The sequence below is a fragment of the Hyposmocoma kahamanoa genome, unplaced genomic scaffold, assembly GCF_003589595.1.
Source record: "Hyposmocoma kahamanoa isolate Upper Pololo Valley unplaced genomic scaffold, ASM358959v1 81, whole genome shotgun sequence".
Classification (NCBI taxonomy): Eukaryota; Metazoa; Arthropoda; class Insecta; order Lepidoptera; family Cosmopterigidae; genus Hyposmocoma; species Hyposmocoma kahamanoa.
In genome coordinates, this window is record NW_020654080.1 from 1,481,183 (window position 1) to 1,721,088 (window position 239,906).

At 35.9% G+C, this 239,906-nt stretch overlaps 1 protein-coding gene across 1 annotated transcript; it reads right to left on the reverse strand.

Moving 5' to 3' along the window:
* Nucleotides 1–12,483: 12,483 nt before the first annotated feature.
* Nucleotides 12,484–174,461, reverse strand: LOC113234150 (knirps-related protein-like). The gene is made up of 3 exons (XM_026469418.1): nt 174,094–174,461; nt 53,604–53,681; nt 12,484–14,305 (listed from the first exon to the last, which is right to left on the reverse strand). Exons 2-3 carry the CDS (start codon nt 53,679–53,681, stop codon nt 13,283–13,285), a joined length of 1,101 nt encoding a protein of 366 aa, XP_026325203.1. The 5' UTR covers nt 174,094–174,461; the 3' UTR covers nt 12,484–13,282.
* Between the last annotated feature and the right edge of the window lie 65,445 nt (nt 174,462–239,906).

Here is a 239,906-nt window from a genome sequence, read left to right on the forward strand (position 1 = left end):
TTTTTTGATAGTTCATTGCTAGTCAATTAATTTAAAAGTTTAGAGCACTAATAGATTTTCATACTTACTGTACAGGCCTTTCCCGGGAAGGCGTCTCAGTTTAGTGCAGAGGAAAGTAATGGATTTTCCACAGACCACATAAATTCCGTGGGATTTTCATACTACTTTGCATGTCTTGCGCCTTTTTGTGACAAACTTTGTGAGTTCTTTTTTGAATGTAATGCAAACATTTCCGAGCACTTTTTTAAACCATAAATATTACACATAGTATTTATGTATGAAAGGCTAATTGATATTTTCGAACTAGTTCTATAAAAGACGTGAATGAAGGTTTAAATTCAGAAATGATAACCAGTGTTGCAATTGACACGTGCTGCCGTAAAACGTTATTAAACTGTATTGGGTTAAAAATAAAAAAAAAGAACAGAAATATTGCTGCCTCTTGTAAAGCGTCACGTTGTATTTGTAGATTATTTTTTATTGGAAGAGAATTGTGTTACTTTTAGTATTATTATTGTATGATTATTGTTTCCTAGCAACACTTTAACTGGCCACTTACATAAACAATATTTAAAAAGTAATTACAACATTTGAAAATGGAACTCTTTGGCTGTAGAATACAGTTTGTTTCATCTGACTGTCGCTTGTTTTTACATTGTGGCGTCATTTTAGAAATCGGTTGTCTACATCACCATGGATTTATCTCGTGAAAATTTTCATAGTATGATTTTCTACGACCGTAAGTGTGATTTAACAGCTCAGCGTAGTTTCGCTCGGCTTCAAACTGCTTTTGGCGATGAAGAATCTTGCAAGACGACTATTTATAGCTGGTTTGCAGAATTCAAACGCGGTTGTGTGAATCTCAGTGACGAATTTCGTGATGGTCGCACGTCCACTGCTATGAACAACAAAAACATCGATGCTGTGCGCCATATGATCAAAACAGACAGCCATATGACAATGTGAGATTCGGGCATCTTTAGGCTTAGGCATGAGTCAAATACAATCAATACTACGCAAACATTTGGGTGTGAAAAAGCTGTGCTCTCGGTGGATCCCACAAAATTTGACTGAGGCTCAAAAAATGGATCGCGTCACTTGGTGCAATGACATGCTTACCAGATTCAACAAAGGGGCCACAAATTTGATGTGGGACATAGTAATAGGTGACGAAACATGGATTTATAGTTACGATCCCAAAACAAAGCAGCAATCGAGCGTATGGGTCTTTCGAGATGAGCCGAAACCAACCAAAGTGGGGCGCGTGCAAAGTGCCTGTAAGCAGATGATTGCTTCTTTTTTAATAAAACTGGACACGTGGCTATTGTTGCTTTAGAGAATCATTGTACCATAAATAGTGATGGGTACACGACCATTTGTTTGCCGGAAGTTATTGACAAACTCCGTAAAAATAACCGTAAACGCCGTATCATCTTGCATCACGATAACGCCAGTTCTCACGCGGCCAAACAGACAAACGAATTTTCGAAGGTGAACAACGTACACTTTATGAGCCATCCCGCGTACAATCCCGACCTGGCACCTTGTTACTTTTATTTATTTCCAAAAAATAAAAACCAGTTACGTGGTTTACGATTTTCATCACCTGGAAAGGTATCGAAGAGTACGAAAAATATGTTTCAGAGATTGTCACGGAGGAGTAGCATAAATGTTTTCAAAATTGGTTTATTCGTATGAAAAAGTGCATTAACACTAACGGAGAATATTTAAAGAAACAATAAATTCATTTCTGATCATTTATAGTATTTTTTTCCTATTCATTCCGGAAACTTATAGTGCACCTCATGTATTCCACCTCTAGGGGTGGCAAACCAGAGGATGAGTCCGGTTTCGTGCACTTTCCGGTAACCGACTTCAATAAAACTTAGCATATGTAATTCCACGAACTTTTGAGGACGGTTTTTTTTTTATAAAAAAGTTACAATTATGATTTGACCGAGTATTTCCCATTTCACAGTAATTGTTTCGAACGGTTGTTGGACGGAGAACAGGAGTAGACTACCAGGACCGGGAGAGTGGGCGTGCTCAAAGGCTTAAGCGTGTCAGCTAACCCATGCCTGAATTGCTGACTGTAAAAGTTAGTAGATTTCATGTTGAGAACTAGTTAATTTCTTGGCATTACGCACGTAGAATGTTCTCCATTCCTTCTGACCTATAAGCACCGGATAACTCAATCCAGCCTATTGTAAAGTATGTAAAACATAGCAATTAATGGCCTAAGTCGTTAGTTTAATAGTAAATCGTGTTTTGATCGCATGATCTGAGCCCCTGACTGGGCGTGTGGTTTAAAATATAAGCGAGAGCGTTGTTCATGACCAGTGATCGGAATAGGTAGAGTTTTTTCGAGGAACATAGATAGAAAACGGAGACTGCTTTACGACAATATTTTTTAGGTCCTGGATTCCGAAAAATTGGTGTTGCAACAAATTGTCGCAAAGTTAAGATATATAGTCTACCTGCCTATCCCAAATAACATCAATACTCGTATATTTATGTACTTAAGAGATTTCCAAAATCCCGAAAAGATCCAGGACCTAAAAATATTGTCGGAAGGCAGTCTCCATTTTCTGTCTATATTTCTCGAAGTTTAGGTAAAAAAACTCTACCTATTTCAATCACTATTCGTGACACACGTATGCTGTTAAAATTTTGTTGTGTAAATTGGAAATATTTTTTCTGTGAACTAAAAGTAAGGTAGTTAGAATTTATTATTTTTAGGAGGGTTATGTTCAGCAGTGGGTGCATGTAAGTTGATGATGATGAAGTTGATGTTAATTTAATTGTTACTTTATTTACTTATTTATTCCATCTATTTTGCCGAAGAGGGTCCTACACTACGTTTTTCTTGAGTCGCCACTCTAGAACAAATCATCGGCATCAATGCTCCTGCAGCCCAAAAAATTGCTACGACAATAAGACTGTTAAAACAATGATTTCTAACAAACGCATAGAGAAATATGCATAAGGTCTGCTAACTCGATCTATAGCTCAGTTGGTGGAATGGGACTGCCCTAGGCGCACCGACGCACAGGTTCGAGTCCAGTCAGGTCAAGAGAATTTTTCTTTTGCGTTCGGTTTTTGTATTAATAAATTTAACAAAAAAAAAAACAAGGTGTTATTTTCTGATATTGTGACGAACCAGAAACGGTTGAAAATTTAAAAATTGTAATAGTTGAACATAGACTAAATGAACAATTAATAAATAAAAATAATATATTTTTTACATATGGCGCTACGACAAAAAAGTCGTTAAAAACCAAAAACAAAGATTTGCAACAAGAACATAAAAAAATTCGTAAGGTCCACTAGTTCGTTCCGTGGCTTAGTTGGCATAGCGTCTGATACGGTTCGCTGGAAGACGTTGGTTCGAATACTGCCGGATCGAATGGTTTTTTCTAAGTGTATTGATAATTAAAAAAAATCTTTTCCAGCAAGAATTTACAAAATTCTTAAGACGTACATTCTACCTTTTTATTAGTAGGAAATTAAAACGAAACAACGGAAAAAGGCAGTCCTATTTTTTAAAATTTCAAATTACATTTAGAATAGAAAATAAAAATTACCGACCAGACTATTGAGAGGGATTTTTAAAGTTTCTTTAATTATTCCGCAGGCTAATAATATAGACGATTTTAATGCCATCATGCGAAAGAGAACGACCTCGCTGCTCTGCAGACTACGGGGTACCTAGTTCTAATCCCATCTTAAGAGTAATAGCAGGGCGACATATTCCCGATCATAACACATTGTGTAAACCATTGACTTACAATTATATGGACGTCGGGTCCGCGCTAAAAAGTGTCCGAACTTATAGGGCGTTAAAATCGTATACAGAGCATCATTCACGCTTTAGTCTTCGTTTGTTCGACTGACAGCGAAGCAAGCAAAATTAGACAGTACTGCGATGACATTACAATTTAAATTCAACGTTTTAGCTTTTTCATATTCCTTTACATGTCACTACGTTTAAATAGGTTGACTTGGGATATTTTTTTCGTGGTTTTTGTATTAGACCCGTCGTCCATTTATTTGTAAGTCAATGGTGTAAACAGATGCATCTCGCACACAAAAATAGTGACTAAGTAAGTAGTAGTAATTGTAATGGATTTTCCTAGGACATGTAATTTCTAATATTTTAATTGTGTTTATGTTCATTATTATTATTTTATTAGCTAATTTGAATTTTCATTATTATTTTATTAATTGTTAATTTTAGTATTTTGAATTTTCACTTTCGACTAAATTATTAATAATTCAGAGAATTTTATATTATGTATTTAGAATATTTTGATATCTCGATTTTGAAAATTTGAATGTACCCTTCATATACAATACATCATAAATTCACCAAACAGTCAGTTGTTACTTATTGTATAAGGTTGCTTACTAACAAATTATGGACCTATGGTGTCTGAAAATAAAAGTTTTTTATTTTATTTAATGTGTTTGTAGACGTATACAGATTAATAATACCCAAAAATGACTCAAAACAAAAACGGTTATGACTTGTGCCATTCAAAATCGCACGATATGAGCACGATTATTATATTATGTCAAATACGTGCTCAGTGCTCGTCCTGTTGTAATTTTTACATCGGGTCAAAGGCCGCGCGTGATCCGTACGACAGACGCGTCCTTGTCATTTAGAATGGACGGACTGACGGACGGACGGACAGTGTGTACTGCCTTTAACCGCAGTGGCAGGTGTGAAGATTCGATTGTGCAATATATTTATTGGACAACGTTTTCTGATTCATTCTATAATACAAGTCATATAATTAAGATTTTTTATATCGAGGTACTATTATAGATAGTAATAAGAAATCAAAAATTAAAAAATATATCTTATACTTTGTTATAATTATTAATACAAAGATCGAATACTCAGAAAAAATTCCTTCGGATTTGAACCGACGTCTTCTGGCATACCGTGCCAGAAGCTATACCAACTAAGTCACGGAACGAACCAGCGGACCTCACGAATTGTTCTATGTGCTTGTTGTCGTGTCTTTTCAGCGACTTTTTAGCCGTAGCGCCATCTATGAGTAACCTTAAGTATTTCGTCACCCAGTTAGATACCTTTACAGCTAACAGCCCTGGCTATAGATGTCGCTATTCATTGTATTTAAATTTTTATTTAAATTATCTTTATATTAATAATTGTAACAAACTAGAGGAGTAATTTCACAAAAAAAATAATTGAGTGTCAATTCAATAAAAATTTCAATATATTATAGTTTGTGATAAAATAATCCACCTTAAAAAAGTACATTGACATCATTTACGTTCTTGTAAATATGTGTGGAAGTAGTGGAGGCAATTTATATGTACATCTCAGTACATCTCATCTTTCATTTGCTATGACGTCAAGCTTACACCAGGCGCACGACTTGTTCGTTCCATTACAGGACAATTGACATATATGTATATGACATTTAACACACAACAGAACACGCCTGTCCATTATAAAAAAAAACATAGGCCTTTCCCAATGTGTGCCATTTCGCTCGGTCCTCAGATTGTTGCCATTCGCTCTGGGCCTTTTGGAGGGAAAAGTGTCGTTTTTATTTTGACTTGCAATTATTTTGTGAAATCTAGTTTAAAATGGAATAGGATAGTGCTATTGTGCCTTAATCGAAGATTAAAACGCGAAATTATACGAATCTCGAACTAAAATACTCGTATGTAAGGAATCCCGAGTCAATCCAAACACGCCGCCTCAAATTGTCTATCCTCTTTGTGGCGGCCATATTTACAGAAAAACTTATTTTTATGTTTTCGGCTGAAGGACTTTGTTTCCATGGCCAGAAATAAATTAATAATAATCAGATTGTTGCATCCTAATATGATAGCAGTAGAGCTCCTTATAGCAGAGTTCGTCCACGAAAGTACTACCACCTTACACATATTATATATTGCATGTATCTGCCGTCAAGCAGTAATGAGAGCATTCCGGTTTTGAAGGGTAAGAGTGCTGGTGAAATTACAAGCACAAAGGACTCGTGAACTTATGTCTCAGGGTGACGGGCACAGTGGCAATGCCCCTAAAGTCTTTGCAGTTTAAATCTCTGACTAACTCTGCAACTGTTACGAATAGACGTGCCGCTTACCTCCAGGCCCACGACTTGTTGGTCACTTCTCTTCTTGGTATTATAAAAAACAATCCATTTGCAAACAACAGCCTTTTGCAGATCGTCACTCCACCTGGCCAGAGGGCGTCATTATACTACTTTTGTTGAGCCGTGGTCTTCATTCAAGAACTTGTTTTCATATCGGTTACCGGCTACCAGCTATGTCAACGACACTAGTGTTAATTTTATATTATAAATTATAAGTTACGCCTATTAGTGTTAAAGAGGGCGTTATCTCACATGGTCGTCAATGCTAGCGTGATAATTTATTATTAGATAAAAAAAAATCTCTTGAATGGTTTATTATTTAGCGAGATTTTGATGAAAAAATTACGTAATCGTAGTAGTGTACATTATATATTCAATGCCATCGGTATCCTAACGCGAACGAGGATAATTTTTGCAATAGATTTTTGTGATACATTTTTTTATAAAGTTCTAAAGCAATTTCTGCTAAAAATTGTTTTTTCACCTCACTAGCTCGGAAGAGGAAAGTTTAATCAAAAAAAAAAATAAACTCCCTGTTCTTGACTGTCGTCTTCACAGTCGTTTAAAGAGTGTCCGTTTCTGTAATAAGATTCCGATTGATATTCAAAATTTGTCATTTATGATTACTAAGACTATTGGAAATAAAAAAAAATATTTTTTATTTTTGTTATACAGCTTCTACGTACTTGGATAACAAAATCTGCTGTAGTGCCCTGTTTAGCTCTTGCAGGTAGTCTCGCTTCTTTCCCTTCTGGCGGAAGTCCTCAGTAGCGCCCTGAACACTTGTGCGCCCTCAGGCCCATTATTTAGATTTAAGTTTATTTTAATGGGGTAAGAGCCTTCAGCTCGCCCTCTTATCCGGAGGCGCACAATCTTTGGGGTATTTATTCACCACCATAGCCAATCATCGCTTTCAATACTAACTCTGTGTAATGTCAATTGACGGGAGGAACAAGTCGTGCACCTGGGGGTAAGAGACACGCCTGTTCATACCAGTTGCAGTGCCACTCAGAGCTTTAAGTCGCAAAGATTTTAGGGGCACTGACACTGCACTCGTCACCCTGAGTCATAAGTTGACAAGTCCTATGTGACTGTAATTTCGCTAACACCCTTACCCTTCTAAACCGGAACGCATTTATGCTTACATTACTGCTTGGTGGTGGAAATAGGTAAGGTGGCAGTACTTCCCTGGACGAAGTGTCTCATAAGAAGCTCTACTGATTCTAAAAATAAATATTACTTTCAAGTTTTGTCTAACGAACTGTCGCCGAGTTTGATCTGTTGTTATATTTCGTCGTTTCACTCTCGATATAATATTTAACCAGGTAGTTTCCTTAGCTCGCTAGGAAGTATAGGTTTTAGAGAGAAAAAAATGTTTTGACGTTGACTCTTGCTACATCGCATCAACTGCCATTTTCTATCCTCATTCCTTTTTCGTGCGTGGCAACAAGCACACCTCCACATCTCCGTTAAAATGTCAAAGCGAACAAACTTAGAAAAAATCGAATACTATAAAAGTAAACTGAAATACTTGGAAAATACAGTCTAAAGAAGTGACAAAATACCTAAGAATTTACTGCTCTGACATCGGCTTGTCCACAGCATCGAAAGTGTTTGCCAAAATCATGAAAGAAGTTGTAACACATTTGAGACAACAACGATTTAAGTCCGTGGTATATTTAGATTATGTTTGTTGTATAGCAGCTGATTATGACGATGCATCAATAATGTTAATGCAACCATTAACTTATTGCAATGTTTAGGCTTCATCGTTAATTATGGCAAGTCTGTGTTACAACCATGTCAAGTTTGTAAATTTAAGATTCATGAACTTTAAGTATAAATTTTCCTTTAGAAAAACGTCAAAAATATTTACCATTTATTTTAAAAAGTAATGAGGTTACCCCGATGTGCCATACGGGTGTACGCTCAATTGGTTAGTGTCCTCATCTCAGCTTGCCCAGCCACTAAATAGGGTTGGTTATATAGAAAATTACTGGAAACTTAGAAATTTCTAAGACTTCAAAAACATGACGGTAACTATGAAACAACAATTTATCTTCCAGATATAATTCTAAGCGGTTTGAGTTGGTGGACAGACAATATTTACCCGACTTCATCGCATATGACAACCTCAAGTTTTAAATTAGAAATTATACAAATGCACCGCGCACCGGTTTGGATTCCGTATATGGCGCGAGTAGCACAGGAGGCCAACGGAAGGCTGTTGAGAAGAAGCACCATATCAATTACTAAAAATTGCAGTATTCTTATATTATATTAGTATAATCTGATTGTGTTATATTGTTGCGAGTACGCAATACTACGGCGATCAGTTACATAAATCGCAAGGGTGGGATCCAATACCCCCACCTTAACGATTTAAGTAAACCAATTTGGCAATGGTGCGAAAAGCGCAACATCATTTTGTATGCATATGTGCATATTATGTATATACAAAAGATAATCGCGCCGATATAGAATCTAGGAAGATTAACCCCGACACCGAGTGGGAGTTGTCCTCTCGCGCCTTCCAGACCATTGTCAGACGTTTCGGGCAACCCGAGATTGATCTTTTTGCATCCCGCACCAATGCCAAATCCGCTATATTTGTCTCTCGGTTTCAGGAACTAGAAGCATTTATCGTAGATATTTTATCGCCTTTACACTTAATCGGAATTCTAATTTTTTTCTACAATTTTCCACCCTCTTTTTATTATTGAAATGCATACGCAAAATTATTGATGACCAAGCAAATGTGTACTCTTGATTTTCCATATTGGCCTTCCCAGATATGATTCCTCCTGCTGCAAAGCCTGTCGGTTTCCGACGTGATATATTTTAACTCAAGCGAATCATTATTCAATCTTATTGCAGGCGGCATCATCGACCAGCCTTACCCTTTCTGCCGTTATCAGCGCACCCTTAGCCTCCCGCGGAGTCCCACAAGAGGCGATGACATTATCCTTAGCTTCTCTTTCTTAAAATACAATTAGACAATATAATGTGTCCCTAAAGCTCTGGTGGGAATTTTGCAATAATAACTGTGTGCTTTATCTCTTTTATAGTCTGAAACAGGCTCAGACATAAAAAGATTACTTAAGGGCGCATTTAGATTGAAACCCAGTGCACCAAAGTATAGCAATACTTGGAATCCCCAAGTCGTTCTCGCATTAGTTTCAACGTGGTTTCCCGACACAGAATTTCCTCTTGAAAAACTTACGACATTCTATTTTACTTGCACTTTGTACTACACACCGCGTACAAACTGGCATTGATTAAAATGAAAAACATGCAAATATCAGATATTCCGATTAAAATTGCAATACCTGATTTAATCGAAACGTCTGCGCCTGGTCGCGTACAGGCCACAATAAATTTTCCATATTTTAGAGAGGATCCGAGTATTTGCCTTGTCGCAGTTTTCAAACATTATATTTTGGTAACAGAAAATAAGACAACTGGACGTCAGGGAACGCTCTTGCTGACACATAAAGCTCCCCACAGAGTAGCCACGAGTCAGACCGTGAGCCGATGTGTAAAGCAGGTGTCGGATGCGGCGCGGCGGCAGCAATTTTCGGCGCGCATAGCACGCGGTACGCCTCCACGCCGCCGGCGCCGGCGCGCGCGCGTCCTGAGGTGCCGATAGAGCTCATACGCAAGGCTGCGAGTTGGATTCCGACATCTCACATTTTACTTTATTTTATTTTACTAGATTTTATAATAGATTAATACTTACTGAAGAGGAACATACTTTCGCAAGAACCATTTGCTTACAACATAATAAAACGGAAAATTATACTATTCTAAATTAATAATAATAATAATCTTTATTTATAAAATTATTATATGATTGTGCGATTTAAAAATTGTTACGATTGTGATCTCAGGAGAAAAACCGTTATACGTTCACGTACAAAAAAACTGTTCTGTATAATAGATGATCAAACGAACTTCTTGAAGTGAAGTTCGATTACTATTATGCGAGTCGCTTCATTCGAAGATATAATCAACACTCTACCTTCCTTGACATCGCCGTATCAGAAGTAAAGATTCTGAAACTCCCAAATAAGTTTTGCTTCCCAGTCTAAAAGGAATGAGGATAGAAAATGGCGGTTGATGCCTGGTAAAAACCTGGTAAAAACCGTGCGGTGTTGCCTAGCAAGTTAAGGAAACTACCTGGTTAAATATTATCCGCTCACGCGATGCGCTCCTTCTACCGCAAAATGGCGGCTATTTGGTTTCGCAAATTAGAAAAGCATTCAGTTTAAATACATGTTTTTATAAATAAAAATTATTACTCTCCATTGCTAAATAAATACCCTCCGTACTACCAACAAAAACATCTCAAATAAAATGCAGTAATACACCGCAAATCCTGCACTTAAAAAGCACTAATGAAATTTTTGGTGTACTTGGATAAATATGATAATATTCCATTTGAGTGGTTCTAACGTTTACCATGAAATTACTCCTTAAAGTATAGTTTATAAACATTTATATTCAGGGTAAACCACCAGCCCAAACAATAACACACATGATTAAAAACTTTATGGTTTGCTAGAGTAGTTACCGAAATAGCAATTAGTATTAGTTCTTTTACCTGTTATAACTTCGATATCCGATAAATCGGTATAAAATTATCACCGGCACCTCTAGGTGTGGTATGCGTCTACGGCTGCATGTATCGCGTGAGCGGATATATCTTCAAATGAAGCGACTCCATAATAGTGATCGAACTTCACTTCAAGAAGTTCGTTTGATCATCTAGTATACAGAACAGTTTTTTTGTACGTCGCGTACGTATTACTATTTCTTCTCTAATCAAAAAGATGTGATCATAGTGAACTCCATTACATCAAACTCCAGAGGTTAAAGTTTCGTTAGCTACATCTTCGATTAATACCAGTTACCCCTGTTTTTTTCCATGATATCAACCAAGTCGCGTGGCTGGTGTTACACGACACGCCTATTTCATTATAGTTACAGCGTCACTTAGAGCATTATTCGCCACCTCGCCCCTCATCCTAAAAAATAAATAACAAGTCCCATGAGCCTAAAAATTTACCAGTGCCCTTACCATTTAAAACCGGAACGCAGTATTTCTCTGGACAAATTCTTTTAGCACTTCGCACATAAAATCAAATAACGATGTAATAGTTAAAAAAAATTACTGAATAAAAGCAATAAATTTATATTGTCGTTTAATGTATTTGTAAATATTACGTTTAATTAAAAATAATCACAATATTGTTCGCAATAAGATCAATTCAGTATTTCTTTTTATATTTTCATATCGTGTTTTCTTTATACCGCAATTTGTTACATAATAAACAGTAATTTAATTAGCACTAGCTAGTAATTACTGTCGTCACTAGATAGCGTTGTATTGTGAATAGTAATATTGGTGAGAAATAGATGGCGCTATTTATAATTGATCGTGTTATGGCAAAAAACGATAAAATAATTATAAAATGGCAACAATAATTCAATTAGTTAAGAGGAAGGGTTGTGTATTGACTCTGGGCATTTTGGAGGGAAAAGTGTCGTTTTTATTTTGACTTTCAATTATTTTGTGAAATCTGGTTTAAAGTGGAATAGGATAGTGCTATTGTACCTTAATCGAAGATTAAAACGCGAAATTATACGAATCTCGAACTAAAATACCCAATCGGCCCGTTCTAAGGAATCCCGAGTCAATCCAAACACGCCGTCTCAAATTGCCTATCCTCTTTGTGGCGGCCATATTTACAGAAACAATTAAACTTCATGTTTAGGCTGATGGCTTTGCCAAAGCCTTAATAAATTAAAAAAAAAAGAAGGGTTGTTTCGGTTGTCTGTAGAAGACGTATTCTGCCTTTGCCTATTTAGTCTATAGTGAAATAATATTTTATTATAAATAATAGTATATTATTTATGCCAATCATAGCATAATGAGGTTTCATAAAGTCTAAGTAATAGGTACGAGATTTTAAGACCTAATTTTATTATACTTAATTGTAGTTCTGTACACAGATGTTTTTAGTTCAGTAGCGAATACTATACATAATAGAATTTTGGTTCAGAACTAAAAAGAGCGCCTTTGTGAATATGGTTTATGAAATTATATTGAACAGATTAAAGTACACGAGTAGAAAAAGTAATTTAACTTAAGCGATTTTGTCTCCTTTTAACAGTTTACCGTTTTATAAAATGGACAGAAGAATTGTTATAAATAAAACAAAACAGATCGAGTGCATGAATGTTTAATTTGTACGTCCCCGAAAGTCACAAACGTTCTTTCGTAACTGGCTAACTTAATTAGGTTATATACAAAAAGCTCCACTGAGTATGTGCTGTGACTAATTTTACTACCATGAGTATATAAGGATATACATAAACATCAGTTTATATATTGAGCAAATACATAGGAATGCTGTTCATTATAGAGTATATTTTTTCTAATAAAAATATGTTAACTAAAATGTCTATTACAAGTTTGTATGGAAATGCATGAACATTTTATGTCGTTTTTACCGACTGTATTTGTATTTTGGTCCCTAGATATTGAACATAAATTCGATGTATTTAATACATAACTTAAGCTAATAAATACCCATTATAATAGTGATTATGCAATCTTTGACTTCAAGATCAAAAGGTTAAATAGAAACATTATTTAAAAATACAAATTATTACAAAAATTCGCTCACAATGCACCCGAAACTAATGCTTTAACTCGCAAACAACACGCTGATCAAAGAATTCTACTAAACTCAAAATAAATTATAATCAGAATATACAAAAAAAATATACAATGTTTCATAAAAATGGAATGTTGCAACACCGGGCTGGTTCCACTCAAAATCCACTAACTACATTTATATAGAATACTTATCATTACAAAATAATTTATTTATTTACAATACAATTTGTACAACCATCAACCGGGTTTACCAATAACACATTAACTAGTATGCTACTTAATTTACGTATTTGGATAGACTCTATAAATTCAAAAACAAATTCACAAACTATTCCGGAATGTATCATTGTCCTACTTAATTTAAAATCACAATCCGATTTACTGGCCTTGACAGGTTCACTGATCATTTGATAGAGTTTTTAAACGGCACTAAGATTTAGCAACGTCTGTAGTGACGTCACACTTTGGTCGTGAGGTCGAGAGGATGGAGCTTGATCCTCTTTATTTGTGAATATGATAAGTCCTCATCTTCACTGGCCGATCCTGCACCGCTATTAGACTCCGCTTCATCGTTATCCGGTACTATAATTTCACTGTCATCCGACCTTCGTCTTGCAGAGCTGGATCTGCCATCTGACTTAACGGACAAGTCCATCGGGTTTTCCTGCAATGGAGATTCAGAAGTCCTCCTTTCAGCTGGAGGCGTAGGCACAAATTCCGCCTCAGATACTATATCTTCTTGAGGCGTTGGTTGCAAAGACCGTTGTTGCTTCAGAATTTCGTCCAAGAAGAATCGCTTCGATGAGTCCGCGTTATGGTCATCAATTCTTACATCATTATTGTTTTCGGCTGCTTGCCTCAATGCAGCGTGGTCGAGGAGATGCCGTGAGTAAATCGGGTGAAACCCAGGAGGGAACAGCAGCGGATGATTGGGAGCAAACGGGCTAAATGGCGGAGGCGGTAAAAACGGCGAATGCGGGAAATGGGGCAAGGAGATGTTGGCTAGAGGAAGAGGAACAAAGGCGTCTCTTGGTGGTGTTAGAGGCTTGTCTGGAGGTCTAGACTGAATTCGCTTATCATCTAATTTAGGAGAAGATCCACTCCGATGAGAGTCTGGACTACCTGACGGTTTGTACTCATCGAGACCTAGAAGCGCTAATTCTTCTTTTGTTCTCGGTCTAGTTAGACCAGGGAATAGGTGAGGTGGAAAAGGAGGCGCTAACGGATGCGAAGACGGAGGGCCCCTAGGGGGCGAATGTGACTGGGCAGCTTGTTGTTGCTCTTGGAGAAGACAGTGGATCTTAAACCAGTTAGAGCGACGGCCGTATCGGGAACCAGACTTGGACATGCCCACCATGAGGCACTTGCGAAGGCGACATGCCTTGCAGGCTGTGCGGTTCTTTTTATTGATGACGCACTCCCCGTTGTTTTTGCATTCCGTGATGGAATTCAGGTTGTTGTAGGATCGCCCGAAGAACGACTGGAAAGGAAAAGAAAATTTAACGTTATTATAAATATGTAAGCATGATATAGGACATACAAATCTATTCAAAATGTGTCAAAAGTGTCACTTTAAAGAGTCAATGTAACCTACAATAACATTGATGACATTCATATAATTGACAATGCAAGGTTTTTGCGCTTGTTGCGTCATCACGTTCACCAAATTGATTACGTGCAATTTGCCGAGTACAAGAAAATAGATGAGTTGTAAAATAAGAGTTACCTACGTACATTGCGAATGAAGTAATGTAAAAGACGTCTTCGATTCCATTTGAAATGTTGTTTAATTGGTACAATAACCTGCCTACGTAAAATGTTGTACTGAGCATTGACCATGAAGAGCAAACAGTTAATCCAAGTCTAAACATCCCACGCTTTGACGTAACCCCATCTATCACTCTCTACACAACAGACCTAAAAGCTCGTTTACACGGGCTACTGGCCGCCAACCGAGCGAGTAGCCCCGATAGTGAAACACTTACGTTCACGGTTACCAGTCTTAAGTCGTCACTTCCGGTGGAAATAGGTCGCAGGTTTTGTTCCGGTCTGGTGCCCGTTTGAGTACGGTTTTGTTCATCGGCCTTGAAATTTATGTAATACGAGCATTGTCTTTAAAGTTCGCTTTTTCTATTTGCAATTTGTTAGGAAATTATCGTGTTTTGTAAGTTATTGGTTAAATCGGGTAAGTGAGAAATGATCCATTGATTTGTGGTCGCCATGCGCCTGCGGCTTGTGTGGTTGGTTATAAATTAGACGGCTTTGGTGTCGTACTCTTCTAGATGCCAATGGTTTGAGGTTTACGTTAAGATGAAGGATGAGAAAACGTTTCGTAGAGAATACTTTATGGTTCTGCGCCGAGTTTAGTGCTATAAATCAATGACATATGCTACATAATAATATGAAATATATATTCACTGGAAGTGTTTGCACAAATATTACAGTTTAGTTACTTGCATCCACTAAATATACACTTTTCTTTGAAATCATAGAATTATTGTATTAAATTTTGTTCTATATTTATTATGTGTTGTAACTATAAACTGCCTTACAAAATGAGTAGGTATATCTGGAAGAATTGTTTTTGCATTTTCTTTTTAATCATTTCGTGATTTGAAAGGGAGGTATTGCCCACTCTATGTTTATGTGTAACTATATAAAGTACAATATTATCAAATATATATGTTTATGTATATATATTACGTAACCTGCTAATGCAAAAACTAAACTTCTCGACACGAATAAGTTGCCAAAATACTTGCAAAACGGGGCATGGCGCGAATGGCAATGATTTACACGCTTACAAAGTTATCTTCGCAGTTGAACTAAGATTTGAAATTAACATCTCGTAAACAAACGACGATTTGTAACGCTCCATAATAAAGTCTATTGACTGTAAATATAAATTGGTAGTAATAGTAGCGACCCATCGCGTCATACAGAATTTGGATACAATGCTTACGTGACATGAATTAAAGTGTGATGATTAGTGGAGAACTAAATCAGTTGCTTAATTTTGCTGCAGAAAGAAGCAATTACAAATATAGGATTGTATTGGGACGTGTTCGAGCACAATGTATGATGTAAGAAATAGCGAGGCTACGCTGCCTTTGACACGTGGAAAGAATGGGAGAGGATCGTGCTGCTTCGAGAGAACGATCGACCATATTACATATTGGAGCGGTGCATATAAAACCACCCCGATAAATCTAGAAAGAGAGCAGAGAGGTATGTTTGTTGCTTCAACTGTACCAAGTACCAATCCGGTCGTGCATGGAGAACTGCTGCCATCTTTGGGATGGCACTGCTACATGCCAACTGGCCACCTTGAATTCAATTGACAAGCATGCCAAGGGGCTTATAGGTGACTCGGAATTAGTAGTATCGGTATTTTACAGGAAATATCGCGGAGATGATTTAATTCCGCCTTTTCCATTCTATCACTAGACATAGGCTTGGGTTCCACCCCTATGTTGTGGATATCCAAAAGATTCGCACGAAGCGTTACGCTTCCACATTCATATGGCAAATGGCTATGGAGTGGAATTCCTTGCCTGCAGACTTATACCCTGAACGTTATAACTTGGACCTTTTCAAGGTGAGAGTGATAAGGCATTGCACAATTGTACTGTGCAACCTTTGTCCGACGCAAGATAATAATGTGTATAACTGTTATGGGTAAAATAAGCCCGACGCGTTCGTCAGTCGAAAGTCTCCACCACAGATCATCCGTGGTATCCACCCTATCATTTCTGACAGGGGTAGATTTATAACAGGGGTATGTCAATATTGTAATTATCAAACATTGGAACAGATAGACTATATATTTTTGCAACAGAATATTAATTCGACAATGTAAAGTTGTGTGGTATTCTTAAATTACATTTAAACGTAGATTTAGAGTTTCCAATGCTTTGTTTAAATAAAATAGTATTTTTCTCGGCTATAATGTTCATTGTAGTAAATCTTAAATACTTTCTAAAAAGTTTTCCGATTCCCTATTGCCTATTAAATAACAGACGGCGTACGTATGGTTTATTCCATATTGAGCTCAAACCGTAAGGTATACTAACAAACGTGTGTTTGTCCATAAATCGTTAGGCAACGCAGGTGATGTTCTCACCTTTAACCTGACCTCCCTCACCGTTCTGATGGAGCTAGCGACAATTAGGAATAGGAGTGAGAAACTTGCGCTCAATTTATACAAGCGTATTCCAGACAATCGAAATGTGATCCCATTTTGGAGAATGTAGTGTCTACACCATTTTGGAGAATGTGGTGTGGTGTACAGGGATGGCTAAACAACATAAGGTAAGTCTGGTGTTAACGTGCGCATGTGACACTTCCATTCAACCCTATATCTAGCTGCAGCCTGCCCGCTTCCGACATAATAACGCTCTTTTATTCTCTATACACAACAGAGACTAAGTAATAAAAGTCAATGTCGTTCAGTGAACGCTGTCTAATAACCAATATCGTCGCCTTCCTTTCTCGAACTCGTATCTTAAATCACAAAGTTACTCAAATGCAAAAAATGAATATTATATACAAATTTTAATAAAACTGGCTTCTATTTATTCTTAAAGTAATGCATCCAAATTAAAACCCTTGATAAGAAATTTAAAATAAATAAAAAGTTTTGCCGTCTCCTGAACAATCACTCTTTATAAGATCCGAGCTTGAGAAAGTAAAGCATCGATCGTAAGGTTCGAATACTGAAAACTTAATTTAATTTAATAAATAAATAAAGTTTTACCCCTTTTAATTAAAATTCACACAATTAAAAAACAAAAATATAAAGACTTTATTCTTTACTATTTTCTAACACTACAACGATACATAAAAAACTTAAAATAGCTTAAAATAAATGGCTGTACTGAAGAAAAGGTAGCATCTATTTTCAATAATTTAACATTCCCGTAGCAATTTACTTCCATTTGTATTACTTATTAATACAGTTTACTATTATAATTTTAGTAGTTAAAATATAATTATAGGAAAAATAATGATTTATTTATATAAAGAAGCTTTAACCACAAAACTTTGGTTTAATTAGATGAACAGGATACCTAACGTACCGGCGCGCGGCGTGGAACACTATTTTTCTGGTTGTGGCAGCCTTTATTGAAGTCAATGTAGCTATTAATATATTTTAAATAATCTATACGAGATGGACAGATGAAGTGGAGGAAGACCTCCGCGCACTGCACGCAGAGACCTGGGAGACCACATAAGACGAATGCACCCTGCACTGGCGCCAACTTGTATCGGAGGCCAATGCACACTTCGGGTAGCTGAGCCAGCGGAGTAAGTATCTAACTATATCTGACATAAACTTAGGAGTCTCCAAATTCATGTTTTTGTTGTCCTATAAATAGTAACTCACGTTATAACGTAGTCTATTCTTTACCCTATTGCAACTTACAGAGGCAATGGTTTCCTAATCATGTTTGTACTGGCACTGGTTTTGTTATTATCTTCTGTTATACCATATTTCAGGTTAATAAACGAATTATTATTTTGTTTATCTATTTCATTCTGATTATTTTCGCCTTTCCCGTGACCTTAAAGATATATTTTGGATTTATGATTGTCAAAGGCAGTATTCCTCGGCAACGACACTGTTGGCCGGGTTTAGAGGTGTTCAGTTTCAAGAACCAGGCGAATGATACGTGTCGTATCGAGCAGTAGCGCTTTCTGAGGAGTCTTAGTAGAATTAACCCGTTTACGGACAAAACGATTGCGACTATTTCAACCACAATCCATATGTCGGTGATCTCACTCATCAGATCGAGACTCATTGGGAGGGACAGCGGGGCGGACTAAGAATTTGGACGTATAAATTTGTTAATGAATCGTCATCACCATTAAAACGTTCCCCAGTAAAGTTGTAAATATGGGCTTACGATTCTTTACTTTAGCATGGGTCCTATACATTGTATGTTATAGTCCAAGCAGAATCATTTGTGCTGTCTATTTTGTATAAATACGGTTTATACAAACTCCTAGATGTAAAGTATGTTCAAAGCAGCGCGCGTTGTTCACCTGTGACCTCTTCCAACCGTTCGATATGTGGCGGAGTCTAAGCAAAGTTTTACAACTCTGACGCCATCACGGCGTATATTTTTAATAACCATACTTTCTGTCACTATTTACTATAATAATGTATCGGTAGGCGATTCTGCTGCAGTGAATAGAATAATAAACATTGGTGGTTCAGCGAAAGAACATTTGCATCTCAAGGGTTCGAATCTTACATATATATTCAATAGATCATTATTAGACACGAACAAAGAATAATATATCGAAGTTATCAGACATACATGCATATAATACTAGAAGACATAGATAAGTAATAACTAAACTCAGTTTAGTAAAAAAACGTTTAAGAGGCGATAATACTATGTCAGCTCGAATTTAATTTTTTCCCATACAAATACAGTTCATTTCGTTTGGGTCAAGCGGCAGGGTCACTGGCTTCATTTCGGAATGATTTTTTTTACAAACGACATTAAAGCCATTTCAAAAATCGTATATCGTATGTCCCCTATGGCCTAAACCCTAGCGTGAGAGAAGACCCGTGCCCAACAGTGGGTTGATGATGATAAAGATGATGATTTTTTAAATAATAAATGTATTTAAGTTCTTTTGCTTAAATGTTTTATAATTTGTTTTATTTTTTAATAGATCAGATTTTTATGTCGTAAGATATATTTTAATGGTATATCCGACGATGTAGAACTGGGAGGAGATAGGACAAGATAAGGCGCGCTGGCGCCAACTCGGGGTAAGTATCCTGACAGCGTTTAAAGAAATCTTGATTTTTATGAACAAATTTACAAATCTCAAAGATGTATATTGAAGGTAGGGTGAGAATATTGTGCTTTGGAATTTTACGCGGGATACTAATGACTTCAATTTCTAATTTACGTATATTTCTGAATGTTTAGTAGCTATTACTCCCGCTAACGGTGTACTGAAACATCATGATAAAACCTGCGTGTAGAACATTGCTCCCTATCGCCCCCTGAGGACCGCTGAAGAGCCGAAGGGGCGAAATAGGGGCCTCGGAAGCAATTGGGGGCGTGCTACCGCATTCGAAATAAACCTGAATTATCTAATATAAACACACTACATATATTTTTTTCCCTTGTGATTTTTTGTGTTAAGTTAATACAAAAAATACGTGTCTTCAATTATTTTTTGTAGTGGTGGGCGTATAAATTTTTTTATCTTGCTCAAGTGGGTGGTGAAGTTTGAGAACTTACGCTGTTTTTTTTTAATGAATATGTAAGTGCGCGTTTGACCTCCATCACACCTGATGGAAAGAGACGATGAGATCGATGGTGGAGCATGCACCCCTAAATAATGCATATTCACTGTCGCCTTGAGAAGGTCCAAGTTATAAGATCAAGGAACAAATCTACAGGCATTAAATATAAATGTGGAAGCGTAAAGCTTCGTGTGAAATTTTGGAATATCCACAATATAGGGGTGGAACCCAAGCCTATATCTAGTCCCCTAGAAAGGAATTAAATCGTGTAGAATAATGTCGATACCCTTCGGAAAAGCTGTGGTATCTCCAACCCACATTGGATCAGCAAGTCGATTGATGATGACGATGATAATAAATCCAATAACAACTGATCTCAAATTAGGAAATTCTCTATACTTGCTATGGGTTAAACCAGAACCAGTTCCCACAATTCCGATTTCTAAATTGGTCCTCTGGAGAATTAAATCCGGTACTTCATTTACGCTTATAGTGCTAACTGTTGGATTAGCTGAGGTCGTCGAAATCGACTGGATTAAGTCCATAAAAGTAGTCATTGTCGAGTTGAGAGCTTGCCTGCCGAGCAGAAGGTTCGAGTTTAATTTTGAACACGTTCTGTAAGAGTCTCGTATTATATACAATTTAGACGACTAAAGGAAAGCTTCATGATGAGAACTGTTGGATGGAGTTTATTTTTTTTTATAATTTCTTCTAGGATTTATATTTTTATATAAATCCTAGAATCCTATTTTTATATAAATCCTAAATCCTATATATTAATTTTTGGACCTTTCTACTTTTTTTGTTTCTTTATTTTTTTTCATAAAATTCGGGGAGCACAATATTAGTAAATATTTGTTTACAAAAGTAATAGAAAATGACCAAAAAGTAAACTTGGCGTAGCCTTCATTGGAGGTATCGGTATTTGAATTGACACGTACTGGTTTTAATAGCTGAATACAGAAACGATAATTCGGTTAAAGTTCCTTCAGAAGAGAACACAAGCGTTGTTTTTTGTTTACAAACTCAAGCTACTCTTTGGGCAGCAGGGAAGAAAAAAAATACTTTTAAATGGAGACCAGATCATCATCAATCTATTATCCGTCAGTTCAATAAATCTGAAATAGCCGAGCAACTGCTGGAATCAGGACCAAACCACTGGATTCGAGCTTCCTAATCCCAAGATCCTTCTTCAAAAACGTCATCACTATAGTAGAATGTATGTGAAGCTATTGAAATAAAAAAACAATGTAATTTCAACCAAGAAGACGGTTTTAAGCTTTCATGGTCATGGGATCCTGTTATCAGCAAATGTAAACGACATCAAGTATCGCTAGTCAAGTCGCTGGATGTCGTGTGTGTTGTGTGTCCGTCTAGTGATAACCCTAGTGCACAAATAAATAATGAAGACCAAGTGCGGGTAGTTAGAGAAATTCGCCTCCTTAGTCCCTTCGAGACCATGGACGTTGCAATATATAAAAAAAAATACAATAATAATATGTTTTATACATGATTAAGTCCAAAACTAAAAATCAAATGTGTGAAAATCGTGAAAATTTAAATCAAAAGTAATCTATTAAAAGTCCAGCAGTGGCAGGGCACAGGTCTCCTCAGAGGAAAAGCAAGGTTTTGTACCGTCTTCTACATGTAGGTTTCAACACGGTGTTTTCCTTCGGCGTTAACGACGTATATTGCTACTAAAGATTCACATGTAACTTAGAAATAAAAGTCATAGGTACATGCCTCTACAGGGATTCGAACTATTGAGTTCTCAATTGAGAAGTAATTGTTCTTCCACATAAGATTTATTTAGAAACGACATCGTCGGCCGAAAGGTTTATACTGTGGTCGCTAGTTGAGGAGGTTCTGGGTACAATTCCCGGTAGGACTAAATTAGGAAATGAACTTTTATAAATTGGTTCTGGTGTTCTTGGAAGTGCCCGAGAGTGCTCTGATACTCATAGTACAGTTATTCTTATCATTAGATATTTCACGAGGATCCTGAAATTAAGGTCTAGGACTTAGGAGATCGGATAATTTAAAATGAAGCTGGGCAGAACATGTTGCGAGACTTGGTGAACACAGCTGGAGTAAGGCGATAACCGAATGGTGGCCAAGAAATGGATATAGAAACGTGGAACTTCCGGTAGCGAGATGGGTGGACGACGACGAGACTAGCACAGGATCGTGGTGAATGGCAAGAACTACGGAAGGCCTATACCCAGCAGTGGGTGAAGTCGGACTGCAGATGAGGATCCTGAACTATTTCTTTTTTTTTGTACAAGATAGGGCTATTGGTCTATGAAACATGTGATGAAATTCGACTTTCCACTCATGCTCAAAAGAAAACTTATGGACGTGTGTATTCTACCCATCCTCATCTACGGCGCACAAACCAACAAGCCTGGTCACTGACAGCACGGCAATAGTTCAAACTTGGGGTCTGCCAATGAGCTATGGAGCGCAGCATCCTGGCAGTCAAATTGTCAGACCGAATTAGGAACAATGATCTGCGTTCCAAAACACGAATCGTAGATATGGACCAACAAGCGAGTAAACTAAAATGGGACTGGGTGGGTCACGTCTGCCGCATGTCCGACGAGTCGTGAGCGAGGGCCACCACAGAATGGATCCCCAAAGGTAGAAAACGACATTCCGGCAGACCTCAGTGGCGCAAAACAGATAGGTGTGGGAAGAGGGGAGAGAAGCCTTTGCTCAGCAGTGGGACAGTATAGGCTTTAAAAAAAACGCGACAGGCAGATGGCTCCATTCCACCTGATTTTAAATGGAAAGTGGAATCCAAACAAAGTTATCTAGTGAAGTGTTGTTACAATCACTGTCCTAGCCACCTGTACTCTGCATGCCTACAAGAGGCTACCGTTTGAAGGACCCCATATCATTAGAAGGAGGGAATACGTGTGCTGGAAGAGAGAGTTACCTAGTTAGTTAGTAAGAGAAAGGTACCACCAAACCTTTTAGTTCACGATGGAATACGGCAAGCAAAACGGTGATTACGGAGGCTAACACGCGTGTTTCGGAGCTGGAAAGGGGAGGGAGGGGTAATGTTGAATATTTCTTCAGAGCACTAGCCATGGTACATTCGAAAAAAGGCGCTAACCGATGCAACATTTCTACGCAGAGGTTCAAGATGGAATGAGACTTCTTCATCGCCGATATTTTATATAATATTTTGTTACACCCTACATAAGCTCATTAGTTTCATCTATATCCACCTATGACCTGTTTAGCGGACATGCTGTATATTGCAGGCACTTGCATGAATTTTATAGCTCCGGTTCTACATTACACGTTTGCGCAATTACAGTTTTAATGGCTTTTTGCACAGTAAATATTACGTACATACTGTTGACATTCGAATACGGCAGGCCACACACTGACGTATAAATACAAAAAAAAATGTTTAAAATTCAACTTAATTTGCTATTTACTAGGTTCAAACCTGTAGCGAAACAATAAGTTTACACTAAAGGTTATGTACGTATTTGGATGACAAAAATCTAGTAAAGTAACCTGTTCAGCCTTAGCAGGTTATCTTGATCTATCATATTTGAAACGAACGTTGCATATAACAAATGTATATAAATGTTTATTTACAAAGAGCAACCCCTAGAGATTCATTCTTCTTTTCTAAGAATTAGCTGTAAAGTTTAATCAATTTCAAGTGTAATTTGCTTACCTATGGAATAATACTAGATTGTGCATTAAGGGCGGTAAATAAGGAATTACGAACGAGACTTTATTAGAAGCCCGAAGTCGTAGACTAAGTCTTAATTCCCGTACCGTCCGTGAAACATACCCTCGGGTCTATTTTCTTCTCATTATAACCTTACCATGTTCGGTAATAAGCAGAAAAAAGGCCCGAGGATTTTATTTGGGGCATTATAGTCAAGTTAGCCTGCATGCCATCATATTAATTACGTACAAGTGTGATGAAGATTATTTTGAGTTTGAACTTTATGTTCTTCGTATCGAGCTCGAAATTGCAATAAATAAATTATGCGCAACATAAAATGGACTATTTGTTATTTACCGAAGTTAAAACTTGATTTCGCCGCAAATGTCTTGGACAAACCACAATATAGTTTGTTAACCACAATATATTTGTCTTGCTTAGTGTATCTGTGAAGTATACTCGTGCTTGCAGTAAGATTTATATATGTTTTTAACCATCAATCAAGGTCATTGGTAGACAGAATACTCAAACTAAAACCTATGTAGAAAAGTTCACTCTCCAAAATGGTCTTACCGGGGACTGAATCCGGACCCTCTTTACCCAGTGTCTACAAGGCAAACCATTAGGCTACAGAGGTTTTTTTTTATGACACCAAATTACGGAACGGACATGTCGCGAGGCTTGTGGTAAGCGACACTCCTGTCTATAACAGTTGCAGTGCCATTTTAAAACGTAAAGATCATAGGGACACTGCCACTGCACCCATCATCGTGAGACATAACTTGACTAGTCCCATGTGCCTGTAATTTCACCAAACCCCCTTATCCTTCAAAACCGGAACACAGTAATGCCCACATTACTGCTTGATGGCAGAAATAGGTAAGGTGGCAGTACTTCCTTGGACGAACTCTTCCTAGCACAGAGCTATGTGTGTGTGTCTTATTTATTTATATTAAAAAGTTTGTTTCTCCATATATCCCACATTTAAACAAATTAATAGTGACACAGATGCAAATGGTTAAACTATTAATAGATAGTACTTATTAACAATGTGTTTTAACTGAAATGAATACTAATTTTATAAGAAAATTGCATATTAATGCTCGTACCCTATTGCCTACTTGACAAACTTGAAAGTTTAACATTTTATCACCTTTAACCCAGGCCATGCTACTGTCGTTTTATGGTAAATATTGTATGAAATTTGTCTAGACGCCATCTTGTTATTACGTTTATTCATGATTGCAGATTAGTCTTCCATTTTTTTATATTTAGAACAAACGATATTTATGCTCACTCTTTATAAATGAAGAAATTTCGTGTTACAGACTATATTTTTAACATTTTTACGTTATTTTGAACTTGGAAAGGGAAACACAGGAACTAACGAGTCACTGTCCCTTTTCTACGAGTGTTTTTTAAATTCTGAGTAATGCTTATCCTCTGTATGACAATTCTCCAATTAGTTCTTTTTTATTTTTTTACTTACTATTGCAGACAAATAAAATTGAATTACAATAGTGAAAAACACTTTAAAATTGTCATTTTTTTTTAATTTACAATATTATTAGTTGTAAGTTTTTACATTTCGTTCATAAGTCAAATTATAAAATAACCCAAAAAAACAAACTTTTATTTACATCTTCTGAGACAAAAATGGTAATTGTTTTTAGTCTGCATTTAAATTGTTTAAAATAGAACAAATTAATATTTTTTATGATACCGAGAGACGGGACGAACAAGTCGTGCGCCTGGTGGTAAGCGACAGACCTATCCATCTATGCAGTGTTACTTAGAGCTTTTAATCGCAAGATCCTAAGGGCATTGCCACTGCGGCCATCACCCTGAGACACAAGTTGACAAGTCCCATGTGCCTGTAATTTCACGAAGTTATCTTAAGATTTCTTATAGATTACATATATATATTTATACAATACAATACAATGCAAATTACACTTGAAATCGTCATATTGAGTAAACTGTACTGCTTATTTGCAGAATCATTTAGTTTTATATTTATTATTATTGTTGATATTAGTATTACAATAATTCTTTTGTACACATCGCCATAACTCCGCTAAAATACGCCATATATGTAATACTACAGCTCTTAAAACCTAAACAATAAAGCGTTGAATAACATAAAACAAAAACATCCAAACCGGCGCACCTTTACCATCCATCGTCATGAAACGGATAATTTATCGCCGTCCCCGCGCCGGCGCATCCACGGGTCACAGGTGCCGCACAGTGCTTTCATCATATTGAAACAATAGACTTAGTGATTTCGACTTGGGTGAAAATTTTTGTTAACCTTTTGATTGGAATTGTTTATGGTATTTACTTTCTCTATGCGGACCTTGTACACGTAATTGACACTTCATCTATAAGATCGCTGATTGTTCCTTAATAAATCAGGATGTTATCACGATATTATTTTTGTACTTGTTTGTTATAATATTAATATCGTTTGTACACCTAAAGATAAAATGATATTTCTTCTCTCTCTTCTTGGTTTCGGAACCTGATACGAATTGGACGTAGTGGGTTACCTATCAGTATTCCGACTTGACATTTACCAGAAACAACGTTTGCTCGAATTTAAATAACCTCGAAAGTAATTTTGAGAGGAAAATGTTTTTTCTTTCAAACGTCCAACATATCCTGAAAGAACAACGGTTTCGTTATAATTTGTATGAATAAATGTTCTTTCGGAAAAAATCGAGTTTGTGATAGGTTACCGATGTTGTGAAAAACCCTTCGATCCGATTGAATTCGAACCAACGTCTTCTAACATTCTTCTCATTCTTCATTGGAATATTAAGAAATCTTAACAATTTAAATAGTATTGATGCTCGTCGTGGTGGAGTGGCTTGCACACCAGTTTTCATTCGCCATCTCTGAGGTTCGATCCTCGGCCGGGCCAATGAAGAAAAACTAACTTATATTGTCTCGGATCTGAGTGTTCGTGATACCGTACAGATTTAGATTAAGTAGCTATAGAGATACTTGTGCCGACCTAAATTGCTTAAAATTCTTGAAAGCAAAGAAAGCATTTTCGAGCATGTTCGAACTAATATTATTGAATTTGCTGTTCTTAACGCGAGTTGCGTCTCGTTCTTGCTGTTACGGACCTAAAACTTAATTCCAACATCAGATATCATTGCTATTAAAGCAAGTAACATCTTCGTAGTATTTCACACATTAATAAGACACCGTTTTTGTGATGAGCAATTCTATGTTTACGACTTTCTACTGCGCCTACATGTTCGATTTAACGTGAGACATAAAATGTCAATAAATTATTACGTTGAGTAATAACACGTTACTAATTAACGCAGCTGCAACGTTTTAGATACAACTCAGAAGTTAGCAGTATACAGAGTGTAATCGTAAAGTGTGCCCAGACGATTATACCATAAATATAAGAGATATCAGAACCTTTTAACTGATATCAAAAGTACGTTACCTAATGAGAAAACATCATCAAATAAAATTTAGGCTATAGTTGACCTCTTTAAGAGGTAACAATAAGTTTGCAGATAACGAAATTGATATAAATAAAGTAATAAAACTATCTTTTAATTCAATATTGCCACGATTGCCATGTTCAAGAGAAATTTTAAATTGTATTTAATGGATAATCAAAAGAAGTACGACGAATGGGATATTTTTTAAGTGAAGTGTTTTTCTTGATTTGTTTTATTATTGTTTTTAATTTTCATTTTATTTCATTTTTTTATTTTTGTCTGTTTTTTGTGTAGTTTATTTAGGCCAGCATATGTTACGTTATATTATTTTATAGTGTATATATTTTTTATATGTGGTAAGAGTTGTCATTGTTTAATGATTGTTTGTTTATTGTGATGTTTAAAAACCTATATATTTTATATTATGTTAAGTTGACTTGAGTTGAGTTGTAGTGGTGTCCTTTCTGTTGTGGTGGCCACAGAATATCAGCGCCGGCTGTTTCTCCGTGAGCAAACTGGCACATGCTGAGTGGTGACCTTTTTGGTTCCTTATTTTTGTAGTTGTAAAGTAGTTATTGTCAATGTAATGTGGACCAAATAAATATATTTTCTTTCTTTCTTTCAATAAAAAGAGATGTTTATTTTTAAGTAAATATACAAAATTTTGTATTTAAAGCAATTATTCGAAACTAAAGCGTCTTTGTAAATATCATGTTAAGTGGATATTTATAATTTTATTTAAAAAGTTATTGATGTTGTTTTACTCATTAGGTAACGTACTTTCGATAGGAGTTAAAAGATTTTAGATATCTGTTATATTTACAAAATAGTTGTCTGGGCACACTTCATAATTACACCATTTATATTTTTGGCAACACAACAAATACGACCTGAAGATCGGGAGAGTTGGCGTAATGGATGATGTAAGCTAACGATATACATTTTTGGAAATAATTTCTGGAGTTTGTGCCATCAACGATCTTGTATTAGCCGCCCCAATATACAGCCTGTGACTTTAACTTTGTTATCAACCCATATCGCAATAAGACTTCCCACGCTTCTATAATTACTTCTGTTGTTACGTTACTTCCTCTGTCATCGTCACGCAATATGCCCTGCGAAATTCTTTTTTGGCTTTATCATGCGATTATTTATGGACTTTAGTTCGTCTTCGGATTTCGGAGTTCAGGAAGGTGGTCTACGAGTTTGATATCGACCACACAGCCTCCATATTGTGGCACCGTAAATCATAGTAGGTAAGTCGTAGGCAGGAAATATTGACTCTTTAGGGAAACTGTCAAAATGAAAAAAAAATTTACATACGAAGTAAAACTAGTGTGTCGTTTTTCATATTTGGAATGTAGTTTTATCATTTAACATAAACCATGTGGTATATATCGCTGACGCCACGTATGTATATATTTTTTACCTATTTTGTTACTTTCCCAAAAATTACTTTTTTGATTTCGTTACTTTTTCAATGAGAGTGGGGTAGAAGCGTTCAGGCTGATTTCACTTTTTTTTAAAGATACCAAGTGGCGGGACGAACAAGTCGTGCGCCTGGTGGTAAGCGACACGTCTGTCCATAACAGTTGCAGTGCCACTCAGAGCTTTAAATCGCAAAGATCTGAGGGACACTGGTACTACGCACGTCATCCTGATACATAAGTTGACAAGGGTCAAAGTTCCACCAGCACTCTTCAAAATCGGAACGCAATAGGTGATGCTCACATTATTTTTTGGTGGCAGAAATAAGTAAGGCAGTACTTCTCTGGACGATCCACAAGGAGCTCTAATGCTATTAAATGACGCATGCGTAATTTTGTAAGTAAAACTAACAACGCCAATTATAGCGCTTACAATATCATTGACTTCATCACGATCGCATTATTCCTCGCGCGTATAACAGCCACGTTTTTCAACAAGTTTGTTCTAAGTCTTGTTATTTAGTTGTATGTAGAGTTGTGTCACGTCTATCAATGGTACAAATAGAAATTATCCTCCTGCTCTTTTATTCTCCATATCCTGTTAAGATCATATTTAATGTAATACGGCGTTTTGGAAAGGCACTAGATTCATGATTTTGTATGTTACGAGCTTTTATTTAAACAGATACCTTCTGTTGCATTCCTGATTGTGCGGTACGTTTACGACTTAGTAGTTTTAAATCCTAGACGTATTGAGATGCAACACTTTAGAGGTATAGTTGTTTTGGGACCTGAACTTAGTGATACGAAGTAATTCAGGAAAAAGAACTTTATAATAATTCTCAAATCCTTGCTGATTTTGTGCAGACCTCTACAGCACTGCAGTAAATGGCAATAAAAACTAAAATACAGTTTCAAGGCCGATGGGGTAGCAGATGAGATTCCGAAGTAAACACCGTGCAATGTTTTTTATCTGCCCAAATTCTTCATTAAAATTCCATACAACCTAGCTAAAAGCTCGTCCTTGGAACCAACCAACGGACATCAATGATCTCAAAGTTGAGATGCTCTGGTGCTAGCCTCTACTTGCTACCTAGGGCTTTCTTGAGATGTTATGGTTACAAGAAGCACACATTCTACTTCAAGCTCGTTTAGAGCAAAGACTAGATTTACGAAGACACAGAAGAGACACCTCCATATGCGCTAAGCCAATATTGTCCGCTAATGTGCATACGAAACTAACTCCTAGGCAGATAGATGCAGCCAAAGAAGGTAAAAATAATCAGACTTAATAAACATCCACAATTCTTTAATTTTGTTGGACTTCACTCCGAGTAGTAGTCGCAGTGATATGTGGCTTTACAGGCTTTGAACAAACCATCCTAATAATAATTGCTAAGACCTGATTCACTGATTCCTACCATTTGTCCCAATGACGGCAAATACCGCTTCCATGGGAGGCGAGAATCTAAGATAGTTAAATAGTATGGATCATTCCTATCGCTAGGGACATAGTGTTGAATTTAAATCTTCAATAAATAAAGTAACAAGGTTGATGTCCTTTAGACCCTGTTCTTCTTCTTAATGTGCCGCTTTTCTAAGAAAGTTGGCGACCATCATGACTATTCTCATTTTTTGAAGCTGCCGCACAAGAGGGGAACGTGTGGCAGGTCTCTCAGATTCATTTCAACCACGAGGTTTTTCTTCTGTCACGACAACGTTTTCCTTGGATTTTCCCCTGTATTATTAGTTGAAGAATCCGGTATCTATTGCCCCTCATTATGTGGCCAAAATACTGCAGCTTCCTTTCCTCTACAGTTCTGAGTATTTTCAATTTTTTTCTTATTCGACAAAGAACCTCAACATTGGTGACGTTTTGTACCGACCATATGCCAAGCATACGTCAATACAGCCACATCTCAAAGGACTCCAGTTTTGAGTATACTTTAATGCTGGGGTCAAGGTCCTACACTCCATACCAAACAGCAGAATACTGAAGACATAACAGCGGATCAAACGCACGCGAAGTTAAAGGTTGAACCTTCTACAACAGAAAATCTTTTTCATTTTCATGAAAAGGCACCTTAGATCCTGTACCATAATTCCAATTTTATATAAACAATAATCCACATTTTGCCCTTCTAAAAAACCTTCAACAATATAAAATTTTATAATATACCTCCCATTTTCAATGGCATTTTCGACAGCTAGTTAAGGGTCTATAATAATTCATACTAAATTATGTGAAATTAATATCAGTAAAACCCGTGAACGATGATATTTATTTAGCATATTTTACAAACTGCTGACTTTTAAGGTGCCGTATCCTATGGATGGAATTTATTAGATAATAACTTCGTAAAAGGTCCTAAAATGGTATAACAATCTTAACTCTCGTCCATAATAATCCATTACTCCGACAGGGCAGCAAAAAGGGGTTCGCAATTTATGTAAATATAATTTTGTTAATGTAAAACCACAAAGAAGGACAGAAAGAGGTAATTGAAATGTAGTGCTAAAGTCTAAAAAATTGAAGGCGAGAAAATAACAAATAAAGAGAGAAATCTTATAAAAACAATAAAAAACAAAAAGGGGAAACAATTTGGGCATTGAGGGAAAGATATAGGCAAAAAATGGCAAAGAAAACCGACAATACTATTTAATGAGCAAATAAAAGAAGTAAGTAGTTATAACGAGGTCTGTTATATAGCTAAAGATCGTGAGCAATGAAGAAGATTACAAAAAAGAAGAATGTATTTTAGTAGCAGGAATCCCTTATGAAGAAGATCATCCAGGGAAGTAATGCCACCATATCTATTTCTGCCGCAGTATGAAGGGCATTGATGAAACTACGGGCACATATCAACTTACGCAGGGTGATGGGTCAAGGACAATGCTCTCCAGATCCTACAAAATAACGTGTTGCTTACTACCAGGCGCACATCTTGTTCATACCATCCGTCATAAATAGTACCCAAAACCAAATTAGTGTTTTTTTGTCACTTATTACATGGCTATATTACTAAATTTTATCGCAAATATGGGAGCGGTCTTTTTATTGGTTAAAATAATCTCGTGACAACAATACACAGGTATATAATTCGTCGGTCTTTTGCACCAGATACGCCTACATTCTTTTTGATTATTTTTGTAATGAATTAAGTATTTTTGGATAGGCTACAGTTCTAAAAAGTCATCGATATGTTCGTATAACCATTTCAATATAATAAAACAAGCGCCTTCAATTTTGTATTTGGAGTTTCAAAGTTACGAAACTATAAACATATGAATTTTGGCGAACAGTTTTGATCATTCGCTGTCATCATTTATGCAAAATATGAACAACTCGAGAATAACATCTTATTTTATGTGGTATTCAGCGCATCTATCTTTATATTTTCTGGACTATATGGGTGTCCGGAGAAACGAGACTTCTTTAGTTTAGCTCTGCGGTAGGTACCACGTACTTTTACCATAAAACTGGCCCCATGGAGTTTTATACCATTCTTTATAGACGTGTAATAGCGTAAGGTCCAAAGATACTTTGTAAACTCTATTATGTTCGGCCGTAGACCTTCTTAGTTCGATGGTCTGAAAGTGGTGTAATTTTTATGTCTTTCGTTGAAGGTTCGATTTATGGTGCGTCTTAGTGCTGAGTTCGTAAGGTTACTTTAGTGTTTAGTTGTACTAAACACGTTTGAAAAGGTGTTAAGATGATTGAACACTACATCCACATCACATAAACTAAGTTAAAATTTAAAAAAACAAGCATTCGGCTTTTGAATCTTGTATTAGAGATGTGCGTAACGAATTTGTTTGCAAAAATCGAGTAAGTGCGATCGCAACGTATTAATGTCGATTCGTGTATTTCGATTTTCAAAAATATAGAAAGCCGTTTTTCCGATAAGAAAGCAACATTACGAGAGAAATGCAATTAAACGCGGCGCATTCTTTTCGTTTCTCGTGGGTGCAAGTCCGACTTACATAAACTTGTTATGCATATCGTGCTGGAAATCGATTTTATATGAGTCGAAGAAGGTATACGATTATTATTGCGCTACATTTTTAATATAGTTTTCTTACCGACAGTGATTTAAAAACTTCACTTTTAATCTTCTCCAAATTATAAGGTAATTATCTGATTGTAAAGCAAATTATATTTAATAACTGCGGTAAATTGAAAAAGGTTTTGAACTTTAACGAGTCGATATTATTAAACTAATGAGAGTGTGTAGTATACAGTAGCACGTAAGTAACCTAATCTATCTAATAAATCAATACGACAAATTGTCCAAATGTTGCGAATGGACGGAGTTAAATCCAAACGCTGCAATCACATGATACAAGCGTGAGAACGTTCGAGATAACCATTTCAAACTTTAATTTTTGACCTTTCCCTCGCTTTACCAACTTACATTTACCTGTGCCTAAATAGAAAATAAAATACGGGATATCTTATTATAAAGAAATAGAGGCTAGTATTAATAGAATAAGCTTTTAAGAAGACTCTTGGAGTAGTAAAGAATGCGAGCGCCCGTCATCTTCGGTTTGCACACGGAAGCAGTGACCTGAACACGATGTTTTGATTGCGCCTGACATTCGGACAATCGATTACTGCTGTAATGTAAACTGATGCCGCTTAATCGAGTAACGACTTGTATTCGAATACGATCCCAACTAGAAACGTTTCAACCGGTATCAATATAGAACTGACATCATGACGTCACTAGTTCGTTAGAGGCTTCCGATTTGAATTTAGAACGTTGAAACATGATATAGAAACATTAAAACAATTTCTATTCAAATTATTTTTTTTAATTGAAATTCCGTTCGAAATTTAAATTTAAGCGGACAGTATTGATGCACTTGATATTAACATGTTAATGATTAGTAAATGGCTCAGGTACTTTTAGGTTTTTGAATTCGATATGTATACGATACGATGGTCGTTTGACATATTGGTTGCGTTGTGGGGGGAATCTGAAATTATTGATATGCTCCAATAAGCCGATCGGATTGCCAACAGTTGCGCGGTAGACATTTCTAAACCTTTAAGACAATGACGATTAGGTACTTAACCATCCGTTAAACGAAACATTTGGACAACATTACAGTAATCCTAATATTATAATAACCCAGCGAAGTCACCAATTCCAAACACCGTCGTAATATTTGTTTTACTACCAATTTATTTCGTTACGCTAAATCTAGCTACTTTATAACCTATAAACAATATTGTTGGCACTAAATAAATTTGAATTTTCAATTTATACTTGTAAACCTCATACAACAATGTACTAAGGTAAAATTAGTAAAATAATCGTAAAGGTAACCATGTAAAATCAATGCAAGGTTCCTATTATTTCGTCCGAATCGATTTGGAAAGTTAAATCATTTTACGATTCTCATCTAATAAGTAATTTCGATGGCTTGTTCGATTCACAGAGCCAATAATATTCCTAATAGAATTTTCATCAGGGCGTGTAAAAACAACACGAATATACGATTTCCATAATTATAGATTTGAATTTCGAGTCCGCGTGTCGAATGCCCTAATCGTCGATAAATAAAACAAAACACTACACGCAAAAGTGAATGAGTGCAATTTCGAATCGATTGCCGGCGTACTCGACTTGTGGCGAATCGATTCTAGCCGTCAATGGTATTACGAAGCCGTATTATTTCAATATGGCGACTGTCGTTGCGCTAAATGGACCGATTGATTTTGATCTAGTTTTTAATTAGCTGTTGAGGTCATCTGTGGATAATCTATCATTATAAATTACTAATCGAACGATTGCCAATAAAAAGCAACTAAGTAAAAGATAATTGCAGAATTTTATAGGGATGTTAAACTTTATATGGACTATCATTTGTAAAAGTTTCATTTTTTTTTAAACGATTTGTATTATGGACTTAATTTCAATTAATCGCCTTTAAACATTGACTTACAATTATATGGACGTCGGGTCCGCGCTAAAAAGTGTCCGAACTTATAGGGCGTTAAAATCGTATACAGAGCATCATTCACGCTTTAATCTTCGCTTGTTCGACTGACAGCGAAGCAAGCAAAATTAGACAGTACTGCGATGACATTACAATTTAAATTCAACGTTTTAGCTTTTTCATATTCCTTTACATGTCACTACGTTTAAATAGGTTGACTTGGGACATTTTTTCGTGGTTTGTGTATTAGACCCGTCGTCCATTTATTTGTAAGTCAATGCCTTTAAAGTTTACAATTTTCACTAATCGTCTGAACCACGAAACCTTTTTAAAATGTGGGAAATATGTTTATGAAGTTTAAACATTGGGGAAGACCAGCGTACCCTTTCAAACACATGTGGTCTATGGTCTTATAAAAGAACAGTGCCCAGCAGCTTTAATCTCAGCCGCTATGGCACTAGGATATAATGTAATTGGTTTCTAATTTTATATAATGCTATAAAATGATACAAAGTTTGCTGCATTCTTGAACGTATAATAGAAATTAAAAACTATAGTAAAATTTTAAATTGCCTATCGAATGAGTATAAAAATTAAAATTAATAATCTATACGTTACTATGTTGTTGTCATTTAAGGTTTAAAAAACATTAATTAGCAGGTTATAGGATTTTCTTAATAAACTGAGATTTTTTCAATGAAATCTGCTAATTATAGCCCTTCATTACAGCGACCAGCGACCATGATTTTCTTATTAGATTTTCCTGAAATGAGATGGGCAGGTAAAAACATCGTTAAAAACAGATGAGGCTAGCCCAAGATTGAGAAGCGAGGCATAAATAACATAAGGCCTATAACCAGCAGATGATGTATTCAGGCTGTAGATGATGACGACGATGAAGAAGGTTTTAGCTTTCGGTGATTTTTACTTTCTCAGTTGCGGCATGTTGCCTTTTAGAGAGCATCAATGAAATAAAACAAAATTTGATAACCTCGCTCCGATGACGAGGTTCCAAGTTCGATTCCCCGTAGAACCAAACTGAGAAATGAACTTGTCTAAATTGGGTCCGGTCTGGGTGTTCTGGAAAGTGCCCCAGAGTGAATTCCGATGCGTTAATTGCAGATAATTCGTGTGGTTATTTGAAACAAATAACTTGAACGCGATGTTAGAATATACTGTATATACTGTAAGGAAAATATTGGTAGTTGTAATACAAATTCTTTATTGCCAAAATGACACTTTTTTATCTGTAAATAACATATTAAGCCATAAAAATAAAAAGAAACAATAAACAGTACGAAAAACACATCATAGGGCAAAAGGAGGTATCTCAGGTTGGGCTGCCTGGAACCCTTGTTGTCGCAGACCGAGTTGCTTTTCAACCACTTCGCCACCCTAAGATCTTAGGCGGGCTTAAATGCAACGAGCGCCTAAAACTATTATAAAACTTTTAAAACTATGATTCAATATCATTATAATATATAATAAGGGAAGAAGAACCAAATTTAACGAAAAAAAAGAAAACAAATCAAAATTATATTTTGTGGAATCGAAGATTCAAAATTTTGAGCACCGCAGAAGAATGGCCTTCTGGAAGAGAGTATGTAGGTACGTTTTAATTTAGTTCCACACTAAGTAAGTTTCTCTTTCAGGGACTAGAAGGTACAAAAAGTGCCATTCGTTAAGTCGTTGATACCACTAAATGCATACGACAAAGAAATGGAATCACCCAAAAGTTACAATTTCACGCTATTCAAGGTTAAATTCATTAGCCATATTTTGGACAAATCGAAGTCACTTAACATCAGGTCAGTCATGCATTAAAGAAACAGCCTCGATGAATTAGCAAAGAAACGAAATCACATTAAGTAGCCATTAATTATTCATCTAATGAACATACTAACTGCAAGCATTAAGCGCAGGCCAATTACGAACAAAAATAGTTCCAATTAATTACACGAGAAACCATTAGGCCACTTTTGTTTTCCTACGGCCTTAAACGCTTGACAAATTGACGCGGCTCCCTTTGCGTATTTTCGTGCTGTTTAAAGCCTGTTGGTCACGAGACGGTTTGGGTCTGGTTATTAACCGGAACCAACTGTATCAACATGTATTAAGTTCCGGACATGGATTACCTTTAGGTGAGGCAATAGTACTTCATATAATCTCAATATGGATTTGGATTTGGATAGGCCTTGCAAAACCAAGAAACACAACTCAGTTGCAGTGCAAATTGTGTACAGAGGATTCTCTAATGATTCTTACACTAGACTGGGCCCGTCTCTCAGGTAATCAGGTACGAGATCTATATGCTTTCTTTGCACATCTTCACTTTTTATGAAATGAAATTGTAGTTAAAAGTAAGCTCGTCGAATATCACCTCACAAAGACTCTATTTATGATTACGGAATCTTGAGGTCGTCAATTTTGTATGCCATCGTGTTACCCCATGCAATGTGCAAGAACGGCCCGGTTTTTCACCAGTGGCGTCCGTAACAACCGTCTCGTGTGCAAAGTCTCTTAGACTCAAAGTCTTATAAAAGCGCTTAAAGGTTTCGAGCAACAATGGCGCCGACTTGAGTCGATTGTTTGGGACAATACCCGATTACACATACAGATAATTCTTTCCAGAAACCTTTAAAAACAAATTAGTGGAGCAGGGAGGTACTTGGATCGTGGGCTCATTGAATTTGGACTAAAACTACAATAGTTTCATAAAGAATCGACCGGAATATAACTCGAAGGAAGGTTATAATCGTAGAAGACTCGCTTTTTATTGAAAATTACGACGTAAAAAGTATGAAAGAAGGGTGATATATCTTCAAAAGCATTGTTTTTTCTTTTTAAATGAAACCTTTTTATAAAATAATAATTAGAATACACTTTATAAGTACTAACCAGATGTTACGAACGAATCTCTAAGCTTAAAATTAACAAAATAATATTACGAGATATTCCTCAGTATTCTCAATAATTATTCTACACCTGAGCCCACAACAGGGGGCCCAATGGCCCCCCAAATGACCTCTGACCCCCCTAACTCCACTCTCCGTCAGGTACACCACTTAGTAGCAATGATTTATTACGTCTCCTCTTACGAAACTAACCCGAATATCTTAGAACCGTTTCCGTTCGCGTGCGTTACCACAATTTGAATGTGCTCCAAATTTGAAAATAATTCCTTCTCATTGGACGATTTTGAATGACGATGGGAATTACTTTTGTCAACGGTTATTATTTTGGTTTTATTATTCGAATCGATAATAAAAAAACGGTTTTGGACTTTTTTGAATTGCTATAGGTTTCAATTACTGAGACATACGTCTATTGACAAGCTGTAGCAATATGAAATAAGGATATGACTCGTCAGCGAAGTATTATAACATCAGTTCTAGGATTATTTAACGTAACGGTCAAAAGTCAATTTTTCAGGTGAGACCAAAATCAATTCTTTTTTAAAGAAAAATTGCTATTTCCTTTTTTTGTTTTCATATTATTGGTATGAAGTTTGAACAAAGTTTCTTACAATTCTAAGGATCTATAAACCAATCTAATTGCATATCATCGTCACCGGCATCATCTAGTGCTGATAGTTTCAAAGATAGCATGGCGCTTACGTTATTTTTTTCTTCTTCCAAATACACGTTACACGCTATACGCAATATTTTATAACATTGAATGTTGACTATGGCGTAACTGACAAAATATAATATAATTTTTAACGTATCTTGCACGACTTTTATGAATTGTGACTTGCACTATGTACGGCTCACCAAGGAATTTAGGCCTTTAACGCCTTAGGAATAAGCTTCAATATAACACGAAAGTTTTTATTATTTGAAGCTAAAAAGGCATACAAAATAATATTATCTTATACTAAAGTACAAGTTATATATTAATAATAATGATAACCAGTTCTAATTTGAGATCACTATCAATTGTATATTTTTGAACTAATCAGACTTGTATACTATAATTAGCCCTTTTCTTGAAAATGATTAGTAGGAAATGAAACTATTAACGCGTATATTTGTTTTTTTTTCAAACAAACCAACGTTTCGGGCCCTGGTCAACATCAACCGTGACTATGGTGCCTGTAAAGAGAAAATAGTTTCGATTCCGAAAACTTAACTTCTTAAAAAATCTTGTCATTAATCTAACACAATAAATCAAAAGGGCTATTTTAAAACAAAGCATATCAAATTTTAAATCATATCATATTATCAAGTTATTTTTTTGCGGCCAGTGTGGGGTTTGTTTGTCGTTCTCTTCTTGTTTTATCCCTTGCTTTTCTTGCGTTATCCCATGCTTTATTTTTCCTTGAGTTTTCTTTTTCTGACTAAATAATTTATTTTGATTTGTTTTCTCACGATTTACTTTTGATTTCCCCCCTGATCCTTTCTTACCAAACATTTTGCTATAAAATTCCTTTAACTTTATTGCGTTTTTTGTTCTGTTTCTGTTTCTCCACATTGCCAGCTATTTTCCTTTTACTTCTTTCATTCGATTCAGGTACATAGTTTTCAATATCTAGTATGTCATCTTCGATGATTTTTATCGCACTCACCTTTATCTTGATGATCGATGTCAGGATGTCAATATTGTCAACATAAGGGAGGCTCAGATAGTTTTTTCAAATCATGGTATTTTTTGTTGACATAGTTACTGGGTTTGCATAAAGCCTTGTAAATCTGAGACCATATTGATTGTATTGGTAATCATTGATAATAAATCTTTACTCCATCTTTTTTCTTTAGTTATTTTCTTTTTTGTATCATGGCCCAGTGGATTTTTTTTAATATTCGGCGTCTTCTTTCATAGAATATTTAATTTTCATGACGTCTAAATTGGTTTCCCTAAAAGTTGCAATCCTCCTTCCCGCCCTTCCAGTCCCTTAATTTCAAGTTTTTATTAGGCATAGTTGTAGCCGTAAATACTTGTCCAATAATTATTTGCCAATCAGTAAAATCGGCGTGGTCTAAGAGTTTAACTTACCGCGCTGTAAGTATGAATGTAGCCCATTGTTTATGACTCCATACAATAAGGTTTAGTATCTAACATTCGATGACACTATGTATGGAGTCAACAGGCATGTACGCATGTCCTGGCAATAGATAGTTTACTTTAATCATTTAGTCCATTGACTTACAAATAAATGGACGACGGGTCTAATACAAAAACCACGAAAAAAATGTCCCAAGTCAACCTATTCAAAATTTAAATTGTAATGTCATCGCAGTATCGCGCTGTCAGTCGAACAAATGAAGACTAAAGCGGAGTTTGGCGCTCTGTATACGATTTTAGCGCCTTACAAGTGCGGACACTTTTTAGCGCGGACCCGACGTCCATATAATTGTAAGTCAATGATTTAGTCAATCACAAAGTACCTAACCGTCAAATGTATGTAGAAAAATAATCATACTTTAAGTGTATATTCACGTTAAAGAAATGTAATTAGAATACAATTATTTCATTTACTAATCAATATGAAACTAAGGTTGATATCTAAACTTGTTTTAGATAAGTATTTTTTGGGTTTAAAATATTACTCGGTAAGTAAATTCCATTTCCATTTAACTTAAATATCCTGTTTCGTAATTTTTATTACACGTTGGCGTAACAAGTTACAGTAATAACATAAAAATATTAATCTAAGGTCCATTTCTTGTAAAAAAAATGCGATATAAGTTAAAGTAACTAACAATTATTTGTTCTAAATAACTGTGAGTTTAATGTAACAGACAAAAGTTTTAGCGATTACAACAAAATGTTTTTGTAGGCATAGTCGTTACGTTAATTTAGTAAGACTCAAGTTCCTTATAAATGTATCATACACTAAATTTTTGTGTTATTTTACCAATGAATCTTCATTTTTTTGTAAGGTAACCGCTATTTTCTTTAATATATAATTGTTTTAACAGCACTATTCGATTGGGCGCAAAATTTTCTACCGAAATGTATATATAACTCATTTTCGCCCATTTGGTGGTTACGTTAATTGATCCTACAACTGACGATAATATTTTCTCACAAAAATATCATCATTGTTATAAAATACTAATTTACCTGTTCTTTACCGTCCAGTAGCCAAACGAACAAAAACGTGTGAACCTCGTGCTCCAATTATTGCGTAACCCCATGGCCATTGCACGAATGTGCCACGAGTAGGATGAGCTCACTGAGCAATTTGAACAAACAGATCGGCAAGTTTATTGCGATACTTGAATTATTGTTATTAACCTAGTGTTATTTTGTACAGTATCTTAATGTTGTGAACGTTGTTTTTGTTAAGGTTTTAGTTTTGTTAATAATGAAGTAAAACCATTGACTTACAAATAAATGGACGACGGGTCTAATACAAAAACCACGAAAAAAATGTCCCAAGTCAACCTATTTAAACGTAGTGACATGTAAAGGAATATGAAAAAGCTAAAACGTTGAATTTAAATTGTAATGTCATCGCAGTACTGTCTAATTTTGCTTGCTTCGCTGTCAGTCGAACAAACGAAGACTAAAGCGTGAATGACGCTCTGTATACGATTTTAACGCCCTATAAGTTCGGACACTTTTTAGCGCGGACCCGACGTCCATATAATTGTAAGTCAATGAGTAAAATGAATTATATAAGTAACAGCGTTGGCACAAAATGATATTGACAGCCTTAGAGGAAGTATTATCGACAATATTTTACTTTGTAGTTGAAAAAACCTGACCGATAACACATAATCGCTTTGACAAATCAAAGCAGAGTGGTGCCTCCTTCGTATTAGAAGGTCAAGAAAAAGCTTTGCAGTAGATAGTGGTGACAGATCATCGCTTATCATCAGATAAAATTGTAGCCAGGTGTGTGTCCATCTCCATATACATAACTATACTGAAGTAAGGGAACTACTGTCACCATACGTATAATACGTATATCTGGCGCCAAGCAATAATGTAAGAATTACTGCGTTCCGATTTGGTAGGATTAGGGTGCTGGTGAAATTGTAAGGACACATGGGACTTGTCAACTTATGTTTATAGATGGATGACGAGCGCAGTGGCAGTGCCCTAAAGATCTTTGATAAAGCTCTGAGTGGCATTGCAACTAGTATGGACTTGTCGCTTATCATCAGGTGCGCGACATGTTCGTTCCGTCACTAGGTATTATAAAAAAAACTATTTTTGTCATCATCATGAATATCATCAGTACCATCATCTGTTTTCCTTATGTTATTAGTTCTACGTGTGAGCGTAATTTGAAAGTCCGACCACCTGTGGCGATCAATTATACGTCAGTAAACTATGTGCGAACATTGATGAAAGCGATGTAGCCAAAAATGCTCTTTTTGGTATTTCACATTCTCGTTCAAATGCACAAAGTTGTTATTGATATTGGCCATGTACAATACAGGGTATAATTTGTAATATAATAATGTCGGCTGTTTTTTTTTTAATAAATAACGCATACACTCAACATAGCCCCGCACTAGGGAAACCCTGTGTCGCGGGTGCCATGGACACACATATAGACAACCACAAATTACACCCAAACTCACGAGAGAAATAAATGTAGGCCATACAAACATTTCTCCCGGCCCGGGAATCGAACCTGGGACCTCTGCGTGGCAGTCCGGCATGGTAACCGTTCGGCCACGGAGGCAGTTAAAAGTTAAAAGTTAAAAGGCAGTTGTTCTAAACTAAAAGCTAATTATAGGTATTGAACAAAATAATGTATGGGACAGCTGACAAATTTTCAAGGGTATAGCCGAAGTAAAACTTGTTTGCGTTAATACTTAGAATTAATAACCTTTACATGTGGTAAAAAATACAGCGTCTCTGTATTCTAGTTTGATTATCAGTTTTTAAATTGTTTTCGTTGTAAGCCCCTTGGTTTGTATTTTAACCGACTTCAAAAAAGGAGGCTCTCAATTCGACAGTGTTTTTTTGTATGTATGTTACGCGATAACGGTATTTGTGAACCGATTTTCATGATTATTTTTTGATTGGAAAGAGGGCACCTCCATAGTGGTCCCATTTAATTTTGAAGAAAATCATCCACCGTTAAGGGTGGCTGTTCACGCATGAAGATTCATTTTTATAAATAGCGCCAAAATTTTATTATAAGGAGCAATTATTTTAATGGTTGAATTTACTATTCTCCAATTCAAGGCGTTTTTCTCTCAATATACTTTGAGTTGTGAGAACCGATGTTTATTATCTGCTGTTTCAAGTCCCGTATAACGGCGAACTAGGGGATGAATCGGGGTTTGCGCATTTTCCGGTAACCGATTTCAATAAAACTTGGTAATTCCACGTTCTTTTGAGGTCGGTTTTTTTTAGTACTCTGTACTGAAATCATAGAAGTCATGTTCCGATTATGTCTAACAGGGATATGAAACTGAGACTTTATGAAAATGTAATTCATATCGAGTTCTTAGGTATTCGCGATTCTTACATAAAGAAAATGAAATTATTATTTCACCCAGGATGCTGAGAGACGCCATTGAAATTAAAAACATCCTAATATCGACATGACGGGACGGACAAGTCGTGCACCTGATGGTAAGCCACACGCCTATCTGTAACAGTTGTAGTGTCACTCGGAGCTTTAAATCGCAAAGATTTTAGGGGCATTGCCACTGCGCTCGTTACCCTGAGACATAAGTTGACAAGTCCCATGTGCCTGTAATTTCACCAGCACCCTTACCCTTCAAAACCGGAACACGGAACTTCCCTGGACGAACTCTTTCACAAGGAGCTTTATTGCTACTAGAAAGCTAGTGTTTCCTCTGATGAAAAATCTCAAGCAGACATAAGACTACAGTACTAATACAAATATAAAATAATTTAAAAAAAAATAACATAAAAAATTTGTAAAACATAATGAACCGTAAATGGAAATATTCTGTGGAAAATTAAAAGTAAGGTATTTCATTAATAATTTTTGTAAATACAAAAATAGGGTAGTTAACATTAATATTAGACATAAGGGGTTGATGACTTTACCATTTCAGGTAGCCGTGATCATGGGACTTGTAAAAAGGACCAGAAACGTTGGTTTGTTTGAAAAAACAAATATACGTTATTTAGATCAGAAAATGTAATTTATGTTAAGAAAGATAATTAATTAGACAACATTCGTAAACGAGGAATGAAAATAAACTGGCTATTCTTGACAATCGTTTTCACAAATTTACAAAATCATTTACAAAGCATTATGTATATCATATCATATCATATCATATCGTTTATTGCATTATGTGGTACAGTAAGGTCTTAAAAATAATACATAACATGATCCAACATAAACCCTGTAAGGGCACAGCAATTTGACTTACTTCACTAGGTACATTGTAAATTATTAATTATAATCGATGAATTCTTGCAAATTGTAAAAACAGTTCGACAGTAAAAAAAACCTTTAACTTATTAACAAACATACGTTCCGTAACAATATTTCGTATTATGAGGGGTATTTTATTATAAATTTTTATTGCCATATGGTGTGTGCCAGAAGATACAATGTGTAAATTTGTAAATGAACCAACCAATTTATTTCTTTTCCTTAATCTAGCTTTATAAGTATCATTACTTTCTTGTTCAAATAGATGCCTATATTTTCTTACAAACTTACAAATTTCTAATATGTATATTGAGGTAAGTGTTAAAACATTCAAACTGGTAAAGTGTGGTCTACAAGTATCTGTTCCTCTTATATTTACCAAAATTCGCATGCATGTCTTTTGCAGAACGAAGAGGTTGTTGGCGTGTGTACTATTACCCCATAAAACGACGCCATAACTTAGCCATGCATACGCATAAGCATAATATGCTGTCAAAGAGGTTTGTTTTTTGGTATAATATTTTTTTGAACAGTCTCATAGTCACGCATTAGGAAAACCCTGTGTCACGGGTGCCATTGACACAGTCATATGTAGACAACCACAAATTACTCACGAGATAAATAAATGTAGGCTATACAAATATTTCTGCCGGCCCGGGAATCGAACCCTGCGTGGCAGTCCAACATGGTAACCGTTCGGCGATGGAGGCAGTATACGCTTCTATAACGACATTCCGTTTGATATTCAAAATTTGACATTAAATGTTTCAAAACTTGAAAAAAACACTTTGTACTGAAGGCTATAGAGCTTTTGCGTACTTGGATGACTAAATTCTTTGGTAGTGACCTGTGTATCTCTCTATCTTCGTTTATCAAAGAATTTTGAAAAGACCGAAACCAGCGAAATTCTGAAAGGACTATATCGTGTGAGTACGGATTGTGACACAATATGTAACACAATCTAACAGAATTTTTGACGGCTTTGTAAATTTGGAATTACTATAATGAAAACAATACCATTACAATTCACCGGTTCTGACGTTTTTCATAATTTATAAATGAAGAGCTTTCCAGCATATTTTTAAAATGCGCGCTTAAAAAAATTATACAGTATTCACCCTATTTTCCCGTTTTTTCTGCCACACCCAACAATTCCTAACATACATTAGGATTGTGACAAGAAAGTCTCGAAAAACGCCCAAACGCCGCTGTGCGGATCTTAGCCTCATATATATTATTAGTTTTTTTAAACAAACCATAGCTGACAGACAGCCGTGTCTGTGAGCCGTTCCGTACCTACAGTTTTATATCCTATGTGTAACAATCACGAAAACCTAACAAGTAAAAATTTAGAGTGGCACAAACCACAGGAAATTTTTGGTAATTATGTGTGATGGGTACAGTCCTATTTACTTATTTTAATAAGGTACCTTCGATGTGAAGTATACGTTTCACTAATTCACACATAGTGAACCTTACGACCTCTCAATTACAAGATGATCAATAGACCATACACTAATGTCAATGGGTCGCGGCCAATTTAAAGATTTTATATCTCTGGTTGAAAAGGCATAAAAGTATTACAAACGACGAAAATGTACTACTTCATAGAAGTGTTCTTATTGGATAGAGAGTTGTGAGAAAGATAAATGTGCAACCGGCCACCTACACCTTTAACATGTGACACGTATATGTTAGTTTATTAAGAAAGAGCGGTGGTAAACCAGTGAGAGCGTGGTTCCTTTTAGATTGACTTGTATCTGTGAATTTTTGTTTTTAAGTTATGTACAGACGGCAGATTAAGTTACACGTTGACGAATCTTGTTCCGTTACACTAGAGGCGATATTTGAAAAAAAGTGTACATATAGGTTCGTGTGCTGTAGACTATACATTTGTAAATCACAACCCTCAGGAAACGTGTGAAGCCAACCTGTATTGGTGAACTACTTATGATCTGAACCCACTCCTTAGAGTTGATGATGTGATAGATTTTGTTTTTTGAATAATGTGAGATTGTATTGGATATTTAATATTATAGGAAATATATATTATATATTTTTTATTATTGGATTGCAATGCCTGGATCAGTATAGTATGGAATACTATTTTCTGTAATCAAGTGTATTATAATGCAATAAACAAATAAATGTTTAATAAAGCTAATGTTAAAAGATACCCAAATTTAATAGAGTGCTTGACTTTCAAAGCATACCATAATGTTATGTAAGTAAGTAGCAGTAGAGGTGTTTTTGAAAATTTCTGCCGAATTTGGAGGGTACTGGTAAAACTATAGGCACATGGGACTTGTCAACTTCATATCTAAAGATGACGGGCATAGTAACAGCGCCCTACGTGTTTGTCATTTAAGCTCTGGGTGACATTGCGACTGTTACGGACAGGCATGTCGCTTGCCACCAGGCGCGCGAGTTGTTTATCCTGTCATTGGATACTCATCACAAAAAATAAGGGCACATCCAAAAACAAATTCTTTTATTATGAGACAGCACAATTCTATAAGCAAAACATATTTACCATCACTTTGGTAGTATTTGGTGGGCGCTGGATGCGGATGTCCTGGATTGGATACCCGGTATGACCAATTGGGAAATGAATTTGTCTCAATTGGTTCTGGTCGGATGTTCTAGGAAGTGCCCCAGTGAATTGCGTTGCATTGGTACTCATAGTATAGTGAATCCCCTAGTTTGGGACTAGGCAATTGGTGTGATTTCTGGTACGTTATTATCATAATTTCTAACTTACTTACTTTGAGATTAGGTGACCTGTTTTACATTACGTACAGATTTTAGAAACAACCAAATATGAATCTGTAATATTCCACCAGTCAATATTCAAACATGAAATAACGAATGTTCATTCAATGGACAAGCAGTGGCGAAAAGCGCGCATGTAAAAGCCCTGATTAGCATACAAACCGCTGCGCAGGCGCTGCGTTTAATTAGGCAGACAAATTGACGCGCGTACGCGATTGTGTCGGAATTCAGTTATTTCCAGTTATGGCGCTGGATTATGTTAGTCGAAATAGACTTAGAAAACAACCATTGAAAGACGTGAAGTGAAGTATTTATATCATATATGTATGTATATTACAGTATCTAAACATACAATATACAGTATTACATCCGATATATATGACAATTACAGTGTACACAACATTAACAATAAAAGGGTCAATAGAATAAAATCGTATAAGCTTAAATTAATTAACAAATATCTAAGGTTTGGGTTTGTGTTTCTACAATTCTTAAATTTTATTCACAAAAACGCTTTTCCTGTCGTGGTACGCGTCTGGGACCTGGATTCTACTTATTAATGGTGTTGTACTTGTTTAAAAAAGGGGATTGAAGGCTAGGATTGATTATACAGTGGGTATAAAATTGTTATTTTGCACCTTGGATATTTGTATGGGTTAATTAATGAGTTTGTGCAGAAAACACTAAAATAAAACAATGCAGTGTCCCCTACAGTGACGCTTATATAGGCTAATACAGTTAAGTATTTACAATCAGAACCATATGTAAAGAGAATGGTCATGGTATTTGCTTCGGGTTGTTGCAAAATGGTCACTATTGAACCCACAGCCCGGAAAATGACCGAATGAAATTGAACGTTTCGAAAACTAACCTGCGCGGGATAGTCAATGGCGATGAAAACAAAAGTAACGAAGTGATTGTGAGAATCATTGATGTATTTAGAATTGAATTTGAAGCAATAATACCTGATGTTAAGTGGCAATCTCTAAGTTAAAACCCAATAATGTTTATTTTATAGGTAAGCAAGTTACACTTGAAATGGTTATATTGATAAATTTTATTGATCATTCGTAAAGCAGAGTCCCCTGAGAAGAACGAGTAAGAAACTCTAGGGATTGCTCTTTCGAAATAAACATTTGTACACATATATCAATTACAATATTTATTTCAAACATCATAGATCGAGACCACTTGCAAGAGCTAAGTAGCTCACTATCACAAATATTTGTGATCGAAGTACGTAGATGCTTTATCCTTGAATAGCTCTAAATTGTAGTTTTCGGGTGAAACTAATGTTGGTAGTCATTGACTTACAAATAAATGGACGACGGGTCTAATACAAAAACCACGAAAAAAATGTCCCAAGTCAACCTATTTAAACGTAGTGACATGTAAAGGAATATGAAAAAGCTAAAACGTTGAATTTAAATTGTAATGTCATCGCAGTACTGTCTAATTTAGCTTGCTTCGCTGTCAGTCGAACAAACGAAGACTAAAGCGTGAATGACGCTCTGTATACGATTTGAACGCCCTATAAGTTCGAACACTTTTTAGCGCGGACCCGACGTTCATATAATTGTAAGTCAATGTTGGTAGTGTATTTAATTTTTTTGCCATACACTTTAGGAAAGAAAAAGAAAAGGATGACGGGCGCAATGGCAGTGCGTTTAAAGCTCTGAGTGACATTGCAACTGCTATGGACAGACAAGTCGCTTATCGCCAGGCGCATGACTTGGTATCATGAAAGCGCTTTCTACGAATGGGTATATCAACGACATAAGCATGGAATGCTCTGGACTCTCAACTAAAGGAGGAACGAACCGTGAAGGTGAAACTAAATTAAAAAGCTCCTGCGCAATGACATGCAATGACGAGTATGCAATTGATTTATAGCCAATCCAGTTTGAACTGGATATTGGTGACTTAGAGATTAGCAGATATTATTGTTGGGCGTAACATGAGAAGGTATGGGTATCTGATACTGGGCTTCTTCTTATCGTAACGATGGCTTACACTAGCGCTTGCCATCGTGGTGGAAGGATTTGACAATCGGCATAAGGTGCTCGCCAATTGTTGCCTAGGGTGCGCCAGACGTACAAGAAAGGAATGAATTTTTCCAAATTGGCACAACAAAGAAGAAAATCGTTATCAAGATGTCATATGTATGGGTGTTGATTTAGTGTAGTTCATAAGTTCGTTTTCCTGTTTACATTACAGTTTTATGTCTTATATTTCAAATCGAAATCTAAATACAGGTAATACAACTAGGTCAATGTTGCAGGTCGCATCCTGCGCTTGCGCCGGTCGGTCCCCGGTCGCCGTCTTGCGACACCCATTGTCGTTCTGTTCCACTTGCTCTGCGACAATTCGCGACGATTCAACTCGTTATAGTGACGAAATAATATGGACGTTTACGAGAAATACCGATTTCGCTGATTACTGTAACTTTGTAGGTATTAAGGATTAGAATTTTGTTTTTTTTAAATTATCGGTACTAAAAAAAATTTACTGATGTAGTTTTCGTTCTCTTTATAACATATAAAGTCCTTAATATTGTCGTTTGATGTTTACAAGTAAAAATTATAACAATAATAATGAGGCAAATAACTCGATCTAGGGAATAATAAATAAATATTAAAATTGTAAACTTTTGGGAATGCAATAATGTATTGAGTATTGAATAATAAATAAACAACGCACACGCTCAAGTCCCGCACTAGTAAACTCTGTATCGCGGGTGCCATAGACATACACATAGACAAACACAAATTAAGAGGAACGAAATTCACACCGGGGTACTACCCAGAACGCTCAGACCAAAACCTTTTTAGAAAACCGTCTCATCGGGAATCGAACCCAGGACCTCCTCGTCAAGAATTATACAACAGCTACGCAGTGAATAAAAAGACGTATGATATCAGCATTTTAACCCCACGGTTAAATTGTAGACTGTTCGACAAGTGTGTAAAACGATTCATTTAACACGGAGATAATTAGCTTCACAAGTATCAAGCTGTTCACCTGTTAAATAGCTTGTGTAGTATTATAAATTCTACTGTAACAAATTGGTTTACATGAATTGGGAAGAAAGTAATCTAATAATATGTTTCAAATAAATTTTAAATCAAATCGAGAATGGTCTTAAAAAAGCTGGAGTACGTAGTGAGAAGAAGAAGAGGGCTTTAATAAAAAGATTGATCAATGTAAATGAAGCGAGGTTTGTCGGGATCGTGCAAAAAAGCTATGGGCTTTCTATCCCAAGCAGAATATAAAGCCGTGAGTATCTTTTTTGGAAAGTAGGAGGCAAACAAGTTGTTGTCATCGTCGCCCATGGACATTTGCAACATCAGATGAGCTACCTATACGTTGTCAGCCTTTGAGAGCCCTATTGATATGCTTTTTGAAAAATCCTACGTTATAGGGCAAAGGAAATACTTCAGAGGGAAGATCTTTTCCCATCTTGCAGTTTCGAGGAAAGAATTAACATAATACCCGCGTGGTTTTACAATGCCAGGCATCTATGATGTGGGGATGGGCTTTACTCCTTTGGCGGGAGGTGCGATGGTGGAAACGAGACGGTGGCACCAGTTGGAAAAGTTTCTCTGGGCACTCTTCTTTATAAAGACGGTAGAACAGACACAGAGAGCCAACTTCTCTTCGTTGACTAAGGGTCTCCAAAAGTAAATTTTTGTGACCTTTTTTACTGACAGACAATACACCAGTTACCTGGATTTGAATTAGGAATTTCCTGTACTATGAGCAAACTTAGCAACGGAATTCACTCCGTATCACTATTTTCAGCATCCAGACCAAAGTCATGGTTGTAGCTTTGACACTACGTTCCGGTCAAATACTGTTGAATATGTTTACATTTATGATGAGAACACTTGATAGTCCAAATTGTGGTAATTGCGGTAATTTTGGAAGACATATACCATAAAGTTATGGAGTGTAAATGAGTCTCAAAGGTCTAACTTACAAATTAAAAATAATTACATTGGTGTTGTTAACGGTATATTGGTATCTCCGAGTAGGAGAGAGGCTAAGATGCTGTACAATGCAGTGGATTCTGAACTTAAGAACAGACGATAATTATTTAATTTTGAAACTTTTTTGTTTTGTATGTCATTATGAGGGTGACATGTTCGTTGGAACAAAACCCTCTTTAAACAATAGAAAAAGATCAGAATTAATTCAGAAAATTTATCAGCTTTGGGCTATCGAGGTCATCGTAGTTTTCTTTTAGTGCCGTAGTTTTCCTTTTCTTTAATTAATGTTCACTTTCATTCCACTCGTCTCTTACTGTAGTATTAAAATTTTTTTTTGGATTGGAAGATCTATAATCACATTCAGCTTTCAAGAGCAAATATTCTCCAGTAAAATAAATAAGTCTACTTTTTTCATTTACGAATATAAGTCATAGCGTCTGGTCATTAGGTCACGAAAGGAGCATACTCGCGATGGCGTACTATTCATGTCCTCTGTACATCTGGCGTTCCCTGGGCTACAATCGGTAAATTAGTTACGCCGATTGATAAATTTTTTCACGATGGGAAACATGTCCGACACTTTAGCGTGGCGGCTACTACTAGTGACGCGGATATTTCATCTAATTTAATACGAAGTATAGTTCAAAATATGAAGAACTAGACTAAAAGTTGGCCTTGAGAAATTTGTCTAAAAATAATTAGTGAAAAAAAAAACTTTACTTAAATATCACAGGGGCAAAAATATTGAAAAGATGATCGAGTAAAGTCGCTCTAAAAGTGTATAGGTTCAGTTATTTTTAATGTGTCGCGTCATTGGCTGATTCTAATTTATTTCTTCAGTGTTAAAAAGTCAAAACACTTCGAAGCCTCCTCAAAATGTTACACTTCCGCTTGCATGGAAACATAAATAACGTTATACGAGCATGAGAAGTAAAAATATCGGTTCAATATCTTGATTTTAAAGCTTTTATCAAAAACTGTACTACTAGAAACGCTTAAATTCTATCTATTAAGAATCAAAAGCGACAAGTTGTTCACTTTTAGGGCAATAACCTTGATTAATACTAATTAATAATCAATTATTCATGGAATTATCTTTTGATGTTGCATAATTGATAAATTAAATGAAATCGATAACATTCGAAGTCACATTATATGAGACGCATTGTAGTGGGTTCTCCAGGGAAGGTTACTGGAGCCAAAACTTTTTACTATGCTCGCTATGGAGTTGAATAGCGGTGAATTCGGTCCTTGCCATCTTCAAGATGTTTTTAATTTTAAACTCCAGTCTAATATCACATACTTAAAATGCGTCAAAAGTAAGTAAAGAATCAAATTGATATCATTGAACTAAAATTGCAATTACAAGAAGGTAGGAACATAAGGATGTTAGTTAATATAAATATCTGATATCAGATCCATTACTATGATATAATAGGAATCCGTTTAAAATAATTGGTGAAATCGAACGAGATTTCGAATCTAGTTAATTCCGATGCAAATACGAGGAAAAAATAACTAGTCGATCGAATTGTTCAAGTGTATCGCCTGGAACTCGGTAACCATCTATTTAATACCAATTTCTGTACAAACGTGAATCTAACCATTTGGTTATAAGGTTTATGAACATGAACATAATTATTTTATTAATAACTAATAATTAGTTTTATTTTCATGCTAATATGGACTTTGATACACTGGTTTAAGGTTTGTGTATATGTACTGGTGATATTTAGATTAAGGTCTCTAGTTTAGAATAGAAGATAGGAAATGTATCATTACAAAATAACAGCACCATTAATCTAGGGCTAAGGGCGTTTTTAGAAATGGTTTCACTGATAAAGCAGCTGTGTATGCTTAGTTGGGAGTATACTTCCTTAAACTGCAAGAGATTTAAGTTTGATTCCAGGCCTGTATCATTGAGACTGTTCGATTCAGATTTAATAATCATCTGATTTAACGGGGACTGAAATCATTGTCGTGAAGCAACCTGCACGCAAGAGTAGGTTTACCCCGTTAAGTTAGTCACCACATTTATTGAATCGGAAAAAGCTTTAAGTCCATGCAATAAAAGCGAAAATATCGTTATCGGTGATGGACGACGCAACTCACCAAACGCAAAACTCTCAACGTATTTAGGCTCTTATTGCATGGGAACCCGCATTAGACCAGGGTGACTTATAGGAGACTCATGTCCCTTAGTGGAAAGTACTTGGGTTGTTCTAGTAGCAGTAGTTCTAGCATTGTATCCTACGGTGGACCTTACATTGCAATAGAAGTTTAAGAATTGGTTTATCTATACAACTTTTCATCGAGGATAGAATTTCAATTACGATTTGCAGCTACCAACATCCTGTGTAACTGATAGAGTGTTTATCCCGTTTACAGTTATCATATCAAATTTGATCTACTTGATCCTGTAGATCATTAAATTGAAATTCAACAGTATCTTAATTTCATACGTAAGCAAATTAGATTTGAAGCCGTCTTTTATTAAACACAGCTATTCACCATAAGATGAGTAGCTCATTTGGAAAGAATGAGTAAAGCAATAGTGGTATTTTCAAATGAAAGAAAGATGACGTTCCGTATTACCTAAGCGTCGTTCGCATTACTTCTCATGTTCTTATTTAAGAGCTATGGTCTTGGCGTTAGAGTAATCGACAAACATCTTTGTTCAGCGCTTTAATTTTTATTTTATCTGATCTAATCTTTCCATCGATCATTCCTTCTATGATGTTTTTAAGAAAACTGTCCGCTGTTTTGGTTCTCTATTGTATGTTCTGTGCGTGCATATGTACGTGTGTGTGGTTGTACTTGGTGTTAAATATCTATTCACGCTACCAATAAAGTGTAAATCAGATGAGATTATTTCAACTTACTTTGCATCCTTCGCAAGTGAACGCGCCGAAATGGAAGCCGGCCGCCGGCTCCCCGCAAACTTTGCACTTTTGGTTCATCTGAAATAGTACAAAACATACTTTAAATTATTACGCACGCTGAAATTTAGCATATTAGAGTATTGATAAACCATGAACGGACTTATCTAAATTGATTGCAGGCATATGGAATTGTCTTACAGTTTGTTTTTCTCTGATGTACAAGCGTAAAGGGAAGAGGATATTTCTGTCATTCATCACAATCCAGAAATATTTCTTTTCCATTCATTCACCTTTATCACCTGCCATCTGGTAGTTCACTGTCTACATTTTTTTTATAATACCAAGTAATGTGGTAAGTTACACGTCTGTCCATAACAGTTGCAATGCCACTTATAGTTTTAATCGCAAAGATCTGAGGGGCACTGCCATAGCGCCCTTCACCATGAGACATACGTTGATAAGTGCCTGTAATTTCACATGTACAGACAGAATATTATTGTTTTCATCAATTCTATAATTCACGTCTAATACAGTTATCGACAGATGCACGTAAGTATGCTAATTAAAGATTGATAAACTTTATTTTGTTTTAAAACACTTAAACGACCCGAAAAAAAAGTATGTATTTTGACAATGTTTTGTTTTTTTTTTTTGTTCGACAACTTTGCATTATACGTCGCTTGACATTGTTTTTTTTAAATAGTAATATTGTAACATTGATAATATGAAATAAATAATTATATTATGTTCTATTTGTTATGATTATTTTTTTAGATCTAGAGTGTAAATTTGTTACCACCAAAAGCTCATCTTTTCACAGTTTTAATAGAAGAAGGTATATAAACAATTTGACTGAGTATTAAACAATATTCTAGACAAACAATGCTATGTGAACTTTGATAATTTTTAGTATTCTTTTGTGAGTATTAAAAACAAATACATTGAAATAAAATAATATTAAAAATATTGCGTAATTACAAACGAAACTTGATATTTCGGAGCTATGGATGCTTTGGCAGTACGTGTAAATTCAACAGACTTAATTCAATCTTATGCAAGCGTTATAACGTACAGATTGGTTTAAGTAGATTTATTTATCAGAAATAAAATTATCTTTTTGGATCTAAATTGAGTTTTCTTTTTTCAAACAATACAGCTTTTTGGGCCGTATACAGGTTAAATTGAATCACGGCTGAATTATAAATTGGATTTAAATCCGAAAAAATAGTTTCATATCCTATATAAATTGGTATGTTTTTTGGAAATTAAAAATAAGGTATTCAAAGTGTTTATTAATAACTTTTGTAACTATAGTGAAAAATGAAGGGGTTTGCATTAATATTAGACATGAATGGTTCAAAACATTACCATCTCATTCAGCCGTTCCTATATGTCACATTTGCGAAAAGCTAAAAATTTGATATTATTGATTTTTTTTAAAAGCAATTGGTTATTTTACAAATGACATAAGCTAAAATTCGTGAATTTTAAAAAATGTATATAAAAGCTAAACACGTTTTATAAATATATATCTACGAGAAATTAGGCACAAAATAAACAGCACAGCGAAAAGGTGATCAGGTAACAAAATAAAATTACATTACTGAATATTCCATAAGATCCGGAATGCACGCTGCAACAATGTTGCTCTTATCGACACGAACTGAGTGTATACTGAAAAACGCCTCAGAAACCCAATTTGATATTAATATGCCGTGACCGAGATCGACCATTTTCCAATCAGTCATTTAGTTGTTAATCTCGAGGACCACGGTGCATGTTATTGGTTGCACACGCGATAAATTGATCTGTGTACCGATTAATGCCCAATGTATCGATTAAAATTATTCAACGCGTAGACGCGTAACGCACTGGCACATTTTAAATTGTTGCACCAGTTTCGAAACAAAAAAAAAATTCGGCATTAGATACAAATAGAGGTTGTAATCAACCTTATTGTGCTGGAAGAACAAAATGGCGGGTTGTTGTAGTTACTGTTTTTAGACGAATTAATTTTTAATTTAAGTATATTATTTTGAGTTTCTTAATTATTTGTTACCTTTTATGCCAATGTTTTTTTAAAACAAAAGAGGATAAAAAATACGTGACTAGATGAAATTAGTGTGCGTTTTTTTGATATCAAGTGATGGGACCTGGTGGCAAGCGACACGCCTGTTCATAACAGTTACAGTCCAGCTCAGAGCTTTCAATCGCAAAAGCGCCCTTCACCCTGAGACATAAGTTGAATAGCCCCTTGTGCTTGTAATTTCACCAGCACCCTTACATTATTACGTGGCAGTACTTTCCTGGACAAACTTTTGTCACTTGGAGCTCTATTACTACTGAGATTTGTGTGCTGTGCATATTATCATTGGTAATGGTAATGGATCTTCAAAGCCAGTGTGAATATTTTCTTCCAATGGGACCACTAGTGAGGTACCCTCTTTCAAAAAAAAAAAAGATTCATCGTCATCGGTTCACAAAAAAAATCATACAGTCGAATTAGAAGGAGGAGGTTCTCTCCTCCTTTTTATGAAGTCTGTTTAAAATGTTATTTAGGTTACGAAGAATTTCTTTTTAATAATGACGGAGGTAACTTTAATACGAGGAATAAAAACAAACTAGCAGTTCTTGGCAGTCAATGTATATGCTGGTGTAATAAAATTCCAGTTGACATTGAAAATTTGCCATTCTCGAAGTTCAAAAATATTCACTACAGTGATACAAAAACTTTATACTAAAGAGTATAAAACTATTACAAAGCTTCTGCGTACTTGGATGACAACCCATGGTAGTGACTTCTTTAGCTCTTGTAGAATACTGACAACAAAAGTTGTTGTTTATTATTAAATACTCCTACGAGGTTGTTAATCTTTTACAAATAATCTTGTATAATAAATATATTTTATTTCTCTTTTCATAAATTTAGGTGCAATAATTAAAGAAATTGCCATAACCGCCGCCGCTAACGAAGATCTCTTCGTCCGTTATTAATAACGAAAAATAACTTCACCACGATACCCTTTAAATATGAAGATCACGACCATTACTAACTCAGTTTAAGTAAGATTAAACTTTAATTTAATGTTAGTAGGGTCGTTTTGGTTAATGGGTACATTAAATTATGCGATTATTTTGTTTAATTCTTTTAAAAATTATAACTGAATCGATGACAGGACTTAAAGCTCTTGCGTATCGAATAATCGGCAATTTTAATTCAAAACATCTATATTTCATGATAGCACTTCTAGCATATATATATATATATTTGTTGTACTTGTACAAATATTTGACATACCGACAAACAAGCACTCATTGACAAAGAAGACCGTCTACACATGGAGACAAATAAGTAGTTAAAATAATGAATATTACCATAGTCTAGTGTAAAACACAGGTTAGGTCTTGCGTTGAGTATTGTTTGCATCTCTGGGTCTATCAAGTACCTTCTTTTTTCTTCAAGGACAGTTAGCAGCGTCCCACCTCACGAGTCATTTGCGATTAAGAGGTCTCATCACACCTTGTACCGCTACAACTGCGTAGAGATGTTGCATCACTTAGCGCTTTTTATCGGATGTAACATATCGAGTGCCAGAGGACTCAGAAAGAACTGTTCAACCTTATCCCGCTCTCCCCTTTCCTGCTTCGAAGCATGCGTGCTGGCCTCCGTATTCACAATTTTACAACTAGCCGTATTTCATCGACAACTAAAAGGTTTGGTGGCACCTTCCTCTGTCGCACAGTTGAGAAATGGAACTCCCTTCCAGGGCGTGTATTCCCTCCGTCTTACGATATAGTATCCCTCAAACGAGGCGTGAAGAGGGTAATCTATCAGAAATTAGAATTATTTTTTCCAAAAGAACGTTTGTTCGAATTTTCATTACCCCGAAAACCGAATTATAATGAAACCGTTGTTCTTTTAAGATTTGTAGGATGTTTAGCGCGAAGACACGTTTAGGTTCAGTTAGGTTAGGTTCTTTCGAAGTTATGAAAATTCGAGCAAAAATTTCTGGAAAATGTCATTTCGGACTTCTCATAGGTAACCCGTTTATTTTTTTAAAATTTAAACTGTTTATTTCTATAATCTTTACCATAGGATTTTAGCACTTTAGTTAGCTTCTCACCTTAACCAACATGTATTACAATTTGTTTTTACGTAATAATTGTAAATCTAATTACATTAACGCATATTATAACGCAACTTACTGAGCGGACATCATCCCGAGTTCTATGTTGATCTAGAATAAGATAACGTTTTACAATTATTTTCGGTTGATTGTTACTTTCATTTGTGATCTTTTCCACAATATTTGTCGGTAGTTCATTCAATACCTCGGCAAGTATCTATGCCAAGATTCTTTTCCCAGACACATTGTTATATTTCGGTAAATGAAATGTACGTAGACTAGATGCCATCATTTTTCTTACTATATGTAATATTTTTTCTTGGTTTTCAGTTACTATAGCTAATTTAACCTTATCATAGACATCAAGCACTTTACAATATTGTAACAATTTTATTTTTAGAGGTACTATATTCTTTAACAATCTTATTTGTAAAGCGAATATTTTTTTAAATATTACATATTTATTTACCCGAGTTCTACACGTAACAAGTATTCTGTATGATTTTTCTCTAGATCTGGCAACATCTGTAAAGGTAATACAGCATATTATGTGAAAGAACCTTCGTCGTTAGGACCTGATCATAATGTACCAAGATGGTCAGAATATATTTATGTAAATAAGGCCAGTTTCATCTCAACGATTACCATCTCTCGTACATAAATAATATATAACAGATTTATATCTCTGTAGAATTATGAAGAAAGGTATAATTATTAATTGTTATATGTTCATATTTTTATTTTTGTTTTCTGTTAATTCAGCTGTAGCCAAAAGTTGTCTTTATGGTGGGTAATTAAGATTTATTATTACCATTATTTTTTAAGCTTTACTACATTGCGTGGGTAATAATGATTACTTAATTCTTATGACATACATATTTATAACTTTGAATTGTCGTACTAGTTCTTGTGTTACTTTTGTTACAAATAAGTAACCATATTAAATTTATTTTACTTCTACACTATTTTTATACACCCCTTATGCTAAGTACGGGTCTTCTCGATGGTAAAAGTTACATACTTTTTACATTTTCCGAGCGCTGTGAACTACTTTCAACATGTAGGTGTTGTCACTATATTTTCTTTCATCGTTAGCGAGAAGTGTTGTTGGAAAGTAGTCACAAATGTTTTCAACTTAGATATCAAAATCATAGGTACATGCCGTTACAGAAATTGAGAAGCAATCGTTCTACCATTGGTACTAAAGGTTACTTATACATATTTTGAGTATTTGGATGACAAAACTCTATGATAGGTGTCGCCCTCTCTGAGGTCCCGGGTTCGATCCCCGGCCGGGTCAGTGTAGAAAACTAACTTTTCTACATTGTCTCGGGTCTGGGTGTTTGTGGTACCGTCGTTGTTTCCGATTTTCATAACACAAGTGCTTTAGCTACTTACTTTGGGACCATAGCAACATATGTGATGTTCTCTAATATTTATTAGTTTAATTCTTGCAGATTGCCTAGATCATATTTGAAATAAATATTGTAAGTAATTAGTGTTTACAAATATTTTTTTGTTTTATTAAAAACCTGATGGAAAGTGTCGATGAGGTCAAAGATGGAGTCGTCTTGAAAAGGCCCAAGTTATACAGTTCAGGGAATAAATCTGCAGGTAGGGAATCCCACTCCATAGCTGTTCGCTATATAAATGTGGAAGTGAAATGCTTTGTGCGAATCTTTGGAATAACTACAACATAGGGGTGGAACCCTAGCCTACGTCGTCCAGACTTTATTTATAAAAAACAATCCCTAGATGTTTCTTATGCATTCTTCTCAGAGGAATTTGCCTTACAAATGAGTTGCAAAATTGCTTACCCATGAAATAAGGATTTGTAGCCTAGTCTAAGCGAAACTAAAGAAGGCTTTGTCCATATAATTTTTATTGCAAATTTTTTATTGTAGAGGTAGAAACAAGGAAAAGGTAAAGAAAGGAGAAGGAATAGCTGAAAAGGGTCTGTATGCGTATATAATTGTATTGCTGTTTTATAAGCAGATAGGTTTACATTATTGAAGAACACGTCTTTTCTCTTCGGGAATTTTGTAAGGAGTCACGAGGGAACGAAGCAAAGTAATAATGACGAAAAAAAAAAGAATTGAGAACGATTCAAAATTTCAAAAGTAGGTGGCTAGGAACTAGAGAAAATGATGATAAAAAGGTAGGATGACGGTGAAAGAGGTTACATCGTCATCGATTATTTAACTTTGCCGTTTTATAAAACAATTGATCTATTTCCTTTTCAAAAAACAATTTTATAGTAAAAATTTTAATTATTATTCTTTACTTCATTGAGCATAGAAGGAAAGTACAAAATCTACGCTACAAATACCATCAGTTATTATTGTAACTATGAACAATACTTTCATGTTTTTTAACAGAAGTCTATGATATAAAAGGACAAAACACCCTAAAAAACCAGAGTTCTATCTAGAAAGCACTAAAATAAGTTCCAAAGGAATAGTTGGCATAGTAAAGCACAAAAGCAAATAGGTTTATCTACTTACAAAGTATAGTACATCACAGATTACAGGTGCGCGCGTTGACATCGCTCCCAAACGTATGCGCATTAAGTAATTGCGTAGCGCTGTTTGTAAGGAGTAACTTTTAATTACAGTGTATCTCTTACAAAGTATTCGAAGATAGATTGATTTTTTTTTGTCATACTTAAAAAAATCTTAATTTGACTATACCACTCCTTTTAAATCCTGTACATAACACAGTTAGACCCTTTTTTTAAAACTAAATTTTGTTCGTTTCTTTTTTACGCACATACTTGGGAAACCCTGTATCGCGGATGCCATGGATGAACACATAGACAACCATAAATTACACCCAAACTCACGAGAGAAATAAGTGTAGGACATACAAATATTTCTGCCGTCCCGGGAACGGGATCTCTGCGCGGCAGACCAACATGGTTACCATTCGGCCACAGAGTTAATCTTTGAACATCTTCCTGTCTTTTACAAAATATATTATGTAATGTACTCGCGTATTTTCATACTTAAAATAATCTTTTAATAAAAGTATATCACGCTTTTTATGACCAGAATTAGGTGTACAAATTGGGCGTCTTTTATAACTACCTTAAACTATCTTACTTAGTTGCTGAAATTTAAATGAATTCATCAACTACAGCAATAAAATGTTATAAACTATTACAATTCCTACTACACTTCGGCACAGGTAGTTTGATAGTAAGCAACGCCAGCGCATCGAGTAAATCACGCAGCGTGAGGTCGCCCTGTGCCGTTTATCGCTTCGCTCATCTGCCCGCTTACGCTCGCTCTAAATTAGATCCGACGCGATTCTGCGCGCGGGCTACATACGGAACGATTAGTTGGGATAAAGTTTGTTTAAGATTTATTTCAATGGGTTTTGGAATATTAAATTATGTAGAGATGTGTAATACCTCACTCGGTTGTTCCATCCACCGGTTTGTAGAAACAATGTTCTCGAACATGTCTCGTATTTCTTGTTCTTAAAATGGACTCAATGCGGCTATACCTAATCTAGACATATTTTTTATTTCCTTCTTCTTCATTTTCAAGTGCCTCTCCATTGTTGAAAGTCGGCAGTGAGTTTTCTATATCTTTCTTTGTCCAGAGTTAGCCTGAACAGTTGTTCCACGTTCTTGATGTTGATCCACTCCCTGATGTTACGAAGCCATTGTATTTTCCCTCTTCCAACCTTCCGCTTCCCAGCTACTTTACCAATCGTTTGATATCTGTCATGTAGCAGTATATGACCCAAATAGGCAACCTTCCTTCGCTGGACAGTGAGTAGTAACTCTACCTTCTTCGCCATACGTTTAAGGACCTCGACATTCGTGACTTTATCCGTCCAACTGATGCGGAGCATTCTACGATATCACTACATTTCGAACGCTTCAAGTTTCTTCCTGAGGGCTTCTTTTATGCTCCATGCTACGCATCGATAAAGAACGACTGGTCAGATGTAGTACTACTTTCTTTCCCTTAGCATTTGATTCCTTTGCTATTACAAATTTGCCATTTTAAAATACATGTCCGTAAGCGTACCCGATTCACTGTGTGATTCTTTTTTGAAATCTTTATTTTGTTTTTGATGATTTAACTTAAATTTAGTTTAATTTTTTTCTTTTACTTTTAACATTCATGTTATTATAGTCAGTCATAGGTTTACTTGGCTTCTAGGTGTTATTCATTGAATGATGTGTATATCTGTAATTGGTTTGTGTAGTGGGGTTTGTTCTTTCTAGTTCTTTGAATGTATAAATACATATGCTGTTGATGAGCTTTTTTGAAAATAAATAAATACCTGGGACCTGCACTTTTCTTTTCTTAGTAGCTGTAGAGTTCTTTCTGAAAGAGTGTACCCAAGGAAGTAGTACTACCACCATATCGGTTTTTTTTCGCAGTATTACTCATATTACTGCGTTCCAGTTTTGAAGGGTCCTGCTGAGATAACAGACACGTGGGATTTGTCAATTTTATATCTAAGGTAAGGCTTGTTGACACCTCCCGTCACGTGTTTCATAAAAAAAAAAATTACGGCTACAATCACAATTGCCTTGTGCTTTTGCTGCTTCCTATATCTCTTTTAAATTTAAATCTAAAAGCTATTTTCGATGTTGCGAATGCCATTATTGTTACATGCTTTTTCTTTGACCTCTTTATAAGGAGAGGATATCGCTTTGCTTTTGATTTGTAAAAGAGACTCATTATGGGTCAAGGTTTCATTTCAAGGTCAGATTGTCATATCAATATGTATACGTTCCTTCATTCTTTTTGGTAATTCCTCATTGGTCTTTATGTCCTGCTGATTCTTTTCATGTACCTCCAAGACCTTACCCAAAACCCTTCAAATATTCCTTGTATTTTTGTGTCGGTATCCATTTTTGCTGTACTATGTTCACAGTAGTAAGGTTTTTATGAAACTGCAAAAATTTGAGATAAAAAATGACTTTCAATCTTTCAAGTTTCTAAAGAAAGTAGCTATAGGATCCTTCAAAACAACTATTTGGATCTTTATCGGCGTATTGCCGCTAACTTCTTGTGTGTCTCTTATTTATACCAATCATTACAGATTCTGTGGCTAAGATAGAATAAACTTTGAGTTTAAAGCCAAGTACAGCACGATCTAATTGATGGCTCGTCTAGCCGCGATAAGTGTTCGGATAATCGTACGACACACGGGAAATGTCCCGATAAATCGCGCTGCGCCGGCGACTGCGCAGTACACGCCCGGCCTTGTACGGCCATGTCTTCAATGATTTGTCGTCTTTATGATATCGCCACTTGTACTCGACAACTTCAATTTTTTTATCGCTCTTCTGATGTCCCATTAAAAAACTTAAGCGCTATTGATTTCACTCTTTACTCTTTTGTTTGCATCCTTAACTAATTTACGCAAAATTATACTCCTTTATAATTTTTAACGAGTCTTCTTTATTAAGAATGACATGTGAAATAATTTTTAATTTTTATATTGCAATATTCGAGATGACTAATTGACGTATGAAAAAGGGTGCCGGTGAATGACCTTTGCGGTAGACCGATATGCCATTGCGCATCGCGGCGCACGATTCGAGTTTCGGATCATTGCGTATTCGAGCATGATATCCGACTCAACAGATCGATTTAGTCCCTTACAACTTAATTAATTTGTCGACTGACTTTTTTATTTTTAAACCGTGTGTGCGAATTTCGAACCACAATTCCAAAATTAAATTTCGACTTTAAACATGGGCCTTAAACATTTTATTTTCTTTGAGTAGCGTTTGTGGTTACCCAGCCGTATATACGTGGATACGTCAGATGCGAATTCGCGAATGTGCGCGCGCACGAAAAGGTTGTCATTGGCCGTTATCATTTATCTTTGATCTGGACACGTAATTAGCATATTAAACACATCGCATTTCGACGACATGTAGATTATACTGTTGATTTTAAATGATTTACGCTTTACGCACGCTTTCAAAGTCGTTACAGCGATTGAATTTTCCTTTAAACTTGACGATGATTTTCGTTTTCTTTTTTTAATATCGGCCTATTTCAATTTCGGGCCACGCCAGGAACGCTTGGATGTTAAACTAACTACCATTTGCAGATCTAAAAAGTGTCAGATATTACAACAAAAATGTAAAAGTTGATTTCTGGGAAAGTTTTATTTTTTGAGAAAAGTAGATAGATAGATAGAAAGATAGAAGCTTTATTCACCACCATGACATCAGATATAGGCATTAACTTATATATAACAATAATGATATTCTTATCTACTAATATTACACTGGAAGTCATGGCAGAAAAACGCGCTGGCTCAGCATAAATGACGCGGCTGCCCGCAACGCTGGTATTCTGCCAGGACCCTATAGGATAGAGACGCCACTCGCAATCCAACAAAAATCTGATTTCATTTTTAAATTATTAATTTTCAATTTTCAATCTTCTTCCTCCCGACCTCCACACATAATACACTATTTGCAGTCCTGGAACGAGGTACAGCCAAGAGCATAACAAACCTTGGACCTTGGACCGTTCCTATCGCAGCGACACAAGTAATTGAACCAAGTTGTTGTTTATGATTTTAGAAATATAGTCCTGTGAGGTTGTTAGCATTTTAGAAATAACCCTGTATAAAGGTTGTCTGGCGTGTTATTACTAATGACAGGTCGTCGCTAAAACGTATAATGTGTGTCGATTATACCTTTTTAAATTTAGGTGTAACTTTCAACCAGTATTAATAAAGTATTAGTTTATAATTCGCGAAATACTGGCTATTGATATAAATTTGGTGTCTTATACACTTTCTAATGCATGATTGATGGGTGTGGGCTTGCGATTTCGTGGACTAAAAAAAAATCTGCGATTAAAATGCTTGCTTGTTTCAAATGTTGCGAATTAAGTTAAACGATTAATAATGATCAATGGCTGTGCTTAAAATAGAAACCTGATTCAACTTTGTAAATTATAATATCGCACACCGGCTGTAACAGTGACACAACTCAAAAATGGCTAACGTGGCAAAGTGAAACCACGATGGTCAAAGTTCGGAATGAGTAAAAAATCAAAACTACGACACACTAAACACGAGTTTTAGGTTTTCGCGACTGTTAAACATAGGAAATGAAACATTTTTTTCACATCTAAATGGGTTTTTGTTTTTTCAAAACAAACCAATAGTCAACCTTGACTTCTTCAAGTGCCTCTCCATTATTGAAGGTCGGCAGTCAGTTTTTTATATATTTCTTTGTCCAGAGCTAGCCTGAACAGTTGTTCGTCTGTCTTGGTCCACTCCCTGATGTTACGAAGCCATGACATTTTCCTTCTTCCAACCTTGCGCTTCCCAGATACTTTGCCCATCATTATAGTGTGCAATAGGTGATATCTGTCATGTCACAGTACATAACCCCAATAGGCAACCTTCCGCTGTTTGACTGAGTGTACCAATTCCACCTTCTTCGCCATACGTTTAAGGACCTCAACATTCGTGACTTTGTCCGTCCAACTGATGCGGAGCATTGTAGCACCACATTTTGAACGCTTCAAGTTTCTTCCTGAGATAGCTGCCGGCTGCTTAAAACTTTCCTCATTGTTTCAAAGGATGCCCGGGCAACTTCTATACGCACACAGATATCGGTATCACTTTCCCAGGAGTCTGCTAGCCACGATCCAAGGTATTTAATTTAAATGTGATCTGTAAAGGGCCCGAAACGAACGAAATTTAGACCCGAAAAAATAGTTACATTTCCTAAAAATAATTAATTTTTAAATTATGAAACCATTATTCTAAATACACTATCGCAGTAAAGTAATTGTTAGTTAGACATAAAAAATATAGAACACAATAAAATGGAATATTTCCGTGATGTAGCAAGGTACCTTCTGGATATATTTTTTTTTACGATACCAAGTGCCAGGACAATCAAGTCGTGGGCATGGTGGTAAACACGCCTGTTCATAACAGTTGCAGTGCCACTTAAAGCTTTTAACCGCAAAGATCTGAGAGGTATCGCCACTGCGCCCGTCACTCTGACACAATAGTTGACAAGTCCCAAGTGCCTGTAATTTCACCAGCACCCTTACCCTTCAAAACCGGAACGCAGTAATGCTCACATTACTGCTTGGCGGCAGAAATAGTCAAGATGGTACTCTATGTGTGTTAATTACTTTCTTAAAGTTTTGGTAAATGTCCTTTGCTTATTGCAGTCTCTGTTAACGTCTTATGAATTGAGACATTATTGTTATTGTGAACATTTTTTATATTGTAATGTATATATTAAAAGTACAATGCATATTTATAGATTTTTTTTTTAAATTATAATTATATTCTCGTTTTTAATTAGTTCTATCATGATGTCTTGTAATTTTATTTTATTTTACTCTTGGTTTTAAATACCTAGCTTTGTATGTTAAATATTTGAAACCAGCTACCTCCTACTGCAGTCAACTGCACTGCAGTCAACCGTGACCATGGGACCTGTAAAGGGCCCGAAACGTCGGTTTGTTTGAAAAAACAAATATACGCGATTTAAATCCGGAAAAATAGTTTCATTTCCTATGTGTAACAATCGCGAAAACCTAAGAACTCGACAGCTACCTCCTCTTAGATTCCAGCTGAAAACTGAAAACTGAGGCTCTGCCCAGCTTAAAGCTCAGCTGGCTAAACTTCTTAGTATTTTTTTTATTTTGTAAAAGATCCTATGTTAGTTATTATGTCCTAATATTATCTATGAATTGCCGAATATCTAAATTATAAAGAATTTCTTTCTTTCTTTCTTTAATTCGAATAAATACTCTACCGACAAGTCGTATAATAGACTGTTAAAATGTTGCCATAATGATTCTAAAACCCGCAACAAAACCCAAAAAAAAAAAGATTATTGACTTGTGACACTATACAATTTGGAGTTCGACATTTGACTTTTTTTTTTAATTCCTTTACACAAGTACCCATTATAAAGTACACACTAAATTATTTTCAACTATTGTTACATATTTTTAAACGCCGCATAGTCACTTTGAACCAAAAAGTACATTAATGGTCCATCAAAGTGTCCAATCGTTAAAACAACTCGTATCTATGGAATTGTTAAAATTGATCCGTGTGAACACCGCCCTGTCATTTGGCTGTTATTATGGAGACGCTCGCTAGCCCAGCGACCGTTCTGGCCGTGGGAAGCTGTGCCCATCACAGGAATATGCAGCATAACTGAAGCAGTAAGTCAAGTATCCCAAATACACCGATGTGAAACATGTCTCCACAGTTAAGTATCCATTTGTATATTATGGAAATAATAAATATTTAATAGAATAAATATTTAATTAATAAATTTATTAATTTTTTATTCATAATATATAATTTGTTGACGAATATAACGGACGTTAAAATCAATGCTGTCGCTAAAAGAAATTTGTTCTTTTTTTTTTCAAATAAACCAACGTTTGGTCTCATTACAAATCCATGGTCACGGCTGACTGCGAGACCTAAGAATTATTTCTTAGGTCTATGAATATGAGTTTAAATTTGATTAGTAACAATATTATTTGGAACGTGCAATGTATATTACGTATCTCAACTTACGTTTTATGTATTAGGGCATGACGGAGCCAAAAAAATGTAATACATGTTATATAAATTAGTTTGATGACCTATTACTAACCAGATAGTTGACAGATACGGAATTTAAGAAACTTGGAAAAGGACTCGCTATGACGGCAAATTAAATGTGTGGTCAAGGTGTGCAAGTAATTATTTTTTTTATAATTTTACCGGTTAATGTATGCAATTTGCGTGTCAAAATAACATCAAATGGCGCCCTGAAGTCGATACTACGGAAATATAGATACAATCATAGTTCAACTACTTAAGGTGCGCATGAAAATCTTAACATCGCTTTAGATAATGGGTTGAAACTTGTCAACGCCATCTATTGGTAACTTGTCGAACTAGTGCAAAAACATGTCTCGCTTTTTCATTTTTTTGTAAGTGTGTAACTGTAAAATAAAATGTGAGTTTTGTATATGAATAAAGATGAATTACTGAACGTCCTCCTGTAGTCAACAAAGGGTTAACAGGTGGAGCGGTAAGTTCGCGAGGTTATCTGGTCAGAGAAAGTGCTTAGATTGCTTCGGCTCGAATATTCCAAATGATATAAGCTTTAAGTTACAGATTTTATGGAATATGTCGTTAATTTCAAGATAAATAATACTGTTGGAATTTTTGTTTTTTTTTGTGATATCAAGTGATGAGGCGAACAAGTCGTGCGCCTGGTGGCAAGCGACATGCCTGTCAATAACAATTGCAGTGCCACTCAGAGCTTTAAATCGCAAAAATCTGAGTGGCACTGCCACTGCGCCCGTCACCCTGAGACATAAGTTGACAAGTCCCTTGTGCCTGTAATTTCAATAGCACCCTTAAAAACTGGAACGCAGTAGTGCTTACATTACTGCTAGGTCTCGTAAATAAGTAAGATGGCAGTGCTTCCCCAGACGAACTCTTCCACAAGAAGCTCTACTGCTACTAAACTATTTTAAGAGTCCATAATAATATGTGCATCATTATTATCGTTATTGCTCTTCTTGCCGGGACTTCACACGTTTTCCAGGGGTTGTGAACCTTTTTCGACATCCAGGTTCCAATAAGATATTTTCGTTCACAATAAACGATTCTCGATTACAGTCTGCCGCCTTAACTATTTAATGCTGCGAATTTTTTTTTAAATATTAGTTTTACGGCATCGGAATGAATGCACCAAACCAAATCTTCAACATTTTTTTTCCATATCTGTTTAAATATTGTGTCTATGAGAGATTCTTATTTAAATAGGTTTCAGGCATTTGAAGGTATTTTCGTAAAACATTATATTCATATCTCTTCAATGTTGGCAAGAATGTATATTTGTTCATAAGTCTTGGCAAGAGGCGGGGATGTCTTCTTTTTCTCAATCTTCAGTAGTAAGCGATCGAGTGTGGCTTCATCTGTAATGGGTGCTAGTGACATTACAGGCACATGGGGCTTGTCAACTTATGTCTCAGGGTCACGGGCGCAGTGACGTTTTCAGCCGATAGAAACCTTTTCATAGATCCCATGAAAAATATTAATCTTTAAAAACAATAGACGAACAGTTCAATCCGAATATTTGTTTGAAAACATAGCACTTACCCGTACACTACCGTTGTCTGTGCAAAGATCAAAATATTATGTTACAAATTACAGATAACAGGTTCTTATACTAGATATGTATCAAATCTTAGATGGATATCAGCGTGTTTTGACGTACACCTCGTGAACCTGACTATCTAGCGAGGGGAACTATTCTCAACTTAGTCGTATAAGAGGGAAATTCCTCGCTAGTCCATTCGCCTCATTGTGACCTAAAGATTAGAACGGACTCATAGTCAGAGAGTCCTAGAAACGATTAGTCAAAATATAATAAGTTAAAACAAATCTCTTCTTCTGTATTAAGTATATTTAATTCATATTTTCTTTACTTGACCTGTACATCAACAATCTAGTTTAGGCACTAATCTTCCGCCTCACAATGTAACTGTATAATGCTCCTTATATTGATTACCATGAAAAATCTATTGTTAAGGTGGAAAAGAACAATAAATTATTTGTATTTCTTTGTATTTACCTAGTGCCATAAACATACTTACTAATCTTTCTAACTAAATCTTTAATTTATAAGTTATGTACGTACATTAGGTTTCTAAGGGATGGGTTTATTCAAACACTTATTATATCAATTTTAATAGTACAATGTGGAAAATTTCTAAATAGATATTTGTAGTTCTAATTTTGAAATCTGTACAACATACTAGAATCAACGTCAAAATTAACATTGAACAAAACGGTCGTTCTTGAGTACCGGTGATTCTTAGAATAACCCCTCACCACTCCTAGGTGATCCTCGGAGTTCTCACAAAATATAAGCACCGAGTGTTCTGTAAGTGAGCGAGACCAATGTATAATGGCGCGGGAACCGACCCAATGCAAGTATCCACCGCTGGCAAAATAAAAAAGTAACGTCTTTAACTTTGCGGTAACGGATTCGAGCTTTTGAAAATGGAACGCTGCGCGATCATACGGTGATTTTGAAATTCGAAAATTACGGTTTACAGTGAGTTTCAAAGCACACTCCAAAGTTTTTCAAAGTCTTTTTTTTTCATATGTAATTATCATATTTGTAAAGTTTTACGTAACTTCTACATTTTCTTTGATATTCATTAAAATGAAACTTTATTTATAAAGTCCCTTTATATTTTGCATGCAGTACAATCGGCGACCTATCTCTTGATTTCGTTTTGATAGGTGATAATTTGCTATGCATTCACGCCTGTTACAATGCCTTCATACTGCTTGTATTTCATACAGAACTGATTGGTTGCACTACATTTCTGTTAGCTATGGCTAGTTATACTTTTATAACTTGACTTGCTCGCTTTTTATTCTAAAACTAATTTTATTTATTGTCACTTAAAAGATAGACTGCATAGTTTTTGTAACAAGAATTTATATCTTTGACTTTCTCTACAAATATTGTTTAACTACATTTATAAGACTCTTCGGTAGCCTAGCGGTTAGCAGGGTGCTAGATTGGAAGATCCCGGGTTTGATTCCTGGTAGAACTGATTTAGGAGTAGAACGTTTCTAAATTGCTTTCTAAATTACTATGACAACACAGAATTGTAATTTAAGTATATCAGAATATGCTAATAAAGGTGCTGGTGAAATTATAGGCACATGGGACTTGTCAACTCATGTCTCAGGGTGACGGACGCAGTGGCACAGGCGTTTCTTTTATCATCAGGCTACGGCTTGTTCATTTCGTCATTTGGTATCATTAAAAAAAAATGATACCATGTGACGTATTACCAAGTCGTGCGCCTGTTGGTAAGCGACACGCCTGTCTATGTCACTTGCAGTGTCGCTCAAAGCTTTTAATTGCAAAGATCTTTGCACCTTATGATGCACCTTAGCCCTTCAAGAAGGTTCACAAGAAGTTCTGCTACTAAACTTTTAGAATCGACCTACGATACGGATTATTCCTTCTAACTTACTAGTTAGTATATTTAGGCTCTTAAGTTAAGAATGCTAATACATTCACTAACTTTATTTACCCTTCTGACGAAAATAATTACAAACTCGTGGCTTAACAAATGGTCCTTCAAGCCGGACGGCACCTTGGTGAATAAATGTCCAATTAACATGAGCGATCTGCGCCTGTGCCGATTCAATTAATGCTAGATCGACCGATTAATGCGCGCATAATAAATTTGCGTTTAAAACACATTTAAATTGTACAGGTGCAGTAATAAGAAGTTGTGATCTCATTTTCTGGTTTGTTTTTAGTTTAATGTTGACGGTATCTGATTTTGGTGTAATGTTGGAACAAGTTCATATGATTGTTATAGCCAACTTTTTAGTGTTGAGAATATGTCTCTCTTATCCGCTCACGCGATACATGCAGCCGTAGACGCATACCACACCTAGAGGTGCCGGTGATGATTTTATACCGATTTATCGGACATCGAAGTTATAACAGGTAAAAGAACTAATATTGATTGCTATTTCGGTAACTACCCTAGCAAACCATAAAGTTTTTAACGCCTGGATCTGTCATTTAAAAAAAATAAACAACTTCAAAAATACGTCACGACAATCGTGTGTGTTATTGTTTGGGCTGGTGATGTCGGTGTTTATTTATTGAAAACATACCGTAAGTTGTGTTTTTTAAGTTTACCCTGAATATAAATGTTTATAAACTATACTTTAAGGAGTAATTTCATGGTAAACGTTAGAACCACTCAAACGGAATATTATCATATTTATCCAAGTACACCAAAAATGTCATTAGTGCTTTTTAAGTGCAGGATTTGCGGTGTATTACTGCATTTTGTTTGAGATGTTTTTGTTGGTAGTACGGAGGGTATTTATTTAGCAATGCAGAATAATAATTTTTATTTATAAAAACTTGTATTTAAACTGAATGCTTTTCTAATTTGCGAAACCAAATAGCCGCCATTTTGCGGTAGGAGGAGCGCATCGCGTGAGCGGTTAAGTAAATGGTCTAGTACTTGATACCCCATGACCTATTACAGGTTGCAAACAATAAATAAATAATAGTAATAACTAAATAAATAATGCACACACTCATAGCCCCGCACTAGGGAAATCCAACGGAAGTCCTGGAAGTCATAGACAAACTCATGAGAGAAATAAATATAGGCCAGACAAATGTTACTCTCGTCCAGGAATTGAATCTGCGACCTCTGCGTGGCGGATCGGTATAATAACCGTGAATGAGTTCGTCCATGTAAGTACTGCCACCTTACCTATTTTTGCTGCCAAGCTGCTGGTGAAAATACAGACCATGGGACTTGTCAAGGTGACGGGTGCAGATGCAGTGCCCCTCAGGCCTTTGTGATTTGAACCTCTGAGTGGTACCGTAACTGTTATTTTACTACTTACTTTACTACTTAATTATTAAAACAAACACTAACCTTCTTCCAGCAAACCGTGCCAGACGCTATGCCAACTAAGACACGGAACGAACTAACGGACTTTCCGAATTCTTTTATGTGCTTGGTGTAGATTTTAATACAAATCGCACTGCTATTAATTGTAATACAAAATAATGTGTGGTAACACAAAATATGTGAATTTCAAGATTCTATCATTGCTGAACGTAAAATTTGATTCTCTACACGTCAAGAAAACCGTCCTTAGAATATTGTACCAATCAATTAAAATATATCTACTTAACTCAAAATGAGACACACTTTGTGTCTTAAAACAGCCCTTATTAAAATGAAAATATGAAATTATTGTTCCCCTTTTATTCTTAAATGTATTTGCATTAGGAAATAGTCTAGATATCTATAATAAAGTATAACCTGTACATAAATTATAATGATCTTTCGCGGGAAGTAATTTGTTTTTCATCGATTCTCAGATAATACACTTTTTGAGTTAATACACTACTGTGTTAACAGTGCGGAATATCGAACACATAGAAAAAATTTTCGACCTGATGGGACTTGAACCAACGACCATACTGCACCGGGGTATTGCTCTTACAAACTGAGCTACGGGTCAAGTTATCAAGTTGTCGAAATTCTACATTAAAGATATTTGTACTGGATTTTTCTGCATTCTGCGCTCCAGTGACACCTGGTGTGAGATTTTAGAACCTTCTTCACTCTTAGATCTTTGTATTAAAATTCTAACAAACTAGAGGAGTAATTTCACAATAGTACACTATTGCAGAGGCCGGGAAGTAAGGGATTGCTGACCGAGTATGAGTTATAAGGACGAGCGCCAGCGAGGCCTTGTATTACTACGAGTCTATCCCCGTTCCCACCGAGGCATATACAGAATTTACCTCAAACAATGCGAGGACTAAAGAGAGGAAGATGTATAATAGAAAAAGTAAAAAAATACACATAACATAACATAACAATTGTGTTGTATAAACTTTAAAATTTATACAACACAATTGTTAAAAGAAAATTTGATTGTTTTTCCAGGCATATTAATAGTAGTCTGTTAAGCATCTGATGATGTGTTTTAAATTTATCTACTGCTATACCGTTATAACGTTACCGCCATTTTCTTTTTTTTAGGTAAGCGGTATAGGTGGGTATTTTTAATTCTCGCAGATAAGAACACTGGACAGCAGACTGTATGTATTTTTTTGCCTGTTTATATAGTTCGTTATTAGTAGGTAAGAGGACAGTAACGGATTCTCATACTTTACAGACCTTGGCCGGGAGGAAGTCGCATGGTCCATACATGACAAACTTTCCGTGTTCGTTTTTTGAAAGAAATACAAACATTTCCGAGCATGTTTGAGAAAATACAGTTAAATACCATGGTGACAAAACATAGTGACATTCGACAAAAAAATCTTACAATATTACATAAATATATAGGTTCAAGAGCACAGTCGGTTGCATAAATCGAGATAGTAAAGTTATTAAGGTAACAACTTCTGATAAAACTATATATTGTTATTGCAATAGCCGAAGATACCGCAGTATTAAAATGACTATTATTTCTACTTTAACTTGTTCTTTATACATGGCTTAGTTTAAGAATATGCGATTGTGACTTGAAGATAAATAAATCGTTTTAATGGCAAACTTTCAAATTAAATAAAAAATTTTCTTTTAAGGCTGTTATAAAAATTTCATATAGAAACTCCAGTATTTGTAAAAAAAATAATAAAAACTGCATAAAGCAATGGAGTCGCTTGTATATAACACGTTTACTGTAGACTATTATATTTTTTTTATAATATAATAACGTACACACTCAAAATAGGGACTAGGGAAACCCTGTGTTGCGGGTGCCATGGACACACACACACAAATTACACCCAAACTCATAAGAGAAATAAATGTAGGCCATACAAACATTTCTCCCGGTCCGGGAATCGAACCTGGGACCTCTGTGTGGCAGTCCGGCATGGTAACCATTCGGCCATGGAGACAGGCAATTTGAAACTACGAGGTATTGTTGCTACGAGCTATTTGACAGTTTTGAGTCCTACATTTATGTGTTTATAATAATAAATAATGACCTTCTTCATATTTCTATGTCTGATCATTGTAGATATACATGTAGATATAATGAATTTATATTAGGCAACATAAAAAAGCAACTAAATATGTAAACACAACTATCTAAATACCACAATTCAAGAAATGTAATAATGCACATCCCATTTACAGTGTATGCCAATAAAAACAGACCACCTTAAGCGTATTCAATCGACTGGTTTTTTATCAATTAAAACACCAGCAAGTTATCTTAATAACGTGGAGAACTATCGCCGCGGGCGCAAAGAGCGTGTCATAGCCTGTTATCTTTATTCAAATAAAAAAGAATAAAAACGCGTAAGTTGGTGGTCGACGCGTGCACTATTTCGTGCTCAATTTAACTTGCTACCGTAACGTATATTTTTAAACGGCAGTTAGTTTTCTTTTTTAAACTCTAAGATATAGTGTCTAGTTGTAAATAGTGAGTGATACTTTGTCTTAATGTTTTTTTTTTCATTAGGTATCAAATATAATCGTGTGTTTTTGTTTTTTCAAACAAATTATCGTTCCTGGATCTGTGCAGGGCCCATAGGTAAATTAATTAATATTAAATTTTTGCTTGATTTTCTGTTTTTCTATTTTGTAGAACAGACGAAGTGTTGGCCATAATCTTTCCTGATCTCCCAGTACTCTTAATAAATCTCCCAGTAATCCTAAATTGTAGCTATTGGGAAATACAGATAAAGCACACCGTATACACGCTTTTACTTGATGCATTCTCAAAACGTGTGAAATAAAATATGAAACATGTTATACCGTTTTTAAGAACTCTGTGACTCGAATCAATTTCGGGCGCAACAACCGTGAACATTTAGCATGAATTAATTACGGAACATGCTTTTTTGTGATGCACTTAATTATAGACTTATTTCTAGGCCTTGAATCTGTTACTGGAATTGTCAAAGCCTAATTATCATCCTGTCGCTGTCAAAAAAACGGAACTAACCCACATTGTACGATATACAAAAAGCGTAAACTCATTCTGAGAACACGGCAACACACAAGAGAATGACAAACGTGAATACAAAAAAGAAACACGACAATAAAAACGAAGGCATGTGCCTGTCTTAAAAAAGAATCCATTTATAATTTTACAACAATTATTCATTCGAAATTTTGTCATACGATAAGGGCGTTCGAAAGGATTCCGTTAGTCGATCGATTATGTGATAAAAACGAGTGATTTATTATGGCCTAATCGATATAATTCATGCAATCAACCCCCGGGTAGTTTGAACTTGCGTGGTCTGTCACCCTGACATGCGAGTTTTTGACAGCCCGTGACAAATTGTTGTGACAAAATATTTCAACAGTTGCATCAATTGTGGACCCTCGTCGAAGTAGAAAACGACGAATCCATTCAGAATTTACTATTACGTAATTTATATTTTTGAATTTTGATTGAAATAAATTCCAATTTTTAATGTCGAGTCATTTTCCTTGCAAGCATGTGTAACGCAGAGCACCAATGACGTTGCGTTCCTGATTCAAAATTTGAAATTTGAATGGATGCGTTCGGAAATACGGATTGTTCATTTCGTGAATTAAAAATGCACATTACGATTTGTTGGATGATATTGAATTCTTTACCAGTATGCAGATGTGTAACACGTACAAGACATCTGCTGGGATAAAGGATCATTAGTGTTACTTTGTCAGATTAGATACTGTAGAATAGATTGGATACTGATTGTAAGTAGATTCAACAGCAAGCTTATGTATTGTTATGAGAGACGGGATGAACGGTGGTGAGCTATCCGACACCCTAAGACATAAAATTGACAAGCCCGATATGCCTGTAGTTTCAGGGCCCTTAACGTATTTAGTAAGATAAATATATAAATTTGTTATATTGTGATAATATACAGGTAAGATACAATGAAAAGCTTAACTATTACTAGGATGTAAAACTAGGATTTTAAAATTATGTGTATAAAATTGGGTCCCTGCGGCAACGTGCCCAAGATACTGGCAACGCTTTCCCTTTGAATAGCTATGTTAATGCGTCGGGCAAGGCAACTGCCAGACAGTCCATTAATTTTTTAGATAACATTTTGTGCAGATAGACATGAGATTGACATGTATTTAGGTTGTTTTCATACACAATAAATTTACCTTATCTAATCTTACCTACAAGAAAGAAAGAAAGACAAAAACTTTGCATTAAAATCCAGTTATAATTGAACTACAACAATGACAACTAAAGCGTAAACCATACAACATACCACAATTGGCTTTTAAAGTATAAAGCGGTTTTTAAACCGTTCGGATGATTGGTGAAGCGGTACAAATAATAGAGAGGAACTTTGACCGACAAATGAAATTTCGATGAGTAAGCAACATTATAGTCAATAAGTCTATGGTCATGCCATTGAACTTTATTTAAATTAAAAAAATACATATAACAATGCATGCGAGTCCAAGTATCGTAAAAATGTGACACTTCTCTGTTAACCCGTTCACGGCGTTTACAGTAAAATTAAATATCAAAATGTGATAGAACGGGGTACTCCGTTTCGCTATGCGGATCTCATATAATTATAACATTTTTATTTAAAGTTCGTCTAAGGAAGTAACCTATTTCTGCCGCCAAGTAGTATCAGATCTTAGCGACTTAAAGCTCTGAGTGGCACTGCAACTGTTATGGACAGGCGTGTAGCTTACCCTCAGGCACACGACTCGTTCGCCCCGTCACTTGATATTAGAAAAAAAAATGTTTGCAAAGTTTTATTGAAAAATCGACTCATTGAAAGTGCGCGAAACCGGATCCATCACCTAGTTTGCCAACCCTTATTCCTTCTTCAAATGTACATAGAACAATGTTATATATTATGAGGGTATGGTACACGATTCTTCAGATCATACACCTCCATAAGTCGCTTATAAGTTTGGCTGTTGGCGAGAGAGCGTTCCGATCCACCGATGTTTTGTTTTATAGCGCGTAAAGGTAAGTTGACCCCATGCAAGTAACATTGGCAAATCCTATCACCAAGATGGCAATCATTACACAGAGTATGCCATCGATGCTATAAAACGAGGTGTCATAACACTAAAGTTTGTTTGATAATTGTAAATAGTAAAGCTTTAAAATCACACTATGTTATCTTAAGTTATTACTGGCTGAGTCACTGTGCTTACTTCCCATGACTATCACGTCTCGTGTCTGCGCTCGCACCGATCTTAGTGGAGCATCTTTGAACGCAGTTCAATGTTGCGGTGTAAATAGATTTTACGTTAGGGCTTTAATGTTTACTAATTATTCGAGCCTTTGAATTTGGAATGTACGGACGTTTTTATTCCACTGATTTCATTTGTAAATCTCCAACAAAATTTTTTTTATTTATGTTTAGCAAGTGCAGAACTTTAAACCGCAAAGACCTGACCACAGAGACATAAGTTGACAAGTGGCATGTCCCTGTAATTCCACCAGCATGTTTACCTTTCAAAACTAAAACACGGTAATGCTTAGAGCTTGGTGGCACAATTAGGTAAGGTGGTACTTCCCTGGGCGATTTTTTTGATGAAGAGACTTCACACACTTCACATTGATAAAGAGACACATGGGACTTGTCAACTCATGTCTCAGGGTGATGGGCGCAGTGGCAGTGAGGACTTTGCGATTTATGGCTCTGTGTGGCACTGCAACTGATATAGACAGGCGTGTAGTTACAATCAGTCACACGACTTGTTCGCCCCGTCACTTGATATTATAAAAAGAAAAATCATAAACTAATTTGAGTAGTCGATATTTTCATTCGCATTATAACAGCTACTATTCAACATTCCATCATAATTAATAAATTAAACATGCCCAGAATCGATTACAATAGCTCCCGTTGCCGAAATCAATTCGAACAATCGACGCGATCCTACGCGAGTACAGCTCATTAATATCGATTAATTATTCGATTAATTACTCATTGTCTTGTCGGTATAGAAAAAATGTGTAACTTCCTATGGCGTAACGTGCTTATGTAATAACGAATAATGCATAATGATTACAATGTCTTGGTAGATTGGTCATTTTGCAACTAGATCAAGTGAGAATATGATATGCAAATATTTTTGTTACAATTTTGAAGTTTATTTCAATATTATGATTGTGAATAAAAAGATCTGTTTTTTCACACAGAATTTTTTTTCGTCGACCCGGTGGGACTTGAACCCAAGTTCATGCTGCACCATCGCATTACTCCAACCATCTGAGCCACGGGTCCAGTTACCGAGTCGTTGAAATTCTCCTATGTGTTTTTGTTATAGATCTTTGTACTACCTTTTCGGCATTCGTCGCCGCTAGCGACATCTAGTGAGAGATTTTTTAATTGATTATTTCATTATTATTATGTGTAAACTAAATACGATAGCTGCGGCGTTGAGCGAGAATTCTCCAAATAGCGTACGACCTGTTTTTTAATCTCGTATCTAGTTTTTTGAGGGGTGCAAGGGGCGGCCCCAACACCTAATGGGCTCAATTGCCAACCTCACCAGCACGCGGTACACCCTGCTCCTACCGACCTGCCAACACGCATTGGACCAACGTGGCGGGGAAGTGGTCTAAAACCCCCCAATGTATGGGCCTCATAAAAAAGCTCACAGTCACTCAACGACCTATGGAGCAAGCAATGCTCGGCATTTCTCAATTGTTTCGAATTCGGGCCGGCCAATCGGAGCGCAGTTGTCACAGTAATTATATAGCAGAATAGTTTTCAAACAAATTAAATGACATTTCGTCTCTATTTCTGGTTATATACTCGATGGTCAGAACACTCTGTTGTTCTATGAAACCGAAATGTTGTGTCTTCACCGCACATCGACCAAACACAGCGTGTGTATGGAACGCCCCATCTAGACGCTAGTACAGAGATATTATACGAGACCAATTCTAATTTCAAATTCAAATTGTTATTAATCTAATGTTGTGATTTGGGGGAACGTGAATATAAGTTTTAAGGAAACTGTAATACGTATTCCGTGTATGTACCTTATAAAATAAATCCAAGCAAACGTGCAAAGAAAAAAGTTGGCAACAAGCGAAATCCTGATTGAAGCTGAAAAGAGAAAGGTAGCAGTTGTACTTATACAAGAGCCATATGTGGGCGGGACCAAGGAGTTGAGGAACTACCGCGGAGTAAGGATTTTCCAAGATGCTGGTGAAGGGGTTGTAAAAGCAGCCACAGCCGTTTTAGATGCTAGCGTAGACGTCATTCAACACCCGAGACTCAACACAAAAAATATCGCTGTGATAGAAATCTGCACCAGCGATTGGAAGGTCACACTGGTCTCATACTACTTTGAGCCAGACCAGCCCGACCAGATCCGTGTATGTACCTTATAAAATAAAGTGTAGACTCGTGGTATGATGAGCTAACTAAAATGCGACTAAGTGACAAAATATTCTTTGAGATATCATAAAAAACCATAACCCAGTTTTAGAATATTGAAATTGTTTAATGTTATTTCAGCTATGCATCGTTACGGTAAGATCCGATAAGTCAAACACGTTAACTAATTTTAACTGTCTTTAAACTGTTTTAGTTTGTGGACGGCAGTGTTATACACTTCAACTAACGATTATCGTTTAGGAGCAGTAGAGCCCCTTGTGAAGGAGTTCATCCAGGCAAGTACTGCCACCTTACCGATTTCTGTCACCAAGCAGTGAGAGTGCTGGTGAAATTACTGGCACATGGCAACTTATGTCTCATGGACAGGGGAGGGGTTAAGTATAAGGTGCATGACTTGTTCCACCTGTTACTTGGCATCGTAAATAAAAATCTAGTAGCCATAGTTTTATAGAAGGTCGGAAGTAAAAATCTAGCGATATGAATTCAAATTACGTTTTTATTACTTATTGTCTTTGACACAGTCACCAACTCTATGTGATCTTTGAGTCAGTCTGTACCTAAATTTTGTATCAGCAAAATCTAATTTTGTATTAACATAATAATGACGTCATGTCATTCATGTTCAAAACAGCATTTAACTGGGAATCGATTTGAAAACTCAGGAACACCAAATCAAATTGCGGAATTATACATTTTATTTACATATTCAAAAACAACAAAAAACGTCATAGATATTCGCGGCTTCTCTACTTTTAAGTAAAAAAACGTGTGGATTTTATAACGCTAAAAAACAGCATCCGGCGCCAAAAAAAAACCGGACCATTATTGCAATTTTTGCCCATAAGTACCGTAAAAATTTACAATATCTTTATCTAAAAGAAACCAGTCCTAAACCTCCGCAAATCTTTTGCAACTAAAAAGGGAACAATAACTAATTGCACTAAAGAAAAAGAACTACAAAAAAAAAGAAAAACGTACAATCGGCAAGATGAAAGGCGAGCGCGTCGAAACAAAGGGCACTCGTAAAATAGATCTATTGGACGCGTTTCGGAGTAAAGAATTGCTCAACACTGCCTTTGTTCAATTACTTTAAACCTTTTACTGTGGTTAATTTGGTTCAGAGTTCATTAACTGGAGACACCGGCTGCTTGCGAAGTCTAAATTAGATATACTTTTTGACTTTTCCTGCTGTATTTTTACGATATACGAATGGAGTAAATATAATGTACAGACGTACCAACTACCACCTGTAGGGCGAGCTTTATAGGGCGCGACTTGCGTGAAAGCTCATGCCTTATATCATCCTCAAGTCGCGCTCTGTCATGTTAGCCCTACTGGATGATTGAAACTAGGTAAAAAAAACGGTAAGTGTCCTATGAGTGCCTGAGTTATTTTATAAATAAATAAATAACGCACACACTCAACATAGCCCTGTGTCGCGGGTGCCATGGACACACACATAGACAACCACAAATTACACCCAAACTCACGAGAGAAATAATTGTAGGCCATACAACTATTTCTCCCGATCTCTGCGTGGCAGTTCGGCATGGTAACTGTTCGGCTACGGAGGCAGTTGCAGCAGTTTATTTTATTTTTGTTTTATTGGTACAGTTACAGAGATTAGATATAATTATTATTAGTATTATACCAAAAATGCCTCAACTTATTACTAAAATATGTGAACACTTCGAGAGCTTGACGAAAAATCCAAGAGGTGCCATCTAGTGGTGTTCATATCACAACAAGCATTCAATTTAAACTTCATGTTACGTTGAATTCATATTACGTTTAACCAGTATCAGCGGACCTGCATTTCTGCAGTGTAATCTATGATAGCGACGTCATTACTGAATTTGAATACATAAAAACATACATTCATAAACATAGTAAATGTATATAACAGTATATTAAATAAGTATTTTACATTTGCCCTAGTCCATCACGTACTTGGATGACAAAATCCATGTCAGTGACCCGTTTAGGTCTTTGTTGTTATTTCTATCTATGATATTTGAGATTAATGTTTTAAGACTTGATACTACCTCAGCTCAAATTAAAATTTTTCTCGTACTGAATCGGTATGCCTTTGTACGTCCTACTACTAGGCACGGGTTTCCTCTCAAGCGAGGGTTTAGGCCATATTCCGCCACGCTGCAGGTCCATTCAGAACCTTACGATAATTCTGTTGTCGACTGATTCGATTAGATCTTACGATTTCTTTTCATTTTTATTCACAATAACCGAATCGACCGTCAAACTGTCGTTTTCGAAACCGAACCGAAATGACGTCACACCCGTACTTGTCGACCGGCAAAGGCTACGAACGTTATTCAAAACACAGTTATCGAATGAAAGCTACCGAACGTCCTATTGTTTACAAAGCCAGAATGTAATATGGACATCTTTTATTATTTTAAATAAAATCTGGATTTTGTTCAATTTTGTTAATTTATTTTAGTGCGAGACTAATGCATTCCTATATTTTAGGCCTTTAAGGTCTTAAAAATATATATAAAAGATTTCATTTTTCTTACTTCGTACTTTCGTACTTCGCGCGTTTTCCAAGGCTTGTGAACCTTCTTCGACCTGCAGGCTTCATCATGAGGGTTTCCATCACCGAAAAGCTCATGGTCAATTTCAAACCCTCTATTAATATCAATTGTTTTTTATATATACTTTTTTTAATGTATAAGAGACACGTTAATTTTGTTAAGCGCGAGGTGACCGACAATGGGACGCGTTTGCCTAAAAAATGCCTTTTTAATCTAGCCTTGAATAGCCCCAAATTGTACTTTTCGGGGGAATACAGACGCCAGTAGAGCATTCCATTCCTTTGTCGTACGCATCAGAAAGGAGGAAGCAAAGCGCTTAGTGCGAATAGGTGGAATATCAACGACATAAAGATGAAGTGTTCCGGACCTTCTAGTCGACCGAAGGAGGAACGGTGAGGGTGGCGAATGTATCCGATAGAAAATCAACAAGCAGGCTACTTTTCTGCGATGGTCGAGATTTTATAGCTTCGACTCCACAAGAGAATAGTTGTTAATAAGTCTCTTTGGTATACGCTCCACCGAGTCCAAGGCAGCTAACGGGTAATGGGCAGAGCCGTCCCAAAGGTGGCAGCAGACTCCATCATACACGATCGAACTTGTGCTTTATACAGATTTAATACTTACAGTTAATTACCATAAATAATAAGTTATTCCTAATATTAACATAATGCGAGTTGTTATATAAATACCTACACGTATTTTAGATATGGCCACTTTTAAGCTGCGTGTCCCGCTATCCCCAAAATACTTAACAATGTCCCGCTTTGACGAATAATACACGTGACATTGATGAAAGGACAAATGGCGCAAAAGTGAAAAATAAAGCCAGCATATAGCAATAAAGCCACACAAGATCAATTCTTTTTTAAAATTTTTGATAATTAAACATCTAAAGTAAGTATTATAATAACACGTGTTTCATTTTTAAAACAAAGATAAATTTATAAGTCAAAAAATAATGATCACGCAATAGTTACAGATAATAACCGATCCTCTGACGAATAGGTACACTGACTGATAGTTATAGATAGATATAAAAGCGTGACATGTAGAGCGCAAGCGCCAAACGCTGTCGAATGATTGGTTGCCATCGCCCCGCCTCTATCGTCATGTAGAACATGTTACGATTAACTATATGATTAAGTAAGTGGTTGTTGTCATATTTAGCAATTATCAGCTTGGACTGTCTTCCTGTTAAAAATGTGTTTTTTATATAAAGTTCATTGGGCACTTTTGTATAGAACATTTATCCAAGGGCGCAAACAGCTAAATAACTATATAACGCTAGGGGCTGCACACTTGCAGGGATCGGGGAACACAAAAACATAAAAAAGTTGCGGAGTTCGATTTTACAGACACTATTATTTAGTATAGCCATGCAAAAAAGACTAAGGAATACGATTTTATATGCAAAAAATATCACAATTTTTTTGGGTTTAGGCAACTTTTTCTTTTTACACCCATCGATTTAAAAAAATATACATGTGGAGTTAATTGCGGTCTACAAATATGTAATATTAAAAGGTATTTCGTTTGTGTACATAAAATTTTACAAATCGGGTAAATTTTGACCAAAGGTCTTTGTTATAAAGAATTTAAATTATCATTTTTAAAAGTAGTTTTATTATTCATTGAACTGTCAGCAGAAACAATACACCTTTTATAATCGTATCATAAATGGCACAAAAGTGAATTTACGTTAGATATTTCAATCTTAGTAATCCGTATTGTGTCACTATGATGGACTATTGCCTAAACTCTCCTTCCTCTTTCTTAGCTGCCGTATCAATAACTAACTGCCACGATGGCCCAACACGACACGGAGGTCTCGATTCCCAAGCCGGGAGAAATATATTAACTAACGCCAACAACGCAGTACTGCTCAGATAACTGTTTGACGGCAGAAATGGTATGTATAAAATTGTTAGAGAGAAAGAGAGATAGAGATATATTTATTTGTAAGCATACACGGTAAATACAATTTACTTAATTTAAGATTACACTTACAATTCAGCGTGTTGCGACCAACAATTCAAATAGTATTTTGTTAAATCTAGACGCAGGTAACATTTGTATATCGTCAGGTAATACATTATATAAGTTTACCATATATGATAATTATAGCAGTATTTCTCAAGGTGGATTAGATGCTTTGTGTAAGGATACGTTCGCCAATACGCTATTTGTAAGTAGCCATGTATATTTATGATCTTATATACATATTTGTTGTAGTTAATGTAAACGTGATATATAATACAAGCTTGTATTATAATACAAGGTGTCTATACTAAGTTTTAAAGATTTATAGTTTCTCCATACAAATTTCTCTTCAAAACCGGAACGGTTAATCTATAATGCTAAATTTAATTGCTATAATCATTAAAAATACGGGAGTCTATCCTATTAAAGTGAGCAGAAGATCTATTTCGCCATTACATGAAGAGCACATCATTTTCCCAAGTTTAAAATTTATGAGATACAACAGAGATCTAGAAAATGTATCCCTGGATCTAGATCAGACGCGACCGCCTCTATAGATCATCGCCCGATGGATCAATAGGATCAATATGGATGAGGTGCGCGCGCGCATTGAAGTGTCAACTCTTGCGCGGGCACTTTGTCGGCACTGATAAATTTATATCAGTGGTCTCTAGTGTGAGACTTGAGCTTGTTATTAGATTTGTAGAGCGATTTGTCAGGTACTGTTTTTTGTTGGCTACTCATGTGGTACATTTCTAAAATGGCATGACGTATTGATTTTCTTTGCTTACATGTTTTTATTGGCGGTCGATGTGTTGTAAGAAGCAATGGCGTATTTTCTTTCTTTTTTTTATAGAAGATAAATGGAGTAAAAAATGTATTTCTCTTGTCGGTCCTTTTTCATTCATAACATCGCACAGTTAGTACCATAGTGTATTAACTCAATAAGTGTATTTTTTTTCAGAATCCATGAACGTTTTTTTTAATAATATTAAAATATTATTCGCTTTCTATGCAATTGAAATTTATGTAGGTAAACAATTTCCTACTTGCCAAATATATTTAATAATAATAATAACGAACACACTCAACATAGTCCCGCACTAGGGAAACCCTGTGTCGCAGGTGCCATGGACACAACCACAGATTACATCCCGACTCACGAGATAAATAAATGTAGGCCATACAAATATTTCTCCCGGACCGGGAATCGAACCTGGGACCTCTGCGTGGCAGTCTGGTAATGGTCACCGTTCGGCCATGGAGGCAGTAAATTTAAAAATTAAGTGGAAAAAATGATATCATGTCGTAAGGATTGTTTTGGCCACAACTAACTTACAAAAAGTTTTTCTCATTTTTAGTTAGGCTAGGTTACATTAGTATCTTTTAATATTACAAAATATAAAAAAAAAACATGAATATTAAAAAACCAAACGGTACCGGTACCGATGTTGGTTAATGTAGAGAAGAGAGATCTGTATTGAAAACGATCGACAAGCGATCGGCGGAGTTGTGTCTTCCGCGACCGTCCGATTGCCTCACATCCGAAGCCAACACCGTGATACGTCACGGTACGCCATTTGACCGTCGGTTTGTCATTGCATAAAAGTAGGTTTTGATTTAACATAGCTTCAATAATTGAGGTTTATTGTAAGCATTTTTAATGTAGACTTAAAGTGAGACAGAATTCATTATTCTTTTTTTTTATTCTAATAATAATTGTTTGATGAAATAATAGGCACATGGGACTTGTCAAGTTATGTCTCTAGTCGACGGGTGCAGTGGCATTGTCCCTCAGATATTTACTAAATTGAGCTCTAAGTGGTACTGCCAGTGCCATGGACAGGCGCATCTATTACCACTGGGTAATAAAAAAATATTCAATATTAAAAATGGCTTAAATAGACAGTACAGTTAAAAAAATTATAAGCTCTATTAATGTTTGATATAATCTTAGTCCAAAAATACAAATACAAAAAAGAACAAAAGACAAAATACAGAGTACAAATGGCGGCAGCCCTTCCAGGTGACAGGATAAAGTTAAATAATAATTATAAATCGGAGGGCGTAATCAGTGCTCCTTACACACGAACGTAATAAATAACATCACACGAATAACGTTCTTTTATGTTTTCAAAATTGTGGAGATGTTTTGAAGCACGCTAAAAAGAGGATGAGTTATGAAAATAAAACTGGCCGCATATACTGGAACGTTTAAATGAAATCAAAAGACGATCGAAGACATTCCTTTTTTCAATTTAGATTTTATATTTTAGATTCCCGCTTCTCCCATGACCTAACAGATAAATTTGGAATTTTTGAATGGATTCCATGGCAACAGTACAGTCCGGGGTCAGGGACTATTATTATTATCATCTTACTTTTTGTAACTGATGGTTAATTTATTGAATTGCACTGTGTACAAATTATTGCATTGTGTCTAAATAAAAAAATAAAAGTAAAAACCTTTTTATACCTGGAAACGCACCATCTTTTTCAATTAATCATGTTTGTTGTGACATCTAGTTATAGTTTCGAATGTATGACATATCTTCAGTATGTTGGTATGCCTTATGTTTGGCGGGATACAGTGAAACTATACTTATGTTGAATATGTCCAGTCCACGGAATGTGAGCATTAACGTGTTCCGGTTTTGAAGGGTAAGGGTGCCTGTAAAATTGACACAACTCATAAGTCAACTTATGTCTCAGTGTGATGGGCGCGGTGGCACTGTCTCTCGGATTTTTGCGATTTAAAGCTCTGAGTCGCGTGTCGCTTACCACCAGGCGCACGACATGTACGTCGCGTCACTGGGTATCATAAACACATAAATAAATAGAGCCTTGAACACCGCCGTAAAGTTGCCGGCTTATCGTATTTTACAGGATATATCACGGAGAATGTGCGATGGACTTACACGGTTTAATTCCGCCATCTCTTTTCATCACCGGGCAACTAGATGTAGGCTTAAGTTCTACCCTTATGTTCGCACGAATTGTTACGCATCCACATTTATATGACAAACGGCTATGGAGTGGAATTCCCTGCCTGCAGACTTGTTCCCTGAACGTTATAATTTAGAACTTTTCAAGGCGAGAGTGAATAGGCATTATTTAGGCCCATCGTCAACCTCAGCGTCACTTTCCATCAGGTGACATGGAGGTTAAGTGCGCACTTATATTAATATAAAATAAATAAATAATTATGAACACTTCCAAATTATAAAAAAATCACTTGGTAAACTATTGAATGTTTTGCAACGTAGTAGTTATATCAAATGCTAGGAGCGACACTGTAATCTAGGATTTGCATCACTGCATCCCGGACGGACGGTTTGTCATTTCGATAATAGCCTCCTGACGGACCGGACGGCGTTAGGTAATATCTCGCACATCCGATACTTATGCTGCAGCTGGAACGGTGTTACGGGATGTCAAGGACTCTTGTTTGCTGTTGAATTGGTTGTTTTATAAGTTGATAATTGTACAATAGAACATTGTATACGTTCATGTGTGATGCATTTTATTCATGTGGTTTGGGCACGTGGGGTGATTGAATGTAAGTAGAGTGGTGAAAGAGGTATGTAAAGCCAACGCGGAAGACAACATTTGAAATGAACTATTATAAATAAAGGTTTGAGATCAAATGCTCCCAAACATCGTAGAAATGAACATTGAAGATACAGTTGTAGTTTTAGGACTGCTGTCGATGTTAAAGGAATCTTTGTCCTGCAAAATGCAGTTAATTTAGGTACAGTCTGGGCTCCAGAGTGTCCTTGTGAGACATGTTTAAAGAAATTAACATTCTTATTTTAGAGTCACAGTACATTGCTGAAAATGTAATTAATGTCATAATTAAAATCAGTCAACAAACAAAAAATACGTGATTTAAATCCGGAAAAATAGTTTCATTTCCTAAAATGATTGCTATTGAAAAACATAGCATTAACAAACTGGCAGTTCTAGACAGTACTAGTACCGTACTGTATGGATGCGAGACATGGACAATAACAAACAAAGACAGTGAAAGATTGGAGTTATTTAAAATGTGGCGCTGGAGGCGAATGAAGAAAATAAAATGGATCAAATGAGGAAGTTTTGAATAAAATGTTTGGACATTTCTTACGTAATAATGAATTTGTGAGAGTGATAATCGAGGAGAGAATAGTGAACGAATAAAAAAAAACAAGATCGAAGTGAATAACTATAAATAGGTCAAGGAACTGAATATGAAGCATGAGGAGTGGAGGAGGCGAAACTGACAAGAGTCTGGCTCTTAAATAGGATGAGTTCTATACAGCGTCTTCACAATGTCACAAATTTATTTACAGAGCAATATCGACGATCTTTAAAATTTCCAACTTATGTTGTTTGCAAGTATTGTTAAACAAAAACTTTATGGAAGCATTTTTTATAATAGCAAGCGACGGGACGAACATGACACGCCTATCCATAACAGTTGCAGTGCCACTCAGAGCTTCACATCGCAAAGATCTTAGGGACCAGTGCACCCGTCAACCTGATATATATAAGTTGACAAATGCCATGTGACACATTAAAAGCTCAATACCCATATGTTATGATAAAACCCAAATTTTGGATTTCGATGTAAGACCTGAGATATTCAAAGTCAAAGGTCTTAATGTTAAATCTATAGGAACAATACACAATCGTAAAATGTTTGTCATGTGCAGGATTGTGACACATTATGAATTTTACTCTTAGAGTAGTTAGAACATTTTGACTTTTAGCATCGATACAAATGCGCGATTGCGTCGATGCAATCGCCTATAAATCCCAAATGTAGCGATGCTATCACACGTTCGTATCGATGCTGTCGCGCGCTTACATCGCCGCTTATAATCACGCGTGTGTGTAAAGGCGGACGATTAATGACTGCTCGCTACAGCATCGCGTTTGCATCGCTGCGAAAACTCGTCGTGTGAAACCGCTCTAAAACTTAAATTTAAATATGGTACTTAACCGCTCACGCGATGCGCTCCTCCTACCGCATAATGGCGGCTACTTGGTTTCGCAAATTAGAAAAGGATTCAGTTTAAATACAAGTTTTTATAAATAAAAATTATTAATTATTCTGCATTGCTAAATAAATACCTTCCGTACTACCAACAAAAACATCTCAAATAAAATGCAGTAATACACCGCAAATCCTGCACTTAAAAAGCACTAATGAAATTTTTGGTGTACTTGGATAAATATGATAATATTCCGTTTGAGTGGTTCTAACGTTTACCATGAAATTACTCCTTAAAGTATAGTTTATAAACATTTATATTCAGGGTAAACTTAAAAAACGCTACTTACGGTATGTTTTCAATAAATAAACACCGAAATCACCAGCCCAAACAATAACACACACGATTGTCGTGACGTATTTTTGAAGTTGTTTATTTTTTTAAATGACAGACCCAGGCATTAAAAACTTTATGGTTTGCTAGAGTAGTTACCGAAATAGCAATTAATATTAGTTCTTTTACCTGTTATAACTTCGATATCCGATAAATCGGTATAAAATCATCAGGTGTGGTATGCGTCTACGGCTGCATGTATCGCGTGAGCGGATAAGACATATATAATGAAATGTTCTTATAGTGGAATAACTATCGTATTTATAACCGTATAATCATAATCCGATCCCAGAGTAGCGCCAAAACAATCACTCGGTACAACCTTGCAACGGCACATTTGCTTCAACCTTCGCCTACCGTAATGGCAGGTCATCAAAAGACAATTACCGCGGACCGATGTCTTGGAGGATGTCACAATTACTTCGGAGGTCAGGACGAATTCTGAATCGATATACTAATCGAGTGAATCGTTATTTTAATTATGTGAATCGATCTTTTATCTATACATACAATAAAATAATCATTGCATATTTTTATGATTTTCAGTGACCTGGAGTCGTGCGCCTGTTTTAAATCGCAAAGATCGGAATGAAGGACACTGCGCCTATCACGCATATGAAACCAAATGTTGTCATAACTCCAAAATGATCGAATTGAGAAAACATGATTTGAAAATAATAAAAAAACACCGAATGAATCTAATAGCGAATAATGGGTTTCTTTTTATTTATATATAGTAATTAGTTAAGTTAGATTTTATGTACGATTACAAGTTCCCTGTGCCTGTAATTTCACGAGCACTCTTAATGTATTTGCACACTGCGATACAATATCATCAATACACAAATCAAATATATACAAATCTAGAAAACTCATACCCAATTCGAATGTCGTTCGTGCCCTAAGTCCAATTCCAATCCGAGAAAATGCAAATATCGCTTGAACATCTAGAGATAAAAAGGTCCCTGTGATATTTCGGGATTTCGGAATTTTAAAACCGGAACGCTGCAATATTCACATTACTGCGTGACGACAGAATTAGGCAAGCAAGTAAAAAGTATATTTTCATCGGCAACCTAAAGAAACAATAGAGGTTTACACATGTTGAAGCGTTCTTTCAGTACTCTCGGTCTATACCATTCAGGGCCCCACTGCATGGTAATTAAAATATATAATGCGATCCCAATAAATATAAAAATAGAAGATATACGTAAGGCCTTTGTAACCCATCTAAAGAGCTATCTACAGAGCAAAGCTTTTTTAGAAAATAGTACTTAAAAAGGAATTACCAACTTTATAATTTGTAAAGTATGTCAAATAGACAGACATAAGCGTATCATAATTTTATTTAAATAATGTAGAATGTTCTTATTGGATTGTTTTTAATTTTGTTTTAATAATGTATATGTTTTAGTAAAGTAAGGATATAGTGCCCTTAGAACGTTGCAGTGCCCCCACGGGGTGTTACATGTCAAGTACCATTAGCATAAGAACACCTGTTATATAACCATGTAACTTGCAAATAAAGAATATGAATATGAAAGGGTTTATGCCGCTACGTTACAGATTCTCCAAGGGTTGTGAACCTTCTTCGACAGGCAGGGTTGCACGAAAGGAGCTTCCCCGCACAACATACCACTCCTTTCATGTACACATTGCCATGTATAATTATTGTGTTGCCAGTCATTTATATGTTCGAATAATTATTTTGAGTGGTACAGGGTCAAGAGTACACATCAAGCTTTATATCTCTCGAATTCGTCGTAAGTTTTCATTAAAACATATGTGAGTTACATCCTGGGCCCAAGTTGTATGGAAGAAAAAATGGATCGGTGAATTAATAAAAAAAGTGAACTATCTCTGCAATACGTATTGTTAGATATAACTTCACAAATAAAACGATTAAGCTTGAATCAAGTTACTGCATATTCGAGTTAGGTTTAGAGGTTAGGACTTTCTAGTGCTCTCACACAGAAAACGGACCTAATGAAGCAATTATTTTTTTGTTTTTAAAATAACGTTAATACACTATTATTATTATTAGGGTGGATTCATTCACGACCTATGCTGCCCCTTATCATTGCGATTATCAACTAATCTACTGTGATCTCTGTTAATTACAATTCGGAGCCAAGGCCAGCGGCATTAAAGAACTGAAGGGCTTTCCTGGCTCCGACAGGCATGTGCCTTCCCAGTACGGAATTTCGTATGAACGTCATCGAACAGCATTGGGTGAGGAGATGCACGGGATTTCTTCTGCCTCGTGACAGAACCTACATTCTCTCCACTAACTGCCACATCTGAAATTTTTGTCCTAACCACTTAATATATGACCGCTCTTGGGTGTACTTGGTTCAATAGGTGTCCGTTGCCATCTCGTCGGCAATGTCGCGACTATAATCGAAACTTTTTAGTTATTAATTTTTTTTTGTGTTTTAGCTCCTATTGACAGGTCTGTTAGTGAAAGATCTACCTTTATCATGTAACAAGGGTCCCTTTACTTAAGTAACGTCACAGATGTCTCACCTTTACAGCTCAGGTTATAAAATTCAAATTATTTTAGACATCCAGTCCGTGGAGCCGTATGAAATTTCAACTTGTTCCATTGGAAACCAGATCTTAAACCGTTTACAATAAGATACAGTTTATATTGAATGCGTTTTAAAGACTAGCGCTAGGGTTGTACAAAGATAAATGATTAAAATATGTTTTATGAGAGATGCTGAAGATTTATAATATTTATTTGTAGAAAAGGTACATCAAAAATAGAATCTGTGTATATTTTTTATGTTAGGGAATTGCATAAGTCACTAGTTTCAAACTTTTAAGTTTATAATTTTCTGAGAGTAAGTAAATACGTGTCAGTTACGACAAAAATATCTTCGTGATAGTTAGAACGAATTGTCAATGGCATATTGTATCTTTGTATATCTAAATGTTGGCAATTAAACTATTTTTCCGGGATTTAAAATAGCGTATATTTTTTTTTAATTATTCAAAATTTTTAGTCCATGGTAACGGCAGATTGAAATAGTGTTAGTCATCAACCTGTTATGTCTAATATTAATGCATACTACTCTATTTTGAATTATAGTTGTAAAAAATATTAAAAATGTAGTAATCATTAATTAGTTACGCAGCTATACTTCAAAATAACTTGAATTTGGACATTGATATGAAAATATTTTTCATATTCTGTGTACTCAGCGTAAATTGGAATATATGACAACTATAGTTCAAGTTCAATTGCAAAATAAATTAATCTCATTTATTTTTAATTCGGCAAATAGCGCAAACCTAAGAACATAATAAGAAAGAAATGAAATATATTTGTACCATCCCTAAGGAATAGTACTTGTTGCTCTCAGAGGTCACGGGATGAGACCAACCTTTCACGCGGGGCTGTTCCACAATGGGCGCAGGTCGTACCGCTACGAAATCCAGGGGTGTTGATATTTCAATTGCAATGAAATGTTTTGGCCTCTGGGCGTGATAGGTGGAGACTGATTGTTATTTCTACATAAATAAATAGTTACTGTATTTGAGCTAAAGTTCAAAAGTTTCCATTTCTAGCGCCAGTTCTTCTCGAAAGAGAGAATGATGACGAGTACACGTTTAGTTTGTTTTTTCGATAAAATGTAGAGAGCAAATAGGTTTAGTTGTTTTTGTTAATACTACATGGCATTAATAACATTTTATGAAATTCCTGAATCGCGCTAGTAAGATTTTCCCGGGATCATATATATAGGTCAAGGGCTTGTTAGTTTTCTCCGGTGACGCAGTCAAGGCCGTCAGCGGCCAACTGCAAAATATCTTTAATAAAAAAAAAGGTTTCAAAAGGTTTGTTGGTTTTCGTACTGGCGCAGTCAAGACTATCAGCGGCCAACTGTCCTTCACAAAAAAAAATGTTTTCGTCCTTAATATACAATATGAATATAGCAGGACCAAGTATAATTACAAATAATTATTTTGTTTCTACAAATGAATAAAAAATCACACTAATGAGTGACGATCGTATTGTCCCTAGACATGCTACTTTAAATTGTAATTTATAGTGATATTACCAATATATTCTAACTGGACAACGGTATTCCTAACACTTATATAGATGTTTTTAAAATATAAATAAAATTGACATTTCAAATTTGGAACTAAATGTCATTCTAATTTTAAATTCAATTACTCAAAAAAATGTGAACTAAAATCGTGGTCGTATCATTTTGTGCACACTGTAGCGATACGCATGCGCAGGGCGGCTGGCATTCTGCGCATTTCACTTCATCTCCCGTTCAGCTCACATTCACTGCGGCTTACGGATTGTATGCTAATTTTTATTTCGTTTTGTGACCCTTGTCTTGTGGAACGGATTCTTGCTTGTGTCTTGTAAATCTTTATCGGTTTGTACAATTATCTAATGATACTGTAAATTAAAGAAACTTTTGGTAGAATACGATTTATCATTCCCCTGTGCTATCTTAATTTTGACAACTTTTCACGATTAAGAAAAAAATTGTTTGCGTCATTTATATAGCATTTGGTTTAATAAATAAAAATACGTAGTGTATGTGTAATAAAAATAATTAAAAACTACGTATTTTTATTTAATAAATCATATGCTATATATGCTGTAAAGTTGTCGAAATTGAGATAGTACCGGTTGCTAGTTCACAGTCGATATAGTGACTGAAAATAAGCGTCACAGCCTAATCTCGGCTGCGGCATAAGCTGAGCTGATCCTTTTGTATACGCGACAGTCGCACATGCGACAGTATTTAAAACTGATTTATTTGAAATTTTTCCTCGTTTCTTTTTTCCTTTATTTTGTTTTCTTTTCTGTTTTTTCAAAGTCAAAGTCACATCATTTATTCTATAGATAACATTTTTACACTTGAAAACGTAATTATTTAAACTACTGCTCGTTCACTGTGCCGATTTTCCTGAGAAGAATGAGCAAGAAACTCTAGGGATTGCTCGTTTAAAATAAACTTAAATGCTTTGGAATACACTTTGAATCATAATTGTGTGTAATCTAGACTCATGTTGTCTTTCCATACATCTAACACAAACTTTTCAATTTTGTAACATTTTTCGTTTAAAATACTTTTTAGATTAAGTTTTTAACTTAGGAAATGATAATCTTAATAGATACTCCGGAAACTTATTATATAAACATATACAGTTATATCCCTATAAAAGAATCGTTTACCTTAGATAAACAGAATTTTGGTACAATGAGTTAGGACTTAGTTCTAAAGTTATTTTATGTATATATAATATAATAACACAAATTATGTGTTATTTTAATACTTTCTATCTATTCTATTAATCTTCGTGATGAACCAATCATACGTCTCACTGCTAATCACGGATCTGTAAAGAGAGGTATTAGGCCCAGCCCGGCACTCTAGTACCTTCACACTTTTCCCAAGAATCGTGATATGTCTTTAACATTTCAAAAGTTTCTTTACAATACTTTTCTTCAGCTTCGCTTCAACAATGGCGATAGGTATTGCTACCCAGATTAGAGGAGACTCGTGCTCAGTAGTGACACGTATTGAATATCAAAATAAATATTGTAATAAACGCGTAAACATTGGCCTTTTAAATGAATATAATTAGTACAAAATGAATATTACCGTCGTAAAGTTCACTTTTAAATAGCAAAATTAGACGCATAGTAAACATTAGCTCAAGGCCTTCTGTACCTATAGTTCCATCTTGTCACTTAACCATAACTTAATGGGGCTCCATACACCTGCTATAACATAAAGGTGCATATTCTATCCTATATTTCGCGGTATAATTGGCCTCGCGATTTACTGTAATGCCCGCGACCTGCGCCCGCGCCGCGCGAATCTTAATATATCGCCTGACACGAGTTATAGTTCTGGTAACGTAAAGGTCTCGGCTTCGATTCCTAAGCAAATGAGGTATATGAATTGTTAGGACGTATAATACGATATATTGTTTATGTACAATACTCAATTTTATTGGGATCCATAAATATCGGTTTTATTTAAAAGTAGATGATAAATTGATTCAGTTAGTTTAGTGATAGAACGGTTGTTTTTCAATAGATAGGACTTCGGCTGAAATCCCTGTACGTAAAAGAGAATGTGTAAAATGGAAAGGTATGTTGTTTGATTATTAAAAAACTTTTGAGTCGCAGAAGAGCTCCTTGCGAAAGAGTTAGTCCAGGGAAGTACTGCCACTTTCCCAATTTCTGTCGTCAAGCAGGCCAGCAAGCTGCTGGTGAAATTACAGGCACACTTGGCAACTTAGGTCTCACAGTGACAGGTGCAATGGTAGTGCCCCTCTGATCGTTGTGAATTATAGACAGGCGTGTCCTTTACCATCATGTGCACGACTTGTTCATCCCTTCACTTGATATTATAAAAAAAACATATCTCATCTTTCTTTATTATGTAAAAATTAAAAATCCAGAAACCATTGATTGTCTTAGTGTTCTATTTTGAACGTAGGTATTTAACTGCAGATTGTATTTTGGTTTAAAGATACATTGTAATAGCAGCGGCGGCTTTTGATCGAACTCTGCGACTATAAGTAATGACTGCTACAGAGATGCTGTCGTTTATAGCTACTTAAAGTGAGGTGTACGACAAAATGCGTGGATGCCAATTTCTTACCGTAAGTCGGTGTAATTGGATCTAAATAGTAAACTTTAGTGACTGTACTGGATAAGGTGAAGGTTAGGTTAATCGAGTGGAACGATAATAAACCTGCACCTGCTCAACGGTGTCACTTAAAAGTTGCAGCAACGTAAACTTTTTTTTAAATTAAATGATGAAAGATGAAAAGGGAGGGTGAACGAACTCTGCATGCAGCGGAAATACGAATGTTGAGATGGATGTGTGGAGTGACAAGAAAGGATAAGATATGGCATAAGTATGTCAGGGGAAGTTGAAAAGTGGCACCAGTGGGATATAAGTAGAGAGGAAGGCCAAAGAACAGATGGATGGATTGTCTGAAAGATGACATGGATAAGAAAGGTGTGAATATGGAAATGACGACTGATAAGCAAGAGTGGAAGAAAAATACAAGAAGAAGAAAAAAAGACTCTACTAGTTTGTTATAATTTATTAATGCAAAGGAACACTAAGAAAAATTCATTAGATCTTGCTGGATTCTTGGTTCGAATCGCCTTCAGCATACTGTGCCTAACGCTTTCTGAGCTACTGAATTTTATGTCAATTACTTAATGTTTAAAGTAGATCATCGTCAACCCATTTATACGTCCCACTGCACACGGGGTTCCTTTCAGACTAGTGTTTAGGGCATAATCCGCCACGGATTAGGGACTTTTCTTTAGTCTAATGGTTTCATTTACCGCCTTTCAAACAGAGGCCGTGGGTACGAATCCGGGCCTATGTGCAAAATGAAATTTACCATGAGCTTTTCGGTAATGGAAAACATCTTGATGAAGCCTTCACGCCGAAAAAGGTTTACAACCCTCGTCGTAACACACAAATCGTATGAAGCCGTTAAACCAGATTGGTCCAGCGGCTTATATTTTTGTGGCCCGCGACATTTATAAATAATAATGGAATCCCTCTACAATTATTTATTCTTCAATAAATTAATGTAGCTATTTGTTTCTGCGGCTCTCCAATCTATTTAATGTATTGGCTTTGGACAACCTTGGCCTAAACCACCGCCAGAGACGACACCCGCGGCAAGCTGTTAGACGTATTATGGGTAGACGATGATAAATGTAAATTGACTCTTATAGAATACAATAAGGGCTATTATTGGGGTAGCATTCGATCCACGCGTCCTTTTCGTGAAGACGCGGAAGAAATGTAAATGCAGTTAATAAACATGAGATACGTACATCTATTAATTAAACCGATGAGTCGTACGAATTAATGAGGCTCGTAATATAACTAGGTTTGCAACATTTGTGGTAAATATAACCTAACCAACATGATCGTTGACCAGTTTAACAAGGACTGCTGTGCTACACCCGTTCTAAGATGACAGTTTCGATACCTCCAATGAACACTCGCCAACTTAATTTATGAACTTGTTGTGTTTTTTTTATTTTTTTTTTTCAAAATATTCCTTGTTTTTTGTTATTTTTCACAAAACTCAGAAAATAAATATGGCTGTTTACAAAAATAACAGAAAATGACCAAAACATTCCTTGTAACAACAATTTTATAAGCTGACTTACAATTTACATCGTCATCAACAGCCCATTATACGATTTACTACTGGGTATGGGTCTCTGTTGATCTGATGATGATTTTATTAGTTGCCGTTAGATATAAATAATTTTTCTTTTATGTCCGTTCATTCATTCATTCTATTTCTGCCACCAAGGAGTAATGTGACCATTATTGTGTTCCGGTTTTGAAAGGTAAAGATGCTGGTGAAATTGCAGGCACATGGGACTTGTCAAATGATGATAGGTGCTAGGTGATAGGTGATAGGTGCAGTGCAGCAGTTAACTACGGCATTCGTTTTGTTACTTTGACTTAAACTTTCTCGATTTTCACATATGATTTGATTGTTAATTCGGGATTTTATCACGTATAAAAAATATACGATTCTACTACAGTGATGACGTTCGTTTTGTCAGTTCGTCACAAGGGATGTACAAGTCAAATATAACTTATAATCGGGACGAATAGATTTGCAATAAAAATAAGCGGTGGTAATCCAATGAGAAAACGGTGGTTTTTCATCAACAGTATATAGTTCTAAGGCGGCAATTATATAGCTATGACTTTAACCATAGATATAGGCAAAAAGGGGAGATATGTAATGACGCTATGTAAGATCGGGTACGCCATTTTTTAGCTTGTGTGCAATTCAAACTTTACGCTCTAATAACTACTACCAAAACTTAAAGATTTTGAATGGGTAGGGTTTAAAACGTGAAAACGACGTGACACAATTTTACACAAAATTTGAAACAAAAATTAATATTAAACTTACAGTCACTTGAGTAAGAGTTATATTACAATATTTCAGTATTTTTCTCATCCTGGTTCTGCCATTCACCATCAGGTGGTGTTTTAGTAAAAGTGCTACTAGTATATAATAGCTAACTATTACACTTTAGATGGCGCTGAAACTCATTTTTCGTTATACTAAGAACTCACGGAGCGGTTTTCACCCACGTCTGCCGCGGGACCGCGGCATCTGTAGAATGTAATAGTTAAGTATGTAAAATTAGTAGCACATTTCACGGCGCGTTTTACGCCTGCAGTGGTGACGGTTGCTCGTGGTTGCCGCGGCGGGGTACTAGTAGAACTGCGCAAGACGCGATCACCTGCGCGCTTGGCGGCCGTCGTCGCCCGCGCACTTTGGCGGTCAGTTCAGGCGCAATGTGATGCAGGCGCACGCGGGGTGAGTTCTCTATTAACCGCGCGATTTGCGGTTAACTCCCACTAACTTCGCGATCCGTTCCACAAGGAACGGATCGCGGCCCGCAACTGCGGCGACTACGTGCCCGCACAAACTTGCAGGGTCGTGAGTATTGAAATAAAACCGCTGTCTAGCATAACCGGCGGGCGCGGGTGGAAACCGCTCCGTGAATTGTTAATCTTATTAACCTTAAACTGACGCTACTCAACGAGGGCCATGTGGCATTTAATATTAAAAAAAATCCATTTTTTCATACTATACCTACACGGGTACTGGTGTATTATTAAATTAATATAAATTATTATTATTTTCTTAATGGCGACCACTAGGCTTGGGCCAGTGTCAGTTTTGTAAGAATAATATAAAAAATGTGGCCAGTGTCCGTTTTTCATTATACGTTACCACGGGTTGGTGATGCTGTCACTGTCAAGAGTAAACTCGAACCATCAACGAATTTAGTAAATTAAATTGTGTTTTTTTTTATGAAGGATTTATGTAGTTTTCTATAATTGTTTCTAATTTATTTTGCATGCACATGTAAAATGAAGCCGATTTTTTAAATTTTTTTTTATTGAATTTGCTATGGAAATCTATACAAAGTCTGAAATAATAAGAAGAAAACCAATCTTTCAATTTTCCCTGCAGCTTCAATCCAGCCTCTCTTTCTTTTATTTTGAACTCATTGGAAAAAATTAAAAATACTCTACATTTAATCTACGAGTATAATGGAGTTTAAATATGTACATTATCTAAAACACATACACTTTTCTTCAAGCAACAGCAACATACAAATTGACATGAAATTGAAACGGTTATCCGAAATATGAATTGTGTTAAAGTTGCTCGAAATAAAATGTTTAGTAATAATAATCATAATAATAAAATAAAAGAAATCAATTTTATATGAATGCTTTTCGCTTCGATAGTTTTAGGAACTTTAATTACAAAAATCATATAAGAAACTCAAACATTTCAGTAAAAATTTATTGTCGATAAACATGAGTCATCGTAAATGAACATCACTATATTTGAGTCTAGAAATTTCTATGGAGACAAAAAGAAAACATTGAATTATAATAGATATAGTAACTAAAAATGCAAATAGCCGGTGGAATGTTATCTCACTGGTTTTAAAATTTTTGTTTTCACTCCAATTTTTACAAGGTGTATCGCTACAACTTGTTTTACGAGAGATCTTGTATATACAACGATCGCCATTTCACTGTGGCGATGTTTGCAGGCGTGTCACCACCCCACGCCCACATCCCAAATCTCCCCTTTTTTTCTATATCTATGACTATGACTTTAACTGCCAAGTTCCGTACATTTATAAACTGCCTCTGTGGCCGAACGGTTACCATGCTAGTCTACCACGCAGAGGCCCCGGGTTCGATTCAATATTTGTTTGCCCTACATATATTTTTCTCGTGAGTTTGGAGGTGTAATATGTGGTTGTAACATGAGTTCTTTTTCTTATCGTATTGATGGCATTCACTATAGTGTTTGCCATCGTGGAGAAAGGTTGTGCCAATCGACGTAAGGCACTCGCCCTGGAAGAACTCTTTCAGGAGTTCTACTGCTACTAAAATGCCTCATGCCCAGCGGTTGAACGTGTAATGGATCGAAAATAATGATTGTACTTTAAAATAAACCATTCATTAATTTTAATGAAAATGGCCTTATTAACAGTTACTTTTTTTTTTCACCTCACTAGCTCGGAAAGGCTTTCTCTCTCATTTCAAATCAGCGCGAAAAAAGCGTTTTTTCCACGCTAGAGTGGAAAAGGTTTTCCGAAATCGAACTTGACGATGGACTATGGTGCACATAATTTTTTCTTTCGATGAAAAAAAAACAACGGCTCGTTCAACTACGCTATTTGTCGTACATTAATGTAATAGAAATCCGTTGGTATGTTTTATTCTTATTATTGTTGACATTAAATTGACAACGATAAATAATGTTGTTTATTAAAACTGAATTATTAGAGTTCAACTGTTTTTCTTCATCTACCATTTCCCTCGCTATAGTGAGGTGAAAATTTGTGTGTTTCGCTCGGCAGCAAAGGTGTTTCGTCTCTGGTACCTTGAAACCCTCACTGCAATCATAGCCCCGCACTAGGGAATCCCTGTATCGCGGGTGCTACGGACACACACATAGACAACCACATTTACCCAAACCTATGCGTTCGAACCCGGGACCTCTGCGTGGCAGACCCATTCGTCCATAGAGGTAGTAAAAATTTAAAAGAAATGATTTTTCCAATCTCGTAATATATTAATTTAAGTACTAATTGCATTAGTTCATATGCTTTCCACAACCGAGCATTAGCATTCTCCAAGTTTTATTTATTATAAAGATTATCTATATCAAAGATCATTTTATAGCAGTTCTTAATAGTAAACAAGAAACTAGTCCGTAATAAAAAAAACTAATAATATAAACTAGAGAAAAATACGAGTATACCCCGTGTTATAATCACATTAATTATACGACTGCACCGCGCTATAAACAAGCAAAGAGATGACATTAGCTATTACGACTACCACACGAGCTCGTAAAATTAAAAAAATAGGCCGAAGACCCTGTTGCCAATGCTCGATAAAATAAAAAAAAGAATAAACAAAATGTAACCCCCGCCCGCCATTGTATACTAATTCTTAACGACGGCCAAAGTTTTATTTTTATTTATAACAAATTTCAACGCGATATTACTTAACCTTTATTGCGATTATGATCTGGAGAATTCGTTTTTGACGTTTTTATACGAATTTATGCGACTCGACTCAACCATTCTATTTAAATTATTTACATTCTTATTTCATTCCAACGAGATTCAAATTCAAAAGACATAGATATTTTGAACTGCAAATGTAACTTTGTAGAAATGACGCCGTGTGACCATTTTAAGATTTTATTATTTCAAAAAATTGATATTTTATTTTTCGAATTGCTCTGCTAACACGCTCAGCGGGCGGTACGGCACAGAACATCAATTCGTACCTTTTATCAATTACAACAGAGTCTATTATACCGTGTCTTTGTATCATACGTTTCAAGGAATAGTGTGTAAGGTGCGTTTTTCTCATTCCCAGCGGGACGTTCGCGTTCCCGGGAATCGTGGGATATGTGAAGCTAATCTTGTTTTAGAAGAGTTGCCATGTAAATCGCTTGCTACATTTTAAGCTAGCAATTTTTTTTGTAGCCAACAGCATCAAGCATGTTTAAAATTACACATGTTGCATTTGTTCAAAAGGCTTCTAACTGATTTGAGAAAAGATAATGGCGACTAATTACGCTAGCAGTACGTAGTAAGCACAGCTACTTAAGTATTCTGCCTCGCATTCCGGTTTTGAAGGGTTTGCTGGTGGAGTTACAGGCACATGGGACTATTCAACTTATCGATACCAGAAGTATCTATCAACGTAAGGGACATTTTGTCGAAAATGAGTTACATACCATACTCGTATATCATTGGATTCGGAAGTTCCCGGTCTATCGCAATCGATAGATCGGGTATTGTTAAAATTTAGATATGCCCAGCAGTTTAAAATGTAGCATGTCCCTTACATTAAAAAACATTAAAAAAAGATGTTAAGTTGTGCTTTAAGTTACTAATATTTTATCTGTAAACTGTCGAGCATAATGTAAGCAGGAAGAGAAATAGAAAATTATACGTAATTCTATTGTGAAGTATCCTAAACATCTTTTTTTTTAATGTAAGGAACATGCTATATTTCAAACCACTGGGTATTCCTAAATCTTACGTTTATAGGAAATTCGAAGAAACTTTGCTCTAGACACAATCAAAATTGGAGCAGACAGTATAAAGTTAAAGACAGTTTTAAAGAAAATAAAATCGTTTTTTGGTCTCCTGAAAAACCGTAGTTTGTTTGTTATGTTGTATGGGTGCACGAAAAGACCCTTTCCGGAGGACGTACCATTCCTTTTCTGAAAATCTGGCATATCCTGGGCAAAAATCGGCGGGTACCTTGCGTGGAATGGGAAGTCTTTTCCCCACGATGGCAAGCATTATAATGTGTACCATTGATACGATAAGAAGAACTTATGTCTCAGGGTGACGGGCGCAGTGCAGCAGTTAACTACGGCGTTCGTTATGTTACTTCAGCACAAAGGTTGGATTAGTCTAATATGACTTTTAATTGGGACAAATAGGTTAGTAATAACAATAAGCGGTGGTAATCGAATGAGAAAACGGTTGTTATATTTATTAATAGAAAGATCGAATACTCGGAAAGAATTCCTTCGATCCGGCCAGATCCGAACGACGTCTTCTAGCGTACCGTGCCAGATACTACACCAACTAAGCCACGGACCGAACCAGCAGACCTCACGAATTTTTCTATGTGTTTTTGTCTTATCTTTGCATTTGGTTTTTCAACGACTTTTTAGCCGAAGTTGGTGTTACGGCACAAATTCGTAAGCTCGGTTAGGTCGTTCTGTAGCTCAGTTGGAAGAGCGTCTAGCACTGCTTGAAGGCGCTGGTTCGAATCCGGCCGGATCGGAAGAAATTTTCTTAAGCGTGGAACTCACCGAGCGCGGGCGCGTGACCGGCGCACGCGTCGTTCATATAAATACACGGAATCAGACCCGCCGCGGTACCGACCCGACACGCACCTGCTCTCTGTGTGTTGCACGCTTTAGTGTTCGATCTTTGCGTTAATAATTAAAACAAACTAGAAATTTCACAAAAAAATTTGAATATAATGCAAGCAAAACATACTACTACATTATTAGAGAGATTAAACAAACACATTTGATGTTGTAGTAAATTTATTGTGGTGGGACAGTATAAATGTTCGTTTTCAAGAACCCGATTTTAGATGTAGACAGATAAAACTTATATTTGTTGTACAAGCAGGTACAAGATACACGTTATGTGTGTACTATGTTGTCACCCAAATGTATTGATAGTGAAATATGGTCTCAGTCGAATGTAGAGAAATGGTGTTAAATAAACTGGTCAGCTGGTCGATTCAGAACCTTACGATAACTCTGTTGTCGACTGATTCGATTAGATCTTACGATATCTTTTCATTTTTATTCATATAACCGAATCGAACGTCAAACTGTCGTTTTCGAAACCAAACCGAAGTGACGTCACACCCGTACTTCTCGACCGGCAAAGGCTACGAACGTTATTCAGAACAGTTATCGAATGACAGTTACCGAACGTCCTATTGTTTACAAAGCTAGAATGTAATATGGGAATCTTTTATTATTTTAAATAAAATCTGGATTTTGTTCAATTTTGTTAATTTATTTTAGTGCGAGACTAATGCATTTCTATATTTTAGGCCTTTAAAGTCTTAATAAAATATACAAAAGGATATAAAAAAATATATATATATAGATATATATATATATATGTATAAAAGGATTTCATTTTTCTTATAATCTATATTTGCTGACTAACTCCGAAAACGTTGTTGGATAATGATATCGAATCCGGAACCAACGTTTTAAGTCTAACTGAAGAGTTCTGAATCGGGGTCCAGGAAGGTTATGTGGAATAAGATTAGTGTGGACACTGTGCCTTCAACAAATATTCTTGCAAACGTTGCTAGTACATGGTTCACCACCGTGAGGGCAGGTGAAACCGCAGAAGGCTTAGGGCGAGGAATTTCAACTAACGACAAAGTAAGCTGAGTGACATTATAACTATATCGAGTAAATACACAAATCCAGAGACTTAACCATACTTTGAATTAGCTATGCAAGATTTAACTGATACACAAGTTAAACTATATTTAACAATAACAATGAGTCACGTCAACGGTTTAGGTGGCGGCTGGTCACGACGAGATAAATATAGTCTAGTTAGCGTTTTCCAACCTTTACCGGCTGCAGATTTCGAAATCAATCAGAGTTTCATCATTTTCATTTCCTATGTGTAACAATCGCGAAAACCTAGGAACTCGATATAATAAAATATAAATTTAACTGTTCCGTATAAAACGGTTTTATTTCTACAATAAAACTGTTTTATTTGTATGAATGACCTGCGAAGTGATAAAAATATAAAAAAGTTTTTTTTTCAAAAGAAATAAAATTGTAATTATCACTTATTGAAATAAAACACAAGTTGTCATCACATTATCGTAGGTTTCAAAACTTTATGTTCATTCTTAATGTTTTTACGATCACATTGAAAAACTCAGCAAGTCGAGAAAACAAAAATACGGTCTAATTTAAACTGTTTTTACAACTCGCTTTATCGCCAAGTTACTGTTGTAAAATAGAGATGGGTTATTGAAAAATTTAATATCTACTCGAATTTGCTTAACAAATCCCTCTGCTGGGCACGGATATTCTCTTAAAAGAGGGTTTAGGCCGTTGTCCGTCATAGTGGCGCTTCTTAGAAACTTCGTCGACTTGCAGATTTCATAACGATGTTGTTGCTTACAAATAGCGAAAGGTATTTATCCTAAACATATACTAATATTGTAGACTAATCTGATCCTAAAGTAAGTGGTTAGGTTTTTTATAAAAAAAAGATAAAAATGATTCTGCGGGACAAGACGTAGGCTTGAATTCCATTTGCATGTTGTGGATATTCCAAACTTAGGTGAACAAAATTAGGTCTGCATCGTCGACCTTATCGTCACTTTCCATCAGATGAGATGGAGGTCAAGTGCGTACTTACATTTTTTATAAATAAAAAATCTAAAGCACTTGTGTTATGGAAATCGGAAACAATGACTGTACCATAACCCGAGGCAATATAGAAAAGTTAGTTTTTCTAAATTGAGCCGGCCGGGGATCGAACCCGAGACCTCAGATATGGCGACACCATGAAAACCGGTATGCAACCCACTCGACCACGAACGACATTCCAAATGCAAATAAATTAGAAATTAAAGTTATAGGTACATACTATCCCAGGGATTCGAATCTTCGGCCTTTCAGTTCATAATCAAACAGACAAACCTATATTAATGAACTCATCATAAATATTTAGGACAATATTTTTGTTTACTTAATTTTTTTTTATAATATCAAGTGACGGGTTGAACAAGTCGTGCGCCTGATGGTAAGCTACACGCCTGTCCATAACAGTTGCAGTGCCACTCAGAGCTTCAAATCGCAAAGATCTGAGGGGCACTGCCACTGCGCCCGTCACTCTGAGACATAAGTTGACAAGTCCCATGTGCCTGTAATTTCACCAGCACCGTTACCCTTTAAAACCGGAACACAGTAATGCTGACATTACTGCATGGCGGCAGAAATAGGTCAGGTGGCAGTACATCTCTGGACGAACTCATTCACAAGGACTTCAAGTGCTACTAAAAATATTTATTGTACTTTATATGATTTATAAACAATCATTTACAAAAAAATTACTTCAGATTGTACAAATTTTAATTCGAAAATATATTTTTTTCTTAAGTAAACAAAATATTTAGCCATATTATTTTTAGTAGCGGTAGAGCTCCTTGGGAAAGTGTTCGTCCTGGCTGCCACCTTATCTATTCCTGCTGCCAAGCAGTAATTTGATCAATAATGGTGCAATTACAGGCATATGTGTCTTGTCAACTTCAAGGTGACCAAGCGCAGTGGCAGTGTTCTTCAGATCCTTGCGATTTAAAACGCTGAAGTAATTAACACGCGTATTTAACCCGCGGTCGACGATGGAGCATGTAAACCTAAATATTGCCTTTTCAAGTTTTAAGTCTGCAGGGTAGGAATTCCTCTCCATATTTTTGTTTCTATTCTAGATGTTCTAGTTAGTTCTATAACTCATAATAGGTATAGTTAATTACGCATTTTGAGAGCAGGTTTTATTCATGTTAGTCATAGAAGTAGATACGTGCAATCTTCATAAAATTGTACATAATAATAAATCTTTAACATGGTAATAATCGGTCATAATGTATACGACATAATCGTAGACATAGAGTTTTGCCTAGTTTAGAGATTAAAAACTCATATTTTATTATAACTATGTTGTACAGAGGCAGCATCGGGCGTGAAATCAATACTGTTCTAACTCAGATTCATAATTGCATCAGTCATAATTGCAGAATTGACAAAATACATTTTGAAAATTAAAAACATAATACTGAATGAATCTTATTCATATTCATTTATTAATTGCACCATATGTACATAGTTATAGATCTTATATTAAACCATCGAGTAACCAGAAATAGAGACGAAATATCAGTTATTCGTTTGAAAACTATTCCACCATATCATCACGGTGACAACAGTCCACCGATTGGCCAGCCCGAATTCGAAACAATTGACGGGTGTCGTCAATTGTTTCACTTCAAATCGACCAGTTTAACTTGAGCTTTGCTATAATGGACGATAATTGAAAAATTACATATTTAATATTGAATTAACGATGAAATGTGATTCCGTTTGTTTAGTAATTAGATAGTTTTCTGCTTCCTATACCACCGAATGGAAGCCCCCGTAGTTAGAGATATTATCTTTATTACAATAAATACAGAATATTTTTGGAATATACGGAGACGTACACACAGGTCAGTTGTTGGCGCTGTACTATTTCAGCTTTCTAATTTGTGTTTTCAGTGCAAACAAAGTTAATATTTAAAAGTGATATAAGGTCTATTTGCCTAATGAGTTGCCAGGTATGGATGGCACTTATTTCGTCTTTATTTCTGGTTATATACTCGATGTATAAAACATACCTATAGAAAACATGAGCTCTGGAGGGCACTGCAACATGCGGCAGATCGACGTTACAGAAATTTATCGTCTAAATATGTATAGTAGTTTTTTAATAAAAGAATGTTTATTCAACTATTAATAAAATTATTTGTTTGACTTTCTTGTTTTATCCATCATATTATTTATGTGGCGTGCAGGCAATAATTTTAACAATCTATGTACTTCCCATGATCTGGGTCTTTACAGATCTGATCTGGATCTGGATCTTTGAATGGGCACATCTTTGCTTTAAATGCCGTTGTAGTTTTATGGTTTACGTATTAAGTTATGTTTATAGCGATAGGTTAGTCAAATTGTGCATTTTTATGTTTCTATTTGTGAGGATCTGTAATTGACTCTCAGTTGTTACCATTATTATATAAGTTCGTTTTAAGCTGTTGGTCATTCTCTTAAGATAAATAAATAAATAAATAGTAGTTGTAGTGCCACTACGAACTATCAATCACAAGGATCTGAGGCACTGCTACTGCGTCCATCACCTTAAAAGATAAGTTCACAGTTTCATTTCTCGGTAACCTATCACAAACTCGAAAATTTTTTTGTCCAAAGTAACGTTTGTTCGACTTTTCATTACACCGAAAACCGAATTATAACGAAACAGTTGTTCTTTCAGGATATGTTAAATGTTTATCACAAAGACACAATTAGTTCGGTTAGGTTAGGTTTAAAAGAAAAAACATTTTCCTCTCAAAATTACTTTCGAGGTTATGAAATTTCGACCAAACGTTATTTCTGGAAAATGTCATTTCGAACTACTGATAGGTAACTCCATTTCTCTGTAATTTCACCAACATCCTTACTCCTCAAAACCGGATTGCAGTAATGTTTACACGAAAGAATGAATAATTGTAATATTTTATAAAAAAACCGACCTTTTTAAGGTTTGAAGAATTATCTGTTATAGAATTATCAAAATACAGTCGAATTGAGTACCTCCTCCATTTTCGATGTCGGTTAAAAAAAGCAAAGTTTCTAGAAACCGTCCAACCGCGAATCGAACCCGGTACCATATTCGAATAAATATGCGAATGAATAGTTATAATGAGACCATCTCTAGTAGTGGTACATTACCAGAGAGCGCTCAAAAAGATCTGATCAGATTATAAACTTAGCGTATTATTTGATGGCGATCGCGACGATAGCCACCGATTGCTATCGTTTTAATTTTATAGTCCGCCTTGAAGGCAGTAGATGCACTTATAGAAGTAAAAAACTTTACTCAGCTTATGCGTTTATGAGATGTGGTAAAAGAACTAATGACGTAAAATAACTTTAACTAGCGTCGTTTCTGGTTTGGATGTAAGATAACAAATTGCCTAATTAAGTAAATTTTATAAAGCTTCTTGTGAAAATGTTGGTCCAGGGTAGTACTGCTACCTTACCTATTTCTGCTGGCAAGCAGTCATGTGAGCATTACTGCGTTTGGGTGAAATTACGGGCGCATTGGATTTTGTTATTTGAAGTTTTGAGTGTCACAGCGCATGTGTTATTTTTTTTAATTTCTCTTTATACATAGCAGGCAGATGACTCCACTCCACTGGATGTTAAATGGAAAGTGGAACCCAAACGTGAAGGTACCTAGTGCAGCCTCCATTCTGCATGCCTACAAGATGCCTCTTCACGCCTCGTTTGAAGGACCCCATATCATAAGAAGTGTGAACACGTGCGCTGGAAGGGAGTTTCATTTCAAAACTGATTTTATTTATGAGGAGATTGAGCAATTATTGTAATAAGTTTGAAATATATAAATAAATAAAACAAGTAAAGATAAAATTTATACTATATCAGCATATACATAATATATATAATGTAAATAAATAACATAAATATACGCTAATAGCAATTAAATACTCATTAAACTTATAATACAACTGTTATTTTAGTAACTTCTTATATATGAGACAAGCAATTGAAATGATGCTATTTAACATGGTATGACAATGTATAATTTTGAATATTGTACGTCTATCGGATGGATGACACACACAAACACACTAACAATTAGGTTAATCTATTTTTAGTCTGAAAAGGTAAAAATTACTGTAATTAGTGAAATTTGTATTAGTTGTAACACCAGTTACAGTAGATATTAAGGTAGTCTGTTTATCATCTTAAAATAATATAAGAGCAAGATTACTATTAATATTATAGAAGAGCGATGTTTCCTAACACAGGCCCTAACTAACCTAAATGGAAGCATCCGCCCCTGTACTATGCCCTTTAAAATGAACGAATAAAACATTTTTTATTTTATAATTTTGATTTAATATAATTGAAAATACCGAATCGACATTTGCAATATTATATGGCACTGCAATTGCAATAGAGTTGTAACTCAAAATACGTGAAATTCAAGATTATACCATTTCTGAACGTAAAATTTGTTCCTCTATACGTCAATAGAATTGTCATTAGAATATTGTAAGAAACCATCAAAATATATCTACTTAACCCAGAGTTGTTTCAATTTTAACCTATATACTTAAATTATAATAATCTTTCACGGGAACTGAGTAATTCGTTTTTCAGATATTCTGAATAAATTTCACTTTTTGAGTTACACTATTGCATTAGCAGTGCGATATATAAAAAAAATATGCTCGCCATTCCGTATTTTATAATATGAACATTTAGTAAAAGCTGCTGTGAATGACATTATTACAAAGGCAAACAGCGAACAATCCATAAAATACCTGGGAACGGAGTTCAGCTTGGAGCGTTTCGTGTGTTCTATAATAGCGCACGACTCACACGGCTAATACTGTCTAATATGACGATTTGTATGGGAACTATAGTTATTGAGGCTTCTGAAAGGTGTCTCACGGGGCAGAGGTTTGTGGTCTGACCTTTTCACTTTGCAAATGACAAGAAATATGCAATACTAAAGCTACGCGGTATAATGTAGACACATTAACCGACACGTGGAAGTCGATTCTGTGATCTGAAGTAAATAGTAGATCTTTAGTCTCAATTCGTATATGTCACTTCATAAGGGCGTTTTTTGTTTTGTACTTACATTTCTGTTTGTGTTGTCATTGTAATTGTTAAATATCTCATTTTGTACTATTTAAAAACAACAACAACATTTTTAAATAACTACAAGGTATAGGTAAGACAGGTGGAGTAATGCGATAGTCGAACGGTGCCCAAGAAATGGTTATAGAAATAATAAAATAGGGAGGTTCTTTAGCGAGATGGGTGGACGAAATCATCGAAGTTGCGGGAATGGGTGAGACTAGCACAGGATCGTGACAAATGGCACAAACTACAGGAGGCTTTTTTTATTATATCAAGTGACGGGACTAAGAAATCGTGCGCGCGATGACGAGCTACACCCCTGTCCATAGCACTTGCAGTGCCACTCAGGGTTTTAAATCACAATGATCTGAGGGGCACTGCCACTGCGCCCGTCACGCTGAGACATAAGTTGACAAGTCCCATGTGCCTGTAATTCCATCAGCACCCTTACCTCTCAAAACCGGAACACAGTAATGCTGACATTACTTCTTGGTGGTAGAAATAGCTAAGGTGGCAGTACTTCCCTGGACGAACTCTTTCACCAGGGACTCTACTGCTACTAAAACTACTCGTTGATATATCAAGTAAGGGGACGAATAAGTCGAGCGCCTGGTGGAAAGTGAAATAGCTACTCATAACAATCGTAGTGCTACTCAGAGCTTCCAAAGATGGAAGTGGCATTGCCACTGTACCCGTCGCGCTGAGACCAACACTGCCGTCTTTATCAAAAAACAACGTAATCGGTATTTATAAGGAAAATGAGTTATTAACATAATATACTCCCGGACACATAATTCCAGCCACCTTGCATTTTCAATATTAAACGCTTAGCTTAAACAATGCTTGATTGCTCAACCTTGACTTAAAACAAATGGACGACGGGTCTAATACAAAAACCACGAAAAATGTCCCAAGTCAACCTATTTAAACGTAGTGACATGTAAAGGAATATGAAAAAGCTAAAACGTCGAATTTTAATTGTAATGTCTTTGCAGTACTGTCTAATTTTGCTTGCTTCGCTGTCAGTCAAACAAACGAAGACTAAAGCGTAAATGACGCTCTGTATACGATTTTAACGCCCTATAAGCTCGGACACTTTTTAGCGCGGACCCGACGTCCATATAATTGTAAGTCAATGTTGCTCAAACATGCTATTATGCAACTTTGAAACTGGCATACTAAACATTATTTCCTTAAGTCCTTATTTAAAATTTGAATGTAAAAAACCGTACCTTTTTCTTATATATAACTATATTTTTATATTCTAGCCCTTTTAAGGGTAAAAATGTAAGGTGGCTCGAAATATGTGTCCTGGAGTGTATATTGAATCATCAAAAGAAGATATACAACCCCCTATGAGGGTTTTTTTTATATCTTACATAGAAAAAAAACTTTAGGCGCGTATATGTCGAAAGTTATCATAATGCAAATGCGTTGTTCATGACCTCTGCCACGTGTAGCATAATTGAAAAGTTCCAGGAGTCTTTAGTCTTACTAGCTCTTTTATCGAAATACATACGGTGGGCATTATTTCTTTGGATGAACTATTTGTTAAGGATAATGGAAATAGGCAACTACACTTGAAATCGACAAATTAATAAAATTCTACGACTCATTCGTAAAGCAGATTCATATAAGAAGAGTAATAGGAAATTATACGGGCGCATTTCACAGATATAAGCCATATCTATGAAATATATGCGATGGAATTACACGATTTAATTCCGCCTTCCTTCTGAGACCACCATTCACTAACAAACATTATAACAACAGGTTCTTTGATAAGACTATTGAACATAGTTTTATTTAAGAAACCTACACATCACTATAATAGGTGGGTAGGCCATCAATGTTAATTTTAAATAAAAACATACACGGTGAAAATAAACAAAAAGTCACTGAATTAATTTCCCATTCCGACGTCTGCCAGAACCAGGTCCTAATGTATATCTAGACCGGACTTTATGGACAACTCTGTACAGATGATATTTCAAGATTAAACCTATAAAAATACGAATGGTGATGATAGGAATACTTGTTTCTATATAATTTGTAATAAAACTTTGGTGTTATGCGGTTGCAACATGCAGGATGCAATTAAAATTTATTTAAAATTATATTTATTTTATGTAATTTTTACAGCGCGCGATGTATTGATTGTTACATTACAAATCAGCAGCGCTTGCTTGGGGTAAGATGAGAGCCTGCTAAGATTTTCAACAAAAATCAACCCTCTTAGGCTATAATACAGTGTGACGGTGTAGGTACATGCTTTTAACAAGTTGAATGTGTACATTTTATCATAGATGCCTGATACTCGAATTATTGGCACTCGAAGGAATTAACAAATCATTAATTATTATATCGCACTGTTAATACAATACTGTATTGACTCTAATAGTGGACTTTCTCAGAATCGATGAAAAACGAATTACTCACTTCCCCCAAAAAACCATTAAAATGTATGTTTGTTACTGTTTATTATAAACACAAACAATTTCTCAAATATATTTAAAAACATTTTAATATTTTTGAATAAGGATTATTTTAGCCAGAACTAGCTTACATAACGTGTGTCTTATTTTGAGTAAAGTGGATATCTTTTGATTATTATTTCTTACAATATTCTAACGACGGTATTTTGACGTGTAGAGAATTAAATTTACGTTCAATAATGATATAATATTAAATTTCACTTATTTAGAGTTACAACACTATTGTAATAGCAGTGCGATATGCTGGTATTAAAAATGAAACTATGTTATCGGATCTAAGTCTCGTATATTTGTGTTTTCCAAACAAACAAAAGATTCGGTTTGACTGAGATAGTAAAGTCATATATATACCACTTATGTCTAACATTAATGCTATAAAATGCGATAAAATTTTGAACTACAGTTGCAAAAGCCTATTAATTGAAATACCTTATTTATAACATACCAAAGAATACTATATACGACGTGCAAGTATTTTATTTTACACAATAATTTCTTTTTTAAGGAACTTGTGAAATTGTAAAATGCATATTACTAGTTCATATATGTAATTGAATCTGAATGACCAAAGTGTTGTCAACGTTGCCTATTTTTATAGGTATGCCAGTACATTAGACAAGGTGCCAGTTTTTGGAGTCATAATTTATTTTCATATAATGTTATTTTGTTGTTTCCGATTTGATTTGTAAATACATAAATACAATTCTTAAAATATTTAAACTGTACCTTAATAGTAAGGGATATCAAAATTTCACTGTGTATTTCTATTTAGCCCTTTATATCGAAATGAGATTTGAAGTTTTACAAGCACTAGCAATTTAATGGTATAAATTAATAATATATTTTAAAGCCTAATAGTTTTAATATTCCGATAATGTCTAGTTTTATTTCTGTTTAAGTGGGTGATATGTGCCAATAACATAAGTGGTAAATAAATGTGCCGAGGAATTGGATCTTCGAGTCGAGTTTCCTTTTCAACTGAGTATTATGAGTAGGTTATGGAATAATTACAATATGAAAGTAATGTGTCAGACTATCATATCGATAATTCAGTCTCAAGCTGGAAAATTCCCTGTATTATAATTTTGTTTTGGAAGGATTTGCTGGTAATAGCTAAAACATGGTCAGATGGGAAGGTCAATAGAAATTACTGAAAACTGACAACAGTTTTTCGTAATTTTTAGTAAATTACTAAATTTAATTTATTATTAACCGACTTCAAGAAAGGATTCTCAAATTGACTGTGCGATTTTTACGTACGTATGTTACGCGATAATTCCGGCCTTTGTAAACCGATTTTGATGATTCTTTTTTTGTTGGTTGCTCTAAGGTTGGTTAACTAGGGGATGAATCCAGTTTCGCGCATTCTCCGGTAACCGATTTCAGTAAAACTTGGTTTTTTCATTCTCTGTACTGAGTTTATATTTAGCAGTAATATTTAGTAGCAATATAATAAAATTGAGTAGCAATGTAAGCATTACTGCGTTGCGGTTTGGAAGGGTAAGGGGGGGATACTAAGTGACGAACGAACAAGTCGTGCGCCTGATCATTGCTTTAAAACACAAAGATCTGAAGGGCACTGCCACTGCGCCCGTCGCCCAGAGACATAAGTTGATAAGTCTCATATGCCTGCAATTTCACCAGCACCTTTATCCGTATGAGTAGTCGTTGATTTTTTTTATACATATATAACTTTTGTTTGTATATATTCTTCAATAAACAGTCAACATCTGCCAATACTACATTTGCACATCAACAAAATACCATATACGTATCTACAACCTTATCACCTTGAAATAAATCATATTTAGAACAAACTAAAGTACACATTGGAGAATTACAGCATTAGTACGGTGTAATAATATCATTATTCCAATCGCCTTGGGGTTTTTGCGTTCACTATCTCTTTCACACTACAGCAATTGTTAGAGTTTGTTTCTTTCTTTCTCGTTAAATTTTCGCGTTGTCATTTCAGTGTTCTTGCCTTGCAAGTCAAATAGAGATTACTTCTATGGGTGTTACAAATAATTTACGTACACTAAGTCACGTGTTAAGATATAAAAACACTCATTTTTGTAACTGCGATTATGAGCGCTATGTATTATTATGCTTATTAGGGTGGCTTCATTTGGGGCCCATGAGGCCCCCTCATCGCTGCGACCATTAAATGATCTATTGTGGTCACCACTAATTACAGTTCAGAGCCAAGACCAACAGCATTAAGGAACTGAAGGACTTTCCTGGTTCCGACAGTTTTTATGTCCTCTGGGTGTGGCCTGTGCCTACCCAGTATGGAACTTCTTAAGCCTTCTTCACACACAGGAGTTTCATCCGCCTCGTGGCAAAATCTAGATTCTCTGTCCAATATTTGACATGTGCTTGTTCAAGTCATAATGCCCTCTAGTCAAGCCAAAGGCTTTAGTCAGCCTTCTGAAGCCGTTCCTGTCCAGTGACAGAGCTTCTCCGTAGCGTTTGGCACTGAAGGCAGCTATCAGGGCTTTTGAATGCTCAAGGCCCTTCGTCTGGAGCCACACGTCACGGGAGACGTGAGCTGTGTAAGTTAGAGCATAATTATAAATATAACTACAAAGGCTAAGTCAAATAACATATATTTTAAATTGACGAAACTCTATCCTGCTCATACGTAAGCCAGATTCCCTGAGGAGAGTGAGCAGGAAACTCTACGCGTTGCTCTTTCTATTTAAAATTGCTCTTTGTAAAATATTTTAACAAATTTATATTGTCCTTGTGATAGAGAGTTCATCCAGGGAAATACTGGTTATTTAAACCTTACCTATTTCTACTGAAATGTAGCGGCATCTTGCGAAAGAGCAAAAATAGCCATCGAGTCTCGGCACCCTATGCATGATTACTTCACAATGCATCAGAGACTGAAAAGTTTTGTCAAATCTCATCGTGCCCTGTGTGCTTTGCACACTTGAGGATTTAACGGCGGCTGCTAGTCACACGGCCGGCGTGGCTGAGTTCTGGGCCACTATAGTATAATGCATGTACTTAAAAAGACGAAGAAGACCTATTTCAGCAGCCGTAATGTGACCATTACTGCATTTCTGTTTTGAAGGGTAAGGGTGTTGGTGAAATTACAGGCATATGGGACTTGTCAACTTGAGTCTCAGACCTTTGCGCATTAAAGCTCAATGACACTTAGGGACAGGTGAGTAGTTTAGTAGCAGGCCCACGACCTGTTTGTCTTATCACATGGTATCATTAAAAAAATACGATAAGTATGAAATAATATTCTCATTATTATCAACCCACAAAACGTGCCACTGCTCCTGTAGTCTGCCGCGATATTTTTCGTTTGCCGTTAGCGGGTGGTATTGGTAGTAAACATTAACAAAATGTACTTAATTTAGAAATTAATATTACAGGTAGGAACATGCCGCTATAGGAATTCGAACCGTTGATCTTTCAATGGAGAATCAACCGCTCCCACTGGTCTACTACCGCTCTCCATTAAATTATAAGAAAAAGATTTATAAAACAAAAAAATATGTCAACCGTTTCTACATATTACCATTTTCTCATGTCCATAAACTATCACATTAATTTAGAAATGTCATTCCTAATCGCAAACACAATAGAAGAACACTGTATCAACTAAAAATTTCACTCCAAATCAACAGTTTCACCGACTCAAGAGCAATAAATAAAAATCCTTAGCGCGGGGGCGACGCGGTGCGTGGGCGCATGCCGTGAGAACCACAACCTCTTACTATAATCTATATTTGTATTTCAAGTAGTCTGTACAGAGTGTAACTAAAGCTTGAACAGGGGACCGAACTGATAAGAAGTAATTATGGCGAAAAAAAAAAATTTTTTATCGCAAATGTTTTGCCACGATGACTCGTGACAGAGAAGACTTGTCGTCAACAGTGGGTGTATAATAATAATAATAACGCACACACTCAACATAGCCCGGCACTAGGGAAACCCTATGCCGCAGGTGCTATGGACACACACATAGGCAACAAATTACACCCAACCTCACGAGAGAACTAAATGTAGGCCATACAAACATTTCTCCCGGACATCGCACCTGGGACCTCTGCGTGGCAGTTCCCAGTAACCGTTTTGCCACAGAGGCCATTAATGATGATATGAGTTGATGATGATGATGGTGTGTACTAGTAGTTGTAGCAGAGTTACTTGTGAAAGAGTATGGAAGTATATCCATAGTAATTATTTCTGCCGCCGAACAGCAATGTGAGCATGACTGCGTTACGGTTTTGAATGGTAAGGGTGCCACACGTCAGAATATAATTATAATAAAAAAAAAATCCATAAATATGCATTGTACTTTTAATAAAGATATACATTACAATATAAAAAATGTTCACAATAACAATAATGTCTCAATTCATAAGACGTTAACAGAGACTGCAATAAGCAAAGTACATTTACCAAAACTTTAAGAAAGTAATTAACACACATAGGGTCGTATTTCAGAACTGTACTCAATGCTCAGGATTTGAACAGACTTGAGTATGATTTCAAACACTGGAAATATTACCCTAATGGCAAGGACTTGAGTATGATTTTCAGTGCTCACTGCAATACTCAAGTCCTGACTTGAGTATTCTGCAATACTCAAGTCCTAACTTGAGTAATGAGTAGAGTTCTGGTATACAACCCATAGAGTACTATCTTGACTATTTCTGCCGCCGAACAGCAATGTGAGCTTTACTGCGTTACAGTTTTGAATGGTAAGGGTGCCACACGTCACGTGTTGGTTCTACAGACACGTGGGACTTGTCAACTTTACGTCTCAGAGTGACAGTTGCAGTTGCCCCTCAGATCTCAGCACTAATAAAGAACTTCCTCATTAAATAATTTTGAAAGATTTTTGGGACTATTCAAAAGATAATTTGGGAATCGGAGGTCTAAATTTAGAAAAATAGAAGAGCTAGTGTCTGAGCTAACATAATCGGGGTAAATTTCGGGTCATCTGCCCTGTGGGCCGCCCGAGATGTCACTGAAAATTTAGAGTCACCAAAACCTGGAGGAGCTGGAGGAGAAATTGTCGCAATTGGAATCAAGACCGAAAAAAATGGTACTTTAGTGTTAGAGGTCAAGATCCACTTAGGGTTGCTAAGCCAGTGAAGTAAAAACTTTTTCGTCCCGATGGGACATGAATCCACAACCATAATGCACCGCAGTGTTGGTCTTACCAACTGAGGTACGGGTCAAGTTATCGAGTTTTTGAGATTCTCCTACAAGTATCGGCATTCTGTGCATGACATCCAGTAAGAGATTTGAGAACCTTCTACACCGCAGCGGACACCTTTACATCGTATATATCGTTATGCTAAAATTCAGTACTTACGATTTAGTTGCCAATTGTGCAATTAAGGCAGTTAATGGCCAAACGGTTACCATGCCGGACTACCACACAGAGGCCCCAGGATCGATTCCCGGGCCGGGTGAATTTGTATGGCCTACATTTATTTCTCTCGTGAGTTTGGGTGTAATTTGTGGTTCTTTATGTGTGTGTCCATGGCACCCGCGACAAAGGGTTTCCCCCGTACGGGACTATGTTGAGTGTGTGCGGCAATTATATCTATTTTAGAACCTCGCCTCTCCCAAGGCCTAAAATATTAATTTATTATTATTTTATTATTTTTTTATTAAATAGTGGTAATATTTACGGGGTATGAGGGACAAAAATAGTATTTCTTAGAAAGATATTGTGTACCTCGTGTTTTCAAGATTTTATAACTGTCAAAATGTATTTTTTCCGCTTTTTGGATTAGGAACATCTTAGCGACATCTCTTTAAAACCGTTTAAACTAATTTGTTTGTTTGTTTTATCGACTGTGAATCTATGATGTGTTAAGGCTTGAAGTCTCATTTCCCCTGGACCTTATATACACAACCGACTCCATGAATACGCTGATAAACCTAGAATTTGAATATCAGTTTTCGTGTGTCGAATGTTTGATTGAGATATCATGGTGTTTTATTATTTTAAACGTTCGCCGTCACGCAATGCGTTTCGGTAACGTGGGAAAAGTTTGACCTGGAATGGTATTGCAAATATGTAATGTAATTGCAATTGTGTATCGACGTCCCCGGTTTCGAATCGATTGGGTTTGAATCCGGGTTGCCTCTGGGGGAACAAGATAATAGAACATTATTGCCTAATAAATAAACAACTTTCGCCCCTTTACTTGAACGTCGATATAATTATAAGCAATAGTTAGCCTATACAAGACTATACACAACTTTACACACGTCATTAACCTGTGTGCAGGTTTCAGGAAAAGCTCATGGTAAATTTCAAATTAACATTCGCATAAAAATTCTGAAAAACTCAGAGGATGGCAAGGACGTGTCAGAACGGATTCGAATCCAAGACCTTCTGCCTGAGGTTCAAATAATAAGGCTACCATCGTATACGCGTCACGGGAGCAATAGATAAATTTTAATACAGGAGGTAAGCAGCTGCACCCATCCGGGTATCACGAACTCTGTACATGTAAACACCATAGCGTGGTTTATAGCTCTATCTACTGGCGATAATGTTCAAATTAAAAATATCTTTATTTCAAAGGTATTTTTAAAATCGTTAAATTGACTAAGATTTACTAATCATTCTTAAGGCAGATTCCCCTCAAAAGAACAGACGAACGAACAAGTCGTGCACCTGGTGGTAAGCTACATTACTGCTTGACGGTAGTACTTCCCTGATCGAACTCTTTCACAAGGAGTTCTACTACTGCTAAATATGAATAAGGTCTTTCAAACTAGTGATGTATACTTGTAGAATGAAACCTGCTTGTCTAAGAAGGTTCACAGCCCTTGGAAAACGTGTCAAGTCTCCAATCCACATCGGGCCGTAGTGACGGACTGTAACCTTAAACCCTGTACGTAGAGAATACCCGTACCCAGTAGTGGGACTTACAATGGGTTATGCGTGTTGTCATATTAGAGATATCTATCCTAGGTGTTTACATTTCAAAGACTTCAAAATCTGTGGTAGGGCAAGGGAGATAGGCGACGGTGTAACTGTAAAATGCCCTAACCACCATAAAAGACGTTTACCAATTAAAAGTACCAAACGTTAATGTTGATTAACGGCCAGTTCAGAGATTCCTTTAATTGAACTACGACTGCTAGAGAGAAAACTAAGACATTACGAGTTGCTTGTAGCGTTTTGCTCGCTGATGTTATAAAAGTGCTGGATATGACTGTACGAGAATGGAGACTCCAAATTGTTTTACTTTAAAAAGCAACCTAACATGAACTTCGAGGAACATCACCCTTATTTACAGCTTATGAAGGGGTTTGTTTTTGAGTAGAGTTAAGTGATAGAATAGTATTCTGTTAGAAATGGCAGAAATCACTGTCTGTACTATAACAGAGACTTGAAATTGTTTCACTTTTAAGTCAACCTAACAAGAACTTCGAAGAAAATCATCCATACAAGACAGAGATTTTATTATAAATAAAATTACATGATAGAATTGGATAAATATCTACCTCGTGATTTAAAAATGTAAAGTCAACCTAACAAGAACTTCGAAGAAAATCATCCATACAAGACAGAGATTTTATTATAAATAAAATTACATGATAGAATTAGATAAATATCTACCTCGTGATTTAAAAATGTACAGTCAGGTGTCGGAGAACTAAATAAGGGCGCGTTTCCATTATGTCGTGACGGCAGATAAAGTGTCGTGATTTGTTTGTCACGACTTTTTTGAAGTTATGACGAGATACTGTCGTGATAATGGGAAGAACGACGGTCGTCCGACGATAAATAAAAGGTCACGATAAAAATGTGATTTCAAATAATTCTGTCGTGCAAACGACAAGGCGGCAGCCGTGAACCGATAAATTGTCGTCACGATCTGCTGGGAACAGATCTAGACACAGTAGTCGTTCTACGATAAAATAAACGTCCACGACACAGTCACGACAGATAGTCGTGATATGAGAACAGGTGAGATACGACTTTCGTCCAACAACAAATAAAACGTTACGACATAATGGGAACGCGCCCTTATAGTACGAGAACAGTGCCTCTACCATGAGTTTACTTTGAAAATTGTCGCTAGCGACCGCGTAAATTACTTCACAATTTTGTATGGCAAGTTATACAGCGTCTATAGCGATTACGAAATGAAGTAACATTTTGTGTAAAAATATACATAATGTCAATAACAAAGAAGATATCCATAATATTAACCTTAGAGCTAAGTCCAAACTCATGGTACCACGATTTCGTTTAACCAAGGTAAACAACTCTTTTATGGGGAACTGTAAACGTTTTTACAATAAGATTCCGGAGCATATATTAAGTTTATCATTTCCTAAGTTTAAAAACTACATTAAAAATATTTTGATCGAAAAATCATATTACAAAATTGAAGACTACGTGTTAGATAAAGATGTATGGAAAGACGACATGGCTCCAGAATCCACACAAATTTGATTCAAAGTGTATTCCATAGCATTTAAGTTTATTTGAAAAGAGCAATCCCTAGAGTTTCTTGCTCGTTCTTCTCAGGGAGGTCAGCGTAGTGAACGAGCAGTAGCTTAAATGTGACGTTTTCAAGTGTAAATTTATTTTACCTATGGAATAAATAATCTTTGACTTTGACTTTGACTTTGTGTATATTTTACGTTGTCGCTAGCGAGAACTGTCACAGTAAACTCATGGTAGAGGCATAGAGCCTCGAATTTTTTTAATTTAAAATCAACCTAACATGAACTTAGAGCACAAATACGCTAGATTCATATAGTTTACCTTTTAGTTTCTAAGGACTAAAAGCGATCATTTCTATATCTCTGTTCTAAAAACCAAGTTTGTTTGTAATAGGCTAGAGATATTAAATTACGAGCAGCCTGCGGCTAGAACCGATTGTATACAATTACATCTTGATTACAGCTTAACCTTTACTTAATTATAAGAGTTATTATTAAACTCTTACTGAAGCATGTTATTATTGTTTTAAGAACAAATTTTTATAAGAGCACTTTCATTGAAATGTGATTTTTTGCGTTTATAGCTTTTTGAGAGAACTGTTTAGAACAAAATGTCTTATATCGAATAATGCGTTTTTGTAATTATGAGCAAAATTTTCCTTCTTACAATAAACTAACGTCATCGACATTTTAGCGAAAATGGATTTTTAATATGTCTGGAATCAGAGAAACAAGATGTACAATCCCCTATAAGCGGTTTTTAAAATATCTTATTTAGTTTCAGATTTTTAAGAGTAGATATTACCTCAGCTCTAATTCAAATGTTTCCCGTACTAATATGGTTCATTTTCGAGTGGCAGAGACACTGGCTTCATTTCAGAATTTATTCTTTTACAAACCATTTGAAAAAATATCGTATAGTATACCTGTCCTAATTCATTCGGTTAACATAAAAAAAAATATTGGCATATGTACAGTGCTTATTGAATACAGCAGTTTTCTTGTAAAATTTCAAGTAAGTTTGTTTTTTTTCTATCGGGAAAATCAATGCTTATCCTTAATTTTTAACCGACTTTTAAAAAAGGAGGAGGTTCTCAATTCGACGGTATATTTTTTGGATATATGTTACGTGATAACTCCGGTAAGTGTGAACGGATTTTCTTAATTCTTTTTTTTTGGAAAGAGTCCATAGTGGTCCCATTTCATTTTGAAAAAAATCATACACCTTTAAGGATGACTGATCACGCATGAATTCATTTTTATAAATAACGCCTAACTTTAATTTAGGAGCAATTACTTTAATGGTTTAATTTGCTATTTCTCCAATTCAAGGCGTTTTTCTCTCAATATACTTTGAGTAGTGAGAACCGATTTTTATAATCTCCTGTGTCAAGTCCTGTATAGTGGCGAACTAGGGGATATTTCAATAAAACTTAGTATAGACGTAATTCCACGTACTTTTGGATCGTTTTTTTTAGTACTCTGTACTGAGATTATACTATATGTTTTTTCCAAGTGATTGATACGACACTTCTCTGTTACGCGGAACCAATCAAAGCCATTTGAGGTAGTATAGACCCTTAATCATAGAGATATGTAAGCGCTAATTAATGCCCCAAATTAGAGGCAAAAACTATTCCAAATCGAGTTTTGTTCAAATGATATTATTACAATATGTTTAACCTTTCTTTTAAATTGATTCGCTTGAAAATTGCATTGAAATGAATCGATACAAAAACTCGTTATCGTATACATTTGAATCGATTTTCGTAATAATCGAATCCCCAGTCCGAGTCCACAGATATTTTTTTTAGTACGAAAAAAATTTACATCGAAATTTCTAGTATGGAATTATTACTAAACACAAAGGTCGAACATGAAGAAAAAATCCTTCTCTCGTCAGGATTCGAACCTGGGATTCCATTCTTAATGCTTTACCAACTAAGCTACAGGCCAAACTACTAAATCGAGGATATTTTTCTGTGTTTGGATCTTAGCATTGAGTTTTCGACTTTCGACACAGTACGAAATTAGACTAAATTCCACATTATTTTACGTGCATAATATTTATGTCCACGGTTTTGGGTTAAAACACGACACTTTGTGTAAAAACCCGGTTAAAACCCGGGCGGATTGATTTGGTTCTAAACCACTGCCTTGACATTTTTCAAATAAAAAAGCTATAGGTGCCAATAATTATCTCAAAAGTTATAAGTTGTGTAAATGGTCATTTATTATAAGAAGGGTAGAGTAGATTTAATAATTTGTACGTGTTACGTTTTAGGGGTCCTATTTTACGATAAGTTACTTAATAATAGTTAACAATTAAAACCAAGTATTAAGTAAGAATGAAACCATAAAAGATCGATCATATCGATACGTGTTGATTCGACTTCACGCTGAATCTATTCGCTATAAAATAATATAGATTTCAAAATCGATATGAATCGCTACAATACCAATCATTTTTGCTAATAAAATCGATGAGCAGTTCAACAAGTTTTACGACAAATTAAGACACTATAATAAAAAGAACCGCCTATCTTAACGGTTTTTGTTACGATTTTGAACATTAAATTTGTATTCCAAAAGGTAAACAGATTAATTAATTACTAAGTCTAGTAATATTAAGTGCCAATGGTATCGATCATTTATCAACTGCACCATATAAAAAACAAAAACTCATAACTACACAAACGCAAGATTGCACAAGAGTAGGTTTTTGAAAAAAGACCCACGGGGCGCGAGAAGGTAAAACAATTGAAGCATAATTCTAACTCCGCGTGTAGTGACCCTAGCGACCTCACTCGCCCACCCCTGTTAGACTCGCTTCGACTTAAATGCTTTCAAGAATTACTTAGTAGTATGAACTTTAATTTATATTGCAAGAGAAATTGGTAATTTTCACACTAACCTGATGTCTAATGTACTTAATTTATTAAATATTTTAGAACCACAGACAATCAATAGATTACAAACAATACGCGCACCAATGAAAAGAATTAGTACCATGCCAATTTGATAGAAACAAATGCGACAAAGTTCTATTTGATATGGAAAACAATATTTAGTTTCAAATCATATATGACACACTGCGTCTGTGGTCGAACGGTTACCATGCTTGTCTGCCACGCAGAGGTCCCGAGTTCGATTCCCGGTCTTGGAGAAATATTTGTATGGCCCACATTTATTTCTAGCGTGAGCTTGTGTGAAATTTGTGGCTGTCTATGTGTGTCCACGGCACCTGCGACACAGTTTCTCTAGTGCGGCTATGAGTGTGTGTACAAAGGGCAAACTAAACGCGTAACATATTATATTAAAAATGTACTAAATATACAAAATTACACGATTCTCGTCAAAATTAGCCTTCAGTTTTGCATGCAAAACTTATCTTTATAGATATCCCATGGTCATATAAAATATATTATAAAGCGTTAAATTTGAAAGCGATATTTTTATTATAATGTACATTGGACTTTTTTGTGATCATAGGAATGACATTGTCTGGGTTTGAATCAATTGACATAATTACTTAGAGCTCATTGAAAACCAGCTTAATTATGGCAGTGACATAAGCTGAGTAGGGTCCTTTTGCGTGCGCCACAACCGCACAAATTTTAATCGTTGTTTCTTGCTTTTTATCTGCTTTATTTTACTTTGTTCTTTTCTGTTTTTGTATTTTTAATTTCGTTTTTTAATTTTTCATATATTTTGTTTTCTTTGTCTAAGTATTATTGATCTCTTTTTTTGTGTCTATGGGTTGTGACGTTGCAATAAATGTTTTTCTAATTTAATTTATTCCTTAGGAGGCTAAATTTATTAGGACACTTTCATAAAAATATAATTTTTCGACTTATGACACATTGTAATTGAGGGTGCAATATGCACATGTGGAGTATTATAAATCGGAGATCCAATTATAAATGTTCATAATGTTGGTATTAGATTAAAATTTAATAGGGTAATAAATAAATAATAAGGAAGTAAAAATGTTGACGGTTTTGTTTTGTTACTTTTTTGTTTTGACTTGGTATTTTTGGAGGACATTGTCATTATTTGTCTAGATAAAAATTATTGTCTTACTTACCCATTTTTATCTTTCGAAAAATGATATTGAATAAGTTGATTGAATAGGTTACTGGAAGCGACGTACCTGTGAAATAAAAAAGAGAAGAAGTTGTTAATTTTTTTTTGTAGCTAGTGTTGTGGTGTGGTAGTAACAGACACAAAGCTATTCTCGAAACTTAAAACAATTCATAATCCGGTATTGAAAAGCACAATACAGTGTCACTGTAGGTGGTCGAGGGATTAAAAATGATTTTTCACTAAACTTCCGTTTCTCTAGGAGTTTGGTTCAATGATTTACAACCTTCAAATTCTCAGGGTAGCAATGACTGGATTATTGTTAGTGAAAAAAAAAAAACTGTTAAGTCAAAATTATTTCTAATGGAAACTTTAAGCTTCACGTTTGGTTCATACTGCCAAAACTGTGGTGTTAAAAGTGTGACAAGTTGTTTTAACAAAAGCCCAGAAGACTGACTAGACTAGATAGATAAGACTGCAGTACTGGTAAATATGTTTTAATATATTCTGATTACCATTAATAATAAAATTTAGATATATATGTATATCCATACACTTTATTGCTAACACACAAGAACAAAAAGAGCACGTAGATAGCTTAAAACTAACGTGGACAAAGGCAAAGATCTCTTCCAGATAACTTCGAGTTATAGTTAAGCTAATCAGAGCGGGATCCGTAGTGCGCCAATAGCAACATTTGTACTGTATAGATAAAGAAAAATTAACATTATATTTTATCCATCGTATATATAACCAGAAATAGAGACGAAAACTATTCTGTCAAATCATAACTATGAGAACTGCGCTCCGATTGGTCAGCCTGTATTCGAAACAATTGACGGGCAGTCGTCAATTGTTTTACTTCAAATCGACCAGTTTAACTTGAGCTTTGCTATAATGAACGAAAATTGAAAAATTACGTATTCAATTTTTAATTACCGATGAAATGTGATTCCGTTTGTTTTGTAATTACATGTTTTGCTGTTTTTCCCACACCATTGAATGGAAAAAAATGGGGGGGGGGGGCATTGTTAGAGACATTATTTTTATTACAATAAATACAGAATATTTTTAGAATATACTGAGACATACATACAAGTCAGTTGTTGGCGCTGTACTATTTCAGCTTTCTAATTTGTGATTTCAGCGCAAACGAGAGTTGATATTTAAAAGTGACATAAGGCCCATTTGCCTGATTAGTTGCCAGGGTTGGATGGCCCTTATTTCGTCTCTATTTCTGGTTATATACTCGATGAGTTTTAACCGTCTTCTAAAAAAGGAGGAGGTTGTCAATTCGACTGTGTTTTTTTTTTGTATGTATGTTACGTAATCCGTGATACGTGAACCGATTTTCATGAGTCTTTTTTTGTTGGAAACAGGGTACCTCCATAGTGGTCCCATTTAATTTTGAAGAAAATCATCCTCCTCTAAGGGTGGCTGTTCACGCATGAAGATTCATTTTTATAAATAGCGCCAAAGTTTTATTATAAGGAGCAATTATTTTAATGGTTGATTTCGCTATTCTCCAATTTAAGGCGTTTTTCTCTCTCAATATACTTTGAGTAGTGAGAACCAATTTTTATTATATCCCGTACTAGGGGATGAATCCGGGTTTGCGCACTTTCCGGTAGCCGATTTTAATAAAACTTGGTAATTATATGCAACTCCACGTAAGTTTGAGGTCGGTCTTTTTAGTGCTCTGTACTGAGATTATATCAAATAATAAACAACGATACACTCGTAGTACACCTGCATATATATTAGTATATACAACGTACCTAAATAAACTTATACGTACCAATAAATATATACATTTTGCAGACTAGGACACTGTTAGAAGATATACACGCAATCCAGTATTGCAAATAGGAAGTGACTCTTCAGACGGGAGGTCGTTCCATAGTTGTGTCTTAATCGTAAATAAGTTTTTGAACTCCGAGCGAGCGAAAGGAGGTTTCAGTAGGTTGTTCATTTTAGATTAATTTAATTAATAAATAATGTACATTGTTAAAGTAAAAAAATTTGTAAAACATATGTAGCGTAAGTTGGAATATAATTTACAAAAATTAAAAAATTGGTAATTAATTAATACATTTTTTTAACAATAGTTAAAAATAGGGTAGTTTGCATTAATATTAGTCATAACTGGTTGATGGCTTTACCATGTCAGTCATCCATGACCATGGGATCTGTAAAGGGCGCAAAACGTTGGTTTGTTTGAAAAAACAAATATACGTTTTCTCGTTTGTTTTGACAAAAGTTTGTGATCTCAGAGTCCAATATATTAATGGTTTTCGAGCACTGTCGGGGTTGCCCCGGATCTTAAATGTACGCTGAAGCACGCACAGGTGGATTACACACTGTCATGCGAAAGACAAGCTGCCTTGCCGAGGAGCAGGTTCCTGACCAGCACTAACAGTATCCTGGAGGAGTTTGCGCGAAAACAAAGTACTGCCACCTTATCTATTTCTGCCGCCAAGCACTAATGTTAGCATTACTGCATTCCGGTTTAGAAGGGTAAGGGTGCTGGTGGAATTACAGACACATGGGACTTGTCAACTTATGACTCAGGGTGATGGGCGCAGTGGTAGTGCCCCTCAGATTTTTGCGATTTAAAGCTCTGAGTCGCACTGCTACTGTTATGGACAGGCGTGTTGCTTATCATCAGGCGCACGACTTGTTCGCCCCATCACTTGGTCACTATTAAAGAAAAAGATATTCGTATTAAAATTTTCATTGAATTGATATTTTTGTGAAATTACCCCTTTAGTTTGTTATAATTATTAATACAAAGATCGAACACTCAGAAATAAATCCGCCGATCCGGCCGAATTCGGACCGACGTCTTCTAGCATACCGTGTCAGACGCTATACCAACTAACCCACGGAACGAACTAGCGGACCTCACGAATTTTTCAATGTGCTTGCGCCGTATCTTTGTATTTGGTTTTTCAACGACTTTTTAGCCGTAGCGCCATCTATGAGAAATCTATCATATTTCGTCACCCAGTTAGATACCTGTATAGCTACCAGCCCCGGCTAGAGACGTCGCTATTCATTATTAATACAAAGACCGATCGATTTTTTCTAAGGATCGAAGGATTTTTGTCTGAGTGTTCGATCTTTGTATTAGTAATGATATTAGTATTTTTCTCGGTTTTGAATCGGACTTAGTGCACAAGCGATATCCGAAATGGGTCCGAATTTTCTAGATTTGTATAATCTCGGATTCGTAAAGAATACGAATTGTATGCAAGGCGCAAAGGCGCTGAGTAACAAATTATTGTTTAAATCATTGAACAATATTCTTTAAATTAATAAAATAAATAGCCATCTGGCATTCGTCGCGACATTTGGTGTACCAATCGGTACTAGACACCGGCTACGTTGTCTGACCAGTGGATAATAAATAACTTCTAATATTATTATTAAAAGTGTTATACAAGTTGTTTTAACAAATACAGTTTCTCATACCACAATATAATGAATCTCAACAATCCGCATACGTGGTACAGATCGCCCACATAGCCATTACCGAACCTCTAACAACTTAAGTGCTGTGCTAATGCGCTCGCCGGCGCGCGCGCATTCAGCGCCGGTTAGCACAAACATCGCGGACAAAAGACCTTCCCCGATAATAGACTGGACGTGTGCCTGCATCTTAGCCTGTTAATGGGTGGCAGAAAAAAAGGAGATTTTAATTTTTCGTTTCTGTTATTGATGTTTCTGTCTGTTACTTTGTTTCATTACATCCAATGAATAAATATTTGTCTAATTTATCTGCACCGCATTTTAATAGTAATGTAATTTTCAAATCATATTAAGTATAACATATTTATCACAAAACGTTCAAACGATTAAGTGATAAATATTGGTTTTTCCTTTTTTGAATTTCAAATCTATTTAAATTAAGACGTCAAAAGATTTATGCTTGAGTTCTGTTTAACAATTTTTTTAATCCAAATCGCTTAGACAGCGCCGGTGTAACATGATCCGGGCAAGCGTCTGTACGCGTATGGTCGCATGTGATATTATAATGTCCTCCCACACTATCTGCGTAAACTACAATGGTACACTGCTGGATTTGGAATTCTACAAAAAGCAGTATCTGCATTAATCACCATAAATAGGTGTCGAGATTCGTTTGACTTATTTATAGCTGCCTTTAATGACGATACGAGCAACTTATATTATAATAATGTCGAGAAAAAGTTGCTTGCATAGAACAGAAACCATTTTTATATATGTGATGTCCCTTTTCGCATCTGCAGTAACAAAATGACACTTTAGTAGCGGTAGAGCTCCTTGTCAAAGAGTTCGTCCAGGGTAGTACTGCCACTTTAAGGGCTGTGAAGGGTAAGTAGTGCTGGTGAAATTATAGAAACGTGGGATTTGTCAACTAATGTCTCGGGTGACGGGCGCAGTGGCAGTGCCCCTCAGATCTTTGCGATTTAAAGCTCTGAGTGGTACTGCAAATATTATAGACAGGCGTGTCACTTACCACCAGGTGAGCGACTTGTTGGTCCCGTCACTTGGTTTCATGAAAAAATATTAGACAACATACGTTGCTCTGATCCCGAAGTAAGTAACCAAAGCACTTGTGTTACGGAAACCGAAAATAACGACATTACCATGTGTTCATGGTAACCAGACCCAGACCCGAGACAATATAGAATAGAACAGTTAATTTTCTACCTTGTCCCCGGAACCTCAGAGAAGGCCACACCGGAAAAACCGGTGTCTAATATCGCATACAATTTTGTTATATTTAGTACCATTTTGGTGCAAGTGTCCATAACCGAAGATGACCACCTCAACATGAAATGGCTGACATGCTCGTATATTATGTTAAAAAAAAAACGTTTTTCTCACATCCAGTTGGTGCCTACAGTACGGAAATATCTAATATTCGGTTTTCAAATTGAGTCATTTTATTTATTGAGGGTAGAGTTTTGTTAAGGTTGCTAAGAAAAGCTCTTAATTAAATAATAAATATTACAGAGGAAATCGCAGAAGCAACAAGTTATTATGTAACACAAGTAACATGACCCTTGAATGTCAGAGATCATTTTAGACTAGTTACAATTTACGTGAGACAAATCTTGTAGGACAAATTTCTTCATGGTAATAAATTGGTATCTCATACTTATATATAATTAATTATGTTTAATGGTATTTTATGTTTTCCGTAATGTCGATGTTCTATTTGATTTAGTTCAGTGATAAAAATCTTTTGAATATAAAGTCTACCTGAATAGTAGTTATTTTGTTATTTATAACAAAAAATCTGACTTCGGAAAAATAACATCTACATGTGACCACTGAATATACAGGGTGGCCAAAAAGTCGTGGATCAAACGAAACAGGGAGATAAAGGAGGTAATTTCCAACAAAAAATCTTTCCCCAGCATGGCCATAACTTCATTGCACGAAAAGATATGAATTATTTTTTTTTTTTCAATGAAACTACCGAGTTTTTTTACAATTTAATCAGTAAAAAATTAAATTGATTAAAAACAATAAAACAAAAGGTGTTGTATTATGAGTCGATAATGTATCAATACTGCAAAAATTGTATTGCAGCTCTTGGTATCAAACTTAACGAGCAATGATTTTTTTTCCGTAAATTTTGAAGCGTTACAAAAAAATACTTCTCACTTTAAGAGCACCATTTGAAAAAAAAATGTATTACGGAAAAGTGACCTTGTATTAAAAAAACTTGCTGGTTTAATGCTGATTCAAGTGAGGTACAAGACTTTACTCTTTGATCTTTAGTTTTGGATTTATGGTCGTTTTTTCGTATCAAGGTGCAAATCTAACAAAATGGTAAATTTAAAGAAAAAAATATTTTTTCTCGTACATACTAGGTAGTAATTTCAGAAGCCATCATGAAATAAAAGAACGATTATGACTTAGTAATTTTTATTAAAATACAAATTTTTCTAATCTAATAAATCTGCACCGCCTAATAAAATTCGCACGTAATCGGCGGAATGCACGTCTGTTATTTAAAATTTGTAACTTAGCAAACTCGAGCTTTTGTCGTAGTTCTTGTTCGGTGTTATTCTCACTATGATACACTATTTCTTTAAAATAGCCCCAAACAAAAAAGTCTATGGGATTTAGGTCGGGCGACCGGGGTGGCCATGCAATAGGTCCGCCTCGACCAATCCACCGGTTAGGGAAGCGCTCGTTCAAATGTCCTCGAACTGCTCTAGCGTAATGAGGCGGGGCGCCATCTTGTTGCAGCCACATTTCTGCCACTCTATCTTCAGGAATCTCAGCTTCGTTCAGTATTTGGTTCAAATAATTTTGTAAAAAATTCAAATACTCAGCACCATTCAGCCTTGGTGGCATTTCATGAACCACAAGCTGCTGGTCAATTATTCCAGCACACATGTTTATGCCAAACAGATGCTGGAATCGATCATTTCTGATGACATGTGGGTTCACTCTGGCGTAGTAGTGTAAATTGTGGATGTTAAAAATTCCCATTCTTCTAAAATTTGACTCATCAGTCCATAACACTTTGTTGAAGAACTGCGGATCCTCTCTGTGTCTACTAAGCATCTCTCTGCAAAATCTGACTCTAGGTTCATAGTCAGCTGGCAGTAAAGCTTGCACCCTTTGCACATGGTAAGCGTGATATTGATTTCTTTTAATAATAAGCTGCACCGTCGATCGTGGGATACCGAGATTTCTTGATATTTGGTGTTGGCTAATACCAGGGTCCAATCTTAGCTGTCTCAGTATTTGCTCTTCATTGTCAAATCGTACTACTGGTCTACCTGCTCTCGCAGCATGCTCCCCGGGTAAGGTTCCCTCCATGTACGCATTATGCACGCGCCTAAAGACCCTGTAGTCCGGGAAACATTTAATGTAAAAATTTGTATTTTAATAAAAATTACTAAGTCATAATCGTTCTTTTATTTCATGATGGCTTCTGAAATTACTACCTAGTATGTACGAGAAAAAATATTTTTTTCTTTAAATGTACCATTTTGTTAAATTTGCACCTTGATACGAAAAAACGACCTTAATCCAAAACTAAAGATCAAAGAGTAAAGTGTTGTACCTCACTAGAATCAGCATTAAACCAGCAAGTTTTTTTAATACAAGGTCACTTTTCCGTAATACATTTTTTTTTTCAAATGGTGCTCTTAAAGTGAGAAGTAATTTTTTGTAACGCTTCAAAATTTACGGAAAAAAAATCATTGCTCGTTAAGTTTGATACCAAGAGCTGCAATACAATTTTTGCAGTATTGATACATTATCGACTCATAATACAACACCTTTTGTTTTATTGTTTTTAATCAATTTAATTTTTTACTGATTAAATTGTAAAAAAACTCGGTAGTTTCATTGAAAAAACTAAAATAATTCATATCTTTTCGTGCAATGAAGTTATGGCCATGCTGGGGAAAGATTTTTTGTTGGAAATTACCTTCTTTATCTCCCTGTTTCGTTTGATCCACGACTTTTTGGCCACCCTGTATTATAAAAGAGATATATAGAAAAAGTTAGAGACAAAGAGACAAAAATTCAGTAGTATATAGATTGAAAAAATAGAGATACACTGAGAGATGTTTTAATACCTGCATACATTATTCTCTTTTAATTGGTTAATCGCGCAGTGAGACGCAGAACGGGAACAGTTTTAATAGTCCATACTACCTCAGCGCGAATTCAATTTTTTCCCGTACTAACACGGTTCATTTTACTAGGGTCGTGCGGCAGGAACACTTATTTCGGAATGATTTTTTTTACAAACGAAATAAAAGCATTTGAAAAATATATATCGTATATTTTACGTGTTCTATTTACTTCAGTTGATATAAAAAAAAACATTGGTATATGTAAAATACCTATAGCGGTTTTCCTGTAAAATTTATGAGGTAGTTTTTTTCTATCGTGAAAATTTTTAGGAACCGTGTTTATCACACAGTAATCAGTGTATAATCCTCAATATTACTATGTATGTTTTTCAAAGCGATTGATTCAACAGTTCACTGTTATACGGAATCAATCAAAGCCATTTGAGGCTGTATAGATTTTTAACCAACTTCAAAAAAGGAGGAGGTTCTCAATTCGACTGTTTTTTTTTGTATGTATGTTACGCGATAACTCCGGTATTTGTGAACCGATTTTCATGATTCTTTTTTTGTTGGAAAGGGGGTACTTCCATAGTGGTCCCATTTCATTTTGAAGAAAATCATCCACCTCGAAGGGTGGCTGTTCACACATGAAGATTCATTTTCATAAATAGCGCCTAACATTAATTTAGGAGCAATTACTTTAATGGCTGATTTTGCTATTTCTCCAATTCAAGGCGTTTTTCTCTCGATATACTTTGAGTAGTGAGAACCGATTTTTATTATCTCCAGTGTCAAGTCCTGTATAGTGGCGAACTAGGGGATGTTTCAATAAAACTTAGCAAATAGACGTAATTCCTCGTACTTTTGAGGTCGGTTTTTTTAGTACTCTGTAATGAGATTATACAATACGCAAGTTTTAGTAGCAATGAAGCTTCTTGTGAAAGAGTTCATCCAGAGAAGTACTGCCAACTTCCGTATTTATACCGTTATAGGTAAGGGTGTTAGTGAAATTACAAGCACGTGAGCTTGTCAACTTGATCATGTTTCATCGTGACGGGCACAGTGCATCTCAGATCTTTGCGATAAAAGCTCTAAGCGGTACGGCAACTTTTAATATACAAGCATGCGTGTCGCTTACCACCAGGTGCACGACTCAGGCGTGAAACGCACAGAGAGCGGGTGCGGGTCGGGCGTGTGCCGGGTCCCGACACGCGCCCGACCCGCATCCGCTCTCAGTGTGTTTCACGCTTTATTGGTCCCGTCACTTGACATCGTAAAAAAAAACGCAAATAACATTTTGACAAAATGTAGGTACTGTGACGCTAGTGTACTACGAGATGGACATTACTGTTTATGGACATTGCACTAGCATGTTAATTACGGGAACTTTGCATAAAAATATTTACAAAAAAACCGGATTACTTTCCAACCTATGACCTGCCAAGCCCATTTCTTTTTAATTTGAGCGTCTATTGTGTACAAGCGTTAATGATCGTTCAAACAGGCGGGCGAAAGTCGAAGTTTCCAAATTAGCGTTCGATGCGTACGGGCAACTATAGTGGTCGAATTAGCGCGTATTGTTGGACACAAATATGAACGACAGTTGTGGACAGGTAGGGTGACCAAATCGATACGTTTTTTTATTTTTTTTAAGTCAAATTCAACATAATTATTTATATCATGTATTATGTAGTGGTTTTAAGTTTAAAATAGTATTACCATGCCTATGTCAGGGCATCGTAATTAACAACTAAAAAAATAACATAATTAACATTTTTTTTACCAAACTTTAAGCTTGGTGAATAGATTTCGCTGTATCTGAGACGAAATGTAATTTGGAGCTAAATAGTCCCAATCTATTTTTATGTCCGAGATTCAACAGTCGGGTGTCTTTTTTATAAACTTTTTTATAAATATATTTGTTTGTAACAAAAAACTCTTGTATCCTTAAAGGTCATTCGAAATGCGTCAAGATATTTAAATTCGACACATCAATATCGATACCTTAAGTATACGAATAACAATAATAAAAATTGAGGCAGCATTTCTATTGTGTGTCGCTTCATGCAAACGTAAACGTAACGTTCATCGGTTCTTGAACCTGACTTCTTGACCCTGGCCGACGATGTCCCATTTAAAAGTAGAAAATTGATCTGATAAGTCCAAGGTCGAGTTCTATGATAACGTGAATTAACTAAGCATGGCAAGCTACTATGAGTTGCTACCAATTGCCATCAAAAACATCAGCTACCTGATTTGGTGCTACGAACTCGTTCGTAAGATAAAGATAAGTTCGACGATGGATCGAGTTAGCTGACGGTACTAGCCTAGCGTTGTTCACAAATAGACAACCCTACCACCAATTACGGAACGAAAAAATACTTTTTTGGTCTTTAATTTCCCCGTAATGCTGGTCACTGTAAGGAACCATTTAGCACTCACTGGTTCCGGCACGATTGTGTTAACACCCACTTTGCGGTCTACATAAGCGAACAACTAATTTACACCTTATTTACATGTGCTTATTGTGTACAATTCTTCAATTGAAGTTAGAAGCGGAAAAGAAATGTCATTCGAAATACTAAATGACTTTTTTTGACATGCAATACAAATCCTGAAATGAAGTATAATAAAATAACAATAATAATATAATACATTATTGTGCCAGACAACCACACCAAAGTCCTGGTCTCAAACTAGAGAATTCCCTGCACTAGGAATTTTCTGTTGTTACCTATGCGTCACAGTACTCTTTTTTTACGCTACACGCCTGTCCATAACAGTTGCAATATGCCATTCAGAGTTTTGTATCGCAAAGATATGAGGGGCACTGCCACTACGCCCTGAGATATAAGTTGACAAGTCCCATGTGCCTGTAATGTCTCCAGCACAAGCAGTAATGCCCACATTACTGCTTGGTGGTAGAAATAGGTAAGGTGGCAGTACTTCCCTGGCTAATAGTTACTCCTGATACGTGACCAGTCAGTCCAGCTTTATAAAATTTAAATATCATTTATTATTATAGAAGGAATTGTCAAAAATCCATTTTGTCAAATGTAATTTAAAAATATCGTTGTAGCAGTTTTATTTTATTTGGTTGGAATATCCTTGAGAAGTTATTCAAGGTTGGCGTAAAAGAGTTATGATCTCACAGGACACACGGTGTCCCTAACGTTTTTGGTACTAATACAAGAGTTACACGGTGTTTGTAATGCGTAGCATTGTTTTCATCCACCTTTTTTAATATCTTTTAATTATTTTTTTTACCAAAATTGTTAGAGACACCGATTGTCTCTAGGAAGCGTGACGAGTTAATGTTAATACAATATTGTAGGTGTTGCCAGTTGATAATGAATAGCATTTAGAAATCATGGTCACTTTCATTTTAATTAAGCGTGTTTATATTTGATTTTGCGTTACAGAAAAATGTAATTTATTACATAGCACATTAAGAAAATTAAGCTCACCATAGCCATTGCGTGGCACTGACTAATTCACATTTAAATTATAATGATCTTATCTAGTTAATATATCGATATAGTGCACGCAAAACGTCGTAAGAACCATGACTATAAATTGTCACTTACGATGTTCTCAAGCAGAATAGGAAGTCAGTATGACCTCCTCAACTTATATCCAAACAACCAGTAGGTCGAACAAAGGCTATAAAAATTATCTATCATCTTTGAAAATTCAAAAGTGTGATAGTGTTGATTTCACACAGAATTAAAAAGGTTATTGTATTTAGATTAATGTTTTCGATAAACGATTCTGGGGGCGTTATAAAGATCGCTCTAGTGTAATAAAACCTAAAGTGAAATCATTATAATTTAGCTGTGATACTTTAAGTATATTTACGCTTCCAATGACGACATAACATATTTAGTTCAGTCACTACACGATATACTGGCCACGGGGCTCGCCTAAGGAAAGAGTATAAGGCTGCGGTTCCACCAGAGATGTGCCAGGTAGCTAGGCGATGTGAACGGTGTGATGGTTTCCATTAAAGGTGCGAGGGTGCGCGGCGAATGAAATGGCGTGTAGGTGAGCGACGCAAGGATGAGTAGCGGGCTCTTTTTGGTTGTGCGCGGGTGGTCACTACACGTCTACCTCTAACAAACAGCATCTGTTGATTGCTAGTTAGTTCCCTACATCGTTTTGCACACATCTTTCGCTTTTTTGAATGTACAAATACTTAGCTCTGTTAGCCCTTTTCCACCAGAGCTGCGCTAAGAGAGGCTAGGTTGTGTGTGAAAATGAAGTAATCTTATTGGTGGATTTTTTCCTCGCACATCGCCTAATTACCTCGCACGTCTCTGGTGGAAACCAACCTTAGACTGTCAATAGGTGGAATTAATGCGTACAGTCGAGATATCAACTGAAAGCGTCGTCGTCGGCTGGAATCAATGTGAACCAAAAATAAAGAGTCCGAGAATCGAAAGTAATAGTCTTCTTGTGATCCTATCGGTGCCATACACTATAATGCTTGTCATCGTGGTTTGCCGATCGCTTGCAAATTGCTCAGGGTGCGCTGGACGTCCCACGGCGCCGACTCAACCGGCGAGAGGGAAACCCGGGGGGGTTTTAGTGGGGTAGGCCTTCCAGTGTGGAGGGAGAGTCCCCACATAACCCCTGAGTCTCCCTGGGCTCAGGGGTATCCATAAAGATTTCCCCCCCGGTAAAAAAAAAAGAAAAAAAAAAGGGTGCGCTGGACGTACTGGAAAGGAATGATACATGATGCGAGCAGGGTCCCTTCGTACTTCCAACAAGCAGTTGACATTCTTAAGACAATTATGTATTATATTTATTAAACCGACTTCAAAAAAATTTTTTTTGTATGTATGTATGTTACGCGTTAACTCCGGTATTTGTGAACTGATTTTCATGATTCTTTTTTTGTTGGAAAGAGGGTACCTCCATAGTGGTCCCATTTCACTTTGAAGAAAATCATCCACCTCTAAGGATGACTGACGCGTGAAGATTCAGTTTTATAAATAGCGCCTAAATTTTACTTAAGAAGCAATTATTTTAATGGTTGATTTTGCTATTTCTCCAATTCAAGGAGTTTTTCTCTCAATATACTTTGAGTAGTGAAAACCGGTTTTTATTATCTCCATATTTCAATAAAACTTAGCAAATAGACGTAATTCCACGTACTTTCAGGTCGGTGTTTTTAGTGCCGTCAGTATTAATATTTTTTTGTGGTAAAGTAAAACTTCAAACCGATCAGTATCTAGCACATACCAATAATAATATTTTATTAAAATTATAAGTAATAGGTTTGGACAAGAATTGTCAGGTAGTAATTGTATAAATACACATTGATTAATAAGTTTTTTTAATACTGTACGTATACAAAACGAATTAAAATAAAAATCAATAAAAAGTATTACGTGCATGGTTGTCATCTAGATTAAATCTGTATTTTGCTATTTTTCGCGTTTTAGTGTAGTGACTTTATATGATTTTTGGAGTTGGTTAATTTTTTTAAAGTTTATTTTTTTGTGTACGAAATAACTTGATTTGTAGGAGTTACAGCAAAATTACTTCATGGTTTACTCCACTTAATGGTAAAACAAAAATTAAGCAGGTAAAATTGCTGGTGAATTTATAGGTACTTGGGACTTGTCAACTTATGTCTCAGGATGACGAGTGCAGTGGCAATGGCCATCACGTCTTTGTGATTTAAAGCTTTTAGCGGTACTGAAACTGCTATGAACAGGCGTGTCGTTTACCACCAGGCGCACGATCTCTTGGTCCCGTCATTTGGTATCATAAAAAAAATACCAAGACTAGACGACATATCATGTACATAGGGTCGTTTGTGTGGTTACACTCTAATCTAAGCACGATATCTGTATTTACGGCAGATTTCCCGCTATAGACGCATCGAAGGTCAGTTCGAAACTGTCAAATTGCGTTGTCATCATGGTCGTAAATACGAATTTCGTGTTTCCAGAGTAGGTACACTTGGTTTTAGTTTGCGCGATGAATTGACTGTAAAACAAAAAAGATCATTACACAGACTAGAATAGTTCAGGGGCTTTATTTCGTTGTATGATTCCATAATGGAAGTAAAGGTCACAGGTGAGAGGACGATATTCCGTCGTGTCTCTAATTGGTTGCATGAGATTAGGGTCAGATTGTTTGTATTAGTGTTGCCTATGCTTGTAAATTGAGTAGGGACATTTTGATTTAATGGTATTTAGGTTATTTACTTATTTGTATATAGCAATAATAATGGTGGTAATGGTAGTGGTAGTGGGAGAAAAGATGGTTCTTATTTGTGGGATTAACGATGGAATCAACGTATGACTTTGATTTCTAGGTATTATTAAAATTATTGAATTTAAAAAGTACCCATAGTATTGTTAAAGGAACATCTCTAGTTAGCGATGATACCTGTAAAGGTACCTCTCTTAGTGAAGAAATAAATTTCTCACAGATGGCGCTACGGCAAAAACGTTGTATTATAATAATAATAATAACGCACACACTCATAGCCTCGCACTAGGAAAACCCTGTATCGCGGGTGCCATGGACACATTACAAACACACACAAATTACACCCAAACTCACTAGAAAAATAAATGTAGGCCATAGAAATATTTCTCCCGGCCCGGTAATCGAACCCAGTACTTCTGCGTGGCAGTCCAGCACCGGTAACCGTTCGACCACGGAGGCAGTTAATATTTCTGAACGTGAAATTTCCTTTTGTACACGTCAATAAAACCGTCGTTAGAAACAATTAAAAGATGGCACCTTCAGTCACTGTTGATGGTTTGTTAGTGAACCGTCAACCCCCCACCCCCTCCAACATTGAGTCACTTTTAATTATGATCAGAATTCGACAATAGAGGACGTGTGTCATGTTTTCACAAATTTTTACCTACACATAAATTTTACTACATTCTTTCACGATAAGTGAGAAATCTGTTTTGCATCGATTCCGAAAAAGTACACTTGAAGGAGAAGAAGGTTCTAAATCCATTTCATAGAGAAGATCCGTGCCCGACAGTGGGACTTGTAATGAGTTGCTGGTAATAATATGCTCACAAGTTAAATAAATATCTTTTTTTAAATGAAAATGAATCTTATATTCATAGGTTTTTTTTCTCACAATCACGTAACAGTGTTTTTGTTCGCAATTTCATAATGATAGTATGTTAGACAATAACACCAATTACCAGGTCTTAAACTAGGGAATTCCCTGTATTATGAACACCAGAGTTAAGAAATTAACACCTCGGGCACTACCTAGAATAACCTGACTAGAACCAATTTAGACAAGTTCAGTTTTACAATTGCTCCAGACAGGAATCGAGGCTTGGACTTTCACTTAAGCGTGAAATGCACTGAAAGCGGGTGCGGGTCGGGCGCGTGCGCGTCGGGAGTGCGGCGGGTGTAATTCCGTGTATTGACAATTATAAGGACGACAACACACCACGCGCGGGCGCGGGACGGGCGTAGGTCGGGTACCGCGCTCGCTCGTGGTGTGCCACGTGACTCGTAATTTATGTTAAGAAGTATAGTAACTTTTTTATGAATAATTGTAACTGAGAAAAAACTTGATGTAAATCCGGAAAAATAGTTTCATTTCCTATGTGTAACAATCACGAAAACCTAAGAACTTGTTAATTGTAACTTTTTTATTAAAAAAAACCGAGTCAAAGTACAATTACATCTATGTAATATTACATAATGTGCGATACCGGATTCATCCCCTAGTTCGCCAAAGGGGTGGAATATTTTCATCAAATTTAAATGGGACCAATACTGAGGTACCCTCTTTCCAACACAAAAAGAATAATCTAAATCGGTTAAAAAATCTATAATACTTGCAAAAAAATGCAGTAAAATTGAGAACCTCCTCTTTTTTAAAGTCGGATAAAAATAGCAATAAATTGAGCATTAATACGAGCAATAAAAAGAAATCTTCTGTTCTTGACAGTCGTCTTCATAATTTCATCAATTCATTTAAGAGGCGTTTTTTTGAAACGTTTTTGTATACTTGGATGACAAAAATCTTTGGAAGTGAACAGTTTAACTCTTCCAGATAGTTTATATCTATGACATATTATAATGTCTATGTACAAATAGCAATCCCCAGAGTTTCTTTCTCATTATTCTCAGTGGGATCTGCATTACGAGTAGTGTTTATTAAAAAGTTGACAATTTTAAGTGTATATCGAGTTCTTAGGTTTTCGCGATTGTTAAACATAGGAAATGAAACTATTTTTCCGGATTTAAATCGCGTATATTTGTTTTTTCAAACTTTGTTTTGTTATTTTTTGTTACATTTCCTAATTTTAAGTGTAATTTGCAATCATAAGTTAACTTATGATATAAACAAATTTAGAATTTGAATTCCATGCCAAAGGCGTAAAGTATTATTCTCAACTTCTTTTTACGCAACAACAGATTCGCCAACAACCACACAAGTGACCATTTGCTAAATTGGTCAACATTACAGTATTGCACAAAGCAGGTGATGGCGATGAGGCGAATTATTAGAGTAAAGTATAATAAACAAGTGCGCCCGCGCCGCCGTGGGAATTCCTTGAGCGATTGACGCGCTTCGTTATGTAGAACAGACTATAATTGCGATGTACCGTTCGCACAAATAATACTTTCGTCACTTCTAAAATCATATTAAAAAAAAGTTTGTGAAAAATGTTTTTGCTTTAAATATGAATTCGTCATCATCAACATCAGTCTATCGCAGTCCACTGTTGGACATAGACTTCTACCGATATGTGTTAATTCGTCATCGGTTCCATCTGCTGCCAGCAGCCTTACTGCCATCTCAAGAACTCGTTTCCTTCATCGGTTTGATGAGTTCTTCACTATAGACAAAATTCCCTCGAGAAGAATGAATAAAAGAGCTCTCTCGCATTAAAATTTCTGTGTCAATGAATATTGCATATTTTAGTAATAAGTTAAATTAATCGAGAATATATCACTTGTAGGTGAGGAGTCATAAATAAACTTCTTTTTTCAAATATCACTGCGATTTGTCCAGCCATTTATAAGTTGCTGTTCACGATAAAAACCCCGTTTAGTAAACACGATCCCACTATTTAAATATTTCGATATCTAAACTTATTTAACACGACACGCATCTAAGCATAAAAAATCCGTGACATTTATAAATATACGGTCTCTTTTCACGTCAATTAAGCATTCAGTTTACAATATATCGATTGCGTTAAGCAAATCGAATAATCAAGAAACACACTTTTCGAAAAACGAATTGACTGTTCAAAATCGATGTCACGGTTGAGATATATCAATTGGATATAGGGAATCTTTGAATGAATCGATTTTACTATTTTTACTTGTGTGGGTTTTAAAATTCTGTTTGTAAATTTGTACGATAACAATTTTGAGTTCAATGGCGTCAACAAGAATTAAATTGAAGTTCAATTTACTTATTTTTTTCTTTTTTATTATATCATTAACTCAGGAAAAATCTTAAAAACTTATTTGAAATTTAACAGTTAGACTTTTTTCATGAACAACGAAAGTAATATTAAATTAAAATTACGCTTAGTTTGTTTTTACCCAAATTTATGCCAATCTTCTTCTTATCGTATCAATGGCATACACTATAATGCTTTTCATTGTGGTGAGAGGATTAGACGTACAGAAAAAGAATGTACATCGTGCGGGGAGGCTTTTTTCGTGCACCCCACTAATGCACTAAACTCGCTTTGTACGCCAATAATACATCAAAATACGAAGCTTCGTTACACTAAACAATTAACGCCGAGGAGAGATAAAAGATAAATAAAAGATATTAGAAAAAAAGGCAACCCAAAAGTCTCTACAACATAAAATGGGTGGAAAGAGGCAAGCAATTCGTTTTTTAAAATTATTTTTTTTCGAAAATACAATTTTCACAAACATTTTTCGATTTTTTTTTCAAGTGAAACAAACAATCATAAAAAATGGTCGGCAATACCGAACATTGATTAAAATAAACAAACTTGAAGTCTCACAAACTTAAACAAGACTTTTAACAAGTAAGTACGGTGTTAGCAAATAGAATTAGCACAAATTTTTAAAATTTACGAGGTCATAAAGTAACATTCCGAACATTACAGTGTGTTGGTATACGAAAAATAAAAACACTTCTATTACTTTCCTTTTAAAGTATTTTTAAATATAATTCGAAAATATTCATAATAATGGCCATATATTTTGGTAAATTTTGCATACGCTAATAACCGGCAGTTCTCTGAATACACCACTAATTGATTGTATATGTATAAGGTTTCATTAACTTAATTAATAAAACGTATCTGTGACACGAGCAGTTTAACTAATAATGACAAAAATTGACAGTTAAATTGAACTGTTTTTCAGCGTGTGTTCCTTTTTTACCATATCGTCCTTTTTTGTCATGGATGAAGTTAGCTTACTATTTTGACGAATAAAACACAATGCAATACACACAGAAACAAATACACTTACGATTTTGATCGCTAAGTTTTTAGTAGCAGTAGAGCTCCTTGAGAAAGAGTTCGTCCAGAGAAGTACTGCCACATTATATATTTCTGTCTTGGAGCAGTAATGAGAGCTAATAATTACGCTAATGCGTTCCGGTTTTAAAGGGGTGCTGGTCAAATTACAGGCACATGGGACTTGTCAACATACTGTCTCAGATGACGGGCGATTGAGAACATAAAAAAACAAACCATGTATATATAGTTCCATTTCCAATATGTAGCAAAAGAAACTGGAAACACTTAAAGAACAGAGGGTGAAATGAATATGTGATGGACTTAAAAATAAAATATTAAATAAATAATATACTAACTGTCATGCATCCTAGAAATACTTTTAATTATATATAATTTTCGAAAAAAAAAAAATTTTTTTTACAAAGTTTTTTTGTGTATTTTGTTATAAATTATTTTTTTATGTAGGTATGGTGGATGAAGATGTACACTGTGTCGTTCTAGAACGCGGGTTTAGTAAGTATTTGATGAAATATGTTTCATGTTGATTAATTTATGTGACATTATGTGCAAATAAAAAAGGTTGTTTACATATGATTTTAGATTATTTTGCTATCTGTACCTGAGATCAGACTAGATAGGATATCATCACGCCATTTCGCGAGCGGCTAAAGTGTTATTCAGATAAATGTTTTCGTGTTTTTTTATATGCCCGTATTTCTGATTGCAATTTAATGATTTTGTAATCGGTACCCGCTTTTTGTTATTATGTCACTTGTGTTTTGTACGCGCAACGAAATAGATTGAGTAAGTTTTTAACCTTTTTGGTTTAATTAGGGATGCGTGTTAGTATTTTTCTATTAATTGATTTAACAATGTTGGTCAAGGCAACAAGTCATAGATCTAATAGACCATAAATCAATAAATGGATATTTGTCAGATTTACAGTGAAGTTATAGAAGATATTTAGTAGCAATCCAGTACATTTCTACATTAGTTTTGTTTATAGTGACCTTACCAACCGACTATTTGGGTATACGAGAAGGGCTCTACAACCTGTGCAGCACCTTATCAGTCAGGTCCTGATCCTTATTGTCCAGATAGGCACCGGCATGAGTATTTCGCGCCTATCCATTGCCACCGCGAAGCCACTGACTCTAAAGTCCACTGCCAAATCTGCTCTGTGGTGATGGAGCTATAGACACGCTCACCTCCCGACGCCGAAGCGTCTCTCGAATTCCCAGAAACCTACGCGGCTAGAGGGACTGGGGGATATCTAGCTCAACCTAGCGGTCCTGCGACTATGTCCAGACATAGCTTCTGAATTAAAGGGCGAAGCACGTGCCTCACGCGACTCCTCGACTAGACCGCTGCTAGGACGCGCTAGCTGCGTGCGGGATGTACATCCTGGCCACATGCTACAGGGGCAGACTAACATGTCCATCCCTACAACTACCACAAGTCCCGGCGAGTCCATACCCAGAATCCGGGTCTACCAGACGCCCACCTTACCTTGGTCTCCCCGGAAATTCCTATCTCTCTCATTATAATAATATTTAGTAGCAGCCCCATATGTCTTTCTACATTTTGATTGTATGTGTGCGTGTACAATAGCCTTCTGAGTTCAGGTTCTGATCCCCAGATCAGCCAGTGTACAGGGTTGTCACAGACCGTTGTCACTGACTTCATCCGGTTCTCAAGAGGCTAGTGCCTCGGGTGAGCCGCCCCGGGTGCACATACTGTAACCTCCCTATTTTACAGGTAGGTACCAGCGTTGTATTGCACAACTAACGGTTGCTAATATTTAGTAGCAGTAGAGTTCCTTGTAGAAGAGTTCGTCCAGGGAAGTATTGCCATCTTATTTATCTACTTCTGCCGGCAAGTAGTAAGTGAAACCATTGGGCTACCACACCTTTTTAGCGAAAGGTGTTATTTCCAAATATTATATTTTTCCAAATATACCTAGCTCAGAAATTAAAGTTACAGGCATCTCTTTAACGGGAAAGAACCATTCTCACACAAGGATGTAGTCGCTCTTATATCCTGTAATAATAAAGCTTCACCACGATCCTACAAAACTAAGTTATCATCGCTAACTGCTTCATAATGGATACATTACACAGTTACAAATACACACATCGTTCAGTCTAACCACAATTAGAGAGTTCACGTTCAACCCATCTTGTTAACTTAAGGTTTAACACGTTACCATTTAACTTTGAGATTGGATCATCTGAAGTTTAAAGTTTGTTTTTAAAATTAGTGATTGGGTAGTGAACTTTGGAATTGATTAGGATTACTTTTTCATTTAATACGATTTTAAATTACATTTTCTAAAAGTGATAGTCTTGTTCTATCAATACATCCTTTAATAATGAGTCCACTACTGGTGTTTTTGTTTTGATAATATAGAGTTGAGATTGCTAAAACACTAGAAAGTAAAACTAGGATTTTTAAATTACATGAATAAAATTGGGTCCCCGCGGCAAGGTTCCCAAGATGGTGGCAGCGTTCCCCCTTTGTATTGCTATGCTAAGGCCATTGAGTTTCCCAGACAGTTTATTAATTTTTTTAATAAAATTTTGTACTGATGAAGGACACTGGGACACCACGGACCAAGGGTTTCGATTCCAAAGGCTGTGAATAGGTAGTCGGGGCCAAGATCCTGGTCCTCTTACTGGTGTGCTGGAGACTGGATGGAGCAAGTGTATCGGAACATGTGGCATCCCACACCAGTGCCCGGCCTATATTCCAAGGGTTGAGAGTCATTCCGTCCGGGCGGGTGCCATCTATTGTTTGTTACTACTGGTTATACATTTTTGGATTTTTATTAAGGTAGCCTGAAACTATCGGTCACTACTTTGCACAATCCTGGCGAAAAGTATGCTTCAAAACAGAAAAATATGATACTTAAATAGAGTCGGTTTAGCTTTCTTATGATAGCAAATGTCGAGATGAACAAGTCGTGCGCCTCGCGGTAAATGATACGTAAGTGAGTTGGCAAGTCCCATGTGACAGTAATTTCACAACAATGATTAAAATATTCATTGTAATGAAACCCCTGGACAATAAATTATCTTTCCAAATGAATACATCTCTTACTATTTATTTGTCTGTCTAATCTAAAGTTTTGAAAATGTTATAAAATTCAGTTATTAACATAAATAATAAATCAATATAACACGAACCTACTACTAACATTTGACAATCGCTGAACACTATCGATTTTGTGTTGTAACAGTGTGTATTTGCATTTGTAATAGTTAAATCTTTGATTAAGTTTGTTCTAAGTCGAGGTGTGATAATGGGCCCGCACGAGGTCGAAGCGTGTTGAAATATTGTTTTTTGTGTGCATTCTTAGGGTCCCGCAGTGGAATAATAAATGAACCACTGTTTTATAAATACTGACTGACGACCTTAACGGTTTGCAATGTGGATACATGCTTTAGGCTAATGCCGACGATGTTAATAGAATCTTTGTCCTTTTTGAGAGATAAGTTAAAAGAGATTACGTGCGTTTGTGCACTAAGTCCCATTCGAATCCAAGAAATTACGAATATCGATTGTAACCTGGAGATAAAAATGAACTATATCAGATTTCGGACCGTCATTTATTGGATCACAGTTAATCAGTTTTTTAACATAAGCGAATACAATTTCTTCACCATTGTATTGGCACGGTTCTAAAAATAGCTATATGTAGGTCCGTAATGAATAAATAAATCTAAAAGTTTGTCAAAATGCTAACGAGCTGACGACTCTCTTTAAAATACTCTATTACTTGTAATTATAAGGTCATGAGACTTTTCAACTTATGTCTCAGGATGACGGGCGTAAAGGCAGTGCCACTCAGACCATTGCGATGTAAAACTCTGAGAAGTACTGCAACTGTTTAAGAACAGTCATGTCCCTTGGTATCGTAAAAAAAAGATTTTCGTGAAGTAAAAACCAAATTATAGACGGAACCGTTCTTTCAATCACAAAGTTAACACTTACCGAGTCCAAGGCTTTAAGAGCTTTCCGAGCAAATAGTGATGTTGTTTAACAGTGCTATTAGAACAGTTGCCAACTAACTAGATAGCTTAGCTAACGTAGCTAACATAGACAACTTGTTAAGGAAACATCTTTGATAGTTGAAGGTCGCAGGTTTTGAATTAATGGATTTGTAATTATGAAATGAGATAATAAATTAACAAATATAGATAATAATGTGCACAATTCGGATCTTTTAGCTGACTAGAGTTGTACCGTTAGTTGCGTAATGCGTAACGGGGAGTGAGCGTGTCTACAGCTCCGGTACCTATTTGGAAAATAGGGAGGGTACCGCGCGTTCACCCGGGGCAGCTCATCCAAGAATCGGTTGAAGTCCGTTCAAACGGGCTGTTCTGGGGTCAGGACCTGCCTGAGTAAGTCCCTGTGCAGGCTTGCTTGCACAGGTTATAGTGGCTTTCCCATATAACCAGGACATTGATAGAGATAGTGACCCGTATAGTGACCCACTATAAACAAAACTTATGTAGAAAAGATTTTTTTCATAACACTAAGTAAAGGGACGAGCAAGTCGTGCGCCTGGTGGTAAGCGACATGCCTGTCCATAACAGTTGCAGTAACACTCAGAGCTTTAAGTCGCAAAGATCTCAGAGGTACTACCACCCGTTACCGTGAGACATAAATCGACAAGTCTCATGTGCCTATAATTTCACCAGCACCCTTACCATTCCAAGCCCAGGAATGCTGACATTACTGCTTGACAACAGAAATAGGTAAGGTGTCAGCACTTCCCTGGACAACTACTACTTAAGACATGGGACTGACCAGAGTTGTACCGGGATGTTTTGATATAAAATGTCCACCCTTAAACCAAGAAACATAGATTAGAGAGATTAGATTTCTTGTACACTTCTTTTTCTTTTTATCATATCAATATCAGACTCTATAATGCGTGCCGTCGTCTTGAAAGGATTTGTCAAGTATGGTACGTCGCGTCCGGAGGCTCCTTTAACGTAGATTATTTCTAAAAAATATAGTCAAATTAACATTGTACGTTTTAAAAACAGGCAGCAGCAGGCTGCAGGGAGCTTCTTGTGAAAAAAATCAAGCAAGCAAGCAAGTACTGCTATACCTAGTTCGAAGGGTATTAGTGAAACTACAGACTACAAAATATTATTACAATAAAATCATTTTATTAAGTGTCTGTAAATCCTTATTAATTGATTCGACAGTTGTATTTATTTCATATCCGGCACGAAGGACTACAAACAATATTTACATGTAAAATTTATTATTTTGAGTTTTTTCTTTTTTAATATACAATGAATAAATTGGTTAAGATACTTTGCAACATTTGCCCTTGCAGGAGGCTTCATTTCCGTGTATTTCACATGTTTTATATTAAAAATATTGGTTCTGTTATTCATTTATTCATTCAAGTAGTACTACCAGTTCAACAATAACATTGAATTAATTAAGGTTAAGTTCATATAAATTTATCAGTAGCAGTCGAGCTCATGTAAAAGAATTCATCTATGGAAGTACTGCCGCCGTACCTATATCTGCCGCCGGTTTTGAAGGGTAAGAGAGATGGTGAAATTACAGGCACATGGGACTTGTCAACTTATGTCTTAGGGTGACGGTCAGTCCCATATCTTTTCTACTAAACTTTTGTTTATAGTGACCTTCCATATCAACTCTCAGGGACCTTCTTAGTCAGGTCCTGACCCCAGTTCAACCCGTTAGCACCGACTTCATCCGGTTCTCAAGGACTAGTGCCTTGGGTGAGCATCCCCTGTTGCACATACAGTATTATTCCTATTTTCTAGATAGGTACCGGAGCTGTAGGCACGCTCACTTTGCGCTACTAACGGCTACCACCGCTAAGCCATTGACTCTAAAGTCCATTACCAAATCTCCTCTTTGGTGGTTGAGCTATAGGCACGCTTTTTTATAAAAAATAAGTGCGCATCTCACCTAGTGGAAAGTGATGATGAGGTCAATGATGTAGCATGCACACCTAAATAATGGCCATTCACTCTCGCCTTGAAAAGGTCCAAGTTATAACGTTCACGGAACAAGTCTGCAGGCAGGGAATTCCACTCCATAGCCGTTCGCCAAGTAAATGTGGAAGCGAAACGCCTCGTGTGAATCTTTGGAATATCCACAACATAGGGGTGGAACCCCAGCCTACGCCTAGTCCCCCGATTATGGAAAGGGGAAGGTGGAATCAAATTATGCAATTCCATCGCGCACTCTCTGTGATATATCCTGTAGAATACCGATGAGCTTTATGGCGGTGTTCAAGGCTATGCAGCTTCGCCTCTACTAATTCCGAGTCACGCTCACCTCCCGACTCCGAAGCGTCTCTCAAGCCATCGGAGGATATCTAGCTGATCCTTTATTAGTTCTCCAGGCTGACGGTGGGTGACAGGCAGTGGTACCCCGTCAGATCTTTGCCATTTAATGTTGGCACTGCAACTGTTAAGGACAACATTGTCGCTTACCACCAAGCACACGCCTTCTTCGTCCCATCACTTATTAACATAGTAAAAAACATAACTAAACAAAGCCACGGTAACGTATGCGGTAATTGGAACGTTGTTGTTATTGTTGTCGTCGTAACTGGAGTAAAAGTGAAAAAACGCGCTCCATTTCTCACGCCGACGTCACGGTAGTAAGTTGTGTGGTATAAGTTATAAAAAACAGTAATGTTACAAAATAAAGCAATGATGGATGGTGAAGTCACAGGCACATTGGCAGTGTCCCTTAGATCTTTGCGATTTAAAGCCCTGAGCAATTGTTGTGGACGCTTACCACCAGACTTGTTCGTCCATCAGTTGGCAAGCATAATATAAGCAATTGGCATTAATATTAGACATGACTGGTTGTGGACTAAGAGTCGGAACACAAAACTGCCAATCGGCGTGGTGCGAATTTGCAACGCAGAAAAATGCGACACGATTTCGTGCGGCAAGGCATTTCGCCGCCACGGTTCGGGTAACCATTCCTTCGACGTGTCGACGTGTTGGTTTTTTTTTAAACCACTAAACGCGATTTATGTGATCGTCTCGGTCGTAGTTGTATACCAAAATATGACTACTTTTGTTAGTTTAAAGTGATTCTAGAAGGGAACATCAATTCATCGTCTACCGTATGCGAGTTATAGATGCAATGCGAGTTATAGATTTGAAATATTTATTCACAAATCGCACTGTTAATACAATAGTTTACTAACTCAAAATGTGTATGTTTTCAGAATCGATGAAAAACGACTTACTCAATTTCCGTGAAATATTATTAAAACTTATATTTAAATTTATATAATTTATATTCAAACCTACATGGCTAAAGTTTATTACAGACATCTAAACAATTTTCTACTCACCAAATGTACTGATATTTGCGTAAAGACTTACAAAAAGATTTGTCTCGCTTTGAGTTAAGTAGATATCTTTTAAATGTTTCTTACATATTCTAATGACGCTTTAACAGACGTGTAGAGAATCAAATGTTACGTTCAGCATTAGTATAATCTCGAATTTCACATGTTTTGAGTTACAACACTATTGTAATAGCAGTGCGAAATAGACTTACTACGTCACAATCGACCTGAATGTTTTTATAGTACGTAACCTAGCCTATTTAATTTCTGAAGGGAAGTGTGGAAGCGCAGTCTGTCGTTGACTGCACTAATTTGATTCTAAAAACGCTACCCTCTCCTAACTTGGTTCCTGTAAAACTGCAACAACCTTGATCTTGGCTGTAATTACCGTCGGCATAGCGCGACGCTACCGCGCGTGCGCAGGTATCGCGTGACGTCAACACTATTGTGCGATTTAATTGGTCCATTTCTTTGTTCAGTTTGTAAGTGAATAATTAAAGTTAAATTTTTACAAATTAGTTATCATTATTGTTTCTGAAGAAAATTGATTGGTAAGCATTAACAATAATTCGTTTGTTTGTGGTCTCAGGTTTGAATATACGCAGAAGGACGTAGCAGTAAAGCTCCTTGTGAAAGAGTTCGTCCAGCGAAGTACTGCGATCTATTTCTGCCGCCAAGCAGTAATGAGAACATTATATATATTTTGAGGGTAACGGTGCTAGTGACACAAGCACATGTGACTTGTCAACTTATGTATCAGGTAGTGTCCTCAGATTTTGGCGATTTTAAAGTTCTGAGGACACTGCAACTGTTATGCACAGGCGTGTAGTTTACTATCAGGCGCACGACTTGTTCACCCCGTTTCTTGATATTACATAAAAAACTCGTCCTATTGAAGTTTGAAGAGAATATTCCACTTCCAAGTGTGGCAAATTAAGGGATAAACTCGGTTTATTGGATTTGGAGGTCGTAGTTGTATACCAAATATGACAACTTTTGTTGGATTAGGGTTTCTTCTAGAAGGGAACATCGGTTCATCGTCCATAATATATCCGCAATGTGAGTTACGGGTTTGAAATATATGTTCACAAATGGTCTTACTACACCACACTCGACCTGAATATTTTTTAACCGACTTCAAAAAAGGAGGAGTTTTCAATTCAAATTTTTTGTATGTATGCTATGCGAGTACTCTGGCTTTTGTGAACCGATTTAAAGGATTCTTCTTTTGTTGGAAGCATTGTATTTAAGTTTGAAGGAAATACTCCAACTGTACAGGTGACATACTAGGTGATGAATTAGGTTTCACCCACTTTCCGTAAACCGATTTCAATATAACTTGCCATCTAAGCATCTAATTAGATCTAATTCCATAAACTTTTAAGGTCTTTTTTTAAAATAAAAACGTTATAATTACACTGACTTACAATTATATGGACGTCGGGTCCGCGGTAAAAAGTGTCCGAACTTATAGGGCGTTAAAATCGTATACAGAGCGTCATTCGCGCTTTAGTCTTCGTTTGTTTGACTGACAGCGAAGCAAGCAAAATTAGACAGTACTGCGATGACATTACAATTTAAATTCAACGTTTTAGCTTTTTCATATTCCTTTACATGTCACTACGTTTAAATAGGTTGACTTGGGACATTTTTTTCGTGGGTTTTGTATTAGACCTGTCGTCCATTTATTTGTAAGTCAATGTATAATTATATTATTTTTTAACCATTCGCGTAGGTTTGTTCGAAACTTAAGTTTTATATATCTCAAGTGGTATTTTAATATTTACGATTACACATGCTTTCAAACTAAATAACTGAAAGTTATATGGCTTTGACGATGGCTAGTCTTAGTTGTTACTACAACGCTTTAACTTACTGCGTCTAGCTGCAAAATTTTACAAAAACCATAAATTTTAACCGCTCCTCGAAGAATAATCATTACAATATAACTAAATATTACAGAAACACTCGCCTGTACACTAAACAAGTTACACATAAAGCGAGCATCAAATTTTGACATAAAGTCTCCGAGTTGACATAAAGTGTCCAACTTGGCATAAAGTCTTAATTTAAGCTTTCGATGTTACATTGTCGTAAGCTGTAGAAAATTGCTTTGGACTGTTCAGAGTCGTAATTGTTACTTTAGGAATTTGTAGTAAAGAGAAAAGTTCACATAAAGTGGCATAATTTATTATTTATTATGAGTTCAGTTTAGTTTTAAAAGCAGGTTTGGTAGAATTAGTTTCAACTATAGTAAAAAGGCATTTGCAGAGTTGCCAGTTTTCATAAAATTTTTAATAGTCATGTAGTTGTTGTCGACAGTTTTATCGATAGATTTTGAAAGAAGGTAACATTTTGTCAAAAATTTCTGAATTGTGAATGTTACGACGTTCTAATGATTCTTTATTCCTATTTTAACCGTTGGCCTACTAGTTTCGAAATCAACTTTTATTCATATACATTGATTGTGGTGAATTTGATTAAGTATTTAATGAAATTTTTATTTTTATTTTATTTTATTCTTTTACTGTTAAACCCTACTTGAGTTTGTTTCGATGCCATTCATTCCTTCTATGAAGGAACCGATACAATTTTTTTTTTAATTCTTAAAAGTAGGTAGATGTTTTTACCTTTATTTGAAGTTATAAATTTGTACGACAAGTGAAGACGCAACGACAATTTCCACGACAAAGTATTATTCCACTAGATACTGAAATAACAGAACTTGCCGTTGAAAATGAAAAACTTTAAAATATACCTCCTCTTTGTATTTTGTAATAGATAAAATTATAATATAGTGTATGTACATATGAACTTACAAAAATGGACAATACAAATGAATTTATGCCCTGTACTTAAACGAATAAATGATACAGTTAGTTTTTATTGCATAAGCGTAATCAACATTCAGTCGATAGTCGATGGAATATATGTCGACTGCAATCACTAGCTGCTTGCAAGCGGGCACCACTTTCGCGCAATGAACTGTCATTTCACTCCATCTTCAAAAATGACAGACTATAAGAAGAATGAAAGCTTCAATAAAATATTGTTATGTATTAATATTATTTGCATGTATATATCTATCTACGTATATGTTTTTATTAGTGCTGATTATGTTGTGTTTTTTATATTTGTATTCTTTTGTTGCACCCCTTTTGTATTTATCAAATTTCTATTATAAGATTTCCTGGAATCTAAATTGCAATAAGACCGCCTATATAACATTAACTTCATATTTTTCTATTTTTTTTACAAATACTAGACACACGCTTGGCCGCAATCTCACCTGCTGTTAAGCTACGATGTAACCGACGATGGTACGCGTTTGCCTAAAAAGTGCCTATTCGCCTATTCGCCTATTCGCCTTGAATCGCCCCAAATTGTACTTTTCGGGAAACACAGATGCTTTGCCGTGCGCGTTAAAAGGGAGGAAGCAAAGCGCTTAGTGCGAATGGGTGGTATATCAACGACATAAAGATGGAGTGTTCCGGACCTTCTAGTCGACCGAAGGAGGAACGATCAGAGTGGCACCAAATTGAAAAATTCCTGCGCACACTCCCCGAAACATATCCGATAGAAAACCGACAAGCAGGCGATGGTCGAGATTTTGTAGCTTCGACTCCACAATAGAATGGTTGTTAATAAGCCTCTTTGCTTTTTGCACCACCGAGTCAGCTAACTGGCAATGGTCAGAACCGTTCCAAAGGTGCCAGCAGTACTGCATACACGATCGAACTTGTGATTTATACAGATGTAAAAGCTGTTATATATGACCTGTTTAAGTTACTATTTTGTGTTGTTATTTCATTCATTCAAAAACAGTTACATCATGGTAACGCATTGTTTGTTGTTAAGGTCAGTTACTTGTAGTGCATTAAATTTAGTTTTTTACAATTCCACAACATGGTTAGAGTCGACTTTAAACTAGTAATATACGGTGTTTTTTTTAATGTGACAGTATGGGGAAATTCGAAACCATAGAAGATATAACGTGTCTGAGGAACCATTAACCGTCTTTTTTTGTGAAAACAATTATGGCGCAGTAAATTTTTTGGTTAAGAACGAGTTGTTCATAAAAAATTAATAATTTGAACCAAAATATTATTTAGAGCTAATCGACTCAGTTTTATGAAGGGATCTTTTCATTGTATGGGACAAAAAAATCAGAACAGAAGGAAAATATCCTTTTAGAAAATGAATAAAATTAACAATTTTTTTCAAATGCTAATAGACTCAGTTTCATATAAGGATGACTTGATTGTATGGGAAGAAAAAATCGGGACAACAGAAAATTTTTCTTTGAAAAAAAAACTTTTTATATCATTTGATGGACGACTCACGCTTGACCAAAGAATTAATTGTGCCAAAATTGTTCTCACAACTGTTACCTTGTATCTTCTATGGTTTCGGATTTCCCCATACTGTCAAATTGAAAAAAAAAAAACCACTGTATAATAACAATAGTAAACCGCCAGATAACCAATTGATATGAATTGGTCTCAAAATATTTCATAGAATTTCTCTATTTGGGATTTCCTATGAACAGGTACCAGAGCAAAAAGATTCACAACCATTTCAGAAAACATCAATTCACATATTGTTTCTACCGGGAATCGAACCCTAGTGTAGACTATACTTAACTTTCTTCATAATTTATGTCAACTTTCCAACTTTAGGTCAAATAATATATTAGTTAATTAATATAACTCCCAAAAATATAATAAATCATACTCAAAATATAACATCTTCGAACTATCACTCGAAATGTACTTTCAACAAATAATAAACGAAGCATAATAACCGAGCTGTCATCGATAACATTGACAAATTAAATATCAACATTTCTAATACAACTTTCCATTTACATTGTGAAAATAAAAAAACACTCAATAGTTCAATACTGAGACACATTTAATGAATATCACAATTAAGTTTGTAAAATACGAGAGGAGAAACAGAAATACAAAGCTACATTTGTAGTCACGAAACTCTACACTGCATAACAACGGCCATGTAAGATATTTTTTTAATAACAAAGTAAAAGTGGTATATAGTTAGAGGAGCGAGTATGGGCTTCATCAAATTTTTGCCACATTGTAATTAAAGATCGCTAACTGACGCCAGAGGTCATGCGAACGGAACGATAGAAATCAAAAAGGGGTTCAGTTTTGATAATTAACTAACAAATACTTATAATAGTTAACCAGAAGATGGTTTAACATTTTAAATGGACAAATAACATACGAGATTTGAAGAAACTTTCATCATGGTCTTCATCAGCCTATTTTTATACATCCCACTGCTGGATACGGGTCTTCATAGTTGATGACCTTACAGACTTAGACCTTAAAGATGATGACGACGTCGAGAGGGAACGCAGGGCTTTGGCGGTCCTCGGGAATATGCTAGTCCGCAGGTTTGCCCGCTGTACGGACAAAGTAAAAATTACGCTTTTTAAAGCGTATTGTCAGGTCTGTACACGGGCGGCTTGTGGTTTAGCTGTTCGCAAAGGTCGCTGAATTCCCTTCGCGTCCAGTACAACAACGTGTTCAGGATGATGTTGAGACTACCCCGGTACTGCAGTGCCTCTGCAATGTTTGCTCTATCCCATACAAGCTGCTTTAATGCGGTCTTGCGGAGAAAGGTAGCATCTTTGGTTAGTAGGCTCCGGGGTAGTGGCAACAGCATTCTGAGAGTTGTTGTAAACGACCACAGAGCGCCTGTACTGAGGCATCTCGTACGGACAATGATTCCGCACGAGATGCCTCGTAAGTATATGACATTTCAGTTTCTAAGTAATTTATAATAATAATTTCATACTAACAATAGTCTATAAGTTTGTTTCTTTATTATTTACTAACACCAATGGATCCTGTTAGAAATAAATAAATTGAATTTTGAATTTGAAAATAGGCCGCTACGCGGGTTGGAGACTTCACACGTTTCATCACGATGTTGTCCTTAACTAAAAAGCTCATGCTGAATTTCAAATTAAATTTCGCTCATTAAATCCAAGACACCTAAAGGTGCGAATCCGGATTCGAACCCACAGCATCTGCTTGAGATGTGGTAGGTTACATTAAGCCATTACGGCCTTTTTTAATGTTTGATGAAATAAAAAATATTTATTTTCATTTTGCTAGACGGTAGAGGGACAAAGTAGTGTCACACACAGTACAGTCAGTAAGTAGCCTATCAAATTAGACTTTAAAAAAAAGTCATTTATGCAATTAACTTTACATTAACAATTTAACTTTTAAACTATTAAGCTTATCAAGCGTATCAGGAGGCACCGCTCTTCCATAGCCACAAATGCACATTTAACATTTTTAACTTATACTTAATTTAGTGCTTAACGTCAAAACAATAAAAACCTTACTAATAATAAATAAATAGTATAAATTGTCTAAAATTGTTTTTCCCTAATTGAGAGTACCTATCTAAACCTAGCTGTGACGTCTTTCCGTGTAACAAACTAATAGCTTGTTCTTTTTTACTCCTAACGCCATCTGGCGACAGTGCAGGTTTAGTAAAATTAAATCGAATATAGCATTGATTTAAAATAGAGCGTTCGAAATAAACTCCCTTATTGAAGTGTTGCAATAAAAAAATAAATAAATAAACAGATGAAAACAGTATTTGAAGCCTTTTTAATATTTTTTTAATTACTGTAATATCGCTACCAGATTCTCATCATCCATTAAAATGTTCTCAATAGAGATTAATTAATGGACAACCAATCATCAAATTAGAAACGACAGTGCTACCAACGTACAATTAATTATTCTGTTTTGACAAGTGAAATTACTTTACCATTAACCGGCACGAGAATTTAATTATCTATTTTGTTAAAATCTTTTATATTACCAGGAACTTATGTGTTATGGCAGGAACAGATGTACAGACAAATAGATGCCGAAGAGTTTTTGGGTTAGTCTCCTGCGCTGGACAATTAAGCATTCATAAATGTGTAGAATAGAGTAGATTATAGAAAATAATACGTTTATTTGCCAGAATACAGTAATAGTAAAGGTCTTAAGTAAAACTAGGTGCAGTCGTACATTGTATTAAACCTGCAAGCAGATGAACAAACCTTAATTTCACGTTCTGTTTCTACTGTTAATTGCACTGAAAATTAATGTAAATTTGTATTTGGAAATTCTAAGTATTCTTTATTACAAGCAATGTGTTAAAAGTCATTTTGTCAATTGTAATTTAAAAGTATGTCCTTGCAACAATTCAATTTCGTTTGGCAGATTGTTGTAAATAATTATACACATGTTGAAGAAGTTTTTCTAATAAATTACTTTATTTAGGTTGGTACAAAAGATTCATAATTTTTGCTCTAGTCTGCCTTTGATTAATTTCATCACATGTTTTGAAATATTGAGGATAAGTTTTGACAAACACGCAGATATCCCTAATGTATATGCATGGCAAAGGCAGTATGTTTAGTTTTTTGAACAGCGTATACTTAATAAAGAAATTAGAATTATAGGCAAATGTCGCTACAGGGTTTTAAAATGTCGACCTTTTGATTAAGAAGCGTTCTTACTCCCACCAAAGCGCTTTTAATACCTAATCTTAATAATTTAATCTTAAGATGAGCCACCGGAGGAGATGCGGGAACAACTGTTTTGTTAAATCAAATGGTTTACGTATTTACTAATAAATAACGGCCTTACAAAATATATACGATGTACCTAAGGATATTGTCCAAAGAATGTGCTAATGTGTTACACGATAGGATGTACTTTATCCGATCATATAAATCTTGACAAGATACTAAAGTAAAAGTCTAAAACAAATTATAAATATAATTATAAAATAGGAGATATTCCTCTTTAAATACTACAGAGAACTTGCTAAGTTTTGGTTTTCAACTGATAATCTATTAGTTATCAAATTCATATATATCTTAAAATGTGCATATTGCCCAGCGATTTAATGACACGCCGCGTCGCCCGCTGCTCCATCATGTGATACACACCATTCGCCTAATCAACGCGCATCAATAACTTCATACAGGGTCGTCGATAAGGTCCCTGGTTCGATTTCCGGTCGGACCACTTTGGGAAATGAACTTTTCTAAATTGTTCTGGTTTTGATGTTCTGGTGAAGTGTCAAGGAGTGAATTCAGTTTTTGTTTCTTCTCTTTAAAGTTTCTGGAAACTTCCACAAGAAGAGCATGCTGTACTTGGACATGTACTCAATTCTATCATAAATACTATTGAGTACATTCGTGAGTCACAACCAATAGATACAGCGTATACAAGGCAACCAATAAGTGCGACATGGCGATACAAACGTCGTCGCGAGTCTGAGACCTCACGATAAACTTGTCGACGTTCACGGATTTTATGTCAATAAAGATGCACCTCGTATTTCAATTTGTATTTGTGCGTTCTCACACGTGCTGTATTATAATGATGAATCAGCTCTAGAGATGTTATAAAAAAACTAGAAAGTCGTTAAAAAGATCTGCAACAAGCATATAAAGAAATTCGTGAGATACTCGTTCCGTAGTGCATAGCGATAGCACTGCGACATTAGTTAAAAAGTCATCAAGTGCCTGTAATTTCACCAGCACCCTTCAAAACCGGAACGCAGTAATACTTACATTTACAGCCGAGTCCAAGACTTTTTTGAGTTCGACCTTTGTATGAATTACGCTAATTTAGATCGTTTTTCTCTGAAAATACGAAAACTACGTTGTGACTTTTTTGACCCCGGAGTGGTATGAACGCTGGCTGGTTGACGGAATGACAGACACGATCTGACGGGCGGTGGGTTAGTGTTACTTTGTCTTACATGATTGCATCACTAGTTACGAATAGACCAGATTGGTCTAATATTCAAAATGTTTTAGCACAACTAAATAGAAAAAAAGATAATGGAGAAGTATAGACGAGATCCGTGATGGAGTGGCTTACCGGTTTTCATGGTATCACCTTCTCTGAGGTACCGGGTTCGATTCCCAGCCGGATCAATTTTTTTATAATATCAATTGACGGAACGAACAATATATGTGTGACTGGTAAGCCATAACGGCTTTAGTCCACTCAAAGCTTTAAATCGCAAAGATCTGAGAGTCACTGCTACCAAGAATTGCTATCTACTAAGAACTGCTATAGAAGAAATCTAACTTTTATTAAAAAAATGTATGTGAGTGATCCATTTAGTTATTATCTGTAATAGTTTTTAAAATAAACATTATAGAACAAACCAAAATATAGAGAGACATCTTTCGTCGTATATCTTTTATCAATTGTGAGAAACTATGGGGTGGTCCTAATTTCAAACTAATACTAAACAGCAATAATCATCAATCTATAAAAGAGGTTCGTGTATGGAGCACTGCTGCCACTTTTGGGACGGCTCTGCCCATTACCAGTGAGCTGCCTTGGACTCGGTGGAGCGAAAAGCAAAAAGACTTATTAACAACAATTTTCTAGTGGAATCGAACCTACAAAATCTCGAAGTAGCCTGCTTGTCGGTTTTCTATCGTGTACATTCCGGGGAGTGTGCGCCGGAACTTTTCAATTTAGTTCCACCCTCACCGTTCCTCCTTCGGTCGACTAGAAGGTCCGGATCACACCATTCTCATGTCGTTGATATTCCACCTATTCGCACGAAGCGCTTTGCTTCCTCCTTTCTGATGCGTACGGCAACGGAATGGAATGCTCTACTGGCATCTGTATTTCCCGAAAAGTGCAATTTGGGGCTATTCAAGGCTAAAGTGAATAGGCATGTTTTACGCAAACGCGGGGATCGTCGCTTAACATCAGGTGAGATTGTGGCCAAGCGTGTGTCTATTATATATTAACAAAAAGGGAATGCTCTTGTCGGTGTATTCTCCTCCACTCCTCACGGTTCCCAGTCAGTTTCTTGATCTTTCTATAGCTGCTCATTTTGACGTTCTTTATTTATTCAACGCTTGGTCTTCTTCTATTTCTCCTTCCTTTACACGCTAATGAACACATCGATATTATAAAAAATTACGCCTAAAAGAAAATCATTCTAATTTATAGAAATCTAAATTACATCTTTGTAGTTCGCGTCTTTTCCACAAGTGCACAGTACCCTTAACGTGGCGATTATGATGATCGCCATTAGATGGCATTACGTGTACGTGGGAACTGGACTGCGGTGCGCCTGCGCTCGCGCCGGTGCGGAGGTTAACCTAGGTTATGGCGTTTAAGCGGCTTCATATGAACAAATGTTGCTTTTATATAGTTGTGAGGAGAAATGATTTGCACTGTGAGATAAAATTAAGATTTTAACTGCCTCCTTGGCCAAAAGGCTTCTGTGCTGGATTGCCATCCATGTTCGATTCCCGGGCGGGAGAAATATTTGTATGGCCTATATTTATTTACCTCGTGAGTTCGGATGTAATTTGTTCTTGTCTACCTACGTATGTGCGGGGTTATGAGTGTGTGCATTATTCAGCTAAGTATAAAGAAATTAGTCTCATGTTGACATTATTTCAAAACGCTAAGAATGTTGCCTCTCTCATTCTTATATATTCAAGAGTAATGCTCGCATTACTGCCTTCCTGGACGAACTCTTTCTCAAGGAGCTCTATTGCTACTAAATGATGTATCCTACTTTGTTCAAAGCTAATAAAAGAATTTGAATATGAGTTATTATCAAGTTTTCATATTATTTATGCAAAATAATAAATTTCTATTACCAGTAGTATACATCCAGTTATCATAAATCCCATAAATCCAAACGCAATATAGCCACGTTTTAAAATGACCAACCTGTTCTTTTATGTAAGCAACGGTATGAACTACAAAATGACGGATCGCTGACGCGTGACCTCACGGGTGAACCTGGTCTCTCCCAAATCAATCATTCGTAAGTAATTAATTGATTTCAATTTTGCTTGATGATAGTTCTGACAAGTTATGTTGCTATTTTTCATAAGAATGCCCTTTCATTATAAATTTATATATAGCAAAGCATACTAAGGTAAGTATGATAATTCTATACAAATGGCGCATGCGACAATCCGCGCTATGCAACGCGAGCATTGCGCGCGTCGTCGCATGCGCAGTTCATTATCAGCGATCGATGCTGTACTGCACTCATCATCCTGAGACACCCCAATCCTTTCTACATAAGTTTTGATTATAGTCCGACCCTTAGAATATACGAGAAGGGCGCTACAACCTGTGCAAGCACAGGGACCTTCTCAGTCGGATCCTGACCCCAGATCAGCCCGTTTGCACAGACTTCAAGACTTGGAGCGACTGTGCTTACCACTAGGCGCACAACTTATTCTTTCCATCACTTAGTTATTATGAAAAAAAGAACTAAAATACCTAAATGAATAGTTTAAGGATATATATCATGATGGTGGATGTTGACAATAAAATTGTTTTATTTTGTTTTTTTTTTTCATTTTTATTATTACTATTATTCTGTCATCTCGCAATAAAGCCTCTTGTTGGGTATTTTATTACTTTTTCAATTTAACTGAAAATTGCATTACAGTCAAGTTACGTAGAAAACTAAAATTTCCACAGTAATTGTTAAAACATTGCCATCGGTCTGTATCGTTAGCTGGGTTAAATTAGTTAAGTTAGTATCGAAATCAATTAATGTCCAGTCGTTACGCTGTTGTGATGAATTTTTCGTTTTGCAATTACTAAGTTGATATTTTAATCTGCCATTATTGCTTCGGAGCTGTTTGGTGGAAGACCCTACACTCAAACTAACACTCACAGTTTTTTATGTCACTTTATAAAACAAATAAAGGTTGTATTATTTGTTATACAAGTAGTAATTATTGAAAAGGGACTTGTAATTAAAGATTTTTACGAAGAATACACGTATTGAAACTTTAAGCAAGTAATACACACAATGGTTAATACTTTCTTTTGAAATTCCGGATTTTTATTTTAATAATATCAAGTGGCGGGACGAACAAGTCGCGCGTGTGTTATGGACAGGCATAACAGTTACAAATCGCATAGATCTTAGGGGCACTGCCACTGCGCCCGTCACCCTGAGACATAAGTTGACAAGTCCCAAGGGCCTGTAGTTTCACCGACACCCCTACCCTTCTAAATCGGAACGCAGTCTAACATTACTGCTTGGCCGCTGAAATAAAACAAAGTCAAGTTAACGTTAACTCGGTTTTGCAATACAAATATGGTTTGTATGTCTGCCGCTTTACCCCACATGAGAATCTCGTAGGACATTATACTATAGAAAGGACTACGGTAAACTAGTCTAGCAGTACTAACATCGGTAAGCTCGCGTATGTTATTATATTTTTCTGTCCTCAGATTCTTGACTGGTTTTAACTACATTTACGGACGGAAATATTATGGACATCCATAATAGTTGCAGTGCCACTCGGAGCTTTAAATCGTCACCCTGAGACATAAGTTGACAGGAAGCTAAGCTGTTACTAAATCATTTTCGTATTAACAGTCGGGTAAAAGAATCAGTAAAAACCGGTACGGTGAAAAGTAGTATTGTTATTACAAGACTCTGTAATTTGTATAAGTTATAACTTCATTACTTACAAATTAAAAAAAAATGATATTCTTTATACGGTTAAAAAAAATTATAAGGTGACCCACATGTGTTAATAACTTAAAGTTAATGATGACGATTAAAATGAAGAATTTTCTAAACTTTGGTCACGAACTAATCGAAACTATCTAATAAAAATTAAGCATATCTCTATGAGATAAACTATTGATATAAATTAAAAATACTTTTGGAAGCAATTTAACGGCATTTCAAATTCATTGGTATAACATGACATTGATTTTAATAAAATGATAAGATTATTCAGATTATTATGATGCAGGATACATATAAAAAATGTAATGATACTATTTTTTTATCTCAATGTCGTATATTTGTTTATTCTAAACAAACCAACGTTTCGGGCCCTTTACAGGTCCCACTGAAAGTCAGCCGTGACCATGTTGGTTTCTAATCTGAGTTCTAAGTTTTTATAAAAAACTGACCTCAAAAGTTCGAGGAACTACATCTATTTGTCAAGTTTTATTGAAATAACTTACAGGAAAGTGCGCGAAACCGGATTTATTCCCTAGTCATCATCAAAATCGGTTCACAAATGCCGCGTAATCGCGTAACAGACATACAAAAAACAATACAATCGAATTGAAAACTTCCCCTTTTTTGAAGTCGGTTAAAAAATAGTTTCATTTCCCATATATATATTTCCTGTATAGTACAAGTACTCCTTGTGAAAAAGTTTGTCCAGGGAAGTACTGCCACCTTACCTATTTCTGCCGCCAAGCAGTAATGTCAGCATTACTGTGTTCCGAATTTCGAAGGGTAAGGGTGCTGGTGAAATTACAGGTACATGGGAATTGTCAAGTTATGTCTATAACATCGGGTCCTTCAAACATAGTGTGAAGAAGCATTTGGCCAGACCGGCAAAATGATAGTGACGGAGTGAAGATATTTGTGTTTTCCATCCGTTACTCTCATCTCTGGACTGTATTCGCACTTTCCATCAGGCGCGGTGCAGTCATTTTGCCGAGTCACAATAAAAAAAAAAAAATAAAAAAAAAAATGTCTCAGGGTGATTGGCATAGAAGCAGTGCCCCTCAGAACTTTTTGGTTTAAAGTAAAGAATGGCACTGTAACTGTTAAGCCGGGTACTCATTAGCGAAATGTAACGTGACACATACAGTAACAAGGTTCTAGTGTGTACGCGTGAAACAACCTTCACTCTCTTAAATGGGTTGTACCTGGTTATTGTCGGCTCACAGCGAACACGTACACACTATGATTTTTGGTAACATAACATACAACAGTTAGGGCGCGTTCCCGTTAAGTCGTAACGTTTTATTTATCATTAGACGACTGTCGCGTCTAGACTGTTCCCATGTCACGACTATCAGTCATGACAGCCGCCAGAATTGTTTGAAGCTGTTGTTATCTGTCGTCACATTTTTATAGTGACGTTTTATTTATCGCCGAACGACTGTCGTTCTAGCTCTTCCTATTGTCACGACAGTCTGTCGTCATAACTTCAAAAAAGTCATGAACGATAGTTAATTGTGTTATTGCATGTGTGAACAACTTCATTTAAAAATACAAGACACGACACTTTAAGCTGCACGACTGTCTGTCGTCACGACATAATGGGGACGCGCCCTAACGGTTACAACTCGCTAGTGAGTATCCGGCTTTATAGACTGGCCAGTCGGTTACCACCAGGCGCACGACTTGTTCGTTACGAACGATGGTATCATAAAAAATGTAACGACGTGTGGTTTGAACCATTCCTTTCCATTGTTATTATATATTCAGAAAACTTTGAACATAACTGTCTTTAAGTTAAAAATACTAATTTATCTCCATGCTATTTGGACTACTGAACTAAAAACTTATCCAGATTAAAGCACATTCCGTCAATAGGTCGTTAGCAATGGCGAAACGTCGCGCGCTAACGGCTCGGAACTCTTTTCGGCTAATTGCTCAAAACTTGCGCGGGCGCAGGACGCCGTGACGCAATCATTGGCTTTTGTAAACGATTATTGTTCACTTATAATGAGCGTAAAGCAGTATTGCTGCAAAAATGTACAGGCATAGCGAAAATGGATTGCCGATTATCTTAATACGTCTTTCAAATTTAGTTATTCTCATCAACCCATTTATACCACCCACTGCTGGGCACTGGTGTCTTCTCAGGCGAGGATTTAAGCTATAGTCCGCCATGCTGGCCTAATGTCGGTTGGGAACTTTACACGTTTTCCGAGGGTAGTGAACGGTCTTCGACGTGAAGGTTTTATCACGATATATTCTTTCTCCGAAAAATTCATGGTAAATTTCATATTAAATTTTGCACACGTTTATTCTTCACTGCTGAGCATGAGTCTCTTGTTAAAAACCAGTTACTATGCCTTGGAATTTAGTAACAAAGACACTTAATAGATATTATCTAATAATTTTTATCCAGGTGGTAAGAAATAATTCGATATTGCGTTTAGAAAAAATCTAATCTCAAAAGTTCATTCAAAGTTGAAGGCTGTGGTCTTTACCTACTCTAATAGGAAGAAGAGTATGTAAAAATACAATCGCTATAAAGTCACTGATGTTCGTATAAATTTTGCTTAACCCGTTCATGAACAGGAACGACGTTTACCGTAAAATTAAATATCAGAACACGGGGTGCTCCGTTTTGTTATAGAATAGAATCATTTATTTCATATTATCAATGTCATAGTACTATAACTGCGTGTCATAATATAACGAAGTCAAACAAGGAGTATTAGTCGGATATAAAACATTTTGTCGTTTGTAACTCTTTTCAGGTAGATGTTTGTAGAATCGCGGACCTATTTACCCGCGGATTTCTCGTTGCGTGTTCGGTACGGCGGGATATTATATTTAATATATTATATTCATCTCAAAAACCAACTATGGGCTTTATAATACGATTTTCAAGTGCTCTCCTTGTAGTTGAAGCACACTGCTTCTCCACAGACAAGTATCAACAGCGCTCTGCTAAAGTTCAATAATTTACATTGAATATTTTATATTGAATTAATATAAGCACTATGGCACAAAGAAAATTAGTCACGTTTTTGTTATGCGGTACTTTTTAAGCAATGTCAATGAACGGGTTAAATAATAAAAAGCCGTAAACAAATACGAATTCAACTTGGTTTATTTTCATGATACTTTTTACAAAACTGGTTTTGCTTTTCATTGATTAAGAAATTTGAAACTCTATTTTAGCAGCTTTTGATGCTAATTTTACAAACCAATTTTATTAATCAATTTCCATTTCAATGGAGTCTTCATTAGAAGATGTTAAGGTATCGACAATACGGTTTACTCCCAAAAGATTACGTAATAAGACTTTAGTAATGGTAGCATTTCTGCTAACGTTAGCATAAGTAACACCTAAAAAAAATGACAATTACGCTGATTTTGCTGAAGAGTCGGTACTATCGCAGCCCGAATTCAAGTTTTTTCCGTATTAATACGGTTCATTTTGCTTGGGCACGGACACTGGCGAATTATTATTTTACAAACGAAATAAAGCCTTTTGAAAATTGTATATCGTATTTAAAATAATAAGAAAATATATATATAATAAAATTTCGAGGTACGTTTGTGTTTTAATTTCTATCGTGAAAATTTTTAAGAACCGTTTTCGCACCGTATACTAATCAGTATATATATCCTCAATTTCACCATGTATTTTTTTCAAAGTGATCGATTCAACACTCGCTGTTATGCGAAATCAACTAAAGTAACTAAATAATATAGAAAAAAACCGATAAGAGGGCGTTTTTGATCTCGGTATATCAAGCTCCTAGAAACATTAATAACTTAATTTCGCTAAAAATATCCATTACGTTAGTTATGATGATGAGGGCAGATTTGACGTCATAGTCTGTTACAAATTTAATAGTACATTGAGGACGTTAATAGGAAATTATTAACGAGAGTTTTTCAGGTTTGTAATTTTTACCGTCCGTCCTAAATACAGTGTTTTTCATCATTTGGAAATAGATACAACGGTAATTTATTTCTTGCATGAATAAATTTACGAATTTTGCAGATGACAATGGATGGTTTTTTGTTTTCTTTATGAAAAAAAGCAGTTTGCCAGTTATTCTTCCATAGATAATACAATTAGAACTAAAATGTATTAGATATAAAAGAAATAATTTCCAAATTATTTAAATTGAATTCACAAAATAAATTTAGTAAAATATATCTACATTGCATATGGTTGATTTTTTTTAATATTCCATTTATGAGAAATATAATTATTTTCAATTTTTTCGAGCATAAAAACATTTTGCTTAATCTTGACATAAAAAATGCATAGGGCAATAATTTAATGAAAAAGCCCGTGTAACATTACGGTCGACTTTGTCTGCTTGTCATAACTTACGAGCAAGTGTGATGAAAAAAATTAAGCATTTGTTTAGACGGTTTGCGCTCTAATTGCAAAACAATTGTCAAATGTTCTATAATTTATATTAACAGTGTCAATGATTACCTAATATCCACAATTAGCACATTTACTAGCTACTGCACTATAAATAGACGCAGAGTGTTGATTACAGGCACGCGACTCCCGTCGGATGACAACAGATTGTAATCTTTTAATTACAGTTAACGATAGGTTAACTAATACTGTCAATTATTTAATAAGGCTATTTTTAATTACTTGTTACATATTTTAATTACAATTATTGTTGTGAGATAATGTGTAGTGACTAAAAATATATACAGATACAGTCTACATTGATGGAATTACCTATTCCTGTCGCCGTGTGTTTTGAAGGGTGCTGGTGAAATCACATGCACATGGAACTTGCCAACTTATGTCTCACGAGTGGCACTGCAACTGTTATGGACAGGCGTGTCGCTTACCGCCAGGTGCACGATTTGTATTATAAAAAAATACAAATGTTTTTCAGCGCTTTACGTTTTCTTAAATAAACTGGCTCAGTGGAATAACGGTAGTTTCTTTTGAGGGGTTCAAACCTCTGTCACAGCATGACTAAATTTTTAAGTTGCGTATATTTCTGAATGTTTAGTAGCCATACCACTAGATAGCGGCGAAGGGAATCACCGTGGAAAACGTGCGAAGTTTTCCAACCCAGATTGAGCCAGCATGGTAAACCATAGCCTAAACCTTTTACTTAAAAGAGACCCATGGTGTAAATTGAGTATTTGTTTTCTTTTTTCAATTTTGTTTAGTTTCTTTATTTCTTTCACAAAATTTAGGGATAATTATTATTATATAATATATATTAATATTAGTAAACACAATAAGGTTATTTACTTTAAAAACAGACAATGACCCAAAAATTAAGATGGCGTAGCGTTCATTGGAGGTGTCGAGATGATGACTTAATTTTTTTTTTATAAAATTGAATCGTAGCTTTTTGTCATAAGTATACTAGACAATTACGCAAATTACCTGGTCTCGAACAAGGGACTTCCCTGTACCATAAGTAACGAAATGAATTCCGCGGGCACTACCCAGAATACACTGTCGCGAACTAATTTAGACAAGTTCACTTTTACAATTGTTCCTACCGGGAATCTGACCTCAGTGTGTCACTTAAAGTGTTAATTTGTAATTTTCAGATTAGTCTTCTCAATCTAATTTCGGTGACATATTTTATTATTTGTGTATGCGAGTATATTATCGTGAAATATTAAATAATATTTCAGGCTCCCAAAATCATGATACTCATATAAATTTACACTTGAAAACGCCATTTTTTAAAGCTACAGCTTCACTGTGCTGAATTCCCTGAAAAGGACGAGCAAGAAACTCTAGGGATTGCTCTTTTCAAATAAACTTGAATGGTATATGATATGTCGTCATGTCGTTGTTCTATACATTTCGAAAATTAAATAATATATCATGACAATATTTTAGAATATCTATTTAAGTAATAAAAATTGCCACGGAAATTAGGTTGCGAAATGTTTTATAGAAAACGATGCCGTATGAAGAACATCGAAGTAAGGAATAATCCTTTAAAATGTGACCTAAATTTATTATCTTCTATCAATTACATAGTATTACCTAGATATTAAAGTTCACAATATTGTCATTGTCCATTGTAATATACACTATGATAGCCAGTTTTTATAAGTACAGGCGTGGGAGAGTTTCCCAGGGAGGACTGTTTGTGCCATATTGTTTTGGTTTTTATCTCAATTTTAATAACCACACATAATGGTCAATTGTTCATTGAAGTACGATTCATTTTAGTGTTTTCTTTAATTGCTTGGTTAACCTACTTTGGACTTTTGTTGTTTTTTGGGAACTGTAGTTAAACTATTGATGTGATAGATGTAATTACGCCATGAATGCTAAGAAATAACACAAAGGTGAGATCCGTGGACTCTATCGACTTAACTATAAAACAAGAGTGACTATGCTACGTGTCCCACTATTGAGCACGGGTTCCCTAAGGATAGAATGACTTGATACGTTTTCCGAGAGTTGTGAAACATAGATACATGCCATTACGAGATTAATCGATACAAAAAGAAGAGGAAGTAGTTTCACAAAGGTTTTTGACACTTACGTGATCAAAATGACCATAATTTGTTGTCTGGCGGGAATTTCATGGCCACGTGGTACGTCATCGCCCCATCAACCAAACGATTTGTCGGGCGGGATGTGCCAGCGGTGGACATTGGTGGATTTTATGCTTTATGACTTTCTATTTAACCTGTTATCTTAAGTCATCTATTTTTTTTGCCATTTCTGCCTATAACGCAACTCATATATTATTTTTTATAAACAAAGATGTCTGACGAAAATTCTACTCCATCTGTGAGCCTGGGTTCACAGCGTAGTCATGTAGAAACGTCTCACTCTTCTGATGACAATCATGATGAGATACGATATATATCAGAAAGAATTTATTCTCGTTTTTCTATTAAGTAACATTTCTAGTTCTTTTTTGAAATAAATACTGTTTTTAATCCTGATTTTTTGCGCTTTTTACTCAATACCAAACTCCTGAGTTACACTATGAAAATTTTACAGTTGTACAGGGCGAGAAAGGTAAATGTAGCATTTTTCCTCAAGGCGGCTGGGTTTCTTAGTATACCAAAAGTCAAGTGTTGTGTGACCACCGGTGGTACACGCCTGCTGTTAATACCAGTCTCTACACAAAGCATTGGATGAATTTTAAAATCAGTTTTTCTTTTTTCTTTTTTTTTTTAAGTGATTCCGACCATTGTATTAATACTTGAATAATGTGACATTTAGCGGTAATATTTTCAAAATTTTTTATTTTTTTTCGAGTCACCCACTGACATTGGCGATATGTATTATGTTAATACGACCTATAAGTACAATATTACATATTATAACAGCCTCATATTTTAAAAGTCACCTGAATAATAATTATATAGTGTTTAACTTCCTAAAGCTTCGTGTGCATCAAAATATACATATTACGAGCAGTGATTCAGACACAGACAATATTATGTGGTCATGTCTACGCCCATAATGAAAATATTGCATTCAAATTTAGCGTTATATATTCTATATGACCTTAGGGATTTTTTTATGAGACCAAGGGACGGGAAGAACAAGATCTGAGGGGTCACTGCCACTGCGCCCGTCACTCTGAGACATAAGTTAACAAGTCCCATGTACTTTCACCAGCACCCTTTAAAACTGGAGCGCAGTAACGCTTACATTTCTGCTTGACGGTAGAAATAGGTAAAGTGATAGTACTTCCATCGACGAACCCTTTCACAAGGAGCTGTATTGCTACTTACATTTTTTATAAGTTAACAGCATCGTAAACAAAGCTGCACGTCGAAGAAGGTTCACAACTCTCGGAAGACGTATAAAGTTCCCAACGCGCATTGGGCCAGCAAGGCCTAAACCCTAGCCTGAGAGTAGACCTATTCCTAGCAGTGGGACGTATAAACGGGTTGATGATGACCTTTTTAAAGTAAATTGTGCGTTTAGCGCTTTACTCAATGTAGTTTGCTGGATTTTTTTGGTTTGGGTTCAAAATTTGGTATTTCTTTATTGTTGTTACAGTTGTCAATTATTATGTATTCGAAAGTATACTCAATTCCACGTTACCTAGCTCCGAATATTTCTTTTTTTTTTCATTTACTCAGGTGAAGTTTGAGAATTACTAACGCTTTTTAAACATCTTTAAAACAGGAGGAGGCATTTGTGAACCGAATTTGATGAATTTTTTGTTGGAAAGAAGGCACCTGAGAATTGGTTCCATTTAACTGCCTCCGTGGTCGAACGGTTAATATGCTTGATTGCCACGCAGAGGTCCCGGATTCGATGCCGCCTACATTTGTTACTCTCGTGACTTTGGGTGTAATTTGTGGTTGTCCATGCGCGTGTTTATGGCACCCGCGATACAGGGTTTCCCTGGTGCGAAAATTTGAAGAATATTCCACCTCAACAATCATGCGCCTGACAATCACATTAATAACCTACTCACGAACTAGGGAATTCCCTGCGCTACATAATGAAATTAATAACGAAGCATTATGCAGAAAACAGTGACTAGAATTTATTTGGAAATATACCTCAAACCTGAACTCAATTAATCTTTATTTCACAGGTAAGTAAATCTCATTTGAAATAGTCATATTGATTAAATTCTACTGCTTATTCGTAAAGCAAATTCCCCTGAGAAGAATGAGCAAGAAACTTTCGGGGTTGCTCTTTGTAAATAAACATTTTTGTACATTTTTTTTTTTTTTTTTTTTTTTTTAATATATAATAGACACACGCTTGGCCACAATCTCACCTGATGTTAAGCGACGATGTGACCGACGATGGGACGCGTTTGCCTAAAAAAATGCCTATTCACTCTAGCCTTGAATAGCCCCAAATTGTACTTTTCGGGAAATACAGATGCCGGTAGAGCATTCCATTCCTTTGCCGTACGCATCAGAAAGGAGGAGGCAAAGCGCTTAGTGCGAATAGGTGGAATATCAACGACATAAGAATGGAGTGCACCGGACCTTCTAGTCGACCGAAGGAGGAACGGTGAGGGCGGAACCAAATTGAAAAGTTCCTGCGCACACTCCCCGAAATGTATCCGATAGAAAACCGACAAGCAGGCTACTTTTCTGCGATGATCGAGATTTTGGAGCTTCGACTCCACAATATTACATATTTGTCTTTATATATATATTATAGTACATATTTGTCTTTTATGATATTTACTTGAAACATATATAGACAACTTTCAAGAGCTAAATGGACCACTATCACGGATTTTTGTCATCCAAGCACGCAGAAGTATTATAATAAATAACCTTTAGAGTATACTTTTTGTTTCTATATAGTTTTAAACCTCGTGAATGGTAAATTTTGAACATATCAGTAACAGATAATTTGTTTTTATTCCTCGTATTAATGTTATGTCTGTCACTATTTGTCACAAAGAAATTACTATTACTACTTGCGAAATTTTTTTTTTTTAAATTTATCTGTCAATGACCAAAGCCCGTTTCTAGGATTGATCGTAGAACGAATCCAAACAGTTCTCTATAGACAATTGTAATGTAAACACGTTTAATGTTGAATTTGTTTTGCGGCGTTAATTTTTGAATGTTATTCTATAAATACCCGTAATCTGTCGCTACAAGGTCTATTAAATGTAATACATTTTCAGTTTCGCACTTCGCTAAATGTTTAAATAAACAAATACTGTATTTTTGTTTTACTTGCATTATCAGAGATCGGAAAAAGTTCGAGGAAATTATACACATAGATTGGATATTACCTCCATCTGAATTACCTGAATTTTTGTGTTCTGTTTTAAATTTTTATGTGTAACTAGCAATTACTAGGTAGTGCATTTAGAATAAAATTTATTATCTCATAAATAATTTGTTTTGTTTTTTTTTTGTTTCACTTTTCATTTCGAAATTTCAGAGGGAGGTATTATAGATTTATATTTATCGTAGTCACTTTACAAGTTTTTGTTTTATTATTAAATTATAGCATCAAAAATAAATTTAAATAAATAATTCCATCGGTTATATTTTCAGCGGTAGCCCAGACGTAGCGGGCTCTCGTTGAAATCTTTTGCAGGGAGAAAATTCCCTATACTGTTATAATCAAAGCGATATAACTTTTAAAACGCATTTTTTTAAATTTTAATAAGTATTTCTTATTTTTATTATTAATGCAAGATTTTAGTATGAATATTAAAGTTTTTAATTTTGGAACGAAAGACGTGAAATTTAAAATAAAAAACAAAAAAATTATGTACTTTTTATCAATTTATTTTTGTAGGTTTTATTCAATTAAACGCATGTATTGGATACATCCTAACTGCTAAACACAAATTGACGCGACTTCATTTTTCTTCAAAGTTTAAATAAAATACTTAGTGCCATCCTAATTTAGCTAAAACAAACGTTACACTTACCTTTATATCTTTGGTGTTAACTGGCTACAAAGAATCTCCGAAAATCCCACATACACTTCACAGAGTATTGTAAAAATGAGTCAATGCAATTTCACTATTCGGCCTGAAAACGTGGCGGCTCAATTATCAGCTACTATCGTTTTCAAATGTCACAGTCCAGTCACTTTCGATACAAATAAACAAACAAGACAGTATTTGCAGTGAGATACTAACTCAAAACGCAAACTGAAATCGCGCAAACGCGCTAACTGACACTTGTTCTTATTGTCTTTTTATTAACACTTATCATATCAGTGTACGAAAACTTTCTAAATTTTAAAAAGCACAAATTAAAAAAAACGAAATTTTAATTTTAAAAATTAAACACTGGCTATTGACTTTGAAATCGCGCGTTCGATTCCATTTTTCGAATAATTCGAACGCAGGTTGCGTGTAGCTGCAACGGCGCTCGCGCACAAATGCTCTCGGAGGAGGACTCGGAGCTTCGGCCGCGAAGGGGGCGTGGCTAACTTCTAACGCAACCTCTATTCTTCTTTCCGTCTCTTTCGCATTTACACCACCATGAATTTGACCATCTCTTTCTCTAACGTTCTGTGCGTTACCGATCGGTCTGGTGGGATCGCGTGAACTTTGCCACCGCGGCCTGCGCCGGCGCATTTCGATTAATAAAACGATACGCGACGTTATAGATCGCGACGCGATTATCGCCCATGGTTTAATGCCAGTTCGATGCTTAATGCGACGCGCTGCGCAATTTTTTCAACTCATCTATAATTATCGGAATGCTAGTGAAACTTACGTCTATCTTACATTAAACTTCTTGATTGATAGTTTCAAAAGTTAATAACCAGTTTTGTAATTTATTGGTTTGCAAAATTTTTTTACTATGTACTTAAAAAGCATTAAAACATTATATTACGCATAAAGTTCATAATAATTTTCGCAAAATTATTGTATTCTTGTTGTTTAACATTCAAATGTTAAGCACTTAACACTAGTTTAATAACTTTTTACTAATTGGTTCGGCTAACAGTCAACACTGTGTGGAGAATAAATGGGTTTTGCAAATTATTTAAACAACTCTAACATTATCCACGTATACTTACTTACTTACATACTTTATGGGAAAAAATGCGTAGTAGTTGTTATGAATAAAAATTAGTTAATGATGTAGGAAATTAAGTTTTTATTTCGGATTTAAAATCGGGTATATTTCTTTTTCCAAAATTTTTATATTAAAAAAATATTGTCACATTTCCAATGTGTAGCAATCGGAAACCTTAGAAATCGATATCGCTGCTTTTCAATAACAATGACCTGCATTTTAAAGTCAAAAACAAATAGATAATTAATTTATTCCAAAAGTAAAATAAATTGACCCTTAAAAATCTATTTTTAAGCTATTCCCTTTCTTAACCTCCCTGAGAAGAATAAAACTCTAAAGGTCGTTCTTATCAAATAAACTTGCTAATGCTATGGAATACAATTTGAATCAAATTTGTATGGAGTCGAGAGCCACGTTGTTCCATCTTTCTCTAACACGTAGTCGTGAAATTCGTAATGTGACTTTTCAATTAAAATACTTTCAAATGTAAGTTTTAAATAAATGAAATGTTGAATGCGAAATGCTGGTGCCTCCTTCAAGGAGAAGGTTGCGTACTACTCCGATGTGTCGAATAACATAGTTATTAATAACAATAATGTCAAGTATTCAACCTCAAAAACAAACAACAGTTAAGTTTTTCTCGAAAGTTTAAAAAACTTAATTCAGACTTGCAAGAAAATCGTATTTATACACATATAAAAACTCATTAAAACCGAATAACATGAAATGTTTGTTATTTGTAAATGTGTGTTAATGAAATGTAGGCATGACACTCTTGAAATCTAATTAAATAAATTTAAAATAATGGCTTTTAATGTCTCCATACGCCATTCCGCTCTCATTTTGTTTAATTTTTAAATTCTCCAAGAGAAATAAAGACATTTAAAAAAAAAACTGGCGGTTACAACGATTCATTGTTAAAATTGTTTAACTGTTAATATAATTATGAGACAATGCGTAAAAGTAGGTACCTTATTGTTTAAATAAAGTTTCATAAGTTACAATGAGTTTATTTTTCAAGTTTAATTATTTTTCGGGGCAGTTTATTACGTAATTTTTTAAATGTATTTTTTTGTCGTATGTATGTATTACCTGTCCGCAGCGTCTCAAATGGCAAAGATCTGAGGCGCAGTAATTTCACTAGCAAAGGGTGCTATTCTTCAAAATCAGACCGCAGTAAATAATGCTCAAATTACTGGTTGGCAGTAGAAATAGGTAAGGTGGTAGTAATTAATAACAATAATAACGCTCACACTCAACATAGCGCCGCACTAGGGAAACCCTGTGTCGCGGTTGCCGTGGACACACACATAGACAACCACAAATTACACCCAAACTCACGAGATAAATAAATGTAGGCCATACAAATATTTCTCTTCTTTCTGGGACCTCTGCGTGGCAGTCCGGCATGGTAACCATTCGGCCACGGAGGCAATTAAATTCCCTGGATTAACTCTTTCATAAGCATCTACATTGCTACTTACTTACTATTTAGTCGAGAATTAAGACTATTTAGGCTTACGTGATTTTCAGCCGTGTCTATTACAATGTATAAAAAAGTATTTAAACTCTTTTACACTTGGTTTTTGTATGGTATAGACCTTAGCTAAGAGTTCATGATAACCTGGTACTTTGCATATTATTTTGTATAGGGAACCATACAAATTATAACGTTTTGCAGTACTGAATTGAAGTTTCTAAACTTTATTCCACTTATGTACAAAGCGATCAACTTGTCTGATACAAGGCAATACAACGTTGAAAAATGTGTATAGAAAAAATAACTCTCAGGTGCTATGAACTTCAGGTGACAGCATGTAAGCTAGAGCTACTACTCCAATAACAGACAAGGTGGTTAATTTTAAACATTTCGTTTAGTAATACTTCTATAGAAAGAAAATGAACAAAATACCGGTAAATTCACTTCGAGGATTTCTTTATTTGACCAGTCAGCTCAAGTCTACAACAAATGGGATAATTAACTAATAAAAAAAAACACAAACTCTCTATCGGTCAATCCTGTGCGTTACGACAAATAATTTTCACTTAAAAAACCCTAACATTTCTCCTAAATGATCCACATTTAACTGTTCATAACGGTTCTTGGATAGTACAATAAAGACGTACAGAAAGAGACTAAAAAAGTTACTGTCTTTTTTTATAACCACCTTAGAACCTTTTGCGATTAAAAAAATATATTTACTAAAAAATTTGCAAACGCTCGCCGACTGTTCTAAAAATAATTTCTGAGAAAAGAAATTTTGCGCAAATATTCAAAAAACGAACATAGTGTTTAAAAGGAAGTTAATTGTTTTATAACCTCCTTAATGGCCTTTACCGGCTGTTTACAAAGCGATTGGTGAGCGGTCCTTTTTTTTTCTAAACAAGGGTTGTCCGGTTTCGAACGAGATAGCCGTTAGCTCTGTGACGTCACGGACTTTTGTTTTCGTTTTTTTTTTCAAAAAATTTTAGGACCGTTGTTTGGAGAGTAAATGATAGTATTTTGTTTTTTCTTATGCAACTGTCCCATTGAAATATTAGTAACAAGGGCAATCTGTATTTAAATCATGATGAATGACCGTACCATTCGTACCAAAAATCTTTGCTGCTCGAAATAGAGAAAAAGATATTTGACGGTGTCAAATGTTCGTTATCATTCCAACGGTATTAAAATTCGAAATTAAAATTCAAAAATATCCTAATTCCATAGACAAAAAACGACATTTCGATAAAAAGATTAAGCAGCACTATTTGTTCATATGGCAAATTTCTTGAGAATAATGAGTAAGAAAAACAAACTTTAGAGATTGCTTTTTGTGAATTGACATATTTGTTCACGTTTTTATCAATAACATTATTTATTTTAAAATTTTTAGATAAACGGATCTCTTCTATAGCTTTTTATCTACTAGGTGGCATACCGGTTGTGTAATATCAAAAAGTAATACGAACCCACGTTAGTTATACGAACATCAACCTATTTTTTTTAAAACATCAAGTGACGAGACGAACAATTCGTGTGCCTGATGGTAAGCTACACGCCTGTCCATAACAGTTGCAGTGCCACTCAGAGATTTAAATCGCAAAGATCTTTGAAGGGCATTGCCACTGCTCCGGTCATCCTGAGACATAAGTTGACAAGACCCATGTGCATGTAATTTCACCAGCAACCTTACCCTTCAACAGCGGAACACGGCAGAAATAGGTAAGGTATCAGTACTAGCCTGGGTGAACCCATTTACAAGCAGCTCTACTGCTACTAGAAACGTACTATGAACCAGATATTTCGCTTCAAGTACTTACATTAACATTTTCAACATGTTACGGGCTAACTGCCCGCGGATAAGTAACAAAACAATTTTCTGAGATGTCATAAAAAAACATAACCCAGTTTTATGATAATGAAATTATTAGATGATATTTTAGCTATGCTTCGTCTCTCGAACTAAGTTCCGATAAACCAAACACATTAACTAATTTTTTTAAATGAGAATTTCGTGATCTATTTTTTTTATTTAAAACGGTTATTTGACCATTTGTCACTTAGCCACATTTTAGTTAGTGGACGGCAGGTAATTAAACCTGACACCGCATACCATTTAAATTCTTATTAATAACACTACAGCTTCCAAAAGTTCTCATTTATAATCTCCATTTTTACTTTATAGTACACTTAACCGAAAAAAAGACAAAAATATCTTTAAACCTTTTTTAGTATAAATCTATTCTACTTATAAATCTTGTTAGGCAGATTAGATCTCGGTCATACGTCTCAATTTTACAATAAATTTATTGGTACCACTGTACCGGCAGATATTTATGACCGACTGTACCTTAATACGTCGTTATAACTAGTAATAGTTACTGTGTATCGAGTAACGGGTTTTTTTCGATATTTATTGGTAAATTTTGTTGGTAAGTGCGTATCTTGTAGTATAGAACGTGTTCTGTATGTTTAGTATATGTTTAATTATTTCGAATGCTTAAGATCGATATTTGTTTGTTAATAATAATGATCATAATGACCCGTTCTATAACTAGAAAATTCACTGTACTAGAGATCAATCAATAAAATGATTCGTTTACCAAGTTGGTCGTACCGCTTATATGGTTACTTGCATAATATATAGATATAAATAGATATATAATGCAAACTCTGTACTATAAAATAGGGAAACAAGATAAGAAAAAAGAGAGAAAATACAGCCAGAACGAAAAAAAAAAAGATTAAAAAAGCAGTAAAATCATTGTGACATTTATTACTGTGATAATGACCACCTATACGTATTTTTCTCCTAAAGAAGCTGTATACTTAGTATACTAATGTATACAACAGACCCCTATTATATGTATAGCAAGCTAAGAATTACTCAAGTACGATCGTGCAAAATTATCCACTAGCAATGCATACAATAACAAAAAAGATCCTACCATGAATCGAACCTGAAACCTTCTCATCTAGCATCTACTGTGCTAACATCTATACCACGGAGGTAGTCGTTATGTTTTTACAGACTGAGTGAAGTCTTGATCTGATTGGGAATATCTCTGAAAACACCAGAATAAAAACACCAAGAACAAACAGATATGAATGAAGATGATATGAGTGGTGAAAGCGAAGGAGGCAGGTATCTGCCTACGTTAGACAGAGTAAAGCTTATTTAACAAATGGGATTATTCAGTCGAAAATTTAAATATGAAATTTCTTTCCATTCACAATTTAATCTTAATAAGCTTGGAGGAAATTTAGTGGTAGCAGAAGAATTCTTCCAGAGAAGTACTGCCACTTTACCTATTTCTGGCGCCAAGCAGTAATATGAGCATTACTGCGTTCTGATTTTGAAGGGTGCTGGCGAAATTACAGGCACACAGTACTTGTCAACTTATGTTACAGGGTGACGGGCGCAGTGTCAGTGCTTCTCAGATCTCTGTAGTTTAAAGCTCTGAGTAGCACTGCAATTGTTAAGGATAGGCGTGTCCCTCTTCAACAGGCGCACGACTTGTTCGTCACATCACTTGATGTTATAAAAAAAATAATTACATTGAGAGTTTATGAGTGTGTCTTTGAGAACTCCAAAGGTCAAAGCAAACATATTTCCAGTTGAGAATTAACACGTTCGGGCCGAGATACGGACCGACGTTTAGACCGTGTTAATCCGATATGTTAGGGAGCCCAATGTGATTAATGTGTTCAGTGCTTTATGCCGGACCAATGAACTTTGTACTTGAGAAGAAAATCTTCACTTAACTTTGAACTTAAAGTTTTATTTTGTGATTTGCAGGAGACCCGTGCCGAATAGTGGGAGCTAATGGCAATGATGACGAAATGAATATTAGAAGTATAGATTACTATAAATGATATCGAAATTTGATAAGGTATTTAATTCATTACAGATACGTATTGAAAATGTTAATATAAGTACTGGAAGCGAAATATCTGGTTCATAGTACGTTTCTAGTAGCAGTAGAGCTGCTTGTAAATGGGTTCACCCAGGTTAGTACTGATACCTTACCTATTTCTGCCGTGTTCCGTTGTTGAAAGGTAAGGTTGCTGATGAAATTACATGCACTTGTCAACTTGTCTCAGGATGACCGGAGCAGTGGCAATGTCCTTTAGATATTTGCGATTGAAATCTCTGAGTGACACTGCAACTGTTATGGATAGGCGTGTAGCTTACCATATTCATCCCGTCACTTAATATTATAAAAAAAAGTGAAAATCCGTAACCTTTGCCTAGTTTAACAATTGGAAGCTGATCAGCTTTAAAATATTAACCCACAAAGTCTCGTCTACATTTTTCAGAAATATAAACCAGATGATTTGAAACATTCAGATTACAAAATACATTAGCCACGATCACGAAAAATATCTTCAGGCACCATTTTCTCGTTTTTTATAATATCAAGTGATGGGACAAACAAGTCTTGCGACTGATGGTTAGTTACACGTCTGTCTAAAACAGTTGCAGTGCCACTCAGAGCTTTAAATCGCAAAGATCTGAGAGGCATTGCTACTCCGCTCCTCACCTTGAGACATAAGTTGACAAGTCCTATGTATCTTTATCACCAGCATCCTTAAAACTGGAACGGAGGAATGCTTACATTACTGCTTGGCGGTTGAAATAATTAAAGTGGCAGTAGTTCCTTCGACCAACTCTTTTACAAGGAACTCTACTGCTCCAAAAAACTACGACATGTTCGCTATTGGCTATTAGAATCCAATTTTGTATATTTCTATGTTTTCAAGAGCGTAATTACTAACCATTCAGTAATTTAGTTTAATTTTCTAAGTGTTCGATATTTGTATTAATAATTATAAAAAACTAGTGGAGTAATTTTAAAAAAGAAATAATTGAATATCAATTCAATACAAATTTAATTAAATGTAGTTTTCAAGGAAGTCTTTGCCCAGCAATTAGGAGAGGGTGAGGTTTTTAATGTTTTTTTTCGCACACTCTCATAGCCCCCACTAGGGAAACCCTATTACGGGGGCCATGGACACACACGTAGGTAGACAATCACAAATTACACCCAAACTCACGAGAGAAATAAACGTAGGCCTTAGAAATATTTCTCCCGGCCTGGGAATCGAACACGGAACCTCTGCGTGGCACTCCAGCATGGTAACCGTTCGGCCACGGAGGCAATGTAAACGCTGGTTGCGACAAGTCCCATGTGCCTAAAATATCACCAACACCCATACCAAAGTACGTAACTTAGAAATTAAGTAAAAAATGATTTGCAATCTTCCTCCCACTAAGATAATGTTATTTTTCACAAAAAAAAAAACCCGCTCATTGATAAAACCGCACGAGTCCTTTCCAGTAATAATCTGCCATCTATTCAAACTCTTTTTCAACCCCAGAAAACAATTGACACTCGTGACAATAATACAAACGACTTTGGACTACAACGTGACAAATGAAGGACGACATCCACTTTTAATTCTAAGAATTACTTGGGAGCAACAATTGTAATACGATATCTTACGGTGTTTCTAATCCCTTACTTTCTGGGATGGTTATTATTTTGTTAAAGATATTGTAATTGTTTTTTGTTTGGTTGTGTTAATAGATTCAAACAATAGTAAGTGTATGAAAACTCTGGGCCAGATGATTATAATACATAGCCTAAACTCTCAACTTGGGTATGGTCGTGAAAAATTTTTTTTTTGATACCAAGTGATAGGCTTAACAAGTCATGCGCCTGATGGTAAGCGACACGCCAGTCCAAAGCAGTTGCAGAGCCAGTCAAGCTTTAAATCGAAGAGATTTGATGGGCACTGCTGTACCCGTCACCCTGAAACATTTGACGCATTCTTACCCCTCAAAACCGGAATGGAATGCAGCAATGCTCACATTGCTGCTCGGTGGCAGAAATACGTAAGGTGGCAGTACTTCCCAGAACGAACTCTTTCACAAGGACCTCTTCTGCTACTATCTTTTGTATAAAATGCTCACCCATCGTATAAGCAAAATACAATATTGCGACTCTAAGAAAATGTTGTCTTCACGCTTAAGATAGTGACGTTTCGACTTTGCTAACATGTCATAAGTAGATGATTATCACTAATATCAGGTTTCTTATCACGGTATGACTTCTTTTTATTTTCCCGATATTTCGGAACGGTTGCACGCTCCATGGTCACGGGTTGACTCTCTCTCTCTCTCTCTCTAGTTAGTCAGTGGTAAGAAACCTGATATTAGTGCTAATCATTTAGTGAATAACCACGAAAGTCTTAAAATCTATATGTCATAAGTAGCTTTGGACATTTAGACGTGTTTGTATTATTATTAAGAACAAAATAGTTAGCCTATATTATAGTCCCACTGCTGAATATTGGTCTCCTTTCACAATGAAAGGGCTTAGGATATTGCTTTGCAGATGTGTGCAGATCACCGAAAAGCTCATGGTATAGCACATAAACTCCGAAAACATGTTATTTTTGTTTTATAATACCCAGTGACGGGACAAGTCATGCGCCTGGTGGTAAGCGACACGCCAGTCCATAGCAGTTGCAGTGCCACTCGTAGCTGTAAATCGCAAAGTTCTTAGGGGCACTGCCACTGCGCACGTCACACTGAGACATAGTTGTCAAGTCCTAGGAGTCTGTAGTTTCCTAAACGGTGCAAGTCCAAATTTGAGCTTACGACATTTTGCTCGAGAGGCGATAGGTCAAATAATTAAACTACCATAGCTACAGTGTTTGTTTTAATATTTATTTATATTTTCTTCTTTTTGTATAATAATAATTGTAAATTATTTTTGTGACAATACAATCTTAGATACGATGTAGGCCGGTTCAGATTTATCTCTTAATTTTTCAAATCTTTATCTCTTTGTAATTAATATAAATTCAATTAATTTTAACCACGACCCGTAATAACGTTATGCTCATACAATTACAAAGTAATCAAATCAAATCGATGTTTACTAATCGTATAAAATGATTGAATGGGATAGTTAAGTAATCAAAGACGCCGCAGCGTCTCGTTTACACGGTAATTAAAACTGAGTTATTATGTTAATTTATGGACATTTATCGTTGTAAATTCTTGGATTGCATTTGACAAGTGTACAAAATACTATCCGATATTTATCGTGTTGCAATAACCGTACGAATAATAGTATAGCTTATTTATACATATATATAGACATGTTTTTATTGGCATGAATACAACAACACACAACCACACTAAAAGCAGTTTACATACAAAGATTTAATAAACATACAATTACACTTAAAACTAGTTTATAAAAGCAAAGTAGAGGTTTAGTAGAGTCTGTGTGGTAGCGTCATGCCAACACGGCACTTAGCATATCCTGCATTTTCCTACCTCAGCGTTGGTTTTCAGTAAACCCGCAGAGCAATTTGCAAAAAATACAAAGACAAAAAATTAGCACAGAAATTCGCGTTGTTAATAATAACACAATAATATTTTATTATTAATAGATATTGTGATTATTATACCTGAATAAAAAACCAACCTCAAAAGTTAGTGGAATCTTTCCCTTCTTTACTCAAATCTATTATGTTCCCTTACGCCTTCTTATCTCAAAGAACGCTTAACTTTCAACACTTCTACATTCTGCCGTCTCTCGTCTGATACTCTCTTATGGTTATTTATCAGTATTCCGAAATGACATTTTCCGGAAATGACGTTTGCTCGAATTTTCATAACCTCGAAAGTAGTTTTGAGAGGAAAACGTTTTTTCTTTTAAACTTTTAATCATGTCTTTGCGACAAACATCCAACATATTCTGAAAGAACAACGGTTTCGTCATAATTCGGTTTTCGGTGTAATGAAAATTCGAACAAACGTTTTTTCGGAAAAACAATTCGAGCTTGTGATAGGTTACCCTCTCTTACTAAACATCTCATACCTCTAATTTTTGTTCCAACTCTTTTACCGTTTCTACAATCAGACTGTGGGATTCTCTTTCTTAATCGATTCAAGGTTCCCCTTCTCTTGATTCCTTCAAACAGCGTGTCAAGGATCACTTCCTCTACTTCTAAGTTTTGTCTTATCTCCTCCTGTCTCCTTTCATTTATTTCCTATATTTATACTTATGTATCATTATGTATTAATAATATTTGTATGGATATTTCTATCTACGTACATCAGTTTATTTAATAATTATTATGTAGTGTACTTATAATGCTATTCTTTGGTTGCACCGCTTTTACATGTCCCAAATGTCCTAGGGTTGCCTGGAAGATATTGTTACATAGCAATAAGGCCGCCTGTTGCACATTATCTTACTGTTTTATGCCTAACTTACTGTATTGTATTTTAACTGTAATTTTATGTAAAATAAAAATGTTAAGTTTTATTGAAATCGATTTAATGTGAAGTGGGTGAAATAAATAAACTGTATTTATCCCCTAATTCGCCACCCTTATAGATGAAATGTTTTCTTCAAATTTGACGGGTGCACTGTTCAAATCGTTTCACAAATAATAACTTTCAAGATATTTCTTTTATTTAAAATGCTATGTTATTTAGAAGAAAACAATAGTTATGATTGAGGCTATCGATCAGTATAATAAAATAACAAGTTTTTTTTTCAAATTTGGCGGGTTCGATTCCCGGTTCAGACAGGCGATATTTAAAAAGCTTTGAATGCAGTTCGAATTGTTTTTAATCGAATTAAAAAAAATGAGGAGGTTCTGAATTTGATGTGTGGTGTCTTTTTTTAAATTTGAAGATAAATAAATTAAATTAGAAAATATTCCACCTCTAAGGGTGACAAAAGGGGATGAATGACTTTTCAGGTCGTTTTTTTAGAACTCTGTACTGAGATATTTAAAATCAAAATGGAGTTTTCTTTCAGTAAAATTTTCTATCTACGGTTTTTAAGGTACTTTCCCTTCTTGTGGCATAGCCATGGGACTCCCTATATCATTGTCAGATACGAACTAAGTTGTTGTATCATTTGAATCTAATTTCTAATAACTTTACGTCCTAGTCCGTCCATCCGTCCAGTTTTGGCAAAACGTTAATTAATCAGCTTTAAATACCTTGTACGCCGAATGCGGATGAAAACGCGGGGAAAGGTCAACCGTGGCGTACATATATCAACCAGATCGAAAATTTCCTTAAAAGAGGCTAGGTCATAATTTATAAGAATGAACTATCGGATATATATCGAGTTCTTAGGTTTTCGCAATTGTTACACATGGGTCACATGGTCACGGTTGACCGTAAAGGGCCCGGAACGTCGGTATGTTTGAAAAAACAAATATACGCGATTTAAATCCGGAAAAATAGTTTCATTTTCTATATGGGATATATTTCAATGAGTGTGTACAGGAACTTTGTGACCCGTTATGTGTGGCTCTGACTTAGGTGTCCGTAACGATTTTGGTGAAAAAAAAAAAAACATCATAATGTTTCAAACATCGTAATTTGTACTACATAGTAGTAGGAGGGGGTGTAGAGGTTAACTCGGCTAGCTGGTAGCTAGCTAGCGGCCCACTTACTACATTCAGGAATCAAACGACGAAATTTGGTGAAGAAAACTTGATTATTGTACAATATAAATGTGTCCAATAAGAGGAAATCATCCCGTTCGATTCAAGCGCGGCACAGAGGCCGCGCAAAGTCCCAGGGTCTTCTTCTTATAAAAAGACACTCCGAGGTGTTTTCGTAACTTGTCCCGAAAGATGGGCCAGAGTTCAAGACGCTTCCTTTGCAATGAGGTAACCGTACAAATGCCATCGTTTAATAGATCAACTATAACTATAGACGAGTAGAAGAATATACCAATTTCGTACAAAATACTAGTGACAGGTCATTACATTAGGAACAATCTTAACATCGTGATTCAGAAATTGCGTTTTTTATGCCAATGCCATCTAGCGGTAAGCTTCGAAACTATTGTTATAATTTTTTTTTAAATTTATATTATACTAGCTGGTGCCTGCGATTTCATCTGCGTATAATGAGTGCTCCGAGTTACTTACCGTACTATACTAATTTTCATAGTTTTATTGGTTTTCCATGTAAACTTTCATACTCTATTTGTCTCCTTTAAGATTTATTTTTGATGTCCTTCGTCTAGGTTCCATTCATACCAAAATGTCTATACTAAAATTCATTAAAATTGGTTTAGCGGGTTAGGTGTCAAAACGTGACACGGTCATTCTCGGATAGTGTTCACTATCTAATTATGTAATTTCCGTGGCAATTTTTATTATTTAAATATTCAAGTATATTATCGTGTCATTATTAAATAGTATTTTACGATACAATACTCGAATATTATATAATATTGCACGATAAAAATCTAATACTTAAATAATAAAAATTGCCACGGAGATTAGATAATTAATAGTCCGAGAATAACCGAACAGACAGAATTACTTTTGCATAACAATATTAGTCGAAATGTTTTCTAAAAAAAAAAATATTTTTTATTTTTCGTTGAAACACACCAGTGCGTTTGAGATACCGTACGGATTTAAGATGCTACGGTAACAAAATTGTTCAAAAACCGTGTGTCTGTAAGAATTGTACATGGACGCGTCACTTTAATTTCACCCCTCAACAGTAAGCGACACGCATGGCCATAACAGTTTCAGGGCCACTCTGAGCTTTACAAAGATCTGAGGGGCACTGCCACTGCACCCGTCACCCTGAGACATAAGTTGACAAGTCCCATGTGCCTGTGATTTCACCAACACCCTTTAAAACTGGAACGCAGTAATGCTCACATTCGTGTTTGGCGGCAGAAATAGGTAAGGTGGCAGTACTTCCTTGGATGAATTCTTTCACAAGAAGCTCTACTGCTATTAAAGTACAAGTCTCTGTGTCCTTGCTTCTGCATTGTAATATTTATTTCATGTCTTGTTGGTTGTCCTAAAAATAAACAAATTTCAAATTTACATAAGTTGTTACATGTACTTCGTATTAACCGCTCACGCGATACATGCAGCCGTAGACGCATACCATACCTAGAGGTGCCAGTGATGATTTTATACCGATTTATCGGATATCGAAGTTATAATAAGTAAAAGAACTAATATTAATTGCTATTTCGGTAACTACTCTAGCTAACCATAAAGTTTTTAATGCCTGGGTCTGTCATTTAAAAAAATAAACAACTTCAAAAATACGTCACGACAATCGTGTGTGTTTTGGGCTGGTGATTTCGGTTTTTATTTGTTGAAAACATTTTATATATTTTTTATATTTAAGTTTACCCTGAATATATATATATATAATATGTTTATAAACTATACTTCAAGGAGTAATTTCATGGTAAACGTTAGAACCACTCAAACGGAATATTATCATATTTATCCAAGTACACCAAAAATTTCATTAGTGCTTTTTAAGTGCAGGATTTGCGGTGTATTACTACATTTTATTTAAGATGTTTTTGTTGGTAGTACGGAGGGTATTTATTTAGCAATGCAGAATAATAATTTTTATTTATAAAAACTTGTATTTCAACTGAATGCTTTTCTATTTTGCGAAACCAAATAACCGCCATTTTGCGGTAGGAGGAGCGCATCGCGTGAACGGTTAACTTTATGACGTGTGATAAAAGCACCTGTTATGTGTAATTATGATTAGGGTCCACATAAAAATCAGAGTCACAGCCTTTTCTACGTTGTGACATTAGCTGAGTAGATCCCTATACATACGCCACAGCCGTGCCCGCACACATGTCGTTTATTCAAATTGAGTTGACAGTTTAAAATTTGATATCATTGCTGCTTTGTTTTTTGTTCTTTTATTATTTGTTTTTCTTTTTGTATATTTTGTGTTGTGGCGCTGTAATAAATTAATACCATTCTGTTCTATTACATTGCTTTATTATATCAAAAGTACGTATTATCATTTTTAAACGCCAAAAAAACATGAATGTATCAACTCCCGAACATCTCGTTTGAGACCAATCTATACACATTCTCAACGTCTCTGATTAATTGCAACACATTAGAACCGGGTGACGGCTAAATAGTACCGAAAATATAAAAATAAAATCAAAAAGATTAATAAAATAAAGACGTCATTGATAATCTGAAGATAAATAAGGAATTATCAGTGATCGGATAAGGGCGCATTCACAAGCCGCTTGATAAATCGACGACATTTATTCGTAGGCGATTGTATCAAAATATTTTAGTCGATCTTAGTGGATAAGTGTCAAGATTGTAATAGCGGGCTTAGGTGCCTGCCCTGGGAGACTCCTTCGTTGGTCAGGTCGTGTAGATTGGCGGTTCGAACGCTGAGTTTTTTATTTTATTATAAAATCTTACATTTTGAGAAGAAAAAGCCGAGGTTCACCATAAATGACGTATAGAGATAAAAATAAAGATACCGTCTGTTAGTCTTTTGGCCGGTCATATATACAGACGGGCGTCAAAAAAGGCCGTAATATAGGTGGTCAAGACTAAGTTACGAAAAACAGAGCAGTCCTAGCCAAATCGAGACGATTCTGAGTCGCTGTTTAAGTTGAATAAATAAATAATTGTAATTTTTTTATGAAAAAGAAACCGACCAGAAAGTTCGTTAATTTCACGAACATTAATGTATGGCCTACCTTGCAAGTATTTCTCTCGTTCCGGGAATCGAACCTGGGACCTTTAGGTGGCAGCCCAGTATGGTAACCATTTGGCCACGGAGGTTGTGGCTGTAATTACTTTAATTTTATTTACTTATTTTTATACGTCACAGGCAGGTTACTCTTAGACTTAGACTCCACTCCACCGTTGGAATCCAAACCTAGAATAGTGTTAATACGATTACCGCCCACCTCCACACTGCATGTTATTACATGTACAGACATTTACAAATGAACGTTAACTTAATTTCTAAGTTAACGTTCATTTGTGGATGTCTAGTTGCTTCTCGATAATGGTGAAGAAAAACGTCCTGATTAAACCTGCATATCGAAGATAATTCACAATACTTGGAAGACTTGAGAAAATGCGCGGCGTAAACCTTAAAAGAGAACCATGTATAAGCAGTGAGATGTATGTATATTGGATTGATGATATTGATGATAACAATTGTCGATCGTATGAAGGAACACATTCGAGCAGTAAAAAACAATGATGCACAGAAGTCGGCTATAGCACAACATCTCACACAGACTGACACTAACCACTGGATTGAGTAGCATAGCCCCCAGGCACTCTCGACAGAACGTCACTACATACCACGGTTGGTACGAGAAGCCATCGAGATCACGAAGTACAAAACATTTAACCGTGATGATGGTTTTGACAATGGTAACGCCACAACAAATCGCGATGAAGGTAGTCGTCGACAGCGCAAGAGGGTAGACAGATATGTCTGCTCTTAAAGCTGTCATCTGCCGCCGTCCAGTCAACCCGTGACCATGGAGCGTGCAACCGTTCCGAAATATCGGGAACATAAAAAGGAGTCATACCGTGGTAAGAAATCTGATACTAGTGATAATCATTTACAAAAACTATTTAAAATTCCAACAATATACTTGTCAATAATTAAAACCAAATTCAAAGAAATACACTTAATGATACAGAATAGAGAGATTAAATGTATGAACAATGGAGAACCAATTTTCAATGATAATCTCTTTGTATTCATGTCCCAGAGCGGATTATTCTTTTTGAGAAATAATCCATCAGTAGCAAGCAGTGCGGTGAACTGATTAGTCCTAATCCGATTAAGTTTGTTCTAAATATAATAACGTGGGGTTTTTTAAAGAGTTTAGTGATGAAGCAATTCATGTTGTCAGTTATATAGATATAATGAGTGTGGTTATTTACTGTGGTTAAGACTTAATGTGTTATTTAATCGAAAACTTTGAACACATTTACATTTTTTAAATGCAAACCGGTCAACCGGTAGACTTGTCATCAAAGTCGGGTGCCATACATATCACCCACATTAGCGCAAGAACGTAGTGAATGCTATAAACCATGGAAAGCCTATACCCTGCAGTAGGCGAACTTGGTTTGTGGATGATGATGCATTACTGAAAAATGTTGCAAATAGTTTCGGGTTAATTAAAAATAAGCCTAAATAATACAAACAATATTTTAGATTCGTAAATAAACTTAATTTCCAAAATGTAGCAATCGCGAAAACCTAGTAGCAGTAGAGCTCCTTGTCAAACAATTCGTCATAAAAAGCACTGCCACACCTTACCACTTTCTACCGCCAAGTAGTAATGTCAGTGAGCATTATTGTGTTCCGGTTTTGAAGGGTAAGGGTGCTGTCAGGGTGGGTCATTATGAATAAAAAAAAATTTGAGTAGAACCCTCTAACGGGATACCGATACCACGTACGGCATCCATCGAACGAGCTTCTATCGCCGGGTGGGTATGTGGAGGAGGGTCTCACATTACCCGTGGCGGGGTATGCGTTATACGTTTTCCTGTATATAAAAAAAAAACCTCCTCGTATAATAATTTTTGTGGTATTTATTATTATTTATGAAAGCAACGCGTACGATTAAATACGTTCCAGTATTCTACACTTCTACTTTTCAATTTTCGAATAATATTTTTTTTATTAATGCAGTTTTTAACTGCTCGTCTGCAACCTCCAAATTCCGTCCAGTATTCCACGCAAAATTGAATAAAACTAACGGAGGCCATTATCTAAATGAATAATTTAGCTGAGACTGCGCTAATAATGGAGCAATAAGTCTGGATTATCAATACTTAGATAGCCTAAGATTGCGTAGGGCTAAAGGCCAAGATGTGTGTGGGGAAAATGACTTTATGAATGGAGGGAAGTATTTGTGATGTTTTCAAATCACTTTTTAATAAAATATAGAATAATGGTGGTAATTTATTTAATGGATACAAAATACAAGTATCAATTATAATAATCACATTCTATGAAGCAGACGTTTGTAGACCAAATCAAGAATGTTCTTGAAAGTCTGGATTGCGTAGTGAGAAGAATAACTGGACTTGTGTAAAAAGATCGATGAATGCATGTGAAGGAAAAAGGTTTGCGTGGACCGCGTTAAGCAGCGATGGTGTCTCTGTCTACCCTATTGGGAATGTACAGGTATGATATCTATGTACTTGCTCGTAAATAGTATGATTGCATGGTGGTAAACTTGACTATTGATATATATATGACTATTGATAATGCCCCAAATAAAACCCTCGGGCCTTTTTTCTTCCCATTATAGCCATGGTCAGTAAGGGTTTTTTTTATTTGCAGCACGGCGTACTTTTCCTTGAGATTACTTAATTTCAACATTAAAACATTTACTTAAAATGCCATATAAACAGAAATTCAATTGCAATTGAGCCACATATTACTTATATACTTATTATTAAGAATTACTTATAATTTTATTGATTTTAATTATTTTCTGTATAAATATTTATCAAATTTTTTTACCACATGGCTGTATGCGTCTTTGATTTTTTTGTATTTTTTTGTTGCATTTTAGTTCGAGTTGTGTTATCTATGGAAGAATGCTAGCTGGCCATTTGTTGATAAACAAAAACCTTTGTTTTGTGAACCATATTTATTCATACAAGAAATAAACATTGTATTTATTTCCTCGCAAATATGATGAAAAACATTGTATGTATCACGGGCGGTAAAAAAAAACACAAAATTCGAGTTTTTTAAGATTTCATTAGACCCTCGTTAGTAATTTCTTATTTAGATAGATAGATAGATAGATAGATAGATAACACGTTTATTCAGCACAAATACAAACAGAAACAAAACATTTACAATCACTTCACAGAGTATAACATAAAAGCACATAGAACATTCATTATTAATTTTATACACATTTATACAAAACACATATTGCGAGAAAAACAAATACTGTGAGAAAAACAAACAAATACTATAACAACTGACAAAATTTTGATGTACTTATGACTACAGTTTGTGCTGAAATGGCCCTGACTCAGCATAAATATTGTAGACCGAGAGAAGTCAAACAGTGCTGGTTTTCTGCCAGTACCATATGGTGAGCGATCGCAGCCCAGTAAGCCATGCCACCAAAGTGCATCACACGCATATATATATGCGTGTGATGATATATATATATATATATATATATATATATATATACCTAACTCTAAATACTATACATATATATATCAAGCAAAAGTGTAAGTAATGAAGGTAAGCAATATAAATAATAATGTAAGTTTACAAACATAAATTAAATTGTAACAATAGCCACCAAATATGAGTATGTATAGATACAGAAATTTAGGTTTACAGGTATCAAACGCATTGATTATGGAAATATCTATGTAGCGAGGCACATCTGCTCTGACACATGCGTATATATTCATATTACAAATAAATAAATTATACAATGGAAAATAAAACTGTGTGTGTGATATATGAGTGTTATTTATCTAATATATTATTATACGAGTTTATAACACATACATATTAGCACTAATAACGATCCTCCTTCTTCAAAAAATCTACGTTGGAAATTGTACTTTATATCATTTACATAATCTAGTTTGCAGCTTAGGAATGTGTTACTTTATATAGCATAACTAGCGACACACGTACACCGCCACTCTCTGATCCGTAATGCGAAAGTTCGCTTTCAAAGACAGACTTATACAAGGAAAACTAAACAGTTTTATTTACGTATATATATTGTACTGTAAACTATACTGTATAAAATAGATATTATATATTTGTAATATTTATATATACATAGGCTGCAAAGTTGTTGTTTGTATTGAAACCTGATTGAGTGAAGTTGTCTACTAAGATTGAACCACGAGGGAAACGAGTGGGTCAGTAATAGAATCCTGAACGTAACGAGGATTTCAAGGCACCAGACGCAAAACACCTTTACTGCCGAGCGAAATACACAACTTTTCACCTCACTATAGCGAGGAAAATGGTAGATGAAAGAAAAACAGTTGAACTATAACAAATCAGTTTTAATAAACAAATCGCGTAGTTGAACGTGTTACTACGTTTTTTTTTCATTGCAAGAAAAGTTAGGTGCAGCACAGTCTATTATCAAGTTCGAATTTCAAAAACCTTTTCCACGCTAGCGTGGAAAACACGCTTTTGCGCGCATATATAGTGAGGTGAACACAAAATTAAAAGCTCACTTTCTTAATGTTTCATATTTGATCATAGCGTTTTCGAGCAGTGTCATGAGCATGATGTCAGAGCATCATCAACGTGGTGTCAACTGTGCAACAATGTCACACATAAGTGCGACTCTTCTTTTGCCTGGCCTTATTCCCATTTATTTGGGGTCAGCCCTTGTGGTCACTCTTCTCCAAGACGGTCTGTCCTGCATCGTCTGTGGTCTTAAATGATGCTCTCGCAGATCTTTATTAATAACCACTTAACTCGACTCTCTAGCAATTTTTCCGGGATAGGCCTCTCTTGAAAACTGCCTTTGATGTGGATGTTTTTGACGTGGTCTAATCTTGTAAGTAATTTTATATGCGACTGCGCAATAAATTTAGATTTTGTTACTACAAACAATTCGTCCATCTAAATTACCAAGGCGGAAATTCCCAAATGACTGGGCCAATAATTAATAATAAAGCAACAATAATGATTAAACTCGTATTATTACAGATAATAATTGACTCAAAAGAAACCGAAATGCTTTGTAATTGTGTATTTAATAGTTATGTAGTTGTATTAACAATTATTTAAATGATCTATTTGTGGTTAATTGTAAGGTAATCAAAATAGTAACAATGTACGTATAATACGAGTCAATTTATAATTTTTTTATTAAAAAACAAAACCGACGCCAAAAGTTTGCTAAACGGTTTTTTTATTGGAATTACACCTATTTGCCAGGTTTATTGAAATCGGTTAAAGGAATTCATTCCCTAGTTTACCACCCTTAGAGGTGGAATATTGAGAACCTCCTCCTTTTGTTTATGATACCAAGTGCCCCTCACTTGAACAAGTCGCGCGCCTGGTGGTAGGCGTCACGTCTTTCCATAACAGTTGCAGTGCCATTCGGAGTTTAAATCACAAAGATCACTCTGAGATATAAATTGACAAGTCTCACATTACTGCTTGGCGGCAGAAATATGTAAGGTTGCAGTACTTCGCTGGACGGACGCTTTCCTGAAAGCGGCTACTGCATCAAAGTACTGGAACAATTTCCCAATAGCGATTAGATAATTCAGATCTGATTTCACCTTTAAAACTAAACACAAAATGTATCTTTATCTACGGAAGTACAGTACGTTCTGAGGGGCAGTAGCACTGCGCCCATCACTAATTTGGCTCTAATTTGACTGGCTCTCTTACCGTTCAAAATCTGAACACAGTAATGCTGACATTACTGCTTGGCGTCAGAAATAGGTAAGGTGTCGGTACTACCCTAGACGAACTCTTTCACAAGGAGCTTTATAGCTACTAAAAGGTATGTATTACATGGCACCACAGGGTTTCGAACCATCAACCTCTCAATTAACAAGTGCGTAAAACAAATTACGTACATAATTATCCTGAACCTTAGAACTGGTATAGAACAAAAACTCGAACCACATACGGATATCCTACAATCCGAAGTAAAAGACCTATTGTGCACCGGTCAAGGCGTGCCCCGATTCTCACCGCTCACAATCGGCGACTGTACATTGTGTGTCTTTTTATCGCGACTGTACTATACGTTTGGGTTGTATAATTGTTCGTAATACTGAGTTTGGTCTGATAGTGATATTATGTGTTGCGGTTAAAGTTTGAATGATGGTTACGAGGACAAATGTCGAGATACTATATGATTACTTATTATGAAGAAGTAATCCGTTCAGTTCCATTTTTTTTTAGTTGACCAGCACACTGCTACACAGAGTTCGATTTCTTACCAGAAATCGAGCCCCGGACCTTCTTAACAAGCCTATAGAATTAAGCTTTGCGCTATTGAAGTCGTCAGTATTACCAGGGTACTGTTGAAAATGATCATCCTACGATCCTACTTGCGATTTCGGCGAATATAATGTAACTGTTGTTTATATATTAATATGATAATGATTACTGCTAATATCATAAATAAAAATATACCCAATCTGGGAATGAAGGAATTTCCCCGCCGTGAAACTTTGTTGGCAACACAATGAATTTTGACCACTCAATTATTTACATGGTCAAGTCAAATTACAGGTTTTTTTAGCCGTTAATTGAATTATTTTTATTATTGCCTTTGTTTATGTTTTGTTAATAATAATTGCCTTAGAACGTAATTAAATAATAGACAATATAATTGTTTGACTTAAAGCTACCATCTGCGCATTGTATTAATTTATATATTTGCTTGAACAGCAAAAGAAGAAAATGTCAAGAAATTTGCAGGTTTGAAAAACATCTCGACCCTAGGAAGGTCTTGTCGAACGTGCATTTGGAAAATATTACATGAGAGCGATTTAAAATATTTTTTTAAGAAAAAAATCATAACTTATTTTATTTGTTATATGGAAATTTGAAACTGTAGAATTCCATATAAGAAAAAAAAATTGTGTTCTGATTTTTTTCTTTAAAAAAATACTTTAGATCGCTCTCCTATCATATTTTTCATATGCACGTTAGAGGTTTTACTTTTCCAGCATCGATATAAATCTTTTATTAACTGCCTTCATCACTGAACGGTTACCATGCTGGTATGCCACGCAGCGGTCTCAGGTTCGATTCCCGGGTCGGGAGAAATATTTGCATAACCTACATTTATTTCTGTCGTGAGTTTAGGTGTAATTTGTGGCGGCATAGTAAACGGTCGGCCACGGAGGCAGTTTCGTAAATGTATCGTATAAACATGTATTGTGAATATATGTACAGCAGTAGCTTTTTAAAAGTCACCATTATAATTCCTAATAGAGCTTCGATTGCACTAACTGTGACCTATGTCAGAGACCAAACCTATTAACTATAAATTGTGCTAAACAACACTTAAACGTGTTGATGATCGCTCACCATATTTGGATATAAGCAGCGTGCTTTACCTGACCTGGGATTCGAACCTGCGACCTCGGTCAGGGCGGCGAGGTAGGCCACACGTAGCGCTAATAAATGGAGTTTAGATTAGAAGCATTTATTTAAGACCTGATATTGGGTTTCAACAAGGTTCATTTTGCCGTTAATCTTTGTAAGAAGACTGTAGAGTAAGGCGACTTGTTTTTAATTTTATTTATTTATTGACCACAACACATAACGGTACAAAAGGTGGACATAATTCATTCTCTACTAGTAAATTTTTGAGGAAAACGAATTTCACGAACGCATTTTTGCCACTATAGGAGTTATTACTGACATAAAGATTGAACAGTCCCACGTCTTTCTAAATTAGTTTTGATTATAACGACCGTCTTTACAGGCGCTTAGGGTATGCGAGAAGGGCACCATAATACCTGTGTGGGCACGGGAACCTTCAAAGTTATAATTCTGGCCTCAAATCAATCAGTGTACAGGGTTGTCACAGACCGTTGTTACTGACTTCATCCGGTTCTCAAAAGACAACTGCGTCGGGTGAGCCGCCTCGGGTGCACGTACAGCACCCTCACTATTTTCCAGATAGGTACCGGAGACAACTAACGGCGAATGAACGGCGTCTCTCCAGTTTCCAAATTCCTACGCGGGACCGGAAGATGTCTAGCTAGATGATGAGCTGGGTTAGTGCCGGAGATGCCAAGTAGCAGTGTCCTGCGACAATGTCCGGACATAGCCATCTACCGGGGCAGGCGAACGTGTTCGTCCCTGCAGCTAACCACAAACCCCGGCGAGTCCATATCCAAGTAAGATCCGCCAGAGACGCCCGTGAAGACGTATAACTAGCGGAAGGCTTGGCTCGGAAGCCCGTCGTACTTGTCTTGCTGTCAAGCCCGTAGTCAGTAGATAGGGACAATATAATATAAAGATGGAACAAACATAAACAGTATCATTAACTCATTGATACGTCCCAGTGTTGGAGACAGGTCTCCTTTTTTTCCGAGGGTTGTGAATCTCCTTCCACGTGCAAGTTTCATTATGATGTTTTCCTTCGCCGAAAAGCTGATGAAATTCAAATTAAATTTTGCACATAAATTCTGAGAAACTTACAGGTGCGAGTCTGGATTCGAACCCACGGCGGTCTAAATATCCAAAATGTAAATCATCTTTATTTTATAGGTGAGAAAATTACACTTGAAATATTCATATTAAATAAACTCTACTAATCATTCGTAATGCAGAATCCACTAAGAAGAATGAGCAAAAAGCTCTAGGGGTTGCTCTTTCTTAACAAACATTTACAATATATACATTTCAAGAATATCTGAAGGAGCTGAACGGGTCACTACTACGGATTTTCGACAAAAGTTTTTACATATAACATTTGTAAAATTTTTATTTCACTATAGTTTTATAACTCGTAAATATCAAATTCCGGTGTCTTATTATAGAAGCGTATACATTGCCCCTTAAATGAATTAGTAACTATGGATCTATGTCGTTGACTGTACCGGAATGCTGAATTATACCTGACATAGTACGATGCCGTGAGTTAGTGTGTTGTGTATTAAATATTTATTATCATACAACTTATGAGATACGTATGGGGCTTAAGTCGACTTAGCTTCACTATGGGCTAAATAATTATCGGATGGAGTGAATAATAGGTATCATGGAAGCCATCGGCTTACTGCGTGAGGCGTTTGATGCTGGCTGGAGATGTACACCTAGTTAATTACAATAAGCTGTGCTTTATGTACTGTAGCGCTTCAGGGATGTTCGCAGAGGCGCGGGTGCACTTGTTTGGTGCGGAGGATGCGGCCCAGCGCCAACAGCATCTTGACCATGACAGATGGCAGGCCTGATTGCACTTACGTAAACCACTGTAGTATGGTACACTTAAACAAAAAGCTATTATGTACCATGAATGTTGTTAATCGTAATTTAATTTTGATTACTTGAATTAATTTTATATATTTGGACGTTATTTAAAATTTCATTAACGTAACTTCAAACATAATGAATATAACATAATTAGTAATGTGATGTAATTGTATGTTTTAGTATAATTATGGATTATGTTGTCTGATATTGAATAAATGAATTTTTAGCAATGTGCACCAAGGGTTTCAAACGGGCCCAAAGTTTTCTGACCGTCTAGTATAGCATTGTCCGCAGTATTTTATAGTATGCTTGTGTCATCTGATCTCCCTGCTTTAAAACAAATTAGCTCTCTCTACAAGGCGCAACCCCCGAATACCAAACAAGATGTTTTATACAGGAATAATTCTTCCTTTTACAACTCCCTTGACGTGTCGGCATTATAATGAGATATTTATGAAAACCATCGATTTGGACATCTTTGATCCAAGATCCTGAGTATTTAAACGAGTAGTAAAACAACTTGCACTTGTATAGATTTTCAGCGACGTTTTAATATTAAGTAAATAAGTAACTTATCAGCAAATTTAACAGTAATTCTTTCTTGTTACTTTAGAATGATGTGTCAACATAAGCAGGGTTACAATCTAGTACAGAACTTTGTTACATCATATTTAATTTGTATCGACGTAAATTGATTGTTATCTGTTTTGTTGTCCATATAATAAATAAATGAATAAATAAGGTAACATAGTTAATCCACATCTTAAAATAAAAATATTGTAAGTAATTAACCTTTATTTTCATAAGGGTTAACTTTCAAAGTTTTGAGTAATGAAACAATGGTTCAAACGGTGTACATTCTCATATGGACACATTTCTAAGCTCAGCGGTGACATAAACGTCGCTACGTTATGACCGGCGCGCGCGCATACGAATAAACATACTGACACAACCTGATCCTGCGCATCAGATAAAAGCAGACTAAATATCTAGTTAGCATTGGATTCTCTTCTTTGAACTGTATTTGGAATTGCTAACCTCATTTTGTTTATGCATAGGATGTTATATTTATAGGAGGTCTGTGTTCAGCGGTGTGTTATTCGAGGACTGAGCCAGGTAGAGGTTATTGAAAGTGAAAGTTTGTCACTTGCTGAAAATTTTGCTGCATTTTTTCAGCCCTTTCAATACCTTTCTAACAGAGAATTTTTTTTTTTTATATATATAATTGGACACAACTAGAAGATGCCGAATTTACGTACCAGAATTTTGGTTGATATGGTACAATACAATACAATACAATACGATACAATACAATACAATATGCTTTATTTCTCTCAATAAGGTATAGTTACAGTGTATGAATACATTAAAAATACAATTTTTATTATTAATTTCTAAAAACATGGTAATATTAATAATTGTTTTTTCTTAGTATACTACTATAGTAGACTTATTCCCCGAAAACGAATTTTTTTTATGATACTAAGTGACGGAATGAACAAGTCGTGCGTCTGGTGGAAAGCGACACGCCTGTCTATAGCAATACCAGTGGCACGAGGGAAACCGCCACCCTGAGACATAAGTTGACAAGCCCCATGTGTCTGAAATTTCACCAGCACCCTGACATTACTGCTTGGCTGCAGAAATAGGTAAGGTGGCAGTACTTCCCTGGACGAACAGTTACACAAGGTGCACAACTGCTCTAGGTCTTTTAAGACGAGAGTAAATAGGCATTATTTAGATGTGCATGCTACATCGTCGACCTCATTGTCACTTTCTAACGGGTGAGATGCAGGTCAAATGCGCACTTATTTCTTTTATAAATAAAAAAGTATATCTTATATAACTTTACGACATATTAAGTGTAGGTATTGAATATCGTGATGTGTTACTATCATGATATTAAATTATTTTTGTAAAACTACTACAACTAGTTTGTTATAATTATTAATACAAAGATCGAACATTAAGAAAACTTCGTTCAGCTGAATTTGAACCAGAGCCTTCGGCATACCGTGTCATCAGCTTTCTCAACTGAGCTACGGAACGAACCAGCAGAGTTTAAAATTTTTCTATGTGCTGATTGCAGATCTTGGATTTTGGTTTTTAACGATTTTTTTCCGTACTATCATGAGAAATCTATGAAAGTTTGTTTTCACACAGCCAGGTACATTTACAGTTGTTAAGATATGTCGTTGTACACAGCATGACATTTACAACATTACGACAGTAGCATCGCACGTCTTCGTACGGACTCCCAATCTAGAACGAGTATGAAAATTAGATCTGACAATGTAAGTGTCTTGTCACTTCATCTCAAGTTTCTTATACTAACGCTACGTGTAAAGTTACATTACCGTTTCCTCGTTCACATAAAGACTATTGAATTAATTCCAGTTTGAGTAAACAAACACATTGCAGCATTGACAGGTTTACTTAGAACCAGTGATGATGAGATGAGATTTTTTGTTTTTGCTTAGAACAAAACATTTTATTTCATAATTATCAATACCACAATATGAATTGGTCGACCAAAAATTTCTCGATATTTTCATCACTGGTTACAAGAGAGGTCACGGGAGAATATTTGTACGGCCTGCATTTATTTCTCGAGTGTAATTTGTGGTGGTCTATGTGTGTGTCCATGAGAGCCGCGATACAGGGTTTCCGTAGTGCGGGGCTATGAGTGTGTAACACATTTTTTCCGTAGATCCACTAAATACAAAACAAAAACCAAATTTATCTTCTCTCCTTGGTATCTTTCACCATTATTGTACAAAATGTCACTTTGACATTGTAGTTTAAAAATATTTAGTAAATTAATTGAAATTCTTAAGTGTTGGTGTAATCTATTATTTAATCCATTCACATATATATTACCTGTTGGTGAACGATTTTTCTATAAAATCAATATCGTGAATGGGTACCCTTTAGTTTGACATATTTTTGTGCGCGGTATTATTTAGATTCGGCTGGATTCAATCCAGCACCCTCAGGCAATCCGTGCCAGATACTCTGTCAATTAAGCGCTGCCATTTCACCACCACCCTTACCCTTCAAAACCGGAAATGACCACATTACTGCTTAGTGGCAGAAATAGGTAAGTAGGCAGTACTTCCTTGGACGAACCTTTTCACAAGGACCTCTACTGCTACTTAAAATTCATATAATTATACAAATATATTTAACAGTATATTAATACAGGTAGAATATTGATTTTTTTTTAATTATACTGTCATTTATTAATGGGGTGTACGAAAGAAGCCTCTCCGCACGACATGCCACCCTTTTGCAGTACGCCTGGCGCTCCCTGGGCAACAATCAGCGGTTGTGGGCAACACGATGGCATAAATTATAGTGTATGCCATCGATATGACAAGAAGGAGATTTAATTAATGTTAAACTTTTTCGGTTACTTTTTCGGTGACCCTGGAATAAGAAAGTTGATATTTGTAAAAAATTATCGTAAATTTGACGGAATGTAAGACCACTACTATACTTCATCTATAAATACCACAGAGGTCGAATGTGCAGTGGACACTAGTCTAATTGATAGAGTAATTCCGCTGCGCAAGATCTGACACGAGATCTCATCGTGCAGGGAAACATAATAGCTGTACCTTCTAATGGTTCTAATGCTTCGTTTGGTATGGACTGTTGTATGGAAAAGTAGTTTTGCTTTGTTACATCTCGAATTTTAAAGGAAATGACGAATGCATCGTTAGGCTATTTGATTCTAATGTATTATTTGTTTTTGTGATAACTTACGGCACTGACACGTGGTCGCTCATTATGGACCTTATAAGAATGCTCAAGGTCACTCAAAGGGCATTAGAAAGTGAAAATGAAAAAAATGAAAGCTCGTAGTTTCATTGATAGATCGAATCAGTAAGGATATCTGCAAGGGAACCAGAGTAACCGACATAGTTCAAAGAATAGCAAAATTTAAGTAGCAGCGAGCAAGGCACATTGCTCGAAGAATAGATGGCCGATGGGGCCGAAGAGTTATCAAGCGGCTACCGATTACCGGAAGTACAGCGTGGGCAGACCACCCAAAAGGTGGACTGATGATCTGGTGAAGGCTGTGGGAATCCAGGACAGGTCATTATTCGGGGGAGGCCTTTGTTTAGCACTGGACGTCTTTTGGCTGAAATTATGATAATAAGGATTGACTTTATAATCTTTTCACTCATCAGGTTGCTTTTGCGGTTGAAACTTACCTTAACGAGAACAGTTGCTACTACATTCGACATTTCAAATTTTTGTGATGGTACGTAACCATGACTTCACTTTGTTTTAGTGGTAATATAGTTCACTGGCGGTGAAAATCAACATCGTGATCTGAGTTTTGAAGAAGATCACAACAACTATGGCCTTAGCCCTCTCCTCAGAGAAGATCCGTGCCCAGAAGACTGACGTATAAGGGTTGATGATGACAATAATGATGATAATGGTGAAAAACTACTGTTAAATACAATGTCACCACTTACAATCATATGCATAGCTAACGTCTGATCTTATTTGCAGAGTCTTTTTCTACATTTCGCTATGTCTTTGATTAGAGATATATTCTCTGTAGTAAAGCCATGTCAGCTTAAGCTACTATTTTCAGTGAGTGAAAAAAACAGCATATTAGATGGTATCAGAACGTTCGGCATGGCTTACTCAATTTTTGTACGTACACATTAGGAAAAACCCTGCGTTGCAGGTACCATGGACATACACACAGATAACTCCAAATTACACCCAAATTCATGAGAGAAATAAATGTAGGTCATACAAATATGTCTCCCGGCCCGAGAAATGAACTCGAGACCTCAGCGTGGCAGACCAGAATGATAGCCGTTAGTTAAATTAAATTTGACACTATTACCAACATTTTCGTGATTTGGTGATTCCAGTAAAGACTCTATCTCACATCATATAAAAGTAGTTAGTTCCTGGATTTTTCTTAAAAGTATCATTTTAGACAATTCTTGATTCTTGGATGTCAATGACAAAAAATAAATCAATCACTCAACAGACAGGTTTGTATCTTTTTTAAAACAATGACTTTCACTTCTCGTAGATAAAAAAGGCATTGATAGATTCTGGCACAAGATTTCATTTCATACATTTCTTAAATCGCAAAAATAAAAATTATTGATGTATTGGAAAATAATAGTAAGTTGAATGAAAGCAACTTTTAAAGCAAGTATTAGCTTCTGCTGTCACAAAATCAGTCAACAGTCATAAGATCTATTAGTTACATCACACAAGTTTTATGCAGAAGAGAGAATACATTTTATCAACGAAAACAGTGGAAATATTTCTTTGTTTTGTTAGAGTAGGTCAATGTATAAATTTACATAACATTTGTCTTGTTGACAGTATAAGCTCATCCTTTTCGCGAGTGCCCATTATGGCAGGCCGGTCTAACTTTGTCTCGGGTTACTCAGCCCTTATGACACCGGTTAAATCGATTATTTATTCGAATACTCCGCAATCGATGCCCGCTTACCACATTACGCCCACATCGACTTGATCTTAGATCTCTCGATCTTCACAATTCACATCCCTCTTGATTTCTCTCGTTTCTATTTATAAAAACAGCTTTTATTATCCCACTTTATTAAGTTAAACTCCAAGTTTAGATGTCACTTAAACCCATACACGTTTTTATCGATTCTAACTTACCGATAAATTGATTTCGAATCGGTAAAAATTGGTTTTGGTTTCCATTACATGGCTAAGATATGCAGTGAAAGTATTTAAACATCGATGTGTTTCGACGGACTGTCACATCAATTATGTGAAGTTAAATTTAGAGGTTGTAAATAAAACAATACACTATCAAATAAAAAATCTTTCTCGAACGGGACAATAGCGTCGATGGAAACTTGACCTGCGGCTGTCATGCTTAGAATACTGCGAAACAACTGATTTCAGTCTTAATTCAACGTGTTAAAATGCTTTAAAATGTCAAAGAATAACAAAAGATCCTAAGCACAGATTTCCACTAGGCCTTTGACAGTGTTGACCTTGACGTGCCATAGTTCACACAGTCCCTTCACTGTGAAAATGTGGAAAAAACATCACAATGGCCGGCCCTCATGCATGTTTCTGGACAAGACAATCGATTATAATCGTTTCTATGCACTTTATTGATAATTGTCAAGCGTACATTGAATTAGGAAATCAGCGCTCTACAAGGTTACGTGTGGTGGCCGTTTCAGTTTTTGTTTGTGATGCGTCTGTGAGAAAATACGTTTTCGGCTATTTTTTATCAATTTGCGTGAATACTAATGTATGTCGTATAAAATTTACAATAATTAATATGTAATTATAAACGTGAAATCGAAGCCTTCAGGTAAATAATTATAATTTTAATGATATTTTAAAGCAAATGTTTTATTATGTGCAAAATAATTTCATTGTTGTTGTAAAAAACTTCACACAATGGTTTATGTAGATTATATAAGAATGGTCGATTTAGGTCAACAATGCCTTGTATTGTTATAATTACTTATTATTTACACATACATATTCTAATATTCACCTCTGCATATAAATTTTTAAACCCCACTGTACTGTCACGTTTAATTTTATACGTAAGAGTCAAGAGGGGTAAAAGCAATAGATGTAAAGGCGCGGACATTATCGTATATATGTAGTGTGATGGAAAAAATCAAGACTTCACTTCCTAACTACAAAGCATATCCAAGCATTTATGTGAAAAACAAGCAAAAACAAACAAACATATCCACAATCTCTTAGCTGGAACAAGGAAGCCCATAATTGGTGTTAAATCAAACACGGCTAGACTCAACGTGAATGGAATCTGCGCATCTGCGATGACCGAGGGTTCCGCTGCGATGCTATCGGGACACCTAGCCCTCGACGAGGATGTGTTAAGAAACCTTACACCTAAGCATGGATGTGCTAAACAACGCAATAAAAGCTTGGTAGCTTTTCAAAGTATCTTTGAGGGACACAATTTGTAGTCCTTTTTAATAATGAAAAGGTTTGAACTCTTCACAAGTCTACTAAGAAATATGTAAATTGTCCGATATTTTTATTCAATGTTTTCGGGATGACGAAAACGTTAATTACTTAGGAGGTTTAATTATTGTTATTTTAGAAACTTATTTCGATTTTAAACAACATGTAATGAGCAAACAGGATTTAAAAGTATCCTTCTAGTAGAGTGATAACATGGTTCATATCTGCAAAATCCCTGTTTTCCTAACTCGGTGCGTGTGCGCAAGGAATTTAACGCCAAATCGGCGGCGGGTAATTGCGGCCTATCCGCGCGCATTGTTCGTAAGCGGCACAAGGCTGCGCGGGCGCTGACGTGAGTGTTACGTGAGTCTTATATGCAGCACACGGTGTTGGCTGCATGTGTGCTTTGTACTGGAACGACGTTCAGGATAATACTTTGATCTTGTGGTAGCTGTTGAAGATAGCCAGTTAAAAAAATAATCAGGAAATAGAAGACAGAGTCTTTCTTAATTATACGTTGGAACTGACCCACTAAAGTCATTGTCATGAAAAAACTACTCGTGCTTGCATTACTTAATCCATTTCAGTTTTTCTCGTTGTCAAAGCTAATATATTTTTCATAAACGTTGTATTTATGAAAAATATATTACAAAATAGACAATTTAAAAATATCAATAGTATATAAAATTTTTATGTAACCGCATTAATGCCATAAATAGTTTTCAGTTCGCTTCGTTGAACCCTCTTGCTATTTCAATTTCAATTGTTTATTGCATATCACATTATAAATTTAAGACACTAAGGCTACCAGAAGACTAGCAACTAGTTTTGTCTAAAAATAACTTTATGTATCCGAAGGTGAAATGTTCTAGCTTCCTGGGTACAATACTCTAGGGTACATCAGTCGATGAATGTTTTTAATTTTGTTTTCTTTTCTTTTATTTCTTCTATATTAAGCAGATTCAGTGCAAACGAAATAAGTAAAAGAGTAATAATGAAAAAACTCAAGACAAAATCAACAAAAAAGTTTTTTTTATAAGTAATTCAAGATACAACAGAACATCCATTTTACACCACAAAATATAATTGTTTATAGAGTGAATATTAAAAAGGTACAAAGATAATATCATCTCTTGATTCGCACCTTTGTTTCTTAATGCATATTTACTTACAGAACAATTAGCTGATTAATTATTATGTATAACCTTACAATAACTTTGACTTTGAATTGAATTTTTTGCTATTTTTTTTCGTATGATCTGATGAACCAGTTTTGTGAGATAGGGTACTAATTGTAGCGAAGAACCGTCAGATTAAACGTAACCTAGACCATGAGGAAACTGATGTAAATGTTGTTAAAATAGTTAAGTAATTGCAAGTAACAATTATTTACTTCGATATGTTATTATTATTTTAATTGTATTCTATAATAGTTTATTTGGGTTCATTATATTCTTGTTATTCTTTTGTTATTGTATTGGTTTTAAATATTTATTATCTGTTTACTTATTTGTTAACAATATTATTATTATTACAGATCGTAGTTTTGGCTAGATTTATATAACATCAACTCAATACACACAATTACTTAAATAAACGTTAAGCGTTAAGTAAGTCACTTCCCTTTTGTAAATGAGTTCTATTGTTCCAGACACGATTCAACGCCTTTATAATCTTTCATCAGCGTTTGAGACTGTTGAGCACTCTTTGTGCGCAATTGTACGTTACGTCTTTATTATTTTCATATTTTTATTCTAATTAGGGTTCATTTTAAATTGTAGTGTTACGTAGTTTAAGCATTACATTATTGTTTCTTTCTTTTTTCGGTCATAATATGGTGAGGATATTACAAGGAACTGTCATGGGACTTGTTTTTTTCATAATTTCAAAGCTTTCTAAAGTTGAATGTTTCACTTCGTGTAAATCTACTTTTGTGCAGTATTTAAAATATTCTTAGCTTTACTATCTTAAATCATAATAACAATCAGATGTAAAGGATACATCTAAATTTAAACGTCAAAAAAGTTCCGTTAAATTGATTAAGACGTACGGAACCAAATCTAACAAAATCTTTTAACAAACTTGTCATTCTATCACCCTTTTACAGATGTCTTTTTCTACAGTTCTTTAAATTCCTTATCCCAGTACCATAAAGTTGAAATTCTAGTTACAGATTTCAATGAAAAGGTAATGCGGAATGAATGTAAGGATTAAATATAATTTAAAAAGAAGCGATAATATCTTAATGTGATTACAATAAAGGGGGTTGTGTAATCTGTAACTGTCTGTCTGTTTGTGTTGCCTTTTTGACGGTTTTTTCGGTGACATTTCGCACCTTGGTGGGGCCTATTCTGAATATTTATAATAACGTGTGCGAGGTTTTTTGTGCATCAAGGGTTTCATTTTGTTGTTGACATAAGATTTCTTATTTTATTTAATAAGATTTATTAGACGATTCAGAGCCAGCGTGATGAGCTGTGGCCTAAAGCCTGATGATGATGTTAATTGTAGTCAGTATGCAACATATTTATATTACTTTAACAATAAGGCTTAATTTGTGCAATGCTAGTCAGGTTTCATGATATATGATGAAAACTTAGTTATATTGTAGTTGATTTCTTTTCTTAACACTTAAAAAAGCTTTTTTATTTATTATTTTACCTCACAAAATAATTTGAATTTGACTGTGCTCCAATACAAAACATATTTATATAGTAAACATTTAAAACTTTTTCTGAATAGAGTTACGAATAGCCCCTCAACGCTAAACATCTTACGGTGCGCGCGCGCAGTTTTTATCACTTCACATTATGCGCGGACACGGGCGTGATACAGATCGGATGCGGGTTCGAATCCCGCGCAGGGTCTGCGCCGTTACTCAACGGACTTTGCTTTTTGTTTCTTTATGTGATGATTGTGGATGTTAGTGATATGTTTTGTTATTTTTTCTTCTTGTGATAAATTTGAAGGTACGCTCAAGAGTCGACACTGCCTCAGCTCGAATTTAATTTTTTTACATACTGGACTGGATTGGATTTTTTACATGATGGATTCTATTGCGCATGTCAAGCGGCAGGGACAATTTTGGGACAATACAATTAATTTTTTTTTAAAGATAATTAAAGTCATTTGAAAAATGTGTATCGTATATTGTACATGTTCTATTTAGTTCAGTTGATAAGAAAAATAACATTGTATATGTAAAGTACATATTGAATAAAACGGTTATTCTTGGAAAATTTCGAAGTAAGTTTGTTTTTAGGTATCGTGTTTTCACATCAGTGTGTATCATCAATTTTACTATCTATCTATATATATTTCACTATCACTGTTATTACGGAATCAAACAATGTAATTTCGGGTAGTATAGATTCTTAAGAATTGAATTTGAACAATTTATTCTCCAGTATTACAATACCCGAGAATTTCTCTCCACACTAATATCCATACCTGTATCCCACGATGATAAGGAAGAACGAGACTTTCGATTACATTTCAAAACAAGGTTTCTATACTCTTAGCCTACGGATACAGACCATTTACATATTCACACATATAAAATATAGAAAAAGAGGAAACAAGAGTCTCTTCTTCCTGTCCTTATCCCACTCTAGGTGGGGTCGGCACAACTTGTATTTTTCTTCCACTTTCCCCTATCAGCCGTCATTTTTATACTCACACCTTTCTTATCCATGTCATCTTTCACACAATCCATCCATCTTTTCTTTGGCCTTCCTTTCCTCTGATATCCCTCCACATTCATACCTAGCACTCTTTTTGTCACATGACATTCTTCCCTTCGCATGACATGTCCATACCACGCTAACCTATTCTCTACTCCTCATCTTTACCGTCACTGTCGCCACTTTCAATCTTCCCCTGATGTACTCATTCATTAAGAGGAAACAAGAGTATCTGTATAATATATAAAAATAGCCGTTCAGCAATGGTTTTCACCCCGCCACTGACTTTAGTAAACACATTTGAATTTTAGGCCGTTTCCGAGAACGTAGTGGACTAATCTATTACAATATCATATTACTGAAAAAAATATTACAAAAATAAACATTTCAAAAATCAACCATTGTCTAATAATAAAATTTGAATTAATAAAAATTAAATAACATTATTTTTACCGCACTGTTTCTTATGTTTTTCAAGTTTATGTGTATATGCACGTCCATTTCTTTTTCACGCTGTACAGCCTACATGGCTCGATTGTTATTGAGATACGAGGTGTCGTTAGATTCGTCTTGATTGTAGGAGTGTCATAGGCTATAAAAATTATTCAAAGTGAACCAAAATATTGTTTTTTTATTTTTCCAGCAAAATATTTTTGCAGTCGGGATTTTATTCTTTTAAATAATTTATAGATTTGTTAAGGGCAGTAAGCTCCTTGTGATAGAGTTCGTCCAGCGAAGCACTGCCACCAAGCAGTAATGTCAGTATATTGCGTTCCGGTTTTAAAGGTAAGGGTGCTGGTGAAAGTACAGGCACCTGGGACTTGTCAACTTATGTCTCAGGGTGACGGGCGTAGTGTCAGTGCTCCTCAGATCTTTGCGATTTAAAGCTCTGAGTGGCACTGCAACTGTTATGTAGCTTACCATCAGGCGCACGACTTGTTTGTCCCGTCACTTGATATTTAAAAAAAAATTGATATCAAGTGACGAATTTAAAATTAGTGAATTTGTCTATTGCCACTCAATCATTCCTTCCATCAAATAATCATTTATTCCATAGGTAAAATTTTTACACTACAAAACGTAATTTTTTAAACTACTGCTCGTTCACTACACTGACCTTTCGGAGAAGAACGAGCCGGAAACTCGGGGATTGCTCTTTTCAAATAAACTTAAATCTATGGAATACATTTCGAATCATATTTGTATGGAATCTAGACTCACGTTGTTTTTCTATACATCTTTATGTAACACGTAGTCTATCATTTTGTAATATGACTTTTCAATTAAAATACTTGAATACTTTTAATGTAAATTTTAAACTTAGGAAATGATAATATTAATATTTATATTCTCCGGACTCTCATTGTAAAAAGGTATACAGTTACCTATGTACAAAATTTATTTGCGTACCAGAGACCAAACAATTTAAAAATCTTAAATACTAAGAAATAGGTACTCCATAAAACTCAGAAATTGGATTATGTGATTTCTAAATTATTGAATAAGTTGTCTGCATTGCATTCAAGATTTGTATGTGGAAGGAGAACGTAAAAATAACTGCCTCTGTGACCGAACGGTTACCATGCCGCGCAGAGGTCCCAGTTTCGATTCCCGAGCCGGGTGTGGTTGTGGTTGTCTATGTGTGTGCCCATGGCACCCGCGACACAGGGTTTCCCTAGTGCGGGGCTATGCTGAGTGTGTGCGTTGTTATTAAAAAAAAACTAAACAAATATTTGTTAGAGCGAATCGCTGTGGACGAATAAACCCGCAGTGGTTTTTAGAGCTGAGAATAAAAAATGAGTATTGCTTTAGTGGATTTTTTTAATGGTCTTTAAATTTTCGATACTTTTTTTATAACATTAAGTGACGGACAAGTCGTACGCCTGGTGGTAAAAGACACGCTTGTCCTTAGCAGTTGCAGTGACACTCAGAGCTCTAGATGCACTGCGCCCGTCCCCCGGAGACATAAGTTAACAAGTCCCATGTGCCTGTAATTTCACCAGTAACCTTACTGTAGAAGTATAGAACACTGTAATGCTCATACTATCGCTTGGCGGTAGAAATAGGTAAGGTGATGGTATTTCCCTGGACAAACGCTTCCCACCACGTTCGCTTAACATACTTATGTCGTTATTCTAAGCCGCTTCGTTACGTTGATACCGTTGAATTTGAGGCTCCTACAAGGAGAGGTCTTGAAACCAACATTGTTCAAAGATAGAAAATCGAAATCCATTGCCCCCTAACGCCTCGTCTAATCGCATACAACGTATATACTCTCATACATTTATCACTCATACAATGAGGAGCGTCGGGTGTATGGCTGCGCGTATAATTAAGCCGATAGTCGCTGAACTAATTGACCGCCGCTACCGAATTGAATTATAACTGCGCGTACGCATATAGACGCTGAACATTGTAATGAAATAAATTTATGACTAAATTTTTATGGAATTAAAATTTTATTTTATAAATCGTGATGTACTTTAACTATAAAGTAGAATATCTGTCTGTTAAACCTATTATGCTTTGCATTGTTAGTTCTAGAAGTAACGAGCAGTAGAGTTTTTTTTTATTCCTACAGGGAAATGCTGCAACTATACCTATTTCTACAATTAAGCAGTAATGTATACAGAAAAATTTGTAGAGGCTGGAGCCTAAACTAGGATACCCTGTGTTTTAAGTCACCAGTCCGCCATCTCCTGAAGTTCTGATCAATCAATTAATCAATAAGTCTATGGAAACAAATTATGTAATAGAAAAAAAGAGAAAAGAAAAAGAAAATGTGTGAGTGTGTGAGATGTGCGTAAGCGTGTGTACGTGTGAGTGTGTACAATTTTGCGTGAGCGTGCGACCTGCGTAAGTTTAGACGATGAATTTTACGAGCAAGTGAGTGTGTTTGGATGTATGAGAATATTACTTATTAGTTTTGGATTACTTTTCATTGTAATGCATTTACAAGGTTCTTTATTGGAGCCTTATAAATAAAAGAATCTAACTGACTTTATGAAAGAAAAATTTAGTTTAACTCTTTCGTTAACAATATTTAAAACGTAGGTACCGGTACCACGAACAATTTTATTAAATAATAAATAAATAACTATTAGAGGATGTCACATACATTGCTCACTATAATATAACTAAAGCACTTGTGTCATGGAAACCGTAACATCGATGGTACCACAAAAACCCAGACCCGCGGCAATATTAGAAAGTGAGTTTTCTACATTGACCCGGCCGGGGATCGAACTTAGCACCTCAGAGTCACAAGTCACAGTGCTTATAAATTGACTTAATATGAAACATTCAATATATTATATAAAAACAGTAGGCGGCAAGGGCGGTAGTTGGTTTCTTGAGATCCACATAGTGAAACGGGGTACCTATTGCTATAATATATAAAGCATAAGTTCGATCGTGTATGCAGTCCTGCTGCCACCAATGATATGATGACACATCTTCAGCGAAAAAAAAACACCGCATGTTACTAGTTTAATATCGACTCTAACCATGTTATGGAATTGTGAAAAACTAAATTTCCTGCACTACAAGTAACTGAGCTTAACAACAAACAATTCGTTACCATGGTGTAACTGTTTTTCAATGAATGAAATAACAACACAAAACAGTAACTTAAACAGGTCATATATAACAGCTTTTACATCTGTATAAATCACAAGTTCGATCGTGTATGCAGTACTGCTGGCACCTTTGGAACGGTTCTGCCCATTACCACTTAGCTGCCTTGGACTCGGTGGAGCGAAAAGCAAAAAGGCTTATTAACAATAATTATCTTGTGAAGTCGAAGCTACAAAACCTCGTCCATCGCAGCAAAGTAGCCTGTTTGTCGGTTTTCTATCGGATACGTTTCGGGGAGTGTGCGCAGGAACTTTTCAATTTTGTTCCACCTTCACCGTTCCTCCCTCGGTCGACTAGAAGATCCGGAACACTCCATTCTTATGTCGTTGATATGCCACCCATTCGCACTAAGCGCTTTGCTTCCTCCTTTCTGATGCGTAGGCAAAGAAATGGAACACTCTACCATCATCTGTGTTTACCGAAAAGTACAATTTGGGGCTATTCAAGGCTAGAGTGAATAGGCATTTTTAGACGAACATGTACCATCGTCGGTCACAACGTCGCTTAACATCGGATGATATTGCGTGTGTCTATTATTTATATTAAAACAAAGTCGCTGGTACTGCCCGTGAAAGGGATATTATTATATTTGCAACAAATTTTCTGATATATAGGAACATGGATTTCTGTAGCCTGGATTAAATTATCACTCTAAAGGTATCGATGTGTGTACACGCATAGCACATAACGAATGTGATTATGAGCTTTCAACACGCCGCGACTGTTCTTTGAGGCTGCGCCTATGACGGGTCGGTTTTGATGGAACCCGGCCGGTTGCACAAAAGGACCTTCGGCAAAGCGTAAAGGGGATTACATTGTAATGGTTCCGTATTAGCTAAAGATATTATGAAAAATCAACAAGAGACTGAAGTTTACACAAATTTTTATGACAAAGTATTGTTTTAGTGGTAAATACATCACGACCATCCCCTTGAATCTCCAATTTGATAGATGCCTTGCACACTGTTCTTTCTTCTTCTTTTAGTTCTTCTTTTAGTTAGGCAAAAGCTGATTGTTATTTAAATATATTTGTTCAATTTCTTTCTTGTTTGTTCCTTTTGTTAATTTGGATTTCTGTTTTTTCTCTATTGCTTCAGCTCCTTGTGAAAGAGTTCATCCAGGGAAGGCTATTATGCCTGCCGCCAAGCAGTAGTGTGAGTTACTGCGTTTCGGTTTTGAAGGGTACAGGTGCTGGTGAAACTATAGTCACTTCGTCAGCTTTTTATCTCTCGGTGACGGGCGTAGTGAATTTAGAATTATCACTGCGCTTCTAATGTAGTCGGGAGGTCTCCTCACCTTCACAACCTTACAGGTACAAATATACAAGGGAATCCCAATAAAACAAGCTCATTTCTACGACCTACAATACCAATTTAAAAAGTCTTCTTACTCCCTTTAAGTTCAAAAGCCTCACAGCTCAAACGACACTGGTTAGTCTTGTGAAATAATTCATATTTAATTTGAACCAATTAGTAATGCTTACATGCGAACATTTTAGATTGAGATGTGAACATTTTTGTATTGATTCTTTGTATTCAGTTTGACTGTCGAGACGTGACGTGCTTAGTGAAAACATAGGGGTGTTATATTGCTCCTTCGTTCTGTTATACGGGGCGTAGTGAAAGTCTTTTTAAAAAAACACAATTTCCACGAAATTGTATAATTCGGGAAGAAGTGGTAATTAAGTACATTAAAATAAAGAAATAACATAAAAAATGGAAATTGAATTAGCACGTGTTTACACGACAGGAGTTTGGAAGAAATTGAGCTGCTTTCTGTAGAGTTTTAGTGATGTTCAAAGAAGAATGCTGACTAGGAGAAATGGCAGGGCTGATTCTAGTAGTTTAGGTAGTAGGGCTGGGATATAACAGCTCGGACTGTTTTGGAATGCTAATAAATTGTCCTTCTCGTCCAATTTTAGTAACAATAAAACCCCATGTCAAAAAGTTTGTCCAGGAAAGTACTGCCACCTCATCTATTTCTACCGCCAAGCAGTGTAAGCATTACTTCGTTCGGTGGTAAACGACCTGGCCGTAATCGTATTACCACTTAGAAGTTTAAATCGCAAATATCTGCGCGGCACCGCCACTGTGTCCGTTACATGAGACGTAAGTTGACAAGAACGTGCAATGCGCTTATAGTATCTGCACAAGACTGCGATGTTTTTGCAAGATATAACTAAAGAATAACGTGGACATTCTTCCCGGAACTCCTCAGAAGTGATTATGTTTGAACACGCGCATTATTTATTGAAATTTGAGTACATTATATTAGCAAAAAAATATTATTTCTAATAAATAATAATGTAATTGTGTTTGTATAGGTACTTACATATGTTAATACACTTAAAAAATTAACACGAGACGACCTAAATTTTGGAATGTTTAGAAGCAAACAGTGAAAAAGGTTTTTTTTACTCATTGATAACGAAATGGGTATGTCCATACTAAGAAAACGTTCATGCTTTAGGTAAATTAACCCTTTCAATTCCAATCACTGGTGATGAATGTTTGAAGTTTTGTAAGAGGATGGATGAGCGACTATCTGTAAATTAATATTAATATTATCTAGTTACGACTTTTACATTGCAATTTACAGTTATACTGCGTAATTGTATTAAATTAATAAATATAAATGAACGCTGTAATGCTTACATTACCTCCTGGCAGCAGAAATAGGTAAGGTGACAGTACTTCTCTGGACGAACTGTTTTACAAGGAACTCTACTGCTACTAAATGTGTATATGGCTGACTATAGTTTAAGTCCTCTCGTTTTTGAAACCTACTCAACAATAAGACGCAATTTGAATAACAATATTTGAAATGTTACTTTCTAGTTGCAGTACGAGTCACGTTCGGGATAAAAATTTCGTTCCGTATGTTTTCAACAAAATAAAACATTGAAATTGCTCGTTACTCCACATAGTTACATCCTACTCAATCTCTGATACAGTAGCTAATTTTTAACGATCTTATCTCGTCCACATTAAGTCCAAAATTCGTATATGTCGTATGAGTATTAAGTAGCACAGGTCATTCCTACTTTGTGTTTGTAAATATTATTTATTTAAGTATTCCAATTAAAAAGCACCGAGTCGTTGAACGCTCAAAGAGAACCGTAGCTGTGTTAAGTGTTGTTTACAATACCAGGTTTAAGTTTAACGACTTATGATGTATGTGGATTTTTAAATTTCCGTTGGAAATGTTATTTTATTGAAATATTATGATGAATTACGTAGTGTGAATAACGCTAAATATCGAGTATGTAACCAGAAATAGAGACGAAAAGACATTTAATTTCTTTGAAAACTATTATACCAAATCATTACTGTAACAACTGCGCTGCGCTCCGATTGGCCAACCCGAATTCGAAACAATTGACGGGTGTCAATTATTTCACTTCAAATCGACCAGTTTAACTTGAGCTTTACTATAATGGACGAAAATTGGAAAATTACATATTTAATATTTTATTACCGATGAAATGTGATTCCGTTTGTTTTGTAACTAGATGTTTTGCTGTTTTTCCCACACCACCGAAAGGAACAGCCGCCTATAGTTAGAGATATTATCTTACAATAAATAAATATAGAATATATTTGGAATATACGGAGACGTACACACAGGTCAGTTCAAATTCAAATTCAAATTCAATACAATCTTTATTTCATAGGTAAGCATTATTACCCTTGAAATCGTCACAATGGTTAAACTCTACCGCTCATTCGTAAGGCAGATTCCCCTGAGAAGAAATAGCAAGAAACTCTAGGGGTTGCTCTTTGTAAATAACATTTACAATATTTTTTTTTTATTTGAAACATCAGAGATCGAGACTACCTCCATAAGCTAAACGGGTTACTACCACGGATTTTTGTCATCCAAGTACGCAGAAGTTGTATAATAACCTTTAGTATAAAGTTTTTGTTTCACTATAGTTTTAAACCCAGTGAAAGGCAAATTTTGTATATCAACCGGAATCTTGTTATAGAAGCGTATACATTGCCCCTTAAATGATTTTTTGACTTTGTGAAGACGACTATCAAGAAAAGCTAGTTTATTTTTATTCCTCGTATTAATGTTATGTCTGTCACTATTTTTCATAAAGAAATTACTATTCCTTTTAATATAAATTACATTTTCATAAATGTACTGCGAGGCTAGTGTAAGAATGTTAATTTCCTTAAACTTATCTCTCAAAGTCATTCCAGCTTTCTAATTTGTGATTTCAGCGCAAACAAGAATTGATATTTAAAAGTGATGTAAGGCCTGATGAGCCGAGGGATGAATGGCGTTATTACGTCTCTAGTATATAACCAGAGAGGTTATATACTCGAGGACGCTAAAGCAGTAGCTTTACTTATCGTTCACATAGTCATACTAGGCGACATTAATGTTGAATATCTACCAAAGCGAAGCAATCTTTCTATTTCATTGTCACATTGAAGACACATGTCTTAAGAACATAAGTGATTTTTTTTAAAGCACCAAGTAATAAAGTCGTGTGGCTGGCGGTAAGCGATATGCCTGCAGCATTCGCAGTGCCACTGAGAGCCTGAAATAAAGAATTTATATTCCATTCTATTATTATTATTATTTTCGTTTTATAGATGAACAAACAGTCTTATACAAATTATTAAATAAAAATACATTTAACTTATTACTAAACTTATAGTTCCATGTACTTATAAATGCTACACAAAATACTACACTATTCCACAAGCACTATAGAATATAATGACCTTAAAGAAAACAAAGAAAGATTGAACCCTTAATGATGACCATACGAAACCATTTTAAAATCTGATTTGCTGTTGCGACTTTTAAACTCCTGCAAAGAAGAATCAAATATGTCAACTTCACTACACTTTGCATTGTATAAGGAACGTAATGTTTTAATTACTTCGCATCCTTGAAGAAAATAGACCGCATCTGCACATGACAACTTTCAGGAGACATCATTACGATTATTGTGATATGGATGTCACCCTGTCCGAAAAGGAAAATTAAATGTAATTGTTACATTTGATCGACTTAAAAAGCCGCAATGTTTTGATACAACAGCTGTTTTTGCTTTTTTTAAAGCCACCGGAAAATAGGGTGTGGTTATTTGTAACTGGTAAAGAAGGAATTAACACTAATAAGTAATCGGCTGTCACTTAAACTTAACTCACACATTTCCCATACAAATTTTTGTCTAAAATCAATTTCATAGTTTTAAACTGAATTCGCAATAGCTAACACTATGCGAAATTGATAAATAAATATCGAAATAGTGTTGGGCGCCAACAGAAGAGCTATCGAGAACATGTTGTTTTGAACTCTAGTAACAAAATAGATAGAGCCATCAATATTGCGTTTTATGAACAGCAATAATATCTAGAGTTTTCCCGAACATTCTCGTCTTGTAGACCACGTGTAATTCTTTCGTTTTGCATAGACTTTTTGCCTTTCTAATATGGATTTTTATTACAAATTCATCAGATATAAATGGTTTTTTTTATGAATGACATAGTGCAACTTACTTTGATAAGTTTAACACGTCAACTTTTATAAATCTAGCGTTGCATAAATATCGATAATCAAACTGTCGATATTTAAGCCACACTATCAAGCAAATCCTTTCACGCATAGATCCGATCATGATGATGATCGATGCGCAAGCGACGTTCAAGTTAAACGGATTTATGTTTTTTGTCTATTAGCGATTTGAAAAGTCGGTTTTTTAATGTCAAATGTTGTTTAATTGATATGTCAGACCTTTTTATTACTGTTTGGAAAAAATAAGAGTTTAAAATTTTTAATATATAGTTATTTGTTGACCTCTGTGTTGAGCTTCTTGTGAAAAGGTCCCTCCAGTTTGTGCCTCCAAGCAGTAATATGTTAGGGTGCTGGTGAAATTATAAGCACATGAGACTTGTCAACTTATATCTCAGGGTGACGGGGGCAGTGGTAGGGCCGCTATAATCTTTGCGATTTAAAGCTTTGAGTGGCACTGCAACTTTTACAGACAGGCGTGTCGCTTACCACCAGGCGCATGCCTATTCGTTCCGTACAGTATCTACAATTTTTTTTTAACCAGAACCCGGGACCTTCTCATTCAGCGACTACAGTTCAAACTCAAGGGCCATCGAGGACGTTGTTGATTGTGCATAAAGCAGACTGTAAATAACTTGAAATCACAGTAATTACTATAACGTACTCGTGCCTTAACATGTACTTAATCTCTGGTTTCCCTTACTTAGATTCTCAGAGCGTAACGGATGACATTGCATTATTTTTGTTCTACATTGTAATTACTATGTACCTTGTACAATTATAATTTTACTGTCGTTATATAGTATTTTCATCGTTTGTCATAACTATGAAGGCAACCTTGATAAATAATAATTTTAAAAAATCTTACCTATAGCGCTACAATAAGATTAGTGTGCGCTATGGATATTTTTAAAGTAAAGTTGTTGTACCTTTAGTGGTACTGAAATAAATGGAAAATTCAGTCTAGATTCGTAACGACAAAAAAGCGGGCTAATCGTAATCGTAATAAGAGTAAATAGACATGAAACAGAGATAAAAATCATGATAGTTCCAGGTGTTTCAAAATAACAATGTTTTTCCAATATGCCAGATAATTACACCCGTTACCTGGTCTCAAATAATAGTATGACAACCTAATTTCAAAAAGTTGAATTCTAAACTATGTTCTTTAAACTAATCCATACTCAATTCTAGCAGGGTTTTAAAGTTCCTATAATAATAATAATATGGAAGATGGAAGAGGACGAAGTAAGATCTTATTACACACCCACCACATACTCGTAGATACACGCCATACTGCATTTACTTGACTTAGGTCCATAAATGTGGTTCAAACCAGCTAACAAGCTGAGAAGAATAAAGTAAATAATAATAATCACGCACACACTCAACATAGCCCCGCACTTGGGAAACCTTGTGTCGCGGGTGTCATGGACACACACATATACAGCTACAAATTACACCTAAACTCACGAGAGAAACAGATGTAGGCCATACGAATATTTCTCGCGGCCCGGGAATCGAACCTGGGACTTCCGCGTGGCAGTCCGCGGATGGTAACCGTTCGGTCACGGAGACAGTAATTCCTATCCCATGGAGAGAATTTGCTTATAATAAATAATTCAATTAGGTAGTCATATTATTATTTGAGACCAGGTAACGGGTGTAGTTGTCTGACATGTTATTATTTTGGAACACGTGAAACTTGTCTATTATATACTATTTATCCTTTTCTCCCCTCTGTCACTGAAAACCTATATTTATGCTATCAATTGAGTAAATAACTCAACGAAGCATTTACAAAAATTACTCAAAAACTACTGAACCGATTTGCCCTTTGCAACTTCTATGTGCACTCTACTACAAACGTGGTGAACAAAACGATAGCGCGTTTTAAAAACGTTCAATGCCATCTAGCGGTGACTGATAGGAACTAACTTTATTTAGGAGACCACGTGGGGTTAGATTTGGCTGTCATAGTATGTTAAACAGAGGCGTGTAAATTCTATTTGGGGGCCTTTATTTATAGATTTCAATTTAGTTTAATATTTGTTGGGTATATGTGGGTTTGTGGTTTAAAAGCTTATATTACTTATTTGTATATACAAGTAACTATATTGTACTCTCATTGTATAATATTTAACTCACGATCGTGAATTTTAGAATCTAGGAAACGCTAAACTGGTTTCTGTTCTTTAATAAAGTAAATATATTTGCAAATAAAATAACTAAATATAAAATGCAAATAGGGAATACATATAATATGAGTGGTACTACAATTGTTATGGACAGGGTTGTCACTTACCACCAGGCGAATTATTCGTCCAGTCACTTGGTCTCTTAAAAAAAACCATTTCAAAATTATAGAAAACCATAAAAACCATAAAAACCAAGTTTTATTGAAAACGATTAACGGAAAGTGGTTGAAATCCAATAAACCTGATTAACCCCCCCCCCCCCCCCCTGAGGTGAAATATTTTCTTCGAATATAAATGGGACCATTACTATATTAACATACATCCAAAATGTATATTAACACACATCCAAAAAATACAGTCGAATTGAGAACATTCTTTTTACGAAGTCGGTTAAAAACGCGACAACTTTTATTGCAACTACGCACTAAAATGTCAATTTAACAATAATTTTTTGAAGTAAGCAAACTATTAAAATAATAATAATAATAAATTATCATAATTAATCTAGTAGCAGTAGAGCTACTGGTGAAAAAGAGTCCGTTCAGGGCAATACTGCCACCTTACCTGTTTCTGCCGCCAAGCAATAATATGGGCATCACTGCGTTCTTGTTATGAAGGGTCAACTAAGTCAACTAAGGCTCGTATGCCAGAACTCTACTCAATGCTCAAGTCAGGACTTGAGTATGACTTAAAGCACTAGAAATCATACTCAAGTCCTTACCATTAGGGTCGTATTTCCAGTGCTTGAAATCATACTCAAGTCCTGACTTGAACATTGAGCAGAGTTCTGGACCCTAAGTCTCAGAGACTCAGACCTTTGCATTTAAAAGCTCCGTCACTTGGTGCCTTATAAAACACGAATTGAAAATTTTGAATTAACGAAAAAATGGTAGAATTAAATTAATTATAAATAGTTTTTCCAAGTTAGTAACTATACGTCTAGCTCTAACAGTTCGAATTTTTTTTCTTTCAAAAAGTTAATTATTTCTGAACCCAAAGTATTCTATGAACTGCCAACGTAATGTTTTGTCATACAAAAGACATCAACGTGAAAATAAATTTACTTGCTACAGGTTAAGTACAATGAAGCAACGTTATAATGCTGAAAGTTTTCAATAATAATTTCAATAGATGTGTATTATATCGAGCTTTTAGATTTGCGCGATTGTTACACATAGGAATTGAAACTGTTTTTTTGGATTTTAAATCCGTACCATCAGTTTGGGATCCAGTATTTCCACTGATGAAAAATCCGAAACAGACATAAGACTGCAGTACTAATTAATATGTTTTAATTTATTCTAATTTCCATTATTAAATAATAATAAATTTAACTTAATATAAATTCATTGTTAAAATAAAGAATTTGTAAATATAATGTAGCGTAAATTGTAGTAAAATTTAAAATAAGGTATTTAATTAATAACTTTTGTAATTATAGCGAAAAAATAGAGTGGTTTGCATTAATATTAGACATAACTGGTTGAAAAATTATACCACCTCAGTCAACCGTGATCAAAGGTCCGAAACGTTGATTTGTTTGAAAAAATTATGAGACAAAATCGAAAATACGTATAATGTAATAGCGTACTAAATCTGGTTAATGACACAGTAATGCTCAGATTACTGCGGCAGAAATAGGTAAGGAGCTCTACCGCTACTAAATTAGAATATAGAATAATTAAAATAAGGATTAGATAAGATTTTCATATTGTCTAAGATTTTAAGGACACTGCCACCCCACCCTTAAACTTTGAAACCGGCACACAGTAATGCTGACATTACTGCTTGGCGGTAGAATAGGTAAGGTTCTCAGGAGCTCTACTGCTACGAAAAGAGTCTTTGAGAGATAAGTTTAAAAATATTAATATTCTTACACTCACGTAATAGTACATTTATAAAAATGTTATTTTTATCAAGAAAAAATGATTATGAAAAATAGTGACTGACATAACATTAATACGTGGAATAAAAATAAACTAACTAGTCGTCTTCGTGAAGTTTCAAATTCATTGTATATGCTTCTACGCCTATAGTAAGTTTCCGATTGATATTCAAAATTTGCCATTTACGAGGTTTGAAGGTATAGTGAAACAAAAACTTTATGTTAAATGTTTTATATAACATCTGCGTATTTGGATAGCAAAAACCCATGGTAGGGACACGTTTAGTTTTTGCAAATAGTCTCGATTTAAGATGTTCTTGTAAAATTATATTCGAATGTATATTTATAAAAAAGAAAAGAAAAAAAAGAAAGAAAGAAACATTTATTCGGCTATTACAAATAAAATATACAAATAATAATATTAACCTAAATTTAAATTAAAGAGTAAACCACTAAAAAAAAACCAAAAAAAAAAAATATTACTAAGTACATAATTAATAGACGAAAAGGCTAGCCCAGCATTAAGCTGAGTTAGCTTAATGCTGGGCAGAGCCACAGCGTTGATTTTCAGCTGGAGCCTTAGAATCAGCTATAATAAAGATTATAAAGAGCTTCTTCTCAGAGAAATCTGACTTACGAATGAGCAGTAGATTTTAATCAATATGACGATTTCAAGTGTAATTTCCTTTTCATTTTAACTGCCTCTGTGGCCGAACGGTTACCATGCCGGACTGCCACGCAGAGGTCCCAGGTTCGATTCCCGGGCCAAACTCTCGTGAGTTTGGGTGTAAATTGTGCCTGTCTATATGTGTGCCCATGGCACCCGCGACACAGGGTTTCCCTAGTGCGGGGCTATGTTGAGTGCGTGTTATTATAAAAACAAAACAAAAAAATATAAAAAATAAGTGCGCATTTGACCATCTCACCCGATGGAAAGTGCACACCGAATTAATGCCTATTCATTCTCGCCTTGAAAAAGTCCAAGTTATAGCTTTCGGGGAACAATGCAGGCTGGGAATTCCACTCCCTGGCCGCTCGTCATACAAATGTGGGAGCGAAACGCTTTTTGCGAATCCGAGGAATATCCACAACATAGGGGTGGCGCCCCAGACCATGTCCAGTCTCCCGATGGTGGAAAGGGGAAGGCGGAACCAAATTATGCAATTCCATCGCACACTCTCCGTGATATATCCTGTACAATACCGATAAGCAGAGAACTTTATTCAAGTGTTCAAGGCTCTGCAGCTTCACCTCTACTAATTCCGAGTCACTTATAAGCCTCTTAGCACGCTTGTCTATTGAATCCAAGGTGGCCAGTTGGTATTTAGCAGAGCCATCCCATAAGTGGCAGCAGTACTCCATACACGACCGGACTTGTGCTGAAGCAACAGTCCCGGTGTGAAGTAACGCCGTACCTTGGAAAGGATGCCAAGCTTTTTGGTTGCATTTTTAGCTATGGATTCAATGTATCTGCCGAAGTTCAGATTGGACGACAGGTCCATTCCAAGTAGGTGAAGACGGTCAGCTATCGGTATGGATATATCACGAAAAGTGGGTGTCAGGTGAAAGGGACACAGTTTAGTCGAGAAAAGACACGCCTGCATTTTGGTAGCAATCAATTTTACAAGATTGGCATCGCCCCAATCGGAGACTGCCTAAAGTGTCAAATTCAAACAACTTACTTACTTACTATTATTATTATTACTAATGACGAGGGTAGCGGCGTCAGTGACGAGGCGTCCTTATAACTTGATTCCCACCGGCTTGCCTAAAATTTTTCACGTATTAAGTAACCTTAAGTTTGTACTAAACGGCGCATATACCCCGCCTCTTAAAAAACTTACGTTCAAAATATTCAATAATAGATAGTATGATGGATCTTAGCATCTCTGTCAATCACAGGGCGCGTTCTGCCAAGCAAGCCAGTCGGATCCCGGATTGTATTTCATATATAAAAACTAGGCGCTCATATAGAAATACCCACACACATATTTGCAAAAGTTCGCTGTAAAACCATAATAAAATAAGACCTAATAATGGCGGCTGAAATCTTGTGTGCTAATGAGTGTTACGTTAAGCGTAAAAAGGCACATTTTTAACGGAAAATGAAGTTTTTTTTAAGGTAGATTTTTTTACGTTGGACCGGTTTTACTAACACTGAACGCCATTAGCTTGTGGGCTACAGTATTACAATGTATGTCATCGATATGACTAGAAGATCTTAATAATAACAAAAATACAGTCAGTCACTCGATTAAAACAAAAAAAACGGAGTCTAGTTTTTTTCTTCAAGCCCGGATGCCTCACGACGGGATACAGATAAGGTCTAAATAAGTGTATCACCGTGGAAGTAGTGCAAGGCCGCGTGACTCATGTGCACCGTTCAACTACAATACAGCTATTGTCTTTCCCTACTGTTCTCAAGCTGTGTTGACTTTAGTATATGAAAGTTTGTTATTTGAAATTCATTAACATTTACTATATATATTTTCGTAAAATGTCAAATTTTAACGCCGCCATCATAAAACGATGGTGTTAAAACTTTAACATGATCGACTTTATCAACAAGGGTAATATAGCATAATAGTCCTTCAGTTTCTGTTAAAGTTTCAAGCTTGTTATTGGCCATTGGTTAGTTCTACGGGAAGCATGTCAGACGTATTAAGGTGAAGCGTGCGGAACCGCCTCTCGCGTCCTGCAATTCGCGCACTGAAAATTAATATAAATAAAATCAGAACATAGGGCCAATTGTACATTTCGTAACGCGCTAACTGTCAAAAGAAAAACAAAGCTACACCAAGTACGAAACGTAACCAATGTGACACGTAACGCACATTTGTAAACTCGCTAATTGTCAAAGATAAAATCAAAACTAAAACGTTGCCATTTGCTACCGCGCTAAATATTTTAGCATATTAACCACACAGGCGGAGAAACAGATTCGATTTGACACACATTCGACGTCGATGGCGACTGATGGGGCAGCGGGCAGCGCGTCGTTAAACCTCTGGGCGATTTGCAAATTTTGGGATAAATACGAATTTAATAACTACAGGGCGTCAGTTGAAAATCAAAATTTTACAGATATCCGTAGTACTTAAAAGAAAAGTATCTGCATAATAACAATTATGTGCAAAGTTAGATATTTTATTCTCAAATAATGCGTTTTAGATTTTTAATTTTATGAATCCCATTGCATTACATTATACATCACACGGTCACAAAAAATTAAAAGCAAAAATAAAATTAATAAAAAATAATAAAAAATGTCAAAAGTTATCAAATTAAAATATAATTTTAATTGAACCTGTTTTCAGATCGGATCAAGTACATCCTATCGTATATTTTTTGTAAGACTGTTATGTATTTTTGCAATTTATTATATTTATTATTATTATATTTACGTAATTTATTATGTTTAAATACCTGAACCATTTGATCCAACAAAACAATTTATTCCGCTTCTCCTCTGGTGACTCACCTTATGAGAGGATTAAATCGTCGGTGTATTGTAGAAAGGGCGTAAGCGACATTTCTTAGATTTATTAGGGAATGTTTTAGGTTTTAACGACAGCCTTAAAATATTTACGTCCTGTTTTAAAACGCAAATTTAAAAATTCAATTTGTAATAGGGACACGAAGCGAGGAAGGGTGAAGAAAGACGCTTGAATTTCCAAATGCGCAACGGTTTTTATTCACGCAGTTGTGTGATCAATATAGGAGACAATCGCGCTCATCCTCGATGTTAGCTGACCATCTCATCTGGTGGAAGCGACAGCAGACGATTAAGAACGACGATTCTTTGAGCTTTCATCCAAGTATTCCACCCGGTTTAAGTACTGGAATGCCACTCATAGGGCCTATGATTCGATGAAACTCTGGTCTATACAAAGTTTTTTTTTAAGGATATTTTGCAGTTAGCCGCTGATAGCCTTGACTGCGCCACCGGAGAAAAGGGCAAGCTGAAGGCTCATAACCCGTACAATAAACTTAAAACTAATTAAGTGGGCACGGACCTTGACTCAAGGCGCTACTGAAGACTTCCGTCAGAAGGGCGTGCTATAGGTGAGAATCTACCAGTGTACGTGCTGAAATGAGGGGCTCTACGACCTCGTCGGCGAGGACGGTTAGTGCGTGAGGAGATGGACTGATTAGCGATCTGGTTGGCCTTCAAAGTGGCGAGAGTGATAGGATCGTCAGGGTCGTTGAGGACTTCCTTGGCCAACGGGTCCTACGTACGCGGTGGGGGTGTACCCTGAGGGGGTCATAGTTGGATGCAGCCACCACGAGGGCGCTGGGGTGGTGAGGAGCAGAGTCGAAGTATTTCCTCGATGTCTGTTTCATGAACTGGGCTATTGTGGGAAGCCGTAAATCTATGTGGAGGTTAGCGTTGCGCAGGTACCACGGGGCACCCATCGCGTTGCGCATTAATCTATTTTGAAGAGCCTGCAGGCGGTGTATGCTAGCGTACGTCATGATTAGGCGGATGCAGGTCGTGTACAATCTCACGTTATTACGATGGGAGAGTTTACTTAGCTTGTTGAGAAGGGGGTGGAGGCGGTTTTTCACGTGTGTTTTGAATGACAGCTTCCTATCGAGCGTAACTCCTAAGTGTTTGAAAATATCAAACACCGCACATTTTATATGAAAATATTTCTCTATAAGTACAACAGAGAACCTTCGAAATTTTGGTTTTCAACTGAAGCCCTATTAGTGATCAAATTCACATATATCTCAAAATTTGCATATTGCCCAGCGCCTTAACGACACGTCGCGCTGCCCGCTCCCCTGTTAGTCGCCATCAGACGCTTGTCAACGACGGATCTGTGTCAAATTTTCTCCGCCTGTTCTTATTTTATTCATATTAATTATCAAGTTGCCGGTTGCGGGACGTGAGTGGCGGTCCCTCATATCTGATCTCATAAAATGTAGGCTCGCGTTAAAATACATCGCCTTAAGATGTTGATCATTTTAAAATAGCACCCCTGATGTAATAAGGTCACATCTGCAAAATGGCAAATTTTCAGGAAAGATGCTTAGAGATTCCAGGAACAAAATTAGACGGTAACTTTTTAATGTCCTAATTGGAGGATTTCATTCATATAATTAGCTTTCTCTTCATGACGGATCTGAATTGGGTATTTATTATTGCCAATCTTTGTACAGCCCCGACGTAGGCTGCTGGTGATATTACGGGCACATGAGACTTGTCAACTTATGTTTCAGGGTGACAGGCGCTCAGATCTTTTTAAAGATCTAAGTCGCATTGGAACTGCTACGGACAGGCGTGTCGCTTACCACCAGGCGCACGACTCGTTCGTGCCATCACTTGGTATAATAAAAAAAAATTTGAAGTTACTGTATCTAGTAGGCCATATTACAGCACTAACCCAGTTCTCGCTAACGACAGACTAACGTGAGAATCCCATTGTGGTGTGACATAATTATGTTTACCATAATTATCTTACCATCACATCCAGTGCAAGGTCACTCTGAGGTCACGTGTGAATGTCGCTCATAACAATTGTTATATTATTTTAATTAGATATTCGTAATACCGGTTACCCTTGGTTCTGAATTATGAGTTTTTTGTCAAGGTACATTATTATTTCCAGTGAGAAAAGAGCTTGTTGTATATTTAAGATTTTTTGTATTACTTAATTAGCTGTTATAGTTTGCGGTTTTCGGTTACAAATTGGACTTTGTGGTTTTATAAAACTCTTGAATAGAGATCAAGAGGCTATGTCATATGTTTTATTTTAATTTTTTATTGTATGCATTGCCAGTGGATCTCTAACATAATCAGAGTCTTTAGTAACCTTTACACGGTCATATATGAGTATTTGTTAGGTTGCTATAGGGATAGGGGTCTGTCGTATACATTGGTATACTCAGTCAGTACCTAGAGAAAATACATATTGGTGGTCATTATTACGGTAATAATGTACACACTTCTTTTTTGTTTTTTTTAGCTTTTCTTTTTTATATAACCTATTTATCTATAATTTCCTATATATTATTTCAATTTTTTTCTGTTTTGTTTTCCTTTAGGTTTTTCATTCATCATTTTTTTTCTTATTTTCTAATACAAGCTTTGCTTATCTATCTACTTATATTTATATATTATGCAAATAACTAAATATGCCAACATACATGCTATTATTAACGTAACTCACTTTTGTTCCTCTTAATTGCGTCCCATACCATTATTGTTACAAAAGGTTTAACTACCTACATTTTTGATCGATTAAAAATCTATTAGTCTCTGTTTTGGGCTATGAAATATTGTATAAAATCAGTAAACTTAAGTTGCACGAGAGCAGATTTGTTCTAGAGTGGCGACCAAATCAAGATAAACGTAGTGTATGTGGGACAACCTGCGGCAAGATGGACGGTCACCCGAGAAAGGTGTTCGACAGGGCTCCTTCTGTCCTTTTTTGTATACACAGGAAAATGCGTTACGTATACCCCGCCGCAGGGTATGCGTTATCTAAATATTTATTTAAAATATATTTTATATATCGACTGGTCGACCTTCCTTCTTTATGAGGACCATCCTCGCCGACTTTCAACCAGACGGGAACAGGCCGCTCCGGAGACAGCTGGTGAACAGCTGTCTCATGCTGTTCACCAATCCGGCGTAGAGAGCCAACACCCACGCCCGGCCCAGGATACCATTCGGGCCAGGTGGTGTTCCGAGCACCGATACGCCTCACGGCTCGATCCAGCTCCTCGTCTGTCACGCCGAGATCGTCGGACCAAGTGTCCTCCGCTGTCAACGACACTTGTCCCGACGACTCCGGGGCGGGACTGTTCTCGACCCTAGGGAAGAGGGTCACCACCACCCTCTCCACGAACGCAGGGTCGAGGCTTGCCGTCAACGGAGGGACCCATGGCCGGAGCTTGCCCATAACCATTTTGTGTGGCCGCCCTCAAGGATCCCCCTGCAGTTCTTCGAGAAGCTCGCCCCAGGATCGAGCCCTGGCATCTTGTACTGCGAGGCTTAGGGCCCTCGCAGCATGAAGTTCTTTCTCTCTCGTCGGCGGTAGCTCGCCGCCTTCTACGGGCTCTTTTCCACTGGCGTCGGGCGCGCAGACATACCTCAGTCAGCTGCGCTAACTCCTCCGACCACCAGTGTTGGGCCGGCTGTTCGGTACGTGCCACTCGAGGCATGGAGATGTCACAGATGGACGTCATCGTGTCCTCGAGCCGCATCGCTTCCCTTTCCGGATTGTGCGAGATCTCACCGCCGGTATCATCCGACCAAGACGCGGCGATGGCTGCGGCTTCGAGTAGATCTTTATCGAGCCGCTTGAGAGACCATCGTCGCGGTGGGTTACCACGTTAGCGACACGGGGGCTGGCAGGGTGGTGCAATACCACATCGAATACGATGTGGTGGTGGTCAGCGTGACCACCTCTTCCGCCACCCGCCATGCTGACACCATGCGCGTCGCCGAAAGAGTCGCCCACGATAAATCGATGAGCGACTCTCCCTGCCAGCGGACGCATGTGCAGACCGACCTCCGATTCAGAAGTTGGAGGTCTAGTCACGCCGCCCACTCTTGCATTATCTCCCCTCGAACACTGTCCCGGACGTCGCCCCACGCTCTAGAGCCAGCGTTGAAGTCGCCCAGGACAATGACGGGACGGGGGTGTCATCTGCGAACGCAGTTTGTCACCCCGTCCAAGTATCCCTCGTAAACGGCGACGGACACGTTGGGGGAGATATAGCCCACGCCCGCCCACGACGGCGAGGTGACCCCATTCCACTGCGACAAAATCTTGCACCTGTTCTAGCAGGGCGCAGTGTGGGTCCTCCTCTCCGCCTCTCATGTGGATAACGACGGAGCCCGCGACGTCACCGAACCATCTAGGATGGTCCGGCACTCAATATGGCTCCACCACCACGGCCAGGGCAACCCGAAGCTCACTGAGGGTCTGCAGAAGGAGGCTCTGCGCCCCTCTTGCGTGGTTCATCATTTGAGCGAATGTCACGTCTCCAAGACCTCCACTGGGACAGAGCTCGTGCTCTGACTAGTCGACGCCGCCTCCTGTGGCTGCGTCGGCCCGTCATCAGGGGTAGTACTTCCCTGGTCGAACTCTTTCACGAGGAGCTCTACTGCTACTAAACTTAAAACTAATTTTAGTGGCAGTTTCTGTTATTTGAATATTGCAGAATATTATTACGAAATTTAATATTCTAGCGTAATAATCTGAAATATTATTTAATATTTAATGATAATTTACTCGAATACTAAATACGAATAAAATCTGCTACCGAAATTAGGTAGAGAAAAATTGTGAATAAAAAACAAAGAAGCTAAGCTTCTTTGTTTTTTTTTGTCATTTTATTTTATATTTTACTTTTGCTTTGTCTTTTTTTTGTTATTTCTTTCTGTGTATTTTTGAGTTGTGACGTTGTAATAAATGGTTTCTATTTTATTCTATTCTAAACCATTAGACATTAACTTCATACCAGCTTGTATTTGGTTTTGGCCCCAGGATAGACGAGAAAAAGAGCTTTTAACGAAAAAAAAACTCGGTCACCACGCCTACGTATTGAAATGTTTATATTAATTCTTTCTTAATCGTATCTACCTTCTTAGTTCGATTAATTGCAAGAAAAATGACTGTAATTTGTAACTCATAAACGAATGTTAATGATCTGTTGCCTATTATACTGGACGCATTAACTTCGGGTTATAGTGTATTTATTTAAATAACAAAATAAGGCTTAAGTAGATTCACGGCGTTAAATATGTTGGGCACAGCGTTTCATTTAGTTGTTTATTAGTGGATAGGTTATTTGAATACAAGATTTCGAAGGCTAATTCTAAAATATAATGACGCTATTAACAAGGCGATTTTATTAATCCCTTAAAGATAAAAGATGCATCACTTATATCTTCGCTTACAACACGAATTAACGTAAGTGTACAAATTTGATGAAATTTTAAATCGAAATTTGTAAATAATTTCGTTCTGTTGAAATCTTTTACTAGGTGTGTTTTGGTTTTGTGATAACAAGTGCCGGGACGAATAAGTCGTGCGCCTGGTGGTAAACGACACGCCTGTCTATGACAGTTGCAGTACCACTCAGAGTTTTAAATCGCAAAGAGCTGAAGGGCACTGCCACTGCGCCCGCCCGTTTTTTTTTTTTTTTGACGGGGGGGAAATCTTAATGGATACCCCTGAGCCCAGGGAGACTCAGGGGTTATGTGGGGACTCTCCCTCCAGACTTGAGGGCCTACCCCACTAAAACCCCCCCGGGTTTCGGCGCCGTGGGATCAGTGAACATTCACCACGACGCCGCCCGGATCGGAACTTACCCTAACGATTTATCAGATAAGAGATTTATAATAGATTTATAAATCTCTAAGAACGCATACCTTAATTAACAACACTACAAATTATTTAAATACATAACATGCATACGCGCGCAGGTACGCACACACGCTCACACACACACTCTCTCTCTCTCTATCTCTTCACACACACAAACACACACACACACACACACACACACAAGTTTATACACATTACATACTGAATATTTTTCATTTTATTTTTAATTTTTATAATTTTTTTTTTTCATTTTTAATTTTTCCATTTTAAATTTTAAATATCATTATATCTTAAAACTAACCCACTGATGTAACTTTGTTGTAAGTTCTCAGTTTTAAGCTTAGTTACAAGGCTTTCCCAACACAAGCATACATTTGCTTAAAGGGAGGACCTGATCTACCATTGTTGAACCAAATTGAGAAATAAATAAATTTTTAATTTAATTTATAGCTGAAATATCATCAAACAATTTGAACTGGGTTATGGTTTTTTATGATATCCCGAAAAATTACATGCTCATGTAATTTCACCGGCACCCTTTAAATTAACTTCTTGGCGGCAGAAATAGGTAAGGTGGCAGTGCTTCCAAAATTAAAGTTAATAAATGCCGCGACTCGTTAAACTTTCAATTATGAAACAACCGTTCCCCATTGAGCTACCATCGCTTAAGGACCATCCTCGTGATAAATCTTACTTGAGAAATATAATTAATTCAAATAAAAACGATACATCCACCTAATTAGACTAATTAACGGAATCACGTATACCAAAATCGAATCGATATTTCACAAAAAAAAACACCTTTTTCGTGTCTCACAACGAAAGCTTCATATTTCTTAAAACAAATTGTGATATTCGTTGTAATTTGAGAACTTAATCGTATGGTAATAAGATGGGTTTTGTATAAAATAGTTTATAGTCTGTTATTGAGGAATAATCGTAGCTTTGTGTGGTCTGAGATAAGTTTGATGAGTTGAAAAACACAATGAAATTGCGTCACAATAACAAACCTTAATGTCTCGGAAATTAAGAACGCTTTCACTATGCCCGGTCGAATATTAGGCATACGAGCATATTAATCGTCAAGCAGGTCGTGCCCTTGGTCGTAAGCGACACGCCTGCCCATAATAGTTGCAGTGCCACTCAGAGCTTTAAATCGCAAAGATCTGAATGGTACGGCCACTGCGCCCGTTACCCTGAGACATAAGTTCACAAGAGCCATGTGACGTAATAAAGCCACATTTGTCATAAATGTTTTTATTACATCAAGTCGTAAGTGAGACATAACTTGACCCATGTGCTTGATATTTCACCAGCACCCTTACCCTTCACATAACTTCCCTGGACGAACACTTTCATAAGGAGCTAGCTACTAAAAATAATAATCAGATTGAACTAGGCACGGCTTTTTAAAATTAATATGACACGAGCGTGCATGTAACGATCTAATAATTACATAAGGTAAATGTTATTATTTTTGAAATCACGACTTCGATAGCTCAACTGTTGAGCTTTGGACACTGCACAAGGAGATCCAGCGTTCAGTTCCCTGTAGGATCAATTAGGGAGACAAAATTTTATTGGTTCAGGTCTCGGTGTTCTGTGAATTTCGCTGCTCTTGTACAGGGTCTCAAAGTTGAAATGATATATATGAAAAGCCGTGGTAGTTTAATGGTTTGACCTATCACCTGTCAAGCAGAGACCGTGGGTTCGAATCCGGGTTTGTACCTCAAGTTTATCAAAACTTATGTGAAATTTTTTTTGAAATTTCCCATGAGCTTTTCGGCGAACGAAAACATCGCGATGAAAACTGGTCGCGCCTGCAGTGCACCAACACAGTCCATGCAGCAATTACTGTTGTATTGTGCCCCTTGTGCCCTAATACCTGTTTGAGGAACGATCTCTATACGGCCACGGATAACGTAGTCAATGTAGCAACGTACTACTCTGGGTCAATATAGTCCTAAAATGAGTGAATGAATGATATTTTTATTACTCTCACAAGGCTTACTTAAGACTAAAATACAGAGTTTTGTACTATTATGCACATTGTGGGAGTCTGGTTTCAGCACTAGGGTTATATCCCTGTATGACTAATCACCAGGCTCTCTCCCTCTAGGCTAAGGTTAATTACTCCTCTTATTAATAGTAATAAGAACTTATAAGTAGGTAAGAAAATTCTAAAGACAGACTAAGTTGTGTGTTTCAGTGTGTATAAAGTGTGTGTGTGTTCGTGCATGTGTGCGTGCGTGCTTGTCGTTGACACATATCATAGCCCTACGAGTGGTTAGAGGCCAGCTCTTGGGATCGCATGCCAACTGGCGTGACAGTCACTATGCGCTATGTATGGTAGAAACTAAGAGTAGGTCACTCAGAGTGAGAGATCTGGTTCTCTTTTGGGAGGCAATCCAGTAAAGAAATAATGTTGACGATGGGGTATGAGAGATCATTGAAGAGAGGTTGTCATAGCCTCCGTTAATGCGTAGTCGAGACTTCAGGAAGTTGGTGATTTCAGACTTACAATGATACCTAGTAAGGGAGTAAATAAAAGAACTATCCACACGATAAGAAGAAGAAGTACTACGGCACAAAGAAAAGCAGGACATTTTGGAGTGCTTTATTATGTAAGTGCTGTCCATGAATGTGTTAGGTCACTTTCGATGCTGTTTATTACCTTAATGACAACTGGAAACCATACAAAAATATTTTTTTTATGATTTAAGAGCATAGCTGGAAGAAGACCTCTTACATTGATAGCGCCTGCAGTTTTATTCAAACTGTCACAGATATTTTATGCAGTTAACATAAACAAGTTTCCTTATAACCTAAAAGACTTGTAATTTCTTTGTTTTCCAAACTTACAACCAGTTTCAGAATACTGTTGGTAAATCTTTAAAATAAAATATACTCAGTATAAAATAACCCCTGCTTCCTTCACGATCTAGTATTTCAGAGTTGGGCGTAAATTTTTTTTTTTCACGAGCTTGAACATTTGTGAAAAAAATGGACCACAGTGGAAGTTATTATGCAAATACGGCAGATCATTATATTGTGGTCACAGTTTAACTTTTAAAATGTCCCATTTGCATCGTTAAAATTGTAAATGATTATGAATAAACAAGAATGCCGTTTGTTTCGTGGGGCATCGACTTAATATGATAATTTAGTACACTCTTTTTAGTTAACACGGTACGGTAAACGATATTGTTTCGTAATTATCATATGATTTATGGTGATAGGTCAATTGGGCCAAACAATTATTTCGTTTAAATATTGGTAATAGCCAATGATAGTCTGACATTGTGATATTGATCTGTCACCCATAAGAGAATAGAATAGAAAAAACATTTTTTAATACAGTTGCTCAAAACGTGGTATTTTTCGCACTACAAATCGTGCCGAAAGTTGGATTTGTCGCACTAGTGCTTTTTACTTTTCCATTTTTTTTTATTTACTGTTGTTGCAAGTCTTAAACATAGAACTCAAGAGGTTGTATATTTATTTAATATTTATATGCTTTGTGACGTAAGTCATTCGTCATTAAAACTTATATTTACTTACAAATACTATTTATGAACGTATCGAGTGGAGGTCCATAGTCTCTGCCTACCCGTGAATGGGTGACAGGCAAGATTTTTATGTATATATTTGTTCTATGTATTACAGATAAATTGTATCTCACTACTGTGCACGGGTTTCGAAAGAAGTTCAAACAAAAGTACCAGGACTTCATAATAAGAAAAGTGGTTACAGACCGATATTACAGAAAATAAACAAAAACAGCACGTTATAACTGGATTTCCATAGACTTTTAAATAATGGTTTTAGTGGTTGTATTTCATTGTTTCAATTTACTCGCAGAAAATGAGTTTTTTTTTTAAATACTGTTTTATTTTACTTTCAATGTAGTTTTTTCGTAAATGTATTAAAAAAACGTCGTTTGGTGGTCGTGCGGATTTGTCATTTTCACTTGTCTCGAGTCTTGACCCTCGCCTCTGCCTCGGGCCATGAAGCCTCGAGACTCGTGAATAATGATTAACTTTTCGCACTTGTATAAAAAATAACTATAATGCATCACCACAACACATAGATATACATACAAAAAAAAGATTAATAATACTTAGACAAACAAAACAAAATAGAAAAAGACTAAATGAAAATGCAATAACAAAAAAAAAACAAAGTAAAATAAAACAGACAAAAAGCAAAAAAAAATATAAGGACTAAAATTTGTACTGTTATTTGTGCGATTGTGGCGCACGCAATAGGACATTCAGCTTATGTCACAGCCATAATTAGGCCATGGCGCTCACGAGATCACCAAAAAGTGTTTTCTTTCTTACCAAGTGACAGAACCAACAAGTCGTGAACCTGGTGTTAAACGACACGCCTGTCCATATCAATAGCAATCACTCAGGGTTTTAAATCGCAAAGGTCTAAGGTACACTGCCACCGTGTCCGTCAGCCTGCGACATAAGTTGACAAGTCCCATGTGCCGGTAATTTCACCAACACGTTTATCCTCCAAAACCGAAACACAGTAGCATTACTGTGTTACTGCTTGGTGGCAGAAATAGGTATTGTAAAGCAGTATTTCCCCGGTAAAACTCTTTTACAAGAAGCACCATTATGGAATTTAAACGAATATTGAATGTAAATTTCTGTATGCCATGTATTTGTTCCCGCATAAACCCAATATGGCTGCAAGGCGAGAGTTAAAAGGGATCTTCTAGGCAGACTGCATAGCCGTATACATCTAATTCTCAGGAACAGAACTCCTCTAACCGAGGTTCAGTTTATAGTCCGTCATGCTGGAAACATCACACTGTCTTTCAAATGTTTGTCAACCCACTTCGACTTCCAGGTTTTATCATATTGTTTTTCTTCACTATTAAAGGTATTGCTTTTTTTTTTTTTTTTTTATGTTAACTAGCAGGCAAACGAGCAGACAAGCCACTTGATGGGAGGTGGTCATTGTCGCCCATGGACACGAGCAATACCAGAGGCATCACCCATGCGTTGCCGACTCCGGAGAACCTTGTTTACACGTCTTTTGAAGAACTCCATGTTATAGCGCAAGGGGAACACTTCAGGAGGAAGGCCATTCCACATCTTACTGGTTCGGGGAAGGAACGAACGAGATGCTCGAGTGGTCGTGACGTGCCAAGCATCGAGGAAGTGGGGATGGAGTCTTTTCCTTCGGCGGGTCGTGCAGTGGTAAAAGAGTGACGGAGGCACCAACTCAAAGAGTTCGTCTGAGCACTTAAATCTTGCTATTAAATCTTGACAAAAATACCTACATAACTTAGAAGTTACGTAGGCACATTTGTGACTTATGTCTGAGGGTGAAGGGCGCAGTGGCAGTACCCCACAGATCTCTGCGTTTTAAAGCTCTGAGTGGCACTACAATTGTTATAGACTTGTTTGTCCCATGGCACTTTGAGTACCATAGTAACGGAATTCACTCCAAGCCTCTACTCGGAAGACCCAGACGAGAACCAATTAATAAAAGTTTATTTCTCAAATTAGTCTTACCGGGAATCGAACCCGGGACCTACTCATCCAGCGAGACCACAGATAGCGCAATCAATATAGGTATATATTATTCACAGTCTAGATAATTTTAAGATAAAACAAGAATCGATACGACAAAAACAGGAAAATTAATAATATATATTAACAGAAATAGTAACTAGTATAGAATGACACCAAGGAGTTCACTGCTCTGTGTTAAATGATAACTCAGTAGCATCTTTGTATTGTCGCTAAGATTGGAGCACAGTTACTGGGTTCGGGTTTTGAAGAGTCAGGGTGCTGGTGAAACTAAAAATTCAGAGTGACAGAGAGAGTCCTCAGACCTTTGCGATTTAAAGCTCCAAGTTCATTGCAACACCTTCTTAGAAGTACATGGAGCTGCTCTTGGCCATTATCTAGCCCTAAAGCACAGATACGATGTAGGAAGATGCCCAGAAGACGCCTATTCAGGCATCTTAAACATACTTGATTTGTAAGTGCTCGGAAACAGTCGCATATTAAGAGAGGACGAGAAACGCTTAGTACGTCTGAAGGGATTACCGACCAAGAAGAGATGATATCCCGCCGATCGTCTGGATGTCAGATGGTAAAAGGGGGCGGGCGAAATGAGCTAATGGAGCAACGGTTTTGGGTATGCGTGATCTTTAGCACCAAGCGTACGACTTGTTCATCATTGAAAATAATATATATTATTATATAGATTATTTTTGGTTGCATTATCATTTACTAAATCTGTGATTAAAATGGTTCTTTAGTGAAATTTCCAATCTACATTAAACAAAACTTATTAGACTTCTACTTAAGGCACGTTGTTCCAAAAGACAAATTACCCCAATTCCCTTTAAAAATAATTTGGTATAACCCCTTCTTCATGTAGCAATATTCCAAATACGGGCCACAGATAAATTAGTCAGAATCCAGTTCAAAAAACTTAAAAAAACAAAAGATCATTGATTCGAATTTCAACTTTGTGTATCTAATTTGTCAGATATCCCGTCTTGGTATTCGACGATTAATTCGGACTGATTTTTAAGCTAGTGTTATTTCTTTATTGCAAGGAAATATGGTCCGAATTGGTCTTTGTTGGTGTTGAATACAATTTGTTGAAAAGTATGGGTGTTGTCTAGATTATTTTTCATTGTATTGTGTATGCGTTGGTCTTATAACGCCTATGTTTCGACGCGTCTGCTAATGGTAATAATCAATTTGATGTTTTTCTGTGGAATTGTAAGGCGTGATGGTTTTATCAAATTGAGTGGGTTGTAAACAGGTTGATAATTGTACAAGACGGTTATTATTAAGTTTTACTGTATTTCTTTTTTGTGGTTTATTATTATTGTACGTACTGAATGTGTTTAAGGATTCTGACTTTAAATAATTTTAATATACGATCCAAATTTATTTATCAGAAAATATGGAAACATGTTGTGGTTTATCAATGGATGGAAAATGACGATATGGTCGACGATGCAGCATGCATGCCGATAATGTCTATTCACTCTCGTCTTGAAAAGGTCCAATTTAGACCGTTCAGGGGCTCTCGACTCGACGTGGCCAAGCCAGAGAAGTTGAGTCGATTTGGTCTCTGTTAGGCAATTAAAAAAAAATTTTAACGTCCAGCACCACAAAAAATGATTGAAAACACATATTTTTTATATTAACTTAACATAAAAAATGACAAGGAAAGATTGCCCCTCGATTGCTTCTGAGACACCTACCGCCCTAGGACTTTTCAGCGCCTCTGAGGGGGCACTGAAGACCATTTTGGGAAAACTAGGCTCTCAGTCGTACATTTCCCATTTAAATCCTGAAGTAAAACCTGCAATTATAGCTATTTATGTATGTTTGTCTTCGTTTGGCAATTCTATCCAATACAGACCACGTTGTCTAACACGTAATGTAAAATTAAGTTTACAAGTATATGTATTTGACGATTACGGGTTTGGCAATAAAGCTGATATACCATTCAACAATTTTACTATTTTGTTTGCTAAGAAACTCACGGAGCGATTTTCACCAGCGCCTCACGAAATTGCGGACCGCGGCTTCCGTAGAATGTAGAATTAGGTATTTAAAATTTATGGCGGCCGTCACAGTTTTCATGATACCATCACTGAGGTCCCGGGTTCGATCCCCGGCCGGGTCAATGTAGAAAAGCAAGTTTTCTTTCGGTCTGGGTGTTTGTGTTACCATCGTTGTTTCCGATTTCTGTACATTGGGATCAGAGCTACGAATGTAATAATTTGGTACACATTTCGCGATATTCGTGATAACTAAATAAATAACTGCGTGAGTTGCGATCATCTCCCACCAAGTTTGCGGTTCTGCAACCGCGGCGGCTACGTGACAGCACAAAACTGCGGCGTTCTGTGTACGGGTGAAAACCGCTTAGTGTGTTCTTAGCTTTACACACAGTCAACTTGTCATGTTATCCTAATTCTTTATTTATCAATGAATTCCATTTTAGCGACCACAATAATAAATATATTCAAAAAGCTTGTATTCCAAACAATACACACCTTTCTATTTTCACACATATTTTTTATATTTCATATCTATTTGACACAATTACTCATTCAATAGAAATATTTACCACTCCC

Coding starts and splice junctions, on each gene's coding strand:
- LOC113234150 (XM_026469418.1), bottom strand. CDS start 53,681: ATGAACCAAAAGTGCAAAGTTTGCGGGGAGCCGGCGGCCGGCTTCCAT. Junction 14,306..53,603: donor TCACTTGCGAAGGATGCAAA/GTAAGTTGAAAT, acceptor TTTCCTTTCCAG/TCGTTCTTCGGGCGATCCTA.